Source organism: Dendropsophus ebraccatus, chromosome 5, assembly GCF_027789765.1.
Source record: "Dendropsophus ebraccatus isolate aDenEbr1 chromosome 5, aDenEbr1.pat, whole genome shotgun sequence".
NCBI classification, from domain to species: Eukaryota; Metazoa; Chordata; class Amphibia; order Anura; family Hylidae; genus Dendropsophus; species Dendropsophus ebraccatus.
In genome coordinates this window covers 17,429,531-17,717,888 of record NC_091458.1, presented here as the reverse complement: position 1 = coordinate 17,717,888, position 288,358 = coordinate 17,429,531, and the positions used below count along the sequence as shown (strand labels likewise).

At 45.1% G+C, this 288,358-nt stretch overlaps 1 protein-coding gene across 4 annotated transcripts; it reads left to right on the top strand.

Moving 5' to 3' along the window:
• Window positions 1–66,166: 66,166 nt before the first annotated feature.
• On the top strand, window positions 66,167–279,309 carry ARHGAP42 (Rho GTPase activating protein 42). Of its 4 annotated transcripts, none has more exons than XM_069969607.1 (24): window positions 66,167–66,827; window positions 138,495–138,590; window positions 151,003–151,064; window positions 193,605–193,676; window positions 205,286–205,387; window positions 211,517–211,627; window positions 230,772–230,876; window positions 233,926–234,055; window positions 239,512–239,612; window positions 241,062–241,171; window positions 243,954–244,032; window positions 249,429–249,468; window positions 250,455–250,517; window positions 253,705–253,779; window positions 256,734–256,818; window positions 257,338–257,396; window positions 258,345–258,450; window positions 259,026–259,185; window positions 261,384–261,528; window positions 261,653–262,033; window positions 265,294–265,441; window positions 265,888–265,950; window positions 275,268–275,347; window positions 276,962–279,309. In XM_069969607.1, the coding sequence occupies exons 1-24, from the start codon at window positions 66,674–66,676 to the stop codon at window positions 277,048–277,050; spliced, it is 2,616 nt and encodes an 871-aa protein (XP_069825708.1). In that variant the 5' UTR covers window positions 66,167–66,673; the 3' UTR covers window positions 277,051–279,309. The 4 variants fall into 4 exon arrangements, with proteins under 4 accessions (XP_069825708.1, XP_069825709.1, XP_069825710.1 ...); XM_069969608.1 differs by lacking the exon at window positions 66,167–66,827 and adding an exon at window positions 69,344–69,476; XM_069969609.1 differs by lacking the exon at window positions 66,167–66,827 and adding an exon at window positions 109,412–109,430.
• Window positions 279,310–288,358: the final 9,049 nt, after the last annotated feature.

Here is a 288,358-nt window from a genome sequence, read left to right as displayed (position 1 = left end):
CCTGTCTTCTATTGTTTAGTAGGGGACATGTGACTGTGTGGATGTTGTCAAGCACTGAGTGAAGGACCTGCAAGTTTCTATTGGCTGCTACAGTATTTATCAGCTGCTGTATGTCCTGCAGGAATTGGTGTATTTGTTAGTATGTCTGCAGCCCGCCCCGTTAACCTCGGGCCGCCAGAGCAGGAAGTGGTGTATTCTTTCCATTCTGATACAGTGCTCTCTGCTGCCACCTCTGTCTATGTCAGGAATTGTCCAGAGCAGGAGAGGTTTTCTATGGGGATTTGCTGCTGCTCTGGACAGTTCCTGACATGGACAGAGGTGGCAGCAGAGAGCACTCAGACTGGAAAGAATACACCACTTCCTGCAGGATATACAGCAGCTGATAAGTGCTGGAAGACCTGAGATTTTTTAATAGACATAAATTACAAATCTCTGACACTTTCTAGCCCCAGTTGATTTGAAAGATTTTTTTTTTTTTGGGGTGAACAACCCCTTTAAAACCTCAAGGCAAAGAATAAATCATAGAAACATGAACCTATTCCATGTTCCCGGCTTCCTCCTCAATCCCATTATAAACATAAGCTGATAACTGGTGTGCGCTGCTTAGTGCCGCTGGTCAGTGACCCCAAAATTAATTAACCCAAATCAATGCCCTGTAATCAGGCCGAGGCGGCATCGATCCCTCTGCATAGGAGCCGCATTCTGAAAAGGTTTCCTATTGACAGATGATAAACGGTTTGACTTTTGGAGCGGCTACGGCGTGCAATGAGCTTATCTCTACGATTTTTTGCTATCTTGCCAGGTAGGAGACAGCCACATGCTTGGAGATGAATTATAGATTTAGAACAGCTTCTTCTTTACTTATTTTAGACCCGGCTCTGGATCTGTCAGATGGTTACACAGAAACCAGAACTACAGGCAACTGGAAGATGGGTTTTTTTTAGCCGTGCTAAAAATGGAGCCAGTTTTTGTGAAGTTTTCTCAAAGATACATAAAAAAAATGAAGAGTGTCACTTGAAGGAGTTAACCAGAATTATGCAAAGTGTGGTTGGTTACTTTCTTGTAAAAACAGCGCCACCCCTGTTCCAGGTTGTATGTGGTATTACGATTCAGCTCCATTCACTTCAGTCGAACTGAGCTTAAAGGGGTTATCCAGCACTACAAAAACATGGCCACTTTTCCCCCTACTGTTGTCTCCATTTCAGGTGCGGTTTGCAATTAAGCTCCATTTACTTCAATGGAACTGAGTTTCAAACCCCACCCAAACTGGTAGTGTGAACATAGCCTTAAAAGGGAACTGACAAATCTAACCTGCTGATATGTCCCTATTGTGCACAGGGCGCAGAGGAGGAAGGTATATCTCTTATCTTCATCCTCGGGGCCCTTTCGGTGCAGTTAGTAATTTGCTCTATGGTCCGGTAGGTCCGTTAGGAGCACTGGGGCACCCCCATAACGCCGTTCCGGCCGATGGGGGCGCCTCCATTCTTTATCATAAGAAGTTGGTGGGACGACCAGGGGTGGATCGCTACTATTGAGGTGGGCAGTGCTCCTAACAGTCTTACCGGACCGTGGAGCAAACTACTAACTGCACCTGAACAGCACCGAAGAGAAAGCAAAGCGACATACCCTCCTCCTCAGCATCTCTTGTGCAATAGGAACATATCAGCAGGTTAGATTTGTCTAACCTACTGATAGTTTCCCTTTAAAAATGACAGTAATAAAGTTAAAATAGTCAGCAGGGGGTGGAGTAAACATGATCAATAATTAAACTCTCCCATTTCAGTCGCCAGCAACCACCCCACCAATGTTCCTAGCCCTCCGCTGGTCGCTTCTGTTTTTCAGTTGCCTGCTCAGCCAATCAATGAAAGAAACAGGAGACTGCTGCAGCTACTGATTGACTGAGCGGGCAGTTCCTGTGGAGACGTGACATCACAGGAAGTGAGAGTTAGAGACCCAACCAGCAGTGGTGGTGTGGAGACTGCTGTATGTCCTACAGGAAGTGATGTCTTCTTCCAGTCTGACACAGTGCTCTCTGCTGCCACCTCTGTCCATGTCAGGAACTGTCCAGAGCAGGAGAGATTTTCTATAGGGATTTGCTGCTGCTCTGCACTGTGTCAGACTGGAAAGAATACACCAATTCCTGCAGGGCATACAGCAGCTGATAAGTACTGAGTTGTTGGTTTTTTTAAAATAAAAGTAATATACAAATCTGCATATCTTTCTAGCAGCAGTTCATTTGAAAAACATGTTGTTTTCCTCCAGAGAACCCCTTTAAGCCTTATCTTAAGACCTTTAGATTTCTCTGATCGGCGCACTTTAATAAAGCAAGAAAACCGGATAAGTAGATTAGTGAGAAAGTACAATTTCTTAAAAGGAAAAAAAAAAATATATAATTTATCGGTACGAGTCTCAGGATTAAATCGAGTCAACAATAAATCTGTCTTTATTTTCTGATAAGTAAATGAAGGAGGCGAGTGTGCTGGATGAATGGAGATACCCTGTGCAGCACTCACACACTGCCCGAGCCGACTGTAGCAGGAATGAAGCCAGATCTCATTTCCTATGGATGTATTTCATGCAAATCCCAAACGATGTAAGAGGGCGTGCGGAGCGGCGGTGTAAATACGGCGCAGCGGCTAATTCTTTATTTGTCATTTAAGGAAACGGTTAATGGGATCAGCCGACTCCCGAGGGGCTCTTTATTGAGTATTAGCTGTGGCCCTTTCTTTCTAGATGATTAATTAAGCCAAACACTATGGGGATTAGATATCAAAGGGAACGTGTCACTGAGCACCAGCACTGCTATGTACCTTACCTTATTACGCACCATTGCACTGTTTTTATTCAGTAGAATTTTCTACCATTGTAACCTATTGAGTTAGAGAGAAGTAAGTCATCAGTCTAATCACCCATGCATGATTGCTTAAAGGGGTATTCCACTAAAACATAACTTTTGATATGTTGCTGCCCACGGCGAGACTAACAATTCCTTCCATACTTGTTATTATCTATTCAGTCCGCTTCCCCCAGTTCCAAGCTGCTGCTTTCTGCTGAAGACACAAAAATCTGTGTTTGAACCTTTTTTCTCTCTCTCGCTCTCTCTCTCTATCTCTCTCTGTCCCTCCTCCCCCCTCTCTTCTGCAATGTAAGCAAGTCCCTGGCAGGCTTTACCTGCAACCTTGTAATGCTGGGATGGTTATTCTGAGATCAAGTTGCTAATGAACTCACTGTGATTAACCCTCCCAGGGTAGGAGTAAGATAATTGGGAAAAGAACTGGGGGTAGACATAGGAGACCATATCCGCTCCTCTGTGTGGAGTATATGGAAACATCATAGCAGCTAGTCTCCACCCATTAGCACAGGGACAACTAATTTTTTTAGGCATAGACAGGGGCGTAACTAGAAATGGCTGGGCCCCATAGCAAACTTTTGATTGGGGCCCCAACCCCCTCAATCGACCACTACGCCATAAACACACTCAGCTCTACACAGGTTCTGTACACCATATAAATTACAGTACAGTTATATTAAGTGACTCACAGGGGACGTCTTCTCTGATCGGAGTTCTTTCCTTTTCATCTTCTCCATCCGTCCTGGGCCGTTATGAGAACTTCTCCGAGCCACGAATCCACAGAATCTGCCAGACAGACATATTAGACTCCTCACTCTGGCACCATCCTTATCTCTATACACACTGCACATCTGTACTGTCCCCTTTACACCCTCATTTAGTGGGTAGCCCTGACTCTATGTGACCCCCTAATAATATATGCCCCCCTCTGTGTATTCCCTCTCCCCCTATGTTGCCCCCCAAATAGATGGCCCCTCTCCCCCCATGTTGCCCTCCTTATAGATGGCCTCCTCTCCCCCTCCATATAGATCGCCCCCTTTACCCCCTCCCTTATAGATGGCCTCCTCTCCCCCTCCCTTATAGATGGCCTCCTCTCCCCCCTCCTTATAGATGGCCCCCTTTCCCCCCACCCTCCCTTATGGATGGTCCCCTCTCCCCCCACCCTCCCTTATGGATGGCCCCCTCTCCCCCCACCCTCCCTTATAGATGGCCTCCTCTCCCCCCTCCTTATAGATGGCCCCCTTCCCCCTCCCTTATAGATGGTCCCCTTCCCCCCTCCCTCATAGATGCCCCCCTCTTCCTCCCCACCCTCATAGATGCCCCCTCTTTCCCCCTACCCTCATAGATGCCCCCCTCCTTCTCCCCACCCTCATAGATGCCCCCTATTTCCCCCCACCCTCATAGATGCCCCCCTCCTTCCCCCCCACCCTCATAGATGCCCCCCTCCTTCCCCCCCACCCTCATAGATCCCCCCTCTTTCCCCCTACCCTCATAGATGCCCCCCTCCTTCCCCCCACCCTCATAGATGCCCCCTCTTTCCCCCTACCCTCATAGATGCCCCCCTCCTTCCCCCCACCCTCATAGATGCCCCCTCTTTCCCCTCACCCTTATAGATGCCCCCCTCCTTCCCCCACCCTCATAGATGCCCCCTCTTTCCCCCCCACCCTCATAGATGCCCCTCTCCTTCCCCCCACCCTCATAGATGCCCCCACCCTCATAGATGCCCCCCTCTTTCCCCCCCACCCTCATAGATGCCCCCCTCCTTCCCCCCACCCTCATAGATGCCCCCTCTTTCCCCCTACCCTCATAGATGCCCCCCTCCTTCCCCCCACCCTCATAGATGCCCCCTCTTTCCCCCTACCCTCATAGATGCCCCCCTCCTTCCCCCACCCTCATAGATGCCCCCTCTTTCCCCCCCACCCTCATAGATGCCCCCCTCCTTCCCCCCACCCTCATAGATGCCCCCCTCCTTCCCCCCACCCTCATAGATGCCCCCACCCTCATAGATGCCCCCCTCTTTCCCCCCCACCCTCATAGATGCCCCCCTCTTTCCCCCCACCCTGCAGGCTGATAAAAAAACAAAACTTAACCCACCTGACGACACGCTCCCACGTCGATCCTCACTTCTCCTGGTCTGTCCTCGGCTGCTGCGCGGCTGCCGGGGGTGTCGCGTCTTATCCCCGGCAGCGCGCGCATCCCAGAGCTCCCTGCGCGCCGGAACCGGAAGTCAGGGCCCAAGGCGCGCAGGGAGTTCTGGGATGCGCGGCTGCCGGGGATAAGACGGAGCTCGACTCTTGTGACCGCAAGCAAAACAATGCTTGCGGTCACAAGCGTGATTGATCGGGAGGGCCCCGCGGACCCCCCTTCGTGGCCACTGCCTGGACCCCAAACAGCTGTAGCACCCGGGAGGCCTGCTCGGCCGCCGGGTGCTACAGGCTATGTGAGCTCCGGGGGCCCGCACCACGGGCCCCCGATACGGCGGGGCCCCGTAGCGGCCGCTACGGCTGCTACGGCGGTAGTTCCGCCAGTGGGCATAGAGCCTGCAGAGCAGAACTCTGATGACAGATGCCATATAGAAATAATATTTTGACATACAGTGCTGCTTATCCTGGAAAGTTACCTGAAGAGATGGCTATGCTTTAAACATTAGGTTGTACTGGCCTGAACCTTCAACAGCAGGGGGCCTACTTTTGATAATTTGTATTGCAGGTTTAAAGGGGTATTCCACTCAAACATAACTTTTGATATGTTGTTGCACATGGTGAGACTAACAATTCCTTCCATACTTGTTATTATTTATTCAGTCTCCTTCCCCCAGTTTTGAGCTGCTGCTTTCTGCTGAAAACACAAAAATCTGCGTGTGAGCTTTTCTCTCTATCTCCCCCTCCTCCCCCCTCCCTTCTGAGATGGCTGATGTAAACAAGTACCTGACTGGCTGTATCTGCAACACTGTAGCTTCTTTGTAATGCTGGGAGGGTTCATCACAGTGAGTTCATTAGCAACTTGATCTCAGAATAACCATCCCAGCATTACAAGGTTGCAGGTAAAGCCTGCCAGGGACTTGCTTACATTGCAGAAGAGAGGGGGGAAGAGGGACAGAGAGAGATAGAGAGAGAGAGCGAGAGAGAGAGAGAAAAAAAGGTTCAAACACAGATTTTTGTGTCTTCAGCAGAAAGCAGCAGCTTGGAACTGGGGGAAGCGGACTGAATAAATAATAACAAGTATGGAAGAAATTGTTAGTCTCACCATGTGCAACAACATATCAAAAGTTATGTTTGAGTGGAATACCCCTTTAAACCTGCAGTACAAATTATCAAAAGTAGGCCCCCTGCTGTTGAAGGTTCAGGCCAATACAACCTAATGTTTAAAGCATAGCCATCTCTTCAGGTAACTTTCCAGGATAAGCAGCACTGTATGTCATAATATTATTTCTATATGGCATCTGTCATCAGAGTTCTGCTCTGCAGGCTCTATGCCTAAAAAATTAGTTGTCCCTGTGCTAATGGGTGGAGACTAGCTGCTATGATGTTTCCATATACTCCACACAGAGGAGCGGATATGGTCTCCTATGTCTCCATGGCATACCCCAGAAGCAGCAGCAGCATATAGAGCAGTGCTAGGCTCAAGCTAATTCTTTCCATAAGCTCCCGTAGCCTCTTTGCTTCCTCTCTATCTACCCCCAGTCCTTTTCCCAATTATCTTACTCCAACCTTCCTATAGACTTGTATGAGCAACATGCAATATGTGGCATAAATAACAATAAATCTAGCTTAACTCAGAAGCAGTAGCAACATGAAGGACATAACGGAGCAGTGCTGAGCAGTATAAGCTGTAAATCAAGCACTGGGTGAGATTTGATATTTACCATAAGCTCCTCTAGCCCCTTTGCCTCCTTTCTACCTCCTGCCCTTTTCCAATCATCTTACTCCTACCTTCCCATTCACATGTTTGGGCAACATACAATATATGACATAAATGCCAACAAATATAGCATGACCCAGAAGTCTTAGCATCAAAGAGACCATAATAAAGCAGTACTGAGCAGTATAAGTTGTAATGAATCAAGCCCTAAGATCTGCATTTTTGGTTGACTGCACGTCTGATGAAAGATACTTTTATGACATTTCATGACAGGTACACAAACTGTAGATGCAAAGAACAGAGCTGCATTATCAATTCTGCAGACTTAACTGCTGAAAATACGCCCGTTTTATACCTACTTTACTGTTGTATTTTGCTTTTATTATATTTCATGTGTGTACATAGCCTTTTAAAGGGTGAAACTCAGGATCAGTACACGATAAGTAATGTAATGTAAGTACACAGTGACCCCACCAGCAGAATAGTGAGTGCAGCTCTGGAGTATAATACAGGATAAATAATGAATATATGCACTGTAATTTAATGTGGAGAGTGTTTAGGATATTTTCACAAAGGTTGGATAAAAAATGTACTATACATGTATTAGAGAAAAGAAGATGCATGTAAAATGGTGATGCCAGGAAGAGCAGTACTGCTGAGGGAAGAGGGCTTCTTGTGGTTTTATTATATACAGTACACGTGCAGTACCATAGTTTACTCTGTAGGTGGCACTATTACTATTAATATCAGTAGTGCATTACTAGAGACAATTAACTCCAAACCAAACAAATATTAATGTATGTATATATAGTGCCAGAATATTCTCCAGTACAGAACGCCATCACTCACATCAGTCCTCCTCCCTGGTGGGGTTCGCATTGGAGATTCTTCATCTCGGAGCTGTAGACACTAGAGCCAGTTTTGTAGGGAGCTGATTAACCTACCAGCTTGTTTTTTGGACAGTAGGAAGAAACCCACGCAAACACGGCAAGAGCATACAGGCTCCATGCAGATGTTGTCTTGGATTGGATTCAAGCCCAGGACCTCAGCAACAATAGGCCACCGCACTACGTAATAACAATTTTTAGTCATTTCTGTAAAAAAAAAGAAAAAAAAAGTTACATCTTATAAAACTGGACTTTTCAACTCAGGATATCACAGTATTTTTTTTTTTTTTATATAAATAAAGGAACTATTTTTCCAAGTCTTTTTTGGTCCAAGTAAAAATGTTTGGCTCATAATTTTTCTTACTGTTGTTGTGATTCGAGCAGGTGCTAGTCCTCTCCCAGGGACTTACAGTGAGAGCTGGGGATGGAGCACCAATTATATTTATATGAATTACACAGAAAGACAAGTGGGCGGTACTATCTATACTTAAATAGAATTAAACAAAGAGAAGGAGGTAATACTGTAGTGTTCCACTATTTGTTTTCTTTTCTCTTCTTACACCTTGGTAAAACTTTATCTCTCTGGTGTCACAGGTTAGGACAGTTCCTTACTTCAACCACTAGATGTCGCACTCTTACAGCACAGCTGCAACTAACACTAGGTTTAGCTACACATACACTTTTCCCTCTACAGTAACTACTTCCTTTAGCTAGTTAGTGTCTGGCTTCAGGCCAGGCAGGATATGTATATAGTTTGTTCCTGCAGCTAGCTACCCAATCACTATGGGTTGCTAGACTAGTCCCCTAGGGAAGCCAAAGACAAGGAAGTCTCACCCCTTCACTACACTATGGATATTACTGTGAAAAACAGGAGAGTCAGCCACCTTAGAGAAAAGGTACGAATTTGTCAAGACTGGACCTGCAGTAGAGCACAGTACCAGTAAGCCGCTCTCTACTGACAAGCGCTTAGCTTTTTAGGAAGGACGCTACAAGCCAGCTCCGCCCAGAGCAGGGACCTGGGACACGTACTACCCCAGAGGACAGGTAACCTGACACTGTGGAGCAGAAGGAGGTCATGTGAGATAACTGAGACTTGTCCATACATGAGTACAAGGATTTCTTCAAACACTCTAGAAACACTTCATCACATCCCCGCTGAGTACTTAGTACATTAGCAATGGGGTTTCCTATCCGGCCCCTGACACTGTTACTTCTATCAACTCACCTATCTGGCAAGGAGGCAGTACTATCTATACTTACTAGAATTACACATAAAGACAAGGAGGCAGTACTATCTATACTTACTAGAATTATACATAAAGACAAGAAGGCAGTACTATCTATGCTTACTAGCATTACACAGACAAGGAGGCAGTACCATCTATACTTACTAGAATTACACATAAAGACAAGGAGGCAGTACTATCTATACTTACTAGAATTACACATAAAGACAAGAAGGCAGTACTATCTATGCTTACTAGCATTACACAGACAAGGAGGCAGTACCATCTATACTTACTAGAATCACACAAAGACAAGGAGGCAGTACTATCTATACTTACTAGCATTACACATAAAGACAAGGAGGCAGTACTATCTATGCTTACTAGCATTACACAGACAAGGAGGCAGTACTATCTATGCTTACTAGCATTACACAGACAAGGAGGCAGTACCATCTATACTTACTAGAATCACACATAAAGACAAGGAGGCAGTACTATCTATACTTACTAGCATTACACATAAAGACAAGGAGGCAGTAATATCTAAGCTTACTAGAATTATACATAAGGACAAGGTAGTAATATTAAATGTCCTTTATAGATTTTAATAGAAAGACATTGAGGCAGCACTATCTGCGTTTACTAGGTTTACACAGAAAGACAGGAAAGCAGTGCCGCCTATGCTTACTTAGTATTATATGTGTTTATGGGTCTTACATACAGACAGGGACTTAGAACTACTTGTGTTAATCGGACTAACAGGATGGTAATACTATCTGTGCTTACTGGATCTGAACAGAACCACAGGCGTAATTTAGAGAAAGGGACAAGGAAGCAGAACTACAGTATCTGCCATAATACCATGTACATGAAGAAATCAGGAGGCAGCACTATCTGTGCTTACTAGATTTACTCAGAGACAGGGAAACAGCAATATCCTTACTTTCAGGGGGTGCCTTAGTTTAGAGTTGGGGTGCCTTCTTTTTGGAGGAATATCCTACTTTAGGCTAGTTGGAAGGATAGTGGGGCTGTCTTATTTTAGGGGGATGTGCTATTTTCAGAGAAACATGGTGGGACCAACCATGTCTCAGCCCTTTCTCCACCATAGCAGCCATATGGTCTTCCTCTGTCGTAGGTGCCGGCTTGGCATGGGGGGTTGAGTCATAGTATAAAGCATATAACCTCAATTGATTCTTACATTTTTATTCAGGCGTTGCACATTTATTCCCATACAGTCCAAATCTGCCTTTAAGAATCAATAAATCCCCGGCCGGTGGAGAGAACCAGAGAACGCCGCGCGGAAAACATAAAAGGAATATGTGAGATGAACGTTATTAACATGCAAAGTCTATTCATCCCGACCAGAGATCAATCTCGGCGTATCGGAATACAGCTCCGCCGAAATGACATTATAATTTGGGAGCGATGAAACCCCGGTATTGCGGGATTTGTCCTAGATTGCTTTGTGTTGGTTGTGCATCGCACAACGAATTTAGAAAGTCTATAAAATAGCGCAGGCAATACGTGTTATTCAATTACCAGTAAATAAGACGAGCCAGAGAAGCTGACAAAAAAATATTCCTGGCAAATCGGATTGTAATGCGTTTAATCAAGTGCATGTGTTTAAGGTCTGCTCCGCGCACTGCCCAAGATGGAATCCAACCGAGCGGCCGCCCTGAAGAGATAAATGATGACAAGTTTCAAATATATCTGAAAATCATGACAGTATTTAAAGGGGTACTCAGTCCATAAAAACTGCTGAGCTGTAGAAAAATAGAAAAAAAATAATACTTACCTACCCCTGGTCCTCCACATTTCCTACTGTAGTTCAGTTTTGCCTCTTCCAGTCCCATCATTCACTGTCTCTTGCACTTGCTTCCGGGACAAGAGTTAGGAACAGGACCTGGTTGCTCAGACAATCATTGCCCACGGCCATGTTCTATCTTGGTCTTAAAGGGGTATTCCACTTTAACATAACTTTTGATATGTTGCTGCCCATGATGAGACTAACAATTCCTTCCATACTTGTTATTAGCTATTCCTTCCCCCAGTTCTGAGCTGCTGCTTTCTGCTGAAGATACAAAAATCTGTGTGTGAGCTTTTTTCTCTGTCTCCCCCCTCCTTCCTACTAAGACGGCTGATGTAAACAAATCTCTGGCTGGCTTTATCTGCAACATTGTAGCTTCTTTGTAATGCTGGGAGAGTTAATCACAGTGAGTTCATCAGCAACTTGACTTCAGAATAACCCTCCCAGCATTACAAAGAAGCTACAATGTTTCATATAAAGCCAGCCCGGGACTTGTTTACATCAGCCATCTCAGAAGAGAGGGGGGAGGAGGGGGAGACAGAGAGAAAAGCTCACACACAGATATTTGTGTCTTCAGCAGAAAGCAGTTTAGAACTTGGGGAAGGAAACTGAATAGATAATAACAAGTATGGAAGAAATTGTTAGCCTCACCATGGGCAGCAACATATCAAAAGTTATGTTTGAGCGGAATACTCCTTTAAGCAAGTGGAAAACTACTAGTCCCATCATGCCTGGACAGCCAAAGCTTTAGCTTTGGCTGTCCAGGCATGATGGGAATTGTAGTTTTAAAACAGCTGGAGGGCCTGAGTTTGACACGTCTGTCCTAGACCATCTCGAGGTAGCCGGAGAGGTGAGTATTTCTTATTGTTGTTTGTAATAGTCTTGGACTTTTAAAATAAATTTATTGGTGTCAGACAAGTACAGAGAAGTAAATTGAAGCTCCAGTAATAGGTCCATTGCCTACCATTTATATTACTGGTGACACAAGGGTCAGGTGCGACTGCTACTCCTTCACTCCCATAGCTACACCCCTGAGTAGGGGGACAGATATCTACATGACAAGGATTGCCTAAGGGGGAGGGGAGATTTCCTACAGGGGGCATCACAGAGGGATTTGCTACAGGGGGGTCATTGGATTTGGGGGGATTGCCTACATGGGTTCATTGTGTACATTGAGCATTGAGCATCACCTATTGGGGGGGGGGGGGCATTGTTTACAGGGAAGGGGGCTTGCTACAGAGGGATTGCCCACCGGGGGCTATAGTGTAGATAGATAGATAGATAGATAGATAGATAGATAGATAGATAGATAGATAGATAGATAGGAGATAGATAGGAGATAGATAGGAGATAGATAGATAGATAGATAGATAGGAGATAGATAGATAGATAGATAGATAGATAGATAGATAGATAGATAGGAGATAGATAGATAGATAGATAGATAGATAGATAGATAGATAGGAGATAGATAGATAGATAGATAGATAGATAGATAGATAGATAGGAAGGAGATAGATAGATAGATAGATAGATAGATAGATAGATAGATAGATAGGAGATAGATAGATAGATAGATAGATAGATAGATAGATAGATAGATAGATAGATAGATAGATAGATAGGAGATAGATAGATAGGAGATAGGAGATAGATAGATAGATAGATAGATAGATAGATAGATAGATAGATAGGAGATAGATAGATAGATAGGAAGGAGATAGATAGATAGATAGGAGATAGATAGATAGGAGATAGCTAGATAGATAGGAGATAGATAGATAGATAGATAGATAGATAGATAGATAGATAGATAGATAGATAGATAGGAGATAGATAGATAGATAGATAGATAGATAGATAGATAGATAGATAGATATATGCAGAAATTCCCACAGCACTCCAATGTGGCAAATCAAACGTGATTTATTGCATAGTGGAAAACAGCACACAAAGTCAAGGCAACATTTCAACGACCACTGTCGTCTTTTTCAAGCGTGACTATACATCAACCACAGATCCTTTTATACAGGTGTACAAATCAGTGCTCAACAGTGATTAGTGCAAAAGTGCACGTGATTAGGGTTTGGCCAGCAAACAAAAAAATGCATGACAATACTACAAGTGAATACAAAAAATACAAAAAATACAAAATTACAATTATTTATGTACAGGTGCTCCAGTGTAGTGCTAGCCGCTTGAATTAGGCACTAATCACTGTTGAGCACTGATTTGTACACCTGTATAAAAGGATCTGTGGTTGATGTATAGTCACGCTTGAAAAAGACGACAGTGGTCGTTGAAACGTTGCCTTGACTTTGTGTGCTGTTTTCCACTATGCAATAAATCACGTTTGATTTGCCACATTGGAGTGCTGTGGGAATTTCTGCATATAGCTTATTGGAAGCCGTGGTCACGGCCACCCGCTGGCACCCACTTCGAGACTGCAAGTAGTGCTGCTCCAAAATACAAGTTTTTCTAGATAGATAGATAGTGATTTCAGTGTTTTGTTGTGATTTGTTGGTCTATTTATCATTGCCCCAGTAGCCAGAATCCTGCTCCACACTGACGAGGGGCAAATCCCCCGAAACTGCAGTCTGTGGATGGATGCCTAACCTTGGTAACCCTAGTCTTATGTTGTTATACTCGCCACAGAGTTAGACTTTGACTCACAGGGGCCACCCTGGTGTTTCCCTATTTAGGTCCCAAAGCTCGCAACAGAGTGAGGACCTGAGGGACTACGTATCAGGGTGGTTTGGTGCTCTCCCCACTAGGAGGCACCCCTTGGCAATGGGCTTCCTTCTCTGGAGAGAGGGATATCTGGCTATTCCCATGTTTTGAGACTCGTAACTGAGGCTCCACGGACCCCTTTTTTGCATATTCAAATTTTGTATGGGACAATCAATGGAGACTTGTAAATGAGTACTCCATTGGAATTTTTCACTGTTCTCCCTGAGTTCAGTGATTGTTGTGTTTTGTTAGATAGATAGATATATAGGAGATAGATAGACAGGCAGATAGATAGATAATTCACTGCAGAGGACATTGCTCTGCCATTTTTCCGTTGTTCGGGCGTGGCTAGAAGGGGCCCACAATTTGTGAACTGCCTGGGGCCCATGGTACCCTTAATCCGCCCCTGTACATACGCTTAGCCAAGTGTTCTGAATAGACATTGGGGTAAGCAGCTGCCAGCATTGCACGGCCTTTCTTTAACCTGATCTCACCTGTTAGGCTGAAGGCCTCATGTGGCCGGTTATGCCAAAATTAGCAGGTCAGCTGACTCTTTGTAATGGAGCTTTTAGGGTTGCACCATTTTGGAAAATGTGGCAGGGTTGTAGCTTGGGTGGAGCTACAGGGATATACATGTATGCCCTGGGTGCTGGTGCTCTTTGGTCTAAAGGGCTACAGCAGTAACCTGAACCTGTGACTCAGGCAAGTACCTAGCTATGGCTCTAAACACTAACCCTAGTTTTGCAGACCACCCCATGCCTTGACCTATGGGACTCTTAGGATAGTTATGAATCACAGGGGCTTCATACCATTTTCAAATCCTTGTTTGAATTGAATTGCTATCTTCAAGACGAGGGAGAGACCAACAATCAACCCCTGACCCCTTCTCCAGGGGCCCAAATATCAGCCATTTGGGTTTCCTCTATGGTACCTACATCTTTACTCACAGAATATATAGTAAATGTCTTAAACCCATAAGCGAAAAGATAGAAATTCTAAACCGCTGACACAAATATACAGTATAGATGTGACGGGAATAAAAGTGTAAAGCGTATCCCATATGTTCCATCACTTCTGTCAGATCAAAGGTTCCGGGATGAAATATGTCATCAATAAATAAATGTAATAAATGAGACATCTATGCGAAACCCAAGTATTTGTTACTCCTCCACCACAGAAAAGCAACATCAATGGGGGATTCAGTGTCTGTCCGGATACTTTGCATCACATATTGTTCGTTGTTATTGTTTAACCCCTTCCTGCTCAGCCCAGATGAAAGCCTGATCAACCAGGCGGGGGCGGCTGTGATTGACAGCAAAACAAACTGTGAAAAATTTCAATATTTTCTGTTTAACTCATGAGATACTGTAAAAAAAAAAAAACAGCAAAAGGAGGATGAACATCAGGTCGGTGGGGGCTACGAAGGACCTTGATGGTCAAAACGTGTCACAATTACAAATAACACCTTCTTTATAGGTCTTTATTTAACATTGTGTGGTGAGCGCCCAGTGTGACGTTATATCGGAGGAGCTTCCGGTCACTTGCCAGATGGTGATGTGTGACTCCATGCCGGAGGTGGTTGGCTGAGATACAGCCGGACCTTGGAGTGTTACTTCGTGATGCCAGTGCCTGGTGTGACACAGGTGTGATGGCACGCCTGCTTTTATTTGACAAGGCCGGTTGTACCCTTTTCCCCTGTGGTCAGTGTCCTGCCGGGTTGCTATGGGGTCCCTTGGGTTAAAGTGATCAAGGGTGGCCAGAGTGGTGTAGTGACCCTCCCGGACTATCGGATCTGACACCCACAGAAAGGGGAAGTGTCCCAAGGTTGCGGTGTGTGCTGTGTCGGTGGACAGTGAGAAATCACAGAGTCTCTTTACCTTAAATAAGCTTGGATTTTTACTAGAAAGTGCTTGGTTGCAGTAGGTTGCAAGATTATAATGTCTCTCTTGATAAAGCACCAGGTAATACACTTGACAATAGTTCTAGACAAATACTTGACAATACAGAGTAGAAAATGCAGTGTAGGATGTATTCGTGTCGACTGGGCAGTGTGCTGAGTGATACGAAGAAGCAGAGTAGCAGAGAGGAGGATGCCGTGAGAGTCTCAACCCAGGTAGTACTGTGCTCTGCCGGGATGTTGGAGGATGAGGTAGAATACTTAGAAGAAGAAGAAGAACACCTGTGACTGTGTATTGACCTTGAATTAGTCTTCACACCACTATACTGTATGCCCACTAGACTCGGCTGAACCTTCTGAAAGGGTGACACAGGCCCCAGACTTTGTTACCTGGGATGAGCGGAATGCTGAGGGTTCCCAGCTGACACCCACACTGCGAGATAGAGTTCTTAGGCTTATTGCAACTTTGCTCTATCCGGATCAGTTCCTAGCTCTTTGGCTTTTGTTGTGGATACTATCCTGCTCTGTTACTTCTCCTAGTCCACGGCGTGGGTTGAGGTTGTCTCTGGCTTATTCTCTCCTAAGAGGGGTTTAACAGTGCATAGTGCTGTGTAGCGTTACTGGTAAGAAAGTTGTTAGAGGTGTACTGTCATGCGTCCTTCCCATACGGGGTTCTAGCTAAGACTGACCTTGAGGGTACGGGGACCTGGCAGAGGGCCAGGGCCCAGATAGGACCACTGTGGAGAGCTATCTAGCTTGTGCCCTTCCTCCACAATGCCTAACACGAAAGACCTTTGCTCCTCCTCCACCCATGTGACTTACTTCCCTAGTGTAACTAATGTGTGCTGTGAGTGGGTGAAGAGTGCAACAGAAGAAATTAGAAAAGAGTTGATAGGAGAGAAGAAAAACAGATTTCTACTGGTCAGCAGATTCAGGTGACACCCAAAGAAACAATAACTCTTTACATCCTTCAGCTGTGCAGCTTCCAAATACACATATACAATACAGTGACATCTAGTGGTGAACTTTAGTACTACTTTCATCATCACACAAGTACAATAAGTACAGACTTTTGCGAAGGGTGTATATAACTGTAACACCCTTGGTAGGACACCACAAATGTATCTTAGTTTTTCTTCTACAACCTTTTGCAGTGTCCTGTTCTCAGAAAAATTGGTCAGTCTGACCGGCCCAGTCTTAAGGGCCTATTACACAGGCCGTCTAGAGGAGCAAACGAGCGCTCTCAGCGCTCGTTTGCTCCTCGTTCCCCGTTCTTTGACGCGGCTGCAGCAAGCGGGTGAGTGCAGGAGGGGGCTGCTCGGAGGATCGCTGATCATCCGGGCAGCCCATAGGATACAGCAGCGTCTGCTGACGATGCTCCTATTCAACGGAGCGCCGGCAGCAGATCGCTGCTATATCAGTCGCTTGTTTTTCAACATGTTGAAAAACAAGCAACTGCAACGATCAGCCGACATGAACGATGTCGGCTGATCGTTGCACTCTATTCCACGGGACGATTATCTTCCGTAGCGGCCGATATCGGACGAATACGGACGCTAATCGTTCCGTGGAATAGGGCCTTTACTCTTTTGATTCATGACCATTTCAAAGGTCAGACGCAGACCTCCACTCCTCAATAATACAGGTGTCTCAGGCACAGCCACTCTAAGATGAGTGCATGAGTAGAATACTTTAAAATTGAAAACAATAGAATGAATCAATGTACAGCACAGCACGTTTTCAGGTCGTTCTCCCCTCTTCCTCAGGTGCATATCAGTATATATAAGATCACAGAATATATATACATAGACAGGAACTGACATCAGAACAAATGTTCAATGTTCCAGATAGCGCAGTGACAGTACAACAGATTCACCTGACATTCACCTGAGGAAGAGACCAGACCAGCCTGGAAATGCGTTGTGCTATTCATTTTATTGTTCTAATAAATTTTAAAGTATTCTACTCACGGACTACCTTGGGGTGGCTGCGCCTGAGAAACCTGTGTTATTGAGGAGTGGAGGTCTGCATCTATTCATAGCCCCGGCGTGGGTACACAGGAAAGGCTGCGTATCAGTCTGCTTCTGACCGCTTCAGACTTATTCCCCTTATCCCTTCCTTCAGGAAAGAAGAGGAGAGCTGAAGACAAACATGTCAGGAAAGGATTTCTGAGGGACTTCATTACATCACTGTAGGAGAATGTCGAAGGAAAAGTGAGCAAAATTTTTAATAAAGACCTTTTTTTTCTACATATGCAGCAGAGTTGCAGATCCCAGCGTTGTTTTCCTTTTTATCCTCCTTGGTATTGCTTTGGAGTAATTACATCTAAATAAATATGCCAATTGATGCACTGGGTGAGTTCTTCAGCCCCTCAGAGTACAGTCCTGCCCGCCCTTCGGCCTGTTCGTAACCTTCTGCTAGTTACAAAGTTATAAAGGGGTTATCCACCGCTAAAAAAAACATGGCCACTTTCTTCCAGAGACAGCACCACTCTTGTCTCCAGTTCAGGTGTCTGCAGTTAAGCTCCATTCACTTCAATGAAACTGAGTTACAAAACCTGCACCCAAACTGGAGACCAGTGTGGTGCTGTCTCCTTTAAGTAGGAGGGGACACATGAGTCGGCTTGTGTGACGGTGCACTGAGTGTCCAAGAAATACTTCCAGTGCACCAAAAGGGCCAATTGGCATATTTGCTTTAGATCTAATTATTCAACATTGGCGCCACAGAGGACAAAAACTGGGACTGGGATCTTCAGCTCTACAGGTATCTATCAGCAGGTTTGTATGTTCGAAAGTGCATTGGAAAAACACCAAATTTAGTAGAAGGGACCAGTGGCGGACATATCAATTGTGCAGCCTGTTCAGCTGCACAGGGGCCCAGGCCAACAGAGGAGCCCTCCAGGTTCAGACTCTGAGCCTAAGCCTAGTGGGCCCCTCATCTACCCCGGGCACCAACGCATATATGACATGTATAGTCCATCCACCCATGTACCAGGCGCCTGATCAGATGCCCTAGCCGCCAGCGCTGAGATGGCTGCAGCCTGCCTTACATACTGCACTTGTCTATTGGATATGTGAGCCATGTCCGGCCGCATCGGCGCAACGCTCCTGTCCTGCCTCGGGATGCCCGCACCAGTGACATCACCTGGTGGTCGTACATTGGCAATCGTGGCATTGGGCATCCTGATGACCTGAAGGACCACTGGGGGGTCAGGTGGGGTAGTGTGTGTGGGGATGGGGGTCACCCAGGATAGGTAGTGTGTGTGTGGCGATGGGTGTGAGACAGGATGGGTAGTGTGTGGGGATGGGGGGTAGCCAGGATGGGTAGTGTGTGTGGAGATGGGGGGCAGGTGTGGTAGTATATGTGGGGATGGGGGGCAGCCAGGGATGTGTAGTGTATGGAAATGGGGGTCAGCCAGGATGAGTAGTGTGTGGGTAGGGTGGGGAAACCAGGAATGTGCTGGCATGGTTTGCTTATGGTGGGGGCCGAGGAAAATTTTCTGCCCAGGGGCCTTATGCAGTCTGTGTCCTCCTCTGGGAGGGACTTCTTTGTCTGTCCATGCACCCCCTCATTTTGCAATTTACACCAGTTTCAGGAGCTTCATGAAATGGGTTTCTATGGCCAAGCAGCTGCATGCAAGCCTGACATCGCCAAGTACAATGTTTTGCACAGAAAGGTATAAAGCACCTAAAAACAAAATGTTGTTTTTGGGCGGAGATCCACTTTAAAACAAACATCTGTGCTTTTCAAATGCTACCAGAAGAGCTCAGGGACGACATGAGAAAGTGATCTCACTGCGAACCCTCACGAAACGTCCATCTGTAATGCGATATGGAATGTGTTATCATTTACTGTAAACAGATATTTTTGTCCTTAAGAACATATCAAGACTCCGCGTCTGGTCTCCAGAAACTCTCAGAAAATTAATGATCCTTCACAAATTAACTTTAGGATTAATGAGCCGCGCAGCAATTATAATATAACAAATAATGACGACGCTTCGGAGCCGTCGCTACAACGTGAACTTTTACTAATCATTTGTTTAAAAAAATAAGTAACAAAAAAAAAACTTTTTTAGAACTGTGAGGGCATTACAGACCAAGGACTGCAGGACATATACTAAATAAAAAGCTGATTATCTGGAAGTCGAGGATAATAGATGGAGCCCCTTGGTTTCAGGGCAACATTGCATCATTGCTACTAATAGTAGAGAAATGCGGGTACTGCCCCATCAAACAAATGGTTGCACCAATAACCCTTCCACCTCGCTCACATGAGGATAGATTTTACAAGACTGAATAACCCCTTTAATATAAGGGGAACAGTGCAGGATGTAGGATGACTAGGATGACCTAGACGTCCATGGTGGCTCCTGTTGAACATGGCAAATGTCAGAACTAACTCATGTATTGCACCAATGATGGTCCTTTCTAAGGACAGTAGCCCATTGCAGTACAAGATAGGTCCTTTAGTGTGATAGATGCCACTTGTAACCTCTTCCCATTCTGGATCGCCAAGAGAGGACCTTCTTTTATTAGCTTGGAACCCCCTAAAAGGATGTAGGACCAATGGACCATCTTGAGCTAGTCACAGTGGCATAGTTTCCATAGCCTTTGGCTATCACTCCCAACCTCTCCATACAGGAACATTCATGTGTCCTCTATGGAGAAGGAGACTTCTCTTGGAAGCTGAAATCTTTCGGAAAAATTTGGGATCTTAGCGGCCCAACCTTTCTCTTTCTCAACATCACCCGTCTGAAGAGAGTCAGGAGTCCGGAATAAACTTTAGACCAGGCATGTCAAACTCTGGCCCACAGTGCCAGAATTTTTAGCCCACAGAGAAAATTCACTAAGGTGCAGGACATTGCAGCGGATTACAATATGGGTGGTTCCGATGGCCACCCAGACCGGTCATATCAGAATCTTCTAGGCTGCAGTCCCAATGCAGGCAGCGTGGTGATATCATCACAAGTCCTGTGCCAGCACATACTGCAGCCTAAGGAGTCGCAGCGTGGAAACCAGGAAAGGTAAGTCCAGCCTAGTTTTCCTGCCCATTGTCAGGGGGTTGTGGAAGTATGTGGTACAATTGGCGGAATTACAGTAACTACTATATGGGGCACTATAGGGGGAGTTAACTACGATATGGGGGCACTATTATGAGATTAACTACTGTGCGGGGGAAATAATGTGGTAACTACTGTGTGGGGGCATTTAGGCCAGTATTAGGAGGTTTTATTAAAGGGAATAAATTAGCTGATATAGCTCCCAGCTACACCAAATAGAGCTCTCACGCAGCTCCCCCACCATATCTGCGTTGTCTTCCGCGTTATCGGTAAGGAAAAACGTCCTTTATTGCCGATGCATATGATGCAGGGAGAGAGAGAGGGGGAACTAGTCATCTAGGCGGAGACCCGGGCCTAACTAGTCACGGTTCTCTGTCTTTCGGCAGGCAGTGCAAGAATGATTGACCGGCAAAGAGACCCATTGGTGGCCTCTTTGCCTGTGGCCATATTTTCTATCATCATCCAACTTTGTCCGCCACTGGTAATCTAATGCTGCATGCTTGGGGTCAGATGAACCGCAGTATGCTCGGGGTTCGCTCATCTTTAATGCTAAGTGGTTGGTAGGATGCCACCCATACAGTGAGGGGAACTAAGGTGTATTAGGGTGAGCTCTCTGGCTGAAGGTTACCCCTCCCTTCCCCATAGAGAACACGGGAATGCTCGGCCATGCCAAACGTTCCTGCATATAGAAGGGATGGGAAGAGGATAGGAGAGATAACTGACAGCTGTCAGTTAGGCTGGGTTCACACCAGGGGCGCAGCTAATGTCTCATGGGCCCTGGTGCAAGAGTTCAACTTGGGCCCCCCGCCATAGGCAATGCAATGCCACTTCAAGCGCCACTCCCAGTCACAATGTGCTTGTTCTATACAATTTTGCTACAATAGTTCTGCAGGACTGCTGCGACTGAATCTATGCTGTGGACAGTGCCAAAAGCAGATTGCTCCATTCACTGCATAGTGGCCGTGCTGGGTTACTGCAGCTCAACTTCTGATACAATGTATGGGAGCTGATCTGCAGTGCAGACTCACCTGTGGCAGCCCTGCAGAATGGCTAACCAGTGGGTTTTTGGCACCCTGATCCCATATTGATATCCTATCCTGAGGATCGGCCATCAATATGTGGAATTGGAACCACTATAGGTGGGTAATAGGGACATTTAGATAAGTGTATTTATGGATATATAAAAATTTTTACTTATTACCCTTACTGGCCTGGCCTGACTGTTCCAAATACACTAGCTGGTTGAAATGGCTACCTGCCTTCTGTCTGCTCCCTGCTGGGCTGGCTTCTGGCTTCCAGCCTTAGTCTGCCGCTATTCCTCTCTGGTAAGCTGCAGGTTTAAGGGACTGTTCACACTTAGTTAAACAGGCGGAAATTCTGAGCGGAATCCCCACTACGGACTCCACTCGGAGTTCTGTCTGTCTATCTTTCCCAATGTGATCTCACAAGTCAATTCTTTGCATAGAGAGCCGTGTGAGATCACATTGAGACAGATAGACGGTACTCCGCAGTGGGGATTCCACTCGGAATTTCCAACTGTTTTACTCTCTGAAGGAGAAGTCCAGCGATTTTAAATAATTGGCAGCGCGTAGGGGGAACATACTAAACAATCATGACTCCCCTCTCCCCATGTGCTGCGTCACAGGCTTCAGTAACCCTGCTGGAAGGCATTTTACCGCCCCTGAGATCTGTTCAAGTCACAGCACGGGGGAAAATGCCAACCTGGCTGAGAAGTTATTCCCAGGGCCTGTGGGGGTCGCAAAGCAGCAATATAGTGCTGGAGAGGCAAGGTAATGATGGAATATTATGTCTCCTTTAAGATGCTGCATGCAGCTCTACTTCCAGTGCAGCTTCTTCTCTGTCCTGAGACCTGACACTGCAGTCTGCACCCCCAGCAGACATAGGTGTAGTGATGCCGGCAAACTATACGGGGAAAAAAACATGAATTACTAACCGGTAATTGCTTTTCCTCGAAGCCCATGACGGCACCCATGGAGAGGTCCACCTCCCGCTCCTCTGGACAGGAAACAGTTCACTGGATCCATAAAAGAAGAGACCGCCCCTTCATCGCCAGTTCGTTACCAAGGAAACTCAGGAGCATATCTAAATCTTCTTTGGAAAATCAATATATTTTCATTTCTTTTTTTTTTTTTTTTTTTTTTTTAAACTTCTACTAGTTTAATATCATATAATACTTCTTATATGACTATGTCAATACAAAGTCTTACTACTAGTGTAAGGTCAATATATACAATATTAGGGAGGGTATTAGGCGGGTGCCGTCATGGGCTTCGAGGAAAAGCAATTACCGGTTAGTAATTCATGTTTTCCCTCTCGCCCTATGACAGCACCCATGGAGACTAGAATAGGAATTACGCCTAGGGTGGGACCACTGCCTGCAATACCCTTCTCCCAAAGATTAAGTCTTCTTGAGAGGATAACTGGAGCCTATAATGCTTAAAAAAGGTATGGGGGGAGCTCCACGTAGCAGCCCTGCATATTTGCTCAATAGACACTGAGGGTCTCTCCGCCCAGGATGTGGCTACTGACCGGGTAGAGTGAGCTCCGAACCCTGATGGTACTTCGATACCTGCGGTTATATAGGCAGAGGAAATGGTGTTCTTAATCCACTTAGCTATCACCTGGGCAGATGCAGCCTTCCCTCTATTCTTTCCCTGAAAGAGTATTAAAATATTATTGGAAAGCCTCCACTGTTCTGTATTCTGTAGATAATGAATAAGACATCTCCTGACATCTAGACAGTGAAAACGAGACTCCCCCTCATTAGAGGGGTTGGGGCAGAATGAGGGGAGTACCACTTCTTGGGATCTGTGGAAATCAGAAACTACTTTGGGAAGGAAGGCTGGGTCTGGAGATAGTATCACCCTATCCTCTCTAATAGACATATAGGGTTGCTGAATGGAGAAAGCTGATATTTCTCCTACTCTCCTGGCCGAGGTAATAGCTAGAAGGAAGGCTAACTTCTGAGAGAGAATCTTGATGGAGAGATCTGCTAAGGGTTCAAACGGAGGTTCTGTTAGCTGGGAGAGAACTAGATTCAAATCCCACGGTGGGAGCTTGGGCTTGATGGAAGGGAAGATTCTATCTGTTGCCCTCATGAACCTCCTAACCCAGGGATGTTCCGCCAGTTTAAAGTCAAAGAGGGAACTAAGAGCTGAAATCTGGACCCTAATAGTACTAGGCCTTAATCTCTTATTTAGACCTTCCTGTAGGAAATCTAGTACTACTGGGATATCTGGTGGAACTAATACATTAATGGGTTTGTTTACAAACCTACAAAATGCTCTCCAAGTTCTAAGATATATCTCTGATGTGACTCTCTTTTTACTGGCCAGGAGGGTGGTGATGACCTGCTCTGAAAGCCCCCTGTCTATGAGGATCTGCCTCTCAATAGCCATGCTGTCAGGTGGAGATTCTTGACTTCCGGATGGTAAATTGGACCCTGACTGAGAAGATCCGGAGTCTCTGGTAGAACCCAGGGATCTGTAACTGACATGACCCTCAACCAAGAGAACCACACCCTCCTGGGCCAGAATGGCGCTATCATGATGACCAGAGCTTTGTCCTGCCTGACCTTCCTGAGAACTCTGGGGATCATCCTGAACGGGGGGAAGGCATACAGGAGTCCCTGATTCCAAGGATGGGCTAGCGCATCTATCCCTATCGGGTTGTCTGATGGGCTCAGGGAGAAGAACCTCTCTACCTTTTTGTTCGCTTTGGAGGCGAAGAGATCTATTACTGGAAGACCCCATTTGGCACAGATCTGCTGAAACACTTCTACTGACAAGCTCCACTCCCCCTGGTTTAACTGGTGTCTGCTCAGGTAGTCTGCTTTTACATTCTCTGACCCCTTTAGATGTAGTGCTGTGAGGGAGGAGAGATGAGGTTCTACCAGTCTGAAGATGAAGTGTGCGACTCTCATTAGCTCTCTGGATCTTGTGCCCCCCTGGTGATTTATGTACGCTACTACCGATGAGTTGTCTGACTGGACCTTTACATGTCTGTCTCTTAGAAGGGGTAGGGCCTGGGATAGGGACATGAAGACTGCCCTCAGCTCTCTGACGTTCTGAGACAAGGCAGCTTCCTCTGGCTTCCATAACCCCTGGAGCATGATGTCTGTTGTGTAGGCTCCCCAGCCCCGAGGGCTGGCATCGGTAGTTAGGATGACTTCGTCTGAGCGTACCCAGGGAACCCCCTTTTCCAGATTTTTTCTCTGGGTCCACCAACTTAGGGAACGTACTGTCTGTGGAGAGAGAACACATAGAGAGTCTAAGGAGTCTGTAGATCTATCCCATTGAGAGAGGATCTGTGTCTGCAGTGTTCTGGAATGATACTGGGCCCAGGGGACTGCGGGAATGCAAGAGGTCATTAGACCTAGAACTGACATGGCCTCTCTGACTGTAGTGCTCTGACTGTACATGAGGTGTTCTATTTTAGTCAGTAACTGGGTCACTTTACTAGCAGGTAGGAAACATTTCTGAACACAGGAATCTAGGAGAATTCCTAAGAATTGGCAGGTGTGAGAAGGGGTCTTGACTGATTTCTCCTCATTTATTTCCCATCCTAATTTCTTAAAAATGACTTCCGCCTGTGTGATCTGGGATTGTAAGATCTCCGGAGAATCAGCCACCAGGAGAAAATCATCTAAGTATGGAACAATGATGATATCTTGTTCCCTTACATGTGCCATCACCTCTGCCATAACTTTTGTGAATATTCTGGGGGCCTGTGAAATACCGAAAGGCATGGCCCTGTATTGTAAGTGGAGGAAGGAGCCCTTGAACCACACCGCAACCCTGAGGAATCTCTGGTGTTCTGGGTGAACTGGAATGTGATAGTACGCATCCCTGAGGTCAAGGGTCGCCATGGAGCAATCTCTAGAAAGATTCAGAATGGCTGAAGATATAGTTTCCATTCTGAATTTTTCATAGGTAAGGAACTTGTTAAGGGGCTTTAAATTAATTATGGTACGAAAGGTACCATTTGGCTTCCTGACCAGGAAGAGAGTGGAGTAGAAGCCTGCTCCCCTCTCTTCCGCTGGTACAGCGACCAATACCTGTTTATCCAGGAGAGACTGCACCTCAAGTTCCATGGCCTGTTGACGCTCTGGATCCCGGAATTGAGTGGTGACAAATCTACTGCCTGGAGGGGACACAAACGAAATTTTTAAACCATCCTTTATTGTGTTCAAAATATTCTTACTGGATGATATTTTATCCCACTCCTGGCTATATAGCGAAAGGCGACCACCCACCGGGGCCTGGCGTCATTGGGGATTGGTTTTTTTGGCAGAATCAGCAGCATTGAACAACAGCCCTCTACCCCTTCTAGAGGTCCTCCATTCCCTTCTACCTGAAGGGCCTCCCCGCTGACCACCCCTACCTCTGCCCCTATAATTACTTTTGGGAGGCTGGGGTACCACTGGAAAGCCCTTCTTTCTATCTGAAGCTTTCTCAAGGACTGCATCAAGGGTGGAACCAAAGAGAAATTCCCCCTCACAGGGTACGGCACATAGTTTTGCCTTTGAAGTAATGTCCCCTTTCCAGTCCCTTAGCCAAACTGTACGCCTTGCAGAGTTGGATAAGGCAGCAAATTTGGCATTTAGTTTTAAGGTATCTGCTGAGGCTTCCGATAGAAACTTGGCTCCCTGGCTAATATTGGGGAGGGCAGCCAATAATTCTTCCTTAGGGGCATCGTCCCTAATCTTTGCGGTTAGTTCCTCAATCCAAATGTCCATAGATCTGGCTACAGATGTGGCCGCAACAAGAGGTTTAAAAGAAGCAGCAGCTGCCTCCCAACCTTTTTTAAGGTAGACCTCTGCTCTTTTGTCCATAGGGTCCTTTAGGGTAGCAGAGTCATCAAAAGGCAGGACCCCTTTCTTAGCTATCTTCGCTAAAGGTGCATCCACTTTAGGGGCTCTATCCCAAACAGCTGTCTCCTCTTCATTAAAGGGATACCTGCGCTTCATTGCCCTGGGCACGAAGAACTTTCTGTCTGGGTTGTTCCACTCTCTTTTAATCAGGTCTTTAATAGTATGGTGGATAGGGAATACCTTTCTCTTCTTTGGGGTAAGGCCCTGAAACATTCTGTCCTGTACAGTCTTGGACACAGGACTGTCCTCTAGTTCCATAGTGCGTCTTACTGCACTGACTAACGGATCAACCTCTTCTATGTTGGACTCTAAAGGTTCCGACTGGTGAGACTCGGTACCAATCTCCTCACCAAAATCCTCTGTCTCGGACATAGGATCCTCCTCATCTGCCACCGTGCTGGGACCAGGCCTAGGTTCAGACCTGGAGGATTCTCCAGTCTCCACGGGGACTAGGGTCTGTGAGGGAAGGGATGATTTAATTTCCCCTTTAATAAGCTCCTTAATGTCCCTCATGAAGGATGGTGTTTCTTCCTCCAGGAACCTATTACGACAGGAGCTGCATAATGTCTTATTGTGACTACTCAGCTTCCTGTCACACACAGGACATTCCCTGGACTTAGTACGGGATGTTTTCATCTATAAGAAAAAATATACATACTATGTGTAAATATCTCAAAGCATCATAAATATTGTGAGGGTACCAAGTTAGCCCCTGTCATACCGGTTGAGTCTCAGAAGGGGTCTCAGGATTATCTGCGCGCTCTTCCATTGGAAGTAGATGTGTCTGCAGAGTTTGCACGGAGCGTGCTGAATGCAGAGATTGGCAGCCGGGAACGTGCTGAAAATGCAGAGTGCACAGCCAGAAGCCTGCTGAAATACCTGCTCAGCGTGGACGCCACCTCGATGACTGCTGGGCTCCCCTTTTTAAATCCGGCGCCAAGGAATGGCTGGCTCCTCCCCTCCGCCGTGCGCCAGCACACCCTCTCCGGATCGTGCCAGGATAGGCTCACCTGACAGGCCCCAAGCCTGTGGCCCGGAAGAGCACGGCCCCGCCGGAACCCCTCCCCGGAAGCAGTCAGAGCGTCCCCGGACGTCAGACGCACGTGACGTCACCACGTCGACGCGCGCGTCCCGCAACCCGGAAGTGCTAGGACCGCCTGTTTACCGGAGGACGCGTGGCCGCTGACCGGAGAGCCAGGGAGGATCCGGAGGTCGTCCATCTGACAGGTGCTGGGGAGAGAGCCAGTCTTGGCAGCTGCTTCGTTAGAAGACTTACGCCGCCGGGGATGTCGGCAGTAAGGTAGGTAAGCCGGTTGCCCCATTCCCCTCTTCCTATGATGGATCCTTTGGAGAGGTGGGAGAACCACCTCCTGCCTCCTGCTCCAAAGGACAGGAAACAGAACTGGCGATGAAGGGGCGGTCTCTTCTTTTATGGATCCAGTGAACTGTTTCCTGTCCAGAGGAGCGGGAGGTGGACCTCTCCATGGGTGCCGTCATAGGGCGAGAGGGAAATATTCTCACTGTTCATATACCATCATACTAGGGGGTATCTATCCTTTCTGCTGCCTAAGGGTATGGCGGAGCTCTCTGCGTCGGAATCCCTCCTGCCGTATGTTTCAGTGGGACGGCTGACGCTCCTCCACTTTTGCCACTCTCCGCTCAAAGAATTGTCATGTCAATTCTTGGAGCGGAGAGCCACGGAAGCAGAGCAGGGATTCCGCCGTTTTTATTTGGTGTGAATTGGCCCTAACGCCAAAAACATCACACAGCCTAATGCTGCGTTTACACGGAAAGACAATTCGCCCGATCGTACGATTAACGATGTCGGAGTTTATTTCATAACGATCAGCGTTTAGACGGTACGATATATTGTACGGAAAAATCGTTTTGCGATACTTTACCTGCTCGGCATAGCGGCTGTTCGAAATTCCCGGCTCCCCTCTTCAGCCAATCAATGCACGGCAGCACTGATTGGCTGAAGAGGGGAGCCGGGAATTTCAAACAGCTCCTCTTCAGCCAATCAGTGCTGCCGTGCATTGATTGGCTGAAGAGGGGAGCCGGGAATTTCAAACGGATCCTGTTCAGAAAATCAGTGCTGAAGAGGAGCACTGATTGGCTGAAGAGGTGCTGTTTGAAATACCCCGCTCCCCTCTTCAGCCAATCAATGCACTCATGAGGGGAGCCGGGAATTTCAAACACCCGCTACGCCGAGCAGGTAAGGTATGCTCGCAGCGGGGGTGATCGGAGCGGCGGCGGCAAGGGGGCGATCGGGGCGGCGGGGGTGGCGATCGAGCTGGCGCAGGGGGCTGCGTGTGGCCGGACTTTCCCAACGACTGTTTACACGGAACGATCAGCGAATTTTTTGCGAATGACGATTTTAGAACATGTTGTAAGATCAAAATAAACAATTTCTCATTTGTCGTTTGATCGTTCGCTGCGTTTACACAGAACGATTATCGTTCGAATTCGATCGTCGTTGTGCTAATTCGCACGATAATCGTTCCGTGTAAACGCAGCATTACACTAAGCAATACTAGTGAGATCATGACAGATATTCAACACAACGAGGAAACAAGCATCAATAGTTGTTAAGAGGTATATATCTCCCACGTATACAGTATGCATGCACACCTGTTACACCTACATGACATATAGTTACACATGTAGACTAGACACAGCACATATGCACACTCACCATCCTGAGGGGCTCTGGGATCAGGGTTTGTCCAACATATTATGGGAGCAGTGAGGGGGCTGGGGGTCTCTGGAGAGCAGTGGGGGGCTGGGGGTCTCTGGAGAGCAGTGGGGGCTGGGGGTCTCTGGAGAGCAGTGAGGGGGCTGGGGGTCTCTGGAGAGCAGTGAGGGGGCTGGGGGTCTCTGGAGAGCAGTGAGGGGGCTGGGGGTCTCTGGAGAGCAGTGAGGGGGCTGGGGGTCTCTGGAGAGCAGTGAGGGGGCTGGGGGTCTCTGGAGAGCAGTGAGGGGGCTGGGGGTCTCTGGAGAGCAGTGAGGGGGCTGGGGGTCTCTGGAGAGCAGTGAGGGGGCTGGGGGTCTCTGGAGAGCAGTGAGGGGGCTGGGGGTCTCTGGAGAGCAGTGGGGGGCTGGGGGTCTCTGGAGAGCAGTGAGGGGCTGGGGGGGCTCTGGAGAGCAGTGGGGGGCTGGGGGGTCTCTGGAGAGCAGTGGGGGGCTGGGGGTCCCTGGGCACAGGACTGTGGAGCTGTCACTGCTCTGATCCTGCTCTCTCAGGTCGGCCTGGCTGCACCCACACAGACTGTAATAGACAACAAGCGTTATTACAAAAAAGGATAAAAAAACAGATGCACACAAAGGCAAAAACAGATGAAAAAACGTAGTGTGAACCCAGCCTTATTGAATGTGTATGGCCACTTTTAGTTAGAGGCCGGACAGCCAGGATTTCTCTTGGTATGTGTACTGTGTGCCATCTGCCTCCACTTTCCCGTTGGAGAAAAGTTTTGGATTCACCATTATTCTCCATCTGGGAGAACCTGGGACAATTGATTTAAAAGATTTTCTCGTCGCCCCCTGGAGGAGAATTTGGTCAGTAAAAAGAAATAATGGGGCAGGTGGTAGGAAACAAGACACACAAGGCCTCTCTGCGAAGATGATGAATGGCTTCTTTGTAGAACAACAGCGGAATACGCACAAGATCTGAATCAATAACCAAGTTCAGGAGACCAAGGGCCCCAATTGACTCACTTTGGACCCTCTGTAATTGACAGCCGAAGGTGAATAAGGAACCGGTGAGCTGGCGGTGTGTGGCGAGCGCCTCATTACCGCTTTAATCAGGGCGTGATTGTGCAAATTGCTCGTTTAACTAGCGCAATCAATGCGTTTAATGCGTAATTCGGCGTGTGGGAGAAAATCAGGTATTGCAGGATGTAAATTTTTTATTTGGGGCCGGCCTAGGCCAAATGATAGGAGAGTCGGGTAATTATACGTTTGGCAACACGAGAATGTCAATTTATATTTTTATGTTTTTGCCCTTTTTCGTAGGAGAGGGAATTATTTAGTAAATTCTTTGGATTGTGGAGTCGAGGCAATTCAATCACAGGACAAAAAGGTTAAGTGAGAGATGAAATTCTTAGACTTTCCCGTGAAATGGTTTTTGTAATCAGCAGGTAGCAAAATATGGGTGTAGATTTTATTATTTAAAGGGGCTGTCCAGAGAATTACATTTCTATAGGTGGAATGAAAAAAAAATACTAAAAAATGTACAACAGATCCGTGAGGACTAGCCCTACTGGGATTTGGTGGGGTTAATGGTCAGTGTTTCCATTCCATTATTCCTGCTCTAGATTTTTTTTAGTAGGGTGTCCCACTGCGTATTTGATTTTCCAATGGTTGTCGGATGTGGCACCACTATATTTGGCACTTACTATGTCTGCACCATTGATGTGTGAGTATCGCTCAAGTATTGCTGTTACCTAATGGTCGCACTTACACTAGTATATAGGCATATACTAGAAAGCAGGAGACTTATGCTTAACCCAACCTTCCTCAGACCTGGGGGAAGAAATCCGGAGAGGAGCAAAGTGTAAGGAGGCATCTGGAGCAGACTAGCCCCTAGCGTTGTCTGTCCATGTTCCATAGACTTAGGTTTGTGCTGTACGATTAGTACAAAAAGTATGGCCCAGATGTATCAAAGAAACTGGTGAAAGCTGCCCACAAGACCGCCGTTCAGCATGGCTGGGTGTATTCTCATCGCAGCACTATGGGGCATGGGAGGAGAAATTATAAGTATGTATAGTGCATACCATTCATAGGACAGTACACTGACACATCTACTATAATTGAGCAGTGTGTCATAAAGTGCCACCACACATGCTCGACAACTAGCATGCTCAATCTGGCATAGTGCTTGATCGAGAATTGGGGTGCTCGAGGGGCTTTTAAAATATTCATGTTACTGTACTGACACAGCATGTCAAATGTTTGAACAGTTTTGGAGCTCCTGGCATCATCATTCAGAATGATTGCTTCCGGATATAATACATTAGAAAACAATAAAGCAGCCGTACTTACCTGTGCACGTTTCTCCCAATGCCCTCCAGCGCTGGCTCTGATCCCCTGGTCAGTGGCAGACCACTCAGCCAATCCCTGTCTGTGGTGGGACATTGCATTGATTGGCTGAGCAGGCTGTCACTGAGTGTGGGACCAGACTTGGTGCTGGAGGGCATTGGGAGGAGCACGGACAGGCAAGTATGGCTGCTTTATTGTTTTTTTTTCTATAGCAGCTACACAGCAGCTTAGGTTTTACAAGATGTTTCCGCAAGACACATTAGAACTCCAGCAGTATGTCAGCAATTGACGGCATACCACCAGAGTTCTAATGTACCTTGCAAAAACCTACTGTATTTTTTTGTTAAAATGTTTGTATATTTTGTTTACACATTCCAAAATATATAAAAATTAGAATGAAAAATGCAATAGGTGAGCTAGGCACCCTCCGCTCTGTCGAGCAGGGGGCACATGGTTAAATGCTTGAGTCTCCCATTGATTTCAATGGGGTTTGTGACTTGAGTCGAGCACTCGGGCATTGCAAAATGCTTGACTTAAGTAAGGAGCAGTTGAGCAACTTCCTACTCGCTTAACACTATCGACAATTACTCCAAAAGGAGAACGCAGTACCCATGTTCTTCTCAGTCACATCATTGGAAAAACCCACAGCGTTATCCATGATTCAACTAACATAGCTGCTGTCTTTCAAAATCAGCGTTACTCTTGCCCTCAGTTTGTGCGTGGTGTTGCCACTCAGTATATATGGAATGTAGTTGTAATACCACACACAACCTGAGGACAGGTGCTGCGCTGTTTTTGGAAGAAAGCAGACATATTTTTTTGGAATCCTAGATAATCCCTTTAAGGGTCATTCTCTTGCACGGCAGCTACCTATAGGTGGCACCAAAGTCACAATTTTCTTCCTTCTGGAGTAGATATATTTTGCATGATTTCTTCCCAGGAAGCTTTGCTTCTGAGATGATTTAGCTACTGTACAAGCACATCTATGAGTAAAAGCAAGGAGACTTTTTTTTTTTTTTTTACTGATTTCCCCTTGAAGTTGATCAGGATCTGATTGCAGCTCCTTCTAGCAATCAGGAATGTAAGTCATAATGGTTGTTTAATATATATATATATATATATATATATATATATATATATATATATATATATATATATATATATTTTATAAAAAATTTCCAGAAGATAGGGTCTACAGACTTGATAAGACGCTTGAAGATGTCCATAACTGACTCATTACTATATATACACCTCAACCATTAAACAGTCGTAAAGTTATGGAAATCACAGAATTGGTGTCATGATAATGAGATGCAAATGATAATACAATGGAAACAAAATATTCTAATTATCTTGATTTTTTCCGTATGGAGTATGACCGCCACATGCAGAAATTCTCACATTCACGCGCCTTGACGTGATATCAGTGGGTGTATTAAAGGGGGAGCATTATAGGGGTAAATTAACTTTTCCCCTATACACAGGATCCTACCTTCTACCTTCATACCCCTCTGTGCCTCCCGCCCTGACTTCTTTGTCATGACCCACGGCTCTATTCATTCCTATGGAGCCACCGGAAAGTGCAGGGTAAGCCAGAAAGTACTTGCTCTGCTCTTTCTGGCGGCTCTATTCATTCCTATATGGGTGCCAGAAAAAGCAGAGTAAACTGACAGAGTGCTGGACTCGGCTCTCCTTACCGCACTTCCATAGGAATTAATAGAGCATAACAAAGATGCCGCAGGCTGATACAAGAATCAGCAGGGGATACGGAGGTCAGACTCCCCACAATCTCTTACTTTTCCCCTATCCACAAGATAGGGGAAAAGTAAAAGATCGTGGAGGGTCCGACCTCCATTCACTCTTGGTCCATAACCCCGTCCCCATACTGCAAAAACCCTGCCCCCTGCCGGGCCATGGAAGAATGGTCTTGTCGGAAGCAGGTTGGACACCATAATCCTGGGAGTAGAGAAATCGAGGAATAAGGGGGAGGAGGGGTATGGGGCTGCAGTCTATCTACTCTAGTGTCAGAGTTATACAGTAATGGGGAATAAGTGGAAGAGGTTATTGAGTATCACACATCTCTGACTACACTACATCTAATACCTATAGGAGGACGGAGAGTTAGTAATGACAGCCGCCACCTTTATAGTCTACTTGTGTGAGCAGTTTGCCCTTTATATAAGGAGAGTTCTTGACAATTATGAACACGTAAGGGGCACTGCACCCCGTCTATGGCTTCACTTGTTTATAGCCCAAATATCTCCTGAGCCAAGAAAGAAGACGGCGCATTAATAAAGAACAATAAAAACTCATCTCAGGAAATAAGGAACTGTCGATATCTTATTTTATTTAGAAACATAAAAGTAAGGTAAAAGTATATTGTGGAATGTAATGAAACACATAGTTTACATGACTCCGGTCTCTCGGCTGCCGTTACCAGACCATCGGTGATATATTCCGCCGACGCAGAGGAGTAACCTGAAAATCCGGCGGCTTTGTGGTCACCGAGGGCAGAAAAAGAGACATCGTAAAATGATTTCCACTAGTTTTTACATTCATTATTTACAATGATCAGAGCATTAAAGGGGTTGTTCACAAAAAAAATGTTTTCTTTCAAATCAAATGATGTCAGAAAGTGCTATTATTTACTTCTATTAAAAAAAATCTCAATTGTTCCAGTACTTATCAGCTGCTGTAAATCCTGCAGGAAGTGGTGTATTCTTTTCAGTCTGACACAGTGCTCTCTGCTGCCACCTCTGTCCATGTCAGGAACTGTCCAGAGCAGGAGAGGTTTTCTATGGAGATTCAATACTGCTCTGGACAGTTCCTGACATGGACAGAGGTGGCAGCAGAGAGCACTGTGTCAGACTGGAGAGAATACACCACTTCCTGTAGGACATACAGCAGCTGATAAGTAGTGGAAGACTTGAGATTTTTAAATGGAAGTTATTTAGAAATCTATTTAACTTTCTGACACCAGTTGATTTGAAAACTATTTTTCCAGAGTTCCCCTTTAAGGCATGTATGCACTAGTAGTATCCCACTAATGGTGGCCTAAATAGCCAGGGTTATTTCCTATATGCTCGGCCAGAGGATGGATGTGAAGTGGTAAGAGCAGTAAAGCAGCTCTCCATGATATCATGTGACCCCGGTTGCCGAGCACTGATCCATAATCTGTCATGACAACCATATCAAGGCCAGATTTGGCCCAGTTAACGTTTGCAATCAGCTCGGCGGCCATATCTTACAATTGTAGGTTCCTAGCCAAGGTCTGGCCGTCTTTTCCAGGGTCGTGTAGACTTCCTGCTCTCGGGAGCCATCAGACAAAAGACCTCACTTTTAACTGCAAACATGTGGAGATAATAGGAGAGTAAACAGGCGGGATGCTGGGAGATTGTATCACCAAAATATAAGAGGGTGGAGGTGGCTGGAGAGATACTGGTTATTACTGGTTATTACTGGTTATTAGCTTCCATCACTGCAGCAGACGCCTCCCCGATAGTTGTCACCAATAAAGATGATGGAACCTCCGGTAAGCTTCAATCCGTCTGAGCCAGAACCCTCCGCATTTCATTACCAGCGGCTGGAGAAGTCGGATGTAGCCCTAGGGAGTCCTGGAACATATGGATACAGTCTATGGCCTATGGCTGTGAGAATACTTTCCAGGCCGCCTTAGGGAGCATCCAACTTCTTCAGCCGCCGATAATCAAACACAAGGTGTCCCTCATCTCTAGTCACCGACCGACATTATAATAGCAATAAGATGGATTTATTTCATACAAATCGATCACAACTTTGGCACAGCGTGAGAAGTTTCAAGCCGCTCCACTCACTGACTAATAGATTTTATATTATACTGAGTTAAGTGGAGTTTGGACAAAGAATAAAGGGAGTGGTGGTCGAGCATGTACACTGGCGCTCCATTCACTTGGGAAACTGACCTCCTTTCATCACTTTCTCCTATCTATCTATCTATCTATCTATCTATCTATCTATCTATCTCCTATCTATCTATCTATCTATCTATCTATCTATCTATCTATCTATCTATCTCCTATCTATCTATCTATCTATCTATCTCCTATCTATCTATCTATCTATCTATTTATCTATCTCCTATCTATCTATCTATCTATCTATCTCCTATCTATCTATCTATCTATCTATCTCCTATCTATCTATCTATCTATCTATCTCCTATCTATCTATATCCTATCTATCTATCTATCTATCTATCTATCTATCTATCTATCTATCTATCTATCTATCTATCTATCTCCTATCTATCTATCTATATCCTATCTATCTATCTCCTATCTATCTATCTATCTATCTATCTATCTCCTATCTATCTATCTATCTATCTATCTATCTATCTATCTATCAATTCAATTCAATTCAAATTCAATTCAAAAAAGCTTTATTGGCAGGTCCAAAATAAACATTTAGCATTGCTAAAGCAACAGAGTATAATAGATGGAGTGTGGGGGAGAGGGGGGATGGGTCATGTGGGGAGCAGGGTGGATATAGGGTAGGGGGCAGGATTGGGGGATAATAGGGCGTATAACAGTCCATGGTATCTTATAATCCTCTCAGCCGGTGGCAGGTGGAGACATACTGGGCCGCTACTTCCATGGTGGTCTCCTCTTCCCCCAGCAGAATGTGGAGTTTCCTCTCCTCATCTATGGAGGTGAAGTCCGGGATGATGGTGGAGAGTCTCTGGAAGTAGGTGACCCTGGTGGATGAGTATTTGCTGCAGTGTAGCAAGAAGTGGGCCTCATCCTCCAGGGCCCCCTGCTCACAGTGCCGGCACAGTCGGCTCTCCCGCGGCTTGTATGTCTGTCTGTGCCTCCCCGTCTCTATCTCCAGGCTGTGGGCGCTCAGTCTATAGAGGCTTAGGGTCTGCCTGTGTTTGGGGTGGTGCAGCCTCTCCAGGTATGGCGCCATGGTGTAGTCTCTCTGCAGTGACTGGTAGATGGTGAGTTTCTGGGAGTTACTTATTTCTCTCCTCCATTCCTCTGTATATTGCCCCTGGTATGTCTCTATCACCCCCTTTATTTGGGCTTTTGTCAGGGCATGTTGTGGTGTTTGGCTGGACTGGTGGTGGATGCCCTGTTGGGGGGCACATTGGGCTCCATGGCTCAGGGAGGCTTTGTGGTGATAGGAGTCTGGGCTGCTTCTCTGTAAGTGCGCCCAGAATGAAAGCGCCCTCTTCTGTACCTGAAACCATAGTGGGACCCTGCCCAACTCTGCCCGACACGCCATGTTGGAGGTGCTGCGATGGACCTGGAGGAGGTACTTGCAGAACTCCAGATGAAAGGTCTCTGTTGGGCTCGGATCCCATTTTGACTGGTCTGGGTAAGTGGCCGGACCCCAAACCTCACTGCCATAAAGCAGGATTGGGGCAATGACACCATCAAAGATCTTTAGCCAGACCCTCACTGGTGCTTTCAGGTGGTACAGTCGCTTTCGTATGGCATAGAAGGTTCTGCTGGCTTTTCCCTTGAGGACCTCTATTGCAGACTTGAAGCTCCCTGATTGGTTAAGCTCCAGGCCCAGGTACGTGTAGCTGCTGGTGTTCTCCAGTACTGACCCGTTTAGTGTGAAGGAGGAGGAGATGGAGGCTTTTTTCTGACCCTTCCTCTGGAACGCCATGACCTTGGTCTTCTTAGAGTTAATGGGTAGTGCCCATGTATTGCTGAATTTCTCCAGGACTGACAGGCTTTCTTGGAGGCCGCTCTCTGTGGGGGACAGCAGCAGGAGGTCATCAGCGTACAGTAGGAACTTCACCTCACGGTCATGCAGGAGGAGGCCGGGGGCTGAGGAGTCCTCCAGAGCTGCAGCCAGTTCGTTGATGTAGATGTTGAAGAGCGTTGGGCTCAGGCTGCAGCCTTGTCTGACTCCTCGGCCCTGTTGGAAACAAGCTGTCCTCTTGCCGTTCACCTTCACGCTGCATTGGTTCCCAGTGTATGAGCTCTTGATGACATCATACGTCCTCCCTCCAATTCCACTCTGCAGGAGTTTCAGGAATAGGCCCGGGTGCCACACTGAGTCAAATGCCTTCCTAAAGTCCACAAAACAGGAGAAGATCTTGCCCCGTTTGGTGTTGTGGACGTGGGTCTTGATGAGGCTGTGCAGGGTGTAGATGTGGTCGGTGGTGCGGTGGTTCGGCATGAAACCGGCTTGACTTTTACTGAGGACCTCATGCTGTGTGAGGAAGGTGAGGACTCTTCTGTTGATGATGCCGCTGAATAGCTTCCCTAGAGTGCTGCTCACACAGATCCCACGGTAGTTCGCTGGGTCATATTTGTCCCCACTTTTATGGATGGGGGTTATGAGGCCTCGGTTCCAGTCTTGTGGGAAGTGTCCGGAGCTCAGGACAAGGGTGAACAGTTTGGCCAGTGCAGCGTGGATGTCTGGCGGGCTGTATTTCAGCATCTCGGGCGGGATGCCATCAGCACCACTGGCCTTTCTGCATCTGAGTAGAGTGATGTTCTCCTGTATTTCCTGTGTGGTGATCGGCCGGTCCAGGGGGGTCTGGAAGTCCTTGATTGCCTCTTCCATGTGCCTCAGTTTTGTGGGGATTTCTTGTTGTTCCTGGGTTTGCTCTTCTTCAGGGATGTTTTTGTAGAGGTCCCTAAAGTAGTTGAGCCAGATGGTGCCATTTTGGATACGGAGAGAGTTTTTCTTGGGCTTTGTGCTGATATGATGGCAGGTCTCCCAGAATGAGTTGTCCTGGAGGGAGTCCTCCAGCTGGTGGATCTTGTGGGAGAGGTAGCTCTGTTTTTTCTCTCTGAGGGTGCGCTTGTATTTCCTCTGTAGGGTGTCATAGGCTTCCCTCGCAGTCTTGTCATTGGGGTCTCTGTGCTTTTTGTTTGAGGCCGTCCTTAGGGAGTGACGTAGGGCCTTGCATTCCTTGTCAAACCATTTCTGGGAGTCTTTATTAGAGGGTCTCTTGACGCTGGTTTGTTCAAGGTCTGCTAGTTCTGCCATTGTGTACAGGATCTTGTTAAAGTCCTTCACTGCCAGAGTGACACCTTGTTGGTTTGGCTGATAGGGAGTGCTGTGAAAGTTTTCGAGCATCCCTTTGATTTCCACTCGATTGGTCGTATTGGTGTATTTAGTGGCAGATTGTCTGCGCCACTTGAAGGATGGTGGCAGGTTGTAGAGACCCGTGTGGCAGGGCTGTGTGGACGCTCTCTTGGTGGATCTCATGTACAGCAGGATCTGGTTATGGTCTGAGAGGTGTGTGTCCGGAGTGACTATGAAGGCGTTGATGTTTTGGGGGTCTGCGTCTGTGATGGCATAGTCCACCACACTGTTGCCCACGTGGGAGTTTACCGTGAATCGGCCTAAACAGTCGCCCCTGATACGCCCGTTCATGATGTACAGTCCCAGGCTCCGGCACAGGTTCAGCAGTTTTTTCCCACTCTTGTTAACAGTCCTGTCATAGCTGTTCCGTACTGTCTGTGTGGAGTCTGAGTAGTAGTCACCTCCTAGGATATATGTGTTGCCATCGGAGGTGACATAGTCCTTTTCCATACCTGTCCTGGCGTTGAGGTCTCCGCAGATCAGCACCCGGCCCTGGCACTGGAATTGGGCAGCCTCATTTTGTAGGACCTCATAGATGTCTGGGTTGTGGTAGGGGGACTCAGCTGGGGGGATGTATATAGCACACAGGTAGATGTCATACTGTGAAGCGAGGATGGAGCTACTTATTTTAATCCAGATGTGGTTTTCCCCCCGTTTGACTGCTGTCATGTGATCTTTCAGCTCTTCCTTGTACCAGATCACTATGCCCCCTGAGCGGTGACCCTGTTTGGTACTTTTGTTTTTCTGGGCAGGGACAGAGAATTCCTTGTAGCCCATGGGTGCTAGGGACTCATCCTCTGCCCGGGTCCAGGTCTCCAAGAGGATTTGTATGTCAACAGTTTTTAGTCTTTCTTTGAAGTCTGGATCCCTGGTTTTGGATCCAAAGGCTGAGGAAGTTAATCCTTGGATATTCCAGCTACTGATGATGAGGGACGTCATTGTCAGTCGCTATACCTTGTAACGAGTTGCTTTTTCATCGGACGTGGCAGCTTGTGTTAGAGGGGTCACATTAGTTTCTTACATAGTGTGCTGAGCAGGTTTCTTATCTCTACCATGCTGCTGCCCTCTGTTGTAGAGTGCTGCCATTGTGGGACCGCTGTTCTCCTCCACCTCTGCCATCGCTGGGGACTGGGTCTGGGGTAGTTGCCTTCTATCTATCTATCTATCTATCTGCAGTGTCCCAGAACATGCAGACTACTACTCCTATTATGGCCATTTCTCTTGCTGTGTCAATGCCTGTTCTGGTAAGTGTTTGCACTGCAACTGCTGCTGGTTTTCCCTAGTATTCTCTGGTATTGTGCATTTTCATGTGTATTGTCATGTATTCCTGTGTATTATTACAGTGTACAGTGGTATGCAAGGCTGTTGATCACGTGACCTGTAACCATGGTTCCTCCAATGGCCGACTAGTTCTGGCCAGGAGCAACCATGTGACCTCCCACTTCCTCCTAACAAGTTAGTCTTCCCCCTGCTTCCAAGCAAGGAGGGTGTGTGTCGTCCCTCTCCTGCCTCAGAGGAGTTGGGCTTCTTCTCTGCAGCCTCTTCACCATAAGAAGAGTGACTGATTCTGCTGCTGTATTCAAGTCTTCGGCTGTATCTGCCTGCTCAAGTGTCCGGAGTCTTCTCTCTCATCTGGGTGTCATTCCGTTATCTCTCCTCATCGCTGCAAGGATTCACAGCAAGTATTATTCTCAAGCTAATCCACCCAGCAACGCTATTTCTCTCATACCCCTACTCCCATCATCCGGCACGTATTCTCACAGCCTATGCAGCACCACTCCTGCTTTATTTGTCAAAGCCTGCTATATACCCGGTTGCATCCGGACAGAACTGTTGCTACTAGTTACCTCATCTATAATAAAACCGCTGTTACTGAACCCTGGCATTGGTGTCCACTAACTGGTGCCCTGACTAAGTGCAGCGAAGAATCGCATGCCCATCATCACCCGCAGATTCCACAGACCGGCCCTCCAGCTGTGCCGTCCTCAGGCCTATACCGTGACAAGTATAACCCCTGCAGCTGCCCCGGTCATTGCCCGCTCATAACAACAGCACTGCGGAAGTGGCCCCCAGGGGCCAGGGCATCGCATATCTATCTATCTCCTATCTATCTATCTCCTATCTATCTATCTCCTATCTATCTATCTATCTATCTATCTATCTCCTATCTATCTATCTATCTATCTATCTATCTATCTATCTATCTATCTCCTATCTATCTATCTATCTATCTATCTATCTATCTATCTATCTATCGCCTATCTATCTATCTATCTATCTATCTATCTATCTATCTATCTATCTATCTATCTCCTATCTATCTATCTATCTCCTATCTATCTATCTATCTATCTATCTCCTATCTATCTATCTATCTATCTATCTATCTATCTCCTATCTATCTATCTATCTATCTATCTATCTCCTATCTATCTATCTATCTCCTATCTATCTATCTATCTATCTATCTATCTATCTATCTATCTATCTATCTCCTATCTATCTATCTCCTATCTATCTATCTATCTATCTATCTATCTATCTATCTATCTATCTATCTCCTATCTATCTATTATCTATCTATATACAATGGTGCCTTGGATTACGAGCATGATTCGTTCCGGGACCGTGCTTGTAATCCAAAACCACTCTTAAAGGGGTAGTGCGGCGGTAAAGAATTATTCACAGACTAACACACATTACAAAGTTATACAACTTTGTAATGTATGTTATGTCTGTGAATGGCCCCCTTCCCCGTGTCCCACCACCCCCACCCGTGTACCCGGAAGTGTGGTGCGCTATACTCACCTGTCACGTGCCAACACCAGTCTTCTATCTTCAGTGAGTGACGTCTTCTTCGAGCGGACGGCGAACAGCTCTGACTGTCCCGAATGCCGGCCCCCTCTGCAGCGTCATCCGATGCTCAGCCGCGATTGGCTGAGCATAACTGTGCTCAGCCAATCGTGGCTGAGCACAGTTGTGACGCGGCGGAGGGGGGCCGTCAGTTGTGACGCGGCAGCGACTCGGCCGTCTGTCCGAAGATGACGTTTGGCACAAGATGGCGGACGGCCCTCGACACGGATCAGGTAATGTATAATGCACCACACTTCCGGGTACATGGGTGGGGGTGGGGGGACACAGGGAAGGGGGCGATTCACAGACATAACATACATTACAAAGTTGTATAACTTTGTAATGTGTGTTATTCTGTGAATAATTTTTGAGCGCCGCACTACCCCTTTAAACCAAAGCAAATTTTCCCATAGGAAATCATAGAAATGCAGACAATTGGTTCCACACACCAAAAATAATGATTCGTTATTCTGAATAACATGTAAAACAAATGAAACAAACATTCAGAAACAGCAGAATATGTGATATTATTAGTTACTGTACAGTAATGGAGAGGATGGGAAACACAAGGGCTGGCAGAGACTGCAGGGAGCATGAAGGAATGAGCAGGGCAGATGTGGGCACATCCACGCAGCACTCTCTGTCCGGGGAGAGAGGGGTTACAGCTATGCAGAGATTACCTCCACAGTCCTGTCCCCTGATGTAAGCCCCAGCCTGAAGTGGATCTGCTATGATTTGGAAGGTGAGGGAGACTTCCTGGGCCAGAGCCCAGTGCTGTAGACCCCGCTATGCAGACCATATTCCACCGACGCAGAGGAGTAACCTGAAAATCCGGCGGCTTTGTGGTCACCGAGGGCAGAAGAAGAGACATCGTAAAATGATTTCCACTAGTTTTTACATTCATTATTTACAATGATCAGAGCATTAACCCCTTCCCCCAATATGACGTCCAGGGACGTCATGAAAAGCAGTGGCAGAATGCATCATGACGTCCCTGGACGTCATGCTTTCCCTGCCTCCCCCCTCTGTCCCTAGGTGAGATCGGGCAGCAGGAGGAGGCTGTGTCACACAGCATCCTCCTGCTGCCACTGCCCGGAGGGGAGCCGCGCTCCCCCCCGGGCAGTTAACCCCATAAATGCCGCGGTCAATGCGACCGCAGCGTCTATGGGGAGATTCAGTGTCCCCCGCCGATCGGGCGGCGGGGGAGGCTGCAGAACGCTGCCTCCCCCCACCGCCACTCAGTCTGTGTCCCCCGGCCCCCTCCCCTCGTCCTCCGATACCGGCGGATCGCCGCTACTACCGTTTTAGCGGCGATCCGCCGGTACCGGGCATTACCGGCGCCACCGATAGTTTTCATCTCCCCCCACCGTGAATCCACGGTGGGGGGAGATGAAAAATGTCCCCTCAGACCCCAGATCAGCCCCCCGATCACCCTACCCGGGCGGCCATCAGATCCAAGATGGCCGCCCCCATCCCTGCGAACAAACGATGTTTGTTCGCAGGGATGGAAATTAATTAGTGATCAAAGCCCCATGCTCTCCGCCACCGGAGGTAGCGGAGAGCATGGGGCAGTGATCGGGGACCCCCCCGTGTGGTCCCGGCGCAGGCGATCGGCGGTATATACTATATACCGCCGATCGCCTGTTCCCAGTGCTGATCAGCACTTTTTATCCCCTGTCACCATAAATCATTGGTGACAAGGGATAAAAAGTGTCACCGTGCCCCCCCCCCAAGTCGCCCCCCACCCCCCCAGTCACCCCCGTCCCCCAGTCACCCCCCCTTCCCCACATACGTTACCTGATCCACGGAGCTCCGTCCTCCTCGACGTCCAGGCTGATTCTGAAGTGCGCATGCGCTCCAGAATCAGTTATCTCAGAAAATTTAAAGTGACAGAGACCAATTTGGTCTCTGTCACTGAACTATGATTACTGTGATAGAAAATATCACAGTAATCATAGTAATACAGTGAAAATTAATGTATAAAGTACCAAAAGTGAAAAACATACAAAAAAATAAAACACACACTTTTTATTATAGTAATAATTGCACTTTACTCCCAGATTACCCCTAACCCCCCCAAATTACCCGTAACCACCGCAGGTTGCCCATATCCGCCCCAGATTGCCCGTATCCGCCCCAGATTGCACGTAAACACCGCACATTGCCCATAACCACCGCACGTTGCCACTAACCACCACACGCTGCCCATAACCACCGCACGTTGCCCATAACCACCGCACGTTGCCACTAACCACCGCACGTTGCCACTAACCACCACACATTGCCCATAACCACCGCACGTTGCCCATAACCACCGCACGTTGCCCATAACCACCGCACGTTGCCCATAACCACCGCACGTTGCCTGTAACCACCCCAAATTGCCAGTGAGCCCCTCCAGATGGTCCGTAATCAGCCCCGATTGCCCGTAACCCCCCCATATTGCACGTAACCACTGCACGTTGCCTCTAACTCACACACGTTGCCAGTGACCCCCTCCAGATTGCCCGTAACCACACCAGATTGCCGTAACCACCCAAAATTACTTGTACCCACCCCTGATTACCTATAAGCACTTCAGTTTATCCGTAACCACCCCAGATTGTCTGTAACCACCCCATGTTGCCCATAACCACCGCAGATTGTCTGTAACCACCCCATGTTGCCCGTAACCACCGCAGATTGTCTGTAACCCCCCCAGGTTGCCCGTAACCACCACAGATTGTCTGTAACCACCCCATGTTGCCCATAACCACCGCAGATTGTCTGTAACCCCCCCAGGTTGCCCCTAATCACATGTAATTCCCACCAGATTGCCTCTAACCACCGCACGTTGCCTCTAACCACTGCACGTTGCCTCTAACTCACACACGTTGCCAGTGACCCCCTCCAGATTGCCGTAACCACCCAAAATTACATGTACCCACCCCTGATTACCTATAAGCACTTCCGTTTATCCGTAACCACCGCAGATTGTCTGTAACCACCCCATGTTGCCCGTAACCACCGCAGATTGTCTGTAACCACCCCATGTTGCCCCTAATCACATGTAATTCCCCCCAGATTGCCCCTAACCACCGCACGTTGCCTCCGACCACCGCACGTTGCCCCCGACCACCGCACGTTGCCCCCGACCACCGCACGTTGCCCCCGACCACCGCACGTTGCCTCCGACCACCGCACGTTGCCCCCGACCACCGCACGTTACCTCCGACCACCGCACGTTGCCCCCGACCACCGCACGTTGCCTCCGACCACCGCACGTTGCCCCCGACCACCGCACGTTACAGGTTCCCATCCCAGATTACCTAGAAGCACTTCAGTTTATCCGTTACCACCCCACGTTGCCCGTTACCACCCCACGTTGCCCGTAACCACCGCAGGCTGCCCGTAACCACCGCAGGACGCCCATAACCACCCCAGATTATCCGTAACCACCCCACATTACCTGTAATCTCATTGTATTTTAGTAACTGCGCTATTCTAATACCCATTACTAGCTGCGGTTTTGCTCCAGCAAATTGGCGCTCCCTTCCTTCTGAGCCCTGCTGTGTGCCCATACAGTGGTTTATGCCCACATATGGGGTACCGTTGTACTCAGGAGAACCTGCGTTACAGATTTTGTGGTACATTTTTTCTCCCATTCCTCGTGAAATTGAGAAATTTTAAACTAAACGAACATATATTGGAAAAATTCGAGTTTTTCATTTTTACTGTCTTATTTTGAATACTTTCCTCTAATACCTGTGGGGTCAAACCGCTCACTGCACCCCAAGATGAATTCTTTGAACGGTGTACTTTCCTAAATGGGGTGACTTTTGGGGGGGTTCTCTTCTGCTGGCACTACAGGGGCGCTGCAAACACACCTGGCGCTCAGAAACTTCTTCGGAAAAATCTGCACTGAAAATGCTAATTGGCGCTCCTTCCCTTCTGAGCCCGGCTGGGTGCCCATACAGTGGTTTATGCCCACATATGGGGTACCGTTCTACTCAGGGGAACCTGCGTTACAGATTTGGGCATGCAGCTTCTCTCCTGTTCCTCGTGAAATTGAGAAATTTCAAACTAAACAAACATATTATTGGAAAAATTCAATTTTTTCAATTTTACTGTCTTATGTTGAATACTTTCCTCTAATACCTGTGGGGTCAAAATGGTCACCACACCCCAAGATGAATTCTTTGAGGGGTGCACTTTCCAAAATGGGGTGACTTTTGGGGGGTTCTCTTCTACGAACACTACAGGGGCTCTGCAAACGCACCTGGCGCTCAGAAACTTCTTCAGCAAAATCTGAACTGAAAATGCTAATTGGCGCTCCTTCCCTTCTGAGCCCGGCTGTGTGCCCATACAGTGGTTTACGCCCACATATGGGGTACCGTTGTATTCAGGAGAACCTGCGTTACAATTTTTGGGGTACTTTTTTTCTCTTTTTCCTTGTGAAATTGAGAAATTTCAAACTAAACGAACATATTATTGGAAAAATTCGTGTTTTTCATTTTTACTGTCTAATTTTGAATACTTTCCTCTAATGCATGTGGGGTCAAAATGCTCATCCTACCCCAAGATGAATTCTTTGAGGGGTGTACTTTCGAAAATGGAGTGACTTTTGAGGGGATTCTATTCTGCTGACACTACAGGGGCTCTGCAAACGCACCTGGCGCTCAAACTTTTTAAAAAAGCTAATTGGCGCTCCTTCCCTTCTGAGCCCGGCTGTGTGCCCATACAGTGGTTTATGCCCACATATGGGGTACCGTTGTACTCAAGAGAACCTGCGTTACAAATTTTGGGGTGCAGATTCTCTCATGTTCCTTTTGGAAAGGAGAAACTTTAATCTAAACATATATATTATTGGAAAATTAAAATTTTCGATTTTTTTAAGGCCTAATTGTGAATACTTTCCTCCAGCCCCTGTAGGGTTAAAATGCTCATTATACCACTAGATTAATTCTTTAAGGTGTCTAGTTTCCAAAATGGGGTCACTTATGGGGGTTTCCAGTATACAAGCATCCTAAACCCACTTAAAAAAAGAACTGGTCCCTAAAAAAATCAGTTTTGGAAATTTTATGAAAATGTGATAATTTGCTAATAAATTTCTAAGCCCCATAACAGCCTAAAAAAGTAAAATATGTTTCCCAAATTATGCCAGAATAAAGAGGACATATTGGTTATGTGATTTAGTAACTAATTTATGTGCTATGACTTCCTTTTTTAGAAGCAGAGAATTTCATAAGTTCATAAAATGCAAAATTTTCAATTTTTTCATGATATTTTGATGTTTTTCACAAAAAACACACAAAGTAATGACCAAATTTTGCCACTAATATAAAGTGCCATATGTGACGAAAAAACAATGTCAGAATCGCTAGCATACGTTAAAGCATCACTGAGCTATAAGCGCATAAAGTGAGACAGGTCAGATTTTGAAAAATGAGCCTGGTCATTAAGGCCAAAACAGGCTGCGGAGGCAAGGGGTTAAAGGGCTTGTTCACAAAAAAATCTATCTATCTATCTATCTATCTATCTCCTATCTATCTATCTATGTATCTATCTATCTATCTATCTCCTATCTATCTATCTATCTATCTATCTATCTATCTATCTATCTCCTATCTATCTCCTATCTATCTATCTATCTATCTATCTATCTATCTATCTATCTCCTATCTATCTATCTATCTATCTATCTATCTCCTATCTATCTATCTATCTATCTCCTATCTATCTATCTATCTATCTAAGGCTTTCAAATTTCTGAGCAGCACTACTTCAGGTTGAAATCTCGGGTGCCTGCAGGTAGTCTTGACCAGGACTTCTCACAATATTCAAAAGGATCGCCCACAGCACTCCAATACGTGATAAAGAAAAAGTGTTTATTTAAACATAATATGCAGCACAGCACAACAATTAGGTGCGCAACGTTTCAATGACCTCCGTCATCTTTTTCAAGCGTGAAAAAGATGACGGAGGTCATTGAAACGTTGCGCACCTAATTGTTGTGCTGTGCTGCATATTATGTTTAAATAAACACTTTTTCTTTATCACGTATTGGAGTGCTGTGGGCGATCCTTTTGAATATCTATCTATCTATCTTCTATCAATCTATCATTCTATAATACCTATTTAATATAGAATAATACATGAAAGTTTGGAATCACTATTTATTATTATTATTATTATTATTATTATTATATGTTTGTTATATCTACACCCCCCACTCCCCCCCCCCCCCCCTTTCTTGGTCCCCAGCCGAGGTCCTGCAGGACATTTACCCTCTTCCAGCGACAGTAAATATTTAACCACATTACAACATCCTGTTATTCCCGGTGGTCGCTGTAACACAAGGTGCATTAGCCGCTTACATAACGTTTCCTTACACACTGCTTGAGCTTTATTTACCTAGAAGCTTCTTAGAGGGTCGGTACGGGACCTGTGTTATACACTATATATTATTATATATATCATAGATGTATCTTAGCCTTGCAGATCGTAGCCTCGTTCCTCAGAATAATTTGTTCATCACATGAACCAGATGCGGCCGGTGACATCTGTATTTACTTTTAACTCCTTGTGTGAGTTTTTTTTTGTTTTTTATGTTCTCAGAATTGTGGATTCCTGGTAGTGCGGAGATACACGGACGCGCTCGGCCTGTGACATAACTAGGGCAGCTATCTGCGGTGTAAGAGACATGACCGCCGGGGCTCTATACATCCAGCTATCACTATAGAAGACATGATGAAATACACCACTCACTTATTCTCCCTAAAGAATATGGGAAAGTGTAGCTGCAGCCATCTGGCCAATCCTGTATAGAACTGAAAATATCTGAGTATTTCCTGTCTCTGTGGTCCTATTCCCCTAGGACTGGAATCCTTCCACATTCTTGGGAACAGCACATGGGGGAGGACGGCGAAACGGCATTGGAGTCACATCTGTGCGGCATACAGCGCAGGAGTCTTTGTGTATATGTGTATCAGATGCAGCATCTATGGGATATACTGTATAGTGTGTGTGTGTGTCCTGAATGTATGCACAGTTTTACACTATTTATGTCAGTGCTCCAGCATCAAAAATAATAAATGAAGTAACTTTAGACTATACAGCTCTATGTGTCTCCATAGTTGCAAAGAGCCCACAACAAGTGCAATAATCACACTATACTAAATCCAACAATAAGCCCACAGTAAGTACAACCATTGTATCTCAATTCCATCTCAAGTTCAACAATAACTTCATAAAAAGTCCCACAATGCCACCATACCAATCTTACAGCAAACCCATACCATGAGTTCCACAATATAACTTATACCAAGTCAAAAAACAAACCCACAATGAGCCCAACAATGACACTACACCAAGTCCAGCAATAACCCCATACTGTGCCCAACAATGTCATTACACTCAGTCTAACGATAATCTTATACTAAGTCAAACAGTGTCTCCATAAGTCCACACTATACCCTACACCAAGTACCAAAATGCCCCATAACAAATCCAACAATGCCCCATACCGTATCCAACAATTTTATTACACCAAGTCTAAAATAACCTTATACCAAGTCAAATAGTGTCTCCATAAGGAGTCCACACTATACCCTACACCAAGTCCACATTATACCTTACACTATGTCCAAAAATGCCCCATACAAAATCCAACAATAACACCAAGTACAGGGACCCCATATCAAGTCCAACAGTGCCCCCACACCAAGTCCAACAATAACCCCATACTGAGACAATGACACTTCTCCAAAAGCCTTATACTAAGCCAAACAGTGCCTTCATACCAAAACCACACTATACTTCACAAAAAGTCCAACAATGTCCCCATACCCAATCCAACAATGCCCCCACACCAAGTATAACAATTTCCCCATATCAAGTGCCACATTGATCCCATAGTAAGTCCAAAAACTAAGGCATAGCGAGTGCAACAATTATTTGACACCAAGTACAAGAATGTCCCCATCCCAAGTCCAACATTGGTCTCTTGCTAAATCCAACAATGAACCCATACCAAGTAAAAAAAAGATCAAATACCAAGTAAAACAACAACCCCCACTCTAAGTCCTTCAGCGACAGTATGCCAATTCTGACACCGACCCACCTACCAAGTGCAATAATGAGTCAATCCAAAATCCAATGAGTACCTCACGCCACCTCCAACAATGATCGTATACCAGGTCTAGTAATTACTCTAAACTTATTAAGGAATGACCCTATACCAATCTAACAATGATTCAATACTATATTTTACAAGTCTAATAATGACCTCATACCTATCCAACAATGACCCCATACCAATCTAACAATGACCCCATGCACGATGTGACACCAAATCTAACAATCATCCTTTATCAAGTCAAACAATGACCCCATACCGACCCAACAATGATCCAGTACCACCATGTATACCAATGACCCCATACCCATATCCAGTAAATTCGTGGTGGTCTTGGTTTGTTGAGATGAAAACATAATTACATTCAGTTTCCTCTTTCTTTCCAGACTCTTAACATCCGAGAAGGAAACAAGTAATAGTAACTGCTAGAGGGGTTGACTCTTTATTACTTATAATGATAACATGATAGGTATGATAATAGTGCTGGCCCCTTGTGACCATCCTGATCTCCTCTAACCCATATCTTCCCAAGTTTGACGCTCTAACAAGTTCCAAGCCAACATTTTCAATCTAGATCAATGATCTCCATCCCGCTGTTCTCCAGCTGTTTGTAAAACTACAACTTGCAGCAGGAGACTGTCAGGACATGCTGAGGGTTGTAGTTTTGCAACAGCTGGAGGCCACAGTTCTACACTATAATCACACTTATTGTATACAACATCTGTAGGTGATGAGCGAATGTCACGCTGTAACATTGCCGAGAGGCCGGCGCCGCTGTGTCACTATGTGGACGCTCAGTGATGGTAGGAGATTTGCTTCTCAGCACAAGATATAAAGCTGCAAAAATTCTATTTACAGATCATTTCAGTACATTACCTTTCTCTCCATTCTCCAGCTACTAAAAAAGCAAGCTGTTTACCTAATTGAACCATGCTATTTCATGGCCAACATTTGGAACATTTTACAGCACTGTAATGAGTTCAGTCTATCCGAATCACATTCACTGGGCTGTGCAAACTGGCATTAGGTATAGGAAATCTAAAACTTTTAATCCTATGCACACAACACCACTCAGCTTCAAGGAGTGTTAAATATATGGGTTTGGTGACATCTAGAATAACAAAAATGTTACATTAAATTTAGGTCAAGACTTCTAAGTCCAGCCCATACCAACTTCACCATGGCGCCTGTACCAACTGCACCAAGCGGCCTGTACCAACTGAACCAAGGGGCCCTATAACAAGCCCAACAATGACCCTACACCAAGTCCAACAACGACCCTACACCAAGTCCAACAATGACCCTACACCAAGTCCAACAACCACCCTACACGAGGTCCAACAATGACCCTAAACCAAGTCCAACAACACTACTACACCAAGTCCAACAATGACGCTACACCAAGTCCAACAACCACCCTACACCAAGTCCAACAATGACCCTAAACCAAGTCCAACAACGACCCTATACCAAGTCCAACAATGACCCTACAAGTCCAACAACCACTCTATACCTAATAATTACCCTATACCAAGTGCAACAGTAACTTCATGCCAAGTCCAACAGTGATCCCACACCTTCACAAGTTTTGGTGTATTGCAGTGACCCCATATATGCTGCATCAATGACCCTACACCAAGGTCAACAGTGACCCCATAGCAACTGCATCATGACATTATACCAAGGCCAACAATGACCTTATACCATCTGCACCAATGACCCTACACAAATATTAACAATGATCTTACACCAAGGCCAAAAATGACCCCATACCAACTGCACCAAGGACTCTACACCAAGGCCATCAATGACCCCCATAAAAACTTCATCAATGACCCTACACCAAGGCCAAAAATGTCCCATACGAAATGCACTAGTGACCCTACACCAAGGCCAACAATGATCCCATAAAGACTGCACCAATGACCCTACACCAAGGCCAACATTAATCTAATACCAACTGCACCAATGAGCGTATACCAAGGTAGACAATTTCCCTAGACCAAGTCAAACAACAACCATATACTAAGTCTAATAACAGTAACCTCAAGCCAAGTCCAACAGGGCTCCCACACCTTCACATGTTTTGGTCTAAAGCAGGTGAACTTTGGAGAGCTACTAATTTGTGTCAAGGGACTTCTTTTTTTGTTTGAACGTGGATAGGCTGAGGTTAAAAAAATATATATATAAAAAAGTATACTCCCAGCTATCTCAGTAACCTACCTAGATACTGGCAGTAGCATTACAGATACTATGTGCCACCTTATTACTAAGGTCTTTGTAATAGCTTGTGTAAGGACCGCCATATTGCTTTCCACCCAATCCCTCCACAAAAAGACTTACAAGATGTTAACTTACAAGATGAAAATACTTTATATACTATGCCTTTAAGTAACAGCGAACACTGTTGCCAAATCTAGTTAGGAGACCTTTCAATTTCCACCGTCACCGATGGAAAAAAACAAATCCTTAAATATCAAGATATACTTCTCCAGTTTGCCAACAAAGAATTCAACATCTGTAGCTGGGTTTGTTAGTGCCAAAAGTTGTGTCATCTGCGATAGAAAAAAAAAAAAAAATCTTGCCTTCTTCACACCCACATTTCTGGAAAGAATATTATGCTTGGCTTGGCCGGCGCTACCTCCACGCGGTGGTCTCATTTCAACATGGAGCGAAGCTGATGTCTTCTAAATAGGTTACATACATACCTAGCCTGCCCCCGTCACTTGCTGTTAACGTTAAAGACGAGAAACAAAAAAAACTGCCTAAAAAGAAAATAAATTTTTTTTTAAGCTTAATAGAATAATGGAAAATCCTAAAATTTCTTAATTAGAATTTTTGAATTTGTGTTTGTTGTGCGTAGATGCTTATCTTTGGCGGAGGATCAGCACATTCCCACCCCGGCAAACAATCAGAAGATCTCGAACAACAGATGAAAGGCAGATGCCGAGGCGATGGACTTTTTAGCACTTGTTTGTGCTCCAGATAATTTATGATGTGTTACATTTTTTTGGCTTGTATAGTGGCAGCGTTGGAAAACATTCACCGTTTCATCCTCAGATCTTGATATCTCTATCAGGCCTCGCGCTCAGATCAAATGAAATCAGAAATTCTTGATTCAGGCGGAGGGGTTGTTCATTTTTCACGGAATTGGAATAATAACCTGTCAACAATGGGGATCGTAGAAAAAAATTATGATAGAAATGGCGCTGACTTTGGCAAATTGTCAGAAGAGGAGCACAGATGTCACATATAAAGGGCCACATCTGCAACGTTCTCTACATCTAGACAGCATGCCTGGTGTGACCTGTCACTGGCTCGCCAGCTATGGACTGCACACAGATCCTTTCCCAGGAATAATTGGCTTATCAATGTAATATGCAGTGGCGTAGCCACCGTGGTCGCGGGGGTCGCCGCCGCGACCGGGCCCGCCACAAGGGGGGCCCGCGGGGCCCCCCGATCAATCACTCTTGTAACCGCAAGCATTGTTTTGCTTGCGGTCACAAGAGTCGGGCTCCGTCTTCCCCCGGCTGCTGCGCGCATCCCAGAACTCCCTGCGCGCCTTGGGCCCTGACTTCCGGTTCCGGCGCGCAGGGAGTTCTGGGATGCGCGCGCTGCCGGGGATAAGACGCGACACCCCCGGCAGCCGCGCAGCAGTCGGGGACAGACCAGGAGGAGTGAGAATCAACGTGGGAGCGCGATGTCAGGTGAGTTAAGTTTTGTTTTTTTTATCAGCCTGTACGGGTGGGGGGAAAGGAGGGGGCCATCTATGAGGGTGGGGGGAAAGGAGGGGGCCATCTATGAGGGTGGGGGGAAAGGAGGGGGCCATCTATGAGGGTGGGGGGAAAGAGGGGGCCATCTATGAGGGTGGGGGGAAAGAGGGGGGCATCTATGAGGGTGGGGGGAAAGGAGGGGGCCATCTATGAGGGTGGGGGGAAAGGAGGGGGCCATCTATGAGGGTGGGGGGAAAGAGGGGCATCTATGAGGGTGGGGGGAAAGAGGGGGCCATCTATGAGGGTGGGGGGGAAGGAGGGGGGCATCTATGAGGGTGGGGGGGAAGAGGGGGGCATCTATGAGGGTGGGGGAGAAGGAGGGGGGCATCTATGAGGGTGGGGGGAAGAGGGGGCCATTTATGAGGGTGGGGGGAAAGAGGGGGGCCATCTATGAGGGTCGGGGGGAAGGAGGGGGCCATCTATGAGGGTGGGGGGAAGGAGGGGGCCATCTATGAGGGTGGGGGGAAGGAGGGGGCCATCTATGAGGGTGGGGGAGAAGGAGGGGGGCATCTATGAGGGTGGGGGGAAGAGGGGGCCATTTATGAGGGTGGGGGGAAAGAGGGGGGCCATCTATGAGGGTCGGGGGGAAGGAGGGGGCCATCTATGAGGGTGGGGGGAAGGAGGGGGCCATCTATGAGGGTGGGGGGAAGGAGGGGGCCATCTATGAGGGTGGGGGGAAGGAGGGGCCATCTATGAGGGTGGGGGGAAAGAGGGGCCATCTATGAGGGTGGGGGGAAAGAGGGGCCATCTATGAGGGTGGGGGGAAAGAGGGGGGCATCTATGAGGGTGGGGGAGGAAGGGGACCATCTATAAGGGAGGGAGGAAGGGGACCATCTATAAAGGGGGGGAAAGGGGACCATCTATAAGGGAGGGAGGAAGGGGACCATCTATAAAGGGGGGGAAAGGGGACCATCTATAAGGGAGGGGGGGAAGGGGACCATCTATAAGGGAGGGGGGAAGGGGACCATCTATAAGGGAGGGGGGGGGGAAGGGGACCATCTATAAGGGAGGGGGGGGGAAGGGGACCATCTATAAGGGAGGGGGGGGAAGGGGACCATCTATAAGGGAGGGGGGGGGGGAGGGGACCATCTATAAGGGAGGGGGGGGGGGAAGGGGACCATCTATAAGGGAGGGGGGGGAAGGGGACCATCTATAAGGGAGGGTGGGGGGAGAGGGGGCCATCTATAAGGGAGGGTGGGGGGAGAGGGGACCATCCATAAGGGAGGGTGAGGAGAGAGGGGGCCATCTATAAGGGAGGGGGTATAGGGGGCCATCTATAAGGGAGGGGGTAGAGGGGGCCATCTATAAGGGAGGGGGTAGAGGGGGTAGAGGGGGCCATCTATAAGGGAGGGGGGCAACATAGGGGGAGAGGGAATACACAGAGGGGGGCATATATTATTAGGAGGTCACATAGAGTCAGGGCTACCCACTAAATGAGGGTGTAAAGGGGACAGTACAGATGTGCAGTGTGTAGAGAGATGGAGATGGTGTCAGAGTGTGGAGCCTAATATGTCTGTCTGGCAGATTCTGTGGATTCGTGGCTCGGAGAAGTTCTCATAACGGCCCAGGACGGATGGAGAAGATGATGAAAAGGAAAGAACTCCGATCAGAGAAGACGTCCCCTGTGAGTCACCTGATATATCTGCACTGTAATGTATATGGTGTATAGAACCTGTGTAGAGCTGGGGCCACCTCTATATGACTGGATGAGGTGATTTAGTATACTGGATTTGGTCAGTAACAATATGGTGGTGATGGTAGTGGTGTGGCGGTAATGTTTCCTTCCTATATACTGGTATTACTGGTAATATTGGTCTCAGTATACAGGATTTGGTCGGTAACAGTATGGCGGTAATAGGTAATATCTGTCTTGGTGTGTGTGTGTGTGTATATATATATATATATATATATATATATATATATACATACAGTGGTACCTTGGTTTAAGAGTAACTTCGTTTAAGAGCGTTTTGGTTTAAGAGCTCACAGTTTTTCAAAATTGTGACTTGGTTTAAGAACTTCCTGTATCGGGTGGGAGCGCGAGTGGAGAAGGGGCATGGCCTGCATAGCGGGGTCTACAGCACTGTACTCTAAACACCTTCCAAATCATAGCAGATCCCCTTCAGGCTGGGGCTTACATCAGGGGACAGGACTGTGGGGGGGGGGGGTAATCTCTCCATAGCTGTAACCCCTCTCTCCCCGGACAGAGAGTGCTGCATGTATGTGCCCACATCTGTACTGCTCATTCCTTCATGCTCCCTGCAGTCTCTGTCAGCCCTTGTGTTTCCCATCCTCTCCATTACTGTACAGTACAGAATAATAAATATATTTGGGGTGCGGAACCAATTGTCTGCATTTACATGATTTATTATAGGAAAATTTGCTTTGGTTTAAGAGTGGATTTGGATTACAAGCACGGTCCTGGAACGAATTATGCTCATAATCCAAGGCACCACTGTGTGTGTATATATATATATATATATATATATATATACACAAACACACACAACAATAGCATCACTTGGTCGTGAAAGGAGGGGGGGGGCCCAAGTTGGCCTCTCGCACCAGGGCCCAGGAGACATTAGCTACGCCCCTGGTAATATGCCATAAATCTATGGTTGGTTGGGCTCCAAATGCTGGGTCTCCTACTGATCCAGAGGCCCAAGGCATAGATTAACCATGTCCCTGGGAAAAATATATCTTGCGAGTGTAGATGCCTTCTATTAAAGGGGAACTCAGCTGCTGTATGTCCTGCAGGAAATGGTGTATTCTCTCCAGTCTGACACAGTGCTCTCTGCTGCCACCTCTGTCCATGTCAGGAACTGTCCAGGGCATGACAGCTTCCTGACATGGACAGAGGTGGCAGCAGAGAGCATTGTCTCAGACTGGAAAGAATACACCACCACCATTTCGCATTCTGTTTAGCAACATAGTAATAATAGCGAAACTCTCCCTAACAAGAAGATGGAAATCTTCTTCTATTCCTAAAATAGAAGGCACGATCCAAGAGATTAACACTACATATAAATAGGAGGAGGCTATAGCCTTTGGTAATAACTCTATTAAAAGATTCAGAGAGAACCGGTCACCATGGACAATGAGCCTTTATCTTTCACCTTAACACTCTTCTATTTCATTATGAATAACTCTATTAAATAAGGATTTATATCTATGGTTGGTTATATGACTTATAGTTGGACATTATCTGCAACAATATTTTTCTTTTTTTCCTTTTGTTTAATTTGTATGCTGTACTATTTAAAGTTGTACAACTGTTCCTAACTGAAAAAAATCTGTTAAAACCCAATAAATATATTGAAACAGAAAACCTCTCCTGTTCTGGACAGTTCCTGACATGGACAGCGGTGGCAGCAGAGAGAACTGTGTCAGACTGGAGAGAATACATCACTTCCTGCAGGACATACAGCAGCTGATAAGTATGGGAAGACTTGAAATTTTAGGAATAGAAGTATATTATAAATCTATATAACTTTCTGACACCAGTTGATTTAAAATATATGATTTTTTAAAATATTACTTTGTTTTCCCCCGAAAATAAGACAGTGTCTTATATTATTTTTTTCTCCAAAATAGGCACTATGGGAAAAATTTATTTAGTCTGGCGTTTTCTCCCCGCAGCTCTGACAGTACGGAGATTTATGTAGAGGCGCACTACTTCTACATAAATCCTGTGCACACCAGTGCGCCAGCTCAGAGCTGGAGTAGGTTTCCTGACTATTTTATTGCAAAGAAAATAATGAATAGAGCGGACTCTGAGTCTGCGCCCCCCGTTCCACCCTCTCCACACCCCCTCCCCCCTTGCGTACTGGGTGGAAAGTGACCAGATGCGGATATTTTATTCGCAAAACGGCCATTTGTGAATAAATTTATTCGCATCTGGACCCTTTCCGCCAAAAAATATGCATTTTGGGCTTCATAAATCTACCTCTATGTCTTATTTTCGGAGTATGTCTTATTTCTCTCCCCCCAGCTGAGGGGAGAGAAATAAGACATTCCCACCTGGATCTCCCCGCAATACTCACAGAGGCAGATGTCGATGCGGCGGCGGGTCCTGGCGGCGGTAGCATGCGGCATTGTACGTCGGGACGTTCGTGCGGCATTGTGTGTCTGGGTTGGGACGCACGGTAGATGCGGTGAGTCGTGGGTGGCGGTCGGCCTTACTTTCGGGAGTGCCCTAGTTTAGGGTTGGGGACGGCCTCATTTTCGGGGGGGGGGGTCTTACTTTACACTATAGGGTTAATTAGTAGGGGTGTCTTATTTTTGGAGGGCGTCTTATTTTCGGGCAAACACGGTTGGTCAAACTTGAATATCAAAGTCATACCTGTAGCACAAAGGGTATTTAAACTGTATAGGGGCACAGGGGGCATTGTTACAATATGGAGGGCACAGGGGAACATTATTGCTGTATCAGGGCACTGGGGCACTGTTACTATATGGGCACACTATTGCTATATGGGGGCACAATTACTATAGATAGTTACCATTTGCACTATTACTGGCGGCAGTGTTACATTATGAGGCTATGTTCACACAATGTATGAACACTGCATCAAAATTGCATCAATATAATTGTTATGATCACTATTTCTACAGTCGTGGCAAACAACGGTCATTGTTTGCATTGACTTCAATGCAAATCGTTGCATTATGAAAGGAAGACCTGTTGTGTAAATTGAAAACATTGGCCATTCTTTTCATTAAAAGTATGTTGTGTGAACATAGCCTCTGAAGGTGCAAGTGGCATTATTACAATATAGGGGGCACAGGGGAATATTATTGCTATATGAGGGCACTATGGGGGACTATTGCTATATGGGGCTTACTATGAGGAGCCTATTGCTATATGGGGACACAACAATTCCTATACATAGTCACAGGTGGCACCATTACTGTAGGGTGGCACAGACAGAAGACTTTATAACTGTTATGGGGCACATTATTACTGCCTCAGGGCTGTATACTGGGGCATAAGGGGCATCATTAATGAGGGAAGGACCATTGGGGCATTATTACTGAGGACATTATTACCTAATGGCACACCATTAAGAGCACCATACTCAGCAGAGTTCAGAGTTGTTATAAAGGATTGTATGTAACATTATATGGTCTCTGTATGTAAGTTTTTTGGGCCGGGGGGGGGGGGGAGGAGGGTCTCAGGCGTCAGATTGATTGATCAGAGTGATGTAAGGCCCAGGTACCAGGCTCAGGAGCTTCCATCTTCCCCCCCTGCTGGATATGAATGTTACAATGAGCCATAGTTCATGATACGACGAGAACACCTTATGTATAAAAACACATTAAAGCAGATATAAAAACATAAAAGTCATTAGAAGATGCAGACATTCCGCCGTCTTCCCCATCAGCGCTCCTCCGTGGATTACTTTCATTTCGGTCTAAGTGATTATAGGTTCATAAAAAGTTTACAGAAGACATTTTTCCTTCCTCCCTAAATTTTACTCGTCCCGTTTTTTTTCTTTTTTTTTTTCCTTTATTCTCTTTGTGGAAGACAATAATGTAATCAAATAAATGATAATGCAAAGAGAGAAATCACCCAGCTCAGCCATAGTTATTTAATTACAGCGTATTATCCTCGGGTACAGTACGCGTCCTACTAAATTATACCGCTAGATGAAACTAAAATTACACCATTATGTGTTTCTATGGTGAGTGCTGGAGAGAGTGCTGCTGGGAAGAACAATCAATAACACAGTACAAATATGGGTGATAGTATGGCTGCCCCCGACCATGGATGATGCCCTGCGCACGAACCTCCATCCAATATACAGTATGCATAGGGGAAAACCAGTACTCATTTTATTCATGGTAAAAGTAACATCAACTTGTGACGCGTTTCAGCTCCAATGTAAAAGGTTTAGGTGGAGCCGAAATGCGTCAATGTCATTGGATGAATATGTAGTGGACTATTTAGTAGAATTAAAAGTGAATGCAGGTCTTACCCTATAAGTAATTGATGAAAGGTTGTAACCCTTGGCACGTGTCACATCAGATCGGAGTGACAGCTATACTACTAGACTGTACTCGCCTGCTCTCCTGGTATGACTTTCCCCCAAAACTGTACAGATTCCTGAAAAGAGTAGGCCCATAGAACTTTCTGAGCAATCCTCAGTCCATTACAAACAGCACCCTGATACCACTATGCCTATCATGTAAATGTGGAACCCCAACATGTATTGATGATTACGCGGCTTCTTCAGGGAAATGTCATGTAAGGGCAGACACAAACAACAAAGGGCTCCTGTCTAAGAATAGCAAACTGGCCCATTAATTTTTCAATACCTAATTTGATATGTCCACTAGAGGTAAGTGTAACTCGAGCGTACTTAATCATTCGGCATTTGAATACCGGAGGCTGAAGAAGTTGGGCGCAGCCCATGGGAATTCTGGATAACATGGCTTATGTAATACACCATAGGCTGTATCTATGTTTTCCAGAACTCCAACTTCTTTGACCACTGGCAATTAAATACCGAACAATCAGACTCAAGCATGCTCGAGTTATGTCCACCCTACCATAGCAGCCAATAAAATTCCAGCCTTCTATTATCCATTACTTCTTCTTCTTCTTCTTTTTAATGTTTATGGCAGCTTTAAGAACCCAAGTTTCTGGTTATTTTTTTTTTTGCCAATATAATACACACTTGCCGTTACTAGTCCTACATTGCCATCTCTGTCATTCCAGCTCAGTTGCCTCCCTGCTATCCACTAACTGTAGCTAGGTCACGTGATCACCAGCCTGACTCACAGAAAATCACAATGTTTGAGGTTTCAGAGGGTCAGAGGGAAGTGGTCTCATCTAAGTCAGCTGACTTCCTGTGAAGTCAGCTGACTTAGTCCTGTGAAGAGGCCTCATGGAAAATTTAGGCAGCACTAGAAACTCATTTTAGTGATCAAATAGAAATCTATATGACTGAAAACAAAACAGGTAAGCATTAGAGATTAGTGAACTTATAATAGGTTCACCTGAACCAGAACCCTCTGCATTTGATTCCCAGTGGCTAGAGAAGATGGATGCAACCCTAGGGTTGCATCCATCCTCTCCAGGCAGTGGCAATCAAATGCCGAGATGTTGGCAACTTTGCAAACTGAACTTACTGTAAGTTCGCTTATCTTTAGTAAGCACACTGTGCATTACATTCAACAACTTCTACATCATTCTCTACAAATAGCCTATGCTGCACAAAGCAAAAAATAAAAATAAAAAAATTCCCACAGTGCTAGCTGTTCAATTCCCCTGCAGCACCCCCATAGGGAAAACAGAGCATTACGTTATGTCATCATATCATTAGCCTAGCCGTTCAAAGGAGGATAGCTCAAGTCCTCCAGAGCAGGAGACACTCTTTCTCACTACTTAGAATTCCTTAATAGGAATCATAAGAAACTGGATTTTCTAAACTAGACTGGCCCTTTAAGGCAAGAAGTTATGAATCTAACTCTAAACGTGTAGAAAGTTGATATTAGAACATTTTCGAATAAATTTTATTATGAGAAATCAGTTGACACATGTGGGGCTACGGGCCGAGCTGCCGGGGATGTGATATAGACGTGATATGAGAAGTATTTGTGAGTGTAAATGATCCTGCGCCGAGGTATATTTAACCGGCGGGTTCAGGAGTTGAAGCTCTAACCTCGCTGCATGGCGACTCCTAATGCCAGTCTTTAGTCATAGCTCATTTCTATCAGCTGTAATTTCTCTTATCGGGAACAGATTTTACATATTAGGATCACTTGATTGAGACTGGCGTAAGTAATGCATTTTGTCATATTCAGGTTGTGAACCCAGAAGTGACTTCTACTGTGCGACGTGATTGCATCCAAAGTCATTACACACTTACAAGACTCTCTCATTAATGGACACCGGCAAAGGAAAACTTTTGGATGAGCTGAGGTTTCTTTTTTTTTTTTTTTACTCTATACTTTTTTTTTTAAAGAGTCTATTACTCTTTTTTTATGTAAATTCTAGAAAAACGCTGCCTTGACTTTTAAGCAAATGTACCATGAGTACATTCGCTTTAAATGTTCCTCATGGATAGAACAGTGCCAACGCTGTCCTATTCCCAGGCATTGGCCTGCCCCCTGTGGGAGGAAACCTCCACCCCTCTATAATGTGCCTGCGGTGTCCTACCACGGGTGTTACAGTTCTATACACCTCTCGCAAAAGTCTGTACTTATTGTACTTGTGTGGTGATGAAAGCAGTACTAAAGTTCGCCACTAGATGTTGCTATATTATATATGTGTATTTGGAAGCTGCACAGCTGAAGAATGTAAAGGTTTATTGCTTCTTTATGTGTCACCTGAATCTGTGAACCAGTAGGAGTCTTGTTTTCTTCTCTCCTATCACCTCTCCTCTTATTTCTTCTGTTGCACTCTTCACCCACTCACAGCGCATGTTAGTTATGCTAAGGAAGTAAGGTCACATGGGTGGAGGAAGTGCAAAGGTCTTTCGTGTTGGGCATTGTGGAGAAGGGACGCAAGCTAGATAGCTCTCCACAGTGGTCCCATCTGGGCCCTGGCCCTCTGCCAAGTCCCCGTACCTCAAAGTCAGTCTTAGTCAGAACCTCACATGGGTAGGACGCAAGACAGTACTCAGTTCTCCTCAGTAATGCTACACAGCACTATGCAGTGTTAAACCCCTCTTAGGAGAGGACAAGCCAGAGACAACCGTAACCCACGCCGAGGACAAGGATTGTCATCGAGCAGGACAGTATCCACAAAAGCCAAAGAGCTAGAAACGGATCTAGATAGAGCAAAGTTGCAGTAACCCTATGAACTCTATCTCGCAGTGCGGGTGTCAGCAGGGAACCCTCAGCATTCCACTCATCCAAGGTAACAAGGTCTGGGGCCTGTGTCACCCTCTAGGAAGGTTCAGCCGAGTCTAGTGGGCATAAGGTGGTGTGAAGACTAATTCAAGGTCAATACACGGGCACAGGTGTTCCTCTTCTTCTTCTTTTTCTTCGAAGTATTCTTTCTCATCCTCCAACATCCCGGCAGAGCACAGTACTACATGGGTTGAGACTCTCATGTCATCCTCCTCTCTGCTACTCTGTTTCTTAGTACAATTCCGCACAACTCAGTCAGCAGAACTGTATCCTACATTGCACTTCTACTCCAGATCAGGTTGCTGTATTGTCTAATGTTTATTTGGAACTATTTTCAAGTGTGTTATCCAGTGCTTTATTCAGAGGAATCTCATACCGTACTATATGACCTGCTGCACATTTGCAACTTCAAGTAAAGTGAACTTAATCCCGTTCAAGAGACTCTGTGATTTCTCACTATCCACCGACACAGCATGCACCGCAGCGTTAGGACATTTCCCCTTTCTGTGGGTGGCAGATCCGATAGTCCGGGAGGGTCACTACACCACTCCGGCCATCTTTGACTACACTAAACCAAGGGACCCCGCAGCAGCCTGGCAGTACACTGACCACAGGAAAAAAAGGCCTTGTAAACTAAAACCAGGCGTGCCATCACACCTGTGTGCCCACCAGGCACTGGCGTCACGACATAACTCTCCAAGGTCCGGCTGTATCTTGGCCAACCACCTCTGGCGTGGAGTCACACATAATCACCCAACAAGTGACCGGCCAATCCTCCGAAATAGTAACATCACCACTTGGGGCATCCACCACACGGCTCCATTGTTTCTAATGGAGCCACGTCATAAAGAGGCTGGGGGTTCCTCCCACAGGTGGCGAGCCGGCCCACCTCCAGTGCTTCACCCCTGGCCGATACCTGAGAACAGAAGAGCGCTGTTCTATCCATGTGGAGAACTTAAACCAAATGTACTGATGGTACATTCACTTTAAGACTGGGTTCACACTATGTATATTTGAGGCTGTATTTGTGAGGCTGTATAGCAACCAAAACCAGGAGTGGATTGAAAACACAGAAAGGATCTGTTCACATAATGTTGTAATTGAGTGGATGGCCATCATTTAATGGCAAATATTTGCTGTTATTTTAAAACAACGGCTGTGGTATTGAAATAATGGCCGTTATTTACTGTTATATGGCGGCCATCCACTCAATTTCAACATTGTGTGAACAGATCCTTTCTGTGTTTTCAATCCACTCCTGGTTTTGGTTGCTATGAGGACCTGACATGAGGACCAAATACAGCCTCAAATATACATAGTGTGAACCCAGTAAGGGTATGTTCACAAAATGTTTTTTCTTTTTTTTTTTCAATGAAAACAGCGGCCGTCCAGCTCAGCCTAGATGGCATTACATTGACATCAATGTAATGCCGTCCGTTCATGCACACGCTGCACCGACAATGGCCATTGTTCATCTGTGGTGTGCTAAGCAACGGCCGTTGTTATACAGTGCGTAAAGAAGAGTATACTGCATATTGTATATATTGTTTACAGCACGGGCGTCAAACTTCTGGCCTTCTGTCTGATGCAAAACTACAATTCCCATCATGCCTGGACAGACAAATCTAAATTGTGGGAATTGTAGTTTTGGAACATCTGGAGGGCCACGAGTTTTTTTCACAATCACCAGGGAGGGGATGGCTGAAAAAAATTACACCTACTTGTGGCCTTCTGGCTGTTGCAAAACTATAACTCCCATCATGCCTGGAGAGCCGAAACTAAAGCTTTGGCTGTCCAAGCATGATGGGAATTGTAGTTTTGCAAAAGCTGGAGGGCCACAAGTCTGACACCTTCATAAGGAATCATGCATATGGCTTAAAGGGTACTCTGGCCAAGAGCCCTTTTTTCACAATCCGTGGGGAGGGGGTGGATGAAAACAATCTACAGTACTTACCTCCCCAGCTCCAGTGCTGCCGCCTCAATCCAGCTGCTCTGGTCGCTGGTCTCCAGCTACTTCCTGGTCTGAGACTGGACTTGAGACATGATGTGTACAGGTCCACTAAGTGGTGTCCCACCTCTGCTGCTGAATGGCTGAGCGGACCTGAGAGTGATGCCAAGACTAAAGTCCCGTCTCAGACCAGGAAGCAGTCAGAGATCAAGGACTGGAGCAGCTAGATCCGGGTGGGAGCACTGGAGCTGGGAAGGTAAGTACTGTAGATTGTTTTATCCTCCCCCTCCTTGTGAAAAAGGGGCCCAGGCCAGAGGACCTACCTAAAAGGACACTATAACTTTTAATATGGCCTAGGTTTTTATAGGTTGGGCTCTGGGTGTTTAGATCCCAATGATCGCTAGAAAGTATAGGGAGAAGTTCTTTCTGTCCCATAAGTGAGGGACTCCCAAAATAACTCTATGGAACCATCATGGCCGCACACACAGAGAGTGAGAAAAGAAGCTCTAAGCCTTGTTCTAGAGATCTGAGTGTTCAGGGATAAGTAGAAGGAGTTTCCATACTGGTCTATAGGCAGCACATGGAGCTTGTGAGGCTAAGAGGATGGACTCCACTGCTGGACATGTGGATTTACACTGGCCGATGACCTGCCAGGAGTCTTGCTAGAAAAGCTTCTTCAGCCAATGACCGGCCAGGGTTAAAGGGTCAGCCATCAGTCGAGGAGCGGAAAAGGCCCAATTGTCAGCTGATCGCATATTTTGTACGGCTTCAAAATTTAGATATTAGCCCATATCTGCCATATACAGACCCCAGGCCAGACTAACCCCTATATACAGACCCCAGACCAGACTAACCCCTGTATACAGACCCCAGACCAGACTAACCCCTATATACAGACCCCAGACCAGACTAACCCCTGTATACAGACCCCAGACCAGAATTCATATAGACCCAAGGTCAGAGCTTTATCCAGATCCCAGACCAGACCCCCCTGTATGCTGACCAACAAGACCACCACTGTATACAGGTCATGGTGAATCCCTTTATACAGATACACATACATACATACATACATACAGACATACATATACATATACAGACCTTAGTCATGCCCAGTCCTTTATACAGACCCCAGGCCATACCGCATTTATATATACACCCCAGACAGCCAAATACCGACCCCAGCCCTTTAAGGGCCTTTTACACGGGCTAGGTGTATTTTTAGTGTATGGCCGGAGAGGGGGTGGATATAGAAGCCGGCGGTCACTTATCTCCCCGGTTCCAGTGCCTGGTCCCGGATCGCGCCGCTCCGTTCTCCCGTCCGGCTGCCGCTTCCTGGTCTGAGCTGTGGCTTCAGACGTGACGTCTCAAGGCAGCTCAGCCATTCAGTGGCCGAGGCAGGACCCCGCTACGTGACGTGACTAAATGTCTCAAGCCGCAGCTCAGATCGGAAAGCGGCAGCGGGACGGGAGAACGGGGCAACCTGATCTGGGACCCGGTGCTGGAACCGAGGAGGTAAGTGACCGGCGGCCTCGATATCCATGCCCTCCCCAGCCATACACTAAAAAAAACACCTAGCCCAGAGTACCCCTTAAAGCAACGATAGAACTACAAACGAAAATTTGTTTGTACGCCGTTGATCGCATTTTTTGAGCCAATCTCTAATTTGTTGTGTGAGCACTTATCGTTCCCAGTATATACTGTAGATATGAGCGCAATGACGCAGATTCATGGTTTATACGAACGCTATTTCGATCTCATTATCGACTTTTTATAGCGATTTATCTCCTCATCTACTCGATCGTTTAAAACCAAAAGTCTTTACTTGTTTACTAAGCGATTTATCTGCGCGTGTAAAAGGACCCCTGCGTACAGATATAATATTATTATTATATTTATATATATGTTTACTATTTGTGGGTGAATAATAATTACGTCTGAGCTGTCTTTATTTATAAATATTGATGATTATTATTAGTAATCGGTTGCTGTGGTTACTCTCCTGATTGTGACCTGCCACAGACATCCCAACCCAACAACACAGCCCCCATTGTCCCCCCCCTGTGTCTGCCTGCTACAATAACCCGCATGATGTCATGCAGCCACTACCCCTCTACCACCTACAGATGGCGCTCTAGAGACAAAACTTCTCAAGTTTCCTATTCTCTTACCAAATGAAAAAAAAAAAAAAAAAAGTTTCTGCAAAAATTCTCCTTCCTAAGTAACAACGTGTTGTAATTTTTTTTTGCCTTGTAACCAGTGCAGCCCCAGCTCAGGCTGACGTCACCAGGCTTTTCCCAAGCTCCAAGGATCCTTGCAATCTTCTTATTTCCCTGCAGCTAAGGAGGATTCCAGGACAAAGAGGGGGATGCAGAGTATTTTCAATGAAGTTTTTATCTAGGAATGTAGGGTGACCTTAGTGTGACCTTGCTGGGAGTCCCTGTGTGGCAGGAGAGCAGGGGTGGGGGGAATCCATTGGGGATCAGAGTTTGCAGGATTGATCAAGTCTGTTTAGTGCAGAAGGGAGGGGAAAGAGGCAAAGAAGGAGTCTGAGCTGCCGGAAATGTCTGAAAAGTAGAGTTTCCTCTGTGCAGCAGCAGCAGCCTCCTGTCCTCCCCATTGGGACAATGCAGCAGGGGGACACTGGCTGCACAGCTCCTCCAGCACCATTGCTGTGCATCTGACTCCTCTCTCCTGGGATCAAAACTTCCACCAAAACTTTTGCAAAGAAGAAGATTTCTTCCCTCTAAGGATCTAAAAAAAACAAAAAACTTTACAATGGGACTCCCCACTCTGGAGTTCAGTGATTCTTACCTGGATAGCCCAGACTTTAGGGAAAGGCTGAAGTGTCACGAAATCGAGCTGGAGAGGACCAATAAGTTTATTAAGGAACTGATTAAAGATGGGAACATGCTGGTGGGAGCCCTGAGAAGTAAGTACACGGCGCTGGCTGACATGTCGCTGCAAGACGGAGAAGGGAAAAAAGTTTTTATGGCTGGAATGTCTGGGTGACTTATACGTCTGTCTGTATACGTGTGCAGCTGCTGCAGAATCTCTTGGAAGCGAAAGACGTGAATGTGATAACGTCTGTGATTGTGAATATAATGTCCGCCAGGAATGATATAGGTGCGGGGTCATAGTTACTAATACCTGGATAGTTAGGTATTGTTCAGGGCTGCGCATGTGTGTTAAGGATGTACCTGGTGTCCGTCACTTTCATGCAGAACTTTGGTTAAGGGGCAAAGAGTACAACGTCAATGGCGTTCTCCTTTTACGAAAAATTACTGATGTCAGGGGTAAAGCTAGTGAAGCGAGAAATATATATATATAGAGAGAGAGAGAGAGAGAGAGTTAGTAATATAGCGATATATGGTTAATAATATGGCGATATATGGTTAATAATATGGTAATATACAGTTAATAATATGGTGATATATAGTTAATAATATAGTAATATATAGTTAATAATATGGTGATATGTGGTAATAATATGGTGATATATGGTTAATAATATGGTAATATATAGTTAATAATATGGTGATATATGCTTAGTAATATTGTTATATACGGTAAGTAATATGGTGATATATGGTTAAATATATGGTGATATACCATGAATAATAGCAAATAGCGGCAATTAATTTACGGTTATTGTGATTGTCGTGTCTGTGGTTGTAAATCATTCAGCTCTGAGCGATGGATATCTGTCCATTCAGTTAGATGGAAGTCCGCACACCATGTTGTGGGGATTGTGCTGCATGGCAGCTCAGGAAGGTAAATGGGGTCACACTGTAACCAGAAAGTGGCAGCGACCACGAGTCATCTCCGGTGACTGTCACACTGTGGTTGAGGCCAGTTTTGCGACATTGTTCTCTAGGTGCAACGTCTGTCATGGCCACAGTCACTCTGTAGCCTTATTGTGGCTTGTATTAAAGGAGTTGTCTAAAAATTCTAAGTTATCGTCTGTCCACAGGAAAGGAGATAACCAGCTGACTAGTGAGAATCCAACCACTGGGAACTGCACACAAGAATAGAGGATGATTGTTCCTTGAATAAATGAAGTGGTAGTGAGCATGCTCGGCCACTTCACCAGTCAGTCTATGGGACTTCCAAACATAAACACAGTTCATCAATGAAAAGAATTAGGGTGGGTTCATACTGAGGAATTCTCGCGGATAATGTCCGCGGAATTCCGCTGTCTGTCCGCGCGCACGGCCGCGCACCTTTCCGCCGGCTCCATAGACACCATTCTATGGGCCGACGTATTCCGCTATCCACCGAAAGAAGTGACGTCACTTCTTTCGGCAGATAGCGGAATACGCAGGCCCATAGAATGGTGTCTATGGAGCCGGCGGAAAGGCGCGTGGACAGACAGCGGAATTCCGCGGGCATTATCCGTGAGAATTCCTTAGTATGAACCCACCCTCACTATAGACAGTTAGTAGTGAGCATGCTCAGCCACCACTCCATTCACTCTCTATAGCAATTCTTTACTATGACAAGTGGTGAACTGGATTATGTTTGGAAGTCCCATAGACAGTGACAGGTGAAGCGGCCGAGCATGCCCACTACCGCCCCATTCATCTGAAGAACAATCGACTTCCATTCTCCTTATTGAAACTCCCTCACTGACCAGCTGGTTATCCGCATCCTGTGGATAGATGATAAGTTCTAATCTTTGAATTTCTATATGCTCCATGTATATGGCTGGGAAATGGAAGAATACTGTATATGGCTAAAAAGTGGGAACAAGGACCAGACGAACCTATTTGTGTGTTGTTGAATCAAGCATTTATGGCCGCCTCAAACTGGTTATTGGCAGAAAATAGATACAAAGCCTATCCTAGAGGAGCACATGTCCTACGGAGGCATGCCCACAAAGCCTCTGTGGTTCTTTTTCCATTATAACTTTCCCAAGAGTATGTTCACACAGCACTGTTTTCTTCACCTACAGTATATAATGGAGGTTCTCTCAGTGACAACTACAAATCACGCAGGATGACGGAGATCGACTGTTGTCACCCAATGAGCACACGGACTGTTACTAGGCAACAGCCTAGACATGATTTGGTAGATAAAATAAGTATGATGGCTTCAGGCACTGTTCACACTGACGTCATGGCTCAGTTTTTTTTTACCTGGAAAGTGATAAAACCCTGAACCTGACTCTGTCTGTTGTTTGGCTGTGTCGGCCATACTGGAAACATGGGAATATTTCATCCATAGAGATGACACGTATTCCACAATTATGTTAGGTTAAAAATCTATCACATGGACTACTATGGCCGACGTATCATGGCGGGGAATAGAATTGATGAGGAAAGTATGTTATTATATTGTTTTATTTCGCTAAAATCTGATTGGCCGATGCATCACATGTGCAATGTTGTGTTTACAAACTGCAAGTGTCGCACTGTTGCCCATAGCAACCAGGTTCCAGCTCTCCTTTATGAAAAGATTGGTTGCTGTTGGCAGCACAACTTTATTTATAAAAAAACTAATGAACACTTTGAGGGCTGATGTTTCAATCATGGAGAGTACGTCCAAGCTTTGGTGTCCGTGTCCAGCTGTGGCCGCTTAGGTGGGTAGTGGTCTCCCCTCCAGGATACGGAAGCTTTCTAATGTAATGGGATCCAGCTGTGTGAGGAGTCCAGGCCTGAGGGCACCGTCTCCCAGGATGGGGCTGACATTCCTGGCTATTCATTGGGAAACTTTATTTACCTTAGGCCTAAGTTACACACAGAGGTTTTACATGCTATAGAAAAGGGAAGAAATCCGGGGAACAGGGTGAAATGTAAAGAATGAGGGTTAATTCCTATATTAGATGTCACTATAATGTGCAGCGGTTGGTACAAAACCAGTAACAAACAATAAAAAGAAAATATATATATATATATACATATATAATGTAACTATTGCTATATATATTTCTGAGAGTAAAGGCCTTATGGGCATAGCCGTATTATGTCTCCATGTTGTCTGGAGCCGTGATAGGTCAGATTATCCGTTTACTGTGACATGTGTATTATCCCTGTACTGTGACATCACTGTGTATTATCCCTGTACTGTGACATCACTGTGTATTATCCCTGTACTGTGACATCACTGTGTGTATTATCCCTGTACTGTGACATCACTGTGTATTATCCCTGTACTGTGACATCACTGTGTATTATCCCTGTACTGTGACATCACTGTGTATTATCCCTGTACTGTGACATCAGTGTGTATTATCCCTGTGCTGTGACATCACTGTGTGTATTATCCCTGTACTGTGACATCACTGTGTATTATCCCTGTACTGTGACATCACTGTGTATTATCCCTGTACTGTGACATCACTGTGTGTATTATCCCTGTACTGTAACATCAGTGTGTATTATCCCTGTACTGTGACATCACTGTGTATTATCCCTGTACTGTGACATCACTGTGTATTATCCCTGTACTGTGACATCACTGTGTATTATCCCTGTACTGTGACATCACTGTGTGTATTATCCCTGTACTGTGACATCACTGTGTGTATTATCCCTGTACTGTGACATCACTGTGTGTATTATCCCTGTACTGTGACATCACTGTGTTTATTATCCCCCCTGTACTGTGACATCACTGTGTATTATCCCTGTACTGTGACATCACTGTGTGTATTATCCCTGTACTGTGACATCACTGTGTATTATCCCTGTACTGTGACATCACTGTGTGTATTATCTCTGTACTGTGACATCACTGTGTGTATTATCGCTGTACTGTGACATCACTGTGTGTATTATCGCTGTACTATGACATCTGTGTATTATCCCTGTACTGTGACATCACTGTGTGCATTATCCTTGTACTGTGACATCACTGTGTGTATTATCCCTGTACTGTGACATCACTGTGTGTATTATCCTTGTACTGTGACATCACTATGTATTATCCCTGTACTGTGACATCGCTGTGTGTATTATCCCTGTACTGTGACATCACTGTGTATTATCCCTGTACTGTGACATCACTGTGTGTATTATCCCTGTACTGTGACATCACTGTGTGTATTATCCTGTACTGTGACATCACTGTGTGTATTATCCCTGTACTGTGACATCACTGTGTGTATTATCCCTGTACTGTGACATCACTGTGTGTATTATCCCTGTACTGTGACATCGCTGTGTATTATCCCTGTACTGTGACATCACTGTATCCCTGTACTGTGACATCGCTGTGTGTATTATCCATCCTGTACTGTGACATCACTGTGTGTATTATCCATCCTGTACTGTGACATCACTGTGTATTATCCCTGTACTGTGACATCACTGTGTGTATTATCCCTGTACTGTGACATCACTGTGTATTATGCCTGTACTGTGACATCATTGTGTATTATCCCTGTACTGTGACATCACTGTGTATTATCCCTGTACTGTGACATCACTGTGTGTATTATCCCTGTACTGTGACATCACTGTGTGTATTATCCCTGTACTGTGACATCACTGTGTGTATTACCCCTGTACTGTGACATCACTGTGTGTATTATCCCTGTACTGTGACATCACTGTGTGTATTGTCCCTGTACTGTGACATCACTGTGTGTATTATCCCTGTGTGCATTATCCTGGTTATATGATGTCATTCTTGTGTTCATTACCAGTATATGAGATGCAGAGGTTAGTAAGTTAGTCTAATGTAATAGTATTAGACTCTGCTGTACATTCCTTACGTTATATATCCGCTGCTCGTCATCATACAGGACGCTGAATTCCTTCCTTATGTGGGAAATAGTAATAGGTGGAGGACGGGGGTCTGTAGCTTCTTTGGGGACGGCCGCTTGTGATTTATGTGGAGTGGGATTTGCCTTTGTGTTTTCCTCTGGGACAGGAAGTGAAGGGTTAATGGTTGCAGCACACCCACAGGTACCATACGCACCATATGTATGGTTCCCATTTACATTTTTTAGGTTTGTAGATTTCCTCTAATCACTGTTCCACTTTCATGGCCTTCTGCTTGTAATAATGAAATCCTTTTTCATTCTCCCTGATGTGTTGGTAGTTTTATGCTTTATGCTTATAGAATACCAATAACGTCTTCCTGTAGAGCCCTGTTTAGACAAGACAATTTTTAATGTTATGATCAACAGTTTAATTACTTTTCTATCTTATTCGGATTATTGGAATGGATTCATACTCGGCCATAGTGGAGCTTCACTTCCCTGCCTACAGGGGGCAGCACATCAACACGCTCTAATCTAAATGCCTTGTACTTTTAAAGGGTTACTCTGGAGAAAAGAATCTTTTCAAATCAACTGGTGTCAGATAGTTTTACCGATTTGTAAATTACTTCTAGCTTCAAATCTCTATTCTCCCAGTACTTATCAGCTGCTGTATGTCCTGCAGGAAGTGGTGTAGTCTTTCCAGTCTGACACAGAGCTCTCTGCTGCCACCTCTGTCCATGTCAGGAACTGTCCAGAGCAGGAGAGGTTTTCTATGGGGATTTGCTGCTGCTCTTGACAGTTCCTGACATGGACAGAGGTGGCAGCAGAGAGCACTGTGTCAGACGGGAAAGAATACACCAGTGTCTGCAGGACATACAGCAGCTCATAAGTACTTGAATACTGGAGATTTTTTAAATAGAAGTCATTTACAAATCTGTATAACTTTATGACATGACTTAATTTAAAAATATAGATCCCTCAGTCACCTTCCTCCTCCAGCAGCCTATATAGGAATAGATCCCTCAGTCACCTTCCTCCTCCAGCAGCCTATATAGGAATAGATCCCTCAGTCACCTTCCTCCTCCAGCAGCCTATATAGGAATAGATCCCTCAGTCACCTTCCTCCTCCAGCAGCCTATATAGGAATAGATCCCTCAGTCACCTTCCTCCTCCAGCAGCCTATATAGGAATAGATCCCTCAGTCAGCCTCCTTCCTCCTCCAGCAGCCTATATAGGAATAGATCCCTCAGTCACCTTCCTCTGCCAGCAGCCTATATAGGAATAGATCCCTCAGTCACCTTCCTCCTCCAGCAGCCTATATAGGAATAGATCCCTCAGTCACCTTCCTCTGCCAGCAGCCTATATAGGAATAGATCCCTCAGTCACCTTCCTCCTCCAGCAGCCTATATAGGAATAGATCCCTCAGTCACCTTCCTCCTCCAGCAGCCTATATAGGAATAGATCCCTCAGTCACCTTCCTCCTCCAGCAGCCTATATAGGAATAGATCCCTCAGTCACCTTCCTCCTCCAGCAGCCTATATAGGAATAGATCCCTCAGTCACTTTCCTCCTCCAGCAGCCTATATAGGAATAGATCCCTCAGTCACCTTCCTCCTCCAGCAGCCTAAATAGGAATAGATCCCTCAGTCAGTCACCTTCCTCCTCCAGCAGCCTATATAGGAATAGATCCCTCAGTCACCTTCCTCCTCCAGCAGCCTATATAGGAATAGATCCCTCAGTCACCTTCCTCCTCCAGCAGCCTATATAGGAATAGATCCCTCAGTCACCTTCCTCTGCCAGCAGCCTATATAGGAATAGATCCCTGAGTCACCTTCCTCCTCCAGCAGCCTATATAGGAATAGATCCCTCAGTCAGCCTCCTTCCTCCTCCAGCAGCCTATATAGGAATAGATCCCTCAGTCAGCCTCCTTCCTCCTCCAGCAGCCTATATAGGAATAGATCCCTCAGTCACCTTCCTCCTCCAGCAGCCTATATAGGAATAGATCCCTCAGTCAGCCTCCTTCCTCCTCCAGCAGCCTATATAGGAATAGATCCCTGAGTCACCTTCCTCTGCCAGCAGCCTATATAGGAATAGATCCCTCAGTCAGCCTCCTTCCTCCTCCAGCAGCCTATATAGGAATAGATCCCTCAGTCAGCCTCCTTCCTCCTCCAGCAGCCTATATAGGAATAGATCCCTCAGTCACCTTCCTCCTCCAGCAGCCTATATAGGAATAGATCCCTCAGTCAGCCTCCTTCCTCCTCCAGCAGCCTAAATAGGAATAGATCCCTCAGTCACCTTCCTCCTCCAGCAGCCTATATAGGAATAGATCCCTCAGTCACCTTCCTCCTCCAGCAGCCTATATAGGAATAGATCCCTCAGTCACCTTCCTCCTCCAGCAGCTTATATAGGAGTAGATCCCTCAGTCAGCCTCCTTCCTCCTCCAGCAGCCTATATAGGAATAGATCCCTCAGCCTCCTTCCTCCTCCAGCAGCCTATATAGGAATAGATCCCTCAGTCAGCCTCCTTCCTCCTCCAGCAGCCTATATAGGAATAGATCCCTCAGTCAGCCTCCTTCCTCCTCCAGAAGCCTATATAGGAATAGATCCCTCAGTCACCTTCCTCTGCCAGCAGCCTATATAGGAATAGATCCCTCAGTCACCTTCCTCCTCCAGCAGCCTATATAGGAATAGATCCCTCAGTCACCTTCCTCCTCCAGCAGCCTATATAGGAATAGATCCCTCAGTCACCTTCCTCCTCCAGCAGCCTATATAGGAATAGATCCCTCAGTCACCTTCCTCTGCCAGCAGCCTATATAGGAATAGATCCCCCAGTCAGCCTCCTTCCTCCTCCAGCAGCCTATATAGGAATAGATCCCTCCGTCACCTTCCTCCTCCAGCAGCCTATATAGGAATAGATCCCTCAGTCAGCCTCCTTCCTCCTCCAGCAGCCTATATAGGAATAGATCCCTCAGTCACCTTCCTCTGCCAGCAGCCTATATAGGAATAGATCCCTCAGTCACCTTCCTCTGCCAGCAGCCTATATAGGAATAGATCCCTCAGTCAGCCTCCTACCTCCTCTGGCAGCCTATATAGGAATAGATCCCTCAGTCAGCCTCCTTCCTCCTCCAGCAGCCTATATAGGAATAGATCCCTCAGTCAGCCTCCTTCCTCCTTCAGCAGCCTATATAGGAATAGATCCCTCAGTCACCTTCCTCCTCCAGCAGCCTATATAAGAATAGATCCCTCAGTCACCTTCCTCCTCCAGCAGCCTATATAGGAATAGATCCCTCAGTCACCTTCCTCTGCCAGCAGCCTATATAGGAATAGATCCCTCAGTCACCTTCCTCCTCCAGCAGCCTATATAGGAATAGATCCCTCAGTCACCTTCCTCCTCCAGCAGCCTATATAGGAATAGATCCCTCAGTCAGCCTCCTTCCTCCTCCAGCAGCCTATATAGGAATAGATCCCTCAGTCACCTTCCTCTGCCAGCAGCCTATATAGGAATAGATCCCCCAGTCAGCCTCCTTCCTCCTCCAGCAGCCTATATAGGAATAGATCCCTCAGTCACCTTCCTCCTCCAGCAGCCTATATAGGAATAGATCCCTCAGTCACCTTCCTCCTCCAGCAGCCTATATAGGAATAGATCCCTCAGTCACCTTCCTCCTCTGGCAGCCTATATAGGAATAGATCCCTCAGTCAGCCTCCTTCCTCCTCCAGCAGCCTATATAAGAATAGATCCCTCAGTCACCTTCCTCCTCCAGCAGCCTATATAGGAATAGATCCCTCAGCCTCCTTCCTCCTCCAGCAGCCTATATAGGAATAGATCCCTCAGTCACCTTCCTCCTCCAGCAGCCTATATAGGAATAGATCCCTCAGTCAGCCTCCTACCTCCTCTGGCAGCCTATATAGGAATAGATCCCTCAGTCACCTTCCTCTGCCAGCAGCCTATATAGGAATAGATCCCTCAGTCACCTTCCTCTGCCAGCAGCCTATATAGGAATAGATCCCTCAGTCAGCCTCCTTCCTCCTCCAGCAGCCTATATAGGAATAGATCCCTCAGTCAGCCTCCTTCCTACTCCAGCAGCCTATATAGGAATAGATCCCTCAGTCAGCCTCCTACCTCCTCTGGCAGTGATACATTTATGTTTTCCTGATACCCAGCTATCCATTGTACCATGTTCTCTCCTTCTCCATGTCTTTACTATTAGTCAGCTCTGGGGAGTTTATTTTCTTTTAATCTCATTTTCTTCTCCTGTCTCCCTGATGAATCCCGGATTATAAAGGGGTTATACAGATTTAATCCCCATTTATGTTTCTTGGTAAAAGTATATTAAAATAAATATTAGTAGCGGTGGGATTGTTTTTCTTGGCTGCACAGAGTCCATTGTAGCTCAGATGACGGAGGGATCGGGTTGTAGTCACGTTTCATAACAATGATCTTTCTTGCACACTTGATGACATCACTGAGGTTGTGTCTGTGGATTGTGGAGGCTCGTGTACTCACATGCAGCTTCTGTAACATGGAGCTGCTCAGCCTCCACATGCTGCCGTACAGGCTTCATCTAACTTTATATGTGTGACTATATTACAGCGCAATACATAATGCATAGTACATAATATACATATACTGTCAGTTTCCAAATCACACAGCAGTACTTACATAACTTCTGCGCTGCTGTGTGATCTGGCATCCTGTCCCCTGGCTGCATCTTTAGGCCGCCTCCTCCTTCACAATGATTGATAGCCAAAGGAGGTGGGGCCGGTACCCAGAGAGCAAGACGGGAGAACTGAAGAGCGGGATGCCGGATCACACAGCAGCACATTAGGTAAGTATGCACTGCTTGCGTGATTTGGAAACTGACGACACAAATATAGGCTATGTTCACACTTGGCATAGCAACGGACGCTGTTAAACTGGTGGGCTGCATTCAGGACTTTCCTGCAGCCAATACCTCCGTATCGGCTGCAGGAACTGTCTTTTTTTTAGTATTGATTTGCGGGCACCATCGGGTGTGCCCCCGAATCAATTAACCATTCACTTTAATATAATGTACAGCGGCCACGCATATTATTTCCTATTCATATTATTCATTATTCACTGTTCACTAAATAGCGTCCTGAATTAATAGGCAGGTACGTTATTTTAATGCCCCTTCCAAAGAACGGGCATTAACATAACAGTGTCAACACAGCGGGCAGCATTGTATTGACTTCAGTGCAGTGCCGTCCTTGCAGTTAAGAACAGACACTAATTTAAAAAAAACTGAAGTGTGAACATATCTATGATGTCAGTTTCCATGGGCACACAAACAATACAAGGATTGTTTGTGCGGCCCGGCCACTTTATTATTGTGCAATGTAAAGGCACTACAAACATGCAGCGATCTCACGGATCAGTGCTCATCTGCATCCTTGTACACGGCCCCATGTCGGGCAGTGTACAACGACCCCAAGGAAAAAAAACTTTTTGATGTCCCAGAGGGAAGTGCCCAGGAGGCAGAAGACCACTAGAACTGTTAATAGGGTTGTTCAGGTAGCGGGAGTTTTTAGTTATATGCCTGGGGATAAGGGGGGGGGGGGTGAAAACAATAACCTACACTCACCTCCCTGGCTCCCGGGCCGATATCGCCGCTCTGTCCCAGCATATGTCTTTTCTTTATAGTCCCCATTCCTACTGAATCCACTTCTGACTATGGCTCGAGAAACTGATTAAAAGATTTCGTAGAAGTGGGCTAAGAAGAAGGTGGCCGGAGGTTTTTTAGTTATTTTTGTAGTAGGTTGTATAGGGTCGCTGTCATACCGAATGGACGTCTGACTCCATCTTGAAGCCACAACCTTGAGATGTTTACGTCTTGCATGTGCCGCTCAGGCCTGCAGGAATGTATATACATGAGTCACAAGATAAAGGGAAGGGAAAAATGCGGTCAAGGTAATTGTTGGGTGCCTCCTCCCGGCTTTGGGATCAGATTTCTATGGTTTGCCCTGTGGGTTAGTGGAGAGAATGAAGCTCAGGAGCCTCATACTACACATTGCCTCTCCTTATCTCCCAGGACACGTGATCGTGATCAAACATAGAAGTAACAAGAAGTAATCGAGTGTTTACACACTCAGCACACTTATATAGATCGGACACACACTTACCTGTGCACATGTGCTACTCATATCTACACTCGTAGTAATATATACACTTACTATGGCACACCTACATGTTGATATCTCTTCACATATCTCCAGAATGGGGGGTCCTCGGGCCTTCTATTATCCCTGCATCCAGTTAGAAGTTGCATGGCTCTCCATTGTTTTACGCTATGTGGCTACCAAGGCAGAAGCGGAAAAACAATTGGGGGACCCCCTTCTAGAGGTGGGTGCAGGTCCCAGAGATCGGACCCCCACCTATTAGACATATCCTGTGGATATACCATGAACGTCTACGAGTAAGCTACGGCTCAGCATGGTGGCTCCATGGTTAGCACTTATACTGGGCTCCATTGTTTTACTCTTTTTATGCGTTTCCTACGTTTATTTAGTTTTCCGCTCTCACACTTGGGAAACGCATCACTGACTTATTTCAGCTTCCTATGATGTTTCTGTAGGTATATACAGTATATAGCCTCATATTGGGAGAGTCCAGTAACATCAATGGCCGGAACTTTTACCCTGTAAAAATGAGTTTCTACCATTAAGTAATAGGTGACGTAACGAAGAAGACGACTTCTTACCTATAAAACCTGTTGGGTTCAGCTCCACTTACCATGGGCTGACTCATATACTTTATGACAGTCATTTGTTTTATTTTCCCACACTATTGGAGGGTATTTGGACGTGCTATGTTTTCACTGCGCAGTTTACTAGTGAGAAGGACGACCAGATGTCACCGGTTTATCGTGGATGCTAAAGTTCACGTCTGGTTCCCATTAGTTGTCATTTATTTTTACTGGGCCGGCATTCCTTATTGAGGAGTCTGCGAGACGGAGGCTTTATAGGACCTACAGAGTCTATAGTACTGTATAACATCACCCTTCTACTTATTAGAGGGGTCATCCCGTGAAGATAACCCCAAACCATAAGGCCTATTAGGTTATCATGTAGAGCTTTAAACTCAATTTCCGCAATGTAATTCTACTTCTGGTTACCTACAGCCACCACTAGAGGGAGCTAAGGAGTTTACTGCATACTGTTTGTTCTGTTTATTACCATGTTTCTCCAAAATAAGCCCTAGCTTGATTTTGTAGGATTTTTGAAATTTAAGCCCTACTCCAAAAATAAGCCCTAGTTATTAGTTAGTTAGTCGCTAGGTTATGTCATGGAGATGTAGAATAGGCATACTGTCCTGGATAAGTGTCCCGCTACCTCCTGCCACAAGAGGGCAAGATCCGCTCACCCGCTTCTGAGTCTTCCTCAAGAGCTCCGCCTCCTGTCCCCAGAGTCCACAGATTTGGGCTGAATCTGCAAATAGATTTTCTCATCTCTAACTAGTATACTGTATACTGTAGGTATAGAATGATGTATCACTACCATTATTCTGTGCAGCTGATCCAGAGAAATCCTCCTGAATAACATGGACACTAAGTAGTCCTCTCCATTATGTGCATGAGCTCAGTAGTCCTGGATATTCATGAAAAGCAGAAAACACCGCCCACCAGCTCCTGATTGGCAGTTATCTATCCATACTATGTATAGGCAGTCAACTGTCAATCAGCAGCTGGAGGGTGGAGGGGAGGGGTGTGGCAAGAATCCTATTCTCCTGCATATTAGGAGAACAGCTGAACAAATGTAAGTAATACACCGATCTGTTCAGCATTTCTTTCACTAGTTTATGCTGCCCTCATTTAAAGCAACAGAAACCTAGTGACCGATTCCCTTTTCAGATCTGGCTTTGGGTTCCGCTGGAGAGGTTATGTAATCTTCGTTGTCGTGGGTCACAGGTTGAAGGTGATGGCAGGCAGAGTTTGGTTGTTACAGGCAGGGCCGGATTAAGGTTGGTGGAGGCCCAGGGCGACAACCCCCCCAATAAATGAATTAACTATGCCACGATCTATACAGATGGCAGCTTACTGTAGGCGACTTAGCACAGGCCCTCCTCGCTCCTGGCTGTATTGCTTAGCATCCTCCTCTGTTGCGCACGTGATGGTCACTAGAGGCTGCAGTGCAGAGGAAGATGCCAGATCCTAGAGACAGTAGCGGAGAGGGCTAAGTATCAGAGTTTACTCCCACATTGTGTTTGTGTTAATAACGCAATGTGAGAACACAGCACTTTCTGTGCGCTGTTGCCCACCGATCTACTAGGGTTCCTGCTGGTGGGGGCCCCTAAGTGGTGGAGGCCCCGGGGCATATGCCCCTGGTGCCCTCCCTTTAATCCGGCCCTGGTTACAGGTAACAAGCTGTAGGTGATGGCAGGCAGAGAGCAGAGATTGGTCGTCGTGGGTCACAGGTGGTAGGTGATGGCAGAGTTTGGTTGTTACAGGTATCAAGCTATAGGTCAGGGCAGGTAGAGTTTGGTTGTTACAGGTATCAAGCTATAGGTCAGGGCAGGTAGAGTTTGGTTGTTACAGGTATCAAGCTATAGGTCAGGGCAGGCAGAGTCTGGTTGTTACAGGTATCAAGCTATAGGTCAGGACAGGCAGAGTTTGGCTGTTACATGTATCAAGCTGTAGGTCAGGACAGGCAGAGTTTGGTTGTTACAGGTAACAAGATATAGGTCAGGACAGGCAGAGTTTGGTTGTTACAGGTATCAAGCTATAGGTCAGGACAGGCAGAGGTTGGTTGTTACATGTATCAAGCTGTAGGTCAGGACAGGCAGAGTTTGGTTGTTATAGGTAGCAAGCTATAGATCAGGACAGGCAGAGTTTGGTTGTTACAGGTAACAAGCTGTAGGTCAGGACAGGCAGAGTTTGGTTGTTACAGGTATCAAGCTATAGGTCAGGGCAGGCAGAGTCTGGTTGTTACAGGTATCAAGCTATAGGTCAGGACAGGCAGAGTTTGGTTGTTACAGGTAACAAACTATAGGTCAGGACAGGCAGAGTTTGGTTGTTACAGGTAACAAGCTATCGGTCAGGACAGGCAGAGTTTGGTTGTTACAGGTAACAAGCTATAGGTCAGGGCAGGCAGAGTTTGGTTGTTACAGGTAACAAGCTATAGGTCAGGGCAGGCAGAGTTTGGTTGTTACAGGTAACAAGCTATAGGTCAGGGCAGGCAGAGTTTGGTTGTTACATGTATCAAGCTGTAGGTCAGGACAGGCAGAGTTTGGTTTTTACAGGTGACAAGCTATAGGTCAGGGCAGGCAGAGTTTGGTTGTTACATGTATCAAGCTGTAGGTCAGGACAGGCAGAGTTTGGTTGTTACAGGTGACAAGCTATAGGTCAGGGCAGGCAGAGTTTGGTTGTTACAGGTAACAAACTATAGGTCAGGACAGGCAGAGTCTGGTCAACATTTATAACAGTCTGTAGGTGAAAGCAGGCAGGGTTCTGTCACAGCACATAGGTTGTAGGTCAGGGTATGCAGCAGATGAAGAGGATGGTCAGGAGAAACCAGATCAGAACCTTGGAAGCAAAAATGAAGTCACACATTGATGTATGGTCATCTTAAGACAAAAGCGCCACTGTGCAGGGAAAAGTTGGAGAAAAAAGGTCAATGAATTATCAGACTCTACAGGAGTCGCAGAGATGGAGCCCAGACAAATCAGAATGTTATACCTGATTGTCATAAAATTCTAAAATCATAATACCCCTTTAAGGGGAAACCAATCAGGGAACATTTAGGCTGATTGGGCTCCCAAAACGGCTGCACAAACCTCACAGCCGGGTCTCCTATGGTGTCAGGAGCTCCTGGGTGAACCCCTGTCTGTTCTGGAGAGACACTGTGCACGCTGGGTAGTTGGACTGCCAAGAAAACCATACGACAAACAGCAAGGATTAAAAGGGGTTAGAAGAAACACAACTACTTTCTTGCAAAAACAGCATCAGCCCCGTCTTCAGGTTGTGTGTGGTATTGCAATTCAGCTTCATTCATTTCAATAGATCTGAGCTGCAATACCACATCCAAACTGAGTACAAGAGTGGTGCTGTTTCTGGAAGAAAGTGGCAATGTTTTTGTAGCATTTCTCCATACTGATCTGAAATTGGGCAGGAGCTCACCTTTAATTATTCAGTCTCTAAATTTAATGACCTAAAATGGGGGCGCTATTCCATTGAGGTCTACACCAAGTATTTGCTACTAAAATGTTTAACAAAATGGTAAATTGAAGCTTAGAAGTACTAAGGTGATTTTTATTTTTATTTTAGATCAACTGGTTTTAAAAAGTTATACAGATTTGTAATTCACTACTGTTTAAAAATCTCAAGTCTTTCAGTACTTATCAGCTGCTGTATGTCCTGCAGGAAGTGGTGTATTCTTTCCAGTCTCACACAGTGCTCTCTGCTGCCACCTCTGTCCATGTCAGGAACTGTCCAGAGCAAGGAGAGGTTTTCTATAGGGATTTGCTGCTGCTCTGGACAGCTCCTGACATGGACAGAGGTGGCAGCAGAGAGCACTGTGTCAGACTGGAAAGAATACACCACTTCCTGCAGGACATACAGCAGCTGATAAGTACTGGAGTTTTCAAAATAGAAGTAAATTACAAATCTACATACATTTCTGACACCAGTTGATTTTAATAATAAAAATATATATACTTTATATAGTATATAGCATTATTTCTCTAAGAGGTTGTACACGACATTATAAAAGTCTGGGGGAATCCGATTAAATCTTGCCCTCGAAGGGTTCGGCATGGGCCGAACGTATTAGAAAATGAATTGTAGACACTGCAGTCAGTAGCCTGTGGTCGGGCGCGAGACGCGGAGGAGTCGTGTAATGTACAAAATAACAAATACGTATTGTGGAAAACCCAGGGATTGTCAGTCACACCCAATTATAGCAGAGAGTTCCAGCAAGTTCTGCTGTAAAACGCTTGATACTGTTTTGATTTCTGTTGCTCCTCAGGGAAGATTAGCGAAATTGTGTTCATGCCTCAAAAATCATGAAAGAAATTGAAGAGTCGGCCATGCATGTCTGCCGTAGGCTTGTTAAAACTCTTCCTTGTTCTAGCAGGAGAGTTGGCTGAGATTTAACATTCAGCGGGGTGAGCCGAACCCAGCATCAACCTAAAGAGTCGGGCTATTAACCTGATCTATGTCTTGTCAGATGGTCGTAATGTCTTCCTCAGGTCGGGAGGCCACAGGAAATTAGGTAACGGGCAACTTACGGTAAATCAACCCTGGTGGGTCAATGGTGAGATACTCGGGTGGTTGCTCCTAGCGGCTGGAAAACTGCAGACATGTTGAGAGGTAATGTCGGACGTGCGCTCAACGCGTGTTGGCCTTATTTTTCTAAAGAAAAAAATAGGTTTTGTGATTTTTTTGAGCGTAAAAGGGGAGCTCCGGAGATTTAAAAAATTTTTTTTTAAGATCAACTGGTGTCAGAAAGTTATACAGATTTGTAATTGGCTTCTATTTAAAAATCCTAAACCTTCCAGTACTTATCAGCTGCTGTATGCCCTGCAGGAAGTGGTGTATTCTTTCCAGTCTGACACAGTGTTCTATGCTGCCACCTCTTGCAGAAACAACTATGTCTCCGTTCTTGGGAATGGTGGGGGTCCCTGGCAAACAGCAATGAATAGGGGATAACAAGCTGAGATGAGAATACCCCTTTAAAGGGTAGAAAAACTTCTGTTTTCTTGCACTCTTGTCCTCAGTGTTGTGCGGCATTGCAGCTTTCTTCCATTGAAGTGAATTAAGTGAAGCTGTAATATCATATATAGCCTGAATACAAGAGTGGCGCTGTTTATGGAAGAAAGCAGTCATGTTTTTCTAATCCTTTAAAACACCATTAAAATACGGTAGTTTTTCGGGACCTATTTCGAGCTGTTTCTTCTTCTCTAGCCCCTCGAAAGGGTAACTTTTTGTTGGGACTTGTTTTGGGCCCTTTACAGGTGGAATACATATGAGGAATAGATTTCTGTCAGCATCTTATGTGTTTGGCCAAGTTTTAGGCTAGAATCTACCCGATTCCCACTTGTCTCTAGAAAGTCCTTTATAAAGGGGGATCCCATATAAAGACCCCTCCCCTATGACATCAAAGGACCTTATAAGATATGAACACGGGGTTGTCCCCCATTAAAAAAAAATTGACTACTACTACCATAAAAGTTCCACCAGAAAACCAAACTTTTTGTAAACTTTCCCTGGTGTTATTGTCTCCCGAGAACGTTTCTCTTCTTGTATAGTCAGGGCTGGAGTTAGAGTGACTTTGTCTGGTGTATGACCTTCAGACTTCTGCTGGTTCACAAGCTTTAGACTCAATAATTTACCAATGTGCTTAGTTAATCACCATGAAAGAATCCTATTAAGGCATCCTTTCCACCCGAATCATTTTATTACTGTGTTGAATGTAAAGGCAAAGACGTGTTCCCGCTCCAGACTCGCTCTCGTATTAAGCGCACTTCTCAAGCCAGGATAAAATCTCGTCAATATCAGACATTACATGACATTACGCATAGTCTGAACTATGGAAATTACATGATTTTTAATAATTTTTTGCTTATAGCAGTAGACCCACTCATTGGTGATACAAGACCTGACTGTTCGACCCCATGCACACTGATGTATTACAACCCTGTTTAGCTCATAACAATGTAAAAATACTGCGCAGACACCATCACGTTTCTTAACGTCAGTGACCTAGCCAGACCTTTGACCGGGAAGGGACACCCAAGCCAAGGGTGGTCTCCAGTCAAGGAACCCTCCTTCCAACAAGCCATGGTCAAGGATGACATGACTTGGGAAATACCCAAGCAAGATATCCATCCACAGACAGCTGTTTCGGGGTATTTGCCCCTCATCAGTGTGGAGCAGGATTCTGGCTAGTTAGTGCGTTCAAAATAATGATGGTTGACCTCACAAAGATGAACCAAAACAACGCAGAGACATTGTCCCAATGTTCCTAGATTCACTGATGTTAAGAAACATATGATGGTGACTCCGCAGTGTTTTGGTCGACCATTATTCTCTTTATTACATAAGCTTGACATAGAAACTGTGGAAGTGTACCAGACCTTTATTGTATGTATATGCACGGCTATTCTCCATGAGAAGCATTGCACAAATAGAGAAATTCGGTTCCTCCAACTCAAAATCCAACGCATTTCAAACAGTTCTTAGTCATAGCAAGATCACTCACCCGTTCGAAATGCGTTGGCTTAGTATTGTATTTTCCTTTTCTTTCCTTTTTTTTACCTTATGCATCAGTGTTTTTATAGTGTTTGCATGATAAAGTTTATGTAGCGCAACCTCCGTGCCCCGTGAACGTGACCGGATCCCCTATATATGGATGAAGTTGACTTTAGGTAGAATTAGATGAAGACTGTGGTGGACACAATAACCCTTTACTGTTCTTTGTATATAGAAAGGGTTCACTGCTTGGGAGGTCCATGGTGGATACATGTCCCTTACGATTGATGTCTATAAAAACTCTTTCACATGGGCTAATGGCTGCAGAGTAATGAACACTAGTCAATGAGATTGGCGCTTGTGTTTACGCCTCCACATGGTTCAATCATTTGCAGGCCGGGTCTCGCCAATGACCGCCGGATTGCTTGTGAGACCATTTACTTTCTCCACTGTTGCACACACATCACCTGTTTTCACAAGGAATGTGCAGCCATTAACCATGATTTATTATCAGATTCAATGACTCACGTCTCGCAGAACCAGGAGAGAATGCATTTGGCACACACTTCTTCTGGCTCTTTCTATAGATCAAGACTTTTGTCTCTATGGCATGTCAAAGGTTTTTCAACGGGACAGTGCCCATTTCAGCCTGATTTACCATGGCCGTAGCATGGCTTTAGTGTAGTATTTGTATTACATCCTCAGTTCTTATAAACCAGACTTGATATAGAACCCTAAGCCTTCAGTCCGAGGTGCTACCAACCCTTCCCTAAGTTCAAACAAACTTAGATTGCCATAGAACCCTATAGTGATCAAACTCCGTTTGAGTAAAAACCTAAGCAGATGTCTTGGGACTCAAACATTTCCTAGGGTACTACAGAACCAAACCTAGAGGACCATAGCACCATATAGTGATCCACAGAGGCAAACCTAGATGGACAAAGAACTGTAGAGTGATCTACTGAAATGAACCTCGAAACCAAGTTGGCCATAGGGATTTACTGAGATGAACCTAGATGGTCATAGAACCCTATATTAATCTCTTGAGACAAACCTAGATGGCTATAGAACCCTAGAATGATCTGCGGAAACGAACCTGGATACCTAGAATGCCAAAGAACCCTATAGTGATCTACTGAGACAAACCTAGATGGCCATAGAACCCTATAATGATCTACTTAGAGGAACCTAGATGGCCATAGAACCCTTTAGTAATCTCCTGAGACAAACCTAGATGGCCATACAACCCTATAGTGATCTACAGAAACGAACCTAGATACCTAGATGGCCAAAGAACCCTATAGTGATCTACTAAGATGAACCTAGATAGCCATAGAACCCTATAATGATCTATTGAGAGGAACCTAGATGGCCATAGAACCCTAGAGTGATCTACTGAGAGGAACCTAGATGGCCATAGAACCCTAGAGTGATCTACGGAAACAAACCTAGTTACCTAGATGGCCAAAGAACCCTATAATGATCTACAGAAATAAACCTAGATGGCAATAGAATGCTATAGTGATCTACTAAAGCAAACCTTGATGGCCATAGAACCCTCTAGTGATCTACTGAAAGGAACCTAGATGGCCATAGAACCCTCTAGTGATCTACTGAGAGGAATCTAGATGGCCATAGAACCCTCTAGTGATCTACTGAGAGGAATCTAGATGGCCATAGAACCCTCTAGTGATCTACTGAGAGGAATCTAGATGGCCATAGAACCCTCTAGTGATCTATTGAGAGGAATCTAGATGGCCATAGAACCCTCTAGTGATTTAGTAGACCTCCAGAAAGGTCTACATTCTGTGCCCATAGTGCAGCCATATTTCAGCTTCTCTATTACGGCCAAACTAATTTTACGGATTTGAAAGATGTTCTTTTAGAGGAATACACACATCGTCGTATAACATTCCTTGGCAGGAATTCCTGCGAGGCCGTAGGCCATAAGTGCAGCGTTGGCATCCATTTCCATCCCATTGCAGTATCGCTGTACATAGCAGTTGGAGGGTCCGCCCGTATATCTTACCCTCTGGGACTGAGCTTTAATATGTATGATAAGATTTATTGTTCTGTATTATTATTGGAGTTTGGGTGAGTGTTCTGATACATTGTTTGTGTATCCGTTCCTGGAGAGCCGGAGCGCCACATTTGTATTCATGAGATCTATTTATGTGGCTTTACATGGGATTTATAGACAGGGGGGGGGTTTATGCCGTCGTATCTGTCTCCGATTTCCACATCTGCCCTTATTTTTTAATGACGGATTTTCCTTGGCACCTTCCCGGTGTCCATTATTCTCGGGCTGACGTGCCGTGATGCGGAGTCTCACTATGAGGAGCACATTGATCAGCTGTAATGTCTGCCTGTGATAGGGCAGTGCTTACCAGTGACTGAGTTGTGTCCCAATATCTGATCTCGTCAGGTTTATCAATTCTGCCAGTCTCTATATTTAATCCTTTTCTGCCGGAAAAAGCGGTCAGCGCCACGTTCCCCGGTAATTCATGTGAATCACTTTCACGTCTGACATGCTCTGCAGTTCAGAATCTTAGTGCCGCATTTGGAGTTTATGTTGTCACATAGAGGAAGTATTAGAAGATCTTGCAACGCCGGTTATCTGTGTGTCAGCTGTACAGATGTAGCAGAGCTAAGTTGTATACATATGTAGTGACCCAGGAGTGCAAGGCGTTATATGCAGAGCTAGATCCGGCACTTGTCACGGGGGCTCGGAGTGATAGTAGCTTTCCCTGGGACCCAACACACGCCTGTTAAAGGTGTTCCCGATATCGCCTCTGTAGTGTGGGGGTGCAGGGTATAAACGCACAGACTCCGGGGGAACTGTAAAATGAAGTATTTTACTGTGCAGTCTCTTAAAGGCACAGTGCAACAGTTTTCAAAGACTGTGTTCACAAGGTGCGTTTTTGAGCTTGAGGTTTAGCCAGTTTAAGGAGAATCCAGCTTTGATGGGTGCATTATTACTATATGGAGGCACAGCAGGGGGCATTATTACTATGGGGGCACAGCAGGGGATATTATTACTATATAGGGGCACAGAAGTGGGTGTTATTACTATATGGGGCACAGCAGGGGGCACTATTACTATATGGGGCAAAGTAGGAGACAATATTACTATATAGGGCACAGCAGGAGGCATTATTACTTTATGGAGGTATCTAAGGGGGCATTATTACTATATGGCGGCACTACAGGGGGCGTTATGACTATATGGGGGACACAGCAGGAGACATTATTACTATATGGGGGCACAGCAGGGGGCATTATTACTATATGGGGGCAGGGCAGGAGCCATAATGACTATATGGAGGCACAGCAGGGCACAGTATTTCTATATGAAGCTCAGCAGTGGCATTATAACTATATGGGGGACACAGCAGAGGACATAATTACTATATGGAGGTCACAGCAGGAGACATTATTACTATATGGAGGGCACAGCAGGCGACATAATTACTATATGGAGGGCACAGCAGGGGGCATTATTACTATATGGAGGGCACAGCAGGGGGCATTAATACTATATGGGGGAACAGCAGGGGTCATTATTACTATATGGGGGCACAGCAAGAGACAATATTACTTTATGTAGGTCACAGCAGGGGGCATTATTACTATATGGGGGCACAGCAAGAGACAATATTACTTTATGTAGGTCACAGCAGGGGGCATTATTACTATATGGGTGCACAGCAGGGGGCATTATTACTATATAGAGGTCATAGCAGCTGGGGGCATTATTACTATATGGAGGGCACAGCAAGGGGGCTGTGGAATTCCAGTAGGCATGTTCCCTTTAAGTATCCCTTGAAGCTGTTGCTGCGGAGCTTCTAGGGATGCCCTGCTTGCTGTAATGTTCAGCCCGCTCACTGTAGCACAGATCTAGTGCAGGGGGAGTGAGATTAACATCAACGGGAACAGAGTGGATGAGCAGGAACTATCAGCGTCCTGCACCTTCATTCATTCTCATAGGCTGCAGACACTGCATGCCCTCAGCCTATGAGACATAGGGATGTGATCACTCCTCTACCTTTATTTATGTATACCTGGATATATGTACCTGTCACTGACATGTTAAAAGTTTCTTAAAGTGACAGTGATCTAGTATAGTAGTTTCACCTTCATTCCTTTGGTAAAAAACAGATGATCATATCCTGATGGTTGTCCCATCTCTGTTATATCTTTACATCTGAGATCTGCAGGTTATATAAGGTAAGTATACTGATTTTACACAGGACTGCAGGCAAATCTGCGGCATAGATCTATATAGCCACAAAGAATGAAATGACAAACTCCGCTCCACTACATCTGTAAATGACCCTGGCGAAACAACGACAATCATCATTTGGACAAAGGGGAGACATTTCGTCTGGCAGCGTTCCCAGAATGCAATTTGAGAGCATGGTATACTCCAATTATCTAATAGAGAACAAGCTGGAATGTGGAGAGCCTTTCATGCTGAAAAGATCAAAAGATTACCTGGAAATCCAAGAATTGTGTCCTTGTGGGAAGGATCACTTCAGTGACAACCAGTCACCCAACTTTCCAGAGACCCTGAAGGGTATACAAGTCTGTACTGTAATGATGGGGTTAATACAATTTTTGCCGCTTTGAGCATAGCATTCAGTTCTGATAGTTTTGTAGCTTTGACATTCTGCTAATGAACCAGGAAGCTCAGGATGAACATTGCTATTTATTATGAGCACGGTTTATTGCAATATTTTAACGTATCAATTTCTCAGTGCGGACGATCTTTAGCAGATTTAGCCGATGAGCAGGTTGCACACCCTTAAAGGGGAAGTCCGGCGTCGGCCATTTTATTTCAAAAGAGGCGGCGAGGAGGTAGCTGAGCATAACAACAATAACCTACCGCTGGCCTCTCCTCCGTTTCCTGGTCCTTGGCTGCTTCCTGGTCTTAAGTAGGGAACTGGGTTGTGACGTGTCATCCCCGCTCAGCCAGTCAGCAGCTGTAGCAGGGTCCCGCCTAGGCCGCTAACTGGCTTAACGGGGCTGACACGTCACTATCCAAGTTACTACTGAGACCAGGAAGCGGCAGGGGGACTGGGAACCGGAAGGGGGGACAGCAGACCCCAGCGCTGGAGTCAGGGAGGTAGGTGCATGTTGTTATGTTTAGCTACCTCCTCCCCGGCTAATTTGCAGTGGTCAGTACTTCATTCACTGCGATTCTAGATCCACAGATTGAGATCAGGTTGTTTACCCATTACTAGACATGAGGGAATCAGTTCAGCATGAAACAAATTTGTTCCAGATTTTTCCTAAAGAAATCTTACATTTTTGAGATTCATTTTGGACAAGTTGACCAAAATGGAAGCTGATTTAGGGGTTTGGGTTACATAGGGTTAGGGTCAGGTAGGGTTGGGCAGGGTTAGAGGTTTGAGTTATGGAGAGTTTAGGTTAGGCAGGGTTAGAGGTTTGGGTTAGGTAGGGTTAGTGTTGGGCACAATTAGAGATTTGTGTTACGTAAAATTAGGGGTTTGAATTAGGCAGGGTTAGGGGTTAGGATTAGTTAGGGTTAGGATTAGTTAGGGTTGGGTTAGGGGTTAGGATTAGCTAGGATTGGTAGGGTTATCAGTTAGGATTAGGTAGGATTAGGGTTGGGCAGGGTTAGGGGTTAGGGTTGGCCATGGTTAGGGATTTGGGTTATGTAGGTAACCCTAACCCTGCCCAGCCCTAACTCTACCTAACCCTAACCCCTAACCCTGCCTAATTCAAACTCCTACTTGTACGTCACACAAACAGCTAATTGTGCCCGACAAATTTCTAGCAGATGTAGTTGGTAAATCTACAATAACTAAATGTAAACCTGCCTGGTATATACATCTATCTATACTAAGGTAATAAGAATGGAAATACCTATAAGTCAGATCAGAGTCAGATCTTTGTTAAGGGTAAGGTAGGGTTAGTTCAGGTTAGAAAGTTAGAAATTATTGGTATTTTCATCTTGACATGTTATGCCTCATCCACAGTATCGACAGGATAAGACATAACTAAGAGATTGCCGGGGTCCCTGCAATCTTAAGAACGGGGACTCCGAAATCCCTGCTGGATAAAGAGACAAAGCTTTCGGAAATTGACAACTCCATCTCTCCACTATCTTCAGCAGCTTCATAGAGGTCAAATAGAGCTTGGGCACACATGCGCAGCTGACGCTTGGATTTCGGGCTACCCATTCTCAAGACCAGAGTGGATCCCAATGGTTGGACCACCGATGGTCTCTTAGTTATCCCAGATACTGTGGATAGAGAATAACTTGTCAATATGGGTTTAGTGATAGGGTTAGGGATCCTAACTTTGCACCACCCTAACCCTTAATCTTACCCCTAAACTGACTCTAACCCCCAATTTAGGATTAGTGTTTGGGTTAAGGATAGGGTTGGATACAGTCCCAGGAGACCTCAGAGGGTCATATATGATTTTCCATGGCAACCCAGTCACTTCCAATTCCCAATCCAGTACTGAACACTCTCTACGTTTTTCAAGTTCAACTTCTACCAGCAATTTCTGTGGATTATGCCCCTTTTCGCATCTCACTGGTCATCGCCTATACACTACCATTACATGCATGAATGTGTGTGGCAGTAACCTGGCACAATAGCTTAGACCAGAAGCCACCTTCATTATAGTCCAATGACAAGCTAAATAGCCATAATAAAAAAAAAAAAACATTTCATGCCTACAAAAACTCCCAGTAAGTTTCCACGTAGGAGCTCAGTAAGATCGGCCGTCACATGGCAGAAATGAAAAAACAGCCTTGCAACTTCTTCATTTTCTTCTCGGCAATATAATGAAATTACATGTTGGGTATAATAAAGGCGCTGAACTTCCTATCTCTAATCTCCGAGACACCTGTAATTAACTTTTCCTGAACCAAAATAGAAAGCGGTAATTACACTATGGCTGATTTCCCACAATGCCCCTCTGCATTTTTTTTTTAATTTTCTTGTGTTTCTTTTAATTCTTCTTTTCATGTTTTATATTTGCACATGATTATCAAAGAACACATTTTCACTAACAACTTGAAAGTTGTTTTTTTTTTTAATTCATGCAAAAGGTGAGAAATAATTACTGGGTTCATTTTTTTAATATACTTTTTTTTTGTTATTGTTGAGATTGGTTTATTAAATGTTCCAAAATTTTAGACCATGGGAGAGGGGATGAGGGAGGGGGTGGAAAATGCTAAAGGTCATAAAGTAAAAGCTGCGGGTGGAGAGGATGTGCAGGACTATTTTGCGAATTTAAAGAAATCTTCACGCTCTTTGGAATTTGGTAATTTGGAGGAGTAATTTGAGGAGTTGGCGACTTGAAAAAAAAAAGTTTGGACTCCTTGACTAATGGGAATAGGGCCGGGTCAGTAATCAATCAGCATTTTAGTTAAAACCAGTGATAGAACTCTATAGAGTAACTCGATAACGGAAGGAATTGTACCTTTTTTGTTTTTTTTCCTAAAAACACTGACCAAATCTTATGTGTGATCCCAGCCTAAAGCTAGCCACACACATCAGATATGTGTTGGCTGAACAAACAGATTTCGGTGAGACTTTTATTATCCACATGGAGATGGCGCTCCACAGATTCAGAGAGTTTTATTTTTTTCTAGCCCCCCCCCTCCCAACCCCAACCCCACCACCATCCCTGTTCACTAGTTATTCAGGTTGTTAGTTTTGGTGCATAACAATCTAAAGAGGGCCTAGACCGTCAATTAGTTGTCAACAGAGAGAACATTCAGGTTCACCACCCCACTCCTTGAGAATCCAATCTATCCCTCTCATTGAGAACTTAAAGGGGGGCGTTGTTGACTGTCTAGTTGAGAGACGAGGATGTTAGCATGTCTAGTGTTACCAGGCCTGATAGCTAGTAAATGGGGACCAAAAAAATATTGTACAGAGGTGACTCCATATGGATGATAATTAGCCATGAGATAACTTTGATCAGGTTCATCCAAACCCAAACTCTCAGCGTGTGATTACCAGTGGCTTAAGAAGTTGGAGTATTGGAACACATGGAAGTTGGAGTCATGGACATGGCTGTATCCATCTTTTCCAGGCTGATGAAGTTCTTTCATCTCTAATGATCATGGCCACCAAATTTTTGTAGAGGCCTTAGCTCTATATATTATTAAGGTTCTTATAGGTGTGTGTCCAACCTGCACTTACCTTCATAATATAAATCCCAGTCCCACCTACCTAGGTGGGTTCCAGACTCTGCATCCAGGATTTTGAGAGGTCCCCGTATAGACCTAACCTGAGGACCCCAACATTGAGCCACCTGCGACAGTGACCATTACTAGAAAACGTAGTATTACAAGTCAACAAAAACGGCCACCCATGTAACCTTATGGCCACTGCCTGTTGGGGGTTTATGGAGAGGGGGCACTCCATGAAGTCCATATACCTTTATATAGGCCTTATGGCAGGGGTTTTTGAGAAGATAACTCATTACAGTTGCTATCTCCTTTTTCCAGCTGACCAGCGGTCTGTGTAGTAGCCCTCCTCGTTGTCATGTATGACAGATAATGACGGCGTTGACCGTTGTGTAATGTTTAACTCCTCTCGTCATTTTCTGCATCAGCTCATTTCTGGAAAAGTCTCATTTTAAGCAATGGGTTTATGAGTAACACGGCCATGTGAATGGTTAATAGCTTGTGTGGTCACGGCGTTCTGCTTCCAGTCCGATATGGTCATGCGGCTTCTAACGTTCAGTTTTGCATTACAAGATGCTCAGCTTCAGGGCTCCAGCATGGAAGGGAATTAGAAAAGTGCATACATTGTAAGCATGTGTGTCCAAGTGTAGTACAACCAGAGCACCACTACCCCTCTGCCCGCTCCCAGCTGAACGCTTGTTCCTCCGTATCTTGTGCTAATGACTGATTCTGTACACGCCACAGGCTAAAGCAAACACAATGCTCCGAAATCAGCTTTCTCTACCTTCTGTTACCACCAGCAGTAACCCTTTCCTTGTATCACATTCCTCTAAGATGGTTCACGCCACTTACCCTGCTGCTACTGCCTTCTTTATGTGCCAGGGCCCTATGTCATTGGGGGGTCCTAAATATGAATCCAAAAGCAACCCCTCTATTGCTGTAAACCACCAAGAAATGTAAAATTAACCCTTTTAGTACTCCAGCCCACCAGGGATTTTAAATTTACAAGAGAAACTAATAATAGCTTGTTGCTCATAGCTTCTTCCTGAATCTAAGCTTAAAGGGGTTTTTCTTTTTATATCTAACCTTAGAGGGGGATTCCCACTAAGCAAACATTAAAGGAGAACACCGGACAGGACACCTTTTCGGACAGGGTGAAAATAAAAACACCCACTTACTTCTCAAGTTCCAGCCCCCCTTGCGTCCATGGGCAAAAAACACAGATGCTGGTACAATGAGATGCTGCAGAATTTTTCGTACAACAGAGAAGTACTGTCCACTGATGATACAGGACGGGCTCTATGAGACCTTTTTAGGTAGAATTCCTTGGTTTTTGGTTGCATTTTGTCTTTGAGCTACAACCTAAGCAATGTAAAGAATGCAATACAACATGGGGGCTCATTCATCATGAGGGTTTTGAGTTGGTATGTTGCTAGTTTTATATGCCGCTTGCGACCGATTCATCAAAATGTTGAGAAATTTGTTACAAATTATGCAGCACAACCTGCCATAAGACTAGTATAAAACATCCGATTTATTGATAGGTTAAAGGGTTTTAGCCCTAAAATGAATATGCTGCTGGAATGGGAGCAATAGAAAAGAAAAAATCATACTTACCTACTCCTAATCCCGCACCGCTCCTGTTCACTACTGTCCCATCCTCTTATCATTTCTCTTCTTTCTGCTTCTGGGACAAATGTGTGGAGCAGGGCCTTCCCACTCCCAATCACTGGGGGAAGGCGGGACACCTCTGCGACCTGTGATTGGCTGAGCCGGCAGGTCCTGCTCCTGAGCCCCCTGTGTTCCCATCCCGATACTGTACTCGGTAGAAACCTCTCTTATTTTAACCCACTGCTACCTGATCAACTGTGATAGAGATCGGACACCTTCCGGCTCTCCTTTGATGTCTGTCCGCACCAGGAACCCTGTAGAACTGTTGAGATCCTCCTGTGGAAGCGAGCAGATCAATCTTATTTCCTCTCCCTGCTGCCGGAGGACTGAGTGTGAGTGAAGCTGCGGTGTTTAGGCAGCCTAGCTCCTGCGTGCACAGACATAACCCGAGCTGTCAGGGCTTCAACTCCCCAGTGCCTAATCCGGACATCTCCCGCCGCCACTGCGCACAAGTGGCCGCGTACACGTGATACTAGATGGTGTATTACCGTTGCTGCCCTCTGACCCCTGAATTAACCCCTTTACCGATAGCTGCTCCACTAATACCAGCAGGTTTGCAGCTACCTGGGGAGATGTGTGTGGAGGGAGAATTAACTGATTAACCCCTTCTTTACTGATACAGAACGCCATACCTACCTTATTTTTGGGTTGTGGAAAGAATCGTTTGCTATTCAGTTATTTCTTAGGGAAAATTTGCTTGATATATATATATATATATATATATATATATATATATATATATTCCCTTTAAGTCTTTAGGTCACATGACAATCACACGTCAATAAAATTCAACGGTAAACAGAGGAAAGTCATGTGACATCCCAAGTCATATGACCGCCAGTGGACCTTCTTCAGTCTCCCTTTGTCCCTTTAGCAACTATCCTTTCCTCCTAGATTTCTCCTTTCGCTCTATCCGCAGTATTGCTGACACCTTTTAAGCCTCTGAAATGGATTCTCCAAATCCCCGGCGATTAATATCGGCAAAATATTTACGTCTCAGGCTGGCGCCTAATTGAGCTAAGAGCAATTTTAATGTTTAAGGAGGAATATAAATCCTACGCGCCGCGGAGATTCACAATAGAGCGTCTGGCATTAGATTACGGCGGGACTGCGACACAATCCGCCATACTGTATCATTATAAAGCACCGTCCCAATCAGTCTGCAAGGAAATTTCATTTATATGGGATTAAGTGCATAGCGGGAAGCCAGGGGAGGGGGGAGGTGGATTAATCTCAGCCTCATAGTCTTGCGGTGAAGTAGCCGCCGTATCTGATTATATATTTATCTATATTTGTATTGCGGTCCTGGCAATGTATGGGAGCGGCAGATACTAGATGTAAGGCCGTTTAATCTTGTTATATTATTAATGCCGTCCTGCTGCTCGCTGATTCCTGTTCCCCGGCTTCTGCCTGTGTTTCCATCTCTAGCTAGAAATGTTTTCTGCACGTGGGGTCCTGCCGCTACCTTCTGGGTAATAATCCTGCCAGCGTGTTTGATGTGCCGCCCCGTATGACAATGCCCAGTGGGTAGGAATACAGAAGAGCAGGATGCCTGCATTATTACAGAGAATATTTAATGCGCGTTCGAAATGCTGCAAACACATCGGCTGTATTGTTCAATGACTTATTATCTTGAATGTATGAAGTAAGGAAAAAATATATTTATCGTCTAGAAAAAATGTATACTTAAAGGGAACATGACACACCGAATGAGATGTGTGATCTGACAGCATCATGTTATAGAGCTGGAGAAACTGAGAAGATTGATATATGGCTTTATGGGAAAACAGCTTTATATAGGAATAAAAAGGTGTTAGCCTTTAAATGGGACCTCCCACTGGACTCCTAAGTTTAGAAAAGTCAGGGATTTCAATCAAAAAGGAATAAGCTATTGAGAATCTTTTAATACAAAACTATATATCTATCTACTCAGCAGTTCCTGCTCTATAAAATGGTTGTGGTAGATTAAATGATATTTTTATAGTGTCTGTTTCCCTTTAAAGCATAAGTTTTAAGGGGACTGTCCAAAATTATAAGAAAATGTCTACTTTTGTCTGGTATTACAGATTAGTGTCTTTAAAGTGAATGGGACAGGACTTCAGTACCTTTGTTTTGGGGAAAAGGTAACCATGATGGTGGCTTTACTCTCCTCTCCCCACTGATGTCAGATGCATGCTTAATTGGACTGAGTGAGCATGTATATAGGAGATTCAGGGGAAATAGCCGGTGAATGGCCAGCATTAAAAAAAATTGACATTTCCTAGAAACACGTTAAAAGTTTTAATCACTCAGGGTCTGGGTTTTCAGATCCTCACCAATCACTAGATAGAGCTGGCGGAGGCGCTTCTCTCTCTGTGATCGCCATCTTGCTGCAGGTGACAGTCTCTATAGACTTACAATGGAGGTAGAAGGCAAAGTGCTGGGGAGTGAAGCGTTAAGCCATGTATTCTCTTGTTCTGGCGCTTAGTGGTGGGTCTGAATGCCCAGACCCCAACTGATCCAAACTTTTAGGTCTTTAGGACTTTTTGTAAAGTGACAGTGCCTATTTCAAAGCAAGGGAGGTGCGTGAACATAATATAGAATGTATGTATACTTACCCATCCCTATGCCCCTGCAGTGCCGCGCCACAAGCTCCCTGACCCCCGCCGGGCTCCAGTTTATCCCAGGTTCCAGTGCCGTTGCGAAGTTCAAATCTAATGGCCCGATTTTCAATTAATATAATCTTTTTAAAGTCATTCCGCCTTTCAGTTGTTCTGATTTCCTAGAGAGGTCTGATACAACACAGTCTGGGGAATCGGGATACTTGAAAGTGGAACGACTAAAGGAATCGATGGACGATTTATTAGCGTTGGGTTAGACAAATCTTACTGCAGAGTGGCTCATTGAGCTGCTCTTAAAGTGTTATTCCAAAAACAGAGCAAGTGACTGTACGTCTATAGGATATGCTGTCACCATACAGAGAAGCTTCTTTTGTATGTTTCCCTTTACATGGCCGTCTAGGCAATATGTAGGCACTGTATTGTAACTGTGCATTGAAAATGCTAAGGCAAGTTTGCTAAATGACTGTATCTGCAAAAATAGTTAACTTAACTAGAAGTATAACTATGTTAGTTGAGATGGGAATATCCCTTTAAGGAACAATGCCTCCTCCATGAGACACTATATTTGCTCTAATAAGACAATACCTGTGTAATATAACACCACACAACATGTCATACAGTATGTAAATCAGAGGTGTAATATAGGTCAATATCAGTCAGCGCCAAGATCTAGAACAAAAACTCTCATCCAGCTGGTTCCTTTACTAGGTGGAATTGAGTACAAGATATCAGCCCCGCCCTGTTGACTTCTGCTCCGGTGCCACACCTTCATTCACAGTACACCTCCTATCACTGCTTTCTCTGTAAGGATAGTGAGGGATAAGGAATCAATCCTTCCTCAGTTACGGAGATCAGAGACGTCGCCCCGGCCATTGATTGATGCCATCTTTAATCACTTTTCTGTTCACATTTACATTCGGAGAAGCTCCTGTGTTTGCCAAGTGCGTCTGGATGAGCCGGGCTGCATCCATTATAGTCTTGTTATGGTTGTGTTCCTGTCCGTGAGTCACCGCCTGTCTCAATCAGGTTCAGCGAGGGAGGAATGTTGGCACAGACACCATCACATAGACCGGTTCAACCAACTCTTGTACTTTGTACTTGGACTATGAACCCGTCGCTACTGATTTGGCTTTTAGTCACTGCGCTTTGTGTTCTATACTGTTGTGTTCTGTCATTGTGGTTTGCATCTTTATTTCTTTAGAGCAGTCTCTTTTAGTACATAAGGTAGATTCATGGGGGCACAAAACTTTACCTGTAAAATCATTAACAATGGATAGCAAGGTCTATACTCATATAGTAAAAGTATAGAGTATTAATAGACGTCACACTGACTTTACCGACTTCTACCACTTTATTCTAATTCTGCCCAGGTCCATCACCAGTCTCTACCCCCTGAACTCCCCCAGCACTGGCTGCAATGCTGATCCTCCACAACCAGTGATTGGCTGCAGTGTTGATTGGTAAAACCAGTGATTGGCTATAATGTTCACCTACAATCAGTAATTGGCTACAGTGTTGAACCACTACGATCAATGATTGCCTGAACGCTATGACCAGTGATTGGTTATAACACTGACCGCTACAACCAGTTATTGGCTACAACATTGAGCCGTCCAACCAGTGATTGGCTTTAACATTGACCGGTCCAACCAATCATTGGATTTAACACGGGCCGGTCCAACCTGTGAATGGCTGCAACATTAACTGGTCCAACCAGTGATTGGCTGCAACAATGACCAGTCCAACCAGTGATTGGCTAACACATTGACCGGTACAACCAGTGATCGGCTGCAACATTGACCCGTTCAACCAGTGATTGGCTGCAACATTGACCCGTTCAACCAGTGATTGGCTGCAACATTGACCCGTTCAACCAGTGATTGGCTGCAACATTGACCCGTTCAACCAGTGATTGGCTGCAACATTGACCGTTACAACTAGTGATTGGCTGCAACATTGACCGGTCCAACCAGTGATTGGCTGCAACATTGACCGGTACAACCAGTGATTTTCTGCAGTGTGCACCCACTACAACCAGTCATTGGCTAATATGTTGACCCGCTACGACCAGAAATTTGCTACAATGTTGACCCGCTATGACCAGTGATTAGATAATATGTTGACCCAATACAACCAGCAATTGGCTACACTGGTTTATTAGCGATGTCTATCATAGACGACTGGATAACATCCAACTGAACTGTAGCTACACCTCCCACAGGGGTTGTCACCCAGCTTCATACATCTCATGTTCATGTAGAGTCAAGAACTTCCATTAAATGTCTTTTTTTTACGGCGGGGGGGAACACATATCCTAGGATGTGTAGCTGCTTGTAAAATTAAAAGCCATAATAATAATAAAAGCAGCAGCAAATATTGTGTCCGTCGCCGATTGTATTCGCGGCTGAGCTAATTACGGGGATTGTGGTTTTTTTCACTCGGAGGATTGTACAAAGCCGCTCACCTCTCTCGGAGACAGATTCCTGGCGCTGCTCCCAGTTTCTGCATTGTCAGAGAGTGAAGGCTGGAAGTGGCGCGCTGTTTACAGAAGACTTTAGCAAACTTGTAGAACTAGGAATTAATTAGAAGCGGTCCCATGGCGAGGAGCGGCTTTACATCGCTATGCAGATGAGACGATGACGGCCATAACGTCCAAGCTGGAATATACAGGGGTGGGAAAGGCTCGGCCCAGAGAGTGTCTGATCTGGTAGAGCCGCGCATAGACAAACTCTGGATTTACTCTTATCAAGGGCGAAATTCTCATTGTGATTAATAAAGCATATAAAGGGGAAAATGTTCTTTAGCTACCTGGAAACCATCTACTTGTTACTAGTAGAGCTATGGATTGTATTATAATGGGTTATTACAGATCTAAATCCCCTTAGATATAGTGGTGTATTCTTTCCAGTCTGACACAGTGCTCTCTGCTGCCACCTCTGTCCATGTCAGGAACTGTCCAGAGCAGTAGCAAATCCCCATAGAAAACCTCTCCTGCTCTGGACAGTTCCTGACATGGACAGAGGTGGCAGCAGAGAACCTGTCAGACTGGAGAGAATACACCACTTCCTGCTGGACATACAGCAGCTGATGAGTTCTGAAACACAATTTGAGCTCAAAAATGGTGCTCTTCGTAGAAGAAAACAGCTAAGGCTGGGTACACACTACATTTTTGCAATCCGTTTTTCAAAAAAATGGATGGAAAAATGGATGCATTTCTGTGCATCCATTTTGATCCGTTTTCCCATTGACTTCCATTATAAAAAAAAACGGATCACAACGCATACGTTTTTTTTTTAACGTACACAAAAGCATACCTGACCTTACTTTTGTGTACATTAAAAAAATGCAAACAAATGCATCCAATTTTTCCAGCCATTTTTCATCCGTTTTTTTGTTTGTTTTTTTTGCAAAAACGGATTAAAAAAACTTAGTGTGGACCCAGCCTAAGTTTTTTTTTCTAATTCTAAACAGCCCCATAAATGTACTTGGGGTCCTAGTCGCCCTGATAAAAATATGCAGGGGTATTTGTGTGCAGCAAAGCATGCCTCTCCTATTGTTTTTCTAAAAAATGTTTATACTATATAGAATTTTTTTTTTAATTCTATATTGCAGAATACTGCCATACAATGCCCAAATAATAGTGCCCTAAACAGCTTAGTACTACTCCAGACAACCCCCCACCCCACCCCAGACAGACCAAAAAAAAATTCACATAAACTGGTGTCGGAAAGTTATACAGATTTGTAATTTATTTCTATTTAAAAATTTCACTCCTTCCAGTACTTATCAGCTGCTTTATGTCCTGCAGGAAGGGGTGTATTCTTTTCAGTCTTACACAGTTCTCTCTGCTGCCACCTCTGTCCATGTCAGGAACTGTCCATAGAAATCCTTTCCTGCTCCGGACAGTTCCTGACATGGACAGAGGTGGCAGCAGAGAACAATGTGTCAGACTGGAAAGAATACACCACTTCCTACAGGGCATCCAGCAGCTGATAAGTACTGAAAGGACTGAGATTTTTAAATAAAAGTTACCTACAAATCGATATAAGTTTCTGGTACCAGTTCATTTAAAACAAAAACAAAACAAAAAAAAAACACTGGAGTTCCCCTTTAAGGAACTGCATTTTCAGCCAAGGTTCACCAATGGGGTCGCTTCTCTTCAAGCTGAACCTTATGGTAGTCTTCAGTCTTCGGGGGACTGTAATTAGGTTAGCCATCTACATTGTAACATGGTTCTAATATTTAGATCTTGTGGTGTAACTCCGAATTCCTGCAATTATTGCATTTCACCCAGAGCGGGATGGTAACGTCAAGAATCCTTAAAATCACAGATTCCAAGGAAGAAAAGCAAAACTTCCTGCTCTGGTCTGTTTGTTTTTCTAGTTTATTAGGAAATATCTGTTTTACGTTTGAAGATTAGTTTAGCAGCTGCGAGGCATGTGGCACTCCGGAGCCTCCAGCCGCCTTAAGTGGGTTGTGGAAAGAAACCCTATAAACTGCTCCCTTTATGACCCAGCTCTTGTGCAACGGATGGGATTACTGGTGGACATAGGACCCTGGGAACCCAATGTTTCAGCAACTTTCTATCAATTTGGCAAGTTTGTGTTTGCCATCGATTTGTTTTAAAGGGGTTGTCCAGCGAAAATCTTTTACTTTCAAATCAACTGATGCCTGAAAGTTATATAGATTTGTAATTTACTTATATTTAAAAATCTAAAGTCTTCCCATACTTATCAGCTGCTGTATGTCCTACAGGAAATGTTTTATTTTTGTCCCTATAGAAAACCTTTCCCGCTCTGGACAGTTCCTGTCTCGGCCAGAGGTGTCAGCAGAGAGCACTGTGTCAGACTGAAAATAAAACACCACTTCCTGCAGGACATACAGCAGCTGATAAGTATGGGAAGACTTGAGATTTTTAAATAGAAGTAAATTACAAATCTATAAAACTTCCTGACACTAGTGTATTTGAAAAAAAAAAGATTTTCACTGGACAACCCCTTTAAGGCCCCTAATATAAAGGGGTTATGGTGACGTATATCCTTTAGGAGGAGTCTTAGTTTAAAGTGTATGGTAGGCTCTGATTCTGATCTCTTGGCCAGAATACAAAGAGCGCCTCTGGTTCTGGAGGACCAGTGTCGTCCTGTATTAGACAGACATCCTATTGATTTGAATAGATACTGTGTAAGGCTAAATTTCCCCTGTGGTGGCGCTGCAGGAAAATTGAACACTTGCTGTAAATGTCCCCTTTGATTGCAGGGGTCGTAGTAAGGACAGTATAATCAACTTATTGTTAAAGGACCCTTCCAACAAGTAGGATTGTCTAAAGTAGAAATGCTTTTATAGCGACTCTGTACCCACAATCTGATCCCCCCAAAACCACTTGTACCTTCGGATAGCTGCTTTTAATCTAAGATCTGTCCTGGGGTGCGTTCGGCAGGTGATGCAGTTATTGTCCTAAAAAACAACTTTTAAACTGGCAGCCCCGTGCCCAACAAGTGTGGCCTAGATTGTGTATGCATTAGGCTGGCACGCCCTCTCTGTTCCTCCTCCCCACCCTCCTCATCATTAGGAATGCTCCAGGCAGATTGTCTCCTATTCCCCACCTGTGTGAATACTAAACATGGGCTGTATCCATAAGCACCTGTGCAGTGTTCAGCATGTAGAAAATGTTCCAGTGACATTCCTAATGATGAAGAGGATGGGACGGAGGTGTGGTGCAAAGTTAGGGCACAGATACTCCCGTTGGGCACGGGGCTGCAAGTTTAAAAGTAGTTTTTTAGGACAATAACTGCATCACCTGCCGAACGGACCCCAGGACAGCTCTTGGATTAAAAGCAGCTATCCGAAGGTACAAGTGGTTTGGGAGGGTCAGATTGTGGGTACAGAGTCGCTTTAAAGGGGTATTTTGTGGTTTTGGGAAAAAAATATCATAATATGTTGCTGGGGCCCTGAAAAATACAAAACACGGACTATATTTGCCCCTGGTTCACTGCAGCCCCTTCCAATAACCCAATGTATAAGAGTGCCACTTAATGTATCTTCCCCAACCCCTTTCACAGTGAGTTGGTTGTCAGCAGGGAGCTTGGTTGTATTATAGCGGATACTATTACGTCAGGGATTGCAGTAGGAGGCAAACTATGAAGAGGTGACACAATCTATAAGTTCATCCGATCGATAAGATGAGAGTTCGGTCGTGTTCTCCACAAGGTCTAGTAATTGATTGTGACAATGGTAAAGAATAGCAGTGCCGACGTGCTGTAGCATTGCTGAACCTGCTATTTTAAGTGCGGCTCTAACCATGGAAAGACTGTACTTTCTTTCTCGTAAAACTTTTCTTTCAGTTGACAAAGTTGGCTGTACTTGTGAATTGTGGTGTCATCTAAGAAAAAAAAACAACTGGTGTCAGAAAGTGCCAGAGATTTGTAATTTACTTCTATTTAAAAAAAAATATTGAGTCTTCCAGTACTTATCAGCTGCTGTTTGCCCTGCAGGAAGTGGTTTATTTTCCCCCGTCTGGAGAACATAAGTGGTTTTCTATGAGGATTTGCTACTGTTCTTGGCAGTTCCTGAAATGGACAGAGGTGGCAGCAGAGAGCACTGTGTCAGACTGAAAAGAATACTCCGCTTCTTGCAGGATGTACAACAGCTGATAAGTACTGGGGGATTGGTGATTTTTTATAGTAAATTATAAATGTCTGTCACTTTCTGCTGCTAGCTGATTTGAAAGAGAAAAACTTTCACTGGAGTACTCCTTTAATACCCTTACTGATATGTTAGGGTCCTATTACATAGAGTGTTTACCTGCTGGGTCAGGCTGATTTGGGCCGAAATTTCTCTGTGTAATAAAGACAGAAATCAGCTGCAGAGTTGATCATCAGTTGATCATTGGCTTTAACGTGTTTAAAAATCTTCAGCTGCGGTCGCACATCGCTATGTGTAATAGTAATGCGCAACCAATGGCTGGTGAAAGGGTAAAGTAAAATAATAAAAATTATACTTACCTATTCATGTTCCCCCGTTGTTCACCTGGCTGTGAAGTGACTGGCCGCCCAGCCAGGCACTGTCACGTCTTGGCCAGCGATTGGCTGAGCGGCCTGTCACTTCAGAGGCGGTTTCAGAAGATTCAGCAGTTGGCTGGGGTGGGCTCAGAACAGGCAAGAGGACACCAGGGGAGCCTGGACAGGTAAGTATGATGTTTATTAATTTACATTTATACACTTTCATCATATTTAATCATATATATATATATATATATATATATATATATATCCCTTGCAGCACGATCATCGAAGCTCGGTAAGCCAGCGCCAATATAGCAGTATATCAGGCCATGTATTACGGCCCTTAGTTTCAGTACACGGTATGCAAACGAAAGTTTGGACTGTCAAGTGGACGTCACCATCATTTGGTTTTCAATGGGTGACCACACCTAATTGACAGCTTAGCAGGGGTAAAGGTCCACCTAACAGGCTAAGGACATTGTTGCAGTCGATGCAATTTCCAGTCACCACAGCTCTCAGCAGGTCAGAAAACCTAAGTGCTCTTCCCATTGAGAATTGAGCAACGGTGACTTGTCTGTTGACAGGCCATCATTTATTAACCGATCTCATACTAGAACTAACAACACCGATAGCTAGAACAAAATGGAAAAAAAAATTCTTAAGAGGCGGCTCCTCGTGAGTGATTTTTGAAGTACTCATTTGATCGGTGTACCAAAAACCACTTCTATCTATTAGTTATAATGGCGAATAGCTGTAAAAGTTTTTTCTCGGTAAGGCCCATTCATGCAGCACCAAGACAGCACAGCCGTGTTACTAGTGTAATGCCTCATTTCCCCCTGTGGCGGCGCTGCAGGGAAGTGGAACACTTGCTGATGTATTGATCTGGTCATCAACCCTTGTAGGCCCCCATAGAAATAAGTTTGCCTAAGGTACTATTACATGAAGTGATTATTGGCTGTACTTGCCCGATTACAGGCCGTTCTGGACGATAATCATTTTGTGTAATAGGCCAAGTTTTAAATAACCGATTAGCCAACATACATAATGACCTAAAATACCGATAAAGATAGCGAGGGCCTGCTGGCCGTCGCTCCGTGTAATGGGAGCAGCAGCAGCAGACCACCGATTATCTCCTACAGGCGACCTGGACAATCTAAAGATCTACCAGGCAGCCCCTCCGACTGCTCCTTGTGCCCCTCTCCCTTCCCGCTCCTCCCCGATTGATGTCGGGGAGGAGAGGGGCACAAGGGGCAGCCGGAGGGGCTGCCTGGTAGATCTTTAGATTGTCCAGGTTGCCTGTTGGTGCTTGCTTGCTATGAAATATCGTCTGTCCCATCTCAGAAAGACTGTCTAATGTGAAAGAGCAAAAGAAGAGCCCGTGGAGCCTCATCAAAGAGTCTCGAAACACAGGACTAGCCAGATATCCCTCCGGAAAGGACCCAGCCAAGGGGTGGCTCCTGTAAGGAAACCACCAAAATCACCATATTAAGTGGCCCTATAATTCAGTGTAAAAACAAGGGAAAAACCAAGGCCAGGTATCCATCCACATACTGCTGTTTCAGGGTGTTGCCCCTCATCAGTGTGAAGCAGGATTCTGGCTAGGTGGGAGCAATGCCTAATAGAACCATAAGAGAAACAGATCCTTTCCGAAGGGATATCTGGCTAGTCCTGTGTTTCCAGACTATTCAATGAGGCTCCACGGGCTCTTCTTTTGCATATTCGTGTTTCCCAGGGAGCAATGCACCTAGGATTTCACTGCATTGAGTGCTTTCACTAGCAGCTGGCAGTGTTATCGTTTGGCTGGTCTCCCTGAGATCAGCGATCTGTTTCTAATGTGAAAGAGGGCCTTCCAACTCTCCCCCCAAAACAGATTCTCGTTGGCCAATCGCATTGTGTGGCCAATAAAGTAAAGAGGCGATAATATTGAAGTTGATGACAGGTCAAGCAACCAACAATGTATCCAAGTTTTCGAGAAGGGCAGATCACACAGTGTAGATTGGGAGAAAAGGACAAAGGAGAGAACACGTAAAGGGTCTGTAAACCAGTGCCGATCACTGGGATGGACGCCCATCGTCTGGAGCATCCCCTGGCAGTTACTCATTGATGGACTATTCTTTAACCCTGTTACGTATTGCTTTCTGGTTGCAGATGATCGGTGTCTAATTTATCATATCTTTTTATAGAGACTTTTTGGATTTCATCTTCCTTCATGCGTCCCGTGTTTTTTGTTTAGACATATTTCAGCGGCTGTTCCGCTCCAAACACCCAATTTGTCAACAGGTCTAAGATCAGCTGGCTCCCGAAATTCCCCGATGACAGGTCTATGAGGCTGGGGGGGGGGGGGGGGGTCACGAGGCAATGATCTGGTGATGTATCACCCGGGCAGATATTCTATTTCCAGTAAACTGAGATGTGCGACTTCATTGGGTTGATATTTTGCATGAGCGGTGGAGGGAAACTTGGATTTGTTGGATAAACAAAGAAGATTTTTTGGCTTTGCGATGTTGATTGCTTTGCTCATTTTTCACTCTCCTGGTCTCTTTCCATATTAAAATTCAGCCGATGATGCAAAATTCTTGGAATTAAGGCGAAAACACAGCACTTAGTTAGAAGTCGGGGTAATAGGGTGTGGATGGAAGACATATTGAGAAGATTCATACAACTAGACCACAAATGTTGCACAACTGGACTGTACCATGTGTGTTATTTGCGGGGTGACAGAAGATCCTGTTGGCTGATGTAATGTGTGTCTCATTTCAGGTTATTTTTAATACTGTTTTCTTCTTTTTTGCTTTGTATGACTAATTTATAGGCAATTAGAGCCTCGTGTTATTTACCAAACATGAGCAACCAATTTGTGTCCTTGAAGTCGAAACACCAAAACTTATTAGCCTGATAACAAAAGAAAACTTCTCAAGTTCTGTAAAAGTCAGTTCTTTATTGTGAGTCACATCATAAAACCTCGGAGGCCTCCGAGCAGAATCCTCGGAGCATCATTAAAGGGATACTAGAAAAACATGGCAACTTTCTTCCAGAGACAGCACCACTCTTGTCTGCAGTTTGGGTGTAGATTTTGCAGCTCAGTTCCATTGAAGTGAATGGAGCGTAATTACAAACTGTACCTGAACTGGAGACGAGTCATACTGTCTGTGGAAGACAGTGGCCATGCTTTTCTAAAAAAAAAATATACCAAATGACCGAATTTGAGATGGACTAGTGACATATGCATTAGAGGGCTGACACCTCACTTCATTTCATTTATTAGCCTAATAGCATAAATATAAAAGTTAAACCTGTGGTTCAGCTGTGGCTCACTTCTGCCGAGTTGCTCCATAACACATTGGTGCATTTTTTTTTATTGTTTAAATAATGTCAAATTAAGAGGACTTTTGGGACAGAGAAATGGACCGGAATGGTCAGGAACACAGACAGGAGATGATCAGGAACACGGGCAGGAGATGGTCAGGAACACGGGCAGGAGATTGTCGGGAACACAGGCAGGAGATGGTCAGGAACATGGGCAGGAGATGGTCAGGAAGACAGGCAGATGATCAGGAACACGGGCAGGAGATGGTCAGGAACACGGGCAGGAGATGGTCAGGAACACGGGCAGGAGGAGATGGTCAGGAACACGGGCAGGAGATTGTCGGGAACACAGGCAGGAGATGGTCAGGAACATGGGCAGGAGATGGTCAGGAACACAGGCAGATGATCAGGAACGGGCAGGAAATGGTCGGAAACACGGGCAGGAGATGGTCAGGAAGACAGGCAGGAGATGGTCAGGAACACGGGCAGGAGATGGTCAGGAACACAGGCAGGAGATGGTCAGGAACACGGGCAGGAGATGGTCAGGAACACGGGCAGGAGATGATCAGGAACACGGGCAGGAGATGGTCAGGAACACGGACAGGAGATGGTCAGGAACACAGGCAGGAGATGGTCAGGAACACATGCAGGAGATGGTCAGGAACACAGGCAGGAGATGGGCAGGAACACAGGTAGGAAATTAATAGGAACACGGGCAGGAGACAGTCAGGAACACAGGCAGGAGATGGTCAGGAACACAGGCAGGAGATGGTCAGGAACATATGCAGGAGATGGGCAGGAACACAGGTAGAAAATGAACAGGAACACGGGCAGGAGATGGTCAGGAACACAGGCAGGAGATGGGCAGGAACACAGGCAGGAGATGGGCAGGAACACAGGCAAGCGAAGGTCAGGAACACGGGTAGGAGACGGTTAGGAACACGGGTAGGAGACGGTTAGGAACACAGGCAGGAGATGGGCAGAAATACGGGCAGGAGATGGTCAGGGACACAGTCAAGAGATGGCTCAGGGAACACTTTAATAGAGCAAGGACACAGGGGCCAGAACAGGAAAAGATGGCAGACCAGGAAGTATATACTGTATACACACATAAGCTGCAAGTAGCTGCTTCGTCAATGAGGAAGAGCAGGAGTGGGGATAGGTAAGAGGGACACTGGAGGGGTTGACCTGCAGACCTGCGACATTAGGGATGTAGGTCCGCCACAGTAGAAGAGAGAGAAGGAGAAGACCAGGGGCTGCTGTGGCCTGTGGTACGGGTTGCGGACGCATGTGTAACAGGGCCATTGTCTTTCATGTATCTAAAATTGTACAACTCTGCTTCCGTTTTCTCACTAACTCACCAAATATATGATTTAGACCCCACAGATTACGATACATGGCTGACCATGTGTCGGAGCGGGGGTGACTTTTAGTCTGGCAAAGATTTAAGTCATCCCTTTTGGAGTCCACAAAGATACACAATGGAGTCCAGGATGGATGATGGGATACGACGCCTGGAGCCCATAGAGGATGTTGCCTTCCTATCCATATTCCTATAAGTTGTACTTTTTTGTTGGTTTTTATGCTAAACTTTAATTGTGTGTTTTGTCCATTACTTCTCTTCCCCTAGACTTGTTATATTCCAGCTCTTTCTTTCTTAGTTTTTTTTTTTTTCTCGGCTTCATAAGGAAAAATGATCAGTGTCGTAGCGTTCGGTTGGTGATCAAATGTCTTTGCGCAGACTTTGTATTACGGCTCTGCCTGTTTTTGCAGATTCATTTGAAACGGGAGCCTGTGGTGATCTGATTTCATGCCTATTTGTTTTACTTCCATTTCGGCAAGGAGCACAATCAAAAACCTGAACTTAAAGGTGACCATTGCGACAAATAAATAACCACATTAAAATTTTATTCCGACCATGGTGGGTAATTCTGTCTGTAAATAAGAACCGCTGAGAAGGAATAGAAACGTATGGGGCCAGGATTCTTAATGATTCTCTCTATGGGGTTTGGTCTTCTGTTGTCTGGATAATAAGCTGCGCCCGCGACCAGCAGGGGACGCTGCATGAGTTATAGTGTGGAAATTATGTTTGTGTTTTATGCCTTTTTCCATTACAATATATTATCTATCTGTGAAGATGATTGAAGAGGTACATGTTGTATTGTATGCAAACACTATATCGCTACAGGTAGGTGTAATAACCGTCGCTTATATTGGTGCTAATATTGTTGTAGGAGACAAATGTTAAAACTTTTAGAGTGCAGTAGTTTCCTAGAACCCTAGAACAGCCATCAAGCAGCTCCAAAAACCCATTTGTTGAAGATCTCTCATAAGGGAACATCTTAAAGGGGCACTACAAAGGTTTTTAATTCTAGTGGCAGAAAGTTTTGTTAAAAGAAAGAGAAAAGTTCTGATCATCTGCTGTATGTCCTGCAGGAAGTGATATATTCTCTCCAGTCTGACATAGTGCTCTCTGCCGCCCTCTCAGTCCATGTCAGGAACTGTCCAGAGCAGTAGCAAATCCCTATAGAAAACCTCTCCTGCTCTGGACAGTTCCTGACATGGACAGAGATGGCAGCAGAGAGCACTGTGTCAGACTGGAAAGAATACACCAACATATGACCTTTCATGCCCCAAATCTCTTAAAGTAGATAAATCATCTCAATAGGCTTCAAGGCCCCATCTGCCTCATCCTGCTTCTCCCAGTGTATCAGCCTGAGAAGAGACAGGTAGAGCGCCCCCAATGTATACAGAAGGCTCATGACTTTGAGTTTGTTATATTCTTTACTTGCTCCCATTTGCCCTCGGTTACTAATAACAATGCTATTGTGACATCTCTTTTTGTCTGTTTATTCCACCTCACAGCTGATCCGTTACTCTGGATCAGCTCATCTTGTTGCTCATCTTATGGAGTAGGAATTTCTGTCTGGTTAGCCTCTCTGTAAATATCTTTCACCTTTGCAGTGTGGTGTGGATTATAATATATGCTTTGTGTGTTTAAACCTGGTTTTCTTTGTATTCCTATGATACCTTTATTAATCCAGTTTTAGCCAGTCCGGTGTTGGCTCTTGGTTCATTCTTGTGTAGTCATCGTTTCCGTATCCTATCTAAGAGTTTGTTAGGGTCATTTTTTTGTAACCAAATCTTAAAGGGGGAGTTTACTGTATTCTGGAGAACATACAGAAGCAGATAACTCCCAGTCGGCCACTGATCTCTTGCATCTCCTGGTTCCTGTGATGTCACGGCCCCACAGGAACTGTTTGCTCAGCCAATTCGGCCGATTATCGCTTAGTGGAATAGAGAAAATGATCAGACGATGATCGTGTCATCGGCTTATCTTTTATTTAAAATCATCGGTCACCCACCGTTTATCGCTGCGTGGAATAGCGATGCACGGCAGGAGACCGACGATTCAAGCAGCATACATTACCTAGAAGGGCTTCTCCCACGCTCCGTCTTCATCCCGTTCCCGCGGGCAGCAGCAGCTTCGGTGCCACCTGACTGAGCTGTCAAACCACTCAGCCAATCACAGGACCGCAGCGGGCGGCGAATGGCTAAGCGGTCTGACAGCTTAGTCAGGCCGCTCCGGAGTTGATTCTGTGCGTGAAACCGGGATGAAGACGGAGCGGAGGAGAAGCCCTGCTAGGTAATAAGGGCTGCAAGGACATCGGTAAAGATGTCCCTGCAGCCCTTGCTAAACGATCATCGGGCCGTGGAATAGGCCCAGTAAACGAGCGCTGATCTAGCAGATCTGCGCTCGTTTACATTATTGATCGGGCCGTGGAATAGGGGACCTTACTCACTGATTGGCTGAGCGGGCAGTTCCTGTGGGGCCAGGAGACCAAGCATGGATTGTTCTCACCACTTCTTCTCCCCTAATATTATTTGCTTTCCCAGACTAACCTTTAAATATACTGCAGAACTGCTGGTGTGTCAGAGACAATGGAATGACTACTGTTCTATAAATTAGTTAAAGCCAATAGAAATGCAGTAATCTCTCATATCCAGGAGGCTATAAAACTTTCTAGGGTTGTGGGGGAGTAAATAGGACCTTCAGGATATCCTTATGCCTGACTGACTGGGTCGGCTCATTGGGTATCTGTATAACATTTCAAGTTAGAACATATCCAGAAAAAACAACACCAAAGGATTCTATCTCGTCTCAGCTTTTAACATACTAATACTGTACCCTATCATACTGTGACCCCTGGCAAAAATTATGGACTTGGAGGATGGTAACCTTTTTTTTTTTTTTTTTTTTTTTTTGGAGAAAAAGCTAAAGTTACAGATATGACACAAAGCAATATTTAAGGGGTACTCCAGTGGAAATTATACAGATTTTGGTAGCTGATAATTTGAAGGAAAAGAATTGCCGAAGTATCCCTCTAATAGTTTAACTTTCTGATTTCATAAAAACATCCCCTAAACATTGGGAAATAAATTATTATATTAATGATATTTGATTTTCCAGTTGAAGAAGAGAAATAAAATCCCATTGTAATTTAAAAAAAAATTCTGGCACAAGTCTAATACTGCAAATGATTCTATAGCCTTTACTTTGTTGTGGACTAAGATAATTGAAAGAAAGAAATTGACCCCGAGGTGTCAGTGGTAACAATAGAAGGGATTCTTCAGTATGTAATCTAACTCAGAGTTTGGAAAAGGATGTTGGTTGTTCCCAGTTGTGTTTCTCTGTGTAAAAAGTGTTAACAATGAAGTTATAAAAGGAAATCCTACAGGTGGACCCATGGTATTTGACAAAACTGTAAGAAATCGGCTGAATAAGATGGGAATTAAAACAGCTAAACTGAAAAGAAAAAAAAAATAAAGTTATGGAGGGTTAAAGACAATTTATCATAGAAATTAAAAAATTGGTCCATAACCATCTTCATCCTGTCAACGCTCTGTGAAAAAGTTGGAAGGAACTTGATGTAGAATATTATTATAGTTGCGTCTGAGACTCAAAGAATTCCATGAGTTTTAGAGTCCTAAAAGCCCAAAGAGGAACAATGTAATGACTGGAATTTTTTTTTTAATTCCTAATTTTTCTTCCTCTACTTCTGGGAAAATATCGGATATCAATTCTGATAATTCACAATGCACTTATTATGTATGGGTGGAACATTGACTGTTCTGCAATCACAATAGACATCTCTTACAAATAAGTTAAGGAAGCAGCAATAAAAAAATCAGAGAGGTTTTCTGAACTTTGAAATGAATGCCAGTGGTCGAGTTTCCCTTATTTGACCAGCCACTTCACTCTAAGGGGCTCTTAAAGGGGAAGTCTGTCCAGACCCAGTACTGTGGAGGGGGCGGATATAAGTAAGAAAATGCTTTTACCTCCCCTGCTTCCTGCATACTGCCACTCTGGTCCCTGGCCGCTTCCTGGTCTGAGCTGGGATCCGGGTAGTGACGTGTGAGGTCCGCTCAGCGAGTCAGCGGCCGAGGCGGGACCTTACTATGACCGTTGACTGGCTGAGTGGATCAGACACGTCATGACCCAGATCCCCGCTCAGATCCGGAAGTGGACGGGGAGCTGGGAAACAGAGAGGCAGGATGTGGCCACCAGCGCTGGAGCCAGGGAGGTGAGAGCAGTTTTTTTCTTTTATCCTACCCGTCCCCAGCACTTGCTTTAAAAATGGTTCTGGACAGACTTCGACTTTAAGATTGCTGGAGACCCCATGTTCTAGCGTGATCAGCTGGATATAATATGTGAGATGGGAAAGTCCCTTCATAATGGGGGTCGCCATTTTAAGTTTGTGCCTGGAGTTCACCTTGTCTCCCATTCATCTCTCTCTATCCGCTGTATTACCATCTTTCCCAGACGAGCGCCTCTTCCCCTTTCCATCTGCATGTGGTAACTCGCGTCTCTCTTTGAGCTGTTCCCCGTATTGTCTCTTTGTTTCCGTTAATGAACGCGACAATATCTCCGAGCTCAATGAGAGCAAACACAACAAGCTTAAAGCCCGGTACTGAATTGGTTTGCGCCGTTACATGCCCATTTTCCCTTCAACAAATAAAACCCATTTTCTTCACATGTTACACAACAAAGAACTGATTGTCGCCACTCGTAACACGACCGCGGATGATCAGCCCAAAAGCAATTCCACAAGTCTTTCCCCCCCCCCCCCCCCGGAACATTTCCATTCATTCATCCATTCAGCCTGTGGAGTCTTGTGTAACCGTTTTAACCCAAGGCTTAATTTTTTTTCCCCTTGTTTTTGTAAGTTTTTGAATTGTTTATGATTCCATAATCCTCTTACTTCTAGGTAAACGTTGGGCTATGGATTTAGTCTTTACAGGCCCCTATTTGCTGACTCCAGTCGCCTGCCGTTGACCCTAGAAAGTGAAAGTTACGGCTTGTACCGTGTTTCCCTAAAAATAAGACATCCTCCTAATATAAGACACCCCAGCTAGCCTGTCAAGTAGCCTAAAATGAGGCATCTCCCCAAAAATAAGGCGCCCCCTGAACGTAAGGCTGCTAACCACCTTCTCAACCCAGCCCCCCCCCCCCCACTCACCTAATCCCCTTGTGGACCTTGACAGCCGGCACCACAGACGCAATGCTCCATGTCCCCAATGTACGTCCACATGTCCTGCCATCCCGCCGCACATTCCCGGTCTTCCGGTCTACAGAAAGTTGTTGAGTATGCCAGGGGGAGAGCTGAGGACGAAGAGAGCTGAGGTGGAAGGCCAGGGGGAGAGAGCCGAGGGGGCAGGCCTGGGGGTCAGAAATAAATACATACTCCGAAAATAAGACATGGGGGTCAGGGCCGTTTCTACCACCGTGTGCGCCGGGCGGCTGCCCGGGGCGCTGACAGGGGGGAGGTCGCAGTAACCCGCACTGACATCTGATCGCTGCCCACGGCCGACAGCATAGAGCCCCCTGTGGCACATCTCACTGCCACCCTCGGCTGACAGCACTGATGTGCCGCGGGGGGCAGGGGGGGGGAGAGAGCTGTCGGTCACGGACAGCTAACAGATGTGCCGCGGGGGGTGCTGTCAGGAGAAGTTACTGGCCTCCTGGGCTGGTCCCGGCCCCTTCTATGCCCGGCTACATCCCCCGCCCACTGTGACATGCCTATGTCTCCTCCAAGCTTCCCTCACATCCCCAGCGCTGCCCTTACTTCTCAAATGACGCCCTCACATTCCCAGGGCCCACTCTTCTCCCCAGCGCCGCCCTCGCCCCTGATCCTGTTCCCGGCAGATGCCATTTGCTGATTCCCGCCTGTCCTGTGTGAGGAGAGAGGCAGCACAGGAGCAGACAGCAGGTAGTAAAAATTTGTATAAATTTGTAGTAAAAATTTGTATAAAAGAAAAGAACTGTAATGTAAACTTTAAGAGTGGAAGCTGGGCAGGCCCCTAGGATTAAAAAAATATATATTATAATGTAAAGTTGTGAACTACACCTCCCAGCATGACCTGACACTGTCAGTTATAAACCTTCAGGAACTGGAGTGGTAGTTCTCCCAACAAAATAAAAATAGATGCATTTTGTAGGGAGAACTATAACTCCCAGCAGTTACTGAAGGTATATAGCTGTCAGAGCATGCTAGGAGTTGTAGTACCCAATCAATGGGGTTGGGTGTTAAATTTTTTAATCATGTAAATGAATTTTCCAGAACTATTTAACACCAAACCCCATAGATTGGGAACTACAACTCCCTTCATGCCCTGGCAGCTATAAACCTTTAGGAACTGCTGGGAGTTAGAGTTCTCCCAACAAAATGAAAATAAAAGGATTTTGTAGGGAGATCTATAACTCCCAGCAGTTACTGAAGGTATATAGCTGTCAGGGCATGCTAGGAGTTGTAATTCATAATCTATGGCAGGGGTACTCAACAACTTTTAGTGAAGCTCCACTTACCAGGTTCTATTGTCAGGTGAAGGTCCGAGCTGAACATCAGTAGTAAATGGTTGTGCTCCCCCAGTAGTATATAGACCCCTGTTTTTTTGTTTTGTTTTTTTTGTTTTGTTTTTTTTTCACATTCGCCCTGTAGCCAAAATGATCTAGAAACTGCCCTGATAGGGGGAGATTTATCAAACATGGTGTAAAGTGAAACTGGCTCAGTTGCCCCTAGCAACCAATCAGATTCCACCTTTCATTCCTCACAGACTCTTTGGAAAATGAAAGGTGGAATCTGATTGTTTGTTAGGGGCAACTGAGCCAGTTTCACTTTACACCATGTTTGATAAATCTCCCCCATAGTGCCTCTTTTGGGAGGAAAAATTAATATAAGACACCGTCCTATTTTGGGGGAAACACAGTATGTAATTTCTCATTTTTAATATGTTTTTTAAAAAATAATGCTTTAATGGAAATGTTTTCCAAACGCGGCGTTATCTGCAGAGCATCTCGACGCAACGTGACACATGTTCATTCTCCCACGTTTAAATTAAAGTCCTAACGTATTGTGAGCGTTGCCAAGAGAAGAATAAGGCGCGCTCCTTTTTTTCCCATGACCCTTAGACTCGCTCTCTTCCAAGTACTTTGTGTTTGGAAATGCCTTGATAACGCTTCTATTTTTCACATTCTCTTCCTAACATAACCCAGTGTGACAGCGATTGGATGTGACCCCCCTCCGCCCCTCCAAGATAGAGAGTTCTTGGCAGAGTAACTGTGGAGTAACTGTGTGTCATGACGATAGCCGTCCGGGTCTTCACACAACATAACACGGCTACTGTCTAAAATTTATCAGTCTTTTTAATGTCGGCCGTATAAATTCTATGTGGCGGGAATTGTCTGTGAGATAGCGCTTAGAACTAATAGTACAGTCCTACAACCAGCTGTGGAAATGCACAATGGACGATCGTCCCTATCGGCTAATCTGGTAGGTCGGGTAGTCATGGAAACTGAGGCACGATCAGACGAAAATGCATTATTGTCTGACTGCGTCATCCGTATCCATAGAGACCTAACTTTCCGGATTAGCAGAGGAACTCACCGCTGATCCGGAAGGTACAGGTACACTTTAAACTGCATGCAATGGGGGGGAGTGGGGAAAGTATACTTACCGCTCCGGTCCTCTCTCTGTCAGTGGCTGAGGTAGGACTATATTCACTGATTGGTTGGACCCCAATAGAGAAGACAGAAGACCAGAGCAGTAAGTATAATTTCCTCGCTCCCCTCCCCACCAACAGTCAGTAGCGGTCTTGGGCACCAAGCATCCCACGCAATTGCGTGGGTCCCCCGACATCCAGGGGGGCCCTGCTCTGGTGCCCAAGACCGCTGTGGCTAACTATGTGCGCTCGTAACGAGCGCACATAGTTACAGGCAGCAGCGGCACTGACAGGGCAGGAGCCATTGGCTCCCTCCCTGTCAGTCACTCTTGTGGCCGCAGGAAGTGTTTTCCCTGCGGTCACAAGAGGCTGCTCTGTGTCTCTGGTGCCGGCGCTCGAGGCGTCACTGGAGCGCCGGTGCCATGACAACGGGAGAGTGGCCTTATGTGGCCGCAGGGGAAACACTTCCCGCGGCCACAAGAGAGAAGAGAAGAGGAGATGCCGGTCCCAGGTAAATAAAAATGTTTTTTTTTTTTTTTTTGTGTTATATACTATATAGGAGGTAGAGCACACAGTGGGGGCCTATATAAACCGGGAGGAGCGCACAAGGGGGCTATATAAACGGGGGGAGCGCACAGGGGGCTATATAAACGGGGGGAGCGCACAGGGGGGCCTATATAAAACGGGGGGAGCGCACAGGGGGCTATATAAACGGGGGGAGCGCACAGGGGGCTATATAAACGGGGGGAGCGCACAGGGGGCTATATAAACGGGGGGAGCGCACAGGGGGGCTATATAAATGGGGGGAGCGCACAGGGGGGCTATATAAACGGGGGGAGCGCACAGGGGGGCTATATAAATGGGGGGAGCGCACAGGGGGCTATATAAACGGGGGGAGCGCACAGGGGGCTATATAAACGGGGGAGAGCACAGGGGGGCTTCATAAACGGGGGGAGCACACAGTAGGGGTCTATATAAACGGGGGAGCGCACAGGGGGGCTATATAAACGGGGGGAGCGAACAGGGGGGCTATATAAACGGGGGGAGCGCACAGGGGGCTATATAAACGGGGGGAGCGCACAGGGGGCTATATAAACGGGGGAGAGCACAGGGGGGCTTCATAAACGGGGGGAGCACACAGTAGGGGTCTATATAAACGGGGGAGCGCACGGGGGGGCTATATAAACAGGGGAGCACACAGGGGGGCTCTATATAAGTGGGGGAGTGCACGGGGGCTATATAAACGGGGGGAGCGCACAGGGGGGCTATATAAACGGGAGCACACAGGGGGCTATATACAAGTGGGGGAGCTCACAGGGGGCTATATACAAGTGGGGGAGCTCACAGGGGGCTATATACAAATGGGGGAGCGCACAGGGGGTATATAAAACTGGGGGCAGCACACGGGGTATATACAACTGGGGGCAGCACACGGGGGGTATATACAACTGGGGGGAGCACACGGGGTATATACGACTGGGAGCAGCACACAGGGGGTCTATATAGTATACTGGGGGAGCACACAGGGGGGCTATGTATAACTGGGGGATCACACAGGTCTATATATAACTGCGGGAGCACACAGGGGGGTTTATATACCACTGGGGACAGCACACAAGAGGTATATACTACTGGGGGCAGCACACAAGTGGTATTCACTACTGTCGGCAGCGCACAAGGGGTCTATATAACTGGGGGCAGCACACAGCGGTCTTTATTACATTGGGACTGCACAGAAGTGCCTATATGCCTCACTACTATACTGGGGCACAGAACATACCTAATTATTAAGTGGGAGCACAGGGACACCTTTAATTTGTGGGGGCACAGAGGGGCATAACTACTATATAGACGTAGAGGGGACCTAACTACTGTATGTGTTGGAGCCTAAAATATTTCTCTGACAGATTCTGGAGGAAAGATTACCAGCCGGGAGAAGACTTCAAGGTGGCTCACGCTGGATGGAGACAGAAAGAAAAAAAAGTAAAAGACGCTGATCAGAGAAGACGCCTCCTGTAAGTCACTGGATGTAACTGCACTCTGTTATAGGGTCTGTAGTGATAGGGGTCATGGTGTGGCAGTATTATGTTATGGCATCATTGGTAATATCTTCCTGTTTTGTTAAGAGCAGTGATATGTAATCTCTGTATGGTGGTAGGAGGGTTATAAGAGGACTACTGGGGGGGGGGCAGCGCATGTCGAGGAGGGGGGGCATGGGGGGGCCCCAGACATGACTTTGCTTGGGGCCCCAGAAATGCCAAGACCGCCCCTGCCAACAGTGCACAGTCTGGCCCCCAGGGAGTTAACTTAAAGGGGTTGTTCACCCCAATGTTTATCTTTCAGATCAACTGGTGCCAAAAAGTGCCAGAGATTTGTAACTTATTTCTATAAAAAGAAAAAAATCATGCCTTCCAGTTCTTATCAACTGCTGTATGTCCTGCAGGAAGTGGTAAATTCTCTCCAGTCTGACACAGTGCTCTCTGCTGCCATCTCTGTCCATGTCAGGAACTGTCCAGAGCAGCAGCAAATCCCCATAGAAAACCTCTCCTGCTCTGCCGACTAGAAAGAATACACCACTTCCTGCAGGACATACAGCAGCTGATAACTACTGGAAGACTGGAGATTTTTTAATAGAGGTAAATAACAAATCTGCATAACTTTCTGGCACCAGTTTTATTTAAAAGAATTTTGGGGGGGTGAACTACCCCTTTAAGACTGTCACCTTCATATTAACCAGGTAGCCTCTGCTCTCCTCTGCCGGGGGCACCTGGTTAAATACTCGAGTCTCCCATTATTTTCAATGGGATTTCATACTCGATTAAGCACTCAGGCATTGAACCCCCCCCCCCCTCCCTTCCCTTCCGTGCCGTGTTCTGCTTCAAAGCAAATTGAGTGCAGTAAGCAAAGCGCTGATGGAGACCACAACTGCTCAAGAGGGGGCGCCGACACTGCTGACACCAACGCCGACGCTGCCGAGAGCTCCACGTGTCCCCGGATTTAGGACATTTTTGGCGTTGGGAATATAGTGGGTGGTATTCATTCTCTATTTCATATAGACATGATGGAGTATTGTAGACGAACACAGAAAAGTCCAAATAAATTAACATTGCAATGTTATGTATAATGGAGCTTCCATATTTGCGTCCAACCAGTAGGCTCCTGGTTTGTAGTTTAGTATTTACTATTATTCTATGGCCCCCAAACATTGTCATTTAAAGGGGTACTCTGGTGAAAAATCTGGTTTCAAAAAGCTATATAGATTTGTAATAAAAATCTCAAGCCTACCAGTACTTGTCAGCTGCTGTATGTCCTGCAGGAAGTGGTGTATTCTTTCCAGTCTGACACAGTTCTGCCACCTCTGTCCATGTCAGGAACTGTCCAGGGCAGCAGTAAATCTCCATAAAAAAACCTCTCCTGCTCTGGACAGTTCCTGACATGGACAGAGATGGCAGCAGAGAGCACTGTGTCTGACTGGAAAGAATACAATACTTCCTGCAGGACATACAGCAGCTGACAAGTACTGGTAGGCCTGAGAATTTTACTACAAATCTATATTGTTTTTTTTTTTTTTTTTTGCCGGAGTACCTCTTTAAAGCAGATCCAAGGTAGGTGCCCTGCAATACTGACAACCATAGTACCCTACAACAGATAAACACAATTTTTCCTATACTGTAAGTGCCATGAATGAAGCCCCTCATGCATGCCCACTAATGCGCTTCCCATGAGTAACAGCCACAGTACCAATACCATTCTCCATAAGTGGCAACCAACAACCCCCTATAGTGCCATGCACCTGTTAGTACTTGCCCCTTGTTCCTAAACTTTCTATCAATGTAGGAAAGAACATTTAAAGCATACCTGTTATTTTACATAACTTAGGATAGGCTATTGTTTACACAAGGAGCAGCACTATTTCTGGCTATTATGTAACGTCCATATGGCATTTTTAACCCGTCTTCCTCTCTGTAGGCTCCATCTCTAATCTTAAAGTGTCTCTGTCACTTAATTTTTTATTTAATATTTTTTTTTTTTTTTTTTTTGCAGAAATCAATAGTACAGGCGATTTTAAGAAACTTTGTAATTGGGTTTATTAGGCAAATATGTCATCATCTGCATTCAAAAAGACTTTTCCCAGGTCTCTCCCCCCCCCTCTCATTCACTGCTCATGGTCAGGAAATCTCGACTCTTTTACATCAGTGGAGCCCTGTGTGACCTATGGAGAGCGGAGAGGGGAGGAGGGAAATTAGTCACCAGCAGAGAGCAGAGAACAAAGTACACAGCGGTACCTATGTGAAAGCCGGTATTCAGAGGTCAGAGAGGTCAGTGCTGACTTCAGAGGAGAGAGCCAGGTGATGTAGCTGTAAATTAACTCTTTGTTGTCCTGTTTTGGTGCCTCATCTCCCCGCACCCCTCTCCTCTCCATGAGAGAACCATGAAGACAGGGGGGGAGAGCTTCAAACTGCTTTTTTCATGATAAAAATGCACTTTTCTGCTAATAAACCCAATTACAAAGTTTCCCAAAAATTTTAACGACAGCGACACTTCAAGTTGTATTGGGTTAAGGGCAGCTGCTATGATGCCTCCTATACACTGTACACACAGTAGAGGGTGATCCTGCTTCTCTATAGCACTAAAGCACATCCACAGAAGCAGCATGGAGGACGTTATAGAGCAGTACTGAGCAGTGTGATTGTGAATTCAGCACTAGAGGGATATCTAATACTTACTGCAGGCTGCATCTGTCTCTCTCCAGCCAATATCTTTCCTACTCCTCCTTCCTTTTCTCTATAGATTTCTATGGGCAGCTGTAACTCGATCCCTCAGTGAGATGGTCCCCCTGACAATGCTCTCCTTGTACACTAGCTCCATTTTAAACATTCAATGCTGCCATTTAACAATATTAGATCTAAAAACAACATGCTTCTAATAGGTGCAGATTCACTTAAACATTGGTACTGTATCTCCTTCTCAAGACCCTCATAATATTGGTAATGGGGCAAGCCCCCAATGGCCTGAACCTATGGAAGATCTTTGGAAACGCTTAGAGACTGTACTCGACTGCAAAATCCATCATCATGTCTATATGAGAGCGGCTTACTGATTGAGGTACTGGTTATTGTAGAAGTATCTATGAAGATGTTACTTACATTTACCGCAAGGGAAAGAAGCGTCTCCATTCACAAATTACAAGGGCCAATTGTGCTGAGTTCAAGATGACTCCCGAGTGTGTGTAACCCGAGACATCAATGCTGACAAAGTTCATACAGCAGCTCTGTGGTGTTATTAATGCCTTGGAAGCAATGGAAAAAACAGTCTTTCACTTGGGCATCCCTGTACATAAGAGCTTACACTGTAGAGGAGAGAGGACCCTGCCCATAATAGATTACACTCTACAGGAGAGAGGACCCTGCCCATAAGAGCTTACGCTCTACAGGAGAGAGGACCCTGCCCATAAGAGATTACACTCTACAGGAGAGATTTCCTTGACCATAAGAGCTTACACTCTACAGGAGAGAGGACCCTACCCATAAGAGCCTACACTCTACAGGAGAGAGGACCCTGCCCATAAGAGCTTACACTCTACAGGAGAGAGGACCCTGCCCATAAGAGCCTACACTCTACAGGAGAGAGAGGACCCTGCCCATAAGAGCTTACACTCTACAGAAGAGAGGACCCTGCCTATAAGAGCTTACACTCTACAGGAGAGAGAGGACCCTGCCCATAAGAGCTTACACTCTACAGGAGAGAGAGGACCCTGCCCATAAGAGCTTACACTCTACAGAAGAGAGGACCCTGCCCATAAGAGCTTACACTCTACAGGAGAGAGAGGACCCTGCCCATAAGAGCTTACACTCTACAGGAGAGAGAACCCTGCCCATAACAGCTTACACTCTACAGGAGAGAGGACCCTGCCCATAAGAGCTTACACTCTACAGGAGAGAGGTCCCTGCCCATAGGAGCTTACACTCTACAGGAGAGAGGACCCTGCCCATAAGAGCTTACACTCTACAGGAGAGAGGACCCTGCCCATAAGAGCTTACACTCTACAGGAGAGAGGTCCCTGCCCATAAGAGCTTACACTCTACAGGAGAGAGGACCCTGCCCATAAGAGCTTACACTCTACAGGAGAGAGGACCCTGCCCATAAGAGCTTACACTCTACAGGAGAGAGAACCCTGCCCATAAGAGATTACACTCTACAGGAGAGAGGACTCTGCCTATAAGAGCCTACACTCTACAGGAGAGAGAGGACCCTGCCCATAAGAGCTTACACTCTACAGGAGAGAGAGGACCCTGCCCATAAGAACCTACACTCTACAGGAGAGAGGACCCTGCCCATAAGAGGCTTGTAAAATGTATAAAACCTAATAAAAATAATGTTAAAAATTCAAATACTGTGTATTAAGAATAACATGGAGAAAAGTTGTCTGAAATTACAGTGATTATTAAGAATTTCAAGGGGGGCCCCTACTATGCTTGATGCTCAAGGCCCAATTTTTCCTAAAAAAAAAAAAAAAAACTCAACATGACCAATTTTTTAAAAACATCTTTTTAATGTTTTTTTTTTTTATTATTATTTTTAATAATCATGTGTTTCTAGTTTGGCAAATTGTGGGATTTTTTTCAGTCTGGTAGTTATTACTAAACTTCCCATTTTATCAGTAACCCTGTCCTGGCGTTCTTGTTTTTTTTTTTTTGTTTTTGTTTTTTTAAGTTTAGGAAAATTTCGAATTTTTCTGTCAGGAAAGCTTTCATTTTTGTCCCAGTTCTCAAGCTTAACATATGGTCGGTGAAAAAAAAACATATGGAATATGAGACCTAAGTCACGGTGAGCAATGCGAATGCTCCTCTTCCTTGTGATCCATAAGGATTTGCCCACGCATGCCCTAAGCATGTAACGCTTCTGCTTGGCTTATTACACACCGCTCCTCTGGGGGGGCTTCAACCTGAGATGTAATTTCAGACTGATGAAGTACAACTTTAAAAAAATTTTTTTTTTTCTTTTTTCCCCTTTTTACTGTGTGGTGGTGATTGTTATACTGTTTGGCTTGCGTTGTAGGTTATTTGTGTTCTCGGACTTCACGGTGACTTTGCATACCTTCACGGCCCATTTAAAGGCATCTGGTCAGATTTAGAGGCTCGGTACCAAGGGAGGCGGCATGCGGCAACTGCAGTTCAAAATATTAAATTGTGATTGAATAAAGAACTTGAAAAATGTAAAAGAAAATTTAACATCTACTTTCTGATGAATAAGTTTGACAGAATTGGTTAAAATAAGGGTTTATGGACGCCTGAAGTGCACCGACCACATAGCTTTTATAAAGTCGACAATCCTAGGACCAATGTTACATTTTTTAAAGGAAATTTCTGGAAAGGGTTTTATTAATTTTTGGCCGGACCCCCGGACATCAAAACGTGACACTTAGGGGGAGGTTTATAAAACATGGTGTAAAGTGAAACTGTCTCAGTTGCCCCTAGTAACCAATCAGATTCCAACTTTCATTTTCCAAAGAGTCTGTGAGGAATGAAAGGTGGAATCTGATTGGTTGCTAGGGGCAACTGAGCCAGTTTCACTTTACCTCATGTTTGACAAATCTCCCCCATAGAGATAAGTGCAACTCAGGACTTTCCAGGGAGTCTGGTGAAACATGGATACAACCCATGGCCTATGGCTGTATCTATATTTTCCAGGACCCCCTAGGGCTGCATCTTACTTCTTCAATCACCAGTAATTAAATGCCAGACGATCGGACTGGAGCATTATACATTTGCGCTCAACTTTAGTGACACAGGGTATAATGCAGATTGCTAGTCCTATCCAATGAGAGGGTAATGTAAACTGGGTTTTAGGGCCTCATTTACCAGACCTTTGTAAGGGTCCTCCATGACCATACACTTACAGTATGGGGCCATCTTTTGCCCGTCATATCGGTTGGTCTCATCACTGGTCTCCAGACATATCCAGGAAAGGCATCTAGTAGTGCCAAGTCAGGGAGTGAAGTGTACTGCTGTGCGTTTCTCATGTACAAAGCTGCAATTCAGGTTTCAAACTTCCAAACGACCGCTATTGCGAACGACCTTAAACAATCATTTTTCAGCTATGACTTTTTATTACACAAATAATTTGCGAACGATCAAACGATAAAAATGGGTCTAAATTCTACCAAACGACCGATTTCGCGCTGGCCGTTTAATCGTCTGCTTTACACAAAACGATTATTGTTCAAATACGAACGATTTAACAATTTTTCGAACGATAATCGTCCCGTGGAATAAGGCCCTAAGGGTCCTATTACACGGAGCGATTTTTAACGATAAACGATCGCAAATGTGATTGTTTATCATTTACCTGAAATCGTTCACCATATTAGACAGAACGATAATCGTTAGCTACGATCGTTACTATGATCGTTATTGCGATCCTTACTCTGATCGTTTACTCCTTCTGATCCGAGCAAAACAATGAACAATGTGCAATTACACTGAACTGAACAAATGTGGAATTACAGCGAACGATTTACGATAATTTTGGGTTCAGATCTAAATCAACGATCAACGACAAACGAACGATTTTTCGATCGTTACCTGCAATTATCGTTTAAATTCGAACGATTTAACGATTTAACGTGTAATAGAGCCCTAATGCTGCGTTTACACAGCATTTAACAATTTTAAAGCAACGATTTCATCAGCGTTTAGACAAATAAATCGTTAGAATAATCGTTAAAAAATTTGTAAGAAAAATTGTTATTGCGATTGTTTTTAAGATCGCTTAAACCAATCTTTCAGATAGGGGGAATTTTTGAAAGACTGTTTACAGGAAGCGATCTGCGAATTTTTAGCGAAGGATGAACGACGATTTGAGAACATGTTGAAAGATCGTTAAATGCAATCGTTATTGCGAAAATTCGAGCAATAATCGTTCCGTGTAAACGCAGCATGAGTCTTGCTTCCAAATCTTATTCTTATACTGAGGGCATTACAGCCCTCAGTACTTTAGGGGCCTTTTTAATACTCTGCGCCAGAGATTAATTCATTAATATCACGGATGTATGAATAGAGCCTAAGGTTGGCAGGGAAATTTTGTGGATCATTTTCAGGATTTTTTTCTTCTTCACAAAAATAAAAGAATTGTGAAATAAAATAAACAAAGTCTCATTTACAAAAATTTCCACTAAAAAGAGGGACTGATGTTACATTTTCCAGACAAAAAGTTGAACTGTACATTTCCCTTTTAAATTGTAATTGTCACTTTAAAAAAGATTTTTGGCATGCTAAAAGTTTTGGTGGGTCAGGTGTGGGTGTTCTGATCCCCATTTATCACTAGCCCTCAGCTGGGCGCTTCTCTCCTGGTCTTGCTGCTCTAGGCAGACATAACACAGACTCCATAAATTTTTCCATCTCCGTCCATAATGTTTGACGAGTCTCTACTAGAGATGAGCAAATTTGCCGAAAGTTTGGGTTCACATATTCCCGAGCGACCGGCATTTGACTCCTTCTGCCTGGAGAAGGTGGATGCACATGGCTGTATCCATGTTTTCCAGGCAGTCCTCCAGCTTCATCCACCTTCTCCAGGCAGCGGGATGCAAATGCCAACCGGCAACTGGCAAGTTAGCTCGTTTCTAGTCTCTATATGCCTCTATTTGAGGAGAATTCCAGCTTTGGGGGCACAGGAATGGGAAAGTATAATTTCTTTATTATGATCCCATCCACTCTCTCTGCCATGCCATGGATTTGGATGGAGTTCTCTTTTAAGACCCGCTAACACTGTCATCCATTGTTTTATAAAGAACACCAAAATTCTCTGCCGTGTCCGGCACTCTACAGATACCTAATAAACCCGGTGAGTAGAGCTTTATCCTGCAGATGGGAAGGATGTTTATTAGTTAGAACTTTTTTTTCTGTTCACTCTTCTTCTCCGTCAACCTGGTAAGAAGAGCCATGGAGCCCCTCGTCCTGTGCTCTACAGATGTGCTCTCCGTTTCCTTGGGTCTTGCCAGATAAGAGCACTTTGGAATATAAACTATTTGGCCCTTATTTATCTCCCGACATCTGCTGTGTAATAGACGTTTGTCTGATGTAGGTCTTAGAGAGTCTTAAAAAATGTGCTGTTGTTTTTTAGACAGGTCCTCCTTCTCCTCAGGAGAATCGCATTGTTTTCTAGCCAGCAGGCCTTGCTCGGAGTCCTGGGTGTACAGGCGCACCCCAAGCTTGTAAATTCTTTGTACTTCTTTCCTGGCACTGGGAGATTTTTTTTTGTGTAACTTTTATTTTCGGTTACATTTTTTATTTTCGGTTTATCATTTTTATTTGCTGATATTATTTAGATTCTTTCATAGATCTTTAGTTTACAATTGTATCTAATCCACTGTTCACATGCAGAACTGCATCCAAAATGCCTTACCTCATGCCGCAGCTCACTACAGTCCCTGCTGGTTCAATGTCTGTTCAGAGCATGTGGTACTGTGGTCGAAATGATTATAGGGGAACTATCAGCAGGTTACACAAATCTAATCTGTTGATATGTCCCTATTGCACAGGAGACACTGAAGAGGAAGATACAGTATGTCTCTAACCTTTCTCCTCTCCACCATTCTGGTGCAGTTAGTAGTTTGCTCCATGGTCTAGAGACTGGAAGGAGCATTGCCCGCCCCCATAGTGTCGATCCAGCCCATTCCCAGCCAGCACGCTCCATTGGCTATGATAAGAGAGGGGCAGGCCGTCCGGGGTCTAATTGGCACTATAGGGGCAGGCAATGCTCCTAATGGTCTTACCGGACAATGGAGCAACCTACTAACTGCACCGGAATGGCACCGAGGAGGAGGGTAAGAGACATATCTTCCTCTTTGTTGTATCCTGTGCAGTAGGGACATAGGCAAATTTATCAAACATAGCGTACAGTGAAACTGGCTCAGTTGCCCCTAACAACCAATCAGATTCCACCTTTCATTCCTCGCAGATTCTTTGGAAAATGGAAGGTGGAATCTGATTAGTTGCTAGGGGCAACTGAGCCAGTTTCACTTTACACCATGTTTGATAAATCTCCCCCAATTATTTGGATTTAGATTTGTCTAACCTGTTCCCCTTTAAGATGGTATTGACATTGGATACTGTACATTAGGTGGGAAGTAGTCTCTGATTTAGGGTGCTTTCACACACCGGATCCGCAGCGGATTTTACAGTGCGGATTTAATGCTGTGTTCATTCATTTAGTCAAATCTTCTGCGGATCCGCAGCAGAAAATCCGCTGCGGATCCGGTAGGTGTGAAGGCACCCTTAGCCTTTGTTCACATTAGTGTTGCGGCTTCTGATTGAAAAGTGGTCATGGCAGCTACGCCACCAGTGAACCATTGACTTGGATTTGATACATTGGGGTTCCAACTTCTTTTCTTTTTTTTATAGACATGTGGATACTGGCAACTGAGTAAATTACGACAGGCCTCCTAAATGTTAATGGAGCTTTAGGGCCCTTTACATGGGCTGATTAACTCTAACAAGTGTAGCTAGAAGCCGACAATTTACCCGTGCGGTAATGTCAGCGATCATGGGCTGACGGCATCTTTTGTGCAAGCATAAAAATAGTTCTATAACTATGTGTGCAAATGGTCACACAAATGATACAGAGATCGTTCGTGCAGCCTGGCCACTCAATGTATTGTGCCATGTAAAGGCAATGCAATAGGTGATAAGTGTCTGATCAGTGGGGGTCCAACCATCGGGGCACCCCCTGATCACATAAACTTGGGTCCAAGATGTCCTTGTTTGAGTATGCAGGCCGCCATTTTTCCAAAACTTTAACAACTGTTTGGGTGATAGCTATCTCTCATAATATGTAAAATAGTTCTATGAGTCTGGAATGCATCGACTATAGTCTCGGTCTCCAATCTCAGGCTTGCAAAGTAGAAAGCTTTCCACTTGACACGGTTTGGCAACAAAATTCAAGCACGGTTTATCGAAGAGTTTCTCTATGATTTTCACCTTTTAAGCGGTAGATGATGAATCATGAGTCCAGTTGGCCGGTAAGAATGGAAAACCCTGTTCCCCATCCTCCTGTATAATTACTGTGATTACAGAGGACTTCTGATACAGCTTCATATAAATACGGCTTAGTGGCCGGCTGACTAATGGTTTTATACGGAATATAGAACATGTCGCCATTTCCATGATCAAAATGTATCATTTTACTATCCAGATGCAAGTAGTCCAGACTGCTGACTGTACTTAATGTGTAACTACATGTTTGCATTGGACGGGGATCAGAATGGGGAATTAGTGATCTCGGTTAGATACAAAATTGGTTTTTATTTTCATGCAAATTGTGTTTTATATTGTGGTTTTCCCGATGATCATTGTAGACAGCAACTTTATGGCTCTACAAGTTATCTTATTATATATTGCATTATATATCACTTCCTGATTTTATGGTATCTATCTGGGCCGAATATAGCATTTATGTATGCATTACTTAGATATATACTTTATCTAGATTATATATAGCATTGTTTATTTCATGTACACAGTATAGTATCTATGGTAAGAAGGATATGGAAAGCAGCTTTTTGATGCCACCTTTTGAGTGTAGCTTACTAGAGATGAGCAAACCGGACGTACCAAACCAAGATTCGTTCCAAACTTTGCAAAAAGTTTGGTTCAGCACAGAACCAAACTTATTGTAAATTTTGGAACAAGTTTGGAAAAATCTTAAAAACAGTTTTTTCTCACCTGTCTGTGCTCCCCCAATGTCGTTCTATGGGTCTTCGGTGTCTTCAGCTGTTTCCCGTTGCTGGCTGACTAAGAGGCGATAGAGTCGCAGCCAGTGATTGGCTAAGCAGACTGTCACTCTCGATCACTGCCCATGTTGCTGTCCCGTCTCAGTCAATGATTGGCTGAATGGGATTTTGGAAGCAATGCAGAACACCGGACACCAAAGAGGAAGGACATTGCGGGAGCACAGACAGGTAAGTATAGATGAGCACATTTTTTTGAACCGCCCTAACGCAGTCTGCAATGGTTTAGCTGTTTTAATGCGGGTTGTTTAAGATTTGATTCAGACGAATCCAAACTTAACGTTAAACTTCTGCAAACCTGCCAAATCAAACTTTTGAAAAGTTTGCTGATCTCTGAGTCTGTAGCTTACCTGCGAAATTAGGGTAAGACTCTAATAAGAAGCCTTAGGACATGACTGGGGATGTAAGCCAAGTCAGACAACTCTCCAGAAGGTGAAATTCCCCATCTGTAGACTGATTTTTTGAGGTTATTTCTTGTATAGAGCAGGGTGGTGTCTGGCTGTAGAGAGGCCTTTTACTATGGGACCATCTTTTTTCTATTTTGAGGCCTGTATGTCGTGGGAGTGTGTTTAAAGGAATCAAGTGGCCGTCCTGCACATTGTCCTTACTTCACTTCAGCAGTTTCTCTAGAGCATTTTTCCGAAAGTCTTTGTTAAGGCCTGATGTTTTTGGGGGTATACATCTGGTACTGATAAAAAGGAATCGGTTAGCGCTATACAAATAAATATCATTATTGTTATTATTGGCATGCGGATGCATACTTTACAGGCCCATTGAGTTTCATAGATGTAGCCTAGTCTACTAGTGACTAATGAGCTCAGTCTACTTCCTGAACATATATCTCAAGAATGTGATGTACACCTGGCCTTTGTAATTCCTGTTTCTTGGTGGATCCTACTGATTTCCAAGAATCTAAGGCCCATAGGGGAAGCTAGCCAATCCCCAAATCGCGTCTACTATTTCCTCCAGATAGGCGCCACCTCGAAGCAGACTTTATTGAAATAATGGGGGGAGATTTATCAAACATGGTGTAAAGTGAAACTGGCTCAGTTGCCCCTAGCAACCAATCAGATTACACCTTTCATTTTCCAAAGAGTCTGTGAGGAATGAAAGGTGGAATCTGATTGGTTGCTAGGGGCAACTGAGCCAGTTTCACTTTACACCATGTTTGATAAATCTCCCCCCATTATTTCAATAAAGTCTGCTTCGAGGTGGCGCCTATCTGGAGGAAATAGTAGACGCGATTTGGGGATTGGCTAGCTTCCCCTATGGGCCTTAGATTTTTGGAAATCAGTAGGATCCACCAAGAAACAGGAATTACAAAGGCCCCTATATGTTCATTTGGCATAATACATCTAATTAAGGACGGCAGTTCATAATAAGTTATTTTTTTTAAATTATTCTAGACCTTTAAAGGGGCACTCCGGTGGAAAAAAAATGTTTTCAAATCAACTGGTGTGAGAAAGTTATACAGATTTGTAATCTACTTCCAATGAAGAATTTTCAGCCTTTTAGTACTTATCAGCTGCTGTATGTCCTGCAGGAAGTGGTGCATTCTCTCCAGGCTGACACAGTGCTCTCTGCTGCCACCTCTGTCCATGTCAGGAACTGTCCAGAGCAGTAGCAAATCCCCATAGAAAACCTTTCCTGCTCTGGGCAGTTCCTGACATGGACAAGGGTGGCAGCAGAGAGCACTGTGTCTGACTGGAAAGAATACACCACTTCCTGCAGGACATGCAGCAGCTGATAAGTACTGGAAGACTTTTTAATATAAGTCATTTGCACATCTATATAACTTTCTGCTACCATTTGATAAAAAAAATCATCAGAGTACCCCTTTAAAAAAATAGTATAATCATTTATCTTCTATCTGTTAAATGGGGTACAGAAAACATAGCTACTACTAATACAAACAGCGCCCCTTTTGTCCTAAGGTTGGGTGTGGTATTGCAACTCAGCTGTGTTTAAATCAATAGAGCTCAGCCACAATATCCCATCCAAACTGATGGAAGGGAGGCGCTGTTTCCACAAGAAAGCAGCCATGTCTTATGTAATGCTGTGATAGCTATATTAAAAAAATCATACAAATATTCATAATTCCGATAGTGGAAAACAAAGAAAGAGAGAATAGACTTTGGGTCCTTTAAGCGGAATCTTTGGCTGTTCCCAGCATTGCGGCAATACTTAACATTTCTATTAATTTCGTCGCCCGGGGGATAGCTGCGGGGTTTAGCTGATTGATAATACTTTACTTTAGATGTTTTCTCGGCTCTCGATTGCATGGGCTCGCCTGTAACCTTCTCTTCTTTAATTGTATTTGCAATTTCAGGGGAGATGAATTGGTAAAGGAAAGGTCAGTGTCTTAATGATAAAGTAAGTCCACAAAGATGCAGAGATACAAGACAAATAGTACATGGGCCAGGGAAGCATGGGGACATAGAGAACAAGTGCAAAAATACAGAGAAAAGGGTAAAAAGAAAACATGTAATGTTAGGCTCATTTGTCAGCAGGAAGGCCTTGTATGTATGTTAGAATAGCGCCCCTCTGCTGCCTCCAGTGGCTGTGTTGGGAACTGCAGGAGTGCGCAAGCCCTGTATCACTAGTGACACTGAGCCCCCAGTGTAATGTCTATTCTAATGGTAACATGTATTATACAGATATCAGGGGAGGCTGTAGCACTAGTGACACTGAGAGCTCCCCCCAGTGTGACGTCTATATATTACATGTTACCATTAGAATAGACCTTACATTGGGGGGGAGCTGTCTGTGTCACCAGTGCTGCAGCCTCCCCTGATGTCTATATAATACATGGTACCATTAGAATAGACATTACACTGGGGGGAGCTGTCCGTGTCACTAGTGCTGCAGCCTCCCCTGATGTCTATATAATACATGTTACCATTAGAATAGACATTAGACTGGGGGAGCTGTCTGTGTCACTAGTGCTTCAGCCTCCCCTGATGTCTATATAATACATGTTACCATTAGAATAGACATTAGACTGGGGGAGCTGTCTGTGTCACTGTGTCACAGCTACCTCCAGTGTAATGTCTATTCTAATGGTAACATGTATAATACAGACATCAGGGGAGGCTGCGGCACTAGTGACGCAGACAGCCCCCCCCCCACCCAGTGTAATGTCTATTCTTATAATAACATTTATTATATAGACATCAGGGGTGGCTGCAGCTCTAGTGACACAGACAGCTCCCCCCAGTGTAATGTCTATTCTAATGGTAACATGTATTATACAGATATCAGGGGAGGCTGTAGCACTAGTGACACAGACAGCTCCCCCTGCTTTATGTCTATTCTAATGGTAACATGTATTATATAGACATCAGGAGAGGCTGCAGCACTAGTGACACAGACAGATCCCCCAGTGTAATGTCTAATCTAATGGTAACATGTATTATACAGATATCAGGAGAGGCTGCAGCACTAGTGACACAGACAGATCCCCCAGTGTAATGTCTATTCTAATGGTAACATGTATTATATAGACATCAGGGGAGGCTGCACCACTAGTGACACAGACAGCTCCCCCAGTGCAATGTCTGTTCTAATGGTAACATGTATTATACAGATATCAGGAGAGACTGCACCACTAGTGACACAGACAGCTCCCCCAGTGCAATGTCTGTTCGAATGCTAACCTGTATTATATAGACATCAGAGGTGGCTTAGTACCTGCATGCATTAGAGCTAGCGATATGTAACTATGTCGAGACCAGTGCCCTGAATTTCCCGACACAGCCACTGGTGGCAGCAGAGAGTCTATGATGAATTTCCCCAAGGCTTGTTACCCCAACTATACTCCATAACCACCGCAGAGATATGGCCCCTGCCAGTGTCGACCATTGTAACATGATCAATATGTGAAATCTTAGTTAATGTGTATATATACCAGATACGGCAATGCTCTTTTCCGTTGTATACGCACAGGTTTTGGCGGCTGTACAGACACATAGCGAATCCCCATCCCAGCTTGAGAACACTTAGTGCACAGTGCAGGCAGATAACAGAGAGCATAATGCCTTATACTGTAAAACGCGCCTTCCTATAAACACCCATAAAACTGTCAGGGGATTTCTCCCCGGCACTTTGTAGTCGTTGGGATGATATAATGTACGGTGTGCGTCACCACTTATCTCCATATGAAGGGCAGCGCTCTTATTACAGAGGTGTTGCAGACATGCTTAAGTGTCCATTTCAGCGTGGATTTAGGGGAGTTGTGCTTTATTGGTAATTTCATAGGTTGAGTTTCACGCTGGCTCCTCTTGGCTGGAAGAACCGACCTCAGGATAGATTTTGGAATGTCTCATAGATAAGCTATTAAAATCAATCACGTATCATTCGAACCAGATGTTGCTTTGGCTCGAGGAAGAATCTTTACGGGATCAGTCTATTTCCAGGGAACGTTAATATGTATGGTACGTCTCCGGCTTTGTATGTATTATAGCAACCTAAGTAGGCCTAGTCTTGGGAATTACCATTACCGTATACTATATCTGTCTCCTGCTGTAAGTGCGTCATAAACGGATATCAAAGTGAAGCTCCACCGTTATATAATGTATTTTCTTTTTTTTTTCAGCTCACTTTTTTATTATTTTCCAACATGTAGAGTAATAAACATTACTCAAGGTACATAATGAAAAGTATACAAGAAGTGGAGAAATAGCTTGACTTACAAATCTATATAACTTTCTATTTAAAAATCTCCAGTCTTCCAGTACTTATCAGCTGCTGTTTGTCCTGCAGGAAGTGGTGTATTCTCTCCAGTCTAGCACAGTGCTCTATGCTGCCACCTCTGTCAATGTCAGGAACTGTCCAGAGCAGTAGTAAATCCCCACAGAAAATCTGGACAATTTGTAACATGGACAGAAGTGGCAACAGAGAGCACTGTTGTCAGACTGGAAAGAATACACAACTTCCTTCAGGACAAACAGCAGCTGATAAGTATTGGAAGACTGGAGATTTTAAAATATAAGTAATTTATATATATGTTTAACTTTCTGACACCAGTTAATTATAATGAAAAAAAGAAAAAGAAAAACAGTTCTTGGCCACTAGGTGTCCCAGGTCTATGCAAACTGCTGTCCATTGCTTGTTGTGAGGGTAAATCTATCTCTAGTAACAGATAGATCAAGACAAATTACAGGAGGAGTGGGGCTTAGAGAGAGACAGAAAAGCCTAGGCTATCTACCTGCATGCTGTGTACTTTATATTATCCACACTGTTCCTCAAAGGTATATCAACACTTTCTTCTAATCTCTCACCACTCATGAAGGTCATCAGAGTAGTTGTCCCTTGTGCCCAAAACATTGTATCTACAGCTTTATGTCCACATAGTGCTGCAGTGTAATCTACCTTTCCCTTCAATTGTTAACAGTATCAGCTTAGTGCTTAGTGTAACCTTTTTCTTGCTGCAGTTCTGCTGCTGTTTCTTTCCTTTCTGCTCCCATAGCACCTTGAAAACGCACTAGCAACCCATTCTCCACCCATCATGCCACCTACAGTATGGTACTGTGTAATTTCCAGTCTGAAGAGCAGGAGAGGTTTTCTGTGGGGATTTGCTACTGCTCTGGACAGTTCCTGACATGGACAGAGGTGGCAGCAGAGAGAACTGGGTCAGACTGGAGAGAATACACCACTTCCTGCAGGACATACAGTAGCTGAAAAGTAATGGAAGACTTGAGATTTTCTAATAGAAGTAAATTAGAAATCTCTGACACTTTTTGGCACCAGTTGATTTAAAAGACAAAAACATTTTGGTGAACAACCCCTTTAAGCTTTTCTCCATAGTGCCCAGTATACACATGTTTTTATATTCTTTTGCTAGGCTTTCATGTACAGCCGTTTTCCTTATGACCGATACCTCGAAAATGATTTAATCGAATGGGACGTCTTAACCGGAGCGTCGGATCCTCAAGTGCTCCTTCAGTATCTAATTATTCCAATCAATGGCAATTTAGCTCAGCGGGGCTCAATGGCTGGAGAAAGCTTTGAGGGAAAATGACCTTTAAATAAAACTCAATGAAGAAAAATTACATGTCTGCTCCGGGAGGGATTCTCAAGTAAATGGATGATAATTCTCCACCTGAATAGGACGGCCGCGCCACAATGGACCAACTATGTTTAGTCTGATTGATCGGCGGCAATTACTGGTGTGCCAGGTTGATGCATTCATGTCATATAGTAGACAAATTGCTGTAAAAATGGATAAAAAAAAAATGCCCCCTGGGCCCATGTGGGCATACTGGCAGAACGGTGTATATCATGTATACCATCTGTACTGGTGTTCAGTGTGTTTAGATTACTAGTGACTACATTCAGTCCGTTTTTAGGCATAAATTGTTAGGTTAGAGAGTGAAAACAAGATCTACTCAGAAATGGACCGGACAAGGTCATAAGCCTGCTTGGTCTTGCTTTGGATATCAGGATCGCAGAAGGTTCCAGTAGTTAGCGCGAAATCTTTCATTACATTTACTCCATGAATTACCCCGACTGTAAATTACCCAACATTCCTCATTGAGAATTTTAACCCTTAGGGGACACAGCGATTTTCCATTTTTGTTTTATTTTATTTTCATTTTAGTTTTTTAGCGTTTGCATTCTAAAATGTATAATGCTGTCATTTTTCCTTCGAAAAAAGTCACATGAGGTCTTATTTTTTTTGAGAAACTAAATTTACTTTATAATGACAATTTTTATTTTACCATAAGATGCATGACGAGACGGGAAAAAAAGTCTTTGTCAGGTAAAATTGAAGGGAAGGGGGAGGTCCGTTGAAGCGCCTGTGTGCGTGAAACAGTCAGTCGCCACACGGTTCGCATATTGTCTGCTTACTATGTGTTCGCACTGTCAGTTTTTCTAAGATGTAGAAATAAAGTTCGTGAAGACATGCATACCTCTTAGTACAGCAGAAATCTACACCTGCTTTGAAGCATGTGTTAATTTTTGCCTGGTTTACACCTGTTTCCAGATGTAAACCTTTATAAATTGCACCCACCCATCAGACAAGCAAGGTATACATACATGTCAGAAAAGGAGCTAATCTGGCAGTTTTTTTGTGGTGTACGCCAGGAGCACACATTGATAAATCCATAAATCCCCCCCCCCCCATTATCTTCATTCTCCGGGTTGGTACTATTACAGTGATAGCCAATAAATAAGTTTTATTTTATTTTCCAACATGAAAAAATGGAAAAAACATTTTCACAAAATGAATAGCCCTAAAAGTGCCATATTCAGACTCTTTTTCCCTTTTATTTTTCCACCTATGAAGCTCATTTTTTTGCGCCATAGCTTTACGTCAGTACCACTTTGATATGGATTGGACTTTTTGATAGCTTTTTATTCTTTTTTTTTTTTTTCTTTTTAGCAAAAATTCGCAAAGTTAATGTTTGGAATTTTTTATAATCTACGCCGTTCCTTGTATGAGATCAATAATGTTATATATTAATAGATCTGGCAATTACACGCACAGTGATATAACATGCTTATTTACACTTTTTTACTGGGGGAAAAAGGGGAAAGGAGGGTGATTTTAACTTTTATTATGGGAGAATTTTTTTAATTCAGCAAAACTTTATTGTTTTATTTAACATACGTTTTAGGTGCCCATAGGAGATTAATATAAGAAATCCTTTGATTACTTATACTGATCATAGTTTTCTCATGAGAAATCAGTATTATCTGCGATCGACTGATAAAGCCTGAGGCTTACGGCCTACAGATGAAGACAGGATCGAGCACTTGAGGGAAATGGATACCAGACGACAGGTTTAAAATCCCTTAGAACCTATTTTCAGACCTAAAAACTGGATCTAAGGGATTAATACATGCCGACACAGCGATTGGACCATGGTGGCATGAAGCGGCGCCCCCCTGCTCCACATAGTAACAGAGGACCGCCCAGTATAACAGGAGCTCAGCTCAGTGCCAGCAGTGCCGCACCAAGCCATTACTGTACGTCTCAGTGCGGCTAAGAGTTAAAAAGGAATTAAAGGAGTGCTCTACTCTCCTCTTGTTATTCTTTGTATAATGAAATCATACAATGCTCCAATATACTTAAAGGGGTACTCCAGCAGGGAGGAGGTGGCTGAGGGAAAAGACGTCCACTCACCTCCCCGGTTCCAGCGGCGGGTCCCGCATTGCGGCGCTCTGGTTCCCGGTTCCCGGACGCTTCCTGGTGTTTGACGCGGGCCAGAGACGTGACGTCTCTGGTCCGCTCAGCCAGTCAGTGACCCGTGTCAGACACCAGGAAGCGGCCGGGAACCGAGGACCAGAGCGCCGCAATGCGGGACCCACCACTGGAACCGGGGAGGTGAGTAGACGTCTTTTCCCTCAGCCACCTCCTCCCCGGTCCCAGCAAAAAAAGTGCCCCCCCCCCCCCCCCCCGCTGGAGTACCCCTTTAATGTAATTGTTTATTCACTTTGTCTGGCCTTCTAAGATGATAAAAACAACCTATTTTATTGTTAAAAATGAATGCCTGCCTTAAAGGGGTACTCTGGGCAAACTTCAAAAACCAGGGAGGGCCGGGGGTGTTGGAAACTTAAAAATTGAAAGACACTTAGCAGTCTTGGTGCTCCCACAGCCATAGCACCACCGGTCACTGTAACCTGGTGGTGTCCTATAACCCCCATTGCAGGTGTCGTCACTACACCACAGGAACTGCCTGCTCAGCCAATGAGTGACTTCAGAGGTGTCCCCCCTCACTCACTAAGGCTGGGCCGTGTTGTTACAGGACTGGGACATAGGGGAGACCAGGGAGTGACTGGGAGCAGTGATGCTGGGCTGCGGGGGCACCAGGATGGATAAGTATAACTTGAGTGTTATATTCCACTCCACCCTCCGCCCCTTCCCTCCATTGTTTACGAAGTTTGCCCTGAGTACCCATTTAAAGGGGGTTTTTGGTATAGGGCATGGGAGGGTAAATAAAAACATGGTATACTCACCTCTATGCTGGCCACTGCTACTCCCCCAATAGCATATGTCCATGCATTATGCTTGTTGGTGCTGGCGATCATGTGATCATCCTGTCATGTCATTAGGGCGGTTTACCATTGCGGTCTTTGCTACCGCCGTATGGTTATATGTGATGCAGAGTAGTAATATTAACTTACTGTTTGTTTTTATTTCAGATCTGTCTATGGCTGTACAGAAATTTTCCCATTCTCTGCAAGATTTCCAGTTTGAATGCATTGGTGATGCTGAAACGGATGACGAAATTAACATCGGTGAGTGTGAACATTGCGTGATCATGGCCATTGCTCTAGAATATACAGTGAGGTTAGTGACCAATTACAGCTCAGCTTTCATTTTACCAGAGTGATAGGAGAAATGAAAGCTAAGCTGTGATTGGTTGTTATAGGTAACAAAGAGCGACATAAATCTCCCTCAACCAATCACATCTTTGCTTTCATTTTCTAGGTTGCACAATAGCTGCAGTGTTGCTATAGCAACCTGGCTCAGTGGCTATAGTAAGCAGGGATACGTACAGTACTGCTCAGGCCCGAACTTAGTCAGCTAGCGGCTACAATCACATTATTTCCTGCATGTATACAAGTTTTTACTCAGACTCGAAAGTGTGGAAGTGAAAACTTGTATATGTGCGAGAAATTACCTAATTTCCTAAATTACCCAGACTATGTCCACACAGTGCGTATAGAGAAAAATTGGCGTATCCTTGCCCTGTGAAGGCACTATAAGGCTATGTTCACACAATGTCTTTTTTGGCTGTATTTCAGCCGTCTTTTTGGACAGTTTACATTTTGAAATGAAAACATGGGCCTATTATCCAAATTAGGACCATAATTTGCATACTACGCCCATATTTTTGTTTAGCCATTCAAAAAGATGGCCGAAATACGGCTAATAAAGATGTGACTATAGCTGTATGGTGTGAACCCTGCCTTAAACAACAATGAAACAAAGGGTAAAAAATTAAGGAGTTCTTATTGTGTTTCTATTGTTCCCTATGTAAGGCCTACAAAATTAAATTATTAATATCACCTCCAACTTTAAACAATTAAAAAGTCTCACAGGGTGTGGACCCCCACCACCTCCACCAACACCAAAAAAAAAAAAAAAAAAAAAAAAAAAATTAACCACTTTTACAGTTTACATTCTATAAAAGTCACCAAGGTCGAAGGTTTTATTCACACGCCGTTTTTTGGAGCTCTATTTGGAAAATAATGTAAATTCTACATGTTTTTCAGCCACTTTTTGTTCAAATACTTTAAAAGCTGTGACCAGGTAATAGAAGTCTCTGAGAATTTTTCACCAGTAACCATTGCAGAGGTAATATTAAACCATCTAAGGGATGGTAGGGATGATATATTCCCATTTTTTTTTTTTTTTTTAGAGACATTTGAGGGCTCTTTTAGGATTGTTTAATTCTCAATAAATGGCTCCCAAAAACTAAGACAAGTAGAGTAATGCCTACTCTTCTTTTAAGAAAACTCAGAACATGACTAAGGATTAAAAAAAACAAGCCAGAAATCTTATGTAGACAGCTGTTTCGGATTCTTGCCCTTCTTCAGTACAGAACAGGGGGTTGGCTGATTGACTGAGAAGAAGAGTGCTATAAAGGTGTATGGAGACTTGAATCAACACAGTCAAAAGGTTAACATCATTGCTTGGCACATGGTTTTATTACTTCTCTGCCTTCTTCAAGGCTTATGGGGAGGTCTTCTGATCCTGTTGTAGAATCCTCTATAAGTTAGCTGTGATCCTAAGATTTGTCAGGTCAAGCAGTGAAAACATCTGAATAGAATTAGGGTCCGCCTTGAGGCCGGAGTGGCGCATCTGCTCCATATAATGGTCCCGATGGTGTAATGAACAGGAATCTGTGTCTTTTGCGCTTCTTCTGTAACAATATGAGCCCTTTGAAAGTGTTATTTATGTGTCAATTATTAGCTACAATGTAGCGGCACAATGTATTCCGGAATGTGCACGTTCCACATATGATCTACATTACGGAATTCCTGCAGGATGGGATGCCCGGGAAGTTGGTTTTGTAAGTGAATACTTTGTTGAGGGAAATTTACCTTGGTAATAGAATATAGGCTTCTTTTTACTATTCAAGGAATCTGTTAAAAAAAATCCCACAAAATTTACACAAAAATGTTTTGTTTTGAAAAATATCTGGTGTCCGAGTCTCATGTGCAAAAACTAGTAACTAGAGATGAGGGAGTAGTGAAATATTCGACTTTGGAGAATTCGAATCAAATAGGCACCGATATTCGACTATTTGAACGATTATTCGATCCCATTATAGTCTATGGGGAAAAAATTGGCGGCACTTGGAAATCAAAATTCGACCACTTGGAGGTCACCAAGTCCCCCATGAAACCTCCCTAAACGATGCAAACGCCTCCAGAATGACACTAGGACATTAGGAGGAGCATGCCTGGGTGCACCTAACACCCCAAAATCGCAGTATAATGCCACTCTCTGCAGCTGCGAAGGAAAAATATTTGCGAACGCTTTACGAATATTTATGGCAATGTTCACACATTTCGTTCGTATTTCTTGCGCAGTATAACATACATGATTCCAATGTGCGTCCGCAGAGCGTCATGTTATTCACGCGTATCACGCGTAATTCTGTACCAACGTTACTGGGCTACTGGAACAGTATGTATCACGTGCCTTTTACTGGGCTACTGGAACAGTATATATCAGGTGCCCTTAGTGGGCTACTGGAACAATATGTTTAACGTGCCCTTAGTGGGCTAAACCAGGGACACTATAAGTGACTTGTACACACAGGGTACTGGAATGAATCCACCTGCTGATGCTGCTGCTGTTATACATCTATTTCTTAGCACTGAGAAGCTTTGGATTCAGAGATGACTTTTTCGCTGGATCTTAGCCCTGACAAGGACTTTTGGGTTCTGTAGTAATCCTGCCTAACCAAATCGCTACTAAAACCTCTCTCTCCCTGCTGCAAGATCTCTCCCTGGCTAGGTTGAAAGCTCATCTGCGGTCGAGAGGAGGGAGCCAAGTATTTAAGATTCGAGGTCATGTGGTTCAGCCACCCAATGAGGGTAGACGCCGTTTTCGCGCTGCGTGCGTACTCCCAGGGTCCCTCCCAGCCTCCCAGCATGGTCATTCGATTAAAAAAAAGTGGCAAGTGCGATGGAAGGGCTTTCGAATGTTTCGCGCATATTCGACACACTACTCGATTGAATTCGAATCTTTCGAATACCGCAATATTCGATCGAATACCATCTCAATCCAATCGTATTCGCTCATCTCTACTAGTAACAAAAGAAACAGATGTGTGATGGTGCTGTATCTGTTCTACCATAATGGTAGGCCATCCTGACCTTAGCAGTGGCCTCGGCAATCACTCCATCTTATCATGATCATGGTGGACTGGTCTGCAGAACACACCTTGAGCACACTTGTGTTTGTCCGACCCTGAGTGTACTGCATTAGATGTTCGGTGGCTACAAAAGTAGGATGCAACCTTAAAGGGGCACTCCGGGCAAAATTTATTTTTAATATGTTATTACAAAAGAAAAGTTATACAAATCCCTAATATACACTATTTATGGGAAATGCACATATGGTGCTATTTTCCCTCAACTTAGGAGATCAGGCAGGCTCACTTCCTGTAAAAAAAGGTGACGTCACGTCTCAAGTGCCGGGTCCAGCAGGGGGCGCATGTTTGCATCTATATAGATGTATCTCCCTCTCTGTGCTGGCTGATACTAACCCCGCTGTGGAGGCCCCTCCCCACAACTAGCTCACCCTACCGCCCGGTCAGCGTTCCCCCAACTAGCTCTGAGCCCACCCGTCCTGTGCAGGAGCACTCACCCGCCGCTCGTTCCTGGCAGGGTGAGCGCTCCTGTACCTGCCCATCCAGCCACCTGTGCTCTGAACCGCCCGGTCCCTTGCAGGAGCGCTTACCTGCCGCCCGGTCACGGTGCTGTGAGCGTTCCTGCATCTCCGTATGCATCACCTGTCCCCTCTCAGATACCCACTGCGCAGGAGCGGGTGAGCGCTGAGGCACAGTGGGGCACAGAGGCTGTCCTCGCTTCGCCTCAGCGCTCACCCGGACGCGCCTGCGCTGTGGGTATCTGAGAGGGGACAGGTTGATGCATACGGAGGTGCAGGAACGCTAACAGCACCGCGACCGGGCGGCAGGTGAGCGCTCCTGCAAGGGACTGGGCGGATCAGAGCACGGGCGGCTGGATGGGCAGGTACAGGAGTGCTCACCCTGCCAGGAACGATCGGCGGGTGAGTGCTCCTGCACAGGACGGGTGGGCTCAGAGCTAGTTGGGGGAACGCTGACCGGGCGGCAGGGTGAGCTAGTTGTGGGGAGGGGCCTCCACAGCGGGGTCAGTATCAGCCAGCACAGAGAGGGAGATACATCTATATAGAAGCATACATGCGCCCCCTGCTAGACCCGGCACTTGAGACGTGACGTCACCTTTTTTTTACAGGAAGTGAGCCTGCCTGATCTCCTAAGTTGAGGGAAAATAGCACCATATGTGCATTTCCCATAAATAGTGTATATTAGGGATTTGTATAACTTTTCTTTTGTAATAACATATTAAAAATAAACTTTGCCCGGAGTACCCCTTTAAGGCTGCCTGGAAAACATGGATACAGCCATAGGCCATAGGCGGGATCCATGTTTTCCAGGAGCTCTGCATCCAACTTCTTCAGCCACCAGTAATCAAATGCCGCACACTCGGGTTCGGACAATTCGATCATCTCTAGTCAGCAGTCATTTGACCACCAAGGAGCTATGTGGACATTGGATCTTGAGGTGTGGATAAGTCTTTTTGAGTCCAACCCTCTCTTCCTATAGATGACTTTGAATTTGGGCAATTGAATGGGACCTTAGGGTCCATTTACACAGAAAGATTATCTGACAGATTATCTGCCAAAGATCTGAAGCCAAAGCCAGGAATGGAATTGAAAAGAGGAGATAACTCAGTCTTTCCTTTATGACCTGATCTCTGTTTATAGTCTTTTTCTGGCTTTGGCTTCAAATCTTTGGCAGATAATCTGTCAGATAATCTTTCTGTGTAAATGGACCCTAAGGGTATGTTCACACTGAGTAAATACGGCGGAATCCCGCCGTACTCAGTGTCCTGCAGTGAGTGAATAAGAGGGAACTCACTCCCCCACTTCCTCCCCTCGCTGCTCAAAGAATTGACAAGTCACTTTTTTGAACGGAGAGCCGCGGCAGCGTAGGAGCGCAAGCTCTCCCATAGACGGGCAATGACACACTGAGACAGGCGGGATTCCGCGGCGGAAAGTTCCGCCGTGGAATTCCACCTGATTTGCTCAGTGTGGACATACCCTTAGGTAGGTTCCCCTAATATAAAGTGATGAGATTAAAAACAAATGTGTGTGCGGTTGTGTTAACAAATGTTGATTTAGAAGAAAATCTGCACTAGTTTACTTAGTATTAAATAGGATTTCTAAAAGTTCACATCAAGTTTTGCTTCATTGGAATAGTTGCATGGCTACTTAAAGGGATTCTCCAATTAAAACTTACTTGTCCCCTATCCACAGGATGGTGCCCCTAGTCCTGTAGTTAACCGCGCAGGAGAAGGAAGACCTACGTTGCCCTGACGTACAGGAGCCGACACGCATGGCACCCTTCTATGTCTGGTGGCTGTCGCAGTCTGTGTTATACACAGGAGGGCAGTCTGCACGGCACACGCTCCCTCGGGCCGTATCAGAGGATCTTAAAGGAGAAGTCCGGCTAAAATTTTTAATAAAGTACTGTATTGCCCCCCAAAAGTTATACAAATCACCAACATACACTTATTACGGGAAATGCTAATAAAGGGTTTTTTTTTCCTGCACTTACTACTGCATCAAGGCTTCACTTCCTGGATAACATGGTGATGTCACTTCCTGGATAACATGGTGATGTCACTTTCTGGATAACATGGTGATGTCACTTCCTGGATAATATGTTGATGTCACGACCCGACTCCCAGAACTGTGCAGGCTATGGCTGCTGGGGAGGATGATGGCAAGGGGACACAGAGGGACACAGGGCACTGGAGGGACACTGAGCATCCCTCTGCCATCATCCTCTCCAGCAGCCACAGCCCGCACAGCTCTGGGAGTCGGGTCGTGATATCACCATGGTATCTAGGAAGTGTCATCACCATGTTATCCAGGAAGTGACATCAGCATGTTATCCAGAAAGTGACATCACCATGTTATCCAGGAAGTGACATCACCATGTTATCCAGGAAGTGACATCACCATGTTATCCAGAAAGTGACATCACCATGTTATCCAGGAAGTGACATCACCATGTTATCCAGGAAGTGACATCACCATGTTATCCAGGAAGTGACATCACCATGTTATCCAGGAAGTGAGGCCTTGATACAGTAGTAAGTGCAGGGAAAGAGAACTTTATAAGGATTTCCTGTAATAAGTGTATATTGGTGATCTGTATAATTTTGGTGGACAATACAGTACTTTAATAAATATTGTATCCAGTGCGGCCCCCAGGCTGGAGGTTTCTCACCCCTGGTATACGGACACAGCCCATTGATAATGGGAATAGTAATTACTCTGTTGTTATGGTAGGAATAACAGAAGAATGGGGCTCAGAATTTCTCTAGATCGATTGAACACAACCCAGAACCCTCCAACAGTATCCAAATATTTTCCAGTTTTCTCTCTTCAAGACTGATTTAGTTTAACAAACCACACCAAAGACGGTAACCGGGCTTCCACCAGAGCGCGACTAGTTATGCTGTGGGAACCATGGACGCAGTCACTTAACAGGGCAACGTGTTTTACATTTCCTGTTGGAGCGCTCCATAGCTCACTTTCCATTGATGCAGATACAGTAATTACTTTCTATATTGTGAGTAGCCTATATACCCACAGTGTTATACAGCGTTACCTTGTCACTGCAAAGAAAGTTCAGAGTCGGCCACATAGCTGTTCTCCCCCTTTTTCAGTGTTTTTCTTTGGGCTTGCAGAGTTACCAACATTTAATAAGCTAAAATCTGGACATTTAAAGGGGTACTCCAGCGAAAATCTTTTTCTTTCAGATTAACTGGTTTCATAAAGTTAGATAGATTTGTAATTTACTTCTATTGAAAAATCTCCAGTCTTCCAGTACTTATCAGCTGCTGTATGTCCTGCAGGAAATGTTGTTTTCTTTCCAGTCTGACACAGTGCTCTCTGCTGCCACCTCAGTCCATGTCAGGAACTGTCCAGAGCAGCAGCAAATCCCCATAGAAAATCTCTCCTGCTCTCCAGACTGGAAATAACACAACTTCCTGCAAGATGCATGGGATCTATCATGGATGAGCGAAGCTGTGTACAAAGCCGAAGCATCTGTGTTTGATTCCTGCTGTCTGCCCGCTCCATGTAGAAGGTGGAGACAGCCCGAGGCCCCCCCTGAAAAACATGGATACCGCTATAGTTTTCAAGGGCTCTATGTTTTTCCATTCGATCTCCACCTTCTCAATGGAGCGGGCAGACAGCAGGGTTCACACTCTCATGCTTTGGCTATGTGCGAAGCTAAGCAAATCCCGCTTCACTCATCTCTACCTCTGACCTATCCATAGAATTCCATTGTAGTTGACTAAGACCTGGTTGCAGTATTGGGGCGTTCTAGCAGTTGAACCCCCACAATCATCCAATTATCCTGTGGCTGAGGGAACAGTGTTATCGGCTGGAATACACCTTAAAGTGTCACTGTCTTATTTTTTTTTTTTTTTTTTGTAGGAATTAATATTACAGGTGATTTTAAGAAACTTTGTAATTGGGTTTATTAGGCAAATCTGCCATTCTCTGCATTCAAAAAGACTTTCCCCAGGTCCCCCCCCCCCCCCTCCTCTCTCTCATTCACTGCTCATTATCAGGAAATCTGGACTCTTTTACATCAGTCGAACCCTGTGTAACCTATGGAGAGGGGAGGGGGAGGAGGGAGATTAGTCGCCAGCAAAGAACAAAGGATTACACAGTGGGACCTGTATAAAAGCCGGTATTCAGAGGTCAAAGAGGTCTGTGCTGACTTCAGAGGAGATAGCCGGTGATGTAGCTGTAAATTAACTCTTTGTTGCCCTGTTTTGGTGCCTCATCTCCCTCCACCCCTCCCCTCTCCATAAGAGAACAATGAAGACAGGTGGGAGAGCTTCAAACTGCTTTTTCATGATAAAAATGCATTTTTTGGCTAATAAACCCAATTACAAAGTTTCTTAAAATCGCCTGTACTATTGATTTCTGCAAAAAAACAAAACAAACTAAAATGACAGTGACACGTTAAATGTGGCCATATACAGTAGTATAGTAGTCATCAGAATCCACCAGTTTCGGCAGGATTAGCCAACAACCGTAAGTGACCTCGACAAAATGTCAGTGGAAAGAAGAATAAAATGCAACATGTTGACTCCTTTATTTGTTCCCACAGGAGATAAGCCGCTGCCAGAGCTTTACCCATTGTAGTAAATGCGGTGTATACACTCAGGTGACGAAAGTTCCGCCGGCGGCTATGACATGTATGCCGACGGCTTTAGAACATCTATAAAAATGTTCAACAGACAGAGATACTGATGGAGGAGCCACAGAAACTCTTAAGGCAGGTTAGACCGGGTTCTACGGAGATAAACAAGTCAGGTCTAGACAGGTCGGTCACACAAGACAATTATAGCTCAAGGAATACACACTCCGAAAATAGAGTATAATCTAGAACTGCGACCCTTTATTCCTGGGTAGTAGCGGAAAGACTGGAGTGACATAACCTCTGGACAGCCGTCCGTAAATGGGTAACTCTTCTGGCTTGGTTTTCTATCCCCAGTCATATCTTAAGGCTCTTAAAGGGATAGAGCGTTGACTTGCAGGCATGCTACCGCCAACAGGAGACACAAGGAAGCAAGATCTCTTCCTTTACCTTGAGGACCCTGACATGTAAATCTAGAATTTTGGGGAGTTTTGCCTATCCATAGTCCTGTACGATAGTTTTACAAATTTTTTTTTTAAACCCCACCACTTGAGGTGCGCTTTAAAAATTAACATAAATGATATTATTGTAATATGATGTCGCTAAAACTGATGCTAAGAATTGTCAGTTTTTGCTTACTTCATTCCCCCCAAAAATATGGTATAAAAATTCTATTGACCCACCCCAAAAAATTCCTGCCTATTTTTTTTCAGTTTTTTTTTGGCATAAAATCATTGGCATATATTTTTTTGTTGTTGTTGTAGCATATTACATTTTACGGTAAATTGGAGTTGTTGTTGTTGTTTGTTTTTTAATTAAAAAGTGCAGTTGACCTTGAAAAAAAAAATTATTCCCTTTTGATGAAAATGGAAGAAAAAGTTATGGAAAGCAAAGAGAGAGAGGGGAAAAAAGGAAAAGCAAAACAAAACTCAAAATTAAAGTATCTAACCAAAAACTTTTGACATAGAGATATATCAGAGGATGTGATCACTGGGGGTCTGGCTGCTGAGACCACCACGCCCGACCCCTATCTCCACTGACACCATCCAACTATTACACTCACCGACAGTGAGCAGGGGGTGCCGCGGTGAGCTGCCGGAGTAGCTGCTCAAATGATCTTTAGATCCTTCGGGTGGCCCACAGAAGATATCGGTGGTCTGCTGCCGTCGTTCTTTTTGAACATGTTCAAAGATAACGGACAGCTAGATTTTCCCGAATTGTGAAGGTGGCCTAAGGGACACAACACTTAGGCAAATGCATCTGTCTCTTTGTCCTCTTCTGATGTAGTTTGAAAGTTAAAATACACTGTAAGGGGTTAAAATCTGTTTCTGACCCTTCCTGTAGAGTTTATCTCAGGGCACACTGGATGGACCCTAAAGTAAAAAAAAATAACATCATGGATGAGCGTTCACCATCTTGCTCCCTCACCAGCCATAGTCAGGAAGGATCGGATGATGGAGGTCTTCCCCCACATTACTATACTACAGCTCACACATACACTGAATTTTTTCTATGAAACAATGCAGTTTTAAGCTGATTTCCATATTTTTAACTTCTCCAATGTGTTTTGTACCGTCCCGTGAGACATCTTACCAGCCAGACTCGGAGACGGTGAGCAGAGGGAAATATCACGTATCTCATCTCTCCGGAGAGCGGCAGAAATGCTGCGGCAGCCACTATACATACTGATGGCTTTTGCAGACTAAAATATGTAAAATTTATAAAATGTAAAAATTGATTTATAACGTCATTCTAGTCTGATTTATCCCATAGCAAAATTCCCGATAGTCCTTACATTTTACCCGAAAACTTTTCTTCTCAAATTCTTTTCATTTCATTGCACCGATGAACATAATGGTTAACATTATGGTATAATAGGACCTAGAACTCCAGGATTCGAGAAGCGTGGCTGCCTTCCTCCAAAACAGCGCCATATCTGTACACTGGTTGTGTCAGGTATTGCCACTCCGCTCCATTGAAGTGAATGGGACTAAGCTGCAATACCGCCCACAACCTGTGGACAGGGGTGGCACTGTTTTTGGAAGGAACCAGTCATATAGTTTTAGATGACCAGGAATCTGAGATATTACGTGTTGTTTTTGGGGGGGGTCATCACACTAAACAGCTGCTTTAGCTTTGTGGAATCCAATGGTTACCAAAGATTTGTATTTTTAACCCCACAAATAATAAATAAATACAGATTATATTTTTTTTTTGTTATATAAAAAGCATTCTTTTTTTAGTTCTATCCTGTAATGTCTGATGAGTTTTCACCCTGCATTCCTAGACTGTTTATTCATCCTCCATATAGCCCAAGAATTACAGTAATATTGTGGCTTTTTGCGTGCGCAACGGGATCCGGAATTAGAATACATTGCTTCTTTCTTCCAGAAACAACACCACTCTTGTACTCAGATTGCGTATGGTATTGCAGCTCAGTTCCATCGAAGTGAATAAAGCCAAGTTGTAATACTACACACAACCTAAGGAGAGGGGTGGTGCTGTTTTGGAAAGAAAGCAGTGTATTTTTTCGAATCCTGGATAAACCCTTCAATATTTCTCTGAGAAGGAATAAGAAGGAAGGAAGGAATAACTGCAAGTATTCTGGCATAGTCCATCATAGGAAAATGTTAAAGGGAATCTGTTGGATGGTTTCAGATATTGTTTGTAATCACAGCACTTAATGCACCTTCTCAGTCCTATTATGGATGTCTAACCCGCTGCTTGTGAGCCAAGCAATTGTGTTTTTTTTATATATGCAATTATGCAGCAAGAGCCCACAGGGCTGGACTGATCACTGCAAGTGCCCACAGGGCTGGACTGATCACTGCAAGTGCCCACAGGGCTGGACTGATCACTGCAAGTGCCCACAGGGCTGGACTGATCACTGCAAGTGCCCTCAGGGTGAGGCCAATAGCATCAAGTGCCCTCAGGGTGAGGCCAATCGCATCAAGTGCCCTCAGGGTGAGGCCAATCCCATCAAGTGTCCTCAGGGTGAGGCCAATCACATCAAGTACCCTCAGGGTGAGGCCAATCACATCAAGTACCCTCAGGGTGAGGCCAATCACATCAAGTACCCTCAGGGTTAGGCCAATCACATCAAGTGCCCTCAGGGTGAGGCCAATCGCATCAAGTGCCCACAGGGTTAGGCCAATCACATCAGGTGCCCTCAGGGTGAGGCCAATCACATCAAGTGCCCACAGGGTTAGGCCAATCACATCAAGTGCCCACAGGGTTAGGCCAATCACATCAAGTGCCCCCAGGGTGAGGCCAATCACATCAGGTGCCCTCAGGGTGAGGCCAATCGCATCAAGTGCCCACAGGGTTAGGCCAATCACATCAAGTGCCCTCAGGGTGAGGCCAATCACATCAAGTGCCCACAGGGTTAGGCCAATCACATCAAGTGCCCTCAGGGTGAGGCCAATCACATCAAGTGCCCACAGGGTTAGGCCAATCGCATCAAGTGCCCACAGGGTTAGGCCAATCGCATCAAGTGCCCACAGGGTTAGGCCAATCGCATCAAGTGCCCACAGGGTTAGGCCAATCGCATCAAGTGCCCACAGGGTTAGGCCAATCGCATCAAGTGCCCACAGGGTTAGGCCAATCACATCAAGTTCCCTCAGGGTGGGGCCAGTCACATCAAGTGCCCTCAGGGTGAGGCCAATCACATCAAGTGCCCACAGGGTTAGACCAGTAAGGGCCATAGAGTCATGAAAGGGTGGGGTTCGGGTGACCGGCTGCACAGAGTCCGGATCTCAACCCCATCCAACAGGACTGGAGATGAGCCCGGCCTCTCCCCAACATCAGTGTCTTCTGCCTTCACCTCCCTCCCTCCCGCTCCTGTGCCAGTGCATGTACAACAATAAGTCCGGGAAACAGGAAAAGGGGCTTAGGCTAGAACAGAAAACGTCTCCACTTGGTCTTCAATGGAAACACAAAACAAAGTTTGTATCCTGTCTTATTCCGCAAAGATGGCGTACGCCTGGAATAGATCTCTGCAAGTCAGTTTTAAGAACTTCCTATGTGACCTTTTATTCCTATCCCCTCCTTCCCATCATCTACATCCAGTTTTAGCTGTCCCTTTAACGGTCTCGTGTATGGGTTTTCCTTGACAACTCTCTTTTTAGCTGTCATGTTCCTCTGAAGTTCTTTTATCATTGGATCAATACATGCACTTAACTCCGTTTCCTTTCTTTCAGCTCAGTCCTTGAAAGAGTTTGCTCGCCTACTCATTACTGTGGAGGAAGAAAGGAGGAGACTGGTAAGAAACCTTTATGCTTCACAAAAAACCGTAAACATCTGAGGCTATTAATGAGCAGAAATATACAAAAAAAAAACTGTGCATCGACCAAGCGGCAATCCAATAAGCCGTTCACTTAATAAGATACAACTCTTGTGTCTTCCGAGTCACAGAATCTTCTTTGCAATTTTCAATGGAAATTGCTCCATTTACAGAGTAACTCCAGGGCATCTTCATCCCAATGATATGGAGTCAAGAGATGGGGCATGTCGCTGTCTGTCATTCAGTAGGGATAAATAAAGGGGCACTCCCATCTGAGCACCCTTTGTTAGCATGAAGCTGACCCTGAGATTCGCCTTGGATATTGCTATGCTAATATGTTATGGTTATCGCTGTGGGCAGCACTGACCTTGTAAATTACCCTGATTATAGGTACTGCTATTGGCTTTAATGGTCGTAGATGGGAGTGTGAATGTTAGATTCTAGTGTATGTGAGCTTGATTCTTCCCCCTCAGCCTCATATTCACATACCATAAGGCTACGTTCACACTACGTAAAAGTACGTTGTTGCCATCGTTGCCAACGTTGTGGAACACTGCCTATTGTTCTATGGGATACCGGCCAGAGTGTATACACATCATATACACTCCGGCCGGGATCCCGTACGGCACCGCAAACAACTGACATGTCATGTAGGAAACACTGTCAGTTCACACAATTAAGCGAGCGGCTCCGGCCGCTTGCTTCATTATGCGCTATGTGAAGTTCTGATACGGGCGCGCGGTGATGCGCCCGCATCAGAACACTGCGGCCGGAAAGATCATGCATCTTTGCAGAGATCATTAATACGTAGTGTGAACATAGCCTAAGGCTATGTTCACACTACGTATGAGTCCGGCCGTAGTTCGTACGCAGCCGTACATGTGTGGCTGAAAGTACGCCCGTGGGGAAAAATAGACATGCGGCCGGATTGCGAACATGCGGGCGAACCACGAACATACGCCCGTAGTACAGTTATGCTTCCCTAGCTTGTTTCGAAGCGATCTAAGGCGAGTCATTTACATGGAAATCTTCGCCCAGCCCAATAAAACTCACAGAACCTTTTGAATCTAAAAATCACGTTCAATTTGGCTGAAATAAGTACTCCGTACGGGACCGCATGGAAATCCACGGCCGTGAGTTGGAACATTTCCGTCCTCAAACAATGGTCGTGTTCATTTTTCACGGCGCCCTATACGATCCGGCCGTAAGCTCATACATAGTGTGCACTGTGCGGGCGTATATGGTATACTTTCAAGCGAACGCATCAACCTTAAAAACTACGTGCGTATATTCGCGGTTCGCACTACGGAAAGATACGTTGTGTGAACATAGCCTAAAGCCTGATTTATGCCTTCTCAGCATTGTATTCCCCCCGAGCCTGATTACCCCCCCCCAGCCTCATATGCAAACTCTCTGCACCTGATCCCACCTTCTCAGCATTTTATTGACCCCCACGTCTGATTTACTTTCCCCAGCTTTCTATTCACCCCCCTGAGCCTGATTCTTCCCCCCCAGCCTCATAATTAAACACTCTTCATCTGATTTCACCTATTCTGCATTGTATTCATGCCTCCTCTTCATGCTATTCACACACCCCAATTCTGATGCATCTCCCCAGCCTTGTATTTACCCCCCTAAGCCTTATTCTTCCCCCTCAGCCTCATATTCACAACCCCTGAACCCCCTGATTCATGCCTCCTCGGCATTGTATTCACCCTCCCAGCCTGATTTATTCCCCTCAGCCTTATATTCACACCCCCTTAGTCTGATACAATCCCGCTCAGCTCAGCTGCACCCCCCGAGTCTGATTAACACCCTCTCAGCCTTGTATTCACACCCAAGCCAGATTGTTCCCCCAGCCTCATATTTATACCTCCATAAGCCTGATTCATCCCCCCAGCCTCACTTTCACACCATCTGAGCCTGATTCACCCCACAGCATCATAGTCAAGGCCCAAGTGTTTACTTTCAAAATATCTCCTTGTTTAACCATTTCAAGTAGATGACAAGTAAATTTCCCAGAAATAGACTTGTTGCTAGGAATTAGCAACAAGCAATTAACAATTCCCCTAACTACATTGCTTACATGTTTCTGCTAAATAACTACATATAAGTATAAGATATAAGTATACTCTGCCATAGTCTAGTTCCAGGACAATTATTGTTTCTACTGGCTGAGTGACTGCATGGTGGCAAAACAAGTATTTTCACCAACTAGTACCTTTTCTTTCAACAAATAAACATATTTTTTTTACCCTACATGTTTCTTCTCACCAGCTGATCAGTATCATCAGGGGTAGCACAATCATTCTTTGTATTGTAAATATTTTTAGAATTTTTCGGCTGTCAAAAGTGAATAACTCAAAGACAAAAACTGAAGATAGCTTCACGCCAAGTAATGAAATTTGTAGGACTTTTGCAGCATGTTCTATGTCACGCCATCTCAGCAGATGGGGCAAAATAGAGGAAGTAACGTTGTGTCCCTCCAGGCTCAGCAATGCAGATCTATCTCCTACCCGAACGCCAAATTTTAACAACAATGAAGATTTTGTGGTCAGTTTCTCCTCCTTATACATATTAACTTCTGTCACAGAGTATTTACTGAGATTCAGGCTAGTAGGTCGGAGACACTGACCACAATGCTCTGGATGCATGCCCAGTCTCTTGGCTCCGGGGTGTTCCTTTACCAGCAGATGAGATTACAATTTAGCATGGTCATTTGGTATTCATTTTATAAAAAAAATAAAAATAAAACACAAAAACATCCAAATTCAAAAGAATGAGAAACAAAAACATCCGAATATAAAAGAATAAGAAACAAAAACATCCAAATATAAAAAAAATAAGAAACAAAAGCATCCAAATATAAAATAACATTAATCAAAAACATCCATAGTTCTGAATGGTGGTCAGCTTGGCTGTTTTTTAACCTCGCCAAAAACTTATATGGCTAAAAAATAACCAAAAATATTTTTTTTTATAACCTCAACGATAATGAGATACTATGTGATGAGATGCATCTTTGCGCCTGTTGTTCTCTTATTGACCTAAATACCGAGAAGACATTATGCTCCTCTCGAAAATAACAGCTTTGTTTCTTCACATTCCCAGTTAAATAACCCCTGCCCAAAACTCATTGCGATACTAATGTATTCCCACTTCTTCACGGCTTTGTCTTCAGTTAAGGTTAAATTGCACATTTCCTTATAGCAGCTGCGTATTGTGGTGAATTGACTTCCCTTTTAGTGTTCTTTATCACTTCCTTTAATCATTGTTCTGCTGAAGTGCTATGTGACCTCGGTGGATGATGAACCTTCCTCGTTGCGTCTTCGCTCGCCTCGAGGACTGATAACTTGTTTTCTCCGATGTGATGTGTGCCATACTTCAGCCATGCAGAGATCTTCATCACGGTAGGCACCGGGGGAGATCAGAAGATTTCAGGAAGAAGAAGACGCATGCAAGGAATTTAACTCTTATAGACTTTAAGGGATCGAGCATTCGGCAACCTGGTGTATTAGATCTGAAAATAACTTAGGATTGTGCAAATTCCCTAAATAGTGTGTGTGTGTTTCACCATGGTATAATTCAGATACATCAGTTCTAAGAATGTTGGAATAGGGTTCATTGGCCCCACTGGGAGGGCTCACGCTCTCTCTATACAGCACATGTACATGTTAACCTTTAATCTTATCTAGTTTTTAGCGGACTAGACAAACTGTTCAGGTTCAGCAACGTTCTCCAAACCCAAACACTTCCGACATCTGGAGAAGTTTGAAGCTTCCTAAGACTGCCAGGAAAACATGGATACAGCCTATGGCCTATGACTGTATCTGTGTTTGGAGGACTCCCTATGGCAGTATCCAACTTCTCCAGACGCCTGGAGTCAAATGCTGAACATTCGGGTTCGGAGAGCTCAGCAAATCCGCTAAACACTAATCTTATCGTAATCTTTTTCATTGTACACACGTGATGTATTATTATAAAGGTGTGAACCATCCGTAAGAAAAAGACCCTGGTCAAAGGTGATTGGCTACAAAGTTATCTACAGATGGGGTTGTCTTTTACTTTTAAAGTGTTGTATCAGACCCTGGGCATCCTCAGAGCTGGAGATCTGGAGATCTCAGAGGTCATAGTCATTTCCAAAGCCTTAAATATCTCATAGTCACAGATTAAACGTTTTAATTGGTTCATGTTGTCAAATGCCAACTGATCAGGAGAACATTTTGGGAGAAGTGGGTTCTTAGTCTCATGAGGTGGCCACACATTGTAAGTCTTGCACACATAGAAACGGAGAGAGGCACATGGTACTGGACACTCCCCAGATCCATCTAAACCAAGATTTATTTTCTTGGAGAGGTAAACTCCTCCGATCTGGTAACACCCACTGGTAAATTCATTAATTTCCAGGAATGACTGAGGAAAGACACAAGACATTTGTTTTAAGGGAAGATGCCGCCCCAGTATGTACTAAGACAGGAGAAGTGTCTGGTACTCCTTAGACTGTGCAGTGTCTAATGCAACCATTCCATTTACAACACACAGTCTACAACCACTGGGCCAATGTCACATATTTTTATTGGTCAGGGTCTGGTGCTGAGACCCCCACTCAAGCAGACGCCCTTCTTGGAGGAAGGTTCTATAGAAGGTCTATGGAGTCCAATTTCTGCAGCAAGAAGCAAGATGGAGGGAGAAGCGTTCTTGCGATAGGTGCTGATCTGAGAACCTAGATCAAGATCGATTGCAACTTTTTAAGTCTCTTTATGATATATATATATATATTTTAATTACAGTAACATTTTAAAATTTCCCGCTCATATAGAATATCTGAGATCTCATCCCAGCATTGTGAAGTTTGTTACGACTCCACCATGTCAGCAATGACTTGACATCTGGACATCTCTTTTACAGCTACTTTTGTTGCCACTAATATTGACTAGGAACTTTTCTATTACCTGACAGCAGATGCCCTGGGTGGCCACCGGCACAGCGCCTTCCCGTGTAACAGCTGTAGAGCATGCTGTGTCTATTATGAGATTATTAGGGAAGCGATTGAACGTCTGCCATGGCTTGTCCCGTCAGCCTTATTGACAACCTTGTCATTTCTATCTTCTTCCGGGTATTAAACTTCAAGGCGAAGAACTGACGGGAGAACCGAGAGTTTGCTGAACTGTGGGAACCGCGAGGGAAATGGGGACCAATAAATAAAGGAGGCCATCGGGGGGTTTATTAGACTGGGTCCAAAAAAAAAAACTATTTTGGCAACAACTGCAATTAACATCCATTCTTCGATAAAGTGTAAAATGCCATTAGTAGATTTTTTTAAAATTTTATACAACCATTTTCCATATGCTTTAATACGTGATAAAGAGATCACTGTAGACAAAGATAGAGCAGCTTTTGCTCTGGGGGACCTGCTCACAGATGTCACTTAGGAAACTGAACCCCTACTGCTTAGTTTCTCTAGAGTGAGACACTTTTAGGGTATGTTTACACTGAGTAAATATGGCAGAATTCCGCAGCGGACCTCTCGGCCGTGGAATCCTATCTGCCTCAGTGTGCCATAGCCTGTTTATGAGGGGGCTTGCGCGCCTCCGCTTACAGCAGCTCTCTGCGCAAAGAATTGGCACATCAGTTCTTTGCGTGGGGGCACGCAAGCCCTCTCATAGACAGGCTATGGCACACTGAGGCAGATAGGATTCCACGGCCTAGAGTTCCGCTGCGGAATTCCACCACATTTACTCAGTGTGAACATACCCTGAGGGTGTGTTCACACATTCAGGATCTGCTGCAGATTTGATAGCACAGATTTTAAGCTGCAGATTTGCTTTGAACCTGCAACTTCAAATCCGTGCCTTCAAATCTGCTGCAGATCCTGTATGTGTGAATGCACCCTAAAGGAGAACTATCAGCAGGTTAGACAAATCTAACCTGCTGATATGTCCCTACTGCACAGGAGACGCCAAGGAGGAAGATATGTCTCTAACCTTCCTCCTCTGTGCTGTGTTGGGGCAGTTAGTCTTTTGCTCAACGGTCTGGTGAGATCATTAGGGGCACTGTTGCACCCATTAAGAGCACTGACCACCCCCATAGCACCAATCTGGCCAGGGTCCAATCAGCGCTGTGGGAGCGGGCAGTGCTCCTAACATTCTTACCGGATCATGGAGCAAAAGACTAACTGCACCAGAACGGCGCAGAGGAGGAAGGTATGATCTTATTCGTAACCTAGGGACTGCCTGTATATCCAATGGGCACTGGCTCAGGCATGGGTCGTACAGGTGAGGGGTAGGTGGCGTGGGCGGCTATGGCCTCACTAAAAAGCACCTTTTGTTTGAGAAGGACATTTACGTAACAAGCAAGTTGAATAACCTGATGGGAAGTTTAACTTTAGTCTGTTCCGGACCACTAACCTCCCGCAGTGGTTATTATGTGAACTTCCTTATAAATCACATGGAACTTTCTACACTTAAACCTTCTCTCGGTAACTCACACTCACCTCCTGGAACGTCAAATACTGAAGAGATCTGTATGTTTTCTTTGTTCCCAGATTAGCTATTACGGTATATACTCTAGTAGTCTACTTTCACGTCCCTGAAACCTCTTGAAGTCACTGTGTTTATTTCCACTAGGGGACTTTAATCTATTACCACATCTTCAATGGGTTTCTCAGTTACAGACTCATCCATGGCGGAGGAAGGAGGTCAACAACGCTCGATGGGAAAAATGGTGAGGAAGGTGACATTGGAACATCCCATTACTGGCCCCACCAATGTCTATGATGGATGGCGGCTGATGTCTTTGGGAGAAGCAGACTTCTCGAAGACCACCTCCTTATCGAGACCAGATTTCATGTAGCAGATTTTCAGTCCACTATGTATGATGGACGTTATTTTTTTAGCAGACCACCCACTAAGAATATGTTCTCGATTGTTGTACACACACTATATGAATAAAGGTATTGCCCCCCCCACCCCCACATTACATCTCAAGGAGCTTTTAGGACATCCCATTATTAGTCATTTGTAGGGGTTCCTTTTTTGCAGCTATAACATTTTCCACTCTCCTGGGGAGACCTTCTATAAGATTTGTCAGGTCAGACAATTTTGCTGGGGAGAGGGCCAGGCTCACAACCACTATTGTGGTTCATCCCAATGGTGTTGAATGAGGTTGAGGTCAGGACTCTATTCAGCCAATGAAGTTTTCCTCACAGGTCTCCCCCTCCATGTCTTTATGGAGATGGTGTGTGCACTGGGACCAGTCCTGCTGGAACAGAAAAGACTGAACCCACAAAGATGCAATGTCTTAAGACCCTATCGCACAAAACGATTATCGGTTATATTTGGCCTATATCGGCCGTCAAGGCCGATAATCGTCTCGTGTAATAGAAGGAAACGATAAGCCAACATGAATGATGTCGGCTGACCATTGTCTATCGTTGTCCTTCATCATGTTAAAAGACAAACGACCTAGATAGCAACGATCTGCTGCTGATGCTCTGTGGCATAGGAGTGGCAGCAGCAGACTGCTGCTATCTTATGTGGACTGCACTGATGATCCAGCTATCACCCAGACAGCCCCCCGCAGCCCTCCCTGCACTCACCCGCTCACTGTCGATGAGTATAATAGGGGCTTTAGAATTCCAAAGGAAACAGCGCCGTACATGTCCATGGCTGCGACTGGTATTGCAGTTCAGATTCACATAAATCTATTTTGTGTCATTCTACTATTTCCTAGCCACGTCGTATGTGACCTCCTATAGTAATATGTCAGCCCCTCCATTATGACGCTCTTTTATGGATCCAGTATCGCTGTACATCTTCTGTACTAGTCAGCTTAAGAAATTGTAAAAAGGAAGGAGCCCTAAAACCTTGGCTCCTTGTCGGTATACCTATTCCTTAAGCAGCGGCATAGATTACATTGCCCGTATCCTGACTCCTCACAAGTGTTACCGTCGCCTCTTCCCAGGGCTGAAGCGGGAAGCGTTGTAATAGGACTTATCAGAGATAAGGTGAGAAACTGCCTCTATTGATCAGCCGATTATATCTTTGTGCGTCTTGAGTCAGAACATCTGTGCTCAAATAAACAAGCAGTCCTTCAACTTTCGGCGGAGACCCGACATCATCTCTCCACGCTCAGCAATTACCTCAGCTCAGATAGAGCAGCTTTGTAAAGCAGAAAATAGCAGGGAGCAGATGGAGGGGAGAAACCGAGAGGCCGGCATGGGGCCTAATTTTATCACAAGACCTAGGAGACCTTTTTTTTTTTTTTAACATTATTGCAATTTTAAAGGGGTTGTGTGAGATTAGAAAAAAAATTATTTATTTATTTTTTTCATACTTTCTTAAAGGGGTACTCCGGCAAATCCATTTGTCTTTAGAAAGTTATACAGATTTGTAATTTACTTCTATTTACTTCTATGTCCTGCAGGAAGTGGTGTATTCTTTCCAGTCTGACACAGCGCTCTCTGCTGCCACCTCTGTCCATGTCAGGAACTGTCCAGAGCAGCAGCAAATCCCCATAGAAAACCTTTCCTGCTCTGGACAGTTCCTGACATGGACAGAGATGGCAGCAGAGAGCGCTGTGTCAGACTGGAAACAGTACATCACTTCCTGCAGGACATACAGCAGCTGATAATTATGGGAACATTTGAGATTTTTTAATAAAGTTTTACAGAAAGGGAGACACCTAGTGGCCATATGTATAACATTGATTTAAACACAGAATTTTTTTTTTTTTTTAAATAGCGTATTTTGCAAAACTCCTTCCGATCACAACCCCTGTTCATTTCTTTAAAAAATATCCGCGTGCCGCTTTAGTGCAGCAGTAAGCAATTATTCACTAAATAACATACATTACAAAGTTGTATAACTTTGTAATGTATGTTATGCTAGTGAATGGCCCCCTTCCCCCATGTTTCCCCCCACCCACGCCACCCCGGAAGTGTAGTGCTCTATACTCACCTGATCCGTGTCGACCCCCGCCTGCTATCTTGTGACAATGTCATCTTCGGGCGGGCGGCCAAACCGCTCCGACCGTCCGTAATGCTGGCCGCCCTCTGCCGCGTCATCAGCTGCTCAGTTATGCTCAGCCAATTGCGGCTGAGCAGCTGATGACGCGGCAGAGGGGGGCTGGCACGAGGGACAGATAGAGCGATTCGACTGGCCGCCCGAAGATGACATCATTGTCACAAGATGGCAGATGAGGGTCGACACGGATCAGGTGAGTATAGAGCACTACACTTCCGGGTCTGGTGTGGGTGGGGGGAAACACGGGGAAGGGGGCCATTCACTAGCATAACATACATTACAAAATTGTATACCCCTTTAAGGAACAAATATCATCGGTGTAACTTCCGCTGCAGAACTTTATATCAGAATGCAGATTTTAGTTTTATTGGTGACACAATAAATGTCTCTGAATATTTTACTCTGTAGCCAGAAGAAATGAGCTGAGACACAGAGTAGAAGCCGCCGCCGTGTCATATAGAAGGTAACAGCTTTAGCATCGGAATCACTTTATCCAATTACTGACACCAAAATAAGACTTCTTAAGAAGGATGATCCGAAAGAAGCGCTACCTGAGAGTAAACCCGCGCCTAAAACCAGAGGAAGAGTAATAAGAAGGATTACACAGAGTACATCTTTAAGAGGGATTGCTTTATTATAGTGCTGCTGGAATTGTTGGTGCTATTATAGATAAACAGTATTATTATTTTTTAATTTATTATTATTACTATTTTATAATAATAATAATAATAAAAATTATTATTATTATTATTATTTATATTATTATTAGGTGAAATTAGTTTCCAGTCTGATTTGGTAGAATCAGCCAATAAAGTACAATAAATATGCTCCAAATTGCCTAGAAAAGTCATGTTTACACTCTGAGGTCTCCTAAGATTGTATCTAAGCTTTTTAACACCAAAGCGTTGTATCCCTAACCTGACCCTAAGGGCCGTATTACCCGACCTGATATTCCTGATAAGCGATCACTGATTTAGTAGATCGGCACTCGATTATGAAGCCTATTACATGACTTGATTGTTGTGCAGCAAGGGATATATATATATATATATATATATATATATATATATATATATATATATAACATTAACGATGTCTGTGCAGCCCTTGCTTTGGTGTGAAAAAAAAAATAAAACTGTTACTTACCTGTCAAGGCTCCCCTGCTGTCCTCCAGCCTTGTCTGTGGCATTCACCAGTCTCCGCCGCTACAGCTCTCACTTCTGGTCCCGTCTCTAAAGTGACAGCCTGTTCAACCAATCACTGGACGTGGTGCTGTTCTGTCTCAGCCAGTGATTGGCTGAGCGGCCTGTCATTTCAGAGACGGGAGCAGAAATGAGAGCTACAGCAAGACACCGGGGGAGCCTGGACAGGTAAGTAATAGCTTTATTTTTTTTATACACAGAATTTTTAAACTTGCCAAAAGACAACAATGAGCCGATTATTGACTGATCATTGTCTTTATGACACGGAGCGATATCAGCGATAACTGTATGGTGTCTATTCATAGTATATTGTATGTATACATGGTGTATGGTATCTGTGCATGGTATGTTGTATCTATGCATGGTGTATTGTATGTATGCATTGTGTATTGTGTGTATGCATAGTATATTGTATGTATACATGGTGTATGATATCTATGAATGGTGTATGGTATCTATGCATTGTATATTGTATGTATACATGGTGTATGGTATCTATGCATTGTGTATTGTGTGTATGCATTGTATATTGTATGTATACATGGTGTATGGTATCTATGCATGGTATATTGTACGTATACATGGTGTATGGTATCTATGCATGGTATATTGTACGTATACATGGTGTATGGTATTTATGCATGGTATATTGTATGTATACATGGTGTATGGGATCTATGTATGGTGTATGGTATCTATGCATTGTATATTGTATCTATATGTGGTGTATGGTATCTATGCATTGTATATTGTATCTATATGTGGTGTATGGTATCTATGCATGATATATTGTATGTATGCATGGTGTATGGTATCTATGTATGGTATATTGCCCATGTTGCAGTGAAATGACTCCAGTACGTTGAATGAGATAACGTTCTGTCATATATAGCTTATCCTGACTAGGACATTGATGCAAATGAAAACATATGTATTTCCGAATGTGATCTCCCAATACAAGCACGGGCTGCCAAGCTCAACAAATCTCAGCGTCTTGTCCATGTGGCTCATTACAGGTTTAATTCCTGCAGGTGGCAAATCTTGTAAAGCCGAGTATTTATATCCGGAGAACAAAAAAAATTCCGTAGATTATGTACTCTAAAAAAAGATCTGGATACACCATCAGTATGTCATCAAGAGGGTCTGACCCGGGTGTCACCAGGCTAAGATATGCAATAAGATCCTAGTGAGCAATATCCAGCACAGTGCCATTCTGTACATACCCCATCCCAGAGGCAGGCCTGGCCTAGTACAAGCAAGCTGAGGCCACCTCTGATGTCAGTGCTACAGGGGAGCGTAAACACTATTATCAGTATAGGCTGGGAGTATAGGCAGTGCCCCAGCTGGCGGCATCTTGAATATAGTGCAGGATTTACGTAAGTTTAGAATGGACGATCGGAGCCCCTGAGAAGGTCAGAAGAGGTGTCAGAAAACTCAGGGGAATATGTGTAACCCTGTAGGGTTTGGAAGTTTTATTTGTGGGAGATGATGAGCGGAATACCCCTTTAAGCCTGCAGCACTGTGAGGGTTATGACCCCAGAAGTAAATACCCTCTATGCCTGTTTGTGTATACGGAAGGTTTGTCTTTTCATTGTCCTCCAGAAAGTCTCCCTGCAGCTTGGTCCTGGCGGAGTTCCCGATAGTGGTTACCTTCATGGTGGATATCTGCCGATGTCAGTCCTCGGAGATGCCGTACACATAAGTGCCTGTCCTTGCTTAGTGTACACCACTGGGGCTGCTTGGGAATTCTCTATCTATAGATAGGCCCATGTCTTCTACTAGGATGACGAGATGATATAAATGGACCATGGACCTCATAAACATGGGGGGAGATTTATCAAACATGGTGTAAAGTGAAACTGGCTCAGTTGCCCCTAGCAACCAATCAGATTCCACTTTTCATTTTTCCGAAGAGTCTGTGAGGAATGAAAGGTGGAATCTGATTGGTTGCTAGGGGCAACTGGGCCAGTTTCACTTTACACCATGTCTGATAAATCTCCCCTCATTTTCTAAGTTACACCTAATAAACGCTAATATTCACCTATAAGCGAGTTACTTTGTTAGTTAGCTTGTTTGTGGTCGCAGTATCACAGTGCATCGGAACTGGTTGATAACTACAAAACCGAGAATTCCGTCTTCTGGACGTTTCCTCCAGACGACCATTGGACAGGAAGCCGCATGTTCTGAGAGGCGACATATGGAACTGATTGTTGGTAATTTTTGTGGCAGTGATCGTGAGCTAGATGTATAAGCGAAAACCATGGGAAAGTTTACATGAGGAGGAGAAAAAAAAAATGATGTTGAGGAAGGAATTACAATGTGTGATCCGCATGCAGAAATGGAAAGCAAACAAAGGCGAAATCAAATTAGGACCAAATAACTGCAAGTAGCTGAGAAACCATGGGCGGCGGGTAAGGAGGCGTACAGTAGTATATCAATCACATGTTCCCATGGACGGTGTAATATTACCAGAAACAACAGTAATCATTCTGGATGGAATTCCTAACAATGCTGCATGGTATAGCTATGGACAATAATTTCATTATTTTCCCTTTAAACTTTCCAGTAAGCTACCATACTGGAGATACATTCGTGCATTGTATGTATAATGTGATAGCACTTTATGGTCCCCCATTTATGTTGCATCCCCAGTAGTCAGGTCCCCTCTGTATGTTGCATCTCCAGTAGTCAGGTCCCCTCTATATGTTGCATCCCCAGTAGTCAGGTCACCTCTGTATGTTGCATCCCCAGTAGTCAGGTCCCCTCTGTATGTTGCATCCCCAGTAGTCAGGCCCCTTCTGCATGTTGCATCCACAGTAGTCAGGCCCCTTCTGTATGTTGCATGCCAAGTAGTCAGGTCCCCTCTGTATGTTGCATCCCCAGTAGTCAGGTCCCCTCTGTATGTTGCATCCCCAGTAGTCAGGTTCCCTCTGTATGTTGCATCCCCAGTAGTCAGGTCCCCTTTGTATGTTGCATCCCCAGTAGTCAGGTCCCCTCTGTATGTTGCATCCCCAGTAGTCAGGTCCCCTCTGTATGTTGCATCCCCAGTAGTCAGGTCCCCTCTGTATGTTGCATCCCCAGTAGTCAGGTACCCTCTGTATACTCTGTATGTTACTTCCTCAGTAAACAGTCCCTCCCCCCCTCCCCGTTGGTAGCATCCCCCGTACTATGGTCCCTTCTGTATGTTGCATCCCCAGGAGTCAGGTCCCCTCTGTATACTCTGTATGTTGCATCCTGAGTAAACAGTCCCTCCCACAACCCCCCCCCCCAACCCCCATAGGTAGCAACCCCCGTAGTCAGATCCCTTCTGTATGCTGCATCCCCAGTAGTTATTTACCCTCTATAGGTAAAAATAGTCTGTGGAGCCTCATTTAAGAGTCTCGAAAACTGGGTCTAACCAGATATCCCTCCAGGGAAGGACACAGCCTTGGGATGGCTCCTGGAAGGAGACTACCAAAACCACCATATTAAGTGGCCCCTTCAGTCAATATCCAGCTCAGTTTACGAGTCTAGGAAAAAAACAAAGCCAGGTGTCCATCCACAGACAGCTGTTTCAGGGTTTTGCCCCTCATCAGTGTGGAGCAGGATTCTGGCTAGGTGGGAACGATGCCAAGTAAAGCCTTACGGTAAACAGATCACTATTGGCTGCTACCCTCTAAAGTTATCATCCCTACCAACGAGATCCCCTCTATTGGTAGCATGCCCAGTAGCTGGGTTTCCTCTGTAGGTAGCATCCCCAGTAGCCGGGTTTCTTTTGTAGGTAGTATCTCCAGCAGCCAAGTCCCCCCTTTTGGTAGGATTTCCAGTAACCAGGTCCCCCTGTTGGTAGCATCCACAGTAGCTACGTCCCTTTTGTAGTTAGTATCTCAAGTAGCCGAATTTCCTGTATAGGTAGCATCTCAAGTAGCTAAATTTCTTCTATAGGTAGTATCTCAAGTAGCCAAGTTTCTTCTATAGGTAGTTTCCCAAGTAGCCAAGTTTCCTGTATAGGTATTATCCCTTATAGTTATGACACCCAAGCAGTCAGCTACCTCCCACCATAACCACCTACCTCCTAGCACCCACAAAGCGCTCTGCAATATATTGTACTCTCTTTATGCTTTGTCTAATCCCATAAAATTAGAAATGCCTAAAAGATTGAAAAATAAAAAGTGAAGCTTTATGACCCCATATTCAGACATATCCTTTTCGACTAGTAAAATTTTGGCCAAGCTGGTCTTCCTTCATGATGATGGAGGTGTATTCCTGCTGTGCACCCTACCATCACCCAACAGCAAGAGAAGTATATATTGGTTTTACAGGATAAGTTTAGGTTCCTTGGGGCCAGTAGTAACACTTCTTCAAAAGACTTTCCCTGATCTGAAGCAGAATGTCCCAAGGCGGGTTTCACTTCTCTTATATCTTATTCATGTCGTCCTTTATATACCCTTCAGCATGACCACTTTTACTGCAGTTTTGGCTATTTGGCTCTAAGGGTCTTTTCCTCTTCAGCTTTTGATATAACCTAAGCCAAAAATGAATCCAATACGAAGGAGAAGTGGCCGTCTGTCTGTTATAGTCCTCATTCCTATAGTATTTGATATTGTGCTGTGACTTCCTGCTTGGAGAGGGGGAGAAAGAGCTGCTAAAGTTACCGTCTGGGCTAGAAGCTGCTGGAAACCTGTCCATCCATTATGAGGATCATTTACTATGAAAAGATATCCCCAAATATCCAAATTTAGGCTATGTTCACACAATGCATGTTTTCGTAAAAGTACGGCCGTTGTTGCAATCGGCAACAACGGCCGTACTTTGTACGAAATCATACGTTGCCTTGCCTTCTATGGGATCCCGGACAGAGCGTATACACATCATATATGCTTAGGCTGGGATCCCTCATGGCGCCGCAAAGAACTGACATGACAGTTTTCTGCGGCCACTATTCAGTGAATAGTGGTCGTAGAAAACCCTGTCAGTGCTTACTATGAAGCGAGCGGCTGCAGCCGCAAGCTTCATAGTGTGCTGTGGGGAGTTCTCATGCGGGCGTGCGCGGATGCGCCCGCATCAGAACCCTGCGGCCGAAAAGATCATCCGTCCGGTACTGCATGATGATCTTTTCAGAGACCGGCCGTTCCGTGACCCAGCCGGGTCAGGAAACGACCGGTCTCATACGCCATGTGAACATGGCCTAAAAATGTACAAACTTTTACCTATATTCAGATTGAGGCCCAGAACCCAGGAAACAGAGCTGATATTATTAGAGGAAATACTACCAGAGTAACGTCCATTAATAGGCCGTATAACAGGCTGGTGTCTACATCAGTCCTCTCTGTAAAGTGACTGATTCACCACGTCCTTGCAGTTTCCTTCCCTTTGTTGGGCTCAGTTTGAGGTTTCACTCCCGATGGCCATGAAGTTCACTTTATAGGATCATAAAAAACTCATCCGCTCATAACCCTGACATCTGACATGTGACATAATAGGTTCTGAGATCATAGCTGTCAGTCACACTTTAACCCCGCCCACATTGGGCTGCCTAGCATTGTAAACGCTTTATAAAGCATGTGTGCTGTTATATTAGGGGTGCTGTTTAAAGGGGTACTCCGGGAAAATCTTTTTCTTTCTAATCAACTGGTTTCAGAAAGCTATATAGATTTATAATTTACTTCTATTAAAAAAATCTTCAGTCTTCAGCTGCTGTATGTGCTGCAGGAAGTGGTGTATTCTCTCCAGTCTGACACAGTGCTCTCTGCTGCCACCTCTGTCCATGTCAGGAAATATTCAGAGTAGTAGCAAAACCCATAGAAAACATCTGCTCTGGACAGTTCCTGACATGGACAGAGGTGGCAGCAGAGAGCACTGTGTCAGACTGGAGAGAATACACCACTTCCTGCAGGACATACAGCAGCTGACAAGTACTGGAAGACTTGAGATTTTTTAATAGAAGTAAATTACAAATCTGTATAACTTTCTCAAACCAGTTGATTTGGATGACAGATTTTTTCTGAATAACCCCTTTCAAAGAATATACTAATATTGTATTATTACCGTTTGGCGCTATTTGTAATATATGTATGGTCTTATTGTATATTGTATTCAATGGAAATGAAGTAAAGTGGAGCTGACCGCATGGTTGGAAAGTTTCCATTTGTCAGAATGAAATTATTATGTGTTATGAACACGTCCCATACGCTTTCCATACCGTTCACGATGTGTTTTAGGATTTTCTCCCCTCCCCCGTTGTTGTTTACATCTGTCCTGATCCCTAATTCCTGATTAGCCATGAGAAGAAATGTCAAGATTTGAGTTTCCTATAAACATTAGCGTTGGATAGATATTTATATACGGCATTATTGGGATGTCTGGCTGCTCTCTCATGTATATTTATGTGTGAATATGTATGTTATATAGAAGGGAGCAAAACTTCAAAGAATTGTTTCCAGTGCTTTAAGAACATGTTGTGCAACTGTTATGGATGGTGTCCATTATCCTAAGTGGTATTTAATTGATTTCGTACTTTGTACTGGGGTGGGATTTGCTCACATCCCTGTCCACAGAGTTTTGTTTCAGTGTATCAGTGCAGGTTGGTTTAAAGGGGTTCTCCGGCCCCACAAAATATTTGTGGCAAAAAATAGTTATACTCACCTTCACCCATCCCCCTCTGCCTTCATTCTGAGGGTGCTTTCTGCTGTTGTGTTAACAAACAGGAAGTTCTCCTCAGACAATCACAGGTTAAGGCTACAAACAGTGATTGGCTAATTCTTAAAGGGAAATTATCAGCAGGTTAGACAGGTTTGGGGGTTGGAATGAGGAAGGCGAGTATTACTTTTTTTTTTTTAATGCCAGTCTGAAATGATGCACTATTTTGTGGACAGCCCAGTTAATCCACACTTATTGTGGTTTACTCTATGGTTGGTGACAGTAGCCAAAATCCTAAACAAGCTGCAGTTCACATCACAACCACTGGGCGGCTACAGTTACAGCATAGACATCTCCCCACAGAGTATGGTAAATCCTGTTGGTGACATCTCAGGATATGTCAAGCCAAGAGCGAAGATAATAAGGACACCATTGTAGCTTAATAAAGGTCAGAGATTCATGTATCTGATACAGCTCTGAAAATCCCTTGACAATTTTTTTAAAGGGAATCTGTCACAATGAAAATGCTGTCCAATCTGAAGGCAGCATGTTATAGAGTAAGAGTGGCTGAGCAGATTAATATATAGTTTTATGGGATAATTAGTTATTTATTCATGTAAATCACTAACTAGGACCGCCCACTTGACTACTTAACCCAGAAGGAGCAGATGTTTACATGAATAAAGGACAAGTTTTTCCGGAAATTTTCCTGCAGAACTATATATCAATCTTCTCAGCTCCTCCTACTCTATAACGCGCTGTCTTCTGATAGGACTGCATTTTCAATGTGACAGGTTTCCTTTAAGGATAATATACTAGCTACCTGCAGCACCCAGAAGAGGGAGCTAAAGAGCTTACTGCATACTGTCTTAATATAGACTTTCCATAACATCCCAGGACCCTGACGGAAGCTGGGCAGACCCCATTATAGATGGATTTTGATTGGTAATTTTAACCATGACTGTGTTATGAACCCTGCGTTTCCTCCTATACTAAGTCGATTGTCGTTTTAATAGGTTTTACTTACAAATTAGATTTCCAGCCCCATTGATCACAAGTGCCATTGTACAGCATTGCAGTATATGTTGCCGCTATATAGGATACAGCAGTATTATTTTTACTATAACATGAAGTTCATGGGTACGGCCGTTCTCTCGCTCTCTCTCCATAGAAGTACATTATCTACCGTGTATTTCTCACGAGGTCTGATTACATAGTTCTTTGAATTGTTGGAACATCTTGAAGCTTTTACGAGGTGAAAGAAACGTTTTAAGTTCCGCACATGGATTTTTGCCTGGAAGAATACAGGATTCCAGTCTGACACAGTGCTCTTTGCTGCCACCTCTGTCCATGTCAGGAACTGTCCAGATCAGGAGAGGTTTTCTATGGGGATTTGCTACTGGTCTGGATAGTTCCTGACATGGACAGAGGTGGCAGCAGAGAACACTGTGTCAGACTGGAGAGAATACGCCACTTCCTGCAGGACATACAGCAGCTGATGTACTAAAAAACTTGAGATTTTTAAATTAGATGTAACTTTCTGACACCAGTTGATTTACAACATTTATTTCTCCGGAGTACCCCTTTAACTAGCTGTAAAAATCCATATGCAGTTGGGTTCCCTGGTGGTGGTTGCAATGTTTCATCCTGATACAACAGTTTTTTATATATATATATATATATATATATATATATATATATATATATATATTTTTTTTTTTTTTTTTTTTTTTTTTTGTCTCATAAAATGGCGCGCGCCACATGGTGCGTCCCTGGCATCACTGCCTCTTTGTCATTTGATACATACATTATTGTCGGGATCAGTGGATGGGTTCATTTCAAGTTAAATACAACCTTGATTTTTATTGTTAACATGCTGTTAAAGCAGGTAAGCGTGACGGCCGGACACAGTCCAATGGCAAACAGTGCGATTACTCATTATGTATGAATCAGCTCCGTGTGACTCCGCCGCATGGCTCCTGCTCACATCTTACTGCATTAGTCACAACAAGCCCTCATTTTATGCTAGGGGGTCGTTGGCAAAACAAAATTCCCCTAAAACCTGCCCGCACAATGCCACCCCATTGATTTGAGATAAAAAAAAAGTTATTGAGGAACGTGGTAATTTTTTGTAAGCAACCCATAGAAACTGGTTAAAGTGTACTCGTCACTTTAGGAAACTTCTGACATGTCCTGGAGGCGCGTCAAACGTTTCAATCAGTGGCTTCCCACCATAGACTGTGGTATTGCTGTCTGGGCCATAGGCTGTGGTATAGCTGTCCGGGCCATAGGCTGTGCTATAGCTGTCCGGGCCATAGGCTGTGCTATAGCTGTCCGGGCCATAGGCTGTGGTATAGCTGTCCGGGCCATAGGCTGTGGTATTACTGTCCGGGCCATAGGCTGTGCTATAGCTGTCTGGGCCATAGGCTGTGGTATTACTGTCTGGGCCATAGGCTGTGGTATAGCTGTCCGGGCCATAGGCTGTGCTATAGCTGTCCGGGCCATAGGCTGTGCTATAGCTGTCCGGGCCATAGGCTGTGCTATAGCTGTCCGGGCCATAGGCTGTGGTATTACTGTCTGGGCTATAGGCTGTGGTATAGCTGTCCGGGCCATAGGCTGTGCTATTACTGTCCGGGCCATAGGCTGTGGTATTAGTGTCTGGGCCATAGACTGTGGTATAGCTGTCCAGGCCATAGGCTGTGGTATTACTGTCTGGGCCATAGGCTGTGCTATTTCTGTCCGGGCCATAGGCTGTGGTATTAGTGTCCGGGCCATAGGCTGTGCTATAGCTGTCCGGGCCATAGGCTGTGGTATAGCTGTCCGGGCCATAGGCTGTGGTATTACTGTCCGGGCCATAGGCTGTGCTATAGCTGTCCGGGCCATAGGCTGTGGTATAGCTGTCCAGGCCATAGGCTGTGGTATAGCTGTCCAGGCCATAGGCTGTGGTATAGCTGTCCAGGCCATAGGCTGTGGCATAGCTTACCGGGCCATAGGCTGTGGTATTACTGTCCAGGCCATGGGTCTCCAAACTGCGGCCCTCCAGCTGTTGCAAAACTACATTTCCCATCATGCTTGGACAGCTAAATCCAAAGCTTTAGCTGTCCAGGCATCATGGGAGTTGTAGTTTCACAACAGCTGGAGGGCCGCAGTTTGGAGACCCATGGTCCAGGCCATAGGCTCTGGTATAGCTGTCTGGGTCATAGGCTGTGGTATTACTGTCCAGGCCATAGGCTGTGGTATAGCTGTCCGGGCCTTAGGCTGTGGTATAGCTGTCCGGGCCATAGGCTGTGGTATAGCTGTCCGGGCCATAGGCTGTGCTATAGCTGTCCGGGCCATAGGCTGTGGTATAGCTGTCCGGGCCATAGGCTGTGGTATAGCTGTCCGGGCCATAGGCTGTGGTATAGCTGTCCGGGCCATAGGCTGTGGTATTACTGTCTGGGCCATAGGCTGTGGTATAGCTGTCCGGGCCATAGGCTGTGTTATTACTGTCCGGGCCATAGGCTGTGGTATTAGTGTCTGGGCCATAGGCTGTGGTATTACTGTCCGGGCCATAGGCTGTGGTATTAGTGTCTGGGCCATAGGCTGTGGTATTACTGTCCGGGCCATAGGCTGTGGTATAGCTGTCCAGGCCATAGGCTGTGGTATTACTGTCCGGGCCATAGGCTGTGGTATTACTGTCTGGGCCATAGGCTGTGGTATAGCTGTCCGGGCCATAGGCTGTGTTATTACTGTCCGGGCCATAGGCTGTGGTATAGCTGTCCAGGCCATAGGCTGTGGTATAGCTGTCCGGGCCATAGGCTGTGGCATAGCTGTCCAGGCCATAGGCTGTGGTATTACTGTCCAGGCCATGGGTCTCCAAACTGCGGCCCTCCAGCTGTTGCAAAACTACATTTCCCATCATGCTTGGACAGCTAAATCCAAAGCTTTAGCTGTCCAGGCATCATGGGAGTTGTAGTTTCACAACAGCTGGAGGGCCGCAGTTTGGAGACCCATGGTCCAGGCCATAGGCTCTGGTATAGCTGTCTGGGTCATAGGCTGTGGTATTACTGTCCAGGCCATAGGCTCTGGTATAGCTGTCTGGGTCATAGGCTGTGGTATTACTGTCCAGGCCATAGGCTGTGGTATAGCTGTCCGCGCCATAGGCTGTGGTATAGCTGTCCGGGCCATAGGCTGTGGTATAGCTGTCCGGGCCATAGGCTGTGCTATAGCTGTCCGGGCCATAGGCTGTGGTATAGCTGTCCGGGCCAAAGGCTGTGGTATTAGTGTCTGGGCCATAGGCTGTGGTATAGCTGTCCGGGCCAAAGGCTGTGGTATTAGTGTCTGGGCCATAGGCTGTGGTATAGCTGTCCGGGCCATAGGCTGTGGTATAGCTGTCCGGGCCATAGGCTGTGGTATAGCTGTCTGGGCCATAGGCTGTGGTATTAGTGTCTGGGTCATAGGCTGTGGTATTACTGTCTGGGCCATAGGCTGTGGTATAGCTGTCCGGGCCATAGGCTGTGGTATTAGTGTCTGGGTCATAGGCTGTGGTATTACTGTCTGGGCCATAGGCTGTGGTATAGCTGTCCGGGCCATAGGCTGTGGTATAGCTGTCTGGGCCATAGGCTGTGGTATTAGTGTCTGGGTCATAGGCTGTGGTATTACTGTCTGGGCCATAGGCTGTGGTATAGCTGTCCGGGCCATAGGCTGTGGTATAGCTGTCCGGGCCATAGGCTGTGGTATAGCTGTCCGGGCCATAGGCTGTGGTATAGCTGTCCGGGCCATAGGCTGTGGTATAGCTGTCCGGGCCATAGGCTGTGGTATAGCTGTCCGGGCCATAGGCTGTTATATATGTGCCACCTTGTCTTGGGAGTAAAAAATAACTTTCTCAGAAGAGAAAGAACAGGATCTCTCCAGGGCCCGGTGCTGTCCGCAGATGGGAGCGAGAAGATTCACAAAGTTCCGAGAATTGCATCAATTTATTCCTGACTAGTGACAATCCATTGTGTAACATTGTGCTGGCTGGTATAGGGAATGGTATAGGGAATGTCTGGTATAGGGAATGGTATAGGGAATGTCTGGTATAGGGAATGGTATAGGGAATGTCAGGTATAGGAAATGATATAGGGAATGTCTGGTATAGGGAATGTCTGGTATAGGGAATGTCTGGTATAGGGAATGGTATAGGGAATGTCTGGTATAAGGAATGGTATAGGGAATGTCTGGTATAGGGAATGGTATAGGGAATGTCTGGTATAGGGAATGGTATAGGGCAGTGATTTTCAAGCTTTTTTGAGCCGCGGCACACTTTTTATACTTAAAAAATCCCGGGGCAAACCACCAACCAAAATGGCACAGGGGGGAGAGAAACATGGGATGGGGGAGAGAAACAGCGGAGAGAAGCAGGGGGCAGAGAAGTATGGTGGAGAGAAGCACAGGAGAGAAGCAGGGGGGGGAAGTATGGTGGAGAGAAGGACAGGAGAGAAGTAGGGGGGGGAAGTATAGGGAATGGTATAGGGAATGTCTGGTATAGGGAATGGTATAGGGAATGTCTGGTATAGGGAATGGTATAGGGAATGTCTGGTATAAGGAATGGTATAGGGAATGTCTGGTATAAGGAATGGTATAGGGAATGTCTGGTATAAGGAATGGTATAGGGAATGTCTTGTATAGGGAATGTCTGGTATAAGGAATGGTAATCCATTGTGTAATATTGTGATGGCTGGTATAGGGAATGTCTGGTATAAGGAATGGTATAGGGAATGTCTGGTATAGGGAATGTCTGGTATAAGGAATGGTATAGGGAATGTCTGGTATAGGGAATGGTATAGGGAATGTCTGGTATAAGGAATGGTATAGGGAATGTCTGGTATAAGGAATGGTATAGGGAATGTCTGGTATAAGGAATGGTATAGGGAATGTCTGGTATAGGGAATGGTATAGGGAATGTCTGGTATAGGGAATGGTATAGGGAATGTCTGGTATAAGGAATGGTATAGGGAATGTCTGGTATAGGGAATGGTATAGGGAATGTCTGGTATAGGGAATGTCTGGTATAAGGAATGGTATAGGGAATGTCTGGTATAGGGAATGTCTGGTATAAGGAATGGTAATCCATTGTGTAATATTGTGATGGCTGGTATAGGGAATGTCTGTCGGTCACGTCCGATCACCTTCCTGTCTAACACTGAGCATATTATGTAAGACACTGAGCAGTCTTGAGCCTCTGGGATTTCCTCCGCCTGCACATCAGATGGTCGCGGTAATCTAAGGATGAAGCACTCAGCACTCTCTCCATGTCGTCTGACAGGACTCAGGAAAAACAAGAGTGTTTCCTGCGCGGTGCGGAAGTGTTCTGAAGAGTATTACACGTGCGGAGTAATGTACAAGCAGAACATCGGGTGTGGGGGGGAGTTGTTATTCTTTGGCATATATGACTGACATCAGTTTCAGGTTTTATGATTAGACAACTGCACTGTATGGAGACCCATCATACAGCACCTATAGCCTGCCCATCATACACATACATGGCCTGCCCATCATACAGCACCTATATCCTGCCCATCATACACATACATGGCCTGCCCATCATACAGCACCTATATCCAGCCCATCATACAGCACCTATATCCTGCCCATCATACAGCACCTATATCCAGCCCATCATACAGCACCTATAGCCTGCCCATCATACAGCACCTATAGCCTGCCCATCATACAGCACCTATAGCCTGCCCATCATACAGCACCTATAGCCTGCCCATCATACAGCACCTATAGCCTGCCCATCATACAGCACCTATAGCCTGCCCATCATACAGCACCTATAGCCTGCCCATCATACAGCACCTATAGCCTGCCCATCATACAGCACCTATATCCTGCCCATCATACAGCACCTATATCCAGCCCATCATACAGCACCTATAGCCTGCCCATCATACAGCACCTATATCCAGCCCATCATACAGCACCTATATCCTGCCCATCATACAGCACCTATAGCCTGCCCATCATACAGCACCTATAGCCTGCCCATCATACAGCACCTATATCCTGCCCATCATACACACACATGGCCTGCCCATCATACAGCACCTATAGCCTGCCCATCATACAGCACCTATAGCCTGCCCATCATACAGCACTTATATCCAGCCCATCATACAGCACCTATATCCTGCCCATCATACAGCACCTATATCCTGCCCATCATACACACACATGGCCTGCCCATCATACAGCACCTATAGCCTGCCCATCATACAGCACCTATAGCCTGCCCATCATACAGCACCTATAGCCTGCCCATCATACAGCACCTATATCCAGCCCATCATACAGCACCTATATCCTGCCCATCATACAGCACCTATATCCTGCCCATCATACAGCACCTATAGCCTGCCCATCATACAGCACCTATATCCTGCCCATCATACAGCACCTATATCCTGCCCATCATACAGCACCTATAGCCTGCCAAGTGCCCATCATACAGCACCTATATCCAGCCCATCATACAGCACCTATAGCCTGCCCATCATACAGCACCTATATCCTGCCCATCATACAGCACCTATATCCTGCCCATCATACAGCACCTATAGCCTGCCCATCATACAGCACCTATAGCCTGCCCATCATACAGCACCTATATCCTGCCCATCATACACACACATGGCCTGCCCATCATACAGCACCTATAGCCTGCCCATCATACAGCACCTATAGCCTGCCCATCATACAGCACTTATATCCAGCCCATCATACAGCACCTATATCCTGCCCATCATACAGCACCTATATCCTGCCCATCATCACACACAATGGCCTGCCCATCATACAGCACCTATAGCCTGCCCCATCATACAGCACCTATATCCAGCCCATCATACAGCACCTATATCCTGCCCATCATACAGCACCTATATCCCTGACCATCATACAGCACCTATAGCCTGCCACATCATACAGCACCTATATCCTGCCCATCATACAGCACCTATATCCAGCCCATCATACAGCACCTATATCCTGCCCATCATACAGCACCTATAGCCTGCCCATCATACAGCACCTATAGCCTGCCAAGTGCCCATCATACAGCACCTATATCAGCCCCATCATACAGCACCTATAGCCTGCCCATCATACAGCACCTATATCCCAGCCCATCATACAGCACCTATATCCTGCCCATCATACAGCACCCTATAGCCTGCCCATCATACAGCCCTATAGCCTGCCCATCATACAGCACCTATAGGCCTGCCCATCATACAGCACCTATATCCTGCCCATCATACAGCACCTATATCCTGCCCCATCATACAGCACCTATATCTGCCCATCATACACGCACCTATATCCTACCCATCATACAGCACCTATATCTGCCCATCATACACACACATTGGCCTGCCCATCATACAGCACCTATATCCAGCCCATCATACAGCACCTATATCCAGCCCATCATACAGCACCTATATCCTGCCCATCATACAGCACCTATATCCTGCCCATCATACAGCACCTATAGCCTGCCCATCATACAGCACCTATATCCTGCCCATCACACAGCACCTATATCCAGCCCATCATACAGCACCTATAGCCTGCCCATCATACAGCACCTATATCCTGCCCATCATACAGCACCTATAGCCTGCCAAGTGCCCATCATACAGCACCTATATCCAGCCCATCATACAGCACCTATAGCCTGCCCATCATACAGCACCTATATCCAGCCCATCATACAGCACCTATATCCTGCCCATCATACAGCACCTATAGCCTGCCCATCATACAGCACCTATAGCCTGCCCATCATACAGCACCTATATCCTGCCCATCATACACACACATGGCCTGCCCATCATACAGCACCTATATCCTGCCCATCATACAGCACCTATAGCCTGCCCATCATACAGCACTTATATCCAGCCCATCATACAGCACCTATATCCTGCCCATCATACAGCACCTATATCCTGCCCATCATACACACACATGGCCTGCCCATCATACAGCACCTATAGCCTGCCCATCATACAGCACCTATATCCAGCCCATCATACAGCACCTATATCCTGCCCATCATACAGCACCTATATCCTGCCCATCATACAGCACCTATATCCTGCCCATCATACAGCACCTATATCCAGCCCATCATACAGCACCTATAGCCTGCCCATCATACAGCACCTATATCCTGCCCATCATACAGCACCTATAGCCTGCCAAGTGCCCATCATACAGCACCTATATCCAGCCCATCATACAGCACTATAGCCTGCCATCATTACAGCACCTATATCCAGCCCATCATACAGCACCTATATCCTGCCCATCATACAGCACCTATAGCCTGCCCATCATACAGCACCTATAGCCTGCCCATCATACAGCACCTATATCCTGCCCATACATACACACACATGGCCTGCCATCATACAGCACCTATATCCTGCCCATCATACAGCACCTATATCCAGCCCATCATACAGCACCTATATCCTGCCCATCATACAGCACCTATAGCCTGCCCATCATACAGCACCTATATCCAGCCCATCATACAGCACCTATATCCTGCCCATCATACAGCACCTATAGCCTGCCCATCATACAGCACCTATAGCCTGCCCAATATACAGCGCCTATATCCTGCCCATCATACACACACATGGCCTGCCCATCATACAGCACCTATAGCCTGCCCATCATACAGCACCTATAGCCTGCCCATCATACAGCACTTATATCCTGCCCATCATACAGCACCTATAGCCTGCCCATCATACAGCACCTATATCCTGCCCATCATACAGCACCTATAGCCTTCCCATCATACAGCACCTATATCCTGCCCATCATACAGCACCTATAGCCTGCCCATCATACAGCACCTATAGCCTGCCCATCATACAGCACCTATAGCCTGCCCATCATACAGCACCTATATCCTGCCCATCATACAGCACCTATATCCTGCCCATCATACAGCACCTATATCCTGCCCATCATACAGCACCTATATCCTACCCATCATACAGCACCTATATCCTGCCCATCATACACACACATGGCCTGCCCATCATACAGCACCTATATCCAGCCCATCATACAGCACCTATATCCTGCCCATCATACAGCACCTATATCCTGCCCATCATACAGCACCTATATCCTGCCCATCATACACACACATGGCCTGCCCATCATACAGCACCTATATCCAGCCCATCATACAGCACCTATATCCAGCCCATCATACAGCACCTATATCCAACCCATCATACAGCACCTATATCCAGCCCATCATACAGCACCTATATCCTGCCCATCATACAGCACCTATATCCTGCCCATCATACAGCACCTATAGCCTGCCCATCATACAGCACCTATATCCTGCCCATCATACAGCACCTATATCCAGCCCATCATACAGCACCTATATCCCTGCCCATCATACAGCAACCTATAGCCTGCCCATCATACAGCACCTATAGCCTGCCCATCATACAGCACCTATAGCCTGCCCATCATACAGGCACCTATAGCCTGCCAAGTGCCCATCATACAGCACCTATATCCAGCCCATCATACGCACCTATATCCTGCCCATCATACAGCACCTATAGCCTGCCCATCATACAGCACCTATAGCCTGCCCATCATACAGCACCTATATCCTGCCCATCATACAGCACTTATATCCAGCCCATCATACAGCACCTATATCCTGCCCATCATACAGCACCTATAGCCTGCCCATCATACAGCACCTATATCCTGCCCATCATATAGCACCTATAGCCTGCCAAGTGCCCATCATACAGCACCTATATCCAGCCCATCATACAGCACCTATAGCCTGCCCATCATACAGCACCTATATCCAGCCCATCATATAGCACCTATAGCCTGCCAAGTGCCCATCATACAGCACCTATATCCAGCCCATCATACAGCACCTATAGCCTGCCCATCATACAGCACCTATATCCTGCCCATCATATAGCACCTATAGCCTGCCAAGTGCCCATCATACAGCACCTATATCCAGCCCATCATACAGCACCTATATCCTGCCCATCATACAGCACCTATATCCTGCCCATCATACAGCACCTATAGCCTGCCCATCATACAGCACCTATAGCCTGCCCATCATACAGCACCTATATCCTGCCATCATACCACACACATGGCCTGCCCATCATACAGCACCTATAGCTGCCCATCATACAGCACCTATAGCTGCCCATCATACAGCACTTATATCCAGCCCATCATACAGCACCTATATCCTGCCCATCATACAGCACCTATAGCCTGCCCATCATACAGCACCTATATCCTGCCCATCATACAGCACCTATAGCCTTCCCATCATACATCACTTATAGCCTCAGCCTGCCCATAATACAGCACCTATATCCTGCCCATCATACATCACCTATAGCCTCAGCCTGCCCATCATACACATACATGGCCTGCCCATCATACAGCTCCTATATCCTGCCCATCATACAGCACCTATAGCCTGCCAAGTGCCCATCATACAGCACCTATATCCAGCCCATCATACAGCACCTATAGCCTGCCCATCATACAGCACCTATATCCTGCCCATCATACAGCACCTATAGCCTGCCCATCATACAGCACCTATATCCTGCCCATCATACAGCACCTATATCCAGCCCATCATACAGCACCTATATCCTGCCCATCATACAGCACCTATATCCTGCCCATCATACAGCACCTATAGCCTGCCCATCATACAGCACCTATAGCCTGCCCATCATACAGCACCTATAGCCTGCCCATCATACAGCACCTATAGCCTGCCCATCATACAGCACCTATATCCTGCCCATCATACAGCACCTATATCCTGCCCATCATACAGCACCTATATCCAGCCCATCATACAGCACCTATATCCTGCCCATCATACAGCACCTATATCCTGCCCATCATACAGCACCTATAGCCTGCCCATCATACAGCACCTATAGCCTGCCCATCATACAGCACCTATAGCCTGCCCATCATACAGCACCTATATCCTACCCATCATACAGCACCTATATCCTGCCCATCATACAGCGCCTATAGCCTGCCCATCATACAGCACCTATATCCTGCCCATCATACAGCACCTATATCCTGCCCATCATACAGCACCTATATCCTGCCCATCATACAGCACATGGGCTCATCTATAAGGAAACCAGCTAGTAAGTTTTCAGTTTACCTGCAGTGCCACCACTGGAGAAACTAGGTATTACACATTACACATCTGATACAGGACACCTTTAATCGAGATAAAGAGAGAGAGAGAGAGAGAGGATGCTCTGCTTACAGTAAGAGGTCAAGATGCTGAAAAGAGAACACGCTTCTATGGAAGGAGTTCTCTGGCCACAACGGACCAATGATCTGTCCACAAAATAGATAACACTGGTCAACAGCCAAAAAGGTTCCGACATGAAAACAGTTGAACTTAACTAATTTTGGGGTGCTGAGATCGAAAATGATGTTCAAATTACATATCCGGGGCTCCCTCTGGGCAGGATTCCCCCACCCCCTCCTCATTATCCCCCACCAGCTACTCACCCTGCTCTTCACCGCTCCTCTTCATGGTGAGTGAGTCCTCCTCTTCTGCCTTCCAGTCTGACATACAGAGGCCGCCTGCACAGGAAGCCTCTGTGTCTCTGCCCCTGTGCTGTGCCCTTTAGCTGTGCGTGCGTATGCACAGCTAAAGGTTTGCCAAGGGATCTGGAACTTAGATTCCAGATCCCCGGGCAAGCCCTGATGATGCGGGGGGCGGGCCGGGTACTGTTGGGCGCCGCAGGGCTCCCCCTAGCTGTGGGCGCCCCGTGCGGTGGCCCGGCTTGCCCGGCCCTAGAAACGGCCCTGATGTAGACTATTGTACTGTATTCTATATAATTCACAAAACAGTAAAATGAGAACTCTGCGATATTATAGAAACTAGAGCCAATTAACATCTTTCCTTGTGATATTTGAATTCAGCACATCAAAATCATTAAGAAATGGATAATTTTATTTCTGAACCAAACTACTTTTGAAAATTTGTTGAATCAGTCACTGGGTTCTGTCTGGAAAATCTGAATTTTATCTGGAAATCCCCTTTAACCAATGGTCCATTAGTTTTTTTTCTCCATTTTTCCACCAAAGTGATATCTATAATAAGTAATAGGAGAATTAAATATACATTAAGCTAGACAACTGGTTTCATAGGGGCTTTCAGGACTGCTGTAGGCCTCAATGGTTCTGCTTGCTCTCCGGCTGACTAATATGGCTAAATGTGCCCAAATAGGAACAGTGAACAAATACATATTGAGGCTTTGTGTTCTCTTCATGCTAATATTTTTTGGGTGTCCCATGAAGCAAAGTTAGTATATTTTTATGTGTAAAGGAGAACAAATGTACTGTTTTAAAGTAAAATAACATACATCTCTGTACAGTTCTTTCCCCCCCTGGATCTCATCACTTCCTGGTTTCCTCCCTGAACTCTGACCTGGCAGTTGCCATGCAACAGGGCACACACTTTGGGGCCACCCCCCTTGCTTGCATGTGCAGGGGAGACCAACTGCCAATATTAATTGGACAGATCAGCAGTTGAACTGAGCATGTGTGACCACCTTACTGGATGCCCAAAGGTGGGTCGTAACCAAGGGCAACATGTTATCAAAACAAAGCAGGCACATGGGGGGTTAGTAAGTCTAATTACAGTCTCTATTACAGGACATTTTGTGATATGCTTGTACATTGTGCATATGTTTCATATCCCATAATGCATTGGTTTAGACCTACTGACCTTGGTGGGACAACCATTGCATCTGTTACATCAGTGTGCCCCAGTTGTTCTCCTCATTATTATATTTTTCTGAGTTGTATTTTGTGAAGATTTCTTCCTGTCCTGGATGAGATAATGGCTGCAGTACGCTGTCTCAGACCTCAGAAGCTTCTGTGAGCGGAGAGGCAGGAAAAGAAAACTCCGCTTCTGAGGGCTTTTATATCCAGGGCCGCACCATCTGAGCAGGCTACAGGACACACTTTCTCATGTATTTTTGTCTTCTTTTCAGAGCTTGCTAAAAATATCGGCTATATTCTGGCGGAGCAGACAGCGCTCTCATATATTATGTACAGAAAAAAAATAATATATATATATATATATATATATATATAATATATATATATATATATGTGAGCCAGCGGTGACGGCTCCTGTACACTGCCTCTATATCTCACAGTAAGAAGCATCAGCCTTCGCTCATATGCATACTGTAACTGAGATAGATAGATAGATAGATAGATAGATAGGAGATAGATAGATAGATAGATAGGAGATAGATAGATAGATAGATAGATAGATAGATAGATAGGAGATAGATAGATAGATAGATAGATAGATAGATAGATAGATAGATAGATAGATAGATAGGAGATAGATAAGAGATAGATAGATAGAGATAGATAGATAGATAGATAGATAGATAGATAGATAGATAGATAGGAGATAGATAGATAGATAGATAGATAGATAGATAGATAGAATATGATAGATAGATAGATAGATAGATAGATAGATAGATAGATAGATAGATAGATAGGAGATAGATAGATAGATAGATAGGAGATAGATAGATAGATAGATAGATAGATAGATAGATAGATAGGAGATAGATAGTAGATAGATAGATAGATAGATAGATAGATAGATAGATAGATAGATAGAAGATAGATAATAGATAGGAGATAGATAGATAGGAGATAGGAGATAGATAGATAGATAGATAGATAGATAGATAGATAGATAGATAGATAGGAGATAGATAGATAGATAGATAGATAGATAGATAGGAGATAGATAGATAGATAGATAGATAGATAGATAGATAGATAGATAGGAGATAGATAGATAGATAGATAGATAGATAGATAGATAGAATATGATAGATAGATAGATAGATAGATAGATAGATAGATAGATAGATAGGAGATAGATGGAGAGATAGATAGATAGATAGATAGGAGATAGATAGATAGATAGATAGATAGATAGATAGATAGATAGGAGATAGATTAGATAGATAGATAGATAGATAGATAGAGATAAGTTCAAGAATGCGGCAGCACTCCGGGAATCCAAATCAAAGTGAAAATTTATTAACACTCCATGCAAATACAGAGACGTTTCTGACTGCACACTGCAGTCTTTTTTCAAGCTTAAGTGAACACACTACCATTACTGGTTTAAATACGTGATATAATCATGTGACCAAACGTGATAAATAGTGAACAGGTGTGATACGATTGACACATTGGTATATATGTCAAAATTATATAAAAAAGATATTTCTCAAAAAAAGAAAAAGATCACATATAGTGTAATATTAAAGCGTATCTATAGTGCAGACGTATATAAAATTCAAGAATTAAAACATATCATACAAAAAGAAATCAGGATTGCTCGCTCACCAATGCTGGACAACAGCCGTGTAATCACTATGAGTTCCACTTAGGTGTGCGTTCCACATACCCTGCCATTACACGGCTGCTGTCCACCATTGGTTAGGCATGTGCCCATATATTACATGTCCTAAAAATACTGGGATCCGTTTGAGGCCAAAATTTCAAAAAAGTGTCCGGTTCCTGAACGGTTAAGTGAAGACGTCAGCTATATGCCGGGGTGTCGTCCTCCCATAATCTGCTCGGTAATTGAGAGTTTTTTTATTAAGCTCCGTGTTATCCAATACCTACACAGCGGCACAAACCTGCATTAGCGCGGCGCGCGGGCAATCCACACCGCCGTCCTGTCGCGTCTACACAGCCCCGCAATTAAGTGTCTGCGGAAAAATAATTCAATGAAGTATTTAAGGTCTCAGAAGAGAAGGAAACGGGCTGGAAAATCTTCTTCCTGCCATATAAAAGCATTCCTGGTAATGATCTGTGAATGATTTATGAGGAATCCCTCGTGGCAGATTATTAGAACCACTTGAAATATCAAAAGCCGAGTGACAGGAAGTGTAATGTGCTGGTCGGCTGCGAAAACAGCACAATAGTAATGGACGAGCCGCAGACGCTTATTAAATGGCTTAATCTACTAGAAAAACCTTGATTGACTATTTAAGTAGCAGTGTTCTTAGTGCGGCCGAGATGAGCCGAGATGTTCTCCTTCTGTGGTGGAATCACATGGTAGTGCCGCACCGGGCGGACAGGGCCTGGAGGTTCACTCTTTTTTTTTTTTTTTTAAGTTGTTGCAGTTGGTCTTTTAAAAAAATTATTATTTTTTTTTTCCATTTATGGTGCGTTCACACCTACAGGATCTGCAGCTGATTTTCTGCAGCAAATTTCATTTAAATAACTGAACACAGCATCAAATCTGCTGCAGATCTGCTGCAGATCCTGTAGGTGTGAATGCACCCTTAGGGTGCCTTCACACACGCTGGATCTGCAGCAGATTTGATGGTGCACATTTGATGCTGTGTTCAGTTATTTAGATCAAATCAGCTGCGGATCTGCTGCAGATCCGCTGCGGATCCGCAGCAGAAAATCCGCTGCGATACGGTGTGTATGAAGCTAGCCTTACAGTTTTGACAGTTTAAAATCAACTGTCAGTTTATACCTGTCCAGTACCGTAACACCAGTCACAGCTGGGCCCTTAAAGGTGTTCTTTTTCTATTTTTTCACCCTTTACAAATTTTATGATTTGTATTATAGCTGCAAGGTTGTCGTTTTGTTTTTGGATGTTTTTTTTTACAATTTTTTTTGTTGTTCTTGTTTTTTAACCCTTTGAAGACCAAGCTCAAAATGACCCAGTGATTCGCACCAATCTTTATTTTTGCATTTTCATTTTTCCTTCTCCCCTTCAAAGAGCTCTAGCACTTTCAGTTTTCTATCTACAAGCCATGTAAGGGCTTGTTTTTTACAGGAATAGTTGTACTGTGTAATGGCGTCTTTCATTTTACCATAACATGTATGACGGAATCCAAAATTATTATATATGAAGATATAAATTGGTGAAATCGTAAAAAAAGTGCAATATGGTAACGTTTGGGGGGTTCCTGTGTCTACGTAATATACTATATGGTAACAGCGACATGATACTATTATTCTATAGGTCAGTCCGAACACAACCATATGCAGGTTACACAGATTCTCTAATGTTATATATATTTTTTAATGAAAACCTTTTTTTTGCAAATAATTATTAATAAATTGTTCTTATTATGACTCCTATAACAGTTTTAGTTTTTCACCTATGGGGCTGTATGGGGTATCATTTTTTGCGCCATGATCTCTAGTTTTTATTACTACCATATTTGTGAAGATCGGCCGTTTTGATCACTTTTTATAATTTTTTTGTATATCCAATGTAACCAAAATCCAGCAATCCTGGTGCTTCTTTCCCTCTTACACCGTTGATGATGACGCTTGTTAAATTTTAATAGATCGGACAATTACGCACGCTACAGTATATAATATGTTCATTTATTTTTTTTTTTATTTTTCTATGTTTTATTTATAAAATAGGAAAGCAGGGTGATTTTAACTTTTATTGGGGGAGGGGCTTTGGGGTATTTTTAAAAACATTTTCACTTTTTTTTTTTACACATTTTAAGTCCCTCTGGGGGACTTTTACATGCATACACTGTACAATGCTTTGCCATAGGCAAAGCATTGATCAGTGTTATAGGCGCTCTGCTGATTAAGCCTGCCTGTGGCAGACTCAATGAGCAGAGTGCCGATCGGACCGCACAGAGGCAGGTAAGAGACTTCTGGCGGTCCGTGAAAGCGATCGGGACACACTGTGGGGGTCCCGATTGGTAAGTGACAGGAGATGCTCTTGTCACTTACACTTAAACGCAGAGATCGTGGACGGATCGCGGCGTTTAAGGGGTTAATGACACACTACAGTGTGATCGCTGCAGCCTGTCATTAACGGTGAGGGACGGGCTGCTCACTGCAGCCGGCCCCCATCTGCTATAAAGCGCGCTCTCCTCCGGAGCGTACTTCATAGCGGGACAAACACCCAGGACGTACAGTTACGTCCAGTAAATAAAAGCATATTTTTAAAGATATTTTTTTCTAATTTATTTTGAAATCTACTGGTTATAGAAAGTTATATAGATTTGTCAGTGACTTATATTTAAAAAAACTCCATTCTTCCAGTACTTATTAGCTGCTGTATGTCCTGCTGGGAGTGGTGTATTTCCAGTCTGACACAGTACTCTCTGCTGCCACATCTGTCCATGTCAGGAACTGTCCAGAGCAGGAGAGGTTTTCTATGGGGATTTGCTCCTGATCTGGACAGTTCCTGACATGGACAAAGGTGGCAGCAGAGAGCACTGCGTCAGACTGGAGAGAATACATCACTTCCTGCAGGACATACAGCAGCTGATAAGTATATTTTATGTAACTTATGTATCTGACACCAGTTGATTTGAACCCCTCCTCCCTAAAACTAGCCTATATGTATAACAAAAACTCAACAAATGGCAAAATTTCATCCTACAGTATGTATAACAAAAAAAAAAAAAAAATAAATAAATAACCTAATAGGCGACCATATACAAATTATTAGAGGTTCTTTGTATGGGGGGCTGCAGTGTATCTGATTTGTAGGGCTCCCCCTGGTGGTGGATGAACAACCATCTGGCTGCACTAGTATAATGTTATTTGGAGTCTACGTGGCGATTAGATTTTTTTTTCCTTGTTTTTTTTTCTAATATTGATGCCAAATCTCGGACTTAGCGATATTTGTCAGGCTATAAAACCTGGGTTTATTGTAAAGTGTGGCCTTTAAAAGCAAAAGATCAAGGATTACCATGTTCCGGGTAGCAGCCGTATCTTCCTGCCGTGACCGGTCTGATTTGTAGATGCTATAAACACTGGGATGTCTCGTTCTCCGTATTGATTTTACAGCTTTCAGAACACAGAGGTCACATGTTTATAGGGAAATTATTATTGCGAAACCCGGTCGTAAAGGCAAACCTGGACTTGATGGGATGTATTTAATAACTAAAAAGTCTTAAAAAAAAAAAAAAAGATTGTTTTAAAAATGTTTTTTGCCCATATCCAACATATGATGGTGATTTTTTTTCTTTTTAAATGAACCGGTGTCAGAAAGTTATACAGATTTGTAATTTACTTCTATTTAAAAATCTCCAGTCTTCCAATACTTATCAGCTGCTGTATGTCCTGCAGGAAGTGGTGTATTTTCTCCAGTCTGACACAGTGCTCTCTGCTGCCACCTCTGTCCATGTCAGGAACTGCCCAGAGCAGGAGAGGTTTTCTATGGGGATTTGCTGCTGCTCTGGACAGTTTCCTGACATGGACAGAGGTGGCAGCAGAAAGCACTGTGTCAGATTGGAAAGAATACACCACTTTCTGCAGGACATGCAGCAGCTGATAAGTATTGGAAGACTGGAGATTTTTAAATAAAGATAAATTACAAATTTTGTATAACTTTCTGACATCCTGCAGCATCCCAGCCAGTAAAGCCCTTCAGTAACAGCATCTGCTTTTGATCTATGGTTCCCAGCATGCCTTGCTGGCTGCGGCCGGATGATAAAGCATGCTGGGAATTGTATTTCACTGGATGCAGGAAGTCTACAGGTGCGGCCGTCACCTTCAGCAATAACAAAAATCATCTTTAAAGGAATTCTTGTAATTTGTGTCATAAAAGGCTTTCCATTCTGCCGGCTGTGTTTTCTTCCCAGCGTGTTCTCGCCATAAAGCCCACTCCGAGAAACAAGGACATGGCGGCTCCCACTTAGCAGAGGCTGAGGCCGTAAAACTCCTGTCACTTTTTATTGCCCTTTTTATTACCGTTACAGTCATTTTCGGAATTTCCAATATTCTCTTTTCATTGTTTGCATTCCGCTTTAGTTCTGTCTTCTGCCCCTTAGAAAACATTACTGCGCGGCCCGGAATAAATCTACAGGACTGCGGATTATACAGCGGGATTTGAATTTACTAAGAATATATAAGGAAGTCCGTGGTTGAGACTACAATAGGCACCCGTCTACACTGCTTTCTAGTGCTGCTGAACTACTTGTCTATCTATCTATCTATCTATCTCCTATCTATCTCCTATCTATCTATCTCCTATCTATCTCCTATCTATCTATCTATCTATCTATCTCCTATCTATCTATCTCCTATCTATCTATCTATCTATCTCCTATCTATCTCCTATCTATCTATCTCCTATCTATCTCCTATCTATCTATCTATCTATCTATCTATCTCCTATCTATCTATCTCCTATCTATCTATCTCCTATCTATCTATCTCCTATCTATCTCCTATCTATCTATCTATCTATCTATCTATCTCCTATCTATCTATCTCCTATCTATCTATCTATCTATCTCCTATCTATCTCTATCTATCTATCTCCTATCTATCTCCTATCTATCTATCTATCTATCTATCTATCTCCTATCTATCTATCTCCTATCTATCTATCTATCTATCTATCTATCTATCTATCTATCTATCTCATATCTATCTATCTATCTATCTATCTATATATCTATCTCCTATCTATCTCCTATCTATCTATCTATCTATCTATCTATCTATCTATCTATCTATCTCCTATCTATCTATCTCCTATCTATCTATCTATCTATCTATCTATCTATCTCCTATCTATCTCCTATCTATCTATCTCCTATCTATCTCCTATCTATCTATCTATCTATCTATCTATCTATCTATCTATCTATCTATCTCCTATCTATCTATCTCATATCTATCTATCTATCTATCTATCTATCTATCTCCTATCTATCTATCTCCTATCTTATCTATCTATCTCCTATCTATCTATCTCCTATCTATCTATCTATCTATCTATCTCCTATCTATCTATCTATCTATCTCCTATCTATCTCCTATCTATTATCTATCTTCTACCTATCTTGTTGTGACATATATAGACAATAAATTATTATAGCACAGGGGTTATATATCTTTATAAGACTTCCTGCCCCCCTCCAGCCTTTCTTTAGCCTGCACTGGACTGACACATGTGACATATACATACACAAATAGCATAGCCCAGCGAGCTACACGGATTACTGGAGTACTGCACAATACGCCAGATTACACAGAACTCTTCAGGTGTAATTTGTATACTGCTCTGGACAGTTCCTGACATGGACACAGGTGGCAGCAGAGAGCACTGTGTCAGACTTGAAAGAATACACCACTTCCTGCAGGACATATAGCAGCTGATAAGTACTGGAAGAATTGAGATTTTGGCATTGAAGTAATTAACAAATCTGTATAACTTTCTGATACCAGTTGATCTGAAACAAAAAAAGTACCCCTTTAAGATGAGGAATGAGAATTTATGCCGGACAGATCTGGACTGTTTGTAAGTGTTTATTAGATGGAGATCATGATGGAATATTGTGTTCACGTTGAGTTGCTATTTCTACCTTGTATGGTCTGAGCAGTTTGTAGCCCGACTCCCCGAGTGATAAAATCAAAGCAGTAATTACAGAACGCTATGATAACTCTCCGCAGAATGTAAATGAAATACAATACGACCGGCCGTTGCCCTCCTGGACACCATGGTCGTCATCTTGTCCATCTTTTACTCCTGAAGGGTCCCGTCTTTTCTTAGGGTCTTCAGGTGTTTTCAGAACTTCTTTGGTTATCCTTATCCTTGTATTTTTCTTTTTGTTATCCTTATCCTTGTTAGTTTTTGGTTTTTTTTTCTTTGTTTTTTGTGTTCACTTTTTATTTTGTTCCTCTTCTTTGGTAATGGATTTTCTCGTTGAGTTCATTCGTCTTCTTATACGGACACGTCCTTCTTTACCTTTCTTGTTGGACCAGTGTATACGAAGATGAGTTGGCCGGCTTTGGGGGGGGGGGCATGATTTAGCAGTACTCTACCGGGAGGGGTTTATGCTATATGCATCTATATGTGTCCGCTTAGCTGTCGTGATGTTATAGAGACGTATCATCAGTCGTGGTCTAAGTTTTCAGACTGTGACCGATCTGGAGAATGACCTGGCAGAAGTCTGACTTTCTGTTTTTGCCCGTCTCTGTGTCTCGTAAACCCAGATGGTCACAAAGCATAAGTCATGGGAGGACATTTACAAAGGGTCTGGCATGGGCGTACACCAGTAAGACGGCACAGATTTGCCCCTTCTCCCTGGCGAATGCCTGCCATATCCCCCGCTTGCCCGATGGGTGGGCAGGGGGAGCTTGGGGGGGGGGTGGTACAAGGTGGGGAGGAGGCGTGACCTCCTCCTGCGCCTCATTGATCATGATTTATGCCTGCTCTCAGACATAAATCATGATCCAAATTAACTAAGAGGCGTGCATCTCTTAGAGAATTTGGCCAGGAAAAGGGGGAGGGGGTCTTCAAAAATCCCCCCAATGGTAAGAAGAAAGTCTCACCGCTCTCATTCTCCTGATTGGTCGCCGTCTGGACACTCCCACCCTGCCCAATATAAACCGTTGATGTACCTTTGGCACATGTAGTGTTGATCGAACTTGTTGAGGTCCTGTGGCATTCTCCAAACCTGAACGCTCAGGATTTGATTCCCAGTGGCTGGAGAAGTTGGATGCCGAAAGCTTCGCTTCAGAGAATGTTGGCAAAGTCATTAGTTACATGTCTTATGTTTTTTATTTTTGCTGACAGGTAGACTAGGATTTTTGTTTGCTATACTACTTTTCCTTTTGTCAGCTTCCATTGTTAGTCATGTCTACAAGGCGCCGCCCAATCTCTACGATATAGTCGTACGGACTCCATGGCCGGATCTGTTCTGTTGGGTCATACTGGCACTTATGGTCACATTTCCCAGGAAAGCCAGCCATGACTTTTTTTTTTCTCTCTTTTTTACATTCAAGTGGCGGAAAGTAAAGGTCAATGCCCCTCTCGGAGTTCATTAATATTGCTTTTAGTGATAAATTGCTTAAGTTCTGCCGTTTCTCCTTAGGGATAGTTCAGAAGAGTCAGGAAATGCCTTTTTCTGAAGAATTCCAGCACATGACTGGAATATTATAGACTGGTCACACATTCTCAGCTAAAAAGCTATTTTTGTCGACAGCCCACAATCCACAAATCTGTCAGCTGGGCTCGAAATTTATTGTGGAACTTGAAAAAAAAAATCTATATTCGGAATCAATATTTTGTATATGAAACACGAGTGTGACTTCTACGCCAAGTGAGATTTGTGATGGCGAAAGAAGGGGCCGGTTATCGGGAGAAAGGTGCTAAGATACAATGGGGCCTCGAAGAGAACAACATTCATAGTGTGTCTGTCTTCTAGTAATTATTGTTTTATATTGTATTGTTTTATTATTATTAATTTTGTTTGATTAAAGGGGTAAATCACATAAAAACTGGTGCCAGAGATTTGTAATTTAAAACTATTAAAAAAAAATCTTGAATCTTCCAGTACGTATCAGCTGCTGTATGTCCTGCAGGAAGTGGTTTATTCTTCCCAGTCTAAAACAGTGCTCTCTGCTGCCACCTCTGTCCATGTCAGGAACTGTCCAGAGCAAAGGCAAATAGAATAGTCATTAGAAGAGTCAAATAGTCATTACCCATAGGCATTAGCACTGATCCCCACAGGGGTCACCACAATCCTATTCCATCTAGTTACAGTTTTATGGCCATGATATTCAGCCTGAGCTGAATGTTGATCAAGGCTCCATCCATTATGCAGACAATCACTGGATTGATCATGTGACTCATATTCATTGTATGGTATTGTCTCCTACACTGACATCTGAATGATCGCTGGCCTTGTTTATCATACGCATTAGGCGAACTTGCCAATCTGGGTTCAGCAATGTTCTCCGAACCCTCGGCATTCCACTCCTGGCAGCTAGAGAATTTGGATGCCGCTCTAGGGAGACTTGGAAAACATTGATACATCCATAGATTGTATCCATGTTTTCCTGGCAGCCTTAGGGCGGCATCCAAATTCTCTAGCTGCCAGGAGTGGAATGCCGAGTGTTCAGGTTCAGAGAATATCACAGAACCCGAGCAGTTTGACAAGTATTTATAATCTTTGTATTTAAAAAAATTTGCAAATTTTTGGTTTTAATATTTGCAAACCGACGAGGATTTCTCGGCGGCGGGACAGGGGATGGGACCGGGATTTCGAGGAAGGGTTAAGTATAAGGGGCTCCACCGGGGGGTCGGCAGCCGGGGTGACAGCTCCCCATTAACCCCTTAAGGTCAAAGCCAATTTTCGTTTTCGCGCTTTTGCTTTTTCCAGTTTATGTTTAAAAAGCCATAGCAGTTACATTTTTTCACCTAGAACCCCACATGAGCCCTTATTTTTTGCGACACCAATTGTACTTTGCAATGACAGGCTGAATTTTCCCATAAAATATGCTATGAAACCGGAAAAAAATCATTTGTGCTGTCAAATTTAAAAAAAAAAAGGAATTTGTTTTAATTTCAGGGAGTTTCGTGTTTAAAACTTGTTTCGTGTTTAAAACTGACTTGTTATGCATGTTCCTCAAGTCATTACAATTACAACGATATATAACCTGTATAATTTTTATTTTATCCGATGGCTTTTAAAAAATTCAAACCATTGTTAACAAAAATACGTTCCTTAAAATCGCTCCATTCCCAGGCTTATAACGCTTTTATTCTTTGGTCTATGGGGCTGTGTCAGGTGTCATTTTTGCGCCATGATGTGATCTTTCTATCGGTACCTTGAATGTGCATATACGACTTTTTGATCGCTTTTTATTACATTTTTTCTGGATTTAATGCGACCAAAAATGCGCAATTTTGCACTTTGAAAATCTTTGGCGCTTACGCCGTTTACTGAGCGAGCTCAGGAATGTGATAATTTAATCCTTTAAGCGATTGCGCACGCGGCGATAGCAAACATGTTTATTTATTTGTTTATTTATTTATATTTATAAAATGGAAAAAGGGGGGTGATTTGGACTTTTAATAGGGGAGGGGATTTTTTATTCATAAAAAAACATTTTTACTTTTTTTTTTTTACTTCAACTAGAAGCCCCCCTGGGGGACTTGTATATACACAGCAATGATCAGTGAGATCGGTCATACATTGCTTTGGCCTGCTGCAGGCCATAGCAATGTTTTGCCAAGCCGGCATCAGCCAGGATCCAGAACGGATCTCACCCCCCCCCCGATCGCATTGTGGGGGGGGGGGGATCCGTCCCACTATACACCAGGGAAGTGATAAACAGAGCATCTTAGATGCATAATTAGCCGATGTGGCAACGGGACCCGCGCCGGCTAATAGAGGCGCTCCCAGGCTGTACATAACAGCCGGGAGCGGCGCCGTTCAAAATGGGGTCCCGGCGGGACCCCTCTCTGAACTCCCCCCACGTCACCATGACGTATCAGATACATCATGGGACGCTAAGGGGTTAAGCTCCATTTACTTTAATGGAGCTGAGATGTAAAACCTGCACCCAAACTGGAGACAAGAGTCATGTTGTCTCTGTAAGAAAGTGACCATGTTTTTTTTTTACTCTGGAGTACCCCTTTAATTGGCGACATTTTCCAATTTTTCTAGGAAAGGGTAAATTTCTGCTATATGAAATGTGAAGAAATGAAAGTTTACTTGTTTTATTATTTTGTTCAAGATTATTTTATTTTTATTTTTATTTTACAGATCCAGAATGCCAACGACGTCCTAATATCCCCCCTGGAGAAGTTCCGTAAGGAACAGATCGGTGCAGCAAAAGTAAGTAGTTAAGGATTACTTTTGATATTCCGTCAGTTCTTGTCCTTACGGCAATCAATGTAATGCAGTTGTACCTGAGTAGGCCGAAGCATAGCTGGCGGGGATTCAGCACTGACACCAAACTACAAGGATCACCTAGTAACGCTTGTCGCTCTATCTCCGGGCAGCATTCGGTCGTGTCATGGAGCCAAAGCAGCAGGAGAGATTTATAAATGGCTCCTTCCCTTTCCGGCTGGTTTGGATTCTCCCCATCGTAACTCACATCCCTTCTGTCACCTTATTTAATGTGGCTGCGAAACACAATGACTTTATGATACGATTGTGAAGTCGGTGATAAGAGGCTTAATCATTGCGCTTGTCACCGGGGGCCTGAACCGCCGGGCAGCCATGCAGTAAATGTATATCTAAGGATAACGCAAGGATAGCCCTCATCCATTCTGGTATAAATGGATGGAATGATAGTCAGATCCCATAACACAGGTGGAAAAAATATCACTGACTTTAGCCAGGAAATAAATCTTCATTCTGTGATTTCCTTATCCGGCCTTTATTACATTTCGGTAGTTGTATATGTCTTAAAGGGTCACTTAAAGGGGTTTTATAATGTACACCGAAAAGATGCACAACATCCTAATATACTAAAGGAAAAGAATCAACTGGTGCTGTAAATTTATACAGTCTTGTACTTAAAAAATCTCTAGTCTTCCAGTACTTATCAGCTGCTGTTTGTCCTGCAGGAAGTGGTGTATTCTTTCCAGTCTGACACAGTGCTCTCTGCTGCCACCTCTGTACATGTCAGGAACTGTCCAGATCAGTAGCAAATCCACATAGAAAACTTCTACTGCTCAGTACAGGTCCTGACGTGGACAGAGGTGGCAGCAGAGAGTAATGTGTCAGACTGGAAAAAAAATACACCACTTCCTGCAGCACATACAGCAGCTGATTAGTACTGGAAGACTGGAAATTTTTAAATAGAAATAATTTACAAATCTATATAAATTTCTAACACCAGTTGAGTTCTCAGGAGGAACCCTTTTAAATCCTTCCAATTTTCAGTATCTGACCCTGTTGTTATCTAACCAATGAATGAAGAGAACTGGGGCGGAGCCAGACAAATCCCGCCCCTGAGGAGCCCAAATTTTTATTGAAGTAGGTAAAAATCTATCACAGGTAAGTGTGTTGACTATAAACGTTGAACTCATGTCAGGAGCACACCGGGGGACCAAAGTGGCAGCCAGAACACTCCTTTTAAGCAAGAAGAGATCTTGAAAGTAAGGAGTCTTGAAGAAAAAAAAATTTTTTACATTGACTATTTTTTAGTCTAGAAAACCCCAGTGACATGAAGCCCTGCAGTCAGCCATAGATTTCCTGTGCATGGTATATTGAAAACAGGATGCAAGAAGTGTCCACCACAAAGATTGCAGAAATCCCAGGAACTCCTGTGGGATCTGACTGGTTGGACTGGTTTCCTTATTTGGTCAATGGAGTCGTCTATGGTCCACAGCTGGTTATATAGATGAGCTCATCCCTGCGTGGGCCAAAATCCTGTGATTCTTTCTATCTGTCCAGTCTGTTAAACATTACTCCGTTCTACTGCCCCTTGACCTTCACTAGAATTCCCCCGGAACATCAAAGGAAGCAGAGACACATTTACTCTCCATCGAAATAACTGAGACCAAATTGGGTTTTCTGTATGAATGATACTCTGCAGCTTTTCTCATTGATGGCATCTGCGTATTCTTTTGTCTTTATGGTATTTTGTAATGGTTCCATATAGTGGAAGGACTGGGAGGCAGGAAGACCTTCTGTTAAAGGGGGTTTCTAAGTCAGGACATAGGGCCAGTGTATCTTATTGGTGACCTTTCTTCTATAAAGTGGTGAAAAATGTAGAGCAATGGCGGCTTCCCCAGTGTTGATGGCCGATCGCTAAGGATTAACCCCTTCAAGCACTTTGATGCCCGGATGTCCGTGGCAAATTAATGCAATGTTCCTCCCCGCCTTCTAAGAGCCATAGCACTTTTATTTTTCCACCTACAGGGCTGGTTGGGGGTGTCATTTTTTGTGCCATGATCTCTAGTTTTTATTAATATCATATTGGTGTAACAGAAAAAAATTTGATCGCTTTTTATTATTTTTTTTTTCTGATATATAATTTTATAAAATCAGCAATCCTGGTATGTTTTTTTTTTTTTTTTTCCGTTTACGGCGTTCACCGTGCGGGAACAATAATGTTATATTTGAATAGATCGGACAATTCCACACGCTACGGTATGTAATATGTTTATTTATTTATTTCATTTTTATAATGGGCAAGGGGGTATTTTAAACTTTTATTGGAAGCGGAGGGGGTTTATAAGTTTTTTTTTTAATACTTTTAAAAACTTTTTATTATACTTTTTTTTTACACTTTTTTTCACTGTAAAATATGCAATCATTAGATTGCGTATACTGATCTATGCTGTGCCACAGCATAGCATAGATCAGTGTTATCGGCGATCTATGCATAGAGCCTACCTGAGAGCAGACTCCGTCAGGACGGAGGTAAGTGGCTTGTCCCGATCACTCAGTGACAGAAGCTTGTTCTGTGACAGTACTAGAGATGAGGGAACTTATAGTTTGGCCACTACTTAACGCTGCCTGGAAAGATGGATACAGCCCTAAGACACCTATAGGCAGAATTAATCAATGGTCGAAGGTTTGGGTTCAGACGTATTTACTGTAAGTTTGCTCATCTCTAAGCAGCACCATCGATGGGAAAAGACAGCACCTTTGGTTGGGGATAACAGCACCATCAATGTGGAAGAACAATTGGTGGCGGAAAAGAGAAGCATTGGTTGGGGAGAACAATAGCATCAGTTGGGAAGAACATAGGAAAGCACCATTCATGGGGGAGAACATCACCATTAATAAGGAAGAACAGCACTCTCAATGGAGAAGAACAATTGGTGGAGAACAGAGGCATTGGTAGGGGAGAACCGTAACATTAGTGGGGAAGAACAGTGCTATTTATGGGAAATAACAGCACCATTGGTGGGGGAGAACAACCGAGTTCGGTTCGGGTTCGTACGAACCCGAACCCTCGGTAATGATTCCCGCTGTCTGCCCGCTCCGTGGAGCGGGTGGATCCAGCGGGAGGACCGCCTGGAAAACTGGGATACAGCCAAACCATAGGCTGTATCCCAGTTTTGCAGGCGTTGCTCCCGCTGGATCCGCCCGCTCCACGGAGCGGGCAGACAGCAGGAATCTGCTGCCGAGCGTTCGGGTTCATACGAACCCGAACCTCGGCAGGTTCGGACCATCCCTAAACAGCACCATTCATGAGGGTAAAAAAACAGCAGCTTTGGTGGGGGAAAACAGCACCATTTGTGGGGGAGAACAGCACCATTCAGGGGGTAAAACCGCAGCTTTGGTGGGGGAGAACAGTACCATTAATGGGGGAAAACAGCAGCTTTGGTGGGGGAGAACAGTACCATTAATGGGGGAAAACAGCAGCTTTGGTGGGGGAGAACAGTACCATAAATGGGGGAAAACAGCAGCTTTGGTGGGGGAGAACAGCACCATTAATAAGGAGGAACAGCACTCTCAATGGGCAAGAACAGCAGCATCAGTTGGGAAGAACATAGATATTGGTGGAGAACAGCAGTAGTTGTGGGGGAGAAACTGCATCCCAAAAAAAAACAAAATTTAACCATAATTATATAATATTTCCCCCACACATTATTTATTCATCCATAATTATATATACGTAAGTTTAATTACTTTCCTATCCCCCGGCTCACTTCATTGACCCCTATAATCCTCATTCTTTAGCCTTCTCGTCCTTATAAGATCAGAATCTAAAGCTGTTAATAATATACAGCTATGATCAGTCATTACAGTCAATCCCCCCGCCTGGTGTTAGTTAAGATGAATAAATAAATCCGCTATGTATTAAGTGTAATGAAGCCGCGGCTATATCCTTATCAGCTCGCCTCCGGCTCTCCACTGTGGGATATGATAGAATTATTTTGCAAATAAGGTTTTAAGAGCTTAAGAGAAATGTCAATAATAAATATTACTGAGTATATAAGGCCTAACGCTAACAATGGCTCCTCCCCCTCCCTCAGAAATACAGGGGAAGGTGAGTATCGCCTCCTGGTTTATTAGTAAAAAAAACAAATAAGAAGAAATTCTTATTGAAGATATATATATATATATATATATATATATGTGTGTGTGTATAACAACTGTCAATCACTGATAGGACCGCCTCCTGGACCCCTAAGGAAATTGCTTAAATTTAAATAAATTACATATATATATATATATATATATATATATATATATATATATATCCCTTTAAGGAATACAGAAATTAAAGAAATTGAAGCATTTGTACTAAATATTGGAATGTATATATTATGCCCTATAATGGTGCCACCCACAATATACTGTAGACCCAGCCAGTATTTCTACTGGTGTCCCCAAAATGCTTGCAGCCACAGTACAGTAGCAGCAGCTACACTAAGATTTCCTTGATAACTTTTCCCACTACCATGTCATTATAACAGATGGAGTAATTCACCCCACCACCCCTGATGACACCACGGTGTATGTGGTAAAACATGTTGGGGGCTGGCTTTGTTGGTATTTTTTGTTAGTATTTTAAAACTGCAAATTATTACTTCACTCAAGCACATTACATACATCTGAATACATATTTACACGTTACACAGGTATACATAACACATGTTCTGTACATAGGCATCGCGCACACATACAGTATACACTCATATCTACATTACATACGCAGACATACACCTATGCACACAATACACATACATACGCTTTATATACTTATTACATCCAGACGTCCGCTCGCTGCAGAAGTCTGCTCATAAAGAGGAAGAAGTTGACGTGCGGGGATGAATCCTCAGGAATGCTAATGACATGGTGGACGTCCCAGCCAGTGACATGAGCTTTGTCTCTGAGGTCCTGAGAAAGTTTCTTTGACATCCCAGTATATATGAGATCTTCATGTGCGCTTCCTGCATCTTCATATGAGATTAGAGAGGCCAGAGAACGGCCGCACAGGATACAGGGTTGTAACACTGGAGCCTATGGATTCCACTGTGTAGGATTGTACAGTGGTATATTGTCTGTCTGATGCATGTGTCTGGAAATCCTTCTTCACAGTGTGAATACACCCTTATATATATAGTGCTGACATATTCCGCAGTGCTGTACAGAAGTCATCACTTGCTAGACACGAAGATCAAGTTATCTATTTTTTTCTTTTTTTTCCTACCTTCCTTCCTTACTCTGTCTTGTTGCTTCTTGTTTGTCTGTCTGTCTTTCTGTGTCTGCCTGCCTGCCTGTCTTTCTCTCCGTCTTTCTCTCTGTCTGTGTTTCTGCCTACCTGTCTGTCTATATTCCGCTGTGTCTGTCTGTCTGTTTGTTTGTCTGCCTGCCTGTATTTCTGTATTCCTGTCCGTAAGTCTGCCTCTGTCTGTCTGCTTGTCTTTCTGTGTCTGTCTGTCTGCCTGTCTGTCTGTATTCCTGTCTGTCTGCCTGCCTGCCTGTCTGTGTGCCTGTCTGTCTGTATTCCTGTCTGTCTGCCTGCCTGTCTGTGTGCCTGCCTGTCTGTATTCCTGTCTGTCTGCCTGCCTGTCTGTGTGCCTGCCTGTCTGTATTCCTTTCTGTCTGTCTGTATTCCTTTCTGTCTGTCTGTCTGTCTGTCTGTCTGTCTGCCAGCATGTATTCCTGTCTGTCTGTGTGCCTACCTGCCTGTCTGTCTGTGTGCCTGCCTGTCTGTCTGTATTCCTTTCTGTGTGTCTGTCTGATTGCCGGCATGTATTCCTGTCTGTCTGAATTCCTGTCTGTCTGTCTTTCTGTGCCTGTCTGTCTGTGTGCCTACCTGCCTGTCTGTCTGTGTGCCTACCTGCCTGTCTGTCTGTGTGCCTGTCTGTCTGTCTGTATTCCTGTCTGTCTGTCTGCCGGCATGTATTCCTGTCTGTCTGAATTCCTGTCTGCCTGTCTTTCTGTGCCTTCCTGCCTGCCTGCCTGTCTGTATTCCTGTCTGTCTGTGTGTCTGCCTAGCCTTCTGTCTGTCTTTCTGCCTGTCTGGCTTTTGTCCTCTCTTTCTGTCCATCCATCCATCTACTGACTCGATCATCCATCTATGTGGACGAAATGAATGGGCACTGTGATCAGCTGATCGCTTCTGCTCCATGACTTTAGTGATGGGAGGTTCTGGGTCTCAGCATTGGGTCGCTATGAGGTTTCTTAAGATGATAAGTTCCTTAAAGCAGAAAATGGAGCTGACTTACTGCCATTACACAGTGAAGGCTGTAGAGCATGTATATGGCTGTTTTATCGATGTTACGATGATTAATAGATGACATCAGGAGACCTGGACGACTGCGGGAAGATCAGATTTCACCAGCAAAGGGAGGAATTGAAAAAAAAACTCTTGTTTTGAGATTAAGTAAAATAACAGAAGTTATTTGTGGTGGAAGCGAATCCAACAATTCTCCGAGTGGAATGTGCTGAAGACCGTAAGTCGCCCTTTTCTCGCTAGTAAACAGGTTTTATGGCTGAAATTGAAACAGCAGGTGCGAGAATCATCTGAAAAAGCTGCTATTACTGGAGTCGTGGGAAATCAGACTGATTCCTCACCTCTGTCAGCTTCTTAAAGGGGGTTTCCACTTTTAAAGACGATTTGTTAAAACTGGTTCAAAGAGAAAATAAAGTGGTTGCCCTTAGCAACCTGTTACTGCACCGCTTTCACTTTGAACCTGAATCTCATTGGTCGCTATGGGAAATTACACTAGAAACGTGCCTGTGTAAGAGTGTCAGCGATCAGCTGAGGAGCCAGTGAAAACGTCCACCCATCAGCTGGTTGAATCTCTTGATGTTGGTAATATCTATCCTTATCAGCCGAACACCTCTGTGTGTAAACAAGAGACGTATGGCTGAAAACAATGAATGCTAATGGCCGCACAAACAACTACGCTTATCAATCGTGCACGGCAAAGAGGCACAGATCTAAGGCACTCGTTTGCAGCCGTGATCAGCCGAAGATCACTACGTTGAAAAGGACCCTGAAAAACTTAAGGCCCTATTTCACGGGCTGACTGTCAGCGCTCGTTTGCTCCTCGTTCCCCGCTCGCTGCCACCTCTATTACACACGGCGGCAGCAAGCGGGTTAGTGCGGGAGGGGCCGCGGGGAGCTGCAGGGGGGCTGCCCGGGTGATCGCTGATCGTCCGGGCAGCCCATAGCCGATAGCAGTGGTCTGCTGCCGCCGCTCCTATTCCACGGAGCGACAGCAACAGATCGCTGCCATCACAGTCGTTTGTTTTTCAACATGGTTATATAGGTTGTTATAGGCCTTGATGCCGTAAACAAAATTTACTTTGGACCAGTTTTTTTTGTCTTTCTTTGGCTTTGGACAGATATATTAATCGCCCCAGTGTCCACCACAGAACAGGCACAGATTTTTGCCTTCTCCATGGAGTATGCCGGGCATGCTTCCAACCCCCCCATCCCCCCCCCCCCCCCACTCGTTCACCTAAGGAGTGGGCAATGGGGGATAAATTAAGGAGGGAAGGATCCGTGACTGTCTCCTGCACCTAATTTATCATTGTTTACACCTGCATATGGAAATAAACCATGACAGAAATCTACACCTTCTCCGGAGCACATGCAGATTTCTGCGCCCGCTGGCAGGTTGAATGAGGCGGGGTTTGATTTCTGATAAATGTCCCACAAGGTTTCTACTGGAGACCTTGTGTCCGGGCATCATGTGGATGTTACTGTGACACCGACCACCTACCTAACCATTGTACCACACCCTTCATGGCACCGGGACCCCCTAATGGCAGCAGATAATACCCCGGGGGCCACACTGCAGACATTGTACAGGACAAAGAGATGAAGGTGGTGACTCGGCCTCCAGCTTCCCCAGATCTGAATCCCATCGATGATCTGTGGGATATGCTGGAGAACAAGTCCCATCCATGGAGGCCGCACGTCATGCCTTACAGGACTTTAAGGGGCTTGATACTTAGGAAGCTTCAACTCATCCAGTGATTTCCTGAAAAGTAGGCTCTAAGCAGAGGGATCAGTGTTGGTGGGGGATTAGGGCAGGTTAAGGGTATATATGCTTCTATTTATATTCTTCCTTCCACCCTGAACAAATCTAGACATTAAATATTAACCTGGACCAGCTAATATTCTGGTGCCAGATACCACAGGACACCTATAGAGGTCTTGTGGCCTGCAGGCCTTAACGGTCACCTATATGGCATGAGGGGGTTGTATAAAAAAAGCTATAGCTGCCATGCTCAGCTTAAAGGAGAAGTCCGCCGAAAATTTTTATTAAAGTATTGTATTGCCCCCAAAAGTTATACAAATCACCAATATACACTTATTACGGGAGATGCACATAAAGTGCTTTTTTCCCTGCACTTACTACTGCATCAAGGCTCCACTTCCTGGATAACATGGTGATGTCACTTCCTGGATAAAATGGTGATGTCACGACCCGACTCCCAGAGCTGTGTGTGGTGTGGCTGCTGGAGAGGATGATGGCAGGGGGACACAGAGGGACACAGGGCACTGGAGGGACACTGAGCATCCCTCTGCCATCATCCTCTCCACCAGCCACAGCCCGCACAGCACTGGGAGTCGGGTCGTGACATCACCATGTTATCCAGGAAGTGACATCACCATGTTATCCAGGAAGTGACATCACCGTGTTATCCAGGAAGTGACATCTCTGTGTTATCCAGGAAGTGACATCACCGTGTTATCCAGGAAGTGACATCTCTGTGTTATCCAGGAAGTGACATCACCGTGTTATCCAGGAAGTGACATCACCATGTTATCCAGGAAGTGACATCACCATGTTATCCAGGAAGTGACATCACCATGTTATCCAGGAAGTGACATCACCATGTTATCCAGGAAGTGACATCACCATGTTATCCAGGAAGTGAAGCCTTGATGCAGTAGTAAGTGCAGGAAAAAAGCACTTTATAAGCATTTCCTGTAATAAGTGTATATTGGTGATTTGTATAACTTTTGGGGGGCAATACAATACTTTAATAAAAACTTTTGCCTGACTTTTCCTTTAAAATGCTTCTTCTGGCAGGAGCTGTATACACCGGTACAAGATCTACACAAATATTATGTAATGAAAATATGCAATTATCCCTTTAAATAATCCTCCATTACATCATGCAGTAAAGCAAATTGGTAGCTGGAAAAGCCATTGGGCTGAGATGATGGAATAAGAAGTATGAAATCAATTAGTTCTCAAAGCTTCTTATGAGGAAAATATGTCATCAGGCTGCACATTCCAGCACTTCTTTCTTTTCTGTCTACTTCGGGAGGCAGATTAAAGACTGGATGCCACAATGCTGAGATACTGCTGAAGTGAGTCCAGGACGTAACACGAGAGGATGTGCACAATACCTATAGGAAATCAGCAGAGGGGAAACTTAATCTATGTATATAATTAAAAGTTATGCAACTTTATTATATACTCAGTTTCATCTGGAAAACGCACATACTCCTCTCTGCTATGCCGTGACATAGGGCTGAATGAGGCGGCACTATGCTGGCAAATCTTTTACATAGTACAGCTCCTTAGGTAACATATAAGGAGAAAAGGGGTTACTGATGCATTGGGTTTGCAAGATGCTGTATGAGCATTTATACAAGGCACAGCTGTCCTAAGCTTTATGGGTGGTAACAGATGAGAGGGAATACTTGATTTGTGCGTCTTCATCAACAGACAGGCTCACAATGCAGCCCAGGCTTTTTCAAGCGTTCTCCTTTTCCTGTATATAACACAAGCTAAGCAATGAACCCACATCCTGTATTGTGTCTTGCTCTGTCTGTTACTAGAGAAAGAATTGCCCTAACAACCATCAGAGAGCAGCAGATTGCAGAGAAGGGAGACATTTAGCGGTCTAGTGATCTTGTGGTGTTACAGGTCACATTAGCTACCCTGTTCCTGTATTGGTGATGGTTTTGCAATAAAGATTTTTTGATACCTACTACTCCCGTCCTGAGTGCTGGATATCCTCTTGTCATGGCTACAGGCCTCGGTGTAAAAAGGTCACTAGAAAGTTATCTAGTGCATTTATATATTTATAGGTAGGAAATCTAAGGGCCCTATTACACGGAGCGATAATCGGGCCGATTATCGCTCCGTGTATAGGGACAATGATCAGCCGATGATCGTGTCATCGGCTGATCGTTTATTTAGGTTTAAACCTAAAATCATCGGGCACCGACAGTGCATCGCTGCATGTAATAGCAATGCGCGGCGGGCGACCGACGATTCCACAAGCACCTAAACATGTTGCAGGTCTTCTCCTGCGCTCCTTCTTCCTCCCGGTCCTGCGCACAGAAGCATCTTCGGAGCAGCTTGACTGAGCTGACAGACCGCTCAGCCAATCACTGTCCGGGACCGCTGCGGCCAGTCATCTCAGACAGGCCACTCCGAAGCTGCTGCTGCGCGCGGGACCGGGAGCAAGAAGGAGCGCAGGAGAAGCCCTGCAACATACTTAGGTAAAGTATTGAGTTTAAAAAAGGGCTGCAAGGACATCAGTAAGGATGTCCCTGCAGCCCTTGCTAAATGATTATCGGGCCGTGTAATAGGCCCAGTAAATGAGTGCCGATCTAGTAGATCAGCGCTCGTTTACATTATTGATAGGGCCCCATCGGCCTGTGGAATAGAACCCTAAGTCTGAAGAAGACTTGTTGATTGAATGTAGTGGTCATGCTCTGTGTCCTGTGCATCTAGTTTAATTGACTGGTTGCTTTCCATTTAAGGGCTGCTCCTGGCAACAGTGAAAAATCCAGGGGGCAGATGGTGTTGGCAACATAATAAAGAAGTCCTACTTGCCCGTCTCCAACCCCATCAGTGGTTCCCAATCAGTGTCCAGGCAGTTCCTGTTTTGTGATGGCTCCACGGGAACTACCCTCTCAGCCAATCAGTGACTGCAGTGGTGTTCTGCCTGAGTCACTGATTGGCTGAGCGGGCATTTCTGAGTGGAGACATGACATCGCAGGATAGGGAGCTTTGGGGGACTGTGACCAGTGACGCAGTGGGGGCACTGGGATGGGTAAGTAGGACTTCTTTCGTGTGTTTCCAACACCACCTAGATGTTTTACTGTTGCCCTGAATACCCTATAAGTTCATTGGGATGTTTTAAAGTCGACTTCTATAGCATTCATCCTACTAAGCTTACAACCACAAAGCCCAACGTGCCTTGTGTTATGTTGCCTTGATTTGGACTTGTTGGGAGTTGCAATTCTATCTCATACATTTGGCCCTACCACAACCACTGGATCAGTGACCAGCGTGGACTAAAACCATCGTCTATATATCTTGAAGACAAAACCTATCCAATCCTCCCAAGATTTACTCGTAGGTTTTACTCTTAAGACCCCAAATCCCAGCATGCCCTGTAGGCCTTTGACCAATGGAGAACATTACGACATGTTGTCTCCTATTTCGTCGGTCGGCTTTGGTTGCTACCAGGAGAGCACGCTAAGCTTGTTAGTCAGTAATTACTATTGCATGCTTTGACTTTCATGTGTTTTTTTTTTTCAGGAAGGAAAGAAGAAGTTTGACAAAGAGAGTGAGAAATATTGTTCAATATTGGAGAAACACTTGAATTTGTCATCGAAGAAGAAAGAGGCACATTTACAAGAGGTACATTGTTCTTCATTTTCTCCTTGTCTTGGCAAAGACTTCAAATCCTCGTTTCCTAGGTTTAATCATGTCTCTGTGCCCACGACATCATTGTGTAGTTGAGAGCTGGAAAAATGCTATCTGGCCTGATGGGAGTACAAGAGATGTGCGGTAATATTTATGATCCTCACCATCAGGCGGTGATTAGATGGTCGATGAATGGCGAAGAAGACAATGGCTGCCGGGTGGGGAAAGGGATGAAAAATACATTATAATATAGACAAGCGTAATGAATATAGAACAGCTAACAAATGTACATATCTAAAGTGATTCGACTTTTACAATTTTTTGCAATTTTTTGCCCAATTTGAGCCTATGAGCATCACGGGTCAGTGTTCCCGACCCTCTTCTCTGAGCCAAGTGGCCTCACTGTAAGAGCCACTCTCCAGCAGTTTGAAAACTACAATTCCCATCATGCCTGGACAGCTAAAGCTTTGGCTGCAACAGCTGGAGGGCCAAGTGTTTGTCATACTGTCATACGGGGGTATTCCGCTCAGGTAAAATACATGTTGAATCACACACACCCCTTCCTGGAGACTTAACACTTCCTTCCATACTTGTTATTATCTTTTCAGTCTCCTTACCCCGGTTCTGAGCTGCTGCTTTCTGCTGAAGACACAGAAAACAGTGTGTGAGCTTTTTACTCTTTCTCCCCCTCCTCCCCTCCATTCCTAGACAGCTCATGTCTCTGCACTCTGTAATGCCGAGAAGGTTAATCACAGTGAGGTCCCCAGCAACTTGACCTAAGATTAACCCTCCCAGCATTACAGGGTGCAGAGACAGCTTGCCAGGACCCAGTTTACATCAGCTGTCTAGGAAAGGAGGGGGGAGGAGGGAGATCAGAGTGGAGATGGTGAACAGTTCACACACCGTTTTCTGTGTCTTCAGCAGAAAGCAGCAGCTCAGAACTGGGGAAGGAGACTGAAAAAATAATAACAAGCATGGAAGGAATTGTTTGTCTCCACGAAGAAGGATGATTTGACGTGTGTTTTATTTTAACAGAATAACTCTTTAAACAATAAAAATTTGGATATCAGAAGTCACCACAAGAGGGAGCACCAGAGCGTACTGCATACTTTTTACGCCTTGAATTTATATAATAGAGCAACCAAGCCTACAGAAAGCTCATCAGCGCCCCCTAGTGCTGTTGCAGGCAGCTAGTATTGTATTATATGAGGTTGTCTGAAGGGAAACAGGTGATATTGAGCTTTGTATCAGAACTACTGTAAACTTGCTGTTCTATGTAAAATATAATAGAATATAGTAATATTCAGTACAGAAAATTACAGAGATGTGCTGTCACTTTAAACTGGTGACCTTCTTTACCTAATGTCCTATAGAGATATATAGCACTAATATGGTGCCCCCTACTGGGTGCAGCCTAGAAGGTCATTCGTTTATGTGCCTAGAATATGCAATTTCCCGCAAAGATCGTAGATCAACCCACTGTGTATAGTCTACAGTTATAAACAGTAAAATTAACCATAACCCATACCCCGTATAAGCAATGCAGCAGGTGCAGTAGCGTTCCTATAATATTTGTATATTTGATGATTTGTTTGGTGACTGTCATAACAAAACGTCCCCCCGCCCCCGTCCTCAGGAGCGCGGACAGCAGGTACAGGCCGGGGGATTTAGCTTAAATCACAGACATGAATAAGCCGCTAAGTAGTTTGGCTCCTGTTCTCTAAACGTACATGTCATTTCCAAACATGGCCGCCTGCCCAGCAAAGTGTAGCCGCTGCTTGTTCTGCGACATGTATGCCAAATATACAATGATTTATGCTTCGTGTGGTCCAAGCCACATGAGCACATAGACTAATTATACCGAAGAAACAGAGATAATGTTAACCTTAATATTAGACGGTGAAGTGTCCTGAAGTGGACCTCAGACCATCACAAACTACTGGTTATCAGGTCCGAAATACTGCGTTAAGGAACTGCACATACTGGGGCAGCCGACTGGAGAATGGCTGTGCCGGTGATGGTAAACTGGTCAGGTTCCGGAACCTTCTCCCAATCCAAATTGTTAGGTACGCTAGGCTGTATCCATGTTTTCCAGGACTCCAACTTCTCTAGCCGCAGGGAGTCAAATGGCAAGCATTCAGGTTTGAAGACCATTGCAGAATCCGAACCGTTTGGCATCTCCGCTCAACACTAGTTGTGGCTCCATGCCAGTGACGTTCATACGTGCAACACCCCACATGCACAGCCACCCTGTGTCTATAAGGAGCAACTTAGAGGCACCAAAGCTCCTAACTCCCATGGTTTAATTTAAAGTCAATCTATACCCAATGATCCCCCCTCCCCCCAAACTACTGCTAATGTTCCTTAAAGGAGTACTCTTTAAGGACTCTTTAAGCAAAAATCTTTTTCTTAAAGTGCTCTCTGCTGCCACCCTCTGTCCATGTCAGGAACTGTCCAGAGCAGCAGCAAATCCCCATAGAAAACTTCTGCTCTGGACAGTTCCTGACATGGACAGAGGTGTCAGCAGAGAGCACTGTGTCAGACTGGAAAGAATACACCACTTCCTGCAGGACATAAAGCAGCTGATAAGTACTGGAAGAGTGGAGATTTTTAAATAGAATTAAATTACAAATCTATATAATTTTCTGACACCAATTGATTTGAAAGAAAAAGATTGTTGCTGGAGTACCCCTTTAAAAGGGGTTATCCAGGGATTAGAAAAGGTCCAACCTGTTTGGCTCCCCAGAGCTCCATTTCTTCTCTCAGGACATCTCAGAAGCATCTAGGTGCTTGTTGCAAGCAATGTGTGCGAGCATACCGACCCCCACACAATGTTCAATAGCATCCCGAGGCTTCTGATGTTAAGGTGACTTCGGACATTGTAGGACATTATGTTGTATGTCTGAGACGGCTAGAGAGAGGAAGTAGAGCGCCATGGAGCAGAACAGATTAGACTTTTCTGCTCTCCAGATAACCACTTTAACTCCAATTGTAGTGAATAGGAGCCAAACTGCAGTAACCTAGCAAGACCACTACACAATGTGAGGCGCCATCTGTCTTCTGCTCTGTCCACTGCAAATGTGTTAAAGGAGAAGTCCAGTGAAAATTTTTATTAAAGTATTGTATTGCCCTCCAAAAGTTATACAAACCCCAATAGACACTTATTACTGGAAATGCTTATAAAGTGCTTTTTTCCCTGCACTTACTACTGCATCAGGGCTTCACTTCCTGGATAAAAATGGTGATGTCACTTCCTGGATAACATGGTGATGTCACTTCCTGGGTAACATAGTGATGTCATTTCCTGGGTAACATGGTGATGTCACTTCCTGGATAATATGGTGATGTCACTTCCTGGATAACATGGTGATGTCACTTCCTGGATAAAATGGTGATGTCATGACCTAACTCCCAGAGCTGTGCGGGCTGTGGCTGCTGGAGAGGATGCTGGCAGAGGGATGCTCAGTGTGCCCCCAGTGCCCTGTGTCCCTCAGTGTCCCCCTGCCATCATCCTCTCCAGTTGCCACAGCCCGCACGGCTCTGGGAGTTTGGTCGTGACATCACCATGTTATCCAGGAAGTGACATCACCATGTTATCCAGGAAGTGACATCACCATGTTATCCAGGAAGTGACATCACCATGTTACCCAAGAAGTGACATCACCATGTTATCCAGGAAGTGACATCACCATGTTATCCAGGAAGTGACATCACCATGTTATCCAGGAAGTGACATCACCATGTTACCCAAGAAGTGACATCACCATGTTATCCAGGAAGTGACATCACCATGTTATCCAGGAAGTGACATCACCATGTTATCCAGGAAGTGACATCACCATGTTATCCAGGAAGTGAAGCCTTGATGCAGTAGTAAGTGCAGGGAAAAAAGCACTTTATAAGCATTTCCTGTAATTAGTGTATATTGGAGATTTATATAACTTTTAGGGGGCAATAAAATACTTTAATAAAAATTCTCACCGAACTTTAACTGCAGCTCTATCCACTGATCAGATATTGAAGGCCTAGTCTGAGAAAAGTCTTTTATTGAAAAAATCCCAGAACATTCCAAACTAGGCAAAAGATGTAGTCTGACTATTCAAAGGCTGAGAGCAGCAAGACAACAGTGCCCACCACCCATCCCCCATTCCGGCCACCTCCTCCAATATAAAGCACGGCCGCTCACTCACAGATGGAGTTTCGGAGATGTTTCTGGAAGCCCTGTTATCCGAACATGCTGCTCATACAGTTTATTGTTTATACAAGCCACAATAAATGCTACTTATAAGTACGTGTTTTCCCTTCATCTGGTAACATTGATGTCTGTGAATCTCGGCCAGAAAGGTTGTTATACAAACAGATTACATGCTTTTCATAGCACAACGGCCCAAATGACTGGACAGAGGTAAACATATGAGATGGGTTCTTCTTGGTGGCCGGAAGAACATCAGTGTGAGGCGTATTTAGTTACATGGAAGGTAACCGCTCTATGTACTGTGGCCGTATAGAGTGACGACTCTCAGCTTGCTTTAGTCGTCTAAGGATGGGTATAAGAAGTGGCTGTTGTTATCGACTTCATACTCTGAAGCCCAAGTGGATGTGTCATCTAGTAGGAATAGATCGTTGCTCTATGAGCTGTTTGTCTTTCAGTGATCGTTCATGGCGGCTGATTGTTGCCTTCTATTACACAGGACAATTATCGTCCGTAACGGCCGATAATGGTTCCGTGTAATGGGGCCTTTAGGGGCCTTTTACACGGCAGCCCAATCAATATTGTAAAGAGCGTCAATCTGCTAGATCGGCGCTGTTTACTGAGCCCATTATACAGCTTGATGATCGTTTAGCGATGTCCGTGCAGCCCTTGGCCTAAACTGTTATACATTACTGCTCCATGCTCCCTGTCTTCTCCTGCCCTCTGCCTTCATTCCTGCAGCTTCTGAGCTGACAGCCAATCACTGGCCAGGACTGCCGCGGTCAGTGATTGGCAGAGGAACTTGTCAGCCATTCAGTATTACCCGTCCGTGCGTTGCTATTACATGTAGCAATGCGCGGCTAGACCTAAAGACACAATCAGCCGATGATCGTTTTCATCAGCTGTAATTGGGCTCTAACTTAGTCTAGACTTAGTGAAATAAGTTAAGTGTTAAGAGGACTGTTTGGGTTTGGCAACATTCTCCGAATGCAAATGCTCAGTATTTGACTTTTGGCGGCTGCAGAAAGTGGATGCCTCCCTAGGCCATAGGATGTATCCATGTTTTCCTGGAAGCCCTAGGGTGGCATTCAACTTCTTCAACTGCCAAGAGTTAAGGTTTGGAGAATGTTGCTTGAACCCAAACAGTTTGGCAAGTCCGCTCAACACTTTGCATGACCTTGACTTGGTTATCCAAAGACATGGATCACTAAATATATTGACCTTAGAGTGGACACATTGGTACTATCCCCGACATCTGCTTTGTGTCGTGAGGCCCCATACACATTGGACAGTCAGCTAGTCCTGATGAAATTGGCTGGTTTGACGAGTATGAATCTAAAGCCTTTGGCCAGCTTTAGTCCTAAACATGAATGGCACAAAAGTCACAGTTGCTCAGGGTCCTTGGTTGACATTCAACCAAGGACAACATCAGCATAAATTTTGTGTGTGTCGGGTTGGTTTTCTCCCACACTCCAAAAACATTGACTTCCAAGGAAATTTAAGTTGTGAGGCCCACTGGAGAGAGGGTGGACGCAAATGATGACAGTCTTGGATGGATAAATACAAGAAAAGTGGCGCCTGGGTATTAATCCCCACCATCACCGCCACCACCACCACCTGTCAAGTAGCTTAATCAGAATGAGTATTTGTTTTGATTGGGCACAACCATATGGGAGGAAAACTACAAGTGGATAGGTGAACATACCCTTACTTAACTATCATACTGCGACTACAGTATCTAAGTCTGTCATTTTCACTTCTACCAGCTCCTCGTAATACCTCCAGCTCCGTATCCCTGCTGTATCTCCTCGAAATAATAACCATCAGCTATCGCCCTGTCCACCAAGTAGACAATATTGTTACTCATGTTCATCAGCCAGTGCAGAATTGGACGTCTTCCCCGTAAATCTCTTGCCTTTTCTTTATTGTAGGCAGACTCCGTAATTGATCGAGAACACCAGAACTTCTACGATGCGTCCCTGGAGTACATCTTTAAAGTTCAGGAGGTTCAGGAGAAGAAGAAATTCGAGTTTGTTGAGCCGGTCGGTATAATTTTCCAGACATTTCTCTCTTTCTTGTCTATTTTCCCATTCGCTTTATTTTCCTAAGTGGTGATTTTTGTTTTATTGCTCATTGTTGTTTTGCATCATTTATGCATTTTACTATGGAACAAACCGCAGAAAAGGGTCATAAAGAAGACTTTAAGCACTTTCCACAATTTCTCATTTGTAACCGTTTTGAAAGCCGCCATCCAATGTAATGACTTTCGCCCTGGTTGAATAGGGGGAGTCATGCATTTAATGGAAAAATATCCCTTCCTCGGGTGTGAAATTTTGTATCACGATTTTCCTTGTATACCTCGTTCCGTACGTTGATGATGGCGTCAGTTCGTTTGTGTTAATATGGTTTGTATGAGTAATGACGAGAAGACGTCCAGGGCACAGGTAGAGGTCTCCCCATGGTGTCAAGACCACCATCGCTTGGAACTTCATCATTCATGCATTATGTAGGAAAGAGGTGGCATGACCCTTCAACCCGGTCATTGTCTATTAGCATTTTGTCAGTTGTGGAGAAAGTCAGCCCTAAGCCTATTCATACTTTCCATGGATTTGCAAGAACCATTCAAGATATCTAAAGTAGAGCAAATTATTGACGTAAAAACGTGACGGGGAACCTCCGGCTTTCCAACTGTTACAAAACTACAATTCCCATTGGCCTTTGGCTTTGGCTGTCCAGGCATGATGGGAATTGTAGTTTTGTAAATCGGTGTCCCCGGCATTGGCTTTGTTCCAGTCCTGTGGTGCCGTCCAAATCCGATGCACGTTCTTGTCACCGCTCTTCTGTCTCCATATTGATTGAAGGCCGGAAGTCTTGCTCTCCAATGCATCCTCTATAGGAGATCGGGACTTCCGGCTTTCAATCAACATGGAGACAGAAGGGCGGTGATGTGACCAGGCCGCAGGACCGGAACGTAGCATGTTTGTTTGCATGGGGTAGTCCCTTGAATCAAAAACTGGGCAGATGCTACTCAGCATTACTAAATAGCTGATTTGCCACCATGGGGTTGTTCATAGAGTTAGTTTTATAAGTTAAAGAGCTCAAGGTGGGTTTAAAAATAGAAAACATGCATCTACCTGCAGCCGATCCTTCACTGATGCCGCCCTGCCGGTGCCACTTCCTGTTACCGAGAACGTCTTGTTCTACTCCTGCGGAATACGGTAGGAAAAGGCCAATAAGACTGGCAGTACCAGTCAGCTTCTGATTAAATAATCGGGCATTTTCTATGTGTCCAGAGGAGAACAGGAAGGGCAAGGCAGTGGGGATCGGCACCGGTGAGGGATCAGATAAGTACATGGGGGAAGACCGGTGTATCCGTTTGCTGGTTTTTGTTAAAAATCCACATCTGAGCTGCTTCAAAAATCTACACCAGCTCTGGGGTGCAGTCAATGGTAATTCTGGGTACAACCATGTTGAGTGAGTTTGTTGCACAAGCCCAATTCTGATTTAAAACCCTTAAATATTGCCAAGTTCGAAAAAACACCAGTCCTCTGTATTCTAGACATTGTGTCGATTGGACAGTCATGGTGTTGGCGCATGGTGGTTTTTTTTGGGGTCAAATACACAGCAGCCAGAGGTAAGCTGAGAGTCAAAGGGGGAAAAATGAAACGCAGTACCCACGTGACCTTTTTGTTTCGGTGCGTTTTTAGTTTTCTGAAACTGCTGAAAACTCTGCATTTGGTGTTTTTCCAACGAACCGTAGGCGTTTCCCCCCCATAGACTTCTATGGGGAAAGGGGGCTGTGGATGTGTGGATGTTTTTTTTTTTTTCCCCAAAGCAAACAAAAAACATTTTTAAAAATTTGTGTCTGGCGTAAGCCTTAGGGAGTTACTGCTGGAGATTAACTTTGTCCCTTTAAGAAAACTATGAATGTAGCTATAAAACCAGTAAATTGTTGAGAACAGAAACCACAATTTCTCTTAATATTAACTCCATAGGGTGATGGGAGTCAGGTTTTTTTTTTTTCCGTAGAACTTGAACTTAAAGGTAATCAGAATGAACTTGTGTTGAGAAGGGAAATTGTTCTACATGGTGAAGGACAAACAAGGCATACCTCACTTCTCCGCTCTATATTTCTTACATCTGTCAATGAAGCATTGTGCCGGAGCCCACACTTGGCAAGTTCTGCAAAACATCGCCATGCATGAAATATTGATTTTTCTGCTGCGCCTCCGTACACTGCCTTTTAATCCGCAGTAATCAGAGCGGTAGGGGTTTCTTTGTTGGTATTTGGAGGGGATTAAAGGGCATTGCATGCAGAAAGTAGACTCAGCAAATGAAAGACATGGGTGGCTCAGCTGTATTCACACTGAATGAACACTTACTATTTTATGGGATTTTTGTTGTTGTTCGTGTTTATAAAGATAAAATACAGCGAAGAAGAGCTGTAATCATGAGGATGAGTTCCAGCAGCTAGGCCTATTGTCATCTCCATGGAATAGTAAATGGAGGTAGAAACTCACATAGAGACCTCGAATACCGGCACATTGGATCATAGACTACTGGGACGTTATTACTTGGGGTTTCTAGTTGAGCGTCATCTGGTTCTGATTGTAGATCCTGGTCTTGAAGAGCGATTGGATTTCTTGTAAAATGTATTAAATGTATAGGCAAGAAAAAACACCTTCTATAATTCAGTCGGTCTAGTATCACCTGTTCAATCCAAGACTATACCACTTGATGGAAGGTAGTCCATGTAGATGACACCTGCTAGAATGGTAGTATCCACTAGAAGTCCAAGTTGGTATCACCTATTGGAAATTAAAGATAGGACCGCCTGTTAGTCCAAAAAAAAAAAACCCTGCTGCAATAGTACTGCCTGTGGTCCGTTTACACGAAGTCATAATTCGCCCAATCGATCGTTTAACAATTTTGAAGCAACGATTTGGCCTTTATAACGATCAGCATTTAAACGAATAAATCGTTAGAAAAATTGTTAGAAAAATCGTTATTGCAATCGTTTAGCCCATCTCACACATAAGGTGAATCTTTGAAAGACTGTTTACACAAAGCGATCTGTGACTTTTTAGCGAACGATTTGAGAACATGTTGAAAGATCACAATGAACGATTTTTCGCTCGCTGCTTGTTCGTTCGCTGTGTTTACACGAACCGATTATCGCCCAAATCGTTATTGCAAAAATTCGAATGATAGTTCCGTGTAAACGCAGCATTATTCCAGGATGGTGCCACCTGTTATTACTTCAAGGTAGTACTACCTGCTGGAAGTTTAGTCCAAGCTAGTACAATCCACCTGTTGATGATTAGTCCAAGATGATACCACCTACTGAAGAATAGGCCAAGATAGCACCACCTATAGGACGTTAGGCCAAGATGACACACCATCTCCTAGAAGTTATTCCAGGGTGTTAGTACCATTTGTGCAAATTTCTTACAGGTATTATCTGATGGAAATCAATCCAAGATTATACCACTTGGCGGAAGTTAGTCCAAGATGATGCCACCATCTAGAATGTGTCCAGGATGGTGTTATCTGCTGGAAGATAGTGCAAGATGAATGATACCTGCTGATACCTGAACTGCTGAAAATTAGTCCAAGTTGGTACGACCCATTGTAAGTTAAAGATAAGGCCGCCTGTTAAAAGTTAGTCAAAGATGATGCCACCTGTTGGAGATTAGTCCAAGAGGATACCACCTACTAGAATATAGGCCAAGAAAGTTGCCCCTATTCAAGTAGGGCCAATATGGTACAACCTGCTGCAAGTTATACCTGTAAGAAGTTAGTCTAAGATTGTACTGCCTACTGGAATTTAGTCTGAGATGGTACCACTTGTAGGAAATTAGGCCAAGATGGTACCACCTGCTGAAAGTTATTCCAATCTTGAACTACCTGTGAGTAGTTAGTCCAAGATAGTGTCATCTGCTGGAAATCATTTCAAGATTGTACCTGGTGGAAGTTAGTCCAGGATGATGCCACCTGCTAGAGTGTAGTCCAGTATGGTATGGTATGGTATTATCTTCTGGAAGATAGTGCAAGATGATACCAGCTGCTAAAGAGTAATCCAAATTGGTATCCCCTATTGGAGGTAAAAGATTGTACAACCTGTTGAATGTTAGTCCAGGATGGTCCAAGGGAAAACTACCTGCTAGAATTTAGTCCAAGATGTAACCACCTACTGGAAGTTATTCCAAGATGGCACCACCTGTTAGAAGCTAGTTCAATATGATAGTCCAACATTTTTGTTAGTCCACCTTCTAGTTAGTCTGGATGGTACTATCTGCTAAAAATTAATTGAAGATAAAACCACCAGCTAGAATAGTACCACATGTTGGAATTTACTCCAAGATGATGCCACTTGATGGATGTTAGTCCAAGATATTTCCACCCGCTGAGAGTAAGATAAATTCAAAGAGGTTGAAAGAAAGAGACAGGCAATAGCTTTACGTTCATGTCCTTATTCATGTTCTAGTTTGTGGTGGTATAATGGAAAAAAAATTCAGACTTAATCGAGGCTTAATTGAATGAATCTGACCCAAAACATGTTTCGAGAAATTCACTCATCTCTGGTGAAGACCATAGGGTAAGATGCTCCTCCAAGGGAGGGAGTTGACATTGGGTCGGCTATCACTGACAGCGGTGACCACCAGCAGCATGTACTATGAGCCATCAGCCGCCTCTTTGTGCTGGTTTTACGCTATGAGTCATGAAAGGTTTCAGGATCAGGTTACCGGTATCTTTTTGTTTGCTCTCGGAGAGTCGTACTGTCCATGGGTTTTTCGACAATTCAGCACTGAACGGCTCCTGTGTCAGATGTACAAAATCATACTAATCAGGTTTCAAAGCATGGATGACACGTCTTTGATAGAACACTTAGTATCACCTCAGGCACTTTGGATTAGTGTAAAGAAGAAAATAGCATCTTGAGGAAGAGATTTTAACACTTGTCAATTCTGGATTCTCAGGCAGCGGATTTGGACAAATTTTTTTGTTGAACTGAAAGGCTGTATTATTGGTCTTTTGTATTATGAGACTAAGTGTTGTTTTATTTGTTAGTTGTTGTTATTGTTCTTAGGTTTTCTTAAAGGATAAATAGGTAAGCTTAATAGTTAAGCAGGGGCGTGTCTTTAGAAAAAAATTACAATAAAAGAAACATTGCCCTATGGTGTTGACCAAGAGTTTTGTTTGACCCTTTAGAGGCTTTTTTTTTTTTTTTTTTTTTACTTCTTTTTTACTCAAGCTACCCTGTTACTTTTTGATGGCATTGTGATACCTGCCCACGAGGAAGGAGAGAGAATACCCTCCCCAGAGGTTCTCCAAACTAATTATTTTTTTAAGAAGTTGTTCTAGACTGATATAGACTTTGTAATATAATGTTGAAATTCCCTCTCTGAATAAAGCACCACTGACACACAGTCATTTTACGATCACATGACATAGTCACATGTCACCTTACTATGGAGGAAACATCTATGCAACATCTATGTTACCCTTTGTGAGTCGACACTGTAACATTCCTCATGTAGTTGGTGTCTGGCACTGCAGTTTTTCCACTGCTTGGCTTTATTTATTGAAATTGGGGTGGAGCTGCTATACCAGACACAGCCACACAACAAAGGGTGGCACTCTTTTGAACTCTGCACTCTGCTCTTTGAACAGTTCTGCACTGTGTTCCAGCCTGTACTAGAAACACCAGTATAAATGAGCCTCTAACATCCATACTGCAAAGAAGGGACTCTGATAATCCAGGGGGGGAGGTGTCCACCAATTTCTCATTGATGACCTGTCCTTAGTTAGGATGTCCAAGATGGTACTGTTTTCTGGATGTTAGTCAAAATAGTTCCTTAAAAGGGTGAATAGCGAGTGATAGCATATTTTATAATCTCAGGATCTGTGTAATCCTTTACCGTAATAACATTCCTTATTATCTCAGGATCTGGGGGAACACCTAAAGTGATAGCATAACTTATTGCAATAAAAAAAAACTTGTACTCACCTCCCCTCAATCCCTGCTAGTGCAGTCTCTGTTTCCAGTGCTTCCTGTTGTTTATCCAATTCCATTGACCCACCTAAGTCAGTGATTGGCTAAGGGGGCACTTCCTATATGTTGGGAAACGGGGTGACCCACCTAAGTCAGTGATTGACTAAGGGGGCCACTTCCTATGTATTGGGACAGAGATCAAGAAGCAGCGACAGTGGGGACCGGCACAGTTGGAATGGCATTGACGGAAGATGAGTACAGCTTTTTAAAATAATTTTTTCGAATATTTCGCGCGAATACCCCTAGGACAGTCTATTCTATTAGAGTTAGTATCAGAGAATGTATTCATCATATTAAAGTCTCTTCCTTTTCATCTTCTCCCAGATGGTAATATAAAATTTACACAGTCCTATGTAAACAAGTACATAACATATTTCTGATAACTTCTCATCCGGTACGACCATCCAATTTGTGGAATTTACATAGATTCACGCTTACTATGTAAAGTCCGGATGAGATAACACTGGAATTGGTTATTTTCCCAGACCCTTATGTGCCCTCCCCCCACGACCCCTCGTCTAGATCCCGCATGTAATACACGGCCGCACTGATTGTGAAGGACAAGGTTAAAATTCCCCATTTATGTAAACCTAAATGGCAGTATGCTGTCCGCCGCCATCAAGATATTCCATTAGCTTCAGTTCACACCTGTTAATGTATTGGGGAGATTTTTTTTTCATTTTTTGTTTTTGATGCAAATTATAATCAGTGGTCGGAGGAGCAGAAGGGCAGGGAATGAGAGAACGGGAAGGCGGCTCCGCTCCATGGAGCCGGGGAATTAGGGCCTTGAAAAATGGTGTCGTGCACTGTGAAATAGAGATGATGGGAGATATTAACTATATATATATTGTGCTATTAAAGTCGATGTTTCAAGATTGAAGGAGTTTTATACGGCAGATCAAAACAGAGAAGGGATTTCAAGATTTTTCAAGGGTCAGAATGTTTGTTAGATCTAAGGTGTAGATTTTTGTGGTGTTGATGCTTTTTTTGTGGACATCCGATACTCTAGAACATGAAATCGTTCAGCATCTATCTGTATTGCAGGTTTTCATCTACCGTTGTAAGTTTTAGACTACTGTAAACATAGGTGTGTGGTGAGGATCGTGGGCTATGTTGTGCAGGGAGGAGTGTCAGCGGCTTTATGCGGGGACAAGTGTGAGCTTCTTTATGCGGGGAGGAGTGTGAGCTTCTTTATGCGGGGAGGAGTGTGAGCTTCTTTATGCGGGGAGGAGTGTGAGCTGCCTTATGGGGGGAGGAGTATAAGCTGCTTTATGTGGGGAGGAGTGTGAGCTTCTTTATGCAGGGAGGAGTGTGAGCTTCTTTATGCGGTGAGGAGTGTGAGCTGCTTTATGCAGGGAGGAGTGTGAGCTGCTTTATGTGGGGAGGAGTGTGAGCTTCTTTATGCGAGGAGGAGTGTGAGCTGCTTTATGTGGGGAGGAGTGTGAGCTTCTTTATGCGAGGAGGAGTGTGAGCTGCTTTATGCGGGGAGGAGTGTGAGCTGGATTATGCAGGGAGGAGTGTGAGCTTCTTTATGCGGGGAGGAGTGTGAGCTGCTTTATGCAGGGAGGAGTGTGAGCTTCTTTATGCGAGGAGGAGTGTGAGCTGCTTTATGCGGGGAGGAGTGTGAGCTGGATTATGCAGGGAGGAGTGTGAGCTTCTTTATGCGGGGAGGAGTGTGAGCTGCTTTATGCGGGGAGGAGTGTGAGCTTCTTTATGCGGGGAGGAGTGTGAGCTGCTTTATGCAGGGAGGAGTGTGAGCTTCTATATATATGGGGAGGAGTATGAGCTTCTTTATGCAGGGAGGAGTGTGAGCTTCTTTATGCGGGGAGGAGTGTGAGCTGCTTTATGCAGGGAGGAGTGTGAGCTTCTTTATGCGAGGAGGAGTGTGAGCTGCTTTATGCGGGGAGGAGTGTGAGCTGGATTATGCAGGGAGGAGTGTGAGCTTCTTTATGCGGGGAGGAGTGTGAGCTGCTTTATGCGGGGAGGAGTGTGAGCTTCTTTATGCGGGGAGGAGTGTGAGCTTCTTTATGCGAGGAGGAGTGTGAGCTGCTTTATGCGGGGAGGAGTGTGAGCTGCTTTATGCGGAGAGGAGTGTGAGCTGCTTCATGCGGGGAGGAGTGTGAGCTGCCTTATGCGGGGAGGAGTGTGAGCTGCTTTATGCGGGGAGGAATGTGAGCTGCTTTATGCGGGGAGGAGTGTGAGCTGCTTTATGCAGGGAGGAGTGTGAGCTTCTTTATGCAGGGAGGAGTGTGAGCTTTTTTATGTAGGAGGAGTGTGAGCTTCTTTATGCGGGGAGGAGTGTGAGCTGCCTTATGCGGGAAGGAATGTGAGCTTCTTTATGCGGGGAGGAGTGTGAGCTGCTTTATGCAGGGAGGAGTATGAGCTTCTATATATATGGGGAGGAGTATGAGCTTCTTTATGCGGGGAGGAGTGTGAGCTTCTTTATGCGGGGAGGAGTGTGAGCTGCTTTATGCAGGGAGGAGTATGAGCTTCTTTATGCGGGGAGGAGTGTGAGCTTCTATATGCAGGGAGGAGTGTGAGCTGCTTTATGCAGGGAGGAGTATGAGCTTCCTTATGCAGGGAGGAGTATGAGCTTCCTTATGCAGGGAGGAGTATGAGCTTCTTTATGCGGGGAGGAGTGTGAGCTTCTATATGCAGGGAGGAGTGTGAGCTGCTTTATGCAGGGAGGAGTATGAGCTTCTATATATATGGGGAGGAGTATGAGCTTCTTTATGCAGGGAGGAGTGTGAGCTTCTATATATATGGGGAGGAGTATGAGCTTCTTTATGCAGGGAGGAGTGTGAGCTTCTTTATGCGGGGAGGAGTGTGAGCTTCTATATGCAGGGAGGAGTGTGAGCTGCTTTATGCAGGGAGGAGTATGAGCTTCTATATATATGGGGAGGAGTATGAGCTTCTTTATGCAGGGAGGAGTGTGAGCTTCTATATATATGGGGAGGAGTATGAGCTTCTTTATGCAGGGAGGAGTGTGAGCTGCTTTATGCAGGGAGGAGTGTGAGCTGCCTTATGCGGGGACTCCATTTGATATTCCATTTCATGTCTTGCACCATACCAGTAGTATACCTTACCATGCAAACAGTGTAGGACGTTGCCAGTATAACTAGCGGCCGCTACATCTGTCATCCTGCTGCATGTGCAGCCATGAATCCGCCACATATTCCACACCACATAATTCTTGTATTATTGTGGATCTTCCACGGGTCTGAGAAAATAAATCCAGATAGACCCCTCTCTTTTGCCACAGCTTCCCCGGTCCCTTGGCTGGTCCCTGCTGATTTGTTCACATCTCACCCATATTGTTCCTCCTGTGTGGTTATATTGATAGTCTGGTGGTGGGTGATGGAGCTGAGGGTCCTGATGTTAACATGGTAGCTGTACTATGCCACAGCTGCACCGCTCCGAGCCTTCTAGATTTCTGCATATGGCTTTAACATCTTGTAGACAAAGAATCCTGACATTCGCTGCATCAGCCTCTGGAATACAAAGGGGGGGGGGGGGCGCCTGGAAAAGGTTAGGATTGGCGGGAGGGGGTGTCACAGTGGAATGATTGTCTCTTACATGGATCTGTCAACTGGATCTCAACAATTAACCTTTTCCTATGTCCCGGCCGGCCCTTCCCTCCTGTCTGCTGTGTGCTGTGTGCAGCGTACGGCTGCTGGTATAAATGTTATATCTCAGGTCAGCCGGTCGGGTCATTCTCATCTGTCTCGGGCTGAATGTCTCAGAGGACGCTGGGAGTTGTAATACAACTTGCGTATATATCCCCTCTAGATGACATAAAGACATTACTCTGTAATGTAGTACACGCCTGGCTCATCATGGACAGAGTTTCAGAGCAAGTGATTGTTAAATACACAGCTTAGATTGTTAAAGGGGTACTCCAGCAAAAAAAAAAATCTTTCAAATCAACTGGTGCCAGAAAGTGTCAGGGATTTGTAATTTATTTCTATTAAAAAAAAATCTCCAGTCTTCCAGTACTTATCAGCTGCTGTATGTCTTGCAGGAAGTAGTGTTTGAGAGTGCTCACTGCTGCCACCTCTGTCCATGTCAGGAACTGTCCAGAGCTGGAGAGGTTTTCTATGAGGATTTGTTACTGCTCTGGACAGTTCCTGACATGGACAGAGGTGGCAGCAGAGAGCTAGAATACACCACTTCCTGCAGGACATACAGCAGCTGATAAATACTGGAAGGTTGGAGATTTATAAATATAAGTAAATTACAAATCTCTGGCACCAGTTGATTTAAAGTTTTTTTTTTTTCCTTTGGCTGAAGTGCCCCTTTAAGTCTTACATTGGCGTTGCATTGGTTGTGGATGAGCAGCATACATCATATAGGGAGTCATACAGGATTATAATACTGGAGCTATAATAGTGATCCTATTGGTACTTAGTCTGCTAACCTCCAATAGGGGGCACCAGAGAGAGCAGAGAGATTTGTATATTTTCTCCCATGGAGCATTGCATGGCCTATAAAACTCTACACACCTATAAGGAGAAACATAAGGACTAGTAAGATTTTTTCGATCTCTTCTCTACAGTGTGTGGACTGATAGACTTTGATTTGAAAAGACAGCTGTATTTTTTCACTCAAAATTACGGCTGTGTTTTGCTTTTATTTTACTGTGTGCGAACAAAGCCTAAATGTGGATTCAGAAGGGTTAGTATGATCCCTAGTGTCCCTATGATAGCATCATGTGCTGCTTGTGCAGGGAGCAGGAAGTGTTGTCATGGGGTCAGAGGTGAGAAACTCGCTGGAACTTCAGCTTCTGATATAGCAAAACAGGAATGAAAGGGTTTATTATTATTATTATTATTATTGGATGATAGGGATGATTATTAGGATGATGATGCAATGATGTCTCATTTTTCCTGCTTTTCTCCCCCTGTAACTGATGATTTCCTCCTCGAGTTTTGTTCCGATGACTCATGATTGTTCCTCAGGCCCTCCTCCACCTTTCCCTCTCACAGCATAGCACAAAGATATTCTGCAGCTACATCCCCCTCCTCCACCTTCCCCTCTCATAGCATAGGCACAGAGACATTCTGCAGCTGCATCTCCCTCCTTTACCTTCCCCTCTCACAGCACAGTACAGAGACATTCTGCAGCTCCTCCACCCTCCCCTCTCACAGCATAGCACAGAGACATTCTGCAGCTACATCCCCCTCCTCCACCTTCCCCTCTCACAGCATAGTACAGGGACATTCTGAAGCTGCATCTCCCTTCCCCACCTTCCCCTCTCACAGCATAGCACAGAGACTTTCTGCAGCTACATTTCCCTCCTATACGTTCCCCTTTCACAACATAGTACAGGGACATTCTGCAGCTGCATCTCCCTCCCCCACCTTCCCCTCTCACAGCATAGCACAGAAATTCTGCAGCTACATCCCCTCCTCCACCTTCCCCTCTCACAACATAGTACAGGGACATTCTGCAGCTGTATCCCCCTTCTCCACCTTCCCCTCTTACAGGATAGCACAGAGATATTCTTCAGCTTCATCCCCCTTCTCAACCTTCCCCTGGCACAGCATAGTACAGGGATATTCTTCAGCTACATCCCCCTTCTCAACCTTCCGGTCTCACAGCATAGTACAGAGACATTCTGTAGCTGCATCCCCCTTCTCTACCTTCCCCTCTCACAGGATATCACAGAAATATTCTACAGCTACATCTCCCTCCTCCCCCTTCCCCTCTCACAGCATAGTACAGAGACATTCTGTAGCTGCATCCCCCTTCTCTACCTTCCCCTCTCACAGGATATCACAGAAATATTCTACAGCTACATCTCCCTCTTTCATCTTCCCCTCTGACAGCATAGTACAGGGACATTCTGCAGCTGCATCCCCCTCCTCCCTGTCTCCTATTTAGCGTTTTACACTAGATGATTTTTTTAGTGTCAGAGGAGGTTTCTGAACAGTAAAATGAGATCTAGTTACTAGACAATGTAAAATATATATATATATTGTATGAAATATATAAAATGTAAAAGTTATAACTACAGGCTTACTTTAAGTTATAAAAGGACAAAGTGTCAGGTACAAATAAGAAATCACAGGATTTGGGAGAAGCGGAGTCAGCATCGGGGAGCTGGCTGTAACAATTTGTCAGGTCTGTATCTTTCCCATACATCTGTTTTCCCTGGAGCTCCGGTCTCCTTCTTTCAGTCATCCGTCATGTAGCGGCCCAAACCCCCAGTTTATCCAGGTCCGTCTGTGGAGAAATTACAGTGCGCTCCGCTTTTATAACCTTGCATAATTTACTGCTATCAGCGGGAATGAGGAGCTCACCTTCAATGACTCCCTGAAGGTCAATGCTGAGCAGCTACTACACCGCACCCTGACATCCCTGACCGCACCGCACACCCTGACCGCTGTACTGGGGATAGTGTCACTGGGGATCCTATAGGCCACCTGTCTGTGTAGTGACTGAGGCCTTCAATAATGTATGGAGATGGATAGATAGATAGATAGATAGATAGATAGATAGATAGATAGATAGATAGATAGATGGATAGGAGATAGATAGATAGATAGATAGATAGATAGATAGATAGGACATAGATAGATAGATAGATAGATAGATAGATAGATAGATAGATAGAAGATAGATAGATAGATAGATAGATAGATAGATAGATAGGAGATAGATAGATAGATAGATAGATAGGAGATAGATAGATAGATAGATAGATAGATAGATAGATAGATAGATAGATAGATAGGAGATAGATAGATAGATAGATAGATAGATAGGAGATAGATAGATAGATAGATAGATAGATAGATAGATAGATAGGAGATAGATAGATAGATAGATAGATGGATAGGAGATAGATAGATAGATAGATAGATAGATAGATAGATAGATAGGACATAGATAGATAGATAGATAGATAGATAGATAGATAGATAAATAGGAGATAGATAGATAGATAGATAGATAGATAGATAGATAGATAGATAGGAGATAGATAGGAGATAGATAGATGGATAGGAGATAGATAGGAGATAGATAGATAGGAGATAGATAGATAGATAGATAGATAGGAGATAGATAGATAGATAGATAGATAGAATAGATAGATAGGAGATAGATAGATAGATAGATAGATAGATAGATAGATAGATAGATAGGAGATAGATAGATAGATAGATAGATAGATAGATAGATAGGAGATAGATAGATAGATAGATGGATAGGAGATAGATAGATAGATAGATAGATAGATAGATAGATAGATAGATAGGACATAGATAGATAGATAGATAGATAGATAGATAGATAAATAGGAGATAGATAGATAGATAGATAGATAGATAGATAGATGGATAGGAGATAGATAGGAGATAGATAGATGGATAGGAGATAGATAGGAGATAGATAGATAGATAGATAGATAGATAGATAGATAGATAGATAGATAGATAAATAGGAGATAGATAGATAGGAGATAGATAGATAGATAGATGGATAGGAGATAGATAGGAGATAGATAGATAGATAGATAAATAGGAGATAGATAGATAGATAGATAGATAGATGGATGGATGGATAGATAGATTGTGATGGAGCCGCAGACCCCAGACTAGACCCCTAAATGATTACAGACCCCAACACAACCATTATGGAATGTGCCAGTCCTACCATGATGATGGTTAATAATAATAATAATAATAATAATAATAATACTATTACTGTAGTAATATAACACAGGGATTCGGCTCCTCCTTGAAGGCTCAAGCAGCAGAACGAATACGAGTCACCTGTAAATGTTCAGGCATCTATTGACTAAACCTAATCTGGTAGAGAGGTGTCATCCTATTACGTGTCCCGGGATCCCCTGCCCCATGTTGGGGGGGGGGGGGGGGGGGACGTGACCCCCATACATCTCCTCTCCTGAGGACGCTGCACAGGCCTGACATCTCCCGCTCACACACGTACGCCATTCTGGTTTGTTGGTCGGCGTCTAGCGATATAATTAGGTCTTTGTTTAGAAATACTTTGTTATAATTGGTTTCGGTTACGTCTTACCTTTTACGTTTTAATTTCTCGCTTCTAATTGTCAACATTTATCAGTAAGAAAAGGCGGATTTTGACACGGCACTTGTGCATGTAGATGTGTATTTATACAATGACAGGTAATGAATTGCTGGGAAATAATTGAATGCAGTGGAATAGCGGCACTGCTGCTGATCCTAGACTTGGGGGACAGTGCCCTCTAGTGGTGAGGGGCAGGAATAGCGTGATACTTAGCATTTATGCATTGTACTAGTTTAAAAGGTAAATGGTGATAAAATTCTAACTCTTGATCCCTGTGATCTCATTCAATAGAAATAAATTCTGAGTGACTATACACACTTATCTACAAGAGAGTCTGCATATTAGTGATTGACACCCAGGGATAGTAGTCGGGATACACATGCATACATACCATAGGATGGAATTAGGGAGTTATTAAAAATTTAATAACAGATTTTCCAATGATTAGAAGAAGTAAGAAGTAAATATTAAAACTCTCACATTTTTCTTGTGGATTTGCTGCCTAGCGTATACACTATATGCCCTGCTTACCCTTAGACTACAGCCATTTGCAGTGTAAATGCTACAGAGTTTAGTGTATAATTGTTGCTGTGAATTTTGGTGTGGATTATACAAAAAGAAATTTAAATCAATTTTTTTTAAATCTTTCTTACTTTACTGTTGTTGCAAATCAGTAGCAGTTGAGTACATAGGATTTAAAGTGGACCTGACAGAAGATTTTTGCTTAATAAAGTGTACATTAGGGCTTCTTTCCCTGAATCAGAAGATATAACTCTTATTTCAATCCGTCGTTCCAGCGCTGAGTTATAAGCTTTAGAAGTTTTATGCAGATTCAGAGATAAAGGCCACAGGGCGTCCCCCTTGGCTGCAAAAGCCCAGCAAGGTGTGACCTGCTATCTAAATGGAGCAGGCATTTTTTTGCAGACATAGCAGTGATCTGTCTCTTCTCTCCTAACATCCCTAGATCTGCATATAAACACCTGCTTTGTTTCAATATTAGATACTGGATATTGCTGGGCTTTTGCAGCACAGGAGAACACCCCGTGAGCTTTATCCTCTAATTTGCATACAACTTCCAAAGCTTATAGCTGAGCACTTAAGTGACAGATTGGAATAAAAGTTATATCATCTGATTCAGGGTAAGAAGCCCTATTACACTTCTTTACTTTAGTCAAGAAAAAGTTGCTGACATATCCACTGTAAATGAGCAATAAGTCCCTGACTGGCTTTATCTGCAAATTTGTAGCTTCTTTGTAATGTTGGGAGGATGGATTAAAGTGAGTTCATTATCAGCTTGACCTCAGATTAACCCTCCCAGCATTACAAAGAAGCTACATTGTTGCAGATACAGCCCGCCAGAGACTTGTTTACATCAGCCGTCTCAGAAGGGAGGGGGGAGGAGGGGGAGACGAAGAAAATAGTTTACACACAGATTTTGTATCTTCAGCAGGAAGTAGCAACTCAGAACTGGGAGGAGGAGACTGAATAGATAATAACAAGTATGGAAGGAATTGTTAGTCTCATCATGGGTAGTAACATATCCAAAGTTATATTTAAGTGGAATACCCCTTTAAGACGCCTTGGGACATGACTGGGGCTTTAATAAGCCAGTGTTACAGAGCAGTAGAATGCTCAATAGAGTATGAAAGGCCTATAAGTCTCCACACATCTTTATGACGTTCTCCTTAAGGAGAATCATTACCCACATGAAAGGTCTCTTGGCAGCCAACTAGCCTGCTCTATACTGAAGAGGAGCAAGAACTGTGAACCATCTGTCTACAGATGGATAACTCGTCAGGCTTGGCTCCATAAATCCCCAGTCATGTCCTAAGGCTTCTTAATAATTGACTCAAACACTAACTTGCAGGGAAATCTTCCTCCAAAAGGTGGCGTCAGAGAGTTGCTTTGTGTATCTGACTTTCTTTAACTATATGCTGCAGATATATATATATAAAACAGTATGATGAAATACCTCACGTGACAAACTTAGCTCTGCTACATCCGTAACAAATCCTGTTAATGGCCTTTTACGCCCGGAGAAATTGGCAAATCCTCCTATAGCGGCCAGGCGGGGGTCACGCCCTTTCGGCCTCTGTCTGGCACTGGGAGCCCTTGGACACATTTAGCATGGAGGGAAAATGTAATGTGAACAGGGCCTAGCTGGCACTGTGCACTAGATGTAAGGCTTCTATGATCGCCCTGGAGGGATTCTTATAATAACCGAGCCTGTAGTCTCTGCCGCTCTCCTAACTAGTGACAGTCGGTGTCAGAAGTCGTATTCTTACAGCTGTAGCCATTAAAGAACATAAATCAGCGCCGGCATAGCAGTGTTGGGTTTGCGGCTGTGTGAAGCTGGCACGCTTGTTGACCTTCCCTACCTTTTTTACATATAATAGGAACCCTAAGGACTCGCTCTGTGATGTGCAGGTTGGAAATGAGATTGCCGGTGAAGGCAGGGACCGCCTGCCCTCCCCATCCTATGCATAGTCCGTGCCGCTTACACATGTTCCGGATCTGGAGCGTGTAACTCTGACTGAGACATTCCGCCTTAGGAGATTGCGCCTGCCCCATGCGAAGACGACGTTAATAAACTAGGCTGAGCGCTCTAGTAAGAGGTTAAACAAACTCCCTCATAATCTTTCCTGTTGGGAAATAGCAGGGGATAATAGCATTGGTTTTATGTGATGGATTTTTTTTTTCTGTATAGGGAAGAATGTGTTTGTGCTGTGCTTTGCTGCCATCTGGTGGAGGATTGTTTGTATTACAATGGGAAATAGGAAGCGAAATACACAGTGTGTGAAGGGCGGAAAAGAATAAAAATCAGAGAAAAGAATGAGAAATCGTAATAAGATATAAGAAAGGCATCATATACCGTAGCTGTCAGTCAGTAATAAAATGCTTCTGTCCACGATAGCAAAACATGCAGGGCTATTCTGGCTATCAAACAACAGAAACCATGCTAGAACATCACTTGTTAAAGGGGTTTTCCTTTCAAATCAACTGGTGCCAGAAAGTGCCAGAGATTTGTAATTTACGTCTATTAAAAAAATCTTAAGTCTTTCAGTACTTATCAGCTTCTGTATGTCCTGCGGGAAGTGATATTGGAGAGCAGAAGTAGTCTTCTATGGGGATTTGCTACTGCTCTGGACAGTTCCTCACATGGACAGAGATGGCAGCAGAGAGCACTGTGTCAGACTGGAGAGAATACACCACTTCCTGCAGGACATACAGCAGCTGATAAGTACTGGCAGTATGGAGATTTTTTAATAGAAGTAAATTACAAATCTCTGGCTTTTTCTGGCCCCAGTTGATTTGAAAGAATTTTTTTTGGGGGGGGGTGAACAACCCCTTTAAGGTCTGTAAACATGAAGGTGCAAGTGACCCCTGATGGACAAAAAGGAGAGCTCCTTCTAAGGCCAATGGTAAACAAATGTAATGCAGGTGGATTTCTACATCTATATTACAGCCGTAAATCCAGACCCAGCCTTAGATCTAAAGACCCGAAATGAGACCACCTGGTCCTGTGTTTGGGCCGGGTCCTGCAGCCATGATACAGATGCAGAAATGCGGCCATATTAGGATGGTCTGAAGTCAAAATGTGAATTGTCATCATAAAAATGGACAAAACATCAAAACACTCGACAGGCCCCATTGATTGGAATTTTTTTAAGTTCAATTTCAAACAGGTGGAGGCCCACTACCCAGCACTTTGCCAACCATAATGACCATATATACAGAGAACAGAACATGAAGCAGACAGTGCCATACATGGTCTAGTGGTCATGCTGGGTTACTGCAGCTCAACAACCATTAAAGTGAGACAGCTGATTGGCTAGAGTACAAGATGTCAGACACCCACCAATCCTATGTTGAAAGTTGGACCAGCAGTTATCTCTCCCGGCCTCCCCATACACATGAATACACTGGAGAGCGGTGGGCTGCTGTCAGACAAGTCTGGTGCTGGCTTATTCCTCCCAAAACGGGGAATAGGCTGGCACGGGGCTGCTGGCACTTGTGATGAGGGTAGTTTGGGGGTCTTTAGGGTGTTCACTGGGGGCTGCTGGCACGGGGGCAGCCGCACCACAAGTGCCAGCAGCCCCATCCTATGTGCTGTGGATAGGGCTGCTGGCAGTTGTGATATAGTTATCCTTACTATGTAATTTCTCCATACACCGCGCCCCCTGCTGGACGCTTCACAGGAATTACACCCAGCCCTGCTCTGATTCGTGACGTCCCGTTTTTTTTTTTAGGAAAATTTAAGCCTGTATGATCTACTAAATTGAGGGAAATAGCACTTTATGTGCATTTCCCATATTTAGTGTATATTCAAAATTTGTCCAATTTTCTTTATGTAATAACAGATTAAAAAATACATTTGGCCTGAACTTCTCCTTTATTTTTTATTTGTTTTTAATTTCCTGTAAATGCCACAAATACATATTTGGAACTTTAAAGATTCTGTTAATACCATCGTTAAATTCCTGTAAATTCCACAAATAAATATTTGAAACCTTTCCATTATTTTTTTGTCCGTTAATTTTCGTAATTGTTTTTTTTTTTTCCTATAAACTCCACCATAAATTATTGCCGGCCACGTTTCTCCCCACCGGGACGCTCCTCGCCCTTCTCCTTCCTTGACAAATGCGTGTTGTTTTCCGGAGCAGCGCAGATAACCAATATGTCCTCCACCGGGCTGAAGACTTACAATATTTATGGTTCCCAATTACAGGCTTAAGAAAATCTTCTAATTTACCCACTGAGCACTTGAAATAATTTATTTGTGGGTATCTGCCGAGGTGAAATGTTAAATTATAATACTCGTTTTTCTTAGAAATCGAATTCATGGATTAAAGGACGGTTTCCCTGGGAAATAAATAGCCTGAGCCTCGTCCTTATGGTGAAGTCATATTTAACTTTTTTTTTCCCCTCTTACTGAACCTTGAAGGAGCGTTCCTTTAAAACGAATGATATGTCATTAATTGCGAGTGGTTGCTTATCGGAGGGAAATCTACAGCTCATGGTGTTGACTTTTCCCAGTCTGTAATATTCATTGCTTGTTTTTTTCACCTTCGCAGCTTTTGGCGTTCCTCCAGGGCCTCTTTACCTTCTACCATGAGGGATATGAGCTGGCGAGAGAATTTACACCCTATAAGGAGCAGCTACAGTTCAATTTACAAAATGTAAGCGGCAGCCTGTGAATAATTGAATACTTGTCGTTTATCTAGAAGATCGTGATTTGTCCTTAAAGGGGCAGTCTGACTTCAATATTTAAAGGGGCACTCCGTAGACATTTTTTTAAAAATAGGTGTTAGCATGTTATTTAGATTTGTAAATTACTTCTATTTAAAAATCTCCAGCCTTCCAGTACTTGTCAGCCGATGTACGCTCTGTAGGAAGTGGTGTATTCTTTCACACAGCGCTCTCTGCTGCCACTTCTGTCCATGTCAGGAACTGTCAAGAGTAACAAATCCTCATAGAAAACCACTTCTGCTTAGACAAGACTGCCAGAAGAAAGAAACCTGTATGCACCATCCCTGCTGCCCTGGTAACAAGAAAACAAGGGGCAACATTTATCAAACTGGTGTAAAGTAGAATTGTCTTAGTCGCCCCTAGCAACCTATCAGATTCCACCTTTCATTCCTCACAGATTCTTTGAAAAATGAAAGGTGGAATCTGACTGGTTGCTAGGGGCAACTAAGACTATTCTGTTTTACACCAGTTTGATAAATCTTCCCCAAGGTGCTCATGGTGCCAGGGGAAATAAAACCATGTACTGACATGCCACTGATCTCCCACTGGTGCCATTCTGCTATCACTACTTCCTGTTCTTTGCCCTGACACAGGAAATGCCTGCTCAGCCAATCCCTGGCAGCCGAAATGCCCCGCCCCACTCAGCGATTGGCTGAGCAGGCATTTCCTTGTCAGGGCAAAGAACAGGAAGTACTGATAGCAGAATAATTTCTCCAGAATGTCGATCTAATATCAATATTCTGATAGCCCTCTCCTTCACTATAAAGATTGTATACAGATTAGGACCCCTAGTGGTCAAAACCAGCACTAGCATTTCGATTATTATTATCTTTACTGTAAGGGAATAGTGGATCCATGCCCTGTACTTAGTGATCTAAGCAGGAAATGATTACAGAACGGCTCAGATTTATCAATGTTACTGATCAAATACAATAGATTTTAATGAGTATAATAATTTAAAAAAGTTTTTAAAAATTCTTGAAGAAACCGTTACTCATGTCTATACACTTTTGGGGGAGATTTATCAAACGTGGTGTAAAGTGAAACTGGCTCAGTTGCCCCTAGCAACCAATCAGATTCCACCTTTCATTTTCCAAAGAGTCTGTGAGGAATGAAAGGTGGAATCTGATTGGTTGCTAGGGGCGACTGAGCCAGTTTCACTTTACACCACGTCTGATAAATCTCCCCCTGTGTCTGGTGTTACAGCTCAGCTCAATTCTAGCGAATGGCACTGAGGTGTAATACCAGATATGGCCTTGTAGGCAAGAGTGGCGCTGTTTATGCAATAAAGGATACCTGGTTTCTTCTCCTGAATAGCCTCTTACAATCTTTAGGGCTGTAGTGCAGTAAACCGCAATGACTGACGACATCTAGGTAAAAAATAATAAGAGAATCAAGAAATAAGATGTGGTTGTTATTGGGGAATCTGACATAGTCTCTGCTGTAATTGGAGTAAGAGGCCTGAAGTTCCACCTGTCCCTCAGATGCCGCGGTGACATCGGGGTTAGGAATTTTTATTCCACCTGTGGTGGAAATTTAAGTTACGTAAATGTCAGAAATGCGGAGAAGATCAAAAAGTGGTGAAGATCAAAAAGTCTCAGGAAAGGGGTAAAAAAGTCACGTGATCGGCTGGAGAGAGCAGCCCATCCATCCTGCTCCCTGTGTCTCCTGTCTTGGTTCCCTGTAATTATGGTCTGTGCCGCGCACACATGGTATGAGCTTGTCTCGTGTCTTGACCGCAAAAGTGTAACTTAACTCCTTGAATGGGCACTCCGACAAAATGTTTTGTCTTATTTTTGTTTTTGTTTTGTTTTTTTCATGTCAACTGGTGGCAAAAAGTTATATAAATTTGTAAATTATATAGATTTAAAATCTCCAGCTGCTGTATGTCCTGCAGGAAGTGATGTATTCTCTCCAGTCTGACATAGCGCTCTCTGCTGTCACCTCTGTCCATATCAGGAACTGTCCAGAGCAGCAGCAAATCCCTCTCCTGCTCTGGACACTGTGTCAGACTGGAAAGAATACAACACATCCTGCAGGACATACAGCAGCTGATAAGTACTGGAAGCCTGGAGATTTTTTAGATAAAAGTTATTTACAAATCTGTATAACTTTCTGACACCAGGTACAGGGCATGGATCCACTACTCCCTCACAGGAAACATAACAAAAAATAAAAATGCCAGTGTTGATTTCCACCACTAGGGGTCCTAATCTGTCTTCATCTGTATACAGCACCTATTTAGCTGTATAGAGCTGCAGCCCTCTATTGAAGGAGAGGGCAATCAGAATATGGATGTTATAGGAGTATTCTGGAGAAATATTTTCACTTTTTAAAGTGTTTATTGTGTCCGGCTAAAAAAACAGTGTAGCTCCTGGTACTCAAGGGGGTTTCCCATCTTAGAAATTGATCCCCTGTCTCCAGGATAGGGAATAACAAGCTGATCACAGGGGTTTCCAACCGCAAGAATGGGGACCCTATACTCACATTAGAATGGGTTACTCATGTACACTCTAATCATTCTCTATGGGAGCTACAGAAAATGGAGGGATAATGTACCTGTGCGGCCCGACACTAGATGCTAACTGGAGACTTGGGTCCGATTGATCAGCATTTGATTACCTGTGGCTGAAGAAGTTGGATTTGGCCCTAGGGAGTCCTGGAAAAAATGAATACAGTCATAGGTCATTGGCTAAATCCATGTTTTCCTGGACTCCCTAGGGCCAAATCCAACTTCTTCACCAATCGTGAGTCAAATCGAGAAAGATCGGACTCTGGCATGCTGGGGTTGGGCTCTTCTTTACTTATTATCCAGTCCTAAAATACAGTGTTTGATGAAGGTTCACCTTCGACCTCATCAATGGCTACATCCACCTTGGAGGCTCCATCACATATACTGTGGTATTGGGTGGCAAGAGTTCCCCCCCTAACCTAAACCATGACCCCTATAAGATGGATGATGACCCTTCTCTTTTCCAGACCCGGAATAACTTTGAGAGTACCCGGCAGGAGATGGACCGTCTGATGCAGAGGATGAAGTCAGCCGACCAGGACTACCGACCACCCAGCCAGTGGACCATGGAGGGCTATCTATACGTCCAGGAGAAGAGTGAGTCTTCATCATCTGGATGATCAGGGTTTTTTTTTTTCTTCCTCCCGTCTCTCATATTTTGTGTATTCCGCTCCGGCAGCGATGGGCTTTAATTCCGTTTGACTTGTGATAGACGAGAAAATAAGCGTCCTCTGAGGAGCTGACCTATAGAGCTTCGGAATAATTATCTGCCTGTGAAATTGTAAGGCGGAAACTGCTAAGCATTCCTTAATGTTCCTTTGTGTCAATCCGCTTGCCCTCTGCTACCTCGTTCCCCATTGCACTTTGTCTTGTTAACATGTGTGCAAATGCCGGCTCCTAGGAAATGCAGGATTTAAAGGGGTATTCCATTCAAACATACTTGTGATATGTTGCTGCCCATAGTGAGACTAACAATTCCTTCCATACTTGTTATTATCTATTCAGTCTCCTTCCCACAGTTTTGAGTGGCTGCTTTCTGCTGAAAACACAAAAATCTGTGTGTGAGCTTTTCTCTCTGTCTCTCCCTCCTCCCCCCTCCCTTCTGAGACGGCTGATGTAAACAAGTCCCTAGCTGCTTTATCTGTAACATTGCAGCTTTTTTGTAATGCTCGGAGGATTAATCACAGTGGGGGGATTATATAAGGCCCCGCCCCCTTTTTCACAGCAGGATTCACTAAGAGGGGTACGTCTCTTAGTGAATCCGGCCGTCCGAACGCCCGAATCTTTGCCTGGCGTACTAAATCTACACCTGCTTCCAGTAGGTGTAGATTCGCGTCATGATTTGCGCCTGCGAGCAGGCGTAAATCATGATAAATGAGGCGCGTCGCCAGCCCGCCCATCGGGGGAGTGGGGCGCACGGGAGGCGTACGCCAGGGAGAAGGGGCGAATCTGCACCTTCTCTTTGGTGTACGCCTCTGGCGTAGGCTTCATAAATCTCCTCCAGTGAGTTTCATTAAAATTTGACCTCAGAATAACCCTCCCAGCATTACAAAGAAGCTACAATGTTGCAGATAAAGCCTGCCAGGGACGTGTTTATATCAACGGTCTCAGAAGGGAGGGGGTAGGAGGGGGAGACAGAGAGAAAAGCTCACAGAGAGATTTTTGTGTCTTTAGCTGCAGCAGCTCAGAACTGAGGGAAGGAGACTGAATAGATAAAACAAGTATGGAATGAATTGTTAGTCTCACCATAGGAAGCAACATATAAAAAGTTATGTTTGAGTGGAAGACCCCTTTAAGCCAATGCTTTGGCTGTCCAGACATGATGGGAATTGTAGTTTTACAACAGTTGGAGGGCTGAAGGTTCCCCATCCCTGATTTATATAATATTAGTTTAAAGGAGTCTGTCCCCTTTAAAAACATATTTAAAGGGGTTGTCCGATAATGACATTTCAACGGTCTAATAAATGATCATATATTGGTAAATAAAGTAAATAAATCAGCAAATAAATTTTACTACCTTTTTCGCTCCTCCTGCTTCTGATCCAAATTGCCTGCTCTGTCGTCTTCATTGCCTCACTTTCTGTTTAGTTTACATCCTTTACTTCCTGTTGCTGCTGTACACTCTAGCTGGGAAGTCTATATTTCTCCCACCTTTTTGACTATAATCCTGCTCACTACAACCACAGGAGCCTTCCACATTGTGAGAGGGATATGGCATTCTGGTATTCTTTCCAGTCTGACACAGTGCTCTTTGTTGCCACCTCTGTCCATGTCAGGAACTTTTCAGAGAAGGTTTCACTATGGGGATTTGCTGCTGCTCTGGATAGTTCCTGACATGGAAAGAGGTGGCAGCAGAGAGCACTGTGTCAGACAGGAGAGAATACACCACTTCCTGCAGGACATACAGCAGCTGATAAGTACTGGAAGACTTGAGATTTTTAAATAGAAATAATTTACAAATCTGTATAATTTTCTGATACCAGGTGATTATTTGAAAACAATTTTGTTTCACCAAAGTACTCCTTTTAAAATGACTCACTGTGCGCCCCCTAGTGGTGGCTGCAGGGTTTTATGCAAAAGCTAAACCTCTTGCATAAAATTAATCTGAGCAAAATATTGACACAATATTTAAATCAACAAAACCTGGACCTTAAAGTCCCACCCCCTAGGAGCATTGGACCGCCCCCAAGGAGCTAAGAACGCCTCATTATGGAGAAGGTCTTGCATACACCCCACACATTTTTTGTGCAGGTTCACAGGATGGTCCTACTAAAACACAATGGTGTTCAGAGGCGGAGATTCACTTTAATACCATTGAGTAATTATAATATTAGATGATTTTGTATTAGTATTTTTTTTATTTTGCTACTTTTATTACTCCTCCACGCTATATTTTGCAGGCCCGGGGGATTACACAATATCAGTTGTGGCATGATGCCGCTCTTTGGCGCTTTTTTGTGTACCTCATTTGCATTTACAAGCGATGCAATTACTATGTTGGGCGCCTCAGTTAATAGCTTACACGGTGTTTGTGACTGCACGCATTGCTGGATCCTAAGCCTCTCCGTGAAACAGCTGTAACATTATTTCAATTAAAAATGAATCTTTATCCGATGTAAACGTTGTGAACCATAACCTAAAGCCAGAGGATATAAAGGGAATTACACTTCACAGCTGCTTTTCTTGTTACAGAGCTTCACTACCCCGGCCGTTGTAGGATTCAAACACGTCACAGTCCTGTCTCACATACACAGAGACGCGGATTCAGCCTTGAAGCTGTATATTGTTGCTCACCCTATGACCCTAACACTATGGGATTTGTGGAGAAGGTGGACCGGTTGAGCAATGTAACACTGAATGCATAGAACTGGGTGCTGACCAGTCAACTAGTCAACTGCTGAGGGTTGGGGGCAGGGGCGTAACTACCACCATAGCAGCCAAAGCAACTGCTACAGGGCCCGCTATTTCAGGGGGCCCAATAGTAAATTTTTGTAACACACTGGGCCACCTGAACTTTCATCATTTGACGCACCCAGTGGCCGAGTGGACCTTTGGGGTGCTGCGTATATCCCGAGGAGCACTTGAAGTTAAATGTTAAAGGTTATGACTACACTTGATGGGTTTGTGGTAGTCGGGGGTGGGGGGTGGTATTCATTCCAAGTGAAACTGTCTCAGTTGCCCCTAGCAACCAATCAGATTCCACCTTTCATTCCTCACAGACTCTTTGGAAAATGAAAGGTGGAATCTGATTGGTTGCTAGGGGCAACTGAGCCAGTTTCACTTTACACCATGTTTGATAAATCTCCCCCATTAATGAATATAAGTTTAGGAGATACTTTGCTTTCTTGACTATACCATGTGATGTGGATAAAAGGTTTGTATCATTTTCAGAAGGAACGACTCCCGTCTCCTTACAGGAGCTCCGGCCTGTCAGACATTGTAGAAGGGCGAGATCTTACATTGTAAGATGTGACATTTATATTATTATCAAATAAGCCGACTCCGAAGGAAATGTCACTCCTGTCGTCCTTGCCGGGATGTTTGTCTGATGGCTGCGCATGATACTGCTGCCCTTTATTCATTGAGTTAAACCGATCAGCCATAACAATAAAACCACTGACGGGGGAAGAGAACAACATGGTGTATCGGGGGACAGTGGCGGCTGTCGAAGGGAGGGGGGGTGTATATTAGGCAACAAGTGATTAGTCAGGTCTTGAACTTGAAGTTGGAAACAATAAAAATGAGCAGGCGTAAGGATCTGAGACAGGTGTCAATGGCCAAGTAGCCTTAGTGACTTGACCTCGGTGTGTAGACATCGGGGTCAGGGCGCTTCCAGAGCGGCCGGTCTTGCGGGTCGTCCCTGATATATATATATTGTAAGTGTCCCAGGAAGGACAACTTGTGAACAGGGACAAGGTCACGGGTGTGGAGGAGTGAAGGCTAGCTTGTCTAGTCCGATCCCTCAGAAGAGCTGCTGTAGAGCAAACTGCTGAAAATCTGCCCATGATGTTGGAACATAGAAGCTGTCTCTTCCGAGCCCTCCGAACAGTCAACTCAAGCGAGGGTGCATGTATTCTCGACGGAAAGAGGAGGGATAAGCTGTAGTGTTGAGTGAAATTGCCGAATTGTTCGGGTTCGGCAATGTTCTCAAAACCCAAACTCTTGGCATTTGACTTCAGGTGGCTGAGAAGTAGGATGCCATCTATGTTTTCCTGGCAGCCCTAGAGTGGCATCCAACTTCTCCAGCTGCCAGGAGTCAAACGCCAAGGGTTCGAGTTCAGAGAATGTTGCCGAACCCAAATAGTTTGGCAAGTTTGCTCAACCCTAGTAAGCTGCTGCCTGGATCTTCTGGTGATGACTTATCTCTCTAAGAACAAAAGCATTGGGCAGTGGAAATCTAACATACTAAACCCTCTCTCTCTTGACATAGTCTGTTGTGGGGAGAGTCGAAGGTGCCGCCATACATATCAGATAGTCAATAGAACTCAAATTAGTTGTGTTTGAACAACTTTTTTTTTCTTTTTTTTTAATGTATGCAGGATCAGACTACACAGGGTTTGTTTGTAGTCTGTTACTATGGAGACACATAGGTCTCCCTATATGTAGAACATTTATTTACAATCATTTGCATAGTATTTTTTGTTTAGTTCTTTTTGCCTGTTTCTTTATGTTAGATAAATGTTAGAAAGATGGACACTTTGTCAGGTTCTCGTTTCTGGACGTGTCATCCACAGTGCATAGCGTTCAATAATCCGGCATCGGTTGGGTTCTGTGGATGGAATATGACATAGATATCACCGTGCTGCTGTGAACTGTTGGTGACTGTATTCTCAGTGATACATACACCGTGTGCACACGTTACCATGAGTTGACCTTTTCGATACGTCTCTCCTGGGTTAGGTTAAGCCTCATTTTCCTTCTGCTCGTCTATGGAGGATACTTACGGTCTGCTCATACCGGATGTGTTATGTGTTGCTTTGGGATCGATATGTTCCTGAACACCTGTAACCTGCAGAACCTGCGTCTAATCCGGCTGCGGCTCCAGTTAATGAGCCCCAATGGGGGAAGCAGCTGTTCATGTCCGTTGTGTTCTCCATCTATTGTCCTATTTGTGTCGTGGAAATTGGGCCAAAGCTGCTCCTGGTTCCAACTCTATATATCTCTGATTAGGAGGACGGCTCATTACCACCAGGGACGGGGGGGGGGGCTCTGCCGATGAGGATGTTTATTGAGCTGAGCGTCAGGGAAAGGTCAGGGTCTTTGGGTGCTCTCCAAGACTCAGTTTATTCATTAAGGCTGAGATACTAGAGACGCTCTGGTTTTAATAAAACTCAGGATTTATTCAATTGCGAAAAGTTTTTTTTTTTTTTTTGTAACAAATATGTTATGGACTGGGTCCTGTATTGCAGTGCAGCCCTATGGACAAGGGTGGCGCTGTTTATGAAAATAAGCGGCCATGTTTTTCTAGTATTAGTTAACTTTTAATTTTTTTTTACTTTATTTTTTTAAATATACTGTAATTTACTGTCACCATTTTATTTCTTTCCTTAAAGGGCCGCTCGGGTTCACGTGGACGCGGCACTACTGCACGTACGACAAAAGCAGCAAAACCTTTACAATGAGCGTTTCTGAAACAAAGTCGGGTGGAAAAGTGGTAAGAGCTTTTTGTTTTGTGTAAAGATGTTTCTGCTTTTTTTTTTACTTTTATTATGTTGTCTCAACTAGAGCGCACCCGTCTAAAAGCAGTGTTAGGCTATATGGACATCATAGTAAAGGCTTCACTCATTCAGGGCCCCCAGGGGTACAAATCACCATCCAGGCATCCGAGATGGTGAGAGAAGGATAAGCAACAGATACAGAACTTTGGGTCAGTTTATCTTGGGAGAAGACATAGGATTGGGTTGGATAGTTACTTTCTAAATGTGGCCCCAGAACGATCAGCTGATCAGCAGTCCTGCATAGGGTACCCTTGGCAGGTTTTGCCCAGGTGGTGGTACAGCCAGCTTTCAATTTTTGGTTTTGACTCTTCTTTGTGATGTCCATACACCCTAATAAGACATGTTTTTTGACTGTTGTCAGAGAGGGGGCCCATGGGTCGGTCCCCCATCAGTCAGACATTGATGTTGTGTTAATCCACATTGCAGAATTTAGTGAAGTACAATGGGCCAGACCTTCTTAGGCTTTACCGTTAGAGGGATTATCTATAGATTACACCTTACCGGTGGGGAGTTTCAAGATCATGAGAAGGAGAGTCTCTTGTCCCCATTGTGAACTTAAACACTTGGCCCATTTTTAGTATACAGCTCCTATGCATTCTTTATATGCTTCTCTACAAACCATAAACATGTGACGAATGGCCCCTAATTCTCCTTAGGAGAGTCCGTAATAAAGATGTGTGGAGACCAATTCTGTTTCTCTAGGAATTCTGTGAAGAAAGGATATGCAAAATAGCTCTCACACCACTTAGATAAAAGATCGATAGGCCTCTCACTAGCCAGCCAACACCCTGCTTTGCGATGGAGAAGGGCAACAACCTCAAAACAGCTGTCTGCAGATGGGAAATCTTTCCTTTTGGAGAGATTGTCGGCATAATACCCCTAGTTGATGATCTAGGACCCCTAGATAGAGTCAAATGCTGACTTGAAGGGATGTCACTTTGCCTAAATGGTGTGAGAGCTAATAAACAAACACCTACAGTATGCAGACCTATGTGTTTCCATGGTAACACTACAAACAAGCTGTGTGTAGTCTGATACTACTGTCACAATCCCATTTCTTTGTCCTCAGTTGCTCCTTTGCTAAACAGGAAAATGACCTGATGAAAACAGCTATGCACTGTAATTTGAATTAGTTTATCTTCTGGTAATACCAAGTAACGTTACACAAGGTATTATCAGTAAAGGGAGTTAAACCAAAAGATTGGGCTCATGGATCATGGATGGATTATCAAACCCCATTAAGATGGGTGACAACAAGTAGGATGCAGCCCTAGGGAGTTGGGGAAACCTGGATAAAGCCTGGGGAGGGGGGAGAACGCCAAAAAGTGACAATTCCAACCCCAGTGTATATTCCTGTAACCTGTATACATTATGTTCTTCTCTAGAACGGACTGGTCTCTAGCACCCCGGAGATGTTTAAGCTGAAAATGTGCATCAGACGCAAAACCGACTCTATAGACAAGAGGTTCTGCTTCGACATAGAAGTCATAGAAAGGTTAGTCAATGGCCGAGAGATCTGTTATGCACTTTTTGTTACAATATATATGAGTAGAGTATTCTGGTTTCTTAATATCCAAATAAAAAGGTTTAAAGAGAACCTGTCGTCATTTTCATTCTGTCATCGGGGTGATCTCCAGTGGATTTTGCTCACCCCACAACCTATAGATTGATCATAGTGAGAGATTTATCAAGGAAGGCCGGTGGGGTGAGGAGAAGCCATTGGGGACCATCCCAATGACTTGTGTGTCAGGCAGCATGAAAGTTACAGGTTCCCTTTATCTTGCAAATGTGATGGCTATAGGAATCATGCAGAGTTTGCTGAAGCCTATCCGGTCCAGTGCATTCTCACCAGGACTATGTCATGGCATAGCCTAGTGCAGCCTATCCAGTCTAGTGCACTCTCACCAGCACTACGTCATGGCATAGCCTAGTGCAGCCTATCCAGTCCAGTGCACTCCCACCAGCACTATGTCATGGCATAGCCTAGTGCAGCCTATCCAGTCCAGTGCACTCTCACCAGCACTATGTCATGGCATAGCCTAGTGCAGCCTATCCAGTCCAGTGCACTCTCACCAGCACTATGTCATGGCATAGCCTAGTACAGCCTATCCAGTCCAGTGCACTCTCACCAGCACTATGTCATGGCATAGCACCATGCAGCCTATCCAGTCCAGTGCACTCTCACCAGCACAACTTCATGGCATAGCACCATGCAGCCTATCCAGTCCAGTGCACTCTCACCAGCACTATGTCATGGCATAGCCTAGTGCAGTCTATCCAGTCCAGTGCACTCTCACCAGCACTATGTCATGGCATAGCCTAGTGCAGCCTATCCAGTCCAGTGCACTCTCACCAGCACTATGTCATGGCATAGCCTAGTGCAGCCTATCCAGTCCAGTGCACTCTCACCAGCACTATGTCATGGCATAGCACCATGCAGCCTATCCAGTCCAGTGCACTCTCACCAGCACTACGTCATGGCATAGCACCGTGCAGCCTATCCAGTCCAGTGCACTCACACCACCACTACGTCATGGCATAGCACCGTGCAGCCTCTCCAGTCCAGTGCACTCTCACCAGCACTATGTCATGGCATAGCACCGTGCAGCCTATCCAGTCCAGTGCACTCTCACCAGCACTACGTCATGGCATAGCACCGTGCAGCCTATCCAGTCCAGTGCACTCTCACCAGCACTATGTCATGGCATAGCACCGTGCAGCCTATCCAGTCCAGTGCACTCTCACCAGCACTACTTCATGGCATAGCACCGTGCAGCCTATCCAGTCCAGTGCACTCTCACCAGCACTATGTCATGGCATAGCACCGTGCAGCCTATCCAGTCCAGTGCACTCTCACCAGCACTACGTCATGGCATAGCCTAGTGCAGCCTATCCAGTCCAGTGCACTCTCACCAGCACTATGTCATGGCATAGCACCGTGCAGCCTATCCAGTCCAGTGCACTCACACCAGCACTACGTCATGGCATAGCACCGTGCAGCCTATCCAGTCCAGTGCACTCTCACCAGCACTATGTCATGGCATAGCCTAGTGCAGCCTATCCAGTCCAGTGCACTCTCACCAGCACTATGTCATGGCATAGCACCGTGCAGCCTATCCAGTCCAGTGCACTCTCACCAGCACTATGTCATGGCATAGCATCGTGCAGCCTATCCAGTCCAGTGCACTCTCACCAGCACTATGTCATGGCATAGCCTAGTGCAGCCTATCCAGTCCAGTGCACTCTCACCAGCACTATGTCATGGCATAGCACCGTGCAGCCTATCCAGTCCAGTGCACTCTCACCAGCACTACGTCATGGCATAGCACCGTGCAGCCTATCCAGTCCAGTGCACTCTCACCAGCACTATGTCATGGCATAGCCTAGTGCAGCCTATCCAGTCCAGTGCACTCTCACCAGCACTATGTCATGGCATAGCCTAGTGCAGCCTATCCAGTCCAGTGCACTCTCACCAGCACTACGTCATGGCATAGCACCGTGCAGCCTATCCAGTCCAGTGCACTTCCACCAGCACTATGTCATGGCATAGCACCGTGCAGCCTATCCAGTCCAGTGCACTCTCACCAGCACTACGTCATGGCATAGCCTAGTGCAGCCTATCCAGTCCAGTGCACTCTCACCAGCACTATGTCATGGCATAGCACCGTGCAGCCTATCCAGTCCAGTGCACTCTCACCAGCACTACGTCATGGCATAGCCTAGTGCAGCCTATCCAGTCCAGTGCACTCTCACCAGCACTACGTCATGGCATAGCCTAGTGCAGCCTATCCAGTCCAGTGCACTCTCACCAGCACTATGTCATGGCATAGCCTAGTGCAGCCTATCCAGTCCAGTGCACTCTCACCAGCACTATGTCATGGCATAGCCTAGTGCAGCCTATCCAGTCCAGTGCACTTCCACCAGCACTATGTCATGGCATAGCACCGTGCAGCCTATCCAGTCCAGTGCACTTCCACCAGCACTATGTCATGGCATAGCACCGTGCAGCCTATCCAGTCCAGTGCACTTCCACCAGCACTATGTCATGGCATAGCACCGTGCAGCCTATCCAGTCCAGTGCACTTCCACCAGCACAGATATCCAAGGGTAGAAATTAATAGAGGGCAAAGGGGGAAATAAACCCCAAAGGGGGAAATTTCTGCCCTTGGTGGCAAAATATAACACTGTCCTGGGGGTCTGTGGGGGTCTATGGTGATCTTTATTATTATTATTTTCATCTGTGAATCATCTTCAAATATGTAAACATTATTTTTCAGACAAGGTATCATAACGCTCCAGGCGTTGTCTGAGGCAAATAGAAAACAATGGCTGGAGGCGATGGATGGGAAAGAACCGGTAAGACATTTCATTACAAGATTTTTTTGCCTTGATCTCTATAAAAACATCATTTTATCCTACATTAAGTCCACAATCCAGAATAGGGAAGCAGCGTTACCTCTCCGGTTTTCTCCATACATATGAACGTTACATGGGTGTATCATATGCCTAACTACCTTAAAGGCGTTATCCCTAAATTATAACTCATTACCTATCGAAACGACAGGTGATCAGTATTTGATGGGATCAGGCCATTGGGCCATACACAGTGATCTCAGCCAGAAGTAGACAGCTCCGTACATTGTGTAGTGGCCATGCTGGGTTACTACAACATTGACTGCAATACCCAGCATGACCACAACACAATGTATTGCGCTGCCTGCTCCCAGTTCTGTTTTCTGCATATGTGGGCATTAGCAGCTGACCAGCAGATGCCTACTGATCAAATAGTGATGGCCTAATAAAAAAAAATCCCAGAAACCCCCTTTAAAAAACTTTTTTCAGTCTGAAAAAAATGCATCTAAAATTATTAAAAGACGCATGTCTATCCGTAATTTTTTTTTTTGCATTTTGGTCTGTTGCACAGTCAGAAAATGAAATGTATGCTGCTTTCTGGCATTAGAATAAATACATTTGTCAGAAAGCTGTTGGCCACACCCCCTCTAGTAAGCCCCACCCCTTTCACCCCCAGCTCTTTTTTTTCTCCCTCTTGGCTCAACATGCCCCATGATGAAGTATAGTGAGACGACCAGCTGGATTTTGCAGCACTCTGTTAGGACAGTGATTTTCAACCTTTTTTGAGCCGCTGCACACTTTTTATACTTAAAAAAATCCTGGGGCACACCACCAACCAAAATGGCACAAAATGACACTAAAACAGTACATATTATACATATAGTTAATAATATAGATTCTAAATGTATTTATACTCACTCAGTGTGAGCCTGTGGGCCTGTTTTCTTCTCCCCCTGTGCTTCTCTCCACCATACTTCTCCCCCCTACTTCTCTCCTGTGCTTCTCTCAACCATACTTCTCCCCCCTGCTTTTCTCCTGTGCTTCTCTCCACCATACTTCTCCCCCCTGCTTCTCTCCACATACTTCTCCCCCCTGCTTTTCTCCTGTGCTTCTCTCCCCCATGCTTCTCTCCACCATACTTCTCCCCCCTGCTTCTCTCCCCATGCTTCTCTCCACCATGCTTCTCTCCACCATACTTCTCCCCCCTGCTTCTCTCCTGTGCTTCTCTCCACCATACTTCTCCCCCCTGCTTCTCTCCTGTGCTTCTCTCCCCCATGCTTCTCTCCTGTGCTTCTCTCCACCATACATCTCCCCCCTGCTTCTCTACTGTGCTTCTCTCCCCAATGCTTCCCTCCACCATACTTCTCCCCCTGCTTCTCTCCTGTGCTTCACTCCCCCATGCTTCTCTCCTGTTCTTCTCTCCCCCATGCTTCTCTCCTGTGCTTCTCTCCACCATACTCCCCCCCCCCTGCTTCTCTCCTGTGCTTCTCTCCCCCATGCTTCTCCCTGTGCTTCTCTCCCCCATGCTTCTCTCCTGTGCTTCTCTCCACCATACTTCTCCCCCCTGCTTCTCTCCTGTACTTCTCTCCCCCATGCTTCTCTCCTGTGCTTCTCTCCACCATACTTCTCCCCCTGCTTCTCTCCTGTACTTCTCTCCCCCATGCTTCTCTCCTGTGCTTCTCTCCACCATACTTCTCCCCCCTGCTTCTCTCCTGTGCTTCTCTCCCCATGCTTCTCTCCTGTGCTTCTCTCCCCCATGCTTCTCTCCTGTGCTCTCCCCCATGCTTTTCTCCTGTGCTTCTCTCCACCATACTTCTCTCCCCCCTGCTTCTCTCCTGTGCTTCTCTCCCCATGCTTCTCTCCCCATGCTTCTCTCCTGTGCTTCTTTCCACCATACTTCTCCCCCCTGTTTCTCTCCTGTGCTTCTCTCCCCCATGCTTCTCTCCTGTGCTTCTCTCCACCATCCTTCTCTCCCCCCTGCTTTTCTCCTGTGCTTCTCTCCACCATACTTCTCCCCCCTGCTTCTCTCCTGTGCTTCACTCCCCCATGCTTCTTTCCTGTGCTTCTCTCCCCCATGCTTCTCTCCTGTGCTTCTCTCCACCATACTTCTCTCCCCCCTGCTTCTCTCCTGTGCTTCTCTCCACCACACTTCTCCCGCCTGCTTCTCTCCCTGATGCTTCTCTCCTGTGCTTCTCTCCACCATACTTTTCCCCTGCTTCTCTCCTGTTCTCTCCCCCATGCTTCTCTCCCCCATGCTTCTCTCCTGTGCTTCTCTCCCCATGCTTCTCTCCTGTTCTTCTCTCCCCATGCTTCTCTCCTGTGCTTCTTTCCACCATACTTCTCCCCCGTTTCTCTCCTGTGCTTCTCTCCCCCATGCTTCTCTCCACCATACCTCTCTCCCCCCTGCTTCTCTCCTGTGCTTCTCTCCACCATACTTCTCCCCCCTGCTTCTCTCCTGTGCTTCACTTCCCAATGCTTCTCTCCCCCATGCTTCTCTCCCCCATGCTTCTCTCCTGTGCTTCTCTCCACCATACTTCTCCCCCCTGCTTCTCTCCTGTGCTTCACTTCCCCATGCTTCTCTCCCCCATGCTTCTCTCCCCCATGCTTCTCTCCTGTGCTTCTCTCCACCATACTTCTCCCCCCTGTAGGGCTGGGCGATATGGGCCAAAATCAATATCGCCGTTAATCGCACATGTAGCCGCGGTAACGATAACTGAACGATAATTATGAAACGCCCCTTTTTGCAAACCACACCCACTTGCTATGAAAAACTGTCAATATCAAAAAAGTAAAAAAACTCACTAAGCATGACTATAAAGGGGTGGCGGACAGGGGTGTATAACTATACAGGGGGCGGATAGGGGTGTATGACTATACAGGCGGGGGGTGGACAGGGGTGTATGACTATACAGGGGGGATAGGGGTGTATGACTATACAGGGGGGGCGGACAGGGGTGTATGACTATACAGTGGGGGGGGATGGGGGTGTATGACTATACAGGGGGGGGTAGGGGTGTATGACTATACAGGGAGGGCGGACAGGGGTGTATGACTATACAGGGGGGGCAGACAGGAGTGTATGACTATACAGGAGGGGGGCAGACACGGGTGGTATGACTATACGGGGGGGGGGCGGACAGGGGTGTATGACTATACGGGGGGGCGGACAGGGGTGTATGACTATACGGGGGGGGGGCGGACAGGGGTGTATGACTATACGGGGGGGCGGACAGGGGCGTATGACTATACAGGCGGAGGGGCGGACAGGGGCGTATGACTATACAGTGGGGGGGCGGGGGTATGACTATACAGGGGGGGTAGGGGTGTATGACTATACAGGGGGGATGGACAGGGGTGTATGACTATACAGGCGGGGTGGGCGGACAGAGGTGTATGACTATACAGGTGGGGTGGGCGGACAGGGGTGTATGACTATACAGGGAGGGCGGACAGGGGTGTATGACTATACAGGGGGGACGGACAGGGGTGTATGACTATACAGGGGGGACGGACAGGGGTGTATGACTATACAGCGGGGGGGGGGGACAGGGGTGTATGACTATACAGGGGGGGGACAGGGGTGTATGACTATACAGGGGGGGGCAGACAGGGGTATATGACTATACAGGGCGGCGGATAGGGGTGTATTACTATACAGGGAAATGTAGTTCCCTTAGAAACAGTACAGGGCTGTAGCATAGGAGGAATGAATGGGCTGCAGCAGGATGTCTCCTATAACTTATCCTGCCTGCTGCAGCCCATTCATTCCTCCTATGCTACACTCCTGTACTGTTACTTAGGGAAGTACAGGACAGCCGCCCCCAAATGCTGCTCCTCCAGCTCTGACACGCCGGCGTCCCTGCACACACAGGAAAACATGGGCAGTGTTCGCCGGCCGGGTGTGTGGGGGAGGAGCCTCGGAGGGGAGAGGTGGGGGGCCTCGGACAGGACGGGACCAGTGGGGGGCATCGGACGGGACTGGACTGCTGGGGGTGGGGTGGTATCGGACAGGTGAGGAGCCTCAGACGGGACCGGACGGGTAAGGAGGGCGGGCGCTTGGACAGGACTTGCGGGGGGCGGGGCCTTCTTACACTGCTGCTCCTCCACCACCACCTCCCGCTCTGATATTAGCACCCCTGCACATAATGTACAGCGCTAATGCCAGGCGGCGTGCGTGTGTGCGGGGGGCGCTCTCACAGGATGGGCGCAGTGAGGGGGCACTCTAACAGGGAGATAGAAAAGCAAAAATACCGCAGATACCGTCCTGGCTAAGTTGAGGTCGGTTAACCGACGCCAGTGACGGTATCGGTATTTTTGCAGTATACCGCCCAGCCCTACCCCCCTGCTTCTCTCCTGTGCTTCTCTCCCCCATGCTTCCCTCCTGTGCTTCTCTCCACCACACTTCTCCCCCCTGCTTCTCTCCTGTGCTTCTCTCCCCCATGCTTCTCTCCTGTGCTTCTCTCCCCCATGCTTCTCTCCACCACACTTCTCCCTCCTGCTTCTCTCCCCCATGCTTCTCTCCTGTGCTTCTCTCCACCATACTTCTCCCCCCTGCTTCTCTCCTGTGCTTCTCTTCCCAATGCTTCTCTCCTGTGCTTCTCTCCTGTGCTTCTCTCCCCCATGCTTCTCTCCTGTGCTTCTCTCCACCAAACTTCTCTCCCCCATGCTTCTCTCCTGTGCTTTTCTCCACCATACTTCTCTCACCCCTGCTTCTCTCCTGTGCTTCTCTCCACCATACTTCTCTCCCCCATGCTTCTCTCCTGTGCTTCTCTCCCCCCTGCTTCTCTCCTGTGCTTCTCTCCACCATACTTCTCTTCCCCTGCTTCTCTCCACCAAACTTCTCTCCCCCCTGCTTCTCTCCATCCCCAGGTTTCTCTCCCCCACTTCGAGATGGTCGCACTGCTGTCCGCCTCACCTACTGGCTGCCCGTAGGGCCCGGACGTGCTCCTCCAATCAGCGGAGACCAGGAGCGTGGTGCGCTGCGGCGTGCCGTAGCGCACATGTTGATTGGATGTGTGCATCACGCCCCGCCACAGCGCACCATGCAACCGCCCACATTATAATTCGCCACTGATCGCTGCGCATTGCCGGGGAACAAAACACAGGGGCACCATAGTTTGGGGAACTTTCCCCGCGGCACACCTGACCATGTGCCGCGGCACACTGGTTGAAAATGACTGTGTTAGGAGATGTTTATGCTTTGTGTTTCTCTATGTGGCCACCCAGTGGTTGTTCTGTGAATTGCAGCCTGTTCAGGTTTTCGTTATCATGTTGTTATAATGCATTGAATTAGTATTGTGAAAAGGTAAAGGCAGAAGCAGCTACATATTAAATTTCAATTACCGTAGCCTGGTGACCACGGAGCCATTACATAACTTATAATTTATCTTTTTTTTTAGATTTACACACTTCCGGCCATCATCAGTAAAAAGGAAGAAAGTAAGTGCTTGTTTGTGTTACTATTCTGCTGTGCTTGCTAAATTACAATCACATCTAAATAGATGGCGTATAGTGCTATACCCGGCCGCACTCAGCCGTCCTGCTTCCCTCCCCCTTTAATGGGTTTGATCCAACTAAACACAGCAACCACGCCGATCAGCTGAAGTGCTCAGCCATGATTTACCTTGCAGTGGCCTCTACAGGAGAAATGGAGTACAGCATGGCGCACATCAAATGAATGTTCTTGCTGTACATAGCCACACCAAAGTCTTCCTCCTTCCCTCCTTCCTTCCTTCCTTGAATGGGGGACCCCTTTGTGACTTTATGTTGTGATAGAATTATATAGATAGGGATGGTCCATTAGGATACACTATGGCATAGCTAGGATTCATTAGGTGCAGGTCAGGGCTGATACTGCCAGTGTACCTGTCACTGACCGGGGGGGTTGCAGGAGGGAGGTGCAGACTATTGTGCCCTCTCACTGTCCGGGGGCGGGGAGAGGGGCTCACTAGTACCTTGGAGGCAGTCCATGTGTTTTTCCAATGGCCCCATGGGCCCCATAGCAATTGCATGGTCTGCCTCCATGGTTGCTGTGCCATTGCATGAAAGAGTCTTTCTCTTTGTAGTCTTCTGTCTACTCACTTTCATTCATTTTAAAGTGAATCTGTCAGCTGATATTCAGGTTCCAAACTGCTGACACTGTTAGATGCATTTCGGAGACACATGGTACCTTTCCTATATCCGTCTGTGCTTCCAGAATCTAAGGACTTTATGGGCCTCCTTGCTCCCCCTCCCATCCCTATCCTTTAACTGACGGCGGGAAGCTGAGCCCCAAGCAGGGTCAGCTGTCTGTCACACTCCCGTTTTCCGTGTAGATATACATATGGGCAGTCGCTGGTCACTAGGAAAGGCACATCAAAAAATGTTTGGACCTTTGTTGCCCTGGTTTCTCCTTTTTAACATCTTTTTTCCCCTCTGCTTTTTAGTGTTTTTAAATGAAGCTGGCTTCAACTTTGTGAAGAAATGCATCCATTCTGTGGAGACGCGAGGTGAGGCTGAAACGGAAGACTATTATCGCCACACTGTGACCACCACCATTCCCACCACAAAGTGACTAATACCACCATACCATACTAAATAACATCTACTATACAAACACCAGTATCCCTTGCATACACTAGCCCATATAAAGGTAGATACCAATGGTACACAGGCTGTGTACACCATATATGTGATTAGATATATGTGCAGTTACACACAGTGACTCACAGGGGGCGTCTTCTCTGATCCAAGTTGCTTACTTTTCCTTTCTTCTCCATCTCGCACAGTCATCGTAAAGACTTCTCTGGCCATAACTCATCTCCGCAGAATTTGCCAGACATAACATTTTAGGCTCTTTGCTTCATCACCATCCTCACCTCTATAAAAAGTCCCCATCTATATTACTCCACACAGTAACAGTGCCCACTTTATACCATGTAGTATTTAGGCCCTATTTGGACCCTCAAGCAGTACTTAGGAGCTCTCTATGCCCTCCTATATTAGAAAGGACCAAATTTGTGCCCTCATAGTTGGGTCCCTTTGTTTACATATAGTAGTTAGCCCCTTCTGTGCCCCCATATAGTAGTCAGGTCCCCCTCTGTGCATCTATATAGTAGTTAAGCCTCCCTGTGATTCGAAGTACATCCCCCCTTAGGTAGTGTCCCCAATGTAGCAAATCCACCTGTAGGCAGTCTCCACAAGGGGTTATTTTAACCCCTTCCCTCCTATGTAGGCATCTCCCCTGGTAGTTACCCCCTTCATGTAAGCATCCCCCCTGTTATTTAGACTCCCCCCCCCACCTATGTAGGCATTTCCCTTGCTAGGTTTTCCCCCTTATGTAGACCCCCTTCCCTGTTATTAAGACTCCCCTCCCCCATGTAGGCATCTCATCTGGTAGTTACCCCCCCATGTAGGCATCTCCTCTAGTATTTACCCCTCCCCCCATGTAGGCATCTCCTCTAGTATTTACCCCTCCCCCCATGTAGGCATCTCCTCTGGTAGTTACCCCTCCCCCCATGTAGGCATCTCCTCTGGTAGTTACCCCTCCCCCCATGTAGGCATCTCCTCTGGTAGTTACCCCCCCCTCCCCCCCATGTAGGCATTTCCTCTAGTAGTTACCACTTTCCCCATTTAGGCATATCCTCTGGTAGTTACCCCACCCCCATGTAGGCATCTCCTCTGGTAGTTACCCCTCCCCCCTTCCCCATGTAGGTATCTCCTCTGGTAGTTACCCCTCCCCCCATGTAGGCATCTCCTCTGGTAATTACCCCTCCCTCCATGTAGGCATCTCCTCTGGTAATTACCCCTCACCCCATGTAGGCATCTCCTCTGGTAGTTACCCCTCCCCCATGTAGGCATCTCCTCTGGTAGTTACCCCTTTCCCCGTGTAGGCATCTCCTCTGGTAGTTACCCCTCTCCCCATGTAAGCATCTCCTCTGGTAGTTACCCCTCCCCCGTGTAGGCATCTCCTCTGGTAGTTACCCCTCCCCCGTGTAGGCATCTCCTCTGGTAGTTACCCCTCCCCCCATGTAGGCATCTCCTCTGGTAATTATCCCTCCCCCCATGTAGGCATCTCCTCTGGTAGTTACCCCTCCCCCCATGTAAGCATCTCCTCTGGTAATTACCCCTCCCCCCATGTAGGCATCTCCTCTGGTAGTTACCCCTCTCCCCATGTAAGCATCTCCTCTGGTAGTTACCCCTCCCCCCGTGTAGGCACCTCCTCTGGTAGTTACCCCTCTCCCCATGTAAGCATCTCCTCTGGTAGTTACCCCTCCCCCGTGTAGGCACCTCCTCTGGTAGTTACCCCTCCCCCCATGTAGGTATCTCCTCTGGTAATTACCCCTTCCCCATGTAGGCATCTCCTCTGGTAGTTACCCCTCCCCCGTGTAGGCATCTCCTCTGGTAATTACCCCTCCCCCCCCATGTAGGCCATCTCCTCTGGTAGTTACCCCTCCCCCCGTGTAGGCATCTCCTCTGGTAGTTACCCCCTCCCCCCCCATGTAGGCATCTCCTCTGGTAATTACCCCTCCCCCCATGTAGGCATCTCCTCTGGTAGTTACCCCTCCCCCCATGTAGGCATCTCCTCTGGTAGTTACCCCTCCCCCCATGTAGGCATCTCCTCTAGTAGTTACCCCTCCCCTCACCCCCATGTAGGCATCTCCTCTGGTAGTTACCCCTCCCCCCATGTAGGCATCTCCTCTGGTAATTACCCCTCCCCCCATGTAGGCATCTCCTCTGGTAGTTACCCCTCCCCCCATGTAAGCATCTCCTCTGGTAATTACCCCTCCCCCCATGTAGGCATCTCCTCTGGTAGTTACCCCTCTCCCCATGTAAGCATCTCCTCTGGTAGTTACCCCTCCCCCCGTGTAGGCACCTCCTCTGGTAGTTACCCCTCTCCCCATGTAAGCATCTCCTCTGGTAGTTACCCCTCCCCCGTGTAGGCACCTCCTCTGGTAGTTACCCCTCCCCCCATGTAGGCATCTCCTCTGGTAGTTACCCCTCCCCCCATGTAGGTATCTCCTCTGGTAATTACCCCTTCCCCATGTAGGCATCTCCTCTGGTAGTTACCCCTCCCCCGTGTAGGCATCTCCTCTGGTAATTACCCCTCCCCCCCATGTAGGCATCTCCTCTGGTAGTTACCCCTCCCCCGTGTAGGCATCTCCTCTGGTAGTTACCCCCTCCCCCCCCATGTAGGCATCTCCTCTGGTTATTACCCCTCCCCCCATGTAGGCATCTCCTCTGGTAGTTACCCCTCCCCCCATGTAGGCATCTCCTCTGGTAGTTACCCCTCTCCCCATGTAGGCATCTCCTCTAGTAGTTACCCCTCCCCTCACCCCCATGTAGGCATCTCCTCTGGTAGTTACCCCTCCCCCCATGTAGGCATCTCCTCTGGTAGTTACCCCTCCCCCGTGTAGGTATCTCCCTGTGTAAAAAAACATACTTACCTATCTTTAGCACAGCATACATCCCATGTCTTCTCTCCCTCTGAGCACACAAGTAACATCACTCGTGCACCGGAGCTCAGGGGGAGAATGCTGCCTCCAGCCACAAGAGTAATTAGCAGAGCAGAGAGCCAATGGCCCCCGCTCTGCAAGCGATAGGCAGGCAGAAATGGAATTGGCTCAACCATGGTACCGCCAGGACTTCTGGGAGTTACATAACTTTCATCACCTATTTCATTTTATGTTTATCCAGGTATTACGATTTTGGGACTATACAGAATTGGGGGTGTCAACTCCAAAGTGCAGAAGTTGATGAATACAGTTTTCTGTAAGTACCTTCTATTGGGCACCATACTGTGAATGGAACGAGAAGAGATTGTCCCAAATGGAGTTTCCCCATCAGCTAAATGGGCGCCAGATTGAAAAACATTTCTCATACAGATGCCCAGGACTAGAGCAGCTGGACACATGCATGGGGGAGATTTATCAAACATGGAGTAAAGTGAAACTAGCTGAGTTGCCCCTAGCAACCAATCAGATTCCACCTTTCATTTTCGAAAGAGTCTGTGAGGGATGAAAGGTGGAATCTGATTGGTTGCTAGGGGCAACTGAGCCAGTGTCACTTTACACCATGTTTGATAAATCTCCCCCATAGTGATTACATGTCATGGCAACTGCATTTAGAAAAGGGATTAGATAGTCCTTGAAATAATTTTCTTATGTCACCTTGAAACATTGAGTCATTAAGCTCAGACCCCTACCAATTTCCCTTTGCTGCTACTTAAAGGGGTACTACAGCATTTTTTTTATTTGGTCTTTAAAATCAACTGGTGTCATGAAAATTATGCAGATTTGTAAACTACTTCTTTTTAAATATCTCAAGTCTTTGAGTACTTATCAGCTGCTGTATGTCCTGCAGGAAGTGGTGTATTTTTCCAGTGTGACACAGTGCTCTATGCTGCCACCTCTGTCCATGTCAGGAACTGTCCAGAGCAGGAGAGGTTTTCTATGGGGATTTGGACATTTCCTGATATGGACAGAGGTGGCAGCAGAGAGCACTGTGTCAGACAGAAGTAAATTACAAATCTTTTTAACATTCTGACACCAGTTGATTGAAATTTTTTTTACAAATTGCCGGAGTACACCCTTTAAAGATTTCCAGTAATAGAAATCTCTCAAAGGGGGTTTAGCTCACTACCATATATTATCAGGGAAGTGAACCTGTGTGCATCCAATAATCTGTAGAATACAGTATATACACCGCTTGTCGCTTGTCCCCTTCTGTGTGAGAAAGATAATTGTAATCCTTTTATACACCCAGACCCATCCGCCCCAGGTCTATCCGGTGTGATACATAGTGGTATGTACTGTACATAACCCGGGGCTCTTCACAGAAACTACAGTACACTGACAGTACACACCCTATTACAGCTAAAATAGACTATAAAGAGCTGAATAGAAAAGAAAGACGTACAATAATGTTCGGGACAGGATGACATTGTCAGAGCTCTTCTTGCCGGATATGGATTTCTGAGTGCTGCACTTGTAAATACTCAGAAACAGCTTTAATGGAAACTTGTAGGAGTGAGAGACAATTTTAAAGGGATACTGCAGGCAAAAAATTGAGATTCTGGTGATTGTTTATAAATGAGTCTTAAAGGGATTGTTCACAAAAAATTCTTTCAAATCAACTGGTGCGAGAAATGCCAGAGATCTGTAATTTATGTCTATTAAAAATATCTCAAGTCTTCCAGTACTTATCAGGTGCTGTATGCCCTGCAGGAAGTGTCATATTCTCTCCAATCTGACACAGTGCTTTCTGCTGCCACCTCTGTCCATGTCAGGAACTGTGCAGAGCAGGAGAGGTTTTCTATGACATGGACAGAGGTGGCAGCAGAGAGCACTGTTTCAGACTGAAAAGAATACACCACTTCCTGCAGGACATACAGCAGCTGATAAGTACTGGAAGAATAGAGATTTTATAATAGAAATAAATTACAAATATGTGGCACTTGGTAGTACCAGTCAATTTTGAAAAATAAAATAAATTAAACTACCCCTTTAATAAATCTACTAACTCTTTCTGAACAAGCCCTTGTTTAAAAACTTATGAATACATATTCTTTTAGCTACAGTATTTTCTATGGGATTTTCATGGAGCGCCTCCCCTCAGCAAGTTACGGCCTGGTTACTTAGGGTTACATCAGTGTTGTCAGTTTTGCCTGGGCTGTGATTTTGGATCAAGTCTTTTCATGAAGACTCTTTTGTGTCTAATATATTTTAGGACTTCTGTACTGAAGTGGTTAAAGCCAAAATACCTAGTGGTCTAAAGCAGTATTACCAGCTTCCCTGGTGGTCTGGGGCAGGGATAGGGAACCCTTGGCCCTCCAGCTGTTGTAAACTACAAACTCTATCATGTCTGGACAGCTAAAGCTTAGAGTTAAGATCAGCATCCCTGGTGGTCTAGGGTAGAGACAGATTAATGTCCATGTTCCTGGTAGCCTAAGTGAAAGCATTATTGTCAGCATCCCTGGTGGTCTAGTGTGGCAAATGCCAGAGGTTGTCCAGGTTAAAAAAAATATTGTTAGCCTATCCTGGGTGGTAAAAAAACTATATCAGAATCCCTTGTGGTTTAGGGTAGAGAGGGGTTAATGTAAGGATCCCTGATGGTCTAGGTTAGAGAAAGGGTAATGCCTGCATTCCTGGTGGTCTAGTGTGGTGAGGGCGTTAATCTCAGTATCAATGGTGGTGCGGTGTGGTCAGAGCATTAATCTCAGTATCCATGGTGGTCTAGGGTAAAAAGGTGTTAATGTGAACATTCCTGGTCGCCTAGTGTGGTAAAGCCATTCATCTCAGTATCCCTGGTGTTGTAGTGTGGTGAGGGTATTAATTTCAGGATCCCTGGTGGTCTAGGGTAGAAAGGGGTTAATGAGAATATCCCTGGTGGTCTAATGTGGTGAGAGTATTAATCTCAGGATCCCTGGTGGTCTAGGGTGGAAAGGGGTTAATGAGAAACATCCCTGGTGGTCTAGTGTTGTGAGGGTATTGATTTCAGGATCCCTGGTGGTCTAGGGTAGAAAGGAGTTAATGTGAACATTCCTGGTGGTCTAGTGTGGTAAGGGTATTAATCTCAGTATCCCTGTTGGTCTAGTGTGATAAAGGGCTCAATCATCATGTCTAGCTGTTTCCTCGGCTCTCCTAATGTGCCCCATGAGTAAGTTTCTAATATACATGTAAAGCTAACATCTTATAGTAACCTGGTACTCACTTGTTTTTCTTTAGCACCTAAAGCTCCTCCTGATATGGATATTGATTTAGAACTATGGGACAACAAGACTATAACAAGTGCTCTAAAAAACTACCTCAGGTGAGTGATCACATATACATCATTGTCCACAGCCAACCCCAAAACCCAGCCCTCACCTACAAGCTTGGATGGGGGTACGGATAGACGGCCACGTTGAGTGGTTGGCAAAAATCAGTACTCTTAAAGTGAATATTAACCTAAAAACATTTTTGTATTTATTCATGTAAAAAGCTTAAATGTTCTGACCTGATTGCTTTCACTAAATCATCTCCAGTTTTCTGAGTTAAATTTGATACTGCCGTCAGCCACCACTAGGGGGAGTTTGTGAAATCAGTGAGTTTGGCTGACTCTAATCTAATGTGTATGGCCAGCTTCAACGCCCTAATGGCCGAAGATGGCTGTATCCATCAAGGGTGGGTGCCGGTTCCCACATCATGAAGAATATACCTGTTCATAGTGATCTTGTGGCCACTGCCTCTGTAATGTGATGTAATGCTTGTTTGCCCCTTAAAATGCCATTTTTTATGTTACACCTTTCACATACTTATTTGAACTGACATGTGATTTATCTACCGACAGATGTCTAAATGAGCCCCTCATGACCTATAAATTGCACAAAGATTTTATTCTTGCTGTCAGTGAGTATATCTATTATTTTACTTATTATTCAATAATGTTTTATAGTACTGGAAAAACAAGGTCAAAGATTTTAGGTGTGTTGAAATAGTCAGCCGGGGCTGGAAACTGGCAGCTGCAGTTTTGTTATGTACAAATATGCAACCCTTACCTTTCCTCTTGTCTCAGTGGAGATGTGTCCACCCTTACCTTTCTTCTGGTTCAGTACAGATGTGCCCAACCTTGCCTTTCCCTTTGGCTCAGTACAGATGTTTTCTCTCTTTCCTTTCCTCTTGGCTCAGTACAGATGTGTCCACCTTTACCTTTCCTCTTGGCTCTGTACAAATGTGTCAACCATTAACTTTCCTCTTGGCTCAGTACAGATGTGTCCACCCTTACCTTTCCTCTTGGCTCAGTACAGATGTGTCCACCCTTACCTTTCCTCTTGGCTCAGTACAGATGTGTCCATCATTACCTTTCCTCTTGGCTCAGTACAGATGTGTCCACCTTAAACTTTCCTCGTGGCTCAGTACATATGTGTCCACCCTTACCTTTCCTCTTGACTCAGTACATATGTGTCCACCCTTACCTTTCCTCTTGGCTCTGTACAGATGTGTCCACCATTACCTTTCCTCTTGGCTCAGTATAGATGTGTCCACCATTACTTTTCCCCTTGGCTCAGTATAGATGTGTCTACCCTTACCTTTCCTCTTGGCTCAATACTGATGTGTCCATCCTTACCTTTCCTCTTGGCTTATTACAGATGTACATTAGTTATGGGTTCCAATTTCTCAGAGATTTAATAATATCATATACTGTATCATATAATATAGATCAGAGATCCCACAATGCCCCAGTTTCTGATTTAGATGTGAAGGAAGAAATAAACAGCTTGTAATGTGAGATGAGTACTAGATAAGTGAAGTAAAGGATTTATAAAGTTACTCGAAGTTTTGTTATTTCCACTACAGAATCAGATGACCAGAATTACCGAGTACAAGCAGTACACGCGTTAGTCCATAAACTACCAGAGAAGAATCGGGAGATGTTGGACATCTTAATAAAGCACCTTGTCAAGTAATGATCCCTTTGTACACATCTATTGGAAACACTGACAGCACTTAAAGGGGTTTTATGGGCTTGACGGGGTGCAGGGATTGGGTTGGAAAATCAAAGACTAGTGTTGAGCGGACTTGCCGAACTGTTCAGGTTCGAAGAAGTTGGATGACCTCCCAGGGCTGCCAGGAAAAGATGGATACAGCCTATGGCTGTATCCATGTTTTCCAGGACGCCCTAGGGCCGCATCCAACTTCTCCAGCCACTGGGAGTCAAATGCCAAGCCTTCGGGTTTGGAGAATGTTGTCAAACAGGAACAGTTTAGCAAGTTCGCTCAACACTAAAGACCTGTACTGATCTGTCTGATTGTCCCCTGACAATTTTTCAAATTTTGGTCAAACCCAAAGAACCCCTTTAATTGTTTAATTTTTGTCCAGGTCTAGAAGTTTTGCAGCTTTATATTTCAGCTTTTTATGTATTCCTTATTCCTCCGAGCTGGATATTTTCCCAACATTATGATCCGTACAGAAGAATGTGAACTAAGCTCAGATTAGCCAGGAATCTATCCAGCGCGCTAATTTTATGTTTTTGGCCAGGGTATCGCTGCACAGTCAACAGAACCTTATGACTATCTCCAACCTTGGCGTGATCTTTGGTCCTACACTGATGAGAGCCCAGGAGGAAACCGTAGCAGCCATGATGAACATCAAGTTCCAGAATATTGTGGTTGAAATCTTGATAGAACATTATGAGAAGGTAATATTATATACATATTCTAAAGGGGTTATCCACTATTTGAAAATGGAGAGGTCAGGTTCATGCGACATTCCTTATACAGCTCGCCTTAGCAGGTAGTCATGGAGTTGCTGGAGCCAGCCATTTGGGTGAAATAATAAGTACCCTTTAATGTTCTCCAAAGATTTCCACTTGGTTGCCCCATGAGAACAAGAGTTATCAGATACCTGCTGAACTTTGTGTAGAGTCCACTATCTGCAAAAGTCCATTGGACCATACAGAATCTGGTAAAGAGTCAGCTGGACCATGCAGAGTCGGTCCTCGCGGGGGAGATGGATGAATGGTTTGAGCTCCTGATGATTGAGTGCATACCCTTGGAGGAACCCGGGCATCTTGTCTTTGTGGAGGAAAAGAGCTGGAAGAATGGTTCTATGGCCAATGGTGGTTTAGTGGCCAACGCAACTATAGAATACCCTAATAGTCATGTGCATGGGCGCTATTTGAGCTAGTAGGAGCCCCATGAGGGTGCCTCTGAGACACATTGGCCCCTGTAACATCCAGCATGTTCCCTGTCTGTTTTCATGGAGAACAGAATTATAGATCTCTGAAGGAAAACTTAAGGATTTCACTTATTTGAAAGTTTGGGATCAAGTTTAGTACCGATCCATAAAGTCCAAAAACAGTGACGGCTGCTGTAGAAGAAATAGAATGAGAGTAGATCCCATAAGGCACTTGTATTTAGATTTAAAGGCGATTTCCATTCATCCAAATCTATAAACGATCCACTGGTAGCCATATTTGGAGTCGGGAAAGAGTAGAAAATTTTTCTTTTAGCATGGGGCGGTTGGATCAATGGACTAGGGTTATAGGTTGAACTTGATGGACTCGTGTTTTTCAACCTTATTTCTGTAGGTAATATGTTTTTGATCAGGATGGGGGGGTCTGACCTCTGGAATCGCCAGTAATCTTGACAACATGGGTCTGGTGTTCCCCACCGCCGTAACTACCGCAAATCTCCATATCGAACCCCCAGCTTTTTTGCTATGAATAGAGCACCTGACCCGTGGCTCTATTCGTTCCTATGGAGCCGCCGTAAAGAGCTGAGTAAGCACTTTCCAACTTATTCAGCTCTTTCTGCCAGCTCTCTAGGAATGAATAGAGCCAGGGGTCACGTGCTATACCCCCGGCTGTATTCACAACAAAAAAGTCGGGGGCCCTATATGGAGCTCGGCGGGTGTACAGAGGTCAGACCCCCCACGATCTCTTACTTGTCTCCTATCCTGTGGATAGGGGACAAGTTAACTTTCTTTGGACAACCTCTTTAATTATCAGACTCCCCTTTAAGGAGATCCTATACCAAAACAATATATATACAAACTAAAAACATTCGCTTATGATTGCAGTGACAGTTTCAAAAATGTTTCCTTAATGGCTAAAAATCTCTCCCTGAAGGGGTTAAGCAAAAAGTTAAAACTAGTTAAAACTCCAAACAAAAGAAACTTTTGATTAAGGAACATTGAAAGCCTCAGTCCATTGACCGCGCACACCGAGACTCGCAGCAGGTGGCCACTTTCCTCTCGTAGAAATTAGTTTTGTGACAAAAAATTGTGTTTCCTAAAGAAGCAAACCGAGGACCCATGCTGTCACCATAATAAAAATAAATAAGTGACCGCGGACGTTAAAATCGGAGCGTTTACTATGCCCATCAAGGTATCTCAATGTAACTGATGCAGAGAATTCCACTTATTTCACCTTCTCTAACGTGTAGGCGAGAAAAGGGGGGCAAGAAAAAAGAAAGATGGTGGTGGTGTATTTTATCAGATTGAGTCTATTGATATATAATATTCGCATCAATCAGTAGAGAACCTTGTCATCAATCTATACTGGCATCAGGTAGTCCTTATATCATTGCTGTAAATGTTCACAAGCAATGAAATAAAGCGGTAAATTCTGGCGAGGGAGGAGGGGGATGCAGCTGCACATCAAGAATTCTCATTGCCTGAGAGTCTATAGGCTGTGAGAGGGGAGGCAGAGCTGTTGGGGAAGACATCTGATTGGCTCAGAACACACTGCTTTTACATCCCACCCTCTGAATATAATTGGAGTGCCCCTTTAACTACTAACATTCTGTTCGATATTTTCTGTAGTCATAACTTTTATCTGGTTTATTGTTGGTAAAACATCTTTATTTATTTATTTTTTTATTTTTTTTTTCTCAGATATTTCACACAGCACCAGATCCAAATGTTCCACTTCCTCAGGCTCAACCACGTTCTATTTCTAGAAGAACCAGAGCAATCTGCCTTTCCACAGGGCCCAGGAAGCCTAAAGGGAGGTATACCCCATGTCTGGCCGATCATGACAGTGAGTATTCTACTATTTGGTGCATTGACTTTTTAAATACTTTACACACTGAACTCTTTAAAGTGTCCAGTTTATAATTAGGTTTGGATGTTTTTTTATATATTATTATATTTCTTTTTCCCAGGTGACTCTTATAGCAGCAGTCCAACCAGCACCCCCATGGGAAGTGTAGAGTCCCTGTCTTCACATTCCTCAGAGCAGAACGTCAACTCAAGGTGTGCGTCATCCCCGCAGAGAGACAAGGGAGGAGGAATACCCTGGGTCACCTCCACCCCATCCTCTAATGGTCAGAAGAGTTCTAGTCTATGGACCACGAGCCCCGAATCCAGCTCCAAAGAGGATGCCTCCAAAACGGACGTGGAATCAGACTGCCAGAGCGTGTCTTCTGTCACCAGCCGTGGGAACATTTCACCTCCCGTAGACCTGACCAAGAAAGGACATTATGAACTGTCTGGGCTGAAACGCTCTGCAACATCTTCTCTACGTTCTTTACCTTCCACAGAAGGTAGATACTAGTAGCTAAAGCCTCTTTTCCGGGTCCAAAAGATTGAGATGTCAATGAGTGAGAAACATTTTTGACAGAAAAACCTTGACCCAGAGTAACTTAAATTTTTTAACAACCATTTCAGTAGAAATTATGTGTTAAAGGTGAAATTCACTAAATTACCCTTTCATCATATCATATGCACAGCTGGTGAGGGTCCGTGTGCTAAGGCCTTCTCTGGTTTATGAACCAATGTGCCAGTTGTGGCCTCTCGTATTATGGTGGTGGAGTTTTCCAGTGGCAAAAATTTCCAAGCAACACCAATTGGTTTATGAGCTCTATACAGTACCTTGGTGATACTGATATGGTGTTAGATTGGGTCCAAGCTCTAAGGTCACCATCACTGATGTATAAAAGTGAACACTCTCTAAACGAGAAGATGAGTTTCCTTCGGTTGTGTCATATGATGTCATGGTTACCACTTGGAAAATATGAAATGTGTTTCTGTGATCTTACTGGGTTTGCCATCTCCGCCAGAACTTCTTTGTATTATTAAGCTGCAAAGACTGTTCCACACAAGCTCTCCACATGGGGGGAGACAGAAACTCCCATTAGAGTTATACAGTACATCTCCAATCACTTACATACAATGTGGGAGATTTATCAAACATGGTGTAAAGTGAAACTGGCTCAGTTGCCCCTAGCAACCAATCAGTGGTGAGTCTGTCCATAAGATGGCTGATACAGAGCAGCATGTGACCAGGGCCGTATTTGCCACTAGGCACCCGTGGTCCGGTGCCTAGGGCGGCGCCCTGCGGGGGGCGGCACCCGCAGGGAACACTTTTTTTATTATTAAAAATAAAAAAAACCTCCCACGGGTGCCTAGTCCGCTCCGGGGGGGAGGCGGGGGTGACGGAGCGGCCGGGAGCAGGAGCAGGATGGGCAGGCAGGCTGGTTCCCTCCCCCCAATGACGTCACATCACGTGAGCGCCGCCGAGCAGGAGAGAAGATCCGGGACCGCGGGGCTGCAGCTGTGAGCTTCCGGCCTCTGTCAGACTGTGTGTGCCGGAAGCTCAACACCTGCCCCGCACCCCGGACCTCGGCGCTGCATGGGGTGAGGGAACCAGCCTGCCTGCCCATCCTGCTCCTGGCCGCCCCGTCTCCCCCCCAGCCTCTCCCCCCTGCCCCACAGCGTCTGCCCGCCCCCGGCCCCCCTGCATCCTCAGCTGCTCCCCTGCCCCCCCAGCCTCTCCCCTGCCCCCCAGCCTCAAAAAGTTAGCGAGGGCAATTCGAGAAGACGTCACCTGTGAGTCATTAGTAACTGCACTGTAATCACTTCTATACTGTGCAGAGACTGTGTACCATTGGGGTCTCAATGGGTCAGTGTATTGTTTGCGGTAGTGTACTGACACAGCCCTGCGGTCACTACAGTACACTAGCGCAAACTTTTAAACTAGGACCCAACTACAAGAGCTGCAGGCACTAGAAACTCCCAGCATATCCTGAGGGCTGTAGACTGTCAGTAAATGCTGGGAGTTTTAGTGCCTGCAGCTGTTGTAGTTGGGTCCTAGGTGCCTCCAGGACCCAACTACAACAGCTGCAGGCACTACAACTCCCAGAACAGTCTGCAGCCCTCAGGATATGCTGGGAGTTGTAGTGCCTGCAGCTGTTGTAGTTGGGTCCTAGGTGCATTATACACTGGAGGCGTTGTGGGAGATCAGAATACATAGATCTGTGGGGGCTCAGTGCAGGGAAGTGACCCCAGAACATCACTAATAGGGGATAGAACAAAAATATCTTCCCCTATCCCTATTAGTAATGTTCTGGGGTCACTTCCCTACACTGAGCCCCCACAGATCTATGTATTCTGATCTCCCACAACGCCTCCAGGACCCAACTACAGCAGCTGCAGGCACTACAACTTACAGCATATCCCGACGGCTGCAGACTGTCAGTACATGCTGGGAGTTGTAGTGCCTGCAGCTGCTGTAGTTGGGTCCTAGGTGCATCATACACTGGAGGTGTTGTGGGATATCAGAATACATAGATCTGTGGGGGCTCAGTGTAGGGAAGTGACCCCAGAACATCACTAATAGGGATAGGGGGAGATGTTTTTGTTCTATCCCCTATTAGTGATGTTCTGGGTCACTTCCCTGCACTGAGCCCCCACAGATCTATGTATTCTTATATGCCACAAAGCATTCAGTGTATAGGACCCAACTACAACAGCTGCAGGCACTACAACTCCCAGCATGTACTGACAGTCTGCAGCCCTCGGGATATGCTGGTAGTTGTAGTACAGTAGTACAATCCTATGATAACTGCCGCTGTAGACAGATGTGTTGCTGAACCTTCAGGGCTGATGGTTGTCACCCACAGATTGCAGCCACCAGGAGCCTCTGCACACAGTGATTTATTACAGGGTTGTCCTCTCAGAGACTACAACTCCCAGCATACCCTGAGAGCTGTATAAATGGAGGATGTTCTGAGATTTGTCACAGATACAGATGAATTCAGGAAAGAAGCGGGTCAGCATGTCTTGCCTCACTGGTTGTATATTGGTGGGCTCCAGGTACCCCAGTCCGACACTGGACAGAACCAGTCCCCAAACTAAGACGTCCCCGGCCTCCTTCCTTCCTCCATCACGTCTGTTTGATGAGAACAGCGGGCATCAAGCAGAGCGGCACCCAAGTGCCAGGGTATATACCATGCATGTACAGTAACGTGGGGGGGGGGGGCGCCTCTGCGTGCAAAGTGCCTAGGGCAGCATGAACTCTAAATACAGGCCTGCATGTGACCAGTGTCCACCACTGAGCCTGTATTTGCCAATGGAGAACACTGGGGGGCGGGACATGGTCACATGCTCCTCCATGTCTGCCATCTTATGGACAGCCGCAGCCCAGCCTGGAGGAGGGGAGTCTGATTTTAGCTCTATGAGGTACACAGGGAGCTACTGTCAGTAAGTGCAGGGAGTACACTTATTTAAAGGAATTGTCTATTCACAGAAACCTCTTTCATATAGCAGTTGCCCTGGCAATAAGCTCATATGAGGCTTTTTTGGACTACTATACGTGTAGTATACCACAACTGACACTCACATGTCACTCAGATGTGTCCATCCTTACCTTTCCTTGAATTGTGACCTCTGACTAACCACCATCTTAAGTTTTAGATTTAAAGGGGTTGACTACTTTATAGTAAAATAGTTCAGTGTACAGTATTAGTAAGTCCCATCTGTATTCCTTTAAATCCTATAATAATTTCTGTCTGCTTTGATACAGGTATGAAAAGTAGAACCCCCTCTACTCAAAGCTTAACCTCGGTGGACCTTAAAGACATCACAAAGGCCTATCCTGACTTACCACCAAAGGGAATAAGGCGGAGACTGGACACTGGTTCTAGTAATGGATACCAGAGACCTGGATCAGTGTAGGTCCTCTCTACATTATCTCTAAATACTGCTAAATAGTGTGGGACAACTCATATGTGGTGCTGAGCGAATTTGCCCAAACTTTGGGTTCAGCAACTTCGTCTAAACCTGAACGCTCTGCATTTGACTCCCAATGCCTGGAGAAGTTTAATGCCGTTCGCTACATCCACCTTCTCCAGCCGCCGGTTGTCAAATGCCCAACATTCGGGCTCGGAGAACATTGCCAAACCTGAACTTTTCTGAGCACTACTTATGATGTTTTCCCCTACTGTTCTTCTGATTCCCTTACAGAGCGTCCACCTCATGTGTCCAGTGCTGGTGGTTGCACATGCTCAGTCCAAGCGCCACTTGAAAACTGTTCTGCCAGATTGAACAGAGAGAAAGTGACATGTAAATGGTGCAGCCCTCATCTACGTATATAACATACTCTTCCTCTTTATTGCAGGGTGGCAGCTAAGGCTCAGCTTTTCGAGAACGCTGGATCATTGAAACAATCCACTCCCGGACGGTGAGTCTCACAACCTACATGATCAAAGAAGAATTCATTTGGGGGAGATTTATCAAACATGGTGTAAAGTGAAACTGGCTCAGTTGCCCCCGGCAACCAATCAGATTCCACCTCTCATTCCTCACAGACTCTTTGGAAAATGAAAGGTGGAATCTGATTGGTTGCTAGGGGCAACTGAGCCAGTTTCACTTCACACCATGTTTGATAAATCTCCCCATTTATTTATAATTATAAAAAAAGTTTAATTATAACGTAACAGTCTGTAAAACGGGTTTGGGCTTCTATAACCGCCATACTACCTGTCCATTCATTTGTTTGGTATGGGGTGGTTGCGTCTTAAAGGTCTGTCATGGGAATACCCCTTTAACCACACACAAGGCTCTGCCCTTTTGTAGTCCCAGTGTGGAATGTGGCACAGAATGGGTTAATAAAAGGGTTTCTTAGTATTTGCAAACAGGAAATGACCCTGGTAAGGAAAATGAAGCCATAACTGTGTCTGACCGCAGCAAGTCAGGGAGTCGTGGGAACATCGTCCGAGGGGGTCAGATATTCCAGAAAATATTCATAGTTAGCGATATCCTCCGGGGGCCTAATCCTCCACCGCGAGACCGCATAGTGGGGGATCATAGACTTTCCTGCCGGGGGATGAGGGAGTAATGGTTCTGTGCCAGGGGTCCGCCGCATTACAGATGGCACAACCCTGAGACTTGTTCTACTGGGAAACAAAGTGACTCCAATGAACAAACCTGATCCCTATTTTCCATCATTTTGCTGCAGAGTTTGATTATGGGCTATGGTTCGCTGTTATCAGCCATCTCAATTGCATACAGTATCAGGGACAATGCACTCGGCTGGTTCATACATGTACCCCGAGCCTGGACCACAAACAAATAGGAAATGACCTCATATATTGCGTTTGGACTTCTATGGGGTCCTGCGCTGTGTGTGTCCTGTGACACTCATACTGTGACTGTACAACCAATATGGCTGCATGCAGAGGCCTCATACTGGCCATACATTATAGATACCGGTCAGCCAATACAGCCATGTCTCCCAACCCCTCCATACATGTGGATTAGGGATGGTCCGAACCGAGTTCGTACGGGGTTCGTACGAACCCGAACCATCCGCAATGATTACCGCTGTCTGCCCGCTCCGTGCAGCAGGCGGATCCAGCGGGAGGAACGCCTGGAAAACTGGGTTACAGCCATAACCATAGGCTGTATCCCAGTTTTCCAGGCGGTCCTCCCGCTGTATCCACCCGCTGCACGGAGCGGGCAGACAGCGGTAATCCGATGCCGAGCGTTCGGGTCCAGCCGAATCCGAACCTCGGCGGGTTCGGACCATCCCTAATCTAGCAGAGCTTAGTTTGTGAAGTATGTTTATGGTTTGCTAGCATCTCTACACATTGTATACAGATTACACTTGGTCTAAGAGCATTTTGCAAGACAAGTTAAAGGAGAAGTCCGGTGAAAATGTTTATTAAAGTATTGTATTGCCCCCCAAAAGTTATAGAAATTCCCAATATACACTTATTACAGGAAATGCTTATAAAGTGTTTTTTTCCCTGCACTTACTACTGCATCAAGGCTTCACTTCCTGGATAACATGGTGATGTCACTTCCTGGATAACATGGTGATGTCACTTCCTGGATAACATGGTGGTGTCACTTCCTGGATAACATGGTGATGTCACTTCCTGGATAACATGGTGATGTCGACTCCCAGAGCTGTGCGGGCTGCTGGAGAGGATGATGGCAGGGGGTCACTGAGGGACACAGGGCACTGGAGGGACACTAAGCATCCCCCTGCCATCATCCTCTCCAGCAGCCACAGCCCCCACAGCTCTGGGAGTCAGGTTGTGACATCACTATTTTATCCAGTAAGTGACATCACCATGTTGTCCAGGAAGTGACATCACCATGTTATCCAGGAAGTGACATCACCATGTTATCCAGGAAGTGAAGCCTTGATGCAGTAGTAAGTGTAGGGAAAAAAGCACTTTATAAGCATTTCTCGTAATAAGTGTATATTGGGGATTTGTATAACTTTTGGGGGGCAATACTATACTTTAATAAAAATTCTCGCCGGACTTCTCCTTTAATAATTTTAAAAAATTGTCATTCGGTAACCAAGCAAGATTTACTGGGATCTGAGATCCCCTCCCCCCACTCTTCCCCCGTGCCCCATCCTGATACTGTACTGGATAGAAAACACTCTCCTTATAACCCACTGCTACCTGATCAGGGACCCTGTACAACTGTAGAAATCCTCCTGTGGAAGCGAGCAGCTCGGCCTTATCTCCTTTCTCTGCTGCCAGAGGACTGAGTGTGAGTGAGAATGTGGTGCCTTCCTCCTCCAGTATTCAGGCAGCCTAGCTCCTGTGTGCACAGACATAACCCGAGCTGTCAGTGCTCCAACTCCCCACTGCCTGGTCCAGACATCTCCCGCTGCTGCCACACATGTGTCTCTGCCATCTTGCTTACACGTGATGCTGGATGATGTATGACCGATGCTGCCCTCTGACCCCTGAATTAACCCCTTCACCGAAAGCTGCTCCAGGCAGCTGGCACTAGTACCAGCAGGTACCAACAGCAGCAGGTTTACAGCCACCTGTGGAGTTGTGTGTGGAGGGATTAACCCCTGATTAACCCCTTCTTTACTGATACAGAACACCTTACCCACCTTATTTTTGGGTTGTGGAGCGAATCGTCTGCGTTTCCATTATTATTTATGATAAAATGTGTGTAGTGATTTGGATTACAGGCGTGTTCCCAGAACAAATGATGCTCGTAATCCAGAGGGTTTCACTGTACTTGTTGGTATAAAGGAGATGACCATCCCAGCCTCCCTTACAGCTTCAATGTGCAGCATTAACCACAAATGTTAAATATTCTATAAAACCTAGAATTTTCTGGAACACCTGAAATCCAAGTATAATTGTAACAGTGATGTGTATAATATAGGTGCTAGTGATATGGAACTCTACCTGCAGTTCTCAGCACTACCACTGGAGGCAGCAGAGGAGCTGTTTTTGCACGTTTTTGCTGCCAGTCAATGTAAACTTTCTTTAATAAATTATTTTTCTTAAAAAAAAAAAAAAAAAAAAGTTTTTATGTGCCAGATTACCCCAAGTATCTATACTGGATGATCGCCCGCTTTTTATTTTGTAGGATCTTCACCCTTATTGGCTTTTCAGCTCATCTTCATTTGGGCAGAGCTCTGATCTGTGACTACAGTTAAACCTACAGGGGGTCTGAGGTAGTCTAAGACACACCCCCTGTCTTATCATTTGTCCAGGCCCTTCTCCTATATCTCTGCCTCTTCTGATTGGCTGCTCTTTATCAACACAGGCCGATCACCAGCACAGCAGTTAATGGAGAGCTGTACTGAGAGGAATGAGACTTAAAGGGTTCCCCCGACAATTGAAAAAAAAGACATTTAAATCAACTGGTGTCAGAAAGTTATACAGATTTGTAATTTACTTCTTTTTAAAAATCTGCAGTACTTATCAGCTGCTGTATGTCCTGCCGGAAGGGGTTTATTCTTTCCAGTCTGACACAGTGCCCTCTGCTGACACCTCTGTCCATGTCAGGAACTGTCCAGAGCAGGAGAGGTTTTCTATGGGGATTTGCTGCTGCTCTGGACAGTTCCTGACATGGACAGAGGTGGCAGCAGAGAGCACTGTGTCAGACTGGAAAGAATACACCACTTCCTGCAGGGCATGTAGCAGCTAAAAAGTACTGGAAGACTTGAGAAGTAAATTACAAATTTATTTAACTTTCTGACAACACCTGATCTGAAAGAAAAACCTTTTTGCTAGAGTACCCCTTAAGGAGGAGGAGTCTGGATTGTTTCTTTAACCCCTTAACGACATCGGGCGTACCTATACGCCCCCGCAGGGTGGGCTTTAACGCAAACGGGCGTATAGGTACGCCCGATGTTTCCCCGATCGCTGTGTGTTCACACACAGCGGTAGGGGAAGATGGCCTGCTATAATGTATAGCAGGCCATCTCTGCTCGTCGGCACGGGGGGGTGATTAACCCCTCCCGTGCCGACGATCGCTGCTATATGCTGATCAATACAGATCAGCATATAGCAGCTGAAAACAGCTTTCCGGGTCATCGGTGACCCGGTGGCCCTGAAAGCAATGGCGATTGGTGCTGTCCGAGATAGCACCAATCGCCATAAGTGTCCCCAACAAAGATGGCCGCGGTGCCACCCCCACGATCGCCGTGATAGGCCGGCCAGTACCGGCCGGCCCATTACGGCGATCATACTGTAAAAATTAGTATTGCCGAGTTCTGCACCCCCCAGCTAGGTAGCTGAGAGGTGCAGAACAGGTGTGTGTGGTGCAGGTGTACCATACTCACCTGATCTGGCCGTCCGGAGCGAAGATCTGCGGTCCGCGCCGTCCTCGCGTCTTCTTCGCGTCGCTTCCGGGTTCGTTCGTCCAGCGTCGGAAATCTTCGGAAACACTCGGGTCTTCGTTTTCGGCGGGCCTCGGTAATCTCCGGCAATCTTCTCTCTACTGCCCCCTAGCGGCTGATCAGTGAATATCATTCACTGATCAGTTGCTTTGGGTTAAAAAGATTTTTTTCTTTTTTTTCCCCCAATTTTTTTTTTTTACTTTTTTTGCGCCCTAACGCCACTGAGTACTGATCAGCATCGCACGTAAGTGCGCCACTGATCAGGAACTCCTCCTTTTTGGCGTAGGAGCGTTTTTTCCCCCCTATATCCTACCGCCACTGTCTGCTGATAAGTGCGGCATTTATCAGCAGCTCCTTTCTTGGCGTAGGGATATTATTTTCTTACTGTCAAAAAAACTTAAAAAACACTACATTACACTACACTACATGAAATAAAGTTTTACAATAAACATTTACATACCCCATATACTAGTCCCCATATAAAGATGGCCCCCAGGGTGTTTTCGGCATCGGACGCATACGCTATTATTGCCTCCAACACCGAAACAGCCAGTGAGGATGAATGGGGGGGATCCTCCATTCATCCTCATCATCGTCATCAAGTGACGTGTCTGGGGGTAGCGTAGCGTACGCTGCCCCCCAGACACGTCTTTTCCGTCAGTACCGTCCCAATAAGAGATCACGGTATGGCGTGAAATTCTACAAACTCTGTGAGAGTACCTCAGGGTACACTTACAGATTTAGGGTACGTGCACACTGCGAAATGGCGAAGGATAACCCTTTGTGCATTCCGCAGCTGGCACCCACCGGCGGACTGATGCAGGCGCGCGTCTCCGCCCGTGTCATAGACTCTATTCTATGCACGGGCGGATTCCGTTGTCCGTCCAAAGAATGAACACGTTCATTCTTTGGACAGAGGGTGGAATCCGCCCGTGCATAGAATGGAGTGTGACACGAGCGAGACGCACGCCTGCATCAGTCCGCCGGTGGGTGCCAGCTGCGGAATGCACAAAGGGTTATCCTTCGCGATTCCGCAGTGTGCACGTACCCTTAGAGTGTATGTAGGAAGGGACACCCGAATCCAGCCCCCAGATGCCCCCTCCCCCCCCATCCTCGGAGTTAGTGGGGTGATCGTCCAGGAACTGATCTCCCCATTGCTGGATAAAGGTCACCACCTGTACGGGAATAACTTTTATACCAGCACCCCCTCTTCCGGTCCCTCGCTGCCCGAGCTACTGTAGCTTGCGGCACGATCCGAACATATCAGAAGTAGTAATAAAGCCCTAATATTTAGCAGCCATGGAGCGGACCCAGCGCTTCTGGATATGAAGGACCCCGTATCGCACCAGGACAACATTTTCCAGGTGACGTCCCCCACGCTGGAGAAAGGGAGACCCCAGAAGAAGTGCAGAGTGTGGGGTAACAGGGGGATCAGGAAGGACACCATTTTCCAGTGTGACGCCTGTCCTGATCCCCCCGGCCTCTGCATACTGGATCGCTCCAAGGCGCACCACACGTCATCGGAGCTCTACATTATCTAAATTCTGTCCCTTATTCCTATTTCAGGGGTCACGTTGATCCAGGGATTATTCTGATCGCCATTATGGAGTCGGGAAGGAATTTTTTCCCCTGTGATGAGGCTACTGTCGTCTGCCTCACGAGGGGTTTTTGCCTTCCTCTGGATCAACACAGGTTGAATTTGATGGACACCTGTCATTTCCAACCTTATAAACTAATAATTGGCCTAATACCCCCAAATAAATTAGAATTGTCCCTTTTCCCCAGCTAAGTAGGTATGGCTGCCATTCCCATTAGAGGATGCCATGATGCAATTATAAACCCTCTGTGCGGCCAGGACAGTAGAAACCCCCCACAAGTGACCCCATTCTGGAAACTACACCCCATAAGGAATCTAACAAGGGGGGCAGCAGGGATATGGCCCCCTGGTGACGGCCACATTTGGGACGTGAAAATGAAAAAAATGGTATTTTTTATTTTCTCGGCACATGTTCTACGTAAGTGCCCATCACCAGTGGGGTCCATATGCTCACTGCACCCCTTGTTGGATTCCTTATGGGGTGTAGTTTCCATAATGGGGTCACTTGTGGGGGGTTTCTACTGTTCTGGCAGCACAGGAGCTTTGTAAATGCGACATGGCCTCCATCCTCCATTCCAGCCTCTAAATGGCGCTCTGTCCCTTTGGTGGCTTGCCCTGTGCCCATATGGCACATTATGTCCACATGTGGGGTATTTTCGTGCTCAGGGGAAATTACCCTACACGTTTTGTGTTCATTTTCTTTTTTAACCCCTTTTGGAAAAGGAAAAAAATCAAGGCTAGACCAACATTTAGTGTAAAAATGTTTAATTTTTACACTAAATCATTGATCTTGTCTTGATTTTTTCATTTTCACAAGGGGTTAAAAGATTAAAAAAAAAACACTAAATGTGTAGCGCAATTTCCCCTGAGTATGGAAATACCCCACATGTGGACATAAAGCGCCATGCGGGTGCAGGGTAAGCCTCCAAAGGGAAGGTGCGCCATTTGGTTTTTGAAGGCTGGATTTGGATGGAATGGATTTCGAGGGGCCATGTTGCATTCAAAAGGCCCCTGTGTTGCCAAGACAGTTGAACCCCCCCACAATTGACTCCATTATGGAAACTACACAACTCAAGGAATGTAACAAGGGGTGTAGTGAGCATATGGACCCCACTGGTGACGGGCACAAATGTGGAACAATATGGCGTGAAAATTAAATATTACATTTTTTACACTATAATGTTGGTTTAGCCTTAAATTTTTCATTTTCACAAGGGGTTAAAAGAGAAAAAAACACACAAAATGTGTAGAGCAATTCCCCCTGAGTCCGTAAATACCCCACATGTGGACATAAAGCGCCGTGTGGGTGCAGGGCAAGCCTCCGAAGGGAAGGAGCGCCATTTGGATTTTGGAGGTTGGATTTGGCCAGAATGGATGATGAACGCCATGTCGCATTTACAGAGCCCTCGTGCTGCCAAAACACTGGAAACCCCCCACAAGTGACCCCATTCTGGAAACTGCACCCCTCAAGGAATCTAACAAGGGGTGCAGTGAGGATATGGACCCCTTGATGACGGGCACATTTGTGCCATGAAAGTGAAAAAATGAAAAATTTCCCTTTCACGTCACATTGTCCCACATTTGTGCCCGTCACCAGTGGGGTCCATATGCTCACTGCACCCCTTGTTAGATTCCTTGAGGGGTGTAGTTTCCAAAATGGGGTCACTTGTGGGGGGTTTCCAGTGTCTTGGCAGCACGAGGGCTCTGTAAATGCGACATGGCCCTTGAAATCCTTTCCAGTGAAATCCAGCTTGCAAAGGACAATTGGCGCTCCTTCCCTTTGGAGGCCCGTCCTGCGCCCCCTTGGCACTTTATGTCCACATGTGGGGTATTTATGTACTCGGGAGAAACTGCGCTACACATTTGGTGTTTTTTTTTTCTTTTATCCCCTTGTAAAAATGAAAAATGAAGGCTAGAACAACATTTTAGTGTAAAAAATAGAATTTTTCCTTTTTTACACCACATTGTTCTGAAAATCTGTGAAGCACCTGTGGGGTCCAAATGCTCACCGCACCCCTTGTTACATTCCTTGAGGGGTGTAGTTTTCTAAATGGTGTCCCTTTAGGGGTGTTTTTAATGTTTTGGCACCCCAGAGCCTCTGCCAACCTGAAGTGGTACAGTCAGAAATGACCAAATATAACTGAGGCGTTGAAATTCACTGGGCGCTCCTTTGTATCTGAGGCTTGTGGTTGCGTCAAATAGCACAATAGGGCCACATATGGGGTATTTCTATAAACTGCAGAAACTGGGCAATCAATATTGGGGTGCATTTCTCTGGTAATAGGTTTATCATTATGAAAGATATTGGATTACAATAAAATCTCTGCACAGAAAATAAAAATTTTCAAATTTCTTACACACTTGGCTTTTATTTCTGTGACTCCCCTAAAGGGTTAAAACACTTTCTGGATGTGCTTTTGCAGAGTTTGGGGGGTGCAGTTTCTGAAATGGGGTGCTTTGTGGGGCTTTTTAACATACAGGCCCCTCAAATACACTTTCAACCTGAACAGGTCCCTGAAAATATCTGATTTTGAAATTTTACAGAAAATTTGGAAAATTGCTGCTAATGATTTAAGCTTTCTATTGTCTAAAAAAAATGAAATATAGTTTAATAAATGCCGCCAACATAAAGTAGACATGTTGCTAATGCTATTTAATATATAATTTATGTGGCATAACCATTTTCTGTATAAGCAGGAAGGTTTCAAAGTTGGAAAAATTCATTTTTTCACAATTTTTCACGTTATTTTGGTGTTTTTCATAAAGATTCGTTATGAGTATCGACTCCATTTTACCAGAAATGTAAAGTACAATATGTCACGAGAAAACAATCTCAGAATCAGCCGGATAGGTAAAAGCATCCCGAAGTTATTAATGACTAAAGTGACACTGGTCATATTCATAAAATTTGTCTCTGTCCTTAAGGCCATTTTAGGCTCTGTCCTTAAGGGGTTAAAGGGGTTATCCAAGACCAGAAAAACATAGACATTTTTTTTTTTGCCAAAACCAGCGCCACCTCTTTCCTCAGGTTGTGTGTGGTATTATAACTCTTTTCATTTCATTGGGACTGAGCTGCAGTACCACACACAAACTAAGGAAAAGAGTGGCGCTGTTTTTAGATTAAAAACAGCTTTGGTCAGACTTCTTTAATACAGAGAATTAACACTGTAACACTATGTTTTATATAGTCTACATCATGAGCATCTACAATAAGAGCATAGCGCCCCCTATTGATGATTTATTACTGCTCCTCATCCTGTAATAACCAGTTTTATTTGTTTCTTTGTAGCCAAGCGAAAGCTATGTACTCGTGTAAAGCGGAGCACAGTCATGAGCTGTCCTTCCCCCAGGGGGCGATATTTACTAATGGTGAGTCTGGGCTCTATCCTGTTTTTATGGATCTTATCATCGGACAGAAGCCACGGGTGCCGGCTGCAAGAAAACAAAAGACTTTTTATTAACCCTTTTTGTTCTCTCTGGATTTGCTTGACTCCACACAGTTAAGGCCCCATTACACGGAACGATTATTGGCCGATAATCGTCCCGTGTAATAGAAGGCAACGATCAGCCATCATGAACGATGTGGGCTTCAACATGTTGAAAGACAAACGTCAATGATAGCAGCATTATGCTGCCGCCGCCCATGTGTGTTGGGAGCGCAGCAGCAGACCGCCGCTATCCTCCATGGGCTGCTCGGATGATCTAGCAATCACCCGGGCAGCTCCCCCTGCATTTAGGTCCCTATTCCACCGGACAATTATTGTTCAGATTATCGTTAAATCGTTCGAATCTAAACGATAATCGTTCGGTTGAAATGCAGTTAATGATTAACGACTGAACGAGAAATCGTTAATCGCTTTATAAGATCTGAACCTATTTTTATCGTTGCTCGTTCGCAAAATGTTTGCATTGAATAAGACGTCGTTCGGTCGTTCGCAGTAAATACGAACACAATAGCGAAGAAAAGCGAAGAAAAAACGACCGCAAATACGATCATAAGTAACGATTATCGTTCCATGGAAATGAGTGAACGTTTTCAGGTCTTTCGCAATAGCGGTCGTTTGAGATCGTTAATCGTTAACGATTATGCGAACGATAATCGTCCGGTGGAATAGGGCCCTTACCTGCTCACTGCCGCTGCATGTAATAGCGCCGGCAGCAAGTGAGGAACAAGGATCAAACAAGCGCAGATCATTTGCTCCTCACAATCGCCCTGTGTAAGGGCCCTATTACACGGGACGATTATCGCGCAAAAATCGTTAAATTGTTCGAATTTAAGCGATAATCGTTCTGTGTAATTGCAGGCAACGATCAAAAAATCGTTCGGATGCCGTTGATTGTTGATTTAGATCTGAACCTAAAATTATCCTTAATCGTTCGCTAATCGTTCGCTGTAATTTCACGCTCGTTCGCTCAAGTTCCGTATTTTTCACTAATCGTTCAGTGTAATTGCACATTGTACATTGTTTTTCTGGGATCAGAAGGAATAAACGATCATAGTAACGATCGCAATAACGATCATAGTAACTATCGTAACTAACGATTATCGGTCTGTGTAATATGGTGAACGATTTCAGGTTAACGATAAATAATCTCGTTTGCGACGTTAATCGTTAGTCGTTAATCGTTAAAAATCGCTCAGTGTAATAGGACCCTAAGGGTAGGTTCCCACTGAGTAAAATAGGTGTAATTTATTATTTGTGTATTTATTTATTTATTTATTTTAAGGGTATGTTCACACTAAACAGGCGGAATTTTCTGGTGTGCCCCTTTAACTTGTAGCTCCTGGGCCTCTCTGCAAAATCTGTGATCTGTGATAGGGTACCCCTTCTACCATATACTGTTTATAATACTAGGGTTGTGTTATGTGCCAGGGGGTGTTGGGGTCACCAGTGCCCAGATGCCCCTTGTACACCCCTATACTTACCCCCATATCCATCACTGACCTTTCACCCAATGACACTGACTCCCGTCTTTGTCCAGTGTACAGGTCTGTGGAACCGGGCTGGCTGAAGGCGACCTACGAAGGCAAGACCGGGTTGGTTCCAGAGAATTACGTTGTCTACCTCTGATGACGGTGGGACGGGCGGCGCTATCTTCATGGTATCCATGGTGACAAATGAGAAGACAAGGGCCCTATCTAATATGGATACGGCCATCTACCAGCATTGAAGGTCTCTGTTGGCTCTTTTAGACTTGAAGACTCTCTGAGTGACTGTCCACTGCTTGACTTGAGGCTTGCTATGAAGAATTTATGACGGAATAAGTATAATATATATAAATTTATGTATTGATGCTATGTACATGAGCAGACATGATCAAAGCATTGAGCTATCTGGTACTCAGTAGATGGAGGACACTCACTGACCACCGGTACCTGACTCACCCATGTGCTGTATATAGTTGAGTGGACTTGCTTAGGTTCGGCAACGTTCTCCGAACCCAAACACTCGGCATTTGACCCTCAATGGCTGGAGAAATTGGATGCAGGCCTAGAGAGTCCTGGAAAACATGGATACAGCCATAGTCCACTAAATACAGAGGGCTCTGTATGCTGAATCGGTAACAGGATCCCTCACCCAGTGTCGGACTGGGGTATCTGGGGCCCACCAATGAAGAACCAGTAGAAAACAACATGTCAGCCAGTGTTTGTGCAGGTTCTAAAGCTGAGGGCCCACCGGAGGATTCCCTGGTTCTCCGGTGGGCCAGTCCGGCACTGTCCCCACCCACCATCGGGTCCCTCAGGCATCAGTGCCCACCTCCGCACCCCCTCAGTATACAACACTGGTGTGAGGTCAGAAGATTGAGCTAAGTGCGTCTCCTCCTGACCTTCATGGTGACTATATTTTTATCTTATCCTCACGTTGTTGTAGCTATTATTATATGATTCCATGCACCTGCAGACCACTATTGTTGCCCTCCATGAAGGCTCAAGATTTTATACATGCTTTGGTACCATTTTACTCACATACGGTAGTCACCCGGCGGTATAAGAGACTGTGAAGGGGAGAAATCTGATTCCGGGAGAAGGAAGTGACATCATCAGGACGGAGAGTGATGTCACTGCTCATATTAATTGTATTGGCTGAATTGTATGACAGAGCTGTTATTTGATGATCATGTATTCAGATATGCTAGTGACTCGGTACTACATGACTACAGGAATACATGAGGTCTCAGCTCTGTGTCTATATAAATGGCCAAAATTGGGGCATTTAAAGGGGTTTTCCAGGATAAGAAAAACATGGCTGCTTTCTTTAAAAAAAAAAAAAAAAAAAAATGCCACACCTATCCGCAGGTTGTTTGTGGTATTGCAACTCATTCACGTCCAATAGAATCCCCATAGAAAACCTCTCCTGCTGTCCAGACTGGAAAGAATACACCACTTTCTGCAGAACATACAGCAGCTGATAAGTAATGGAAGCCAAGCTTTTTTATTAGAAGTTAATTACAAATCTCTGGCACTTTTCGGCACCAGTTGATTTAAAAAAAAAAAAAAAAAAAAAGTTTGGTGAACGACCCCCTTAAGCACTGCACAAGGCCTACTTGGCTCTGTGGACATACAGTAGGGTGGACCTATCGACATGTAACGTCAGATCTAAAATTATTTATGCAAACGTTTCTACTGCAATAAGATTTATTTTAATCCAGAGCCATAATAACTAAAATGGCTGCCTACTGTGCGTGGTAAGCATGCGCCTTTAAATCTATCACGGAGGTCAACATAAGTGGAAACCTTTATGTACTGTGCACCATGTCGCCACCTGCAGGTTAGGGGGTGTAACATGAAACAGAAAATACCCAGAATATTAACTGTGTACACGACTGTTCACCGGCCACACGCTTTGCTGTACATTTGGACATTACAGGGGTTGCCTGGGATTATTAAAAAAAAAAAATTAAAAAAAAACAGTGCTACTTTTGTCTGTAGCCATGGGCATTATTGCAGCTCATTCTTATTCCAGTGCCCAGCTACTTTCTTGCAAAAACAGCGTCACCCTTGACCTCAGGTTGTGTGTGGTATTACAATTTACTTCAGTGGAACTGAGCTGCAATACCGCACCCAAGCTGAGGACAAGAGTGGTGCTGTTTCTGGGGGAAAAGGGGCCATGTTTTGATAACCCCTTTAAATGTGATCCTGGACAAACCCTTTAAGTCTTTCACAGCAGAACTAGAATTTCTCAAGATTTCCGTTGACTCACAAGTTTATTTTATTTAGAGAACTCAATTGTTATCTATGTAAATAGTTGCACCTAAACCCACACTGTATATGTACTCCAGTGTATAAAATGTAATGTATAAGTTGTTGAATAAACCATATTTATAAGAAAGAGGCTGCGACAAAAGCTATTCCAAGTTACTGCAGCTTCTATGTAAGTGAATGGAAGCTGAGCTGCAATACTCAGTATGACCACTACACAATGTATGGCACTGTTTGTTTCTGTCTCCATTCTGTGTTCTGGCAAGCAGATGATTGACAGGGGTCTAGCTGCCACACCCCACCAATCAGATATTATACTCAGGATCAAGAATTCTAGAAAATTCCGGATTATGTTGAAGAGTGAAATTCTGCAATTCACAGAAAAGGTCTCTCCTATTCCGTGTAATAAATCAGCCTTGTGTTCTTATCAGCCATAGAGAACATCCTGTGCCTACGGAAAATTCTATGGAAATGTCTGTGAGGACGTCGGCTTCCTTAATAATTTACGTAACACTGTGCAAGGTGAGCGGAGCGGAACGCGTTGTGTAACCGTGGAGGGGGCGGCGGCATTTAACTCCTTACAGGTTTATGGAACCAACAACTTCAGCACCTAAGTATAAAACAGCTTTCCAGAACACTGAAGAATTACAAATGTGTCTACTCTTAAAGGGGGATTCCGGATAACAGAATAATAAAGTTACCTATCTCGCTCTCACAGGGCTCCCTCTGCTACTTCCAAAATGGATTTGTCTCGGCAGCGCCAACCCGCTCAGCCAATCACCAGCTGCAGTGGTGCCCCGCCTTAGTCAGTGATTGGCCATCAGTGAAGAGTCGGCCTTGGAAAGAGCACCCAAGGAGAAGGGGGGGGGGAGAGAGCATTACAGGAGAGGATTAGAATTACAGTGGTATTACAATTCAGTTCTATTCACTTCAATGGAACTGAGCTGTAAAACCATCCCTTTAATGGGGTACTTCGGCAGAAAATAAATATTTTAAATCAACTGGTGTCAGAAAGTTATAAAGATTTGTAAATTACTCCAGTTTACCAGTACTTATCAGCTGCTGTATGTCCTGCAGGAAGTGGTGTATTCTTGCCAGTCTGACAGTGCTCTCTGCTGCCACCTCTGTCCATGTCAGGAACTGTCCAGAGCAAATTCCCATAGAAAACCTCTCCTGCTCTGGACAGTTCCTGACATGGACAGGTTACTGGCATGGACAGAATGAATACACCACTCCCTGCAGGACATACAGCAGCTGATAAGTACTGGAAGACTGGACATTTTTAAATAGAAGTAAATTACAAATCTATATAACTTTCTGACACCAGTTGATATAACATTTTCGCAGGAGTACCCCTTTAACAATGATTGGAGGTATAGAACCCCCTCCCCAGGTATAGCCTTTGCTGGATGCTTCTCTATGGTAAATGTGACTATTACTCCGGGGATTGTTCATTTCTCATCTCATTTCGGAGCCATAGCAGATGTTATTGCAGTGTTTTGTCTGCTCATTGAGTCATTGTGCCGCAATGAATAGAAATATTCTGAATAGACTTTCTCATTTAGCAAAATTCAGTTTCTTTCGAGTCTCAGTTATGCAATTTTATGAGAAGCTTTATGTCTCTCAATGCGTCTCCGCTTATAATAGGGGAATTAGCTCTCTGCTCCTCAATAGGGGGGTCGCGGACTCTTCGCCCTTCATTGGTATTACCCAAATGTCAGGACACTTGACCCAAGATGATGTATATTGTGTATGGTCTGGCTTAGAGGAATTTAGAGGAACGAGTCATTCTAGTAAATTCTTCTTTACTGCCTCAGTCACATACATAAACGGATTAGGACTTATCAAAAAAAAGGATTTTCCCCAAATACTGCCACCCTTGTCCATGGCTGTGTCTGGTATTGCAGCTGAGCTCCTTTAATATTCATATACAACCTAGGAATTGTTATAAATATTATACTTATTGGTTGGAGTAGTCGTTGAACTTTTTGTGGAGGATCTTTCCTATAGATCCTATGGGAGAAGACCTGATCTCATGACTAGTTGATCGGTGGGGGTTCCAGTGTTTGGAACTAGTTAGAGGATAGGGGATAACATGTAATCTTGCAATAACCCTTTCACAAGAACGAAGATCCATTGTTTCTGAGTGAATGGAATGACAGTGCACATGTTTAGCCACTGCCCTAGTCACTGTCTATGGCAGGGATGGGGAACCTTTCATATACAAAACCATAATTCCTATCAAGTCTGGACAGACAAAGCCGAAGGGTCCATCCATGGTCTATGGGGTCCAGTTCATTGTTTGCCAATGTTCAGACGTCCTATTGAGAATGAACAGGGCGTGGCTTAGCATGTGTTCTGACACTCCATTCACTCGGGGACAACAGACCTTCCTTCTCATGATTGGTGGTGATACCAGTGTTTGGATTTCCATGATCAGCTAGTGGAGCACTTAAAACGAGCATTTTCTTGGCTGCTCCCCTAGGATTAGGCTGTAAGTGGCCACTCTAGCATCGAAACAGCAGACCATTACAGCTACGAGGAAAAACCAAGGAAGCACTCAGTGCTACCTGTCTAACCATCACCCAAGGTATGTTTAAGCTGTTAGTGCCAAACTCTACATAGCACTGTCAACCATTTTAGGGGGCAAAACTGTTAACAGACTTCCTTTAATAAAACAAAACCGATAATTTACATATTTGAATGGTCACTCACTTCAAACAACTTCCCTCCGTGTAATTTCCTATCTGATACCTCACATCACTTACCAAAAAAAAGAATTATCAAGTCTCAGCCACTAGGTGTCTCATGTCTCTGCAAAATGTTGTCCACTGCCTGTTGTTAGACTCAGTCTGTCTCTAGTAACGCACAGACGAAGACAGAACACAAGGAGTGGGGGTGTGGCTTAGCTACTGCTATGTGTAAGAGTGGAGAAGTCTGGATTTTATACCTGTAATCTCTGAGCCTGTCTGCCTCCTCCAAAGGATCTACACACTCTATGAAAAGGTAAATCAAGGTTTCCCTTTCAACTGTGACCACTAATAAGGTTTTGGTCAGCTGTCCCTTGTGTACCAGTACAAATATTTCTATTAAATGAAAGCAAGCAGAGTTCTAGAAGACTTCTGTACTAAATTAGACTGAAATACTGTATATACCACAACTGATATCCTTTCTACTATGATCAATGTTTCATGTCATCTCCTTTCCCGTCCCACTCGGTAGAAGACAAACCTCAGCCCTGCTCCCCGGCCAAGTTCACAGTGTACTTTTTAAGACAAACACGTAAGAAATCATAAGAAAACACGGTGACCTTCATGGTCGGAAAAGATTTTCGGCTGGTGAAAAGTATTCTTGTAATTGGAAAATAATCTCCTGCCGGCGTATCCGATTATTAGTGAAATGAGACGACATTTTCCCGCAGCCTCGTCTGAGACGCCTCCTTGTAAGGATTTCTATCTGAGCTGATGGATCCTTCACCGGCTGTAATAAATGGAAGCCTTTATGGAGCCTTACTGACACTGACACCACAATCCGGGATTTATATCAGCTCCGAGACGGAAATGATATAAACCTGTATACGTAGTAACCGGGAATACAAGATATTCATATAAAACACATGACGGAACAGGACTTAATAGAATGGTATGAAACATCACACGCTATGTCACAGGTGGGGAACCTTTTCCCTGTTGAGGGCCAGTATTGTGCCCCCTGATGTCCCTAGCATTATAGTTAGCCTCACCCCCCAGTGGTGCCCTGGTAACAGGGGTATCCCCCATGATACCCCTGGTAGCTGTAGTCATCCTCCCAGTGGTGCTCTGGTAGCTGTAGTTAACACCCCCCACCCCCGCATTCCCATTGATACTCATGGTATCTGTAAATAATCCCCTGCCCCCCCTTCAGTGATGCCCTGGTAGCTGTGGTAACCTCCCCCCAGTGGTGCACTGGTAACTGTAGTTACCCCCCTCCCCCAGTGGTGCCCTGGTAACTGTAGCTACCCCACCCCCAGTGGTGCCCAGGTAACTATGGCTACTCCCCCCCCCCTTCCCCCAGTGGTGCCCTGGTAGCTGTAGTTAAACCCCCCCCCCCCTCTCCCTCAGTGGTGCCCTTGTAACTGTAGTTAAACCCCCCATTGGTGCCCTGGTAACTGTAGCTAACCCCCCCCCCCCCCCCAGTGGTGCCCTGGTAGCTGTAGTTAACTCCCCTCCCCCATTGGTGCCCTGGTAACTGTAGCTACCCCCCCCCCCAGTGGTGCACTGGTAATGGTAGTTACCCCCCTCCCCCATTGGTGCCCTGGTAACTGTAGCTACCCCCCCCCCACAGTGGTGCACTGGTAATGGTAGTTACCCCCCCCCCCCCCAGTGGTGCCCTGGTAACTGTAGCTACCCCCCCCCCCCCCCCCACACACACAGTGGTGCACTGGTAATGGTAGTTACCCCCCTCCCCCATTGGTGCCCTGGTAACTGTAGCTAACCCCCCCCCCACAGTGGTGCACTGGTAATGGTAGTTACCCCCCTCCCCTCCAGTGGTGCCCTGGTAACTGTAGCTAACCCCCCCCCCCCCACACACACACACACACACACAGTGGTGCACTGGTAATGGTAGTTACCCCCCTCCCCCATTGGTGCCCTGGTAACTGTAGCTAACCCCCCCCCCCACACACACACACACAGTGGTGCACTGGTAATGGTAGTTACCCCCTCCCCTTCAGTGGTGCCCTGGTAACTGTAGCTACCCCTCCCCAGTGGTGCCCAGGTAACTACGGCTAACACCCCCCCCCCTCCCCCAGTGGTGCCCTGGTTGCTGTAGTTAACCCTCCCCCCCTCCGTGGTGCCCTTGTAACTGTAGGTAAACCCCCCAGTGGTGCCCTGGTAGCTGTAGTTAACCACCCCCCTCCCCCATTTGTGCCCTGGTAACTGTAGCTACCCCCCCCCTTCCCCCCAGTGGTGCCCTGGTAGCTGTAGCTAACACGCCCCCCAGTGCGGCCCTGGTAGCTGTAATTAACCCCCTGCCCCCCCTCTTCCCCCCCCCCCTCCAGTGTGGTGCCCTGGTAGTCAGTACCAAATAAAAACAACAATCATCCCACTCCCCTTTCCTTGCTTTAGCGTTGGGCAGGTGGTCTTCTGCCTTCTCATACAGTCTGTGCCGGAGCAGCACACATCTCCTCCTGCAGGCGGCGTGCGGTGAAATGACATCATCGCGTGTGGCCCGCAAGAGAAAAAAGATGTGCCTCGCTCTGGTGTACAGGAGCTGACAGGCATTGCATCCTCCCGCGTCTGGCGGCCGCCACACTAATTCATAATGTGCACAGCCACGCCGGACACAGCAGAGTGCTGGCCGTATCACAAGATCTCGGGGGCCGGAGGTTCTCCATCCCTGCTCTATGTCATGGCCGTACGTGTTTGGAGCTTGGCGCGGCCCTCAGCTCATGGTATGCGCTATGTTTGTGTTATATCTTCTTTTTCCACTCTTGGTGTATTCTGGATTCATCAGCGACTTGACCTTAGAATAACCCTCCCAGCATTACCAAGAAGCTACAATGTTGCAAGTAAAGCCGGCCAGGAACTTGTTTACATCAGCCGTCTTAGAAGGGAGGGGGGAGGAGAGGGAGACAGAGAGAAAAGCTTACATACCGATTTTTGTGTTTTCAGCAGAAAGCAGCAGCTCAGAACTGGGGGAAGGAGACTGAATAGATAGTAACAAGTATGGAAGGAATTGTTAGTCTCATCATGGGCAGCAACATATCAAAAGTTATGTTTGAGTGGAATACCCCTTTAACAGAAGAACTCACTGCTGCTCCAACAGCGGGCCGCCATGATGGGAACGCTTGAATAGGTAAGGAAATGTTCTAAAACTTTTCTAAATTTATCAATATACATTGTTTTCAGAATCCAATGAAGAAACTATTGCCAGCAGGAGGAACAGTCTCTAATCTGCGGTCAGGAGAGAATGGGTGACACATGTGCAGCACTTAGGCTCCATTTCGACGTGCAGAAGTTTTATGTTTTTTTAGGCTATTGTCTGTAAACCTGAGCACTCCCACCAGCATCCATCTCAGTCTAAGGCCATACTGCTGCCAGGCAGACCATTACTCACGGCGGTTTGTTTTCCGTCAGCCGCTTCTGCACTTTGTCCTCTTTGCTGGATTAGATTAGAGAAGTTACAGACGGAGATTTTCTTTGTTTTCAAAACGTTTTCTTTAGCTTCTGACTTTCTTGACCTCCATGATCTCCAATAATAAAGGGACGACCATACGTAACCAGTAGATCCAGCAACATGGAGACTGGAACCACTGGTTGGAGAACACTGCTTTGGGGGTAGTTGGAAATCCTTGATAATGTAAAGAAGTCATACTGTACCTTACCAACACTGTACTTACCACCCGAGCTGCCCCAGCAGTAACATTAAAGGGTTATCCCTTTAATGTTAAGGTGTGGTTGAGTTGCCAAAGCAGCAACTCGCTGTCGTTAAAACTTTCAAAATCTAAATCAGCAGTAGATGTGATATAAAGCAAGTTTGCAATTTACATTAATTTTTTTTTTAGTTGTCATGGAAAACACGGCACTTCCTGTTTTCTGGCTCTTTTTTTTCTCAAAGAACAGGAAACAGTCAGAAAACAGGAAGTCCTGTGTATCCCAGGCCAGCTGATCGCTCACAGAGAGAAGACAGTCATGTGATTGACACGGACACATTGGACTCTCTGTACTGGCCGGAATTTCTGGGTTTTGTCTGTTTTTTTAATCTCTACAAGTCAGAAAATCTGCCTTCAGGAGACTGGACCTGGATACAGTAAGTATAGCTGTTATATAGCAGCCTTCAGGAGACTGGACCTGGATACAGTAAGTATAGCTGTTATATAGCAGCCTTCAGGAGACTGGACCTGGATACAGTAATATAGCTGTTATATAGCGGCCTTCAGGAGACTGGACCTGGATACAGTAAGTATAGCTGTTATATAGCTGCCTTCAGGAGACTGGACCTGGATACAGTAAGTATAGCTGTTATATAGCTGCCTTCAGGAGACTGGACCTGGATACAGTAAATATAGCTGTTATATAGCAGCCTTCAGGAGACTGGACCTGGATACAGTAAATATAGCTGTTATATAGCTGCCTTCAGGAGACTGGACCTAGCTCGGTAAGTATAGTTGTTATATAGCAGCATTCAGGAGACTGGACCTGGATACAGTAAGTATAGCTGTTATATAGCAGCCTTCAGGAGACTGGATCTGGATACAGTAAGTATAGCTTTTATATAGCTGCCTTCAGGAGACTGGACCTGGATACAGTAAGTATAGCTGTTATATAGCGGCCTTCAGGAGATTGGACCTGGATACAGTAAGTATAGCTGTTATATAGCGGCCTTCAGGAGACTGGACCTGGATACAGTAAGTATAGCTGTTATATAGCTGCCTTCAGGAGACTGGACCTGGATACAGTAAGTATAGCTGTTATATAGCTGCCTTCAGGAGACTGGACCTGGATACAGTAAGTATAGCTGTTATATAGCAGCCTTCAGGAGACTGGACCTGGATACAGTAAATATAGCTGTTATATAGCTGCCTTCAGGAGACTGGACCTAGCTCGGTAAGTATAGTTGTTATATAGCAGCATTCAGGAGACTGGACCTGGATACAGTAAGTATAGCTGTTATATAGCAGCCTTCAGGAGACTGGATCTGGATACAGTAAGTATAGCTTTTATATAGCTGCCTTCAGGAGACTGGACCTGGATACAGTAAGTATAGCTGTTATATAGCGGCCTTCAGGAGATTGGACCTGGATACAGTAAGTATAGCTGTTATATAGCAGCCTTCAGGAGACTGGACCTGGATACAGTAAGTATAGCTGTTATATAGCTGCCTTCAGGAGACTGGACCTGGATTTCTAGTAAGTTCAGCTTTGTTTTACAGCATGATAACTACAAAAAAAAAAATAATGAATGCAAACTATATTGCAAACTTGCTTTATATATCACATCTACTGTTGATTTAGATTTTGAAAGTTATAACGACAGTGACACTTTACTGTACCATCACGAGGATCTGTTTTAGAGGGTTTTTCACTAATCCAGTATATAATCTGCTATGTATCCACAGGAGCTGAATTCATCCCTAGACCCTTCACCAGTCGTTAAAGGGGTATTCCAGGGAAAATCAATAATTTAACAAAGGAAAGGGTTAACCAAGGTTAACACTTTCCTAATATACTTACCTGTTGTTTTTTGGCCCCCCAAGGAGATCTCCGGTCCGGTCACGTGATCTTGCAGCTTGTGGCTCGGATCCTCTTCTTCTTCCGGTTCGGTGACGTCACCACCCGGCCGGCGCCGCTCTCCGTCTCATTAGCAGCAGAGCACTGAACCCTGACTGGCTTGGTAGCGTGCAGCCAATCAGGGTTCAGTGCTCTGCATCCCCACACGCTTCAGAATGGGGGTCCCCTGAGGCTGCAGTAAATTATCAGGGGTTGTCGGGCTCAGTGCCGGTCACCAGTTACATGGGCCGGCACTGCACTACAGCAGGTGATCACTCCGCAACCCCCCCCCCCCCACCCCACCCCACCCCACCCCACCCCCCCACCTTGTCAGCGATGCCGACCGAGTCCCGGGAGGGGATGCGGCGGGCGGCTTTACTTCATTCATAGCTACTAGACACTCGGCTGCCCACCGCATCCCTTCCCCCCAGGGACTCAGGGTCGGCATCGGTGGGGAAGTAATGTGTATCGGCTGCTGATCCCCCCCGGCCCCCCCTCCCTGTGTCCCTGTCAGAGATCACTCACCCCCGGAGCGTGCTGCTGGCCCCGATCTCTGCACTGGTCTGAAGCCCCTGTACTCAGCTGACAGGTGCTGTGTACAGAGCAAGAAATCTCTCCTGCCTCACTCACACAGAGCCTGTCAGCTGAGTACAGGTGCCTGAGACCAGTGCAGAGATCGGGGCCAGCAGCACGCTCCGGGGGTGAGTGATCTCTGACAGGGACACAGGGAGGGGGGGCCGGGGGGGACCAGCAGCAAATACATATTACTTTGCAGGACTTCCCCCCTCCTCCCTGTGTCCCTGTCAGATCACTCACCCCCACCCCCGGAGCGTGCTGCGTGCCCCGATCTCTGCACTGGTCTCAGGCACCTGTACTCAGCTGACAGGCTCTGTGACTGAGGCAGGAGAGATTTCTTGCTCTGTACACAGCG

Bases quoted from the DNA above. Each gene is read 5' to 3' on its own strand.
- ARHGAP42 (XM_069969607.1), top strand. From the start codon at position 66,674: ATGGGACTCCCCACTCTGGAGTTCAGTGATTCTTACCTGGATAGCCCA. The intron at 257,397-258,344 runs GTGAGTATATCT...TTTCCACTACAG, and splicing joins AGATTTTATTCTTGCTGTCA to AATCAGATGACCAGAATTAC. The intron at 275,348-276,961 runs GTGAGTCTGGGC...GTCTTTGTCCAG, and splicing joins GGGGGCGATATTTACTAATG to TGTACAGGTCTGTGGAACCG.